The sequence below is a fragment of the Agelaius tricolor genome, unplaced genomic scaffold, assembly GCF_023055355.1.
Source record: "Agelaius tricolor isolate 1412-34295 unplaced genomic scaffold, bAgeTri1.0.p SCAF_4, whole genome shotgun sequence".
Lineage (NCBI taxonomy): Eukaryota > Metazoa > Chordata > Aves > Passeriformes > Icteridae > Agelaius > Agelaius tricolor.
The window spans coordinates 6,759,327-6,996,340 of record NW_027269264.1 but is presented as its reverse complement, the minus strand read 5'-3'; the positions used below and the strand labels follow the sequence as shown (position 1 = coordinate 6,996,340).

Genomic DNA, 237,014 nt, shown 5'->3' with positions numbered 1-237,014 from the left:
ATCATGCATGGCCTGGTGAAGAGGGCACTTGAGTTTCTCCCAGCCAGTGGCAGACTGTGCCACCACAAGAAAGTCACTTCAAATCTTCCTATTTTATGTATGGGTCAGATGAGCCCCACCTTCTCCCCTAAGGTGCTGCAGTTTTAAAACAACAGATGAGATTTAAGCATCATTATCATCTTTACTAATGATAGCCCTTCTGCAGATGTCATCTGCACACCTCATTGCTAGCTCAGTGGACCAGCACTAACCTTAATCTTTTCAGTCTACTATCTTTGCTGAATGTAAATCTTCCTCCTTCAAATTTTCATTTGCAACCAACATCTGCTGAACAGATTGTCCTGAAAACTCAAGTTCCTTCTCTGTCTCCTGAAACTTTGAAGCTATGACAATGTCATCGAGTCCAGACTGGCACCAGTTCTGTTTGGACCCAGAGCCTGCATGCATGGCAAAGGCCAGAAAAGGAGGCTAATGGGCAGGGACAGATTGCCACTGTGGTGCTGCTGGCCTGCAACCACATAGCAATCCAAGAGCATGGTGAGGATTGACCCTGGATCTCCACTGAAGGCTCTTCTGTCCTGGATGACAATTTTGCCATGCGATATCCCAGCAGCCTCAGGAGATCAGTCTGTCGTTATACAACCAAGTGGCAGAGAACAATCACAGCAGTCACCAATCCCAGCTCACCTATACCCCACAAACAAATCCAGGACTTTCCTGGCTGCCTCTTAGTCATGCCTTCCGTTCCTATCTCCTCCTAGCTGCTTCGTCAGTACAGTCCATTTATTTCACTTTGTTTTCAATAGTCTGGCTGTAGTACTTCCTTCTCAGTTGGGAGTGGCATGATTTTTTGCAGCTAACTCAGAAGTCACCAGGATTCATTGGATGTGAAGCCAACAGCCTCACTGGCTAGGAGGGAGGCACAGTGTGAAGAGTGATGAAGCTCTGCAATTGCCAGTGCAGGTAGGGCTGGCGGCCTCTGCAATACACAGTGGCAGCCCTACAGAGCTGAGCACTCCTTCATCTGCTGCTGCCTCGCCTTGCCTTGCCATCCCTTCCTTTTGCACTCCTTGGCCATGCTTTTCATTTTACAGATACAGGTTATGCTGGCAGCTGCTGGGGGGGTGTCTGCATTTTCCAGGCAGACACCAAAGGCACAGAGCAGAGGCACATCCAGATCAGCTTGCAATACCTGGGGAGAAGATGCTGTTGCCTTCTCTGACTGCACTGCAGCAGCCTAGGGTTGCCCTTTTCCCTGACATCTGCTCCACTGTTGTGGGGAAATCACAACTGATTTCTGCATCTGTCCTTGTGCAGCTCTGTCCAGGAAGCTACAGTTTCATAGGTGAGGTCGTGCACAGGACACAGGAGTCCAGCAATATGCAGAGACCCCCATCTACCTCATGTGTACATACCTCATGAGATACCGTAAACAGGTCCCAAACATTGTTCAGTGCCAAAGGAGTTATTAAGGAATTACTGCTCTCAGCTGCTTCTGGAGGGTGCAATATCAACTGATAGCATCCAAGCCACATACAGCACCAAAGCCAGGCTGCATGCCCATCCCTGGCTTAGCTGGGGAGGCAGAAAATTCTTCAAGGAAAAGGTAGGTTCACAACACGCTCTGCAAAAACCAAAGCCTCGGAGTTGGACCTTGTCCTGGCTCAGGACAGGGAGAGGTGGAGATATGCAGTAACACCAGGAAACAGACATGAGAGCCCAGGAAGGACCACAGTCCATCCCTGGCAAGTAGGATGGGGGCAGAAATGCCTGCAGTGGTTACTGGTCATGCTGAACAGAGGCCAGGGAGAATGTGGACACAACTCCAGACCCATCCCACCTAGCATGGGGCATTTGGGGAATTCCCAAAGGTAAGGGGAGGTTTCTCCATGCTGGAAAAGAAGGGGTGGCAAAATGGGAGGCTCTGTATATGACAAGAATGGAAACCTCAAGAAAGCTGCAGTTTAGAAAGCACTTAAGTACATGGTCATGTCGTACAACCATTAAGGGTACTTAATTGCACCTATGCAGTTAAAAACATGTTTAAGCATTCTTCTGGGCTGCAGCCTTAGTCAGTGCAAGATTATAATAAATAAGAAAAATTGTGTCAGCCCTGCAGACACTGGTGAGATGGCTGCTAAGTGCCTGGCACTGAACATCTGCCATCAGCTGAATGTAGAAAGTTGATAAAAGAGGTGGCTGCCTAGTCAGGTATTGCTAGGCCAGATGTCTGGTATGATTTTATTAAATAGCTTGGTTAACAATGTAGGGTAAGGGATAAACAGCTCATTAGTTAATCTTGTTTATTGCAGGGAAGTGCTATAAGTGCATGTGAGAATAAATTATGTGAAGGAAGGATAATCATAATAAAGGGAAATGATGTGAAATTAACATTAGAAATGACAAGTCAGTGCTTCCTGAGGAAAAAAAAATTAAAAAAGAATGTGCTCCTGGGGAGAGAGGGAAGTGTGAAGGCAGGCTGGTGACCTGGCTATTCCCACCCCCACTTGCTTTGGATTTCATGCTTGGGAACAAGCAACACTGGCAGAGTCCTAGGTAGATGAGAGGAGAGCAAAACCAAGATGAGCCTATGGCACTGGGGAGATGCAGCAACAGAGCTTGTAAGAATTTTATTTTGTCTTAGTTTTGGTACTGTGACTTCTCTCTGGCCAGCACCAGTAAGATAATGTTCCTGCCATTCCTGTGTGCGCTGGCAGCTGGTATCCACATGGGAGGAGGAGGAGTGTCACAAAATCTTGAGTCGCAACACTCTAAAATGGCAGGTAAATAAGAGAAGATAAACACAACCAGCCAGGGGCAGGGGGCAAGCAGACCCTGTTCATGCCACCAAGGATCACACTACACAGCATCTGTCTAGAGTGCGATTTTGCAACCTACATGTTCCAGAAGCATGAGGTTCTTCTGATTTCATCCCTGGTAGGATTACATAAACCAGATATGAGTGGCTGCCATGTATAAATACTGCTTTTGAGGACACTTCAGGGAGAAATCACTAATGGTAGGTAAAACAAAGGATTGAATGTAAGTGGAACTGATATCTCACTGCACCAAGAAGCATATGAGTTTTCTGGGTTATCTGTGGGGCTCTAAGGAAGCACTGGACTTGATGAGTTGAGTGTAAATCAAGGCATGATACAGCATGATAAGCACACTGTACAGTCAGAGAGCTAAATCCAGAAGGTTTCTTATGTTTCTGCTTTCAAGAAGCTACTGGGGGGTTTTGAGACTTTCAGGTTATTCATGAAAAGATGCAAAAGTAGTATAGAATGCAGTTTGGCTGGGCATAAATGACTTGGTACATAGACACCAGCGCTCTGAAAACCATCAAGTACTTAAGGACCAAGAATTAGAAAAGGGAGCCCTGTCTATCCATTTACATTTCCCAGAAGATCTGTAATTGAGCCTTAGGGCAACAGAGGTAAAAGCTATGCAGCAAAAGTGAACCAGAATCATAGAATTGTTAAGATTGGAAAATAGCTTTAGTAACATTGAGTCCAGCTGTTAACTTTGCACTACCAAGACCACCACTAAACCAAGTACCACATTTACATGTCTTTTAAATGGCTCCAAGGATGGTGACTTCTGGGCAGCCATTTTCAATGCTTAGCAACACTTTCAGTGAAAAAAAAATTACTACTATCCAATCTAAACCTCCCTGGTGCAACTTGTTTCCACTTGTCCTGTCACTTGTTATGTGGGATCAGAGAATGACCCTCACCTGGCTACAGTCTCCTTTCAGGTAGTTTCCTTTTCTCCAGACTAAACATACCAGCTCCCTTATGAGTCTCCTCATGAGACTTATGCTCCAGAACCCTCCCCAGCTCCATTGCCCTTTTCTGGACATGCTCCAGCACATCAACGTCTTTCTTACACTAGATGTGCAATGTCAGGTGTACAAGTCTGGGCACAGCATTCAAGGTGGGGCCTCACCAGTGTCCAGTACAAGGGGACAGTCATGTCCCACAGTCCTAGTCCAAAACTATTGCTAAAACAGGCTAGGACTCCATTGTCCTTCTTGGCCACCCAATCTTCCTGCTGGCTCATGTTTAGCCAGCTGTTGACCTGTACCCCATGGTCCTTTTCTGCTGGGTAGCTTTCCAGCCACTCCTCCCTTCATCATATGAGGTTCTTGTGACCCAAGTGCAGCATCTGGCACTTATCCTTGTTGAAACTCGTACAATTGGCCTCAGCCCACCATTCCACTGTCCAGATCCCTCTGCAATCCCTTCCAGCAGATCAACACTCCCACCCAGCTTGGTGTCGTTTGCAAACTGACTCCAGGTGCAGTCAATCCCTTCATCCAAATCATTCAATAAAGATTTTAAACAGAACTGACACCAACACTGAGTCCTGGGATACACCAGTAGGAACCATTTCCCTGGAAATTGTAGGGGCTTTATTCTAGTCCATATCCCTGCCTTTCAGCTCAACTACCCTGAGGACAGCCAATCTTAGTATTAAAGGCTGAAGCAAAGAACACCTGAAGTAGGCTTGCAAAAGAACTTGTCTTCACTGGTGCCAGGTTCCCTGTCAGACCCAAAAAGGCTCAGGACCCTGCCACATTCAACACATTGCTGGGTGCATTGTCTCTCTCAGTCTTTTCCTCATCACCAGTGATTTTTTTTAGTCAAAAGCAGCTGCAAATATCCCCAGCAATCATTACTGGGCAACAGCCCTTGTAGTTCAGTGAAATTCAAATCAAGTCAAGGATCAGGGTCTCTATGAGGAATCAGTGGGCTAATGCAGGAAGTAACAGCCAGGGTGACCACCTGTAAAAGGACAAGAAGACCACAGCTGGATCTTCCACATTGTCCACCACACCAAAAAATTCCATTGGGAAATAATGTGACATCACTCAATCCAGACAATCTCTGCTATCAGAAAACCTTCACTGCCAATATTCCCCAACAGATGAGTTATTTCTATACCTCCCTCATACACACACATGTGCACAGGGGAGCCACTTTCTGTTACTTGAGGGGAAGTATCTGGCCTCTTGTGCCAGCTCCACATCTCCCTAGGCATGGATGGAGAATGACCTGCAGATCAGCTGCCCATGGTTAAAATTACTTCCCCTAATTTAAAAATGTCAAAAGCTGGTTGGTGGGAGATTTAGTTGTGCCCTGTCTAGCCAAGCAGGGAGGCATTTTCAGGACTACAAAGCAGTGAGCCAGATGCACAGCAGCCAGTGCCCTGCAGCCTGGCACAGTCTTTCAGGGGCAGCACTGCTCCACACAGCAGCCACGTGGAGAAGCAATGCCCAGCGTGTTGTCTCAGCTGCCTTGGGTGCTGAGTGCTGCACAGTGCTCAGGTGCAATCAGCCCTGCAGCAGGGTGGTTTAAGGTCAAAAGTGAGTGCCACACCTCTTGCAGGAAGCAGGGTGCCTTCACCCAGCGGGGAGCAGGGCAAATGGGACCCTGAGCAGACAACCTCGGGTGGGGGGGAGGCGGGGGGAAGGTCTTGAGGGACCGTGAGGGAAAGTCAGTCTCCAGGGCAACAAAGCTGTTGTCCCTCTGGCAGAAAGGCAGACTGGCAGGAAGCTGCAATGGTCCCTATATCTTGAACTATGCAGCTGTCATGTTAAAATCCAGGCTTGGCCTCCAAGAGGAATGTTATATCCTGTAGGGCATCCTGCTATACTGTAACAGGGCTACAGAAACTCCTTGGTCCTCTGTACTCAAAGGCAAAGCTGGCTGCCAGGGCAGTACACCATGCTTTTACATAAGGGTACCAGAAGCTCAGGCCCCTCTGCCATCCCTGCCTAGATATGATGAGTTGATGGGATGGGTGCTGCTGCCACCCTCAGTTTCTACCTGCACCCACGCATTGCTGCAGCTGGGTTGGTTTGCCACTCTTCTCTGACAAGATGAGGTGTGGATGTCACTAGGGGTGATGCCAGGCTGGTGTTCTCAGTGTCACGGGGCAGATCCTCTGCAGAGACGGGTGTGAGCTTGGCCAGTTTTCAGACCACAGCCACATGTAATTAATTTCCATAACAAGACTTGCAGGTATTGATGTCATCTACGAAGATGGGGAAACTAAAATACAGGCAGCAGATAATCTGCCCAACCATGCACTGGAGATGGAGAGATAGAGTCTGGGCTGGAGCTGGGACTTCTCAGTTCCTTCCTTAGGCTGTACTGCTGCCAGCCCATGTCTCCAAAGCAAAGCTTGTAATCAGTGGCTGCTGGGGCTCTCAGAGATGTGGTGGGGTGTCTGAGGATGCAGGAAGAAAAGTGCCACATGTCACCACTGACAGGGTGCCTCAAAGGCAGACAGAGGAGTATTCAAGAAACCTTGGGAGAGACACATGTCCAATCACACCATAGATCATCAGGACCATAAAAGCAGCAAATAACTGGAAGCACTGAGAAACAAAAAAAGAACTGAGTGGGCAAAAAGCTGAGTCTTAGCATGCAATGGGTTTGGGCCTTCAGGCTTACCATTACCTTTCTGCAAGAGTGTGCAGAGCCTTGACTGCTGTAGCTCTCCAGGGCTCTGGGCTGCTTAGTCCTCACAAAATTTCTCTAGAAAATGGCAGGATTTCAGTTTCCCTCAGGCTCTAGCCACTGCATCAGCAGCACTGCCTACCAGATTAGTTACCAAGACTGATGCAACCAGAATTGAAGTACTGCAACTGCATATTCTCTGCTGAAAGTGCCTGTTAGAATAGAGGAACAAAAAAAGAGAGAAACTCAAAGAAAGTCAGACATGTTGTTTCATGGTGTTCAGTCTTGTCTGGAAGGATTCAGGTCAGACCTGGTGTATCCCTGCTTCTAGGAGGAGGCAGTGTGTAGCAGTCGCCATCGCCTCCAACACCCTTGCCCAGGACAGAAACAGTGGAAGGCCTGAGAACAGGCTTTTAGCCCTGGTGATACTTCCCATAGCTACACAAGCCAAAATCTGTCTATCTGGGGTCCCAGTAGCCTGTATTTTGACTGCAGACACAGCTTCTGCCTCAAACCATCCTGGCAACCTCCCAAGAGAGGATCCCCCCACTGGGATTTTTGTTGGGGCATTGGATCCTTCATCTGAGTAATGCACAGCTCCCACACCAGTGTAGAAAAGAGGTCTACACTGCACCATAATGAGAAGCTCCTTTACCTTCTCCCTGAAATGATGCTTGCACCCCAGTACCTGAAAATCTTTGCTACCAAGGATAAAACAGTCCTGGAAAGTCTTTTCTAAAGGAATTTTGCTCTGCTCTTGGTGAAAACCAACATTTAGCTGCTGTCTTTGTCCTAAAACAGGCTGTTTTCATTGGTCTTCCTCCAAAGCATCTTTAAGAGGAAGTACTGCCTTTACCATATGAGCAAAGCAAGTACATACTGCTCCAGTTTGGCCAAAAAAAAAGGTCAGATGAAGATGACTGTTTCCCTGCCAGCTTTCTGATGTTTCAGCCAGGATTTGATGCAGTCTGATTGATATGTCCAAATAAAATTCTCATATGAGCTGGCCACATTCCTGAACTCTAGCTTAAATCTCACAATAGGATAGTGAATCTCCTGCAAGTCTGAAACAGCTGCCTGTGCCCTGCCACTTTCTGCAGAAACCTTTTTGCGCCTACACCTTCCCAGTCTTTCCATGCCAGAGTTGAACTGGCAGGCATAGAGTGATTGCCCAAGACACAGTTTCACTTTCTCTGTGCTCTGTGTAACTACAGCTGTATCTTTCTCCCATCTCTGTAACATCTCATACAGCATTTTTGTCTTTTTTCCCCTACCTTTACCCAGTTTGTGTTTTTCTTTATCTTGGAGATGCAGCAACATATCCAGCCAGAGCCTTTTGCCTTCATACATATGGTATCAGCAGCTGTGTATCCCCACTAAGTGCTCCAGCAACCTCTGTTCAAAGCAGTGATGCAATCCAGTGAGCCAGGCCAGGGCTCCTGCCAGCCCTGCTGTGGGCTCATGGTGTTCTCCCAAACAAACCACTCATCCCCATCAATTGCCTTGCACACCTTGGACACGAGCTGCCTTTCCTGGGCAGGCACAGACAAGCCCACATCCAAGTATGAGTTGCACAAGGACTTGCACCAAGGGAAAAGCCTTTTCCAGCCCCAGTTATAGGCTGAATCCCAGCCTGAATCTCCATCCCTTCCATCTTCACAGTGAGTTGACTGCAATGCTGGTGTGTCTCCATGGCTGCCATGCCCATAGCCCACCAGCCCTGGTTTGGATATAGATCCTATTCTTAAAGGTGTCTGTAAACACACTTTTCCACTTTCTACTGCTTTTGTTTTGGTTTTTTTTATTTTTTTTTTTTCTGGAGCACCCAGAGTCTGGTTATTTAATGCCTCAAGCCCCTACAGAATACAGTGGGAAGTACTGTATATGGGGGTATCCCCGATCCCATGTTCCCCTCCAGTGCATTGGTCTCTGTGGAAAGGAAGGTGGCAGAAAACCCATGCCTTCCAAAATAATCTGTATTTGTTACATCCTTTATCACAGCTGTTCATGGTCCCCCAGGGTGTTTTGGTTCCTGTTTGTCCTAATTTTATTTGTACAAAACCAAGGTGCAAGGAAGGAGGAGGGAGAGGTAAGGAGACAGGGAGAAGAGAATAATATGTTCTTACCCTCCACAGTGCATGCTTCCAAGTCCAGGCATCTCCAAGGCCATCTCTCCAGGGACAGATGGCCTCAGGGCCACCTAGCACCCAATGACTCAACATCCAAAGGTGTTCTTGTGTTTACCCTTTTCATGAATGAGGACTCCCAACAGGCACCCTTATGTGGCACCCCCTGCCTCAGCCACCTCCCAGACATCTCTGATCAACATGCATGAGCAGTATGAGATAACATCTTTCATGTCTTGTGCTGATGATGTAGGCATTTATATTTCTCCTTTTCTATTCTGTGTCCAGAAGCAGCTTTCCAGCTATCACAAGGGAAAGAAGTTTGCCAGACATACTGCAGGGATGCAAACAAGTTGTTTGCGCCTGTCCTTTTTCAGAATAATTCCTTTTATTAACCAAACCACTTTTCCAGTTTGCCAAGATCATTATCATTATTCCAGTGCTTCAGGGCAGTGCATCCCCTGAGTTAATCATCATCTGTAGATGTCAGAAGCACACGCCACAGTCCAGCATTCAGGTCAACAATAAAAACAGTAATTGGGACCAGACTGAGAAAAGAAATAATCATAACAAATCAAGAACTTCTGGAGTTTGCTTGAAGTATCTCATCTGTGTGCCCAGAAGTCATTGTCACCAGATGCATTTGTCCAGCAAAATCTGTACCCACCTTCTAGGAATCTCATTTAAACCATGCTCTGGAAAGCCTCACAGGAGAAAGTATAAAAAGCCTCAGAAGTGCCAAGAGATGTGTCAGGTGTCCTGCTCCAGCATGTCAGCATCACCTCTTACCTCCCTTCAGGGGAAATCAGGTTTTTATAGTACAATCTGCTGTGCAGGTGTCATGATGAACATTTTGAGTCTTCTGTTACATTTCCTGCCTTCATCAAATTTTCAGTGGTAATTACAAATAGTTCTGGGATTGACTGAGCCAACTCTTGCATTGTTTGAAGATTAATTTTGTCAGGTCATGACAACCTGTCAGTGTCTCACAGCTGTGCGTTCTTCTTCTCCCCCACCCTTGGCTGAAATCTCATTGGCTGCTCTTACAGTTTAACAACTAGCACAAAATGAAGCCTGCACCTCAAAATTAAGACTGATGCAAATACAGAATTAACCATTTTAGCCCTTTCAGTGCCAAAAGTTGCTGCCTGGTCTTCCACTTTGAGTCTCACAGGCAGCTACCACTATAATCATTACTATAATCATTACATATAACTAGCAGTATATCTGCTTGTGCTGTCTCACTGAAACCTTGCATGGAATAAAAACTGGGGGAAAAAGGCAAAAACTAAACAGAAAGAGCTTCTACTCTATTCTTAAAAATTCACTGTGTCTACTGAAAATATACTTCTAATGATCAACAGCAAACTTGTTTTTTCTTGGCATGCCCATGAACCCTCAAGTAGCACAGAAAGAACAAATGTAAGTTTTGGATCTACCTGAGGCATTTGGATCTACCTGAGGTCCCCAATGGAACAGCCTCAAAGGAGAAGTGCTACCCACCTGATCATCTTCTCTGAACAAACACTTCAACTTGCAAACTCTGCTTGCATGAAGGTGCAGGTGGTAAATGCCAGATATGTTTCAGCTGTCACTACCTCCCCATTTCCATTCATCTGGCTGGCTCCTGCTTGATTCAAACAGTCCACTGCAAACAAGGTAACTTTGCAGGAAGTTCAGCTCTGTGGCTTTGCTTATGAGAATGAGGGTGCTGGACCCTATGCCTTACACTGGCAATACAGCAAGGACAGGGTGCTGTGAAACACAAATTTTGTGTCTGTTTGGTAAGAGACATAAATTAACAATGCATGAATGCCCTGCTAGTACATTTTCATCCAGACAAACTACAAGCATGAGCTTCATTCATTAGCCTTCCTGCACTGGCGCTCATAAAGCTGGCAACACAAACAGGGCAAGAGCATAATCACTACACTGCTGCACTTCTGGCAAGGAAGGCACTGTGTGCAATGTGTATTTAATGGAGCAGATCAGGATGTGAATGCCAGGCTCAATGGACATCTCTGGTATTTGCCAGACAGGCAGAAGCACTTCAAATGCATCATATCACCAAAGCATGCAAGTGGGATGGGCACTTTTTTTTGGTAGGTCATCACTACCATCAAATTCATCAGACTTCTCCTTAGCCAGTAGACAGAAAAGTTCATATGCCCCTCTCTCTTCTGACCAGTTGTATTGGGTTTGCATGGCAAGACTTTGGTAGCAAGGTGTGACTTCTGTGAGGAAATGCCAGAAGTTTCCCCTACATCTGATGGAGCCAATGCCAGCCAGTTCCATGACAGAGCTGCCTCAGGCCAAGCCTGAGCCCATTAGCAAGGGTGGTAGTGCTCTGGGATAATTGTAGAAGGGGGATAAACTGCTGCACAACAGCAGCTGAAGAGAGGAGTGAGAATTCTTGAGAAGGACAGTTCTGCAGAGACCAAGGTCAGTGTAGAAGAAGAGGAAGGAGATGCTCCAGAAACCAGAGCAGAGATTCCCCCTGCAGCCCATGGTGAAAACTATGGTGAGGCAGGATGTTCCCAGCAGCCCGAGGTCGACAGTGGAGCACATATTCACCTGCAGCCTGTGTAGGACCCCATGCCAGAGCAGATGGTTGCCAAAAGGAGGCTGTGACACTAGGAAGATTTTTTTCTTTCCTAACGAAGAGCAGAACTAGTATGGAAAGGTTGTGGGACCATAAATGCCCATCATGGAAAAGCCCTTCAGGGGATGCTTTTCCCCCAGCCTCCGCACCACCACAGGCACCAAGGTCTATCCTCAAAGTTCAGTCTGCAGGTGAGGGCTGGGATGCATTGTGGTGAACCTGGCACCTGCACATTTCAAGAGGCTTCACTGGCGCACTTTCTTTGTCAGTGCTTCTTTGAAAAGGGAGTGATATGTTAAAGCAACAGAAAAGCTTTGGACTTTAAAATAGCTCCATGTTTTGCCTGGAAAAACTCTTCCTGAAGCTGTTAACTGGTCTTCTGGAGCTGCTGTTAGTAACAAAGCAGTGGAGGTGATACATTTAAAAAATTAACTCTGTGCCTCATTTACAAAGTCTTTATCCAATGAAACTGCATTTTTTTGAGCCACTTATCTTTCAAAGGAAGTGGTTCAAAAACAGAAGGTAAATTCACATCCTGGACTGTCTGGGGCCCCACTTAAAGCCAGACGTTTGGACTGATTGTGACCCTTGGGCACTGCTGAAGTCTACCTAAAAACACTCCCTGCATTTGGAGAGATGCTGCACAATCAAGACCATCCACCTGAGAAATCAGCAGCCTTATTTCTTTTAAAACATTTAGAGCATTGTCTCCAGACTGTCCAGCCACTTGCTTCCTGTTGGAGCAGTGAGTGGCTTCTGAGAAGGCAGGACTCTCTCCCAACGCCCCCTCAGGGTGCACCCCACATTCTTCTGAGATGCCAGCCAGCAATCACTCCCTACCATCCAGATCAACTACACAGTGTTGTTTAACTCCAGCAACAAGGATTTAACCTACACAATGCAGGTGGATTGTGTAGGTGACCATTTTCCTGAAAAGTTCTCTCTAGGACTTACTTACAATTCTGTAAACAACTCTTCCAGAAAAAATGGTTTGCTCAGAAGCATGCACAGCAGAAACACATGTCCAAAACTCTATCAGCTGTAAAATAATAGAGATTCTCAGAGAGTCTCTTGGTTTTACTTATACAAGGCACTGTTTTGTTACCTCGTGACTGTACAAGTAGGATAAGAAGGTTTACAAGGAATATGTCATTGAAGGATAAAGACCTGTTGGTGCATTGGGCAGACATATTCAGACAACTACATGAAAACATCGGGATGGTGTAACCATGGGTGATGGCAGCCATCTCTTGCACCATTAGAATGAAGTGGGGTTTGTAAAAGAGAAGGGGAAGGGATTTGCCTTCCTTAATTTTTTTTGTGACAAATATAATACAAATAATACAAATACAGGTGAATATGGTTCAGAGAAGGGAGATGAGAAATGTTCTCACCTTGACTTTAACTTGGGGAGTTCTTACTGAGTAAAAGGGAATGATAATGAAAAGCATCCCAAACAGTGATTTTCACCTATTCTTTCAGTTGTGTGCCTTGTTTACCCAATGTTCAGTTTTGTACACTGCACAGGTTTTGTGGCTCTATCATGAAAAAGGTTTTTTTGATTGCCAGTTTTCATCATGGGTGGCACCTGCACCTCTCCTTCTCATTCAACAGGGCTATCCCTGCCCCCTGAAACATAAAATGCCACGAAGGATATTTAATTTCTACCAAAAGCAAAGGTGCTGGGTACTTCCAGTCAGACCCCACCAACAGGCCCAGCACTACAGGGAACTCCAGCACCACTCTGGCACTCATTCCTGGTGGACCACTGCTCCACCGACACAAGTGGATGGGATCATCTACAAGGACCTGTCCTGGCCCTGTTCTCCTTCCCTGATGCATAAGGCCATTAAGACTCAGCATCTGGCCCAAAGGCAATGAAAAGAATTGTCCTTTATTGGCATCATCGGCCTTTGGCAGGTATAAAAGCATTAAGCATAATTTAAAAAATGAGAAAGAAGTTGGCCTCAGCTGTCATCAGCTGCTGAGATGCCACTTCCAAGTAAGGGGGTACTAGCCTATCAAACCTCTTGCACAAAAGCTCCTACAGAAGACAGGGCTCCTCTCCATGCAGCAGAGCAGCTTTATGTTTCCTAAAAAGAAGCCACAGTCTGAGCTGCACATTTGGGTTGACTTATTTTGCCCCAACCCAGGCAGTGGGAGAACCAATGGTAGGAGAGTGGTGTGCAGCCACCTCCAGCAGCACAAGGATTAGAGCCTTCACTTTTGCAACCAAAGTCAGAGGGGCTCAGCTTATCCATCAGTCAGATGAATTCCTTCTCTGTTATTGTTAATTTCTTGTTTTCTTGCGGGTTTTTGCTTGTCATGGGTTTTGCCTCTCTGCTATAGGGTTTTCAGATCTCCAGAATGAAGTGAATTTCAGCTGGGTGGTCAACAGCAGGATTTCCTCCCGCAGACCCAGGCAGACCCACACCAGCTGGATTATCAGGGCTTGGAGTTATAAATTAGCTTTCACCTAAAACCTTTGGTGTTGCAGCTGTGTGGTAAGGGGAAAGCTGGACAGGTGCATGGCTGCTGCAGCAAACTCATCTCATGCTGTACTTAGAGTACTTAGACTGATTTTTCATCTGCCTCTGCACCTCAGTGGCAGGGACAGGTCCCTGGGTGTGATTCATACTGCAGGTGGCTAGGCAGTAGCAGGAATCCAGCCTTTTCCTGGGTGACAGCTGAAGCATCAATGGCTAAGCCAGCTAGTAATGAAAAATTTATTTCCACAGCTGCCTCTTCATTGCAACAGCAGCCCCAAGGTTCTACAGAAACACAAAGAAATACGTGTAATTGCAAAGGCACACCTGCCCCCTACTCCTGGCTCTAGCACCAGCGCAGTCCTGCTCTGACCTGCTGAGGCATCACTGCATGTGCCCTGTCTGCAACCACCCCTGGGCACCACTGGCAACAATAAGACCTCGAGGTAGCTGGATCTCTGGTCTGGCTCAGCATGGCCCTTTCTGTGCTCCTGTCTCAGGTAAAGGATTACTGCAGACTCCTATGGCTCCCTTTGAAACCTCCCCATTTTTCAGAACTCCTGGGGTTGAAGAAGCTACATACAGTTTTCTAATAAAAATAATATGTCTGTTCCCTGTTTGCATTTAGTATTCCTATTTAATATCTTTAGTGCATGACAGCATGAAAACACCTGTTTCCTGCTGAAGAACATATCAAAGGCCTAAGTAAAACCAAAAATATTAACTGATAATCTCTGTCTTCTGAAGTCAGAGTTAGCAACTTTCCATCCTTGAGCTCTTTTCCACTCACACCATGTGATTTTTCATTTAAGGAGCCTTTCTCATTGTTATGTTCTGCTTGCCAGAGATTATGATCACACATTCAAGAGCCTTAATCAAAGAGCAAGCCTGCCTAACTTGAGCTCTGCACTGGTTGCTAATGAAACCAGCTTTCCATTTGACTTCTACTGGATTCAGTTTGCAAATGCCATTTTCCTTCTGTTTCACAATAAAATTGGATTTCCGGGTGAGGAAACCATCTTGCTCTGATGCAGTGCTAGAGGAGATAAGTCCACAAAGCCATTTATGGCCTCTCTCCAGCCATCATTATGCTTAGTTTTACATTTCCCCTCATGTAAAGTTGATTACAAATATGCACCCATTCAAACATATGTGTATGCACACACATGCACGCACGTAGGCATGATCAGATGAGGAGGTGGGCAGATCCTCAGCTGAGGAGCTCCAGTTTTCCTAAGCCTTAAACTTGGCAGGAAGACCTGAAGACATCACAGGCCCGTGTCCCAGGCCTGTTGGGGGTTATCCAAAGAACCTGGTGGGGTTTATTGGGAGTACATCTTGCTGTGGTGCAAATGAAAACACATGACCCAGAAACACTGATATCAAAGCCCCAGAGGCTGTCAGGGGATGTCCTCTTGTTGTTCCAAGGACTCTAGGGAAAAATGTCCATCCAACAGACCCAGAGTTTTGTCCGCCAAACCCCAGCTGCAGCCAGCTCCCAGCAGATGGAGCAGGCTGCTCCCCAGTCTGAGCCCTGTCCCCTGAATCAGAGTGACTGAAGGATGCCCTGGTGGACATGTGTGCCAGCACGAAGAACACTTTACCCTAAAACCCTCAGAAAAGGGCTTCTTTAATACCTGAACTGACTTCTCAGACTGTCAGTCACAAAAGATTTCAGTGTTTTTAAAGCAACCAAAATGAGAGTAAGGGGAAGAAGATCAACCTTACTTCCCTTCAGGTCTGTGCTTTCCTGTGATTGATGCAGAATTCTCTGGTACGTCATCACATTTTATTTCACCTGACTTCCATGTCAGGTGGGGCAAAATGTAAAAAGAATCTGAATTATTTATTATTGACCTAACAGGGGAAGAAGAAAATAATGAACAAATTATTATCAAGGAGTTTTTAAAGGAAAATTAAATGTTTCACTGCAGATTAGAAATTCTTTCTGCTGATAAATGAATGCCAGCTGTGACCACTGACAAAAACCTTGTTCTCTCCACTGTCTCAGCTCTGGGTTTTTCCTACAGTGCTGGTACAGTGGTATTTGTGGCACACACCACCACGCCCTGGAAAACCCATGTGTGCAGACAGAAACGTGTGGACGTACACCTGTGCACAGGCACGTGCTGCTGAGCCAAGGAGGTTCCATGCTCCACAAAACCCTGTGCCAGGTCTTGTTGTCAAACTGGGACTCCATTTTTGATGTCAACACCCGGACAAAATGCCTTGCCTGCAGCAGGAGCTTTCCTGAGCATTACCATCAGGATGTGCAGAATGGATGTGCAGAACATCCCTAGGAAGTTCGCTAAAAAAGAAAAAAAAATGTTGAACTGGACCTGTTTTGCTGAGTCAGGATGAAGTAAAGGTGTTTGAGAGGAATAAACGCTCCCACTTCTGAGTCATCTGATAAAATCACATCCTTTGACTATCTCTTAGCTCTGCTGATATGAATGACTTATATGGAAAATACTCAGTAGTTTGCAGATTGCCAAATTCAAGAAAGCTCTTGGGAATACACAGACTACCTAGTGGATGGGTGTGTGCTGCACCCTGTTTTGTGGATTTACACAAGCTTTCCTTCTGATTTCATTCGTTGACAAAGGAGGAGTGCCACAGCACTGAGAATAAAGCTGAGCTAGTATAAAAATTGTGTATGAACAAAGCCAGATGCCTCAGATTTTGCAAAGTCCAGATAGCAGAAAAGATTTTCTACCAGGACACCTTTTTCAGATCTGAGGCATTGCCCCAGTGATCTGCTACTTCTTGGATGAACAAACTCGGCCTACAAATACAGCAAGTCCCTAAGAGCCCAGGTATAGGCTAGCAAAACTCTTGGGTTAGCGGAGTGGAGAGCAGGTAGAGGCTGGAGAGCCATCCTGCATGCTCTCAGCCAGTGCCCAAGAGGCTCTTTTGCCCCTCAAAGGTACAAGGGTGACATTGTCACCTCAATAGAAGTCATTAGCAAAGCATTGCCTGTGGCAACTGCATCTGCTCTGGCAGGGTTTGTGGATTTGTGTATTCGAGTATAGAAAGGGAGAGGGATGAGGGAGGATGTCTGTGTCACTAACTGCAGTTCTATTCACTTTGTCCCAGACTACTCTTTTGTTCATCTAGTGTGAATTTGACAGCCATTTTTAGCTGAAAAGCTACACTGGCTTTTAGCATCCTTTTTGTTCCACAGGGAGTGCTCATTACTCAGTGAACAAAAAGATTTCTGGGTCAGAATGACCTGCTGGCTTGTGCCTTAGGATCAGGCATCTTAACTGCAGTAGGGAGGCACCCAGCTGAGCACCTCCTTCGGGTCTGAGAGGGCAGAGACCCTTGACCCCTCATTCTCAGGCCATTAGCCAGACAGTGGTCTTGCTGCTTAGGATGAAAGTGAAGCAGAATCCCAGCTCTAGGGACTTAATAACCACCTATAATAAAGACAAGTAATGCTACAAAATAGTAGAACAACCATCAGTTAGACGAGAATGTCATTAATGGATATTTTTCCAGCCCTGCTTCAAAGCACAATGATGGACTTTCAACAGAGTGATTAGAACAATGCCTAGAGTGGAAATATCTCATATGAACCAAGTCCTTCTGGGTGCTTTGGCTGCAAATTTTCCTCACGCTTAAGGTTCAAAGGATGTGAATAGGGTTCAAAAATTTGGGGAAGGGGAATGATGCACATTTTCAAAAACAACCTCTGGCTCTTCTTAAGGGAGACAACTCAGGAAATACAGTGCTATGGCATGCTAGAGAGGTGACCTTACCTAAAATTGGCTGTCCAAAGGAAACAGACAAAACTGTTTCATCCTTATCTCTCTGTCCCTCAACATTGCTGTGCTGTGCTACATCCCCATGAAAAAGAAGGCTGCCCTTCAAGCATCCCCATAGCTAAGGGATGTTTGGGGCCTGCTCACCTTGCAGGAAGTGGAGGGCACTGATGGGACAACCCCATACCCCTGGGAGCACCTTGTGGTGCTAGTGTGCTGTGCTGCACTGTTTCCTGGTGCTGCCTCAGAATCAGGCAGAGACCTGCTAATGCACAGTAAGCACACAAAAGTTGGGATCAGGTGGAGGGAGCAACATTGTGCTGCAATGCTGATCCCAGCAGCAGGGGGACCCTGAAGTAGTGTCCTTGATTCTGGCAGAGGCAACCAGGGTTATTGCTCATGGTGACAGCTGAACAAGCCTCCCCAGTGCAGGTCAGCCCTCAGCACCCTGTAGGTCCCACTCACAGGCAGCCACTCTGATCCTGAAACAAACCCCAAACCCTGAGCACTCAGCTCAAGCCATGCTATCTCTGGGGCTACAAGATCAGATAAACAGAATTGCAGGGTGAAAAGCAGCATCTGAATTTAGGATCAAATTCTGAAGTTCCCCAATGCTTGGGAAGATTTGGTACAAGATACTTTGCCTGGCTTTCTTCCCTTCTTCACCAGTAATCCCTCCCCCACCCAAAAGCAGGTCAAGCATTTGTATGGATTCAGGTGTAATGTTCACAAAAGAAAAAAAAAAAAAAACAACCTTACTGGCAGTGCCATAGACCTGCAAGGATCCTCTGTCTTTAGCAAGCACAGTGGAAACCTAAAGAAGCTTCCTGACTCTTCCTCAGTAGCTTGCTTCAGCAATAAACTGCTGCAATCATATCTTTTCTGGGGAGGAAATAAGGTTCACCTCTTAGCTTCGGAGGAATCAAGAAAATGCATTTCAAAGGAGTGACTGTAAGTTTGTAACTGCTGTGGTTTGTAAATGCTGTGGTTTAATTGCAGAAGAGCAGCATGTCCAAATGTATCAACATTCAAGGACATTCTGAAGCTCTTCTCTGCCCATGAGTGTGCGTGCTGAAGACAGTGTACTCAGGTAAAATAGCACAGCCTCTGTGCTGCAGAGTTCTGAAAAGTGCTAAAGTGCTGGGCTTTTTACTTGTGATGGTGGCAAGTTCATTTATTCTACCTACTCCAAAAGGAATGAGCAACATAAGGTTTTCTAAATTTGATGTCAGTCTGATATTGCTTAAGGGCTGTAAAACAAAGACTGAGTCACCTCTATTTACAAAGACCCATTGTCGACATTACATCTTGAGCACAAAACCCAAACTACTAAGACCCCCTGCCCAGACTGCAAGAATTTAAAACACCACCAACTCATACAAGTAAGGCAGTCCTCTTGACTGCAAGAGGCTGCCTTTTCAAGGGTCAGACCAGTAAGTAAACCAATATTTGCATGTAATATTTGATAGCTTGGGTACAAAGGAGATGTAAGGCGTGAAAAAGATAGACACTTCCCCTTCCTAAAGTCTCTTGTGTGTACTCCAGCAACTAAGCTTTGCTATAAAATGAGAAAGGAATCAGACTGCTCCTGGATTTGATTCTTGCACAACCAAAGCCTCAGATACATTGGAATATGAGTCCAGCACAAAACACCCCAAAATATCCACTTATTCAGGATTGTTGGAAACATATACCAGGCATCTAATGCAGTTTCACATGATGGAAGTCACATCAGGTAAGGTCTACTCAGTAGACATCTTCCCCAGTAGAGATACCCATAAGAAAGGGAGTTCCAATGTATATTTCTACTAATTTTGCCAATCTTTGCCCACTTTACTTAGTACTAACAGAGTATACAGCAGCTAAACAGGTTATTTTAACATATCAAATATAAAAATACACCTTTTCCTTTGGTTTTCTGGTAAGGATTCTTAGTTTCTGGAAACAATCCTGTTCTACTCAAGCTACCAAATCCATGCCAGCTGATAAAGAGGGATAAGCCAATCCAAATCAAATAAAGACAAATAAAACATCATGTTTTATTGCTGAAAATAGGAGAGGGTTTCTAGCCATCTGCCAGGAAGATAAAGAAGGATTAGCTGGACATTTCTTATTTCAAAACCCTGACTTTTTATCACTGTTCAAATTTCCACCTTGATATACAATTTGGAGAGGTGGCTATTTCTTATCATGAGCAAATCTATTAATTGCAACAAATACTTAAGAAAAAAATGAGGAAGAAGAAATCAGGAAAAAGCGAATCTGCTCCTGAATGGGGAGAAGCAGACTTTGTAGGACAAAATGCGAAGGCATCTTGAACTGCAGGAAAGTGATGTGTTTTCTCAAAAATATTCTTCATAGCAACCCTCCATGGCCACTGTATTTAGTGGCCACTTATTATTATCTGTGTCAATAAATAACTGGAGCCTCAGCTTCTCCAGACCTGGACCTGGCTCTCTTGGGAGAAAACTGTATGCAACTCAAACACTGCTCTTTTGATTCTATTTCAGTCCTAAGGGGCCAGCACAGACAGGCCACGATGACAAAGGGCAGGTGCATTTTGAATGAAATGGGAACTAGAAACTCAAAGTTTACACTGTCATGAGTGAATGGTTTAGGTCATTTAACAAATCACCATCAGCAAAAGTGGGTTTAATATAAATTTGTAAAAGCACAACAAAGTTCAATGGCAGGGTCTACTTTAGCACTTACTACCTAGATGAAGCATGAAGGAAAATTGTGTTAGAATCAGTTTAGAATTAATTGTACAGAGGGTGGGGACAAAAAAGGGTAGGAGGGAGACTCTCCCATTGAATAACAAGGTTCAGTGAAGACTCCCTTTCATTTTAAACTCTTGATGAAGCCTAGATGTGGCTGTGCCAAAACTTAGAAGAGTTTACAGCTAAAGGATTTAATATCCCTTAGTCATTTACTAATTTAATACTTACAAAATTATTCAATAGGGTGTACTGTAACCATAGCAGTAAAAATGAGATGGCAACATTCAATCTACACCTGCTTTAGTCTGTACTCACATCTGCACATACACAGACAAACGGAAGTATGTACAAAGTTATATACGCCTGTTTAAAAAAACCCCTCAAGTTCAGTGAAATATGTCAAATGCCTTTGCATTTCTCAATCGTCAAAGAACTGACCTTCCAGGAGGATGGGGTATCAGCCCAGTCCCATGGGAACTTTTGGCAACAGTTCCCAGAGTCCCACATGTGAGAGCTGGTAAGCTCCAAGAGGCATCCCACTCAGAGAGTGTGGTGGGTTGACCCTAGCTGGACACCAGGTGCCTACCAAAGCCACTCCATTACTCCCCTCCTCAAATGAACCAGGGAGAAAGCTGCATCAGTCAAGAAAAAGACAGGAAGAGATTACTCATCAGTTACTACCACGAGCAAAACAAATTTGACTTAGGGAGATTAGTTGAATATATTACTAATAAAAATCAGAGTAGGAGAATCAGAAGGAAAAAAATCTTAAAAACAGCTTGCCCACACCCCTCCCTCCTTCCCAGACTTAACTTTATTCCTGAATCTCTATCTCCTACCCCACATTGGTGCAGGGAGACTGGGAATGGTCAGTTCATCACTTACTGTTTCTGCCACTGCTTCCTCCTCAGGGAGAGGAGCCCTTCCCCTGCTGCACAGTGGCATCCCTCCCATGGGAGAAGTCCTATTAGCTTCTCCAGTGTGAGACCTTCCCATGGGCTGCAGTTCCTCATGAACTGCTCCACCAGTGACTCCCTCACGGAGTCACAAGTCCTGCCAGCAAACCTGCTTCAGTATTGGCTCCTCCCTTCATGGGTCTGCAGGTCCCTGACAGGAACCTTCTTCAGAGTAGGTTTCCCACCATGGGCCTGTGGATGGTGTATTTTCAGCATCCACCTTCTCCAGCATGGGCTCCTCCATGGGCTGCAAGTGGATCACTGCTCCACAGCAGTGCTCCATGGGCTGCAGGAGAACATCCTGCCTCATCATGGTCTGCACCACAGGCTGCAGAGGAACCTCAGCTCTGGTGCCTGGAGCACCTCCTGCCCCTCCTCCTCCACTCGCCTTGGTGTGTTCCTCTTACATATTCTCACTCTACTCTTCTTTGGCTACAATTGTTCCTGTGCAATAACTTTTTTTTCCTTCTTAAATATGCTATCATATAGAGGTGCTGCCATGTCACTGAAGGGTTTGGCCTTGGCAGGTCCATCTTGGAACCAGCTGACATTGGCTGCACAGCCTGGTTTTTGGTAGCAGATGGGGCCACAGAAGTGGCTTCTGTGAGAAGCTGCTAGAAACTTCTACCATGTCTGACAGAGACGATCTCTGATGACTCTGAAGATGGACATGTTGCTGGCCCAATTAGAGATGTTAGTAACACTCCTCTGATTACATATTTAAGAAGAAAATCTAAACAGGGCATCCACAGTTTTTTTTCAGAGGTAGCAAAGCGCCACCTCCGGGGGCCATCCCCAGAGTGGTGCGAGGCAATGTGCTGCCACAGCCGCCACCATCTTGGCATGGCCCACAGCAGGCCTTGCCTGCCTGGCCACCCCAACCAACCATGCTGCAGGTGAACAGGGCAGGGGCAGCAGCTCCCCGTTCCCAGCACCCTGCATGAAGAGAGTTGTTCAATATCAGCAGCACCGTGGCAGCCACCACTGCCCACTTGATGGCGGTGGGGCCGCCTGGCCAGCAGGGCAAGCATGGTGAGTGACTCCCTGACATGGAACCTAGACAAGATCAACCTCAGCACCGTGGGATCCTGCAAGAATCTTTGAATTAGTGAAACTGGTTGGCAATGGTACCTACAAAGAGCAGTTTTTCTTCTAGTCAGAGAAGAGGAGGAAGAGAGGACATGTGAAAGAAAACAGCATGGCGACACCAAGGTCAGTGGGAAAGGAAGAGAGGGAGGATGTGCTTCAAGCGTTGGAGCTGAGATTCCTCTGCAAGCCATAGTGAGGACTGTGATAAAACAAACTGTCACCCTGTAATGCATGAAGTCCACGGGGCTGCAGAGATCCACTCGCAGGCTATGGGAAAAGTGCTCACGCTGGAGCAGGGGGATGCCAGAGAAAGCTGTGGTCTAGTGGGAGACCCAAACAGAGAGAGAGGCCCTACTTCCAGAGATAGAGAGAGTCTGGCTTCCAAACTAGAAAAGCCCATCCTTAAAAGACTGCACCCCATGGATGAGTTACCCATGCCACAACAGTTTTGGGAAGACTGTATGCCTGTGGGAGAGACCCCATGGCATAGCAGAAAAAAGACTCCTCTTCCTGAGCAAACAGAAAAAGATTTTGAGTAACTAACTGACCAAACCCCCATGCCCTGTCTTCCTGCACTGCCAGTGGGAAGGAGAGAGGGGCTCGGAGGACAAAAGGTGTTTTAAAGGCTTATTTTCACTTCTTGTTATCCTCCTCTGACTCTAAAGTAAATAATAAATTTACTTTATACCTTTAAATTTGAACCTGTTTTGCCCTTAGAGTGTTTTTTTCTCCCAATCCTTATCTCAATTCATGAGACCTTTGTTAATCTTTTTCCCTCCCCTCTGCCCCACTCTAGTGAGAGAGAGTGAATGAATGACTCTTTTGGATGCTTGGCATTTGGCCAGTGTCAAACCATGACAATGGGAGACAAAATCAACGTGAACCAGGTACAATAAAAGAGATACACACACACAAAAAAGGCAAGGTACATGCAGTTCAGAAGCCTTTTCTTCTGCTCTGAGCAAAAACACCCAAAAAGCCAGTGCCCAGTCAATGTAAATTAAGACAGAGGTCCTCTTGGAAACACCATCTATGTTTGGAGTCAAGAAACAATAGTGATTGGTGTCAACTGACATTGAGTAGGGGGTGTGGTCCAAAGACAAAGGCTGGAAATAACTCCCAGGTATAGCAGCTGTCAGTAACAGCCCAGCCCAGAGTGCCCTCACAGTCTTGTCCTCTCCATTCCACCTGCCTTAACAAACTTCCTTTGACTGTCCTCAGACAGACAACCACGGGCCTCACTCTTAAGAGAAGGAAGCCTAGGCTGGGCCCAGACCAAAACCCAGTAGCCAAACTCTAGTTTTCTCTTCGCTCCCCCTCCTGGCCACCAGCTGCCAAATGAAATGTGTTAGCAGTGACCAGTTCCAGCGCTTTGCTGAACTGCAGCCTAAAAACAGTGTCCTAAACCTCTTGGTGCGAGGTGGCTCCCAGAGAGGCACAAGGCTGTAGAAACCTGTTTACTGTCTCCCTATGACTTTATTTTCAGCAGATTAGGAGCAAAGTTTTCAAGTAACAGCACTTGGGAGTGGGTCCAGGCTTCTCACTGGAACATTTTCTTTTTGCACACAACCCTCCCCCCAAAATAAACCAGCTTGTTGCAATGGCAGCATGCTTTTCGTAAGAGCCTGTTGACAAAATCTGGGCTTTTATTCCAATACTGAAAGGAGAAATGAGTCAAAGGAGACCTTAATCTCGTTAAGAGCTCAGAGGACTCTGAAACATTAATTGGCCTGTCTGGACCAGCTCTGTGTCTGGACACTGTTATTGTAGCCTCTATCACAACTATTGAAATCTGAACTTGGGACCACACACACACACACACAAAATTTAATTTCTTTTCTTTACATTGTATATCCTATTTCCTGCTTGACGGCTCTTTTCTTTTAGTTCTTAACAAAAAACAACATACTTCTCCATTTTAATTGTTTTTTGTATTACTAAGTTTCTGTGCTTTGTAGCTGCTGGGAAGAAAAGCTACGGCTCTAATTGCTTTTGAAGGAAAATACATGAATATGATGCTAAAGAGTAAACTTAGGACTGAAAGTGCTTGTCTGGCATAGACATCATTGTGCAACACAACTTCAAGGGAAGGGTCCTGCAACACATCAAAGTTCAAGTTTATACCTAAAATTTGGGTAAAATCTGAAGAAAATCTCCAAATTTTAAAAAACTTCTGATTGAGACAAGAATTTCCCCCAGACCACAGTCAGAGGGAACTCTATCTGGAGGAGAGGATGCCTCATCTATCCCTGTACAGCAGTGCTTACCTGGTGGGAAAAGCCAGGCTTTATCAGAAAGCAGATGCCAAGAAGAAGCCCTCCAGCCCATGTGGACTGTCCAGGTGCCCCCCTGTAGAAACCCCCACTGCTTCAACACCACGTACAGACCCCAAACACAGGGTAGTCAGGGAAGAAATTGATGTCGGTCATTGCAGCAGGGCACCTGCACCCAGGTACAGGTGTCCAGCCCATTTGTCTCCAGTGGCAGGCAGCAGTAGTGCACTCATGCAGAAGCATCTTTCATGAGGACAGGGGTGCCCCAAGGCTGTTAATGAGTATCACACTTCTCAGAAATGTCTCATAAGTCATTCCGGAGTTGCCATGAGAGGAAATTGCATGGTAATAAAGCAGAATTATTTGGTTCCTGTTAATTAACCAGAAAGGTGGTAAACATTAACTATCTTTGAGTATCATGTGATGCATAGAGATGTTCAGATTCCTCTCTGAACATCAGCTCAACATTGATGTGGTTTTTTCTATTTGGAGGTTTCTGGAGGTGGGCTCTTTCCAAGATCTTGTAGGATATGATGGCACGCTGGGAGGGAGTTTAATGTCCAGCACAGGAAGGAAAAGCAGCAGCTATGCCTCCCTGCATCATTAATCACTGTCATAGCCTTTGTCCTACAGCAGTTCAGGAACTTGGTATGACAGCACTGGCTACAGCAGCATTCACCTTTCCAGCAGAGCATGAAAATGAAAGGGAGATCCACACATTCCCCTGCATCTTCACTAGGCATATGACCACAGTTTCACTGGGAGGGCCATGGTCCATGTGTGGCATGGCCAAGTAACTTGAAAACTTCTTCTGGTTGGAGAGCTGAGGTTCAGCCTGGCTGTAGAGAGGGTGGAAAGGGACCCATTGCTCCTCTGTAGCACACAGAAAAGCCAAGGCCAGGTCTCCTCGTGCCCTGTTGGTGACTAGAAAAAGGTTCCCTTGTAGTCCTCTGCTCCAATGGACAAAACTGGTGCTGACAGATGCCTGAAATGCATCACTGGCACTCATGTGACGTGTAGCCAGTCACATGAGGTACAAGCTTGGGTACCATCTGTCAGTGGTCACCCTGGTCATATGGAGAGACCCACAAACCACACATATATGTTGGCCAAACAGCTGTGAAATCCTTATGAAAGAGATGACACCTCCCACCAGCATGGATGTGACATTCACAGCATTCCTTCTGCCTGGATGTGACAGGCAGTGATGTCTGATGGATAAGTCTAAGACTAGAAGGCTCCTCTGTCCTGGAGCTCTGGCTGTGTGGTTCCTCAAGCTTGCTGTCATTGCATGAATCACAGCCACCTCCAAGCTTGTGGAAGGGGCAAGAGCACATGTCTCATGAGATAGCCAGCTAGTTTTGTTTCTTCCTGTCTGCTCTAGGGCATCTCATCCCTGTTTTTCAAATGCTTTATTAGAGATGTCTTCAAGGATCCTACGTTTTTTCTGGGATGTGGTGACCATCTTCCTACTCATCCCTGCATATTTGCATATCCAAAAATATAATTGCTTTGAAAAATGTCAGCTGGACAACTTCCTCCATGTAAACATGGGTTCTTCAGCACTATTTGTTTGGGCACAGAAATGTAATTGTATGTGCACTTTCAGAAACTGAAGCTTGGGCACATCTCTCTCCAGTGAACATCATGGTTCTGTTAAACAAGTATCTAGGAAATCACAGATTACATGTTATTTAAACTTTACTCCATACACACACACAACCATCCCCTGATCTGAGCCAGCAATAAGAGATGAAGTGCTGCTGGTTTTGGGTAAGAAAATGAGACACTGATGGTTTATGAATGCACTGCATTTGCAAGGCAAGCTTTTCATGGGGGCGGGGCGGGGCAGGGGTGGTGGGGGGGGGTAGTCTACAAGGGTGGCTTCTATGACAAGCTTCTGGAAGCTTCCCCCATGTCCAATGGAGCAACTGCCAGTCAAGGCTAAGCCCATCAGCAGTGGAGGAAGCTCCTCTGGAGTAATAGAAGGGGAAGAAGTTACTGTGTAGGAAAGGAGAGCAGGAAGAGGAGTGAGAATATGTGAGAGAAGCAACTTTGCAGACACTAAGGTCAGTGAAGAAGGATAATGAAGAGATGTTCCAGGGACCTGGGGTAAAGATCATGGTGAGGCTGTTCTCCTGTAGCCCACAAAAGTCCACAGCAAAGCAGAGATCCACCTGCAGCCCCTGAAGAAATCCAGGCCAGAGAAAGGGAAGAGTGTGAGGAGCCCCTCCCCTGCAGAGAAAAGAGCAGCAGAGACAATGTGTGATAAACTGACTGCTGTCTTCTCCAGCTCCCTGCATTCTGGGGGGATGAGGTAGAGAAATTGGCCAGGAAAAAGGGAGACAGAGGGTGGAAGGTGATTCTTTAGCATTTAGTTTTATTTTTTATTACCCTACTCTGATTTGATTGGTAATAAATCCAATTGATTTCTCCTCCAAGTCAAGTTTGTTTTGCCTATGATGGTAATCAGTGAGTGACCTCTTCCCGTACTTATTTCAACGCACAAGAATTCTCTCCTCTGTTCAGCTGGAAAGCAGAATGACAGCTTTGAGGAGCACATGGTGTCCAGCCAGGGCTGACCCACCACAAGAGGCAACCATACAGCTGCATTTTAAGAGACCAGCCAACCCCCCCAACCTAGGGACAGCCATGGGTGCAAGGACAGAAAACAATGCTGAGGCAGTGCTCCAGTGTTCTGAGGTACACCTTGTGAGAGGGATGTGATGCCGTCCCACAGCTAAGACGACATTAAGGCCTTGGCATGCACGTCCAAAGCCTAGTTTTCCTTTCTCTTTCCATCATTTTTCCTTCACACTGGTAACAGCTTTACTGCATTGCTGTATCTCCAGATACCACATCACCCATTTCAGGGTTGCAGGCAGAGCATGAAAATAAGAGCTGCATGGAGTCCTGAGAGAGGGAATATACTTGCTCTCCTGAAGCCAGTGAAGATGACCCAGCACCCCAAACCCATTTTAGTTTTTGGAGCAGAGGACCATAGAGGCACTAAGTGTAGGGACCCTGGTGCCAAATTTGTCTCTGCAGTGGTCCAGGGAATGTACAAAACAGGAAAAAAGGGGTATGTGAGCACCACACCTTCCCAACAGGGCCATGAACAACTCTCAGTGTACAAACCACACCACAGGTTTTTAAATCAGACCTGCCAAACGCATCACTGCTGAAGGTCAAAGTCTGTGGGCTTATGCATCTGGGTCCCTCAGTCTGCAGGTAGTGCAGGAATGTGGAGGTTTGTGTGGCAGTTTCAGAACTACACAGAAATGTAGTCATTGACTTCCAGAAGAAAAGATGCAGAGCATGGTGGGAAGAAAAAAACTAGGAGAGGTCAGGAATTAAGGAAAAAAACAAAACAGGGAAGAGGATGACACTGAAAGAGAAATAAAGCAGAACAGCTCTGGGCAGCAGACAGTCAAAACCAATGTTTGTCATTAGTGCTAGTTTGTAATTTGAATGCAATGCAAAGAAAAATGAAGAACTGAACCTTATTCCCACACCCCTTCTCACACACTGCTTCTTGCAGGCAGCCCAGCGTGGTCTGCCAGCTGCCAAAAGGCACTGGACTCCTACACATTCGACTGGGAGATCAGAGCCAGGCTTAATGCAAGGACACCTGAATGGTGGCAGTCAGAACAAACACTTCAGGACCACAGAACAAGATTTGAGAAGGTAGCCAAAGATAATTACAGCTTGCATCTTCTCTATATTACATAAGCACCTGTGTGTGATGTCAATACTTTTAACGCAAATGTGAGCGTTAGTTCACTGGTAACACAACAACTCAGTGTATTTCATTCACAAACTTGCATTTAAGATGAAGAAAACCAAGAGAACCTGGCAAATTGTGCTAGTGGATTGGCTGAGCCCTGTGGATTTCCTGGAAACTCTCTGATGAAAAGGGTCCTGCCCACACAACAATGAACAGACTCATCTCTGGTGAAATATATACATTAGTCATTTCCAGGAACTAACTGTATTTCAGATAAATTCTAAATGAAAAGCACTGAACCAAATCCCTTGTGAATGGGAATTATGTGTGAAAGTTTTTGTAATAGGGAGCCTGCAGGGGTGGCTTCTGTGAGAAGCTGCTAGAAGCTGCCCCCATGTCCAATGGAGCCAATGCCAGCTGGCTCCAAGATGGACCTACCACTGGCCAGATGTGAGCCTGTCAGCAAAGGTGCTAGCACATCTGGCATAAGAGATCTAAGAAAACACCAAGGTCAGTGAAGGAGAAGGGGGAGGAAGTGCTCCAGGAACCAGAGCAGAGATTCCTCTGAAGTCTTTGGTGAAGACTACAATGTGGCAGTCTCTGCCACTGCACCCCATGGGAGTTCATGGTAGAGCAGAACCTACAGGACCAGCAGTCTGTGGAGGACTTCATGCCTAGAGCAATGGGATGCCCAGGGGAGGCTGAGACCCCATGGGAAGCTCATTCTGGAACAGGCTTCTGGCAGAACCTGAGGAGCCATGGAAAGAGGAGCTTGTACTGGCACAGGTTTGTTGGCAGGACTTCTGACTCCCCCAGGGAACCCCAGCTAGAGCAGTCTGTGCATGATGAATGGCACCCCAAAAAAGGGACCAACACTGGAGCAGTTCAAGAAGAACCCACACTGAAGAAACTCATGGAGGATAGTCTCCCACGGGAAAGAAGGGAGGGGTGGGGAAAGATGTTTTAAGGTTTGTTCCTATTTCTCATTATCCTATTTGTGATTTTAACTAGCAATACATTAATTTCCCAAAGCTGAGGCTATTTTGCCTATTACAGTAACACTAGTCTGTCCTCAACTCAACCCACAAGACTTTTGGTATAATTTCTCTCCCCTCTGCAGTTCAGAAGGGGGAGTGATAGAGCGACTTTGGCAGCCAGCCAAGGTCAACCCAGCACACCTGGAAGTAAAATACACATCAACTACTTTGTCATCTATGTAGACACCACATACACATTTATTCTGCATGGCCTGCTTCCTCAAAGACATCTCCACATGCATATCTCTACATGTCCTGAAACACCAGTGTTTGCCCATTATAAGGCCAAATCAGCAGATACTGTTCCCCAGACAAAATATTATGAAAATGCACATGTCCCAAAAAAGCAAAAATATCTCACATCCTCTCCAGGAGTTTCCTGGTCCTCCATTCTGCAGATACCCAGCACAAGCACAGCAACCACAAAGTGCTAAATTTCAGCTTCATGCTTTTGCACAGCCTTGAAATTCTCTTTTCCTCTTTGTCCACTGCTATCCTCAAGGTCAAAAGGTCAAGAGCCTTTTAATACCCTCCTGTGCCCCAATGACTCTTGCTCCTGAGTAGCAGCAGGGGACATTTGGCACAGACAGATTCAGCATCATTCCCTAGAAAAATGTCTTGTAGAAAAAATTCCAGGTCTGCTTGCTCCAGCCTGCTCTGCTACCCAAGGAAGAACAGAGGCTGGGAGCATGGAGGAGATGACTGAGTTTGAGACACTCAAGGCAAATACACAACAGGTGTTAGTCTTGACATGAGACCAGAGAGTGCAGATGAGCATTCCTATGCTCACAGACCTCCTGTCAGGGTACCTTCTAATAAAAGTCTCAAAAGTAGCAGTTTCATCAGCTCTAGAGCATTTTAAAATTCTTTTTTCCAAAGAACTTACTAAAAATGAAGCAAAACTGAGTGTGAGGGAAGTAACATGGATGTTTTCTTGATTCGCAGAGACGCTTTGTTAACCAACATCCCCATACCTCCTGCAAGGGGAGATGAACTGTGGCAAGATCTTTATTCCCTTTTTTTTTCACATTTTACTCAACTTCTCATTTTTAATCAGACATGCTACACAAAGCATTCAAAGGACTCTGGGCAATTACATCTGCAGTACATCAGCCTGGGAGAGAGAAAGAAGCATGTTTCCCCTGTGACTTATGCTGGCACAACACCTAGCACACTTATCCAATTATTAAACATTTATTGCACCTTTAATACATCAGTTACAAAAGCAAAATTTTCCAGAAGGGCAGGCTGGAAGGAAAGGGAAAGTACAATTAAAGGCTGCTGCTCTGTTGCAGTGTCAGGGCCAGGTGTTACACTCTCAATTTCCATTGTAGGACACTGGCAAATAACCTGGCTTTCCTATGGTAAAATCTGATGTTGCTATGGCTGGACTTGTTGCCTCTAGCAGCTTCCTAATTTCTGCAACTGGATGCACCATTTCTTAATGTTGGACACGACTGACCATCTGTGCCATGGCTGTAGTATTGTTATCCTTATAGCTGTGCCTTTTACTGAATGACACATTAGAGTGGTCAGGAGACTTAAGAGTGGTTTTAGGAGACAGAAGTTTGTCTTAGATATGGTCATGGGAGCTTGGAGAGGTTAACTTCCAAGAAATTAGCACAAGCTGCTGGATCTAGTTTCCTGCTCTTTCTTTCCTTTTCCATTTCCTTTGTTCTTCCTCTTCTTTGTCCCTCTTATTTTTGTGTTTCCTCACTCTCCATTGCATGCCTATGAGGAAATGGAACACCAGTGACTATTGTGCGCCAGAGTCCAAAGCCTGCCAAGAGCAGGTTTTTTGTTGGTTAATGGTTTGCAACACCACATTCAGGAAGGACGTCCAGCTGCAGACCTCCAGCCTACCCTGGGTCTCACCACTCCATGGCGTTTTCTCCACCCACCAATACACTCTGGCACACAAAGAAGAAAATACAAAGCAAGCCCTGTAAAGGAGATTCATGGCTCCAAAGCCTTTAAACCACAGACAGGTAAACAGATTTGGAAAGCCATGTGGAGCTGGGGGGAGCATCACACCAGGACCATGTGTCACAGCTTTGCCTCCTTCATCCAGATGGACACCATGATTTACAACCTGCCTCACTGATCATCCTGTCAGGGATTACTGCTGCCCACCTCTCCTACCCTGCTTCCCACCTCTCCCAGCAGCTCAGAAAGAACTGAAACTGTAATTTGCTCAGCCTCCCAAACCCTACTGCAGGTCTGACCCTGAGCACACCTTGAGCTCACCTCCAGCTGTGGGTGAAGCGCTTCCCTACTGCTTTTGCCCATGTTGCTCTCACCTAAGAGGTAACAGAAATCAATACAAGCAAAGCCCAAAAAAATAAAGGATGCCTTCCATCACGGTAGCCTTTTTAAAGGTGATTAAAACAAGGCAAATTGAATTCCCACCTGGATGTTTGTGATGATTGTGGCATAGCAAGAGCTCTCCAAAAATACAGTCCTTTTTACTGGCCTACACCTAAGCGGTACTGATTAATTCTCTTGAGGGCACCTAAATTTAGACCTTCTGACTTCCTCTCCCACATGTTTTCCACACACCCAAGGAGCACAGCAAATATATACTTATAGTGCATGGGTGGCTCAGGCATTTGTCTGTGTCTCCAGACCTTCTGCAAGAGAAACTATCTAGGGACTGATTTTTGAGGCTTACATTGCCTTTCCACTCTGTCCCTCCTCAGGCCACATTTTCTGATTTCAGAAGCAAGCAAACACACCTTCCTGATTGTTTTCAGTGCTTCCTGGTTCTCGGCCAGCCCACATTTGCAAAGAGCCATCTATTGGCCACCATCCTATCCAGTGACTCCTGGGTATGACACATCATACAGCAGTCTGCTGAAGCATGAAATTCACATGATTTTCAACTTCTCCACAGTCAACTCACATATTTTTAACATCCACTCTCCAGCAGCCTGGGGGAGAGATGTTGCATTTGTGGCTGTGAGGAAGGTGGGTGGGAGTGAGGGCACATGAGAAGCTGAGGCCCCTATGGTTGAGTGACTGTGTACATGGGACAGCTACAGCATTGTTGAGCTAAACAATGAGACATTCCACAGTTTAAAAAACAAAATGCAAAAATAATAAGAAAATAGGGTGTGTTTTCTGGGGGTGTAGATTTTTTTTCCCCATTTAGAGGACACACATTCCTCTGTACCATTTTTATTATGTTCTGCCATGATAGTAATTACTATGGTCTAAGAATCAGGCACAGATCACATAAATTATATTACTGTCCAGTTATTTTAGGCATCCATACAACAATCCTACAGCAACATGTTGGACTTCAAACTGCTGTATGCCTAAGCCTGTCAAGTCAAGTGACTGAGCACAGCAGGAGACAAGTGGCCATATATGGCACCTGAGAAGGGACACACTTCTCCTTCTAGTTTAGATAGGGTTTACCCACCCACACTTGCCTTTAGAAAGCTGTTGGTTTATAAGAATTTATTATCTGTGTGGGTTGTTCCCTGCCTTTGCTTGCACTGGCTTCTGCACCAGCCACACAATGCTTGGCTGAGATGGGGCATTCAGGAGTCGGACTTTGAAGGTAGTCTGGGCTTCTCATTTTATCCTGCCAGGCAGCCGGTTGTAGAGCAAGGTGCCTTGGCTGATGAGGAATTCCTGCTTTCTCTTGAGCCATTGGCAGCAGTTGCACCTCCCCAAAGCAGCACAGGGCACATGTACCAGCTGTGTCTGTCAGCCACAGGCACACGGACACAAGGGCAGCAAGGAAGAAAATATGAATGCCAACAGAAAAGAAAATATGAATGCCACCAAGCCTTCACGATGCTGCTTCCTGGCTCCTCTAGTGATGCCACCAAAGAAAAAAAGCGGAAGCTTATGGCATCTAACAGGAGGGGGAAGAAGCAGGGAGAGCAGCATTCAAAGTGCTTCCAGCAGACAAAACCCATCAGGTCTAGAAAGAGCTAGACAGGAGTTGGCCTGCTGTGGTGCAACTAAAGTTGAGCAAAGGGGATGCAACCACAGGGCCAGAAAAGAGCTTACTAGTTCTGCTGCAGTAGTAGACCACTGCAGACACACTTTGACACACTTTGACACACTTTGACACACACTTAGTAGACCACTTTTTAGACACACTTAAAATTACTTACTCAGTTTCCACCACAAGTAAAGCAACATATGAGAGCACATCCTGTTGGGATGCGTTGGTACCTGTATCCAAGGAAAACTGTCTTTTGTTTTATTTTTCAGGAAGAAGTGTAATTTTTTTATCCAGGACCTGCACTAACTCTTCCCATCCTCTGCTCAGATGTATCCCAGAGCAAATCTTTCACAGGCCGGTAACCCAGCTGCTAAAACCTGCATTTGTAACACACCCGGCACCAATATCCCAACGCCTAACCTTTCCTGTGTTCCGTGCAGTGGGCGCTGGAGTCAGCAACGTCCAGAGTCCAACATTAAACCCTACCGGCGCAACAGAAGGAGAGCAGGGCTGTGGCAGACCTGTTTTGCACTGTGGGGTGGGCAGTGGTGCAGCACGTGGTGAAACAAAGGATGTCTCTAAAACACAGAGAAATAAAGATAGATGGGAACTTAAGGTTCCACCAAGGAGTCCCCTCGGATGGGAAGCCTAAGTTGTTCCCATGAGGAGTCTTTCTGGTCCTGGCTGAGTCCCTCCATGAGGGGAGCTAGGGGAGACGGTCAGTGTTTAACTCCGGACAAGCACCGCTCGCCTGGCTGAGCCTTCTGCGCTGCAGAAGGGCCCACATCCCACAGAGAAACGGCGCCACTCCGTGCTTTTGGTGGTGGGAAGGAAAACAACAAGGGGAAAAAAAGGAAAAAAAAATATTCCCGTGATTTATTCCCGCCTTCCAGCTTTGCAGCAGCCCCACTCTGCCCGCATTACGGGCAACACGAGCTCCCTTTCTCGTAAGGCGAGCAAAACGCCGCGTCAGGCAGGGCCGCTCCGCGGGGGGACGCGGGGGGGGAGAGGGAGGGCCGAGCACTTCCTGCTCATCGTTACACAGCACTTTTCCAACCTTCCTGGGCTTTCCTTTCTTCCGCTGCTGCTGCCCCGTCCCCATGGCAGCCGGCAGGGACGCACTCTCCCCGCCCGGCCGGGCCTGCGGCCGCGGCTGAGCTCATCTACCCTCACTCCCCTCAGCGGGGCCCCCGGCGACCCCGGGCCCCAGCGGCGCCGTGGGCGGGGGCGCGCGGGGAGCGGCAGGAGGCGGGTCGGGCCCCGCGCATGCGCGGCGCGCCGCAGCGCTGGCCATAAAAGGGCGGCCGGGGCGGCGCGGGAGACGCGCTGGGACCGCGGGAGGCGAGGGAGGAATCCGAGCCGAGTGCGGGAGCGAAGCCCTTGGTTCCTTGCCTTTACGCCACCGACCCTCCTTTCCCAGCCATCGCCGCTATGGTGAAGATCGTGGGCAACCTGGTGAGTCCCATGGGCGAGGCGGCCATGTCCTTTCGCCGTGCGAGGGGCGGACGGCGGGACGAGCATCCCTCCCCGGCGGGCGGGCGAACGGCGAGGGAGCGCTGCTGGGGGCAGCGAGGCAGGCGGGGATCAGTGCTCGGGCTGCCCCGGGCTCTCGGGAGGCCTTGGCCTGCGGGAGATGGCGGGTGAGAGCCCGTGTGCTGCCCGGGCAGGCGGAGCCTGCTTCGCCCATGCGGCGCGAACGGGGGAAGCCGCGCGGAGGGCTCGGCCAGAGCGGAGGGGGGGAACAAAAAACTGCGCGACCTGAGGCTCCGGGGAGTCGGCATGAGCAGGGGGGTGATGCAATTTCACGTTATGACGGGTTGTTGCTCATCGCACTTTAAAGCCTTAAAGAACGCACTTTTAAGCCTAAAAAAACGTTCCGTTTCTCAAGCGGACAGCAGGGTAATAGAGCGACAGGAGGAGAGGACGCAGTCTCAAGCTGCGTCAGGGGAGATGTAGGTTGGACATTTAGGAGGACTTTCTGAAAAGTCAAGGTGATTAGGCTTTAGAATGGGCTTCACAGGGAGATGGTTGAGTCACCATCCTCGCTGATGTTTAAAGAAGAACTGGACGTGGCACTGAGTGCTGTGGTGTGGTTGACAGTGTGGTGTTGGGTCGCAGCTTGGAGCAGCTCGATGATTTCGGAGGTCTTTTCCAACCTAACTGATTTTGTGATTCAATACCTTAATTTAGCAGTCCTGTTTGGCTTATGTACTGATAGTGTGTAGGGGACCAGATGGCTTTCTTAGATTTTGGCCTAAGTTCTGTTGCATTTCGGAGCAGGACATAATGGAAAAGTTCATCCATTCTTGACTTGAAAGGAGCTGCTAGACCCCATTCCCCATACTTAAGCAGCAGGAGTTGCTGTCATAAGAAGTATTTCCCTTGTTATGGTGCTGTCTGACATATTCACAACCCTAATGCAGCACATCACTGTTTGGATGGTTCTGTGAATGCAAACACATCTGTGGCTCTGAGATACAAAATAGTAATAAAGCCTAGACCGACACATGGAGAATACTCTGCTGGTGATGAAATAGCATGTGGTCTTGTGCACAGCAGCTGATGTGGTTGATAGACAACAATAGAGTTTTTCTTAGCTGTAACTTAGGAACCCAAGTCTCAAAAAATATTCTCCATGCAAACTTAGCAAGCTCTTCATTTCAGGAAAAATCCTGTTGGGCTAGTCTCACCTTTTTGAACTTGAAATTTGCTGCAAGTATCAGTTTGATCTCATTTTCAGGCATCTGCAAGTGATGCTGTGTGGGCATCCTGTAAGGCCCCAAAAAGTTGCTCAACAAGGTCTTTAACAGGGCTTAGAGTTGTTCTTGTACTCTTAGACACAGGAGAAATACCATCAAAGATATTCTCAAGAGGTTAAAACAACAAAAAAGGCTTTACTGGCGACTTTAGAAAATCAGGGAATTTTGGCAAAAGGTTTAATGCAACATTCGGTCAACATAAAACACTTCTCAAAGCATTAACTTGGCCTCTTCAACTTAGCAAACTCTAAATCTGTTTGATTTCAAGTTACTTAAAAATTCTGTGAGGAGAGAATTAGAAGACGAAAAGAGAGAAAAGACATTAAAAAGGGCCCATATAGCTACTAACTGCTGGGTCCCAGCAGTGTTCAGCTAATAGAAATTCCAAGAGGAGGAAGGGTCAAGACATATGCTAGCAGCAAGTTTGGCCTTAAATACCCCTTGCCTCCAGTGTGCCCACGACAGGCAGATGCCGTGTGTCTGGGATACGGGCTTAGGGATGGGGGGTGTGGGGCAGTGCACTGCCTCACCAGAGCCAGGCCTGACCTGCCCCTTCCCCCACGCATCTGCACCTCAAATTATTTCGAGACCTCTGTCTTTCCAGTGTCTCACGCATCCAAGTTTGTTTTCTAAGCTGTGCCCTTCTTCACTTTAAAAATGAAAGGCATGTCAGACCTCTCCCACTGGACCGCACAAGTGGTGGGATCTGATACATAAATATACAAACTAACACTTGTGACCACGGCTCAAAAACCGGTGAATGCAGGAAGCTCTTCGAGAGGAACGAAATGCCTTGCCATTCAGGTCCTTGAGAGAGAATGGTGTGTGAATTCCACAACCTGGAATTGTTGTTCTGCTTTGTATCTCTTCCCCCTTCTCTGTTTATGGTGGCACAGAAGGGGCAAACTTTTGGTGTAAGGGTCAAGGTTTTTGTTACACACAGGAACAGGTTAAACATGGCAAGTCAAATCTGGCTCTGCTCTAAGTTAGCTAGGCTTCTGCTATTGTCCTAGCTATGAGCCTTTTTTAATAGTCTGCTGTAGTTAAAGCGAACTTTGGTTACGCATTCATGGACAGTGTGAGCTCAACAGTCATGCTGACAACAGCATTTTAACATCAGTGACACCCAGAGTATTCAAGCACAGTGCAGCTGGGATTTCTGGATTAATTCTGGTTTTCAGTAAAACAGGTTTGTATTCTTCTTGTATACAAAGGGGAAAACCCATTCTTGCACTGTCTGCACTTCGGTGAGTGAGAGCTAGATAGAGGTGGCCCTTTTCCCTGCACACCTCTTCAGAAACAGACTAGCTTCTGAAGAATGTCTACTTTCAGGGCGCTTGACTGCTCCCTCTGTAGTACCTGCTATAGCAGCACAGAGGGAGCTGTATTGATCGTTTTTTAGCGGCCCTGAGATGAGTGACTAGTGTAACTTGTAAGAGGGTTTTACCATGGGACATACTGCCTTTTATAGTCAAAGCTAATGAGGTGTATAAACTTCAAAAGCCACTTATTGTGGCTGTCAAAGCTTTCCTCTTCATTCTAGCTGCCTCTCTTGTTATTTAAGTTAAAGAAAATGCTGAAAAATTGCAGCTTTTGCTATAAGTGATAATTTTAGAAGTGGCCTGTGCTAGGGAGTTCAGGCAGTTGAACCTTTGCTTTGTTTATGCTAGCTTCTGTATTTAAAAGCCTCGCTAAATTACATAGTAACCATTGGCAGTCAGCCGATGATTGGGCAGTTCAAGGGTGACTTGATATGTGTTGAAAATAATGTTTACAACCAAGCTTTAATCAAATAAGCCAGATAGTATGGACCTGTATTATCTGTTGCTGAGGGCAGCAGACTCCTCCTTTCAGCACCATCTGAAGGAGGCCAGCAGCCTCCTTTTTGGAGCCCTACCTGGTGCTGGGAACCTTTGGGCCACTAGAGACTTTCATTGTTAGAGCTTCTTACTTTGTGTTTGTTGAAGGTAGCATGCCCTTTTCTGCTGAACGACAATACAAGTAAAACGGGGTCTTGTGTGTGCTCAGAGAGGTTGTAGTTAAATATTTAAGGGAAAAACAAACAAACAAAAAATCAAACCAAAAACCCCCCCTCCCAGAAAAAACATCACCACAAAGAACAAACCAATATTGACCAGCATGCTAGCTGAGGTTTCCCCTAGTGAGCTGCTACCTGGAGAAAATGCTGTTTAACAAAGCATGAGAAATAGGCTTGTGATGGCAGGTTCCCCTTCTGGTAACAGAGATTTAGTTTTTCATAAAAAAGCTTGTCACTTTACAGTTAACATTAAAGACAACTAGTGAAGTCAGTTGGACTGGTCAAGCAGCTTGTTTTTTGTTTTGCGCCTGCTACTACTGTCTTCCTTCCTCCAGGGAAATTAAGCTCACTAGAAAAACCTTCAGAACTTCTCACTGTTTCAATATTTTTTAACTTGCAGGGGTAACACCTTTGGACCCAGCATCTTATTTCATTGTCCTGCAACAATTTTGGCTGATAGTAGAGATGATTTGCAGGGTAACACCTGATTTGTAGTCTGAATCAGGTCACCAGTGGTGAATGATATATGTGACCAGCTGTAATTATGATGCTGTCCCACTTTCCCTTTGTTCTGTGCAATAACAAACCTCAGGTGTGTGGCCATATGATGAACACATTCCAAAGCTGGCTTCCTTTTACAGAATACAGTAATTATGCAGCTGGACAGGAGACTTAGGGGTTAAAATAGGATCGTCTAACTGGCAGCTGCGGAAGTGGATTCAATAGAGTGGTGCTCTTACAGTGCAGAGGTCTGAGAAGCTATACCAAAAATCAATAGCAGGATTTCAAGGCCAAAAGTAGTGAAGCTTGATTGAGGAATTTATAAGTACTGGGAGGGAGCAGTGAGTGTGGATTGCTGTGTGCAGGAACACTAAAACATTGTAGGTGGGAATGGGCACAGGAATGCATACTATGTCAGTACAGGAGTAGGGGAACCTAGGGAGACAGGAAAACTTGACTGTTCCTGTCTCTTTCAGAATGAGAGTAGGTGGTTGGAGTGTTACTATTGGTCTTGTAGCAGAGTAGACTGTGACTGTACAAGATGCAAGGATAGAAAAACCACTATGTGCCTCTGAAGAGAGCTATGTGGGGAGGGAAGTCTGTTAACAGGGAGATGTAATGCTGAGTGTATTTGAAGTTACAGGAAGCTGTGAAGACTTTCACATAGGATTATGCATACATAAGAATGCTCATGCAGGATCTCTGCTTCCTTGTAAAATATATTCATGTCCAGTTTGACTTTGGCTCCTCAACTGCGTGGCATTCTTTAGCTTACTAGAGTCAAGTTGCAGCTTATTGTGGCTGATTGCAGAACCAGGTATGAATTAGTTAACCCCTGCACTTCAAAACGAACCCCTGTGTACGTCTGGCAGTAACCATACTACTTTCAGTTAGATGTTGCTGACAGGATTCCAGTGCTTTGCTCCATTAAGCTGGGAGAGACTAAAGCAGCTCTCTTTTTAAGTTTATACCAACAGCTCTCCTGAAGCTTGATTGCCAAGACAACAAAGTTGAAAATTATTGAAGTGTTATACTTCCTTTGACATAGACAGTATCAGAATGTAGGTGATCAGCACTTTCTGCTTCTGCTTGAGATATTTGTTTGCCTTTTGCTAGAATGCAAGTATTTATTGCTTTTAATGTCTTTCAGTTCTGTTAAAGCATTCACTTTTTGACCAGCAAAAATGAGTAATGGCATGTAAGATGTTTAGTTCCAAGAAATATTGTCCAGAGATGATTTGTGTGACTAAGTGCAACACAGACTGGAAGACTCAGAATAAGTATTGGGTGTTTACTTGTGTAGTCTATGTAGTAGTAGTAGCATTGCTACTTGTGTAGTATGTGTAGCATTGCTTTGGCTAATGATGTCAAATGTGGGTTCACTTGGCAAAATAACTATCCTATGAGGTTGCTTTCAAAAACATGCTTTAGAATAAAACACACAATATAATTTTAATGTTAGCCATTGATTGGAAAAGTCACCAGAGTGGATGACTGTACAAAGGTTTGTGTCTGTCCTTTCCAAATTCTGCAGATGAAAGTCTGTTCCAGATGAAGATGAAAGTCTTACTGCCAAGATGAAATGAGAAAATGGATTATAAAATCTAAGGATTGTATTTTGGGGATAACACAGAGCTATCAGAGTTGAGCATCACGAGTAGAGAATTTCTATCTTGTTTCCACAATTCCATGAGTTTGAGCATTGTGGTTGTTTTCTAATTGGTGAGACATAGGACACTGACTGCTGCTAGCACCAAGAAAAACAATTCATACTGAAGCACAAATGATGGTACAAATAACCCAGTTAAGTGTTTAAGACTTGCCATAATGATTAGTGTGTTAGGTCTGAGAGCAAGCCAGCACTGGGATTAGTCTTACATCATTTAGGAAAGGAGGGGGAAATCATCAATGTGTTGTGGTTTTTTTTTTTTTTTTTTGTAGGTTGAATTTCAGGCAGAACTGCAATCTGCTGGTGAGAAGCTTATAGTAGTTGATTTCTCTGCCACATGGTGTGGACCATGCAAAATGATCAAGCCCTTTTTCCACGTAAGTAGTTTTTCTGGGTTTATTTCTGCATTAAATTGTATATAAATGTTTGTGTTGCTTGAACATGGAGGAAAGTTTTTTTGCCTTATGCAATTTTAAGTCTACCAAGTGAAATAGACTGACCATTGATATAGCTGGGAACTAATATGAGGTTTAGCTTTTGTCCTGGTGCTTACATGCATTTTGGGTACATGGAGACCTGCCAGTTGCATTGCAACCTTCTGTACACGGTTAATGTAACTCCTCCAGCTATGTTTAGGTGGCCGTGTTTGAGAAGCTGTAGCATCTTTGGGTGATTAGCTGAAGGCTGCAAGAGAAGGCCTTCCACCTATGTCTTAGCATATTTTGGGTCTTTGTGGGGAGAATGTGTTTCCACAGACTCTTCCAGAAACATTCGACAGCAGAACAGAAAATTTTTGCTCTGGTAGTCAAATAGCTGCTTTAAGATGATAAAGGATGTTTCACTAGCAGTTTAAGCAGCACCAGGCTTTCCATTTATACAAATGCATCTTTTCAGGAAGCTTTCCTGGGACACTGTAACTGCATAATTCTTTTTATTTCTTTCTAGAGTTTGTGTGAGAAGTATGGTGATGTGATATTCATAGAAATCGATGTGGATGATGCCCAGGTAAGGTCTGGGGTGGTCCTGAAGGAGGACAGCTAAGGACTTCATGCAAGTGACAGCCAAGAATTCAAAATGTCTTCACACATTTTGAATCAAAATCTAAAACAAAACAAGAGTTTACTTCAACTTAAAATTGAAACATAGGGATTTAGCTGGAAAGAATTAGTTTTTTTGTAGGGAACACCTGAACAGAACTATCTGCTGGTTAGCAGCACTCTTGAAGTCCTATGGCATGTGTTGGATAACTTGGAAGCAATGACCCTTTACTTTGGGAAGGAGTGTTGGTCTAAGGTCTTAAGCTGCTTTGATGCAATCTTCCTTAAACCTAATGGTTCACAACTACTGATCTTTCTGGTCCCTCCACTGCTCTTGGCACTTTTTCCTCTTTCATTAAAAATGAAATTAGGTCTTTAATTAGGGAATTAAAAATGAATTAAGTGCAATATAATGTCTGCTGTATTGCAGTTTCAACATTGTCAAATAGGTACTTGAAAAATATCATGTGGAAGTCCAAGAGTTGCCACAGGGCTCTTGAGTCTTACAAGCAGACATGTTTTGATGCGGAAGTCTGGCTTTTTCCAAGCACAGAGTACAGGTTAAGGTCTTTGCTATTGCATGAATTAAGTGTTGAAGAAGGGATCTTTAAGGTTTACTTCAGGGAGATGTTAACACTGCACTGGTTGTGCTAGTGATGAACTAGCAGAAGTTCTTTTGCTTTGTCTTGAACAGCAATGGCTTTACTCCATCACCTAAACAGAAGTCAGCTGGAGTGGGTTCTAAATTTAACATACTTAAGAATGCCCAGTTGAAGATGGTTTTTTGTCTCTTCCAGGATGTTGCTTCACACTGTGATGTGAAGTGCATGCCAACGTTCCAGTTCTACAAGAATGGAGAGAAGGTAGGCTCTGCCTTTTTGGAACTGGGGCAGGAAAGATAAACACTTGAAAGAAGATTGGGAATGTTGGACTACTTAGTCTGCTTTCTCTTGATTATGTCTCTATGGTACCACTAGCATTAAGACACTCCTGAGAGCAAGCAAGTTCATCTTAGTACCACAGCAGATGTAACCAGCAGTTAACTGGTGATGCAAACTCTGTTGTTCACAGGCAGTGAACTGAGTTAGTTACAGGTCAGTCTTACAGACAGTTTCATGAGAGACCATGGGGTGAGATGTCTGTGTTAAGACTGTTTAACACCCTGTTTATCTGCCTAGCACCCTGCCTTTTACTTGGCCAGTGTTTGTTATCTTGTTGCAGCTTGTTTTGAAGAGAGAAATGACTATAGGTGCCTATGGAATCCTGCCCAATCAGAAGTCTCTAACCTGGTTGAGGTTATATACAACAAGCCGCTGTTTAGTTTATTTCACAGAGAGGCTGTATAACCTTTGACGTGAAGGTCCTGTCCCTCTTTAAGGACTGAGCTGACCTCTTTTGTCTGCTCTGCCAAGAGATGGATGAGATGGGATGCAGATTGTGCTCTGACAGCACAGCGTGCTGCCTGTGCAGGGTAGTTTGAGTAGCTCTCCGCATGAACTTGCTGAGCTGATTGTGTTGTCTTTAGGCTTCTAGTTTGCTAAGCAAGCTGAAGGTAGGCTTTTCTGAAGGAAAACAGTGCTTTGGGTGTAAGTTTTGTGACTGAAGGTGATGGAATTGCACCTTGGGTGGTTGAGTGTCACAGGTAGGGTGACTTTCAGTTCAGTATGGGGTCAGTATGAACCTTTGACAGTTCTGTTAGACTGAACTTCTGCAACTTCATGATGTCATTGGAAAAATTGTGATTACAGTGTGACAGTCAATGTGTGGCTTTTTGTATCAAGCAAGCAGTTTCATGGCCTGTAGTGTAGTCTGCTCTCTGCCTTCCATCCCTGTAGATGCAGGAGGACAGAACTGCAGTTATTAAAACAGCTGATGAATGTTGCCTCTATCTTTCTGCTCTATAAGTAGCAAGAAGATAATTTCTCACAGGAGAAGCCAGGCACAAGGGTAGGTCATTTGGAATAGTCCTTCCAGAACTTGATTGGTAGGGTCCTGAGCAACTCAAGGTGACTTAGAGCTACCTTTGATATGTGGGGACCTTCAGAATCCCTTCAAGCCTCTTTTTGAGTCTAACATAATACTGACCCAGGATTAATGGTAGTCTGGAAGTGAAGTTTGATAGTCTTCTGTCTCAACTTTTGCATGAGTTGAATTGAGTAGGAAATAAATGTATGAACATCTGCAAAATACTGTGTTTTGAGAGTGGGAAAAATTTTAGTTTTTAGCAGAGTTGAATAGGTGTGTATGTAACTGGATGCTCTGCAACTGATGTTAAGAAGCATTGAATGCAGTTCTAAAAATCAATCTCTCTTTACAGGTGCAGGAGTTCTCTGGGGCCAATAAAGAGAAGCTGGAAGAGACCATTAAAAGTCTACTCTAATCTCCAGCCATGAAGACATTGAAGTGTGACTGCTTTGGCTAAATTACAGCCTGCAACTTTTCTACTTAAAAAAAAATAAACAAGCTAGCTAGATTAAATGATACAAACTATCTTCTTGGTCCATGTATATGAATAAAATAAAGTATAAACTCTTCACTTATGGATATTGTTATTTGTTTAACAAAAAGCTTAAGAATTTCATAATGTCAGGTGAGTGTCAGGTTTTGCTGTGTTAAAAGAGTACTTCTCAAAGGCAACCTCATCTATTGTTGGCTTGGGATCCATGACAGTTGCTTTAGGAGGAGTCTGCTGCCACCCTACTCAGATGGCAGTTGCTATGCTATAATCTAGTTTACAAATACCAAAAGAGGAGTTGGAGAAAAGAGAGTAGTCACTGGGTGGCATACTTCTTTCTTTCATTACATCTTTTTAGTTAAAAGATTTTTAAAATGTTTCAAGCTGCATTTTAGAGTTCAGAGCTCAGACTTGTCCTTCCAGAGCATTATACCAATCCTACCATTGAAGTGCAAGGTAGGACTTCGACTTGCTGTCTTTTTGCCTTTTCAATTTACCTTGCCATTTGTATGTGTACTTTCTGGTTCTATTAGTAAAGAAGTCTGTTTAGTCTGAGTTGGGCTGCTTTGTTCCTAGGCATTAGTCTGGAACAAATGACTGAAGAAGTAAAACTTGTAATGTCTTATGGTCAAGAGAATTTTAGATTTATGTACTCTTGTAATTTTCATTTGATTGCACTGTTGCACTCTCAGAACACATTTGACACTGTGTTGGACAGTAAACTGGACTCTGTGGTCCTCCAATCTTGAATCAGGCTGTCTGGATGAATGCTGACTTGCCAGCCTTTTTGTACCTGCCATTCACTTACTCTTGGCACTGTAACCAAGGGAACAGTGTTTTTTCCACTGTATCAAAATTGCTTCCTTGCTGGCTTGGATGTCCTGTATAAAAACTCAGTGAAGAAGGGAGCAGGGCTGTAGCTATGAGTGAGTACAGCTTAGTGAGCTGTGCTGCTCACTGAATATCACTCATGGAAAACCTAGACTTCCTGCTGCATATGCAGACAATGTGGAATGAATAAGCCTCTTGTCTTAGTGGTAGGAAACTCACCCATGACTCAGCCTTACACTCACTTCACAAGCATGCATGAATTTCTTGATGGCTCTGGAGGACTGGGAGCCTTGAACAGCTTAATGTATATGTTCCTAATTTGAAACAAGATTTTTCTAGTCCAAGAAGTGGCCACACCCTTTACTTGAGAGTGAGCCATCAAGGCTCTTCTTGGATGTAAGTTCTGAGTTGTGATTATGCAATGAGAAGAACATGGAAAATATTTTCCATATCGTTCTGGCTATTTGACTAAGAGAAGTGCAGCTGCATGTTTGAACTGTTCAAAGGTAAATGGGAAACCACTACCCCAAGTGGTGGGTGCCATGAACAGACTAGTGAGGAGAGAATAAAATGAAGCTGTAGCAAGAATGCACTATGAACACATGCTATCTGCAAACAAGCATTGCTTTTGAAAGCAGTTTCTGCATGCCCTACTTAATCCCTTTGGGCAGTAACTGTGAACAAGAAAGGTTAAAAAAATTCCTGCTGAAAGTTCCAGATGAAGTTCAATAAGAGGCCCTGGCATCCCACTTCATCCTTAAATAATACTGAAGTGTGCTACCACGTACAGTATTTCTGCTGAGGCAAGACCAGACCAGGTTGTTGCAGGGGAAAAGTGTGGTCAGTGGTGCTTTGCTGCTTGTGTGTTGAATTTAACTTAACACTTCGTTTAGTTTTTTAGTAAAATTATACTCAGCAGTAGCCTTGGACAATCCAGGTGACAGTGACTGGAAATTCAAGTTGTGATTGGAAAGACCAGAATAGCTGGAATACCACTTGTGCTGAAGCAAGGGGTGCAAAGCAGTTCTTAAAACAGCAGCGAGTTCAGCTTCCTGTGCTGCAGTATCTTCCCCTCCCAAGAACTGGTATGTAGGCATACTGTGATGAAAATAACTTGCATAGCCTAATTTGAAAAGTGTTCTTTAAGGCTTGGCTCTTTGAGGAATATGCAGTGAGGATCTCCATGTTAGGTAAACTTTCTCTTTAAAGGAAACACATAGTCCTCAAATGCAAAGCTATACCAGAATGTGACTGTAGTTGGTCCTTGCCAAGGATGGAAAGCAAAGCCTATGCTTTGTTTTGGTTATATATAAGGAGCCTGGGAACTCCTCCTAGGAACCCTGGGAGGAGAGAAATCTAGTTCAGGATGGGAACTGGCTTGAATCTTTCAGCAGGCAAGGACAGGGTGGGTGTTTCAGTCTTTAACAAGCCTAGGTATAGCAAAGGTTTTGTTCTAAATGGAATGAGTATGACTATCCTTGCTAAAGCCTAGGGCATATGCCCTCCCACAAGTATTAAGTAATAGAGAGCTGGCTAGGTGCATTTTTTTGTTTGTTTTTCTGTGTGAAGGTGTGAGGCCAGTATTGCTGTGTGCCAGGCAGTAGCACAGCATTCACTCCTTCATTAAACTCTGTGGTCTTGCATGAACAGAATTAGCTGCTTTGATCCAATGATGTGCAAAGATGCCTGTAAGAGGGAAGTGGGTAGATAGCCAACTGACTTGAATGTTTGGTAGACTTAATGTACGTGGCAGAGAAAAAACAACATAGAAAGGTTTCTTTTGGGAATAAGGGTTTCGGGAAGAAGTTTTTCCCCTCAAGCAATGACTACAGTCTGTGTCATTTGGGTATGAAATAGGTGGGATGTGTCCCTTGCTGTCAAACAAGAAAAACAAGATGTTTTTGTATGCAGGCCTGTTACATAGCTTGCTTGTAATGGGCTGGCCAACAGGAAGAGAAGTACTTCCTTGAGTACAGCAATTAAAACACATAGCTGGAATAATTAAGCTTAATAAGAGAGGACTAACATGAAAGGAAGGGCCAAGAGGTCACAGTGAATGGACATGTGAACTGTGCTTGATCAAATTGCAGTGGCATAGTGACACTCCTTACCACCCTCCAGGGGTTCTGAAAGGACTGTTGTGCACTTGAGAAGTGTGTGTCATGCATGTGAGGTGCTCAACCACCCACATCTCCAATCTCTTGCAGCAGTCAACCTAACTGCAACTACAGCTAGCCATCTGCTTTCCCTTCTTATCTTGACCTGAATGAAGACTTTAATTCCCCTCTGGAATGATTCCAATAAGAGTACTGGTAATAATTTCAATGTTTAATTTCTTAACTGTTCATACATTAAAACTAGTTTGATCTACCAAGCTAAAAATTACATTTTTTTTTTTACCAATGCCAACTGGCATAGCAGCTCCTCTGTGTTGTCCTCTATTGACATGCAGCTTTCAGCCACCAAAGGAATTGGCTTGAGGAGCGTACTGTTGAAATCCTTGCTGGATTAACTCTGTTGTGTTAGTCCCTGGCCCTTGTTGAAGGGTGGGAGAGTCTGACCTGGTGAAGGAGCAAGATGCTTTTTCCCATATGCTCTTGTTCCTTTCTCACTGCAACTATAGTTTAGAGCTTTTATTTAAACTCATATCACAGAGGGCTTGGCTTTGGCCATTGGTTAAGTCCCCTTTGGAGCTGGCTGTCACTGGGTCTATCTGATGAGGTGGCAGCTTCTGGTCCTCACCAGAAGCCACCCCTGAAGCCTCCCCAGTAACAAAACCTTGGTAAGAATGAACTAGGTGAGTTTGAGAAACTTGGAAACACCTGAGGAGGTAGTGGAGATGGACATCCACCTGAAATGCAGTTTTTCCTCCTACGGTCCAGGTTGGTAGACAGACAAGGTGAGGGAGGCATGGGAGCTGCATGAAGTTCTATTTCTACCTGCAGCTGACAAACACAAGCTTGTGCCATGCAGATCACCACAAGGTGGCCACGACTGTCTGTGGGTTTTATACAGTGCGTATACACAGGCAGGCTCTGTGAATGCCTTGTGTTTGTACCTCTCTGACAGTGCTGGGGTGATGGTTGTACCTTCAGGCAATGGGCTAGAAGGGAATGGCATGAGGGAAGGTGCGCTCCTGCTATCTGGTGGCACTATCTGCCTGGCTTACAGGAATTGAAGTGCATTTGTCATGGATGTAACAGACTCTGGGGAGTGGTGAAGCTAAGCACTAGAAGGCATAGGAGGAAGAGTTTTAGACTAGACTTGGGTCATCTCCCCTCTACTTGAATAAGCCCATGACATTTGCTCAGGGAGACAATGAAGTCTGGTATTTCAGCTTTCTTTGTTTCTAGCTCCTCTGAGTGAGAGACTTAGGGGAGAGCAAGGACACACACCATGAATAGTACTGTGTCTGTTAATCCTGCTGATAAGGGTGCAGCTGTAGCACCACTCTGCAGGGTTGCTCCAAAGGAGGCTGAGCCCACACTGAGCTAGTGATGATGGGCTGAGGATAGGGACAGGAGGCATCTCCCTACACTGTAGGTAATGGCCAGCAGCAAGCTAACCTGTCTGGAGCAGATGGTGGAGGTGAACAATTAAAGTAAGGGGTCAGGGTCATAGGAGCAAGATAAAAGCAAAGGATCGGAGGTATGGCTTGCTTGCTCCTGTACAGGCAGAGGTGGTGGCAGATTTAAGGTTGGATTTGATCCAGCTGGGGAATAGATCTCACCTCATAGAAATGGATGCTGTGGCTGGGCCATGGTGTGTCATGACTCCTCCTGTGGGCACTGACCCTGGGAGGACCATGAGAGAAACTCATGAGGCAGCAATGGATTCCAGGGATAGCTCCCTGGTTTCAACAACCCACGGCCCTTTGCAACAATTCCCAGTGCTTCCAGAGGCCACCTTTGGTGTGGCAGGCCATGGTGAACTCCTCAAGGAGGTACCCATTATGTCCTGAGCTCAAACAAGTTATTGCCACCAGACCCAGCTTGATGTTGCTTAGGAACAGGACATAAAAGTTACGTATTAGCCTGGTACAACTCTAGAGACTGCTTCATTTTGCACAGGCAAGCATAAGGTGTTAAGCATTTAAACCATGACTCCAGAAATGACTCCAGAAATAACTATATGTATCAATGAAGAGCTACTTGGCCAACAAATTACGAAGCCTGCAGCTGTTTACATTTAAGATAAAATAAACTCTTCCTCTTGCTCTCAAATATTACATCCTCAATTAACTGGGATAATAGAGTCTCAAATTCCACTACAACCCTACTTGCAAACTGTAACTTATAGTGGCACAAACATGACCATGTGGACTGGAGAAAAGCAGCAGAAAAAGACCAGAGAGTATCAAATACCCCCAGCTGCAAAGTAATGGGAAAACGACCACTGCACCCTGGGAAGAGCTGACACCCTTTTCCACCTTTGCAGATACACACAGTGGAGAACTGCTGAACTGACCTAGCCCCAGGCAAGCCCTTGGAACACCTTCTGACAGCCAGTGGCACCACTGGAGCTCACCCCTTCCCAGCAAGCCTTTAAGATCAGCTGCAGAGTGATAATGTTAGAAGAGGGGGTGCCTGGCAGAGTGCTGTTCACAGGCCTGTGCAGCTGTCAGAGGACAGGCTGGACTGCCTGCAAGGTACTACCCGTGCTCTGCCCCTAAAAACACACTGAGCTATGTACTGGCAGAAAAGCCAATCCCAGCAACACACTGCTGTGTCTTTGTGCTAGGCTGGACCTTGGCACCTTGTTGACTTCATTACCATGGCTGTACTCATAGGATTAGCTTGCTTCACTAGCAGAGTGAAACAGAAAGACCTTCATCCTGACTTGTGCCACTGCTACAAGGGAAAAACCCAAAATTTTTAATATTTCCGTTTTGTTTTCAACATGTGGAAAAATCCAGGTATTATTCCACAAACCTAGAACTTTGAGGACAATAAGGCTTACAGTAAGAAACTACTGCAAGACCTCCAAATAGTGCCAGACAGTGAGGGATAATTGTCATTATTCATGTGGTGGCAGTGTTCCAGACGTGTAACAGAAAACTTGGATTTTCAGGAGGATACAGCTATATTCCCCAGAGAAGTTCAGAGGCTCAGAGGTGTGTGGTGTTGGTTTTACATAGAAAAAAATATATTTTTATGGTTAGACAGCCTTGCAAAATCAACTGCTATTTATGAAGCATAAAATCTGCACACAGCAAGGGGAATGTACAGATCAGTATTTTAGGAGGAAGCAGGCTGAGCCAGGATTGTTCTAACTGACAAATCTTTCTACAACTCTGACCAAGGGACAGGAACTCCATGTGGCTGTTCTTAGTCCATTTCCTAATCATCATTTTACTTGAAACAAGAGATCATTAATTCACTGGATTTAATTCAGTATTTTAGGAATTGCAAGCCCTCTGGCACAAGCTAGTGTTTGTCAGCTGCAGGTAGAAATAGAACTTCATGCAGCTCCCATGCCTCCCTCACCTTGTCTGTCTACCAACCTGGACCGTAGGAGGAAAAACTGCATTTCAGGTGGATGTCCATCTCCACTACCTCCTCAGGTGTTTCCAAGTTTCTCAAACTCACCTAGTCCATTCTTACCAAGGTTTTGCCCTTGGAGAGCAAGAGGAAGAGTTTATTTTATCTTAAATGTAAACAGCTGCAGGCTTCATAATTTGTTGGCTAAATAGCTCTTCATTTATACATATAGTTATTTCTAGAGTCGCGGTTTAACTGCTTAACAGCTTATGCTTGCCTGTGCAAAATTCCTCAACAAAGAGATACCACACAACAGCACACCTCTAGTTAGTGCATCTGAAGCCTACTGACAAGAAGTTCCCTTTTTTGGTTTACCACTTTATGTGATGTGCAATGGTATTAGTCCACAGATCTTCCTCAGTGGTCAGTGTAAAACCAAAGCACTGGAACTTACTCAAACTGTCAATTCATTCTCCTCAGAAAACACAATAAAGCTACCAGAACCTCTTACCCACTTGTGCCAAGGTCCATTATTTCCCCAGTGGCCAGCTGACCTGCATTTCAGGGTGTGTTTTGTTAAGTCCACTCAGCAAGTATTGTCAATCTACATCTTAAGTGATCTCTTTTTGTTGACATACACAGCATCTAATCCTGGCACTGCAAAGATAATAAGACTGCTTGGGATCTCTCTTCACGGATCAGTAATGAAACCTTCAAACTAATGAAGAAGTCCTCCACAGTGACTGAAAATGGATCACCATCATCTTCAATGCCTCTATGTATCCATAATAAGAGGTCCTTGTTCTTTTTCAGAACATCTAAGATATCTACAGTTGCTAATCTCTGTGTCTCCTTTGTTTCGCATACTGTGTGTGCTGAACACCAATTTAACACAGTAGGGCCATCATATCCATCTCACCTTCCAGGAGAGCCAAGGTAAACACTATGGCAAGGTCAGCTCCACGCTTGGACACCAATGACAAGTTTCTCAAGAAAATTAGTAATCTATCCATATCATCTGCATTGAGATCTGCTGGGATGAACAAGTCCTTGTAATATTTTAGCTCTTCTGTGTTAACCATAAAGAAGTGAAAGAGAGAGTATTCCACAAATAGAACTATAACATAAGCAAAGTATACATTAAGGTATTTATTTTTCCTTTCCATATTCTCAGAATAACTGAGATAGCTACACTGTTTAATGAAAAAAATTTTTAAAAAGCCAGCTAGAGGTGAAGCTGGAATCCCCAAGTGTTGTTAGCTTAGCTTGCTCTCCGCTCCTTGATATGGGTTAAAAAAAATCCCCCTTGCAAAGTTATGGGCCAAATCAATGGGTAAAAATTAAATGTGCCATCAGTTAGCAAAGCTTTTCAAATTGATTTTCCTTTCTACAAGCCTGCTCATAGGAAAGTCCAAGCTATTATCAAATCTGTTACAGGTCTGATTTTCAGCAATTTTAAGGCACTTTGTTTTGTGTAGCTCTGGGAAGCAAGTCTCAATTTCTTCACAAGCAAAGCAACTGGAATATACTTAGACTTATTAGTCAAATTATTAACAGAAGTTACCATCAACAAACATCTAGCAAAATGATTGAAACAAACTGATCACATGATTTGACAAGTGAATTAAAAGCATTTGACAGAATCACATTCTGCTGCGCCAGTCTCCCAGGAATATCTGATCTTCACACTTTTACAACAGCTTTTCCAAGATTTTCTCCTTTTAGCATTCTTATAAAAGCCATTGGCATGTTCTCAAATCCTTCAGTGACTTGTTCATGGCACTTCACCTTCCCCTGTCAAAAGTAAGAAAGAAAATTGCTGAATTTTCATCCACCAAAACAGAATAAACTGCAGCAATATTTTCTCCAGCATATATATTTAATTTGAAACAAGCTGGCAAGCACAAGATAACTGCAAAACCAGGTGGGCTCTTGTGAAGATCTCCTTTTGTTGTAAAACCTTTTACCTGGAGTCATAACAGGAAGTAAAAGTCACTGCTGTAAAAATGTACCAGGACACATTTATTGCTACTTGGTCCCCAAACAATTGACCGGTAGGGGATCTTTTACCCAAAATCAGGCCTGTCTCTACCCATACAGAAGTATGGAATTGCAAATCCAATGATCAAAATCTGACCCATCCCAAAACCTCATGTTTGTAAAAGCTAGAGCCTCTTAGCCTTTACTGGTCGCACTCACAAACTTCTCACAGCCATGAACTCGGTTACTAACTCAGCCCCCACCTAGAAAAATAAAATACAAGAAATTCCCTATTAAATCCCTTTAAAGCCCAGCTCCTAATACTATAAATTCATTCTTGCCAGTAACTTCAGCACAATACTACAATGGAAACCCTGGCCCATACTACAAATGACTGAATGAGAGATACAGGAATCTACTCTAACTATGAAAATCTTCATTATCAGATAAGTATTTTTGCATTATTCTGGAAGCATGCTTCTTCAAAGCCTACATGTATTTTGGATTATATCTGAGTCTACAAGCTGATATCACACATCCCAACAAAACAGAAGGGACCAGGCATATCTACTATTTGTGTCCCAAAGAGTCTCAAGGATCAAGGCAGGGAGAAGGAAAGTGGCATGCTGTGACCTCACCTAAACAGCTATGACAAGAGACCTCTTGCAGAGATGGACTCTGCAGTATGAGTACATCTTACAAACAGCTGCCCCTTCCTTCCTTACCTCCATGACCCACTTCAGCAGGGCCTGCAGACCCTCCTCCCGGCGGTTGTTCCATCGGGACACCAGAAACCCTTCCATTTGAAGCTCTTTGAAAATCATGGGAAGCTGCACATAAGGGCCTGCAAGAGAAAAGAACCAGCAAGCCACCTGCAATATCAGTTTCATTCAGAATAAGTCCCGATGCATAAAGTGAGCTTTTAGCCAGTAAAGACCACTTCCTTTCAGCCAGAAGCAACAGATATATTTTCCAAAGAGAATTTCCAGCACAAAAGACTGAAGATTCATGGACAGTCACCTAGGGAGAAAAAGGCCTGATCCCTAAAGCTGTGGAGCTAAACAATTCTGAAAACAGAATTTATTTCATTCAGAAATAAAGTGCCTCAGCTTCACCTGAGAGACTTGAGCTGAATCTCAAAAATACTGTTTTAACAGCTTGTTTGATAGCCTGACAGGCTCTCATGCTCTCTCTAACTCTCAGGATCTGAGTTATAAACTCTAGAAAAACAGTTTCCTCAGTCACAAAAATGTCTGATAGCCTCCTCATTACCAAAAGCCTGTTCCATTTTTTTAAAGTGATCTGACAGTCCAAAGCCAGTCAGCTACCAAAGAGAATACAGTCCTTCAATTTATTTTAGAAGGCAAATCTGGAAAATTTAATGCTATTGAAAATAAATATTCATTCAGCCACATTTCTCAGCAGTTTTATTAGTAGCTGAAACCTTACTGGAAAAAAAACCAACCCAGAAAGCTTAAGCTGCATCAGCTAAAAACCGGAAGGAAAACCATTATCTCATCTTAAAGTACATACTGCTGCATAAATGGCATCGTGACACCACACTTGCTGATCTATATCTGCATAGGGCCATGTGGAGTCCTGTTTTAAGTATCTTAGCCACTCCTTCATTCCTAATCAGCTGATGTTCACCAGTGTGCGCAAAGGTGGATGAGCGCATGTACACACAAGGAGCATGGTCCCAGTGTCCCACATGTCCCACAGCAGTAGTTAGTTACCCAAAGGTATACACATACATACACTTAAATGGCACAGGGAAGTAAACAGTAGACTGTTGTTATGTATTTCTGCCATCACCAAAGACAAAATCATTTTAGATACAATAAAGACCCTCACCTTTCTGAGGCACAGAGTCATTGTACTGAGAGATGGCACCACAGACTGCAATCCTTCCATATTTCTTCATGTGGTTGATAGCAACACTGGCAAATTCTCCACCCACCTACAAGAATCAGAGCATGTGCAGCATTAGAGACAATCCAGTGTTTAGCATTGGCTGCCAAAATCTGCCAACATTGCATTGTTGCACCAACAGGTTCAATCGGGAAGCAATTTCCACTACCCCAAAGACTTGGTGGCTGCAGAAACCCTTGGATTTACACAGACCTATGAGGACTCAATTTCACTCTTCTAAAAATTAGTTATGAATGTATGGAATTAGTTTTAATTCCAAATCTGCTTCATGAAGCTTGGTTTGGAAGCATCAGGCAGGACTAGCACATAGATCCCTCCTCCTAAGGGTACTAAGAAGCACCAACTCTGCTTTTCCCACACACCAGTATGCAATTTTACATCTTTATATCATGTTGATGCAAACTTTTTACTTTATGGTTCTCATCTCCAAAATAGGGATGTGCTGTGAAAAGAAACTTTTAATAGTGAAAAGCTGTGAGAAAATATACTGCTGTGAGGAGCTCTGCACAAAGTTAGAAGTGAGAATGAAGGGAATGGACAAGACCATAAAACCTATTTAAGACCTTAGCTCCTGCCACAGAGACAAGCACTTTGCCCTGACACCAAACATTCCTTTGAATTGCCAGAGAAAGGCTGAACACCACGGGCCCTCATCCCTGGATTGGCAGAAGCATTTCTAAAAAACATGCTAAAGAGGTGATGATGGTTTCTTTCAAACCGGGCAGCTAGCCAGGGGGTTTAAGCCCAGTATATCAGCTAATACCCGCGTGGCCAGATATTATATTTTTTTATTAGGTATGATACATATGTTAACTGTAGTAGGAAATCAAAAGAGACAGGGTTAGTTCTTTATCTTGAAAGTGAACTGACACAACTTAACTGCATCCATACTGTTAAATTTTCTTAGCCTTCAAAACAAGATGTTCACATTCAAACACCTATCAAGAACAGTACATTGTCCCCATTAATTCCAGCTATATTTGGAAGAGGTCAGAAACTTTCTGAGGGCTGCTCCAGTAGATTTGCAAGTGTGTCTTGCTACTGTTTTGTTTCAGGTACCAAGGCAGCCCCCATGACCACATAATGTGGAGGCATCCACACTCACTCCCCTTTCAGCAACAGCAGAGAACTGCCTGTGGTCAAAGGTGGGGCCAGGAATGGACTGGATCAGTTTCATGTTACTGTGACTGTCACTTCCCAAAATGTGCCACACTTTTCAGAGTGAAGTAAAACCTCTCTCTCCATTTACAAACACTGTCAACAATCCAGCTCTGCCTTTTCGGTTTTGTTCTTTCTGTTACTGCTCAAGTCAGCTGCAGAAATACGTGTGGGAAGGGAACAGAAAAGCAGTAAGCTCCTACAGATACCATTGCTTGATTAAATGGATCTCCACATTGAAATCCTGGTGTAGACTTCAATTAGATGATTTCAATATTGAGTTCCTGCTACAGTTTAAAGAAAATCACAGATGCTTAAGGAAAGGCCTTCTCTCTGAACTTACATTGTCAAAGAAACAGTCATAGCCATCAGGAGAGGCTTTATGCAGTGCTTCATCCAGAGATTTAACACTCTTGTAATTAAAGGCTTCATCAAAGCCTATTTTTTTCAGATAGGCAACCTTGTCATCTGAGCCAGCGCAGCCAACCACTTTGCAACCCTGCAAGGAAAGGAGAAAAACATTTATAAACATCCCCTGACAACAGAGGCTGACACTCAGAGTGTGCTAGTTGAAGGGCTCACCCTTTAAGTAAGGCTGTTATCAGTATATGAGCTCCTGAAACATCCAGCTAGATTTGCTATGTACTCAGGAGCTTTTCCATCTCAAGACCCTAGTGTAGGCATGCCTTCAGGAATGCTTGCCCCATGATCATTCATGGCCCTGTTGCCCTGTTTAACACTTATATCTTCTCAGCAGCAAGTATGAGCAGTTCAAGCCACTCACCCCAATTTTAGCGAGCTGCCCCACCACAGAGCCCACAGCACCAGCTGCAGCATTAACCAGGACTGTCTCTCCTGGCTTCATCTTGCAGACCTCCAGCAGACCAAAATATGCCGTGAGGCTGCAAAGAAAATGAAAGAATGTTCAGTGAGGAATAAAAGATGACAGACACACAGACATGACTTGATCACACGGATCAAAAATATTGTCACTACCAGTACAAGATTAAGTTTTCCTACATTGTGAAATACAAAACTTAATCCAGCCTTCTTAATTTGGCTTTTTCACAGCCATCCCAGAAAAAAACCCACCGATACACTGCTGGGAAAGAGATTGTTGAGGCAGAAATCTCTCTAAGGTGAAAACAGCTTTCGTTGTGCTCATTAGTCAGAAGGAAAAGCACAGATAACTCTGTGACAACTCAGTTACATACTGGAAGAGATAGGAAATCCAACATAGACAGAGGTCAGTTGCCAATTGGTATCTACTAGATTAAATTACACTCCTCAAAAATCAAAGCAGGCAGAAAAAGGTAAAAAGCTTGTTAATGGGCTCACTGCTCCAGAGGACTACTGTGCTATGGCTACTGGGTGAAACACAGAATCATTAAGGTTGGAAAAGACCTCCAAGATCACTGAGTCCAACCTTTGACCAATTACCACCTTGTCAACTAAACCTTAGCTCTAAGCGCCACATCCAGTTGTTTCTTGAGCACCTTCAGGGACAGTGAATCCACCACTTCCCTGGACAGTCTGTTCCAATGCTTGACAATCTCTTCTGTGAAGAAATTCTTCCTGATGTCCTACCTGAACATCCCCTAATGCAGCTTAAGGCCATTTCCTGTTGTCCTGTCACTTGTTACCTGCAAGAAGAGACTCACCCCCATTTGGCTACAACCTCATTCAGGTAGTTGTAGAGAAGAGTAAGGTCTCCTTGAGCCTGTTTTTATCCATGCTCAACAAGTCAAGCTCCTTTAGCTGCTTCTCATCAGCTCTGACACCCTTCTCTGGATATGCTCCAGCAAATCAAAGTCTTTCTTGTAGTGAGGGGCCCAAAACTGGAAACTGTACTCCAGGTCTTACCAGTGCATTAGTAATCTGTAGGAACTACTAAAGTAACTCATCGACTGGCCCAGAATCCCACAGAAGTCTTCTAATTTCTAAATTCAAGCTCAGAGCTTCCCACATCATCTCAACTGAAAGAGCTAAGTGAATTCCTCTATAAGACATCTAGAAAAAACATGCATCTTGAGTGATCTTAAAATGAAATCTGAGAAGTTGTCCACCACACACAATTTTACAATAATTTTGAAAGCCTTCCAGATCATTAGGAAGTCAATGCCAAAGTCCTGATCTCCCATAAAAATTACAGAAAATGAAGTAAGGAATGCAAGCAGATGACTGACAGATTCCAGTAGTATATACAGATTCCAAAGCACAGCACTTTTGTCTGCTGCAGTGCAATTTAAAGAACATCTATTTTGCTGCATGACACAGCATCTGTCTTTTGCATTTTGGGGTTGATTCTGGAAATACAGTGAGAGCAACAGAGCCCACTCAGTAAAAGCAGACTAGTCCAGGTGCCAGTGAAATTTGAAACTTTCCACTGAGTTTAACACAGACTGAACTAGATTCTTTCCAGCTTTTCCTGGATCCTCTTTCCGATCTATTACAGCTCCTCAAGGAGAGGGACAATAATCTCCAAGGTAAACCTCCTCTGATGTTGAGGATGGGATAAACTTCATGCCCTATACAGGCCCAGAGCATCCAGAAGCATGCCTTTTTTAGCAGCATGAATAGGCAGTATGCTGGTAGAACAAGACAAAGGTCAATACAAAAAGGAAGAAACCTCCTGCACACCAAAATCCAGGGGATAGTTGCCTTTTCATCTCCAAACTTACCCTGGCATGCCAATTGTTCCAAGAGCTAGAGATTTGGGGAGTGATTCCGGCCAGCTGGAAGGAAGAAGTTGTAGGTCTTTCCCATCAGAGATAAAATGAGTTCTCCAGCCACTGCCAGCCACAACAAAGGCCCCCACTGTGAAAGCAGGATTTTTGCTTTCTACTACCCTGTTTAAAAAGTAAAATAAAATAAAAAAAAACAAACCACAAAAAACCAAAACCACATCCTGTTAGAAACAAATCAATACTGGCTCTTCCATTCTTCCTGTGATTCAGAAAATAAATATTTCACATAATGATTTTTAATCCATACCTGCTGTTGGTGTAGGTGTCAAGTGTTTTTCCCGAAATGCCTACAGGCTCTTATCATGAGGGAAATACTGGCAAGAGATTTTAGATTTAGCCCTGCCCACAATATACCAAATTTTCACACACAAGTGCCAACTGTTTCTTGCACCAGTTTGGTTTGAGATCAGCCCAGGCTTCTGTGAGTTAGAATGCAGGAAAGAGGATGCTGGGATAAAGCATGGAACAGCAAGGAGTTGCTGATAGGCTGTCTGTTCTCAGACAACCTGCACCTCATTTAAAAATTGAAGATCCTGAAGATGGAACCTCTTGGGGTAATGAAACCAGATAAAAAGCAATATCTAAAATCAGGGAGATATCTATATTAGCATCTCTGTGTCAAATGAAAATTCCACTTTCTTTGCTCAACAAGAAAACTGTGTTGGAAAGGGGTAGATAAGCAGCTTAGAATTATTAGAAGCGGTTGACCTTCTGTTCATCAGCCTTGGTTGTTAATTTATCCCAGCCCTCAATGTTACTGCAGAGAAATGCAAGAGTCAAAGGCCACAGATGTTCCTTGGCAGCAACTTACAGGCAGCACAGCAGGAACAAACCGACAGAGGGAAACATCTGCAGCTACATTACCACAAGCTTGGGAAAAGGATGGATTTAAGGTTAAATAACCCTTTGGCTCGAGCTGTGATGCAGAGATATTTTCAGCTGGAGTAGATAGCATGCATGGTTGCAGACATGCAGCTACTAGCACATCAGGTTTTAAAATGTGAAGGTCAAAATGCGCCATGTACAATGATTGGTCCTTTATGCTTGTAAAAATTGCCTTTGAAGACATTATCACCAGAAACAACATACAGATTTTACCACAGGTATATATGCTCTCCAGAAAGGCAAAAGAGATTCTTAGAGGAAAAACACATTCCAACCACTCAGTGGTAAGAACATCAGTAGCAGAAGTATGTAGACCCAAGTCAAGGAGGGGTAACATAGGCTGCAGATGTCTGGAGTGTCAGCACACTCCTTTTCTGATCTGCCATGCACACTGATAACAGGAACTGAAGGTCTTACCTGGCAACCTGCGTGCCTATCATTATGTCACCCTCCTTCATGTCCCTTCGACTGTAAGGTCTGCAACACAGGCAAACACAGGTTACTGGGTGAAACTTTAGTAACGTTCCAGACACACTAGGAAGTAGTAGCAGCTGTTTGACCCAGAAAGAGAGTATCTGTTGTTAACAGGTATCAATTAGCTTGCCATTGTAACAGCATGACCGGATGCTTTTCAGAGCCAGCTACTTGGGCATCCTGGGCAGGAATGCTGGCGGGATGATAGCAATAGTCTTCACAGCATGGTCCATCTGTACAAGAAGCCTGAGACCCAGAGAACTATATCTGAATTTAGTGTCCACAATGCCTCTTCAAACTACCCAGTCTCCCTGTGCTTCAACTACCCCCTATTGGGTATATCAGCAATGTCCAACTTAAAATGCGTGCGCTTAAGTACAAGTTTGCTAAATTAAATTAAGCAGGAACTGCTACGAGGCTGCAGTCTCATTTGAGTACATTGCATTCCAGTTGAAGACATGACAAGGAACAACAGCTGATTCTAAGAAAAGTCTACGGCAGCAGAAATGTTACCCCAACATCTAGTTAAATCTGGCACAGCTCCATATCGTGAGTCTTGTAATTCACATACATTGTTGAAAAAGTACACAAAGACATTGGGACACTGATAACAGCAGTGGGTGCTGCCCACTGCTGTTTTGAGGTTTAAATTGCAATTCCAATGAGGCGCTTTAGCCAGAAATTCAGAAAAGACAAAAAGGTATACCTCATGTAAGGATCAACACTGAGGAACACTGATTCAAGCAGCAACTCTGCAACGAAAGACAAAGCAAATTCCTGAATATTATCAGTGCAGTAGAGAATAGTTTCCCCCAGCCAATCTTCCAACTAAATTGATATGAACTCTAGACTGCTCAAAATCCCCCTTATCCCTTCTTTGTTTAGGAAAAACCTACCAGAAACAACTACGACATTCTTTAGTTTTGGGTTATTGGTATGCTGCTGAAAAAGAAAATTTCCCCAGTGTAGCTTTAGCTAACTATCTTATTTTCAATCTTGCAATTTTGCATGTATCTCCTCTCTCTACAGAAGAGTGAAGCAGCCAGAATTCCTAAACAAAATTCTCATTTAATTTCAATATATATAAAATGTCATCCCATGATTCAGCCAGAAGAGGGTGACACAGGTCAAACACAAACTAATTGTCTGCCTTAAAGAGAAAGCATTAGTTTCTCTTTTCTAAATAGCCTAATCCACTTTACTGTCTCTAACAACACTAGTTCTTGGGAAAGACGTTGTTAAACATGTTTTAAACTTCTCATTTACACAGCACTTTTAGCGGTTCATCTCCACCTGCTAATATTTTTCATTGCCTGTGCTGCAGGGGTCTAGCTGGAAATGTACTCAGATGTTAAGTACCTTCCCATTACTCGAGAGTGAGCAGAAAAGCCATGTAACATAACATCGCCTTTGAAAGTGTCACTGTAGTGTGAACTTATGCCTCTTTTTGCTTTAGGGATTAAAATATGAAGGAATAAAGTACTCCATGTTCTTAAATACCCACACACATGAAATTTTTAAGTGTATCTGTAAATGTAAGAAGAAATCCATTTTCAAATATTTCAGTTGTAAACATAATTGGTACTTTAATATCCTTCTGGACAATTCCTTCTACACACCTTTTAAAGTGTGGCAAATTTTGTAACTGACAAATGGTGGGATGAGTCTCAAAAAAATACAGTACAAATGTCCATATGAAACCAAAAATCAAAGTTCGTTCTTTTACCAGCTCTTGCTATTGATATGATGGTAAGTTATCATATTCCTTAATCTCCTCCAAACAGAGAAACACAGGAATAAAACCTGTCTTTTTTTTTCTATTTATATTCAACATGTATTCTTGTTGGAACAGATGAAATAAGATAAGGCATAACAACCAAAACCAAGATTTTGAATGCAGGCAGAAATCTTTCCATCTTTCTTCTTGAAATAAAAGACCAACCTTCACTGACTCCAGCCCTGAGGTCTTTCAGCTGCAGGCTCATTCCCAGTGTAGTCACTCTGCTCTCCCCTAACACTATCCTCAATATTTTCTCCATCAGCATGAAAAACTCCACTGACAACCAGCTCCTATAGGGTATCATGTTCTCCATCTTTTTCCAAAGGATTTTGAAAATTAAAGTAGATAAAAACATTTTACGAGTAAAACATGTTAGGAACTTAATACAGTTACTTCATTGGTCCTGAGTCACAGTCCACATCTCTCTCTCTGCATTAAACAAACTGTCTTCTTGTGTTTGTTGGTTTTGAGGCCACATCACTTCTTCATGGTGATTTTCTCCATTTGCAAAAGCATTCCAACAATGCTGCCTTTGTCATCAGGCAGCAAGTGTGATCAGGCAGCAGAAACTGTGAAAGGTAGGCCCCAATTGCTGTGTGATGGACTTAGAATTCAATCATTGTTCCTAAGGGACTTATCAGAAGGCAAGGTGTCTTTGAAACCACCAACCCCATCAGTATACTTCTTCATCAATTGTCCTTCTCCCTTAAGGTGCATGGCTTGTGACAAGCCAGCAATTTTTGAAATTCCAAAGAGAAACATGCAGTTTTATAGCTCCATAGCCACACATCAGCTATCATATAACCTCCATAAAAATTAGTAATAACAAGTAGCACTCTGCTCACCTCCATCCTTTATATTTGGTAGCTCTATCTTTTTCAGGTCGAAGTCACTGGTTTTGGGAAAACCATCAAAATGCTTCTTCAGAGCCCAGGCCTTGGCAATCACCATCCTGTGTACAAACAAAGACAAAGCACACCTGTCAAAGCGATGCCCAACAGTGCTGGGCTGCTCATGGGGCTGGTTTAGATTTCATCAGGCAAAACACCTATCTCAATAATGTGCTATCACACAAGAAAGCCTCTGCTTGTCTCTGTGGTAATATCATCAGATTAAGAAAATATCAGAAAAGTCTCCTTATTGCATTAGCAACCCAGATCTTCCTCTGACCTGTCAGACCTCTCTGTAAGAGAGACTTCTGGAAGCAAGTCATCGTGTGGGAAGTCATTCCAGCAAAATGTACAACTCCCACTCTAAAGATACTAGAGAAGGAAACTCTACTAGTTCTAGGATGAAAAAAATCCCTTAGGAAAACAAAACTAAAAACTCATGTCTATTGCCCCTGGTTACCCATTATCCTAAACTTTTACAAGCTTGAACCAAAGTGCAAATGAGAAAAACAAAGGTAAGTAAGAACTCTTTCTGTGACATTCATCATATTGAAAGAAAATGCTTCTCCAACTGCAAAGCTTAGAGCTTGGAATTGGAAGCACATTGCTACCAATATTTTCCATGCAAGACAGAAACAAACAAATTACTTGCATTAATTCTAACCTCACATGTCCTCTTCCCTTCTTACACCCATGTGAATCAACAAGAACAAAGAAAGAGAAGCTTATACTTAGAGCAGGCAGGTGAAAACTGGGTCTTCTGCTGACAAGTCAATAACCTTCTGCATCCGCTAAGTCAAAGGCTGGACTCCTTCAGTCACACAGACTTATAAAGGGTGTAAATGCCTACTGTCCGTAGGTACCGCCCTCAGTACACTTCCCTAGAAGCAAACATACCATAAGGCACACCCACTGTGATTCACCTTCTTCCCAATAAGATTTGAGATCAACCCTTCAAATCCCCCCCCCCCAGTTCAGTGCCCAGTCAGCTGCAGAGGCACGTTTTCAAGAACACAAAGCTAAACGCATAAAACCCGCGGTTCTAGAACTCACAAAATACTGCAGTCAGGAGACAAGACTATCCATTACCACAGGAGTTTCTTCAAATTACATTTTTCCCATCCAACCCTGAAACTCTAAAGAGTTCTACCTCTGTGCAGAAATACCTAATTAAAAATGAATGTCCATTTCATTGCTCAATTCATACTTTAACACAGCAAATCCGTTTTCCACTCATGGTGTGTGCCCTGACATGTTCCCTGTTCTCAGCACAAGGAGAGTTTGCATGGCTAAGCCTCTATCTATGAGCCACCTTAAGAAACAATAGCAAATTTTGGCATTTTGCCCCAACTATGTTGCAATGAGGTAGGTAGCAAGGGAGAAAACTCTGTGCAGGGGATTGTCTTCAGCTTTTGTTCTTTTTGTCAAAACTCACAAGTACAATATTGTAATATGCATTATGAGATAGTTTGTGCTTATATGAGATATATATGAAATAAAGTTGTAAATAAAATTGTGCATGTAAAAAAATTCCAAAAAGCCTAAGACCACGGACAGTCAATGGCAGATTGCCACACAGAAATTGCAAAACTCCAGATGGCAGCAAAGAAAGAAAACCTAATTAGCAATTGAAAGAACATTGCCATTGCCTGTGCAGAGATAAGCCTTTCCCAAGACTATCCCAGAACACCCAAGAGCTATGAACACTTGATAAGTATCTTCAATCAAGACTGCCAGAGTCCAAGAACATACATCTGAATACCGAGTTCCCCATCAACATTCATTGCTGCCCAGAAACGGCATTGTCCAGCCCTGCACAGAGAAAGGAGACTTCATGCATATGCAGAATAACGAAAAGAACAGAAGAACCTCTGCCTCAGGCGGAAAAAACTGTTTAAAGCCAGCCCTGACAGAAACAGCATTTGTGAGCAGAGGGAGTCCGATGCCATGGAAGTCAGACCGAAGTTCACTGGGCTTGACACTGTCCTTTTGATTGTGGCTATTGAAGACTGTATTTTCAGTCATGAAAATAAAATATATCATTATTATTATAAATTTAGCTTTATCAATTTTTACCTATAACAATATGAATGGTGCAAAGTCTAAAGAAACCAATATATAGCGACGTGTTCAACTACAAAACCCATGAAGAAAGAAGTGCTAATTAATACCAAGGATCTGAGAAAAAAAAAGCAAAACGTGTTTAAAGATGCACATGCAAGTACCAGGGAGAACAGGGCAAGCCCTCCACTATTTAGATAAAAGAGTCTGTCACGAAATCCAGAAACTAACCAGCAGTCGACAACTTTCCTTGATGAAACAGAGATAATCCCTGTTCCACAATGACAAAGTAACAAAACACCAGTGAATGTTTCCTGCACCAGAAGTGTGTGCTGGGGAAATCACCTTTCACAAAATCAAGTATCATCAAAATTGAAGCATCCCACAGTAGATAAGTGGGCCAGCATTTGTATCTGCTGCTTTATGTATTTGCTTTGGTATCAACAGTGTTTGGCTGTAACAAAAGATACCATGATGCTGCAGCAACAACAAAACAAAGCGAGAAAACGTTTACAGGAGCAAAAGGTGAGTTCAGAAAAACACAAAACTGATCCCACCCACTAGCTTACACTCACAGGCACTGAGAGGGATTTGTCCCACCTGTGTTCCCTGTATTCAGATAGTTACCCAGGTGCTCCAATCAGAAATGACCAGGGACAAAGGAATGGCTAGGCTGGCAGCCATTCACTGATGTGCCATTTGTACCCCTGGGGAGCCAACAGTGGTTTAGAAATGCTTTGTCTTCCATCCTGTCACATGTTTGTGAATCATCAATACTGAATCCTTGCTTTTTGTCTCTTTTGTCTGTATGCCTCCAAGGCACCAGCCCTGTTTTTTTACTTTTCTACTATCCTATCTTAGTAGCTTGAGACTGTGACGGTGGTCACAGGGGTTTTCAGGTGAGGGAAGAGACAAGAATCTTGACCCCATGTTGGGCTTGATTTATTATTTTATGATATATATTACATTAAAACTATACTAAAAAGAATAGAAGGAAAAGTTCCATCTCAGAAGGCTAGCTAAGCTAAGAATAGAAAGGAAAGAATGATAACAAAGGCAGCTGGCTCAGACAGAGAGAGGGAGCCAGCTCTGCTGTGACTGGTCACTAATTCCAAACATCCACACGAGACCAATCACGGATCCACCTGTTGCATTCCACAGCAACAGATAACCATTGTTTACATTTTGTTTCTGAGGCCTCTCAGCTTCTCAGAAGGAAAAATCCTAAGAATTTTTAATGAAAAAATGTCTGCAACATGAGTCTTCACGTCTGAGTACAGGACAATCTGCAAACCTATGTGCCATCAGTACTGACGATTTCTGACTCTCTTCTGTTGTTTCTTCAGGTGCTTCCACTCTTAGATCTCCTATTCACGCAAATCCTCACCTTCCTATCAAACATCTCTACTTTTTGGAATACCTGGGTTTTTTTCTGCAGAGCAATGATTCTGCTTAGGAAATATATTGAAACACTAATTTCACTAAACCCTATTTTTTTTTATATTCAGGCCTAATTTTGGAAACAGGACAAATTTTCTGCCTACTATTTCTCTTTTTATTCTACTGAAATCACATCATTATAGCCACTTCAAGGCTAGGAGACTTTCCAGTAGGTCATAAAAAAAACCAAAAACAAACCAAACAGAAAACAATACAGACACATGCTTGATTAATGGATCCACAAACTAATTTCAGGTTAACAAACCAAGATAGATATAAAATCATAAGAAGTGGTAAGGACTACATTGCTCAAGCAAGCATATAAAATAACGCCAAAGGATAAACACCAGTGATACAACACTTGTGGGTTCCAGCTAAATTTTACTAGACTAAGTATGTCATAGCCACAATAACAGTTCCAAGAACAGTAACTGGCTCTTGTGAACTGTAATACTACCTTGTTTTTGTTAGGAAAATTAATCCACAAAAACCAGAGGTTTATGTCTGGAATATGTGATGTAAAGTAATTCATGCTTGTGTGGAAAATGTATAAAGCAAAAATTGTAAAATAAATTATACATGCAACAAAATTCCAATGAGCTTCAGACCGTGGACTGCCCAGAGACAGATTACCACAAAGAAGCTGCGAAACTCCTGGTGGCAGCAGGAAAGAATGCCTCCTCTGCAAGCAAAAGGACATGGCTGGTGTGGAGATGGGCTTCTCCTGGAACCACCCGGGAACACCCAAGGACGATCAGTACTTGATAAGTACCATCAATCAAGATAACCAAAGTCATCAAGAACATACATCTGAATACCCATATGCAGGGTGACAAAAGAAATTGGGGCACCTCTGCCTCAGGCAGGAAAAACTGTATAAAACAGCCCCAAGGGAGACAGCATTCGTGAACAGAAGGATATCCGAGGTGATAGAGGTCAGATCCAGGTTCACCCAGCGCTGATCCCGGGCTCGACGCTGTTTCTTTGGCTGTGGCTATCAAGGACCGCATTTTTGGTCGTGAAGATAAAATCTTTCGCTATCATTATTAATTTGGCTTTCTCGTTGTTTATAACATGTCCAAAAAGGGGGCAGAGGAGTCCTTTCTAGCTTTATTTGAATAAAGGGAGAGGCCACGGGGCATTCCCCTGGGATCTCTCTCAAATTTTTGGAGGACACAGCCTTCTTTTTTTCCTAATTTCCGAGCTGCATTTTCCTTCTCTCTTTTCCCGTTGGCTGAGGTACTTGAGAGGTACAGACTCCCCGATACACCTGATCCCAAAGATTTCCTGAAGATTTCCCTCTAATGTATAATTCTCCCTTTTAATTTTTAATTCTTACAGAATTTAGGCATTTTTCTTCCCCATTGTTTCTTTCATCTCTTAATGTCTAATTTCGTTTATCAGCTAATCTAAAGTTTATTTGTAAAAGCAAATATCTTTTTCCATTCATCAATTAGTGGAATCCTTCCCATTGTTTCTTTTATCTTCCAGAGCTAGTTTTATCTACCAGAATACCCACAGCTTGTTTGTAAAGACAAATCCGCTATTCCTCTAATTTTCAATGTCTGTAGGTTTGAATAACACATTTCTTTTGACAGTTAATTATATCTTAGTTAACCAGGAGTTTTGTGATTTTTTAAAAATTTTGTAATGAATTACATTTAATTAGTTAAAAAAAAAGTTTGACTGTGATTTTAGCTGGTTTTGATTTAGATCTGTGTTGGCTGAGTGTCAATAGAAAACCCTGAGAAATTACCTCACTGTAACTGCAGGAAGGAACTCCATGGACCCATACCACTTAGAGAACCTAATCAATAGTTGAAGAACAGAATTCAATATAGACTTATTGAATGGCTATCAAATAACTAGAGATTAATTAGAAGTCATAGAACAAGAAAGATAAGGAGTCAAAGGTCTATATATCCCGGAAAACTTGATTAACACATTGCAGGTGCAGTAAGGGAGCCACTTCAGAGTTGAGTATACCCCAGAAAACTTAATCAATAGGAATTGTCTAACCAGGACAGTAGATTTAATAAAGGACTGTTTAGCTGGATAAAACCTGGGTTATCCATTAAACAGAGATTAAATGCTCTGAAAGTACTTAAAAGAAACAAAACACATATACCATGATGCAATAAATGCAGATGCAGATTTTTTGGAGTATCTATAAAAAATCTTGGATGTTATAGTGTATATGAATGCCTGAAAATTGTTGTTTCTTTGAATATGTCTCTGCAAATAAATTGTTCCAAACATGTTCCAACATGTTCCAAATTTTGACTCAAAACTGTTATTAGGAATGTTCCTCTAACAGCTTTTTGTTGGTAGATTTAAAACTCTTTGTTTCACGTCTGTGTGTTTTCTGTATAAAGTGTTTCACCGACCATTATAATCATTACAGAGACTGCTATGATAACTTGAGAACAAACTTTCTCAAGTTAGAAAGAACTGAGCCCACAGAGTGATAAGAAGACACCTTTAAAAATAAGGTGATGCATTTCTGCTTTTTTTTCTTACAAAAGAACCATCAAAGCTTTTGCTGAAATTGAAGTCCTAGACAGCATTTATTCTGATGTCCTTTAAACCCTCCTTGCCCTGTGGTCTAGCCCACCAAGTTATCAAATAATAAAGACTATCAAGGAAAGAAGTCATGGATTGGGAAGTCTTGCCTTTTTGCACTAACAATATACGTAATAAAGCAAGGACCCCACCTGTGTTCAGACACTGCAGTTGCTGCCAACTGCAGCAGAGAGAAAAGTGAAAGGAAAGCACCTTCACACAGGTAATCATAGCTCAGTCCACAAAATCAGCATGAGTAAAGAGGTTCACAATTCAGGGGAAAATGGAAGAGAAGAAGGAAGAGGTGAAAACTGGAAGACCATAATACATACTAGCAACTAGAAAAGAAGAGGCAGACAAGTCTGAGAAAATTGAAATAGTTTCAATAGACTGAAGAGCTAATGGTGATACCCAAAATCAGGGAATCACCACATTAAAGCAGAAAAGCAGTAAAAACCTTCAAGAAAGCATGAATCAAATCAGAAAAGTTTACCTTTCTTAAGTAACCTCAGCTGTTATTCCTGATTGGTGTATAGTTTCCCAGCCTGGACTTGCCCAAATCTAACCTTGAGGACAAAATCCTTTTAGAAACCTGTCAGTTACATGCGTTCAATTCAAATTTTGGATTAGCTTAACAGCTCATCTTCCTGACAGTCACGATTTGCAGATGTGATTGTGGTACTTCTCCTTTTATCTCCATTCTGAAGCAGTTGCACATTGGAAGGGTGTGATTTTTCTGAGGCTTAGTAAAGTGTATCTCAGACATAATTAGTTTGTAGATTGGTTCTGAGGAGAAATTTACCCATCACCACAACAGCAAAGTTTTTCTGGTAATCATCATCTTATCTATTTTCTTCCCCCAGATCTAATTTATTAATCTTCTGCAGCATTTCAAAACAAAGTGCCAGTCAGTTACCAGCATAAGGGACAAAAACCTTAAAAACAAAAAAACAAACAAAAAACAGAAAAGAACCAAGCAAACAAAAAAACCCCACCACCCAAACAAACAAACAAACCACAAAAAAACCCCAAACAAACAAAAGAAACCAACCCACAAAAAGCCCCCCAAACTAACATAGAAGGATTTCTTGGCAGTAGATACTGCCAAGGGAGTAACAATCCAGAGGCTACCTCAGGACTTCCCATTGACATACAAGGGTTACAAATTACCTGGGAGTGAATATGGCCTCAAATCCTATGTTCTTACAAGCTTTAGCAAAAGCTACCCGTTGTTCCCCTCTGGCTTAGTTCTCACAATTTTTCAATTGTATTTTTTTTCTCCTGTGGTAAGAACAAAGTCAAGGCAAACCACTCCCATGCTACTTTTTGCAGAGACCATACTGCAAATATCCACACAAGCATGACACTGCATTATGAAACAATAAAGCTGCAAATACACTTATGCAATACTATCAAATCTTGGAAGAAGGTCAAAGATTGAAGGCAACTGGTTTTCAGTCTGCTAAATGACTGTACCACCCTGCACTTTGTTCCTGCACAGAGGTTCAAAGGAGCAAGTTTACACGAGGAAGTGAAAAGGGAAGTCAACACCATCACAGAAATAGGTCAGCTGCATTCAGCCCTCAGAAATTGCACAAAAAGTAAGACCTTATCACTCTCTACAAATATCTGAAAGGAGGCTGTAGCCAGGTGGGGGTCAGTCTCCAAGTAATAAGTGAAAGGATGAGAGGAAATGAGCTCAAGCTGAGCCAAGGGAGATTTAATATAGGTGCTATGAAAATATTCTTCACAGAAAGTGCTGTAAAGCATTGGGACATGCTGTCCAGGGAACTGGTGGGATCACCATACCTGGAAGTGCTCAAAAAACATGTATATATGGCACTTGAGAACATGTCTATTACATGGACAAACTACATTCATTTACTGGTGAACATGGTGGTGCTAGGTTGGACTTGATGATCTTAAAGGTCTTTTTCCAACTTTAGCAGTTCTGTGGTTCTATAGGGCACAGCAGCTGATGTGGGCTGACAAAAAAAAGCTGAAACTACTTAAAGGGCCAGCTTTGGTTTCCCAGTCACTGCATCGCGCCCTAAACTTCTTTTAGGCACTTTTTTAACTTCTGCCTTACTTAAATGTTCATACAGGACAAACACATGCTGTAACATCAGTAAATACAAAATTTCATCAGAAATTTTGCATTTGCTGATGCAGAAATATCTTATAGCCCAATTTTACTTCTTAGATTTGCTGTAGAAATATCCTGTAGCCCAGTTTCACTTCTTAGATTTGCAGCAACAGGCCTGTCACTGCCCCACAGAGAGAAATGTTTAATCTGCTTGATTTTACAGCTGCCAAATAAAACTTGGAGTATGTAAAAGCATAGATTTCTACAAATGTTAAACACCCCCTTGCAGTGTACACGTCTTGCAGCATAGTGACTAAGTGAACTTGGAAGGGAAGTGACAAACTTCAAGCTGGTGCTTTCAAGCACCAGAGATCTCTCTGAAGCCCCCTCCTGGACTTCTGTACTATAACAAGGGTAGTTTCATCGTGGAACAAGTTCCTGCTTGCAACATGCACAACCAACTTCTACCACAAGAGGGAAACTCGCTGCTCAAGCCTGCTTAGCATATACGTACATCTGACCTGTATCTCTTACCCATTATCTTGTAGTATTAAGGAGACTGATAAATGAAAAATTAAAGGGACATGAGAAAAAAAGAAGAGGGATGTCAATGAGAGTCCAAGGAAAGAAATTTTAAGAGTGGGCGCACAGATCAGATTGCACACAGACATGTGAAGCTGTATTACTTTGAAAGATAAAGATTTCACAATGTCTTTAGGCAACCTGTTCCAATATCTGGCCTTGACATGGTTTGGCAGGAGGAAATCTCAGGACTCTCCATGTGCCATTGGAAAACACTGTTTAGCAACAACAGTTATCATCTCTTATTGTGCATTCCCCTCAGATGAGGTGGGTTCCATCCTCTTAACACTCTCCTGATAAGCAGCTAAAGATGGCAGCAGAAACAATAGCTTTTGTTTCTGGATACTGAAGAAAGCCATTTCTCTCTTGGTTTTCCTTCATCATCTTGGTGACTCTACACTGGATCTATTCATGTGTATCAGGGACTTTTTTCTACTAAGAAACTGAGAACACTGGATGCAGCTGGATCCAAGTTCAGGGTAGTAGGGAAAGATTCTGCTCTTCCAGGTCATGACTGTCTAGGTCTTTCATAAGGATATCAAAAATTATGGCTAGTAATAGGCTGCCAACTGGACGATTCTCCAATTTAGAGACAAGTTTAGCTCACCAATTTGTCTCTGAGGTAGAGCTAGATGAACACTCACATTTACAGACCATAGGAAATATTTCAGTCAGAGCTCACACCCATGACCAGCGTTGATTTGCAAGAGGCAAATCTGTTAGGTGTCACGTGTCACTGTAGGATGGCTCCTTTGTCATGACACTGGGACCCCAGGATGGCATTTTTCACAGATGCAATCCTACCACCAGGCCTTCATTTATAGTGGGAAACACTTTGCTACTCCAGTCTCCATGATGCTGTCCATCCATGCTAAGGGTATGGAAAGAGAGGTGGTTTGCCATTGAAGACTGAGGCAAAAAAGTTGTTGAGTACCTCAGCCTTCTCATCCGTTGCTACCTGTTTGCCAGCCTTGCATTTCCCACAGTGGAATGTGTGTGTATGCTTTCTTTGACCTCTCCTAGCAAAGCAGCGTACCGGTAGACACCCTTCTTGTTATTCTTCACATTTCTTGTCAAGTTCAGCTCCAGATGTCCCCTGGCCTTCCTCAGCCCATCCCTACACAATCAAGACTCCCATTACTCTTCCCAGATGCCTGTCCCCTGCTTCCACTGCCTCTGCATGTCCTTCTTGCCTTTTTGTTTGACTCATCCATGCTGATTTCTTGCCTTCCTTACCCAATTTCTTGTGACTGGGGATCACTAGCTCTTATGCTCTATGGAAGGTGTCCTTAAGAATATGTCACCTCTTGTCCAAAAGGACAGTTTCATAGAGGATTCTAATGACTAGCTCCTTGAACAGCTGAAATTTTGCTTCCTGGAAGTTCAATAAATTTATTGTAACAGTAACAAAACCACTCCTAGATAGCCACCTGCTAAAAATATATTTTCCTTCCTCAAACCATATATTCCTTATATTCATATATTCATATTCATTCCTCAAACCATATTTCCTTATATTCATTCCAAAGTGCTAACTGCATGTTAAATAGCTACAACTGGATTTTATATTTCTTAAAATGAAGCACTCAAATTTAAGCCTTGTGAAAAATGCATGTATTTTATGATTGGCTTTTCTCAAATATTAAAATGAATATTATATGTGTTGTGTTAGAAAGTAATGCTGTATTAATTCTCTTAAGTAGTGTGTTCAACATAGTTTTAGGTTATAAAAAAATGTTAAAATAGAAACTATGCTATGTAGGATACTTTTTTTAAAGAAAGGACTCACAGGGAGATAGCAGCCACAGGCACCTAAATCTTTCAGAGAAAAAGAATTTATTGCCCTCTCATCAGAAGAAACAAACTTCTTCCCACCTCGAAGGCACTGTTAGGATTAGGAGAAAGAAGCTGACAATGACCAGACAGAATCCTTTGTTTGAATGTAATTTATGCATCATGTATGAAGTGTATGAATATGGAACAGGCTATTGCTTTTAAGGGTTAATCCTTTGTTAATGGGTGTCCTTTTTTGGGCTCAGAAAAAGGTACCCAGACGTCCGCAACTCTTTGATTTATTGTCTCATATTGCACTAATTCAGATTGTCCAAATTATTATTAGTCTAATTGTATTACTATTTTTATAACCATTTTATTACGATTAAACTTTTAAAATTTTAAAAACAAGTGATTGGCATTTTTCACAAGCCTTATGGCATCAAAGCTATTACAGATCTACTTAAGAACTTATTTCTTAATACTTAAGTAATTATTTTTCTTTCCCATGTCTTATGTAAATAGGGAGCAAACCTGGCTGTCTTTATAGGATGAAGCTGCTCTCATCAGAATTGGTTCTGCTTTATTTCCATTTCCTTATTTCAGGCTGCGGTTAATCTGGATGGAAAAGGAGCAGCTGGAGCAGGTACAGTACTAGCTCTCCAGCTGCCAGCTCCATCAACCACCCATTAAGAATGACTTTGGCCATTTGAAGAACAACCAGGTGCCACCTTCAGTGTAGTTCAAGCAGCCACCTATAACAGGAACCTTCTTGCAGACAAGAAACACTCAAGCACCTTTGCCACAGGAGGGAGATTCAAAAATCATTTGGGAACACTTTCAGTTTGCCAAATAAAGAGCGGGTTGCATATTTACACAGTATCAATCTGATTCTTGTCCAAATTCAAAAGAATTTTTCCCAGTACAGGTTGCAGATGTAAGCAAGTGAACTGCAGATAAGGGACCATCAAGTACTTCTGGCTACAGTACTTCCAGCAGCAGTGCTGTCACACTAATGCCTTAAACAGCTGCATCCAATATAAATCCTGAAGCAAGCAAATACACTATATTTTTTCCCTAATGTAATGTTGACCTGCAGTCTGAATTATTTCAAATTACTGAAATAACATCAAACTCAGCAGTCCAGGACATCAAGTTTTACAGCACATCTCAGCAGTAACACTGTCCAGCTGACAGCTTGAGCCCGCCTGCAAAGTCCTGGTCTATTTACACAGCTCGACAAAAACAGGCTCAGGAATGAGTAAATGCATCCACCCGACTCTGCTTTCCTGCTTTGACCAGTGCAGCAATAGGCAGCTACTGTTCTTCCAGGGACACGTACTCACACATTTTGAGCAAGTTCCCCTAATTCTGCTTGAATGGAAGCATGTATGTATAAATTACAGCAACAGATCTGAACAGGCATAAATGGCGCTTGGGTTTGGTTTTTTGGGGTTTTTTTTGAGGGGGAGGGAGTGGCAAAATAGGAATGCGTGTAGGAAGTATAGAGCAGCACTTCCTCCATTTTGATGTAATTTCAGGGAGGTACAAAGATACTTCCCGCCGCAGCCTGGAGCTACCGCTCAAGCTCCTCAGCCCCGCTAGAGAGCTCCCCTGGAATGCCCGAGTGCCTGCCCGTGCCCGCCCATCTCCCTCGGGGACCACAGGCCCCGGCCGCTCTCCCTCCCTGGGCCGGCTCCCGCCCCCCTCAGAGCCGCAGGAGCTCTTTCCCCGCCGTGCCTGCCGTAGCCTCCGGCCGCGCTCCGCCTGCGCCCGCTCCTCTCCCAGGAGGCGCCGGGCGCGGCCCTGCACCGCCCCTCTCCCGCCGGGGAGGGCAGGCCGGGCTGACGGCGCGGGGCGGCCGCCATCAGGCACCGCCCCTAACGGTTGCGGCTCTCGGCGCCAAAATTTGATCCTGGCGGGCATCGGGGAGCGGCTCCGGGCGCGGGCGAGCGAGTGAGGCACTGGCATCGGGGAGCGGTTCCGGGAGCGGGCGAGTGAGGCATTGGCATCGGGGAGCGGCTCTGGACAGGGGTGAGCGAGTGAGGCGCCGGGACCAGGGAGGGCAGGAGTGCTGCCCGCGGCCGATTTGGCATCAGAGCGGGCAGGGAGGGCTCGCTGGGGCAGGGCCACTGGCGGGGAAAGCGCGATGAAGGTGGCAGGGTTGTGAAAGGGGCTCTGAGGGGTCCTTGTTCGCGGTGCCTCAGAGCCGAGGCTGCCGCTTCCCTGGGATTTACCCCTCGCGGGCGGTGTGGCTGAGCAGGTACAGCAATTCTGCAAAAGGAAAGGGGAGGCTTTGCCGTGTTCTGGAACCTCCGGGGCTTTCCTTCTCCTTTGCTTGCGGCCAGCTTTGCGGCAAACCGTGGTTTTGCCGCGAGTCTGCGCCCAAGCGTCGCGATAAACTTTGTGTGAAGTCAAGGCCTTTAGAAACGCTGAAGTACCGTTGGAATACTGCCTGGATCTGCGGTCTGCTTGGATTTTTTCATTTATAAATGCATGATATTTTTGTTGTCAAAGTCATACGTTCTTTCCATTTTCTCAGATCTAGTTGTTTGTTTAGCGGTATGATTCATTTGGTTATTCTTTTTTCTTTACTCTGAAGTATATAGGATTAAAATCCGGATACCTTTCTCAGTGCTTCTCAGAAGAATACTTTGCCTGGTCCCTTAGGAACATTGAGAAGATGTACATTAAGTCAATTGTTCTCGAAGGTTTTAAATCCTATGCTCAGAGAACGGAAATTAATGACTTTGACCCGTTATTCAATGCCATTACTGGCTTGAATGGTAGTGGCAAATCCAATATCTTGGACTCCATCTGTTTCGTGCTAGGAATCAACAATCTGTCACAGGTAAAGAGATGGGACATTTAAGAAAAGTCTTTCTTCTATTAGCAACTTCTCATGTTGCTCTAGTGAGTAATCTCCCATGGAAGACCTGAAGTGGTGCTTCTTTGAAAGAAATAGTTTCGTTATTTCAATTTTTCATTGCATGAATCTAGGTATCTGTCATTGTTGCTCAATCTTACATTAAGGTCGAGTTACAACTTTATCCACGTACCAAAGTTACACAAACTATGTGGCTTGAAACAATAGACTAAGACTAACCACTTAAGAGCTAACAACTTCAAGCCAAAAGTTCCTTTTTGCATCTAAAGGCACTAATTTGCTCATTTGTAATAAATGTTTTCAGTTCTGGATTGGGTCTTAAAATCTGGCTACCTGGTTCATAAAAAAACATTTAAAAGTGGTTTTCATGCAATGCCTGCTATTTAAGAGATAATATATCTGCTTTATTTTCATTAAAAAGCGTGTGCTTTGACATCAATTTTAATCTCTGTCTGAAGGTGATTTTTCAATTTGCTTTCCTTTCCATCCCTACCTTCCCCTGGTTGTAGACAAAGCCAGCAGGCCTCCAAGGAACACGTTCTGAATAATTTCCCTGTGAACTGCATTAAGAAAAATAAATGCTTGTTAAATAAATTTACTGTCAGCTGGCTTTTTTTAAGATGTAGTCAGTGTTTGTCAGGAGCCTCATGCAGAAACAGTTTATCTGCATGAAAACTAGACTGGCACACACTGGTTGTGGTTTTACAATGATAGCACCTTGCAGCTCCCATGTATCAGTTCACATGAACTCATAAATATACAGCTAGATCTTTGGTTTTTTTGGTTAATTTCTCCAAAACCTGCAGTAGTACAATTAAAATGTAAATTTCTTTCCAAAAACTGTTTATCTGTTCCCTGGATTTAGGTGCGAGCTGCCAGTTTGCAAGATCTAGTTTATAAGAGTGGGCAAGCTGGAATTACAAAGGCAACCGTGTCTATTAACTTTGATAATTCAAACAAAAGTCAAAGTCCACTGGGATTTGAAGCTAATGATGAGATCACTGTGACTAGGCAGGTGAGTCTTTAACATCTGTATTTTTTTCATAACCTATTTACATTTTTACCATGCTCAGGAGTGGTCAAGGAAAAATAGGGTGATTTTTAAAGTCCCTGAGTTTCTGCAGTAGAGACGAGCCTTCTGTGCTGCTTGTAGTGTAGTTAGTTACACAAACTGTAAGAGTAGATCCAGTGTACTAGCTAGAAGTGTTCATAAAGCAAGTTAAATTTTTCTATCTTGTGGCTTTTTCTGCTTTCATATCTTTCCTCTTAAAATCTGGACTCTGTGTTAAATTTGGTCTCCCAGAACAAAGGAACCTTTATTGTTCCGATGAAGATGTTGGGGTTTTGGTTTTTGATTGTTTGTTTTTTTTTTTTTAAAGTAGAGCTTTTGGAAAGCTTCTTGACAATATTGTCCTCGATGACTAATATTTCTTATAATTTAGTTAAATATTTTAAACATCAAACAAGTTCTGTTTTGATGTTTGTTATCTTATATAGCGCAAGAGTTCTATTATCATTATAGTGCAAGGATTCCATATCACCAGAGTTTCATACCTCCTCAATGTTTCTCATAGGCAGCTCCTCTAAATACTGACTGTTCCTAGTCCTTGCAGCAGTCATCTGGCTCCAGATGCCACCAATCCACTCTTTTATACTACTTGTTCTTATTGGCTACAGGTATGGCCTCTTAAGATCAGGCCTGCTCCTAATCTTTAGTAATTGCTCCAGCTGCAACTTGTTGGGGGATAAGATTTACCCATACTGTATCCCCCTATACATACTGTATCCCCCTACAGATGTTCTGCACAGTTTGCCCATACATATGTATGCAAAGATATAACAGGTGTGATTTCCTGAGATTTTTTATTCTTTATTACAGTTTATATTCTCACAACACTAAGGAGGTTTTTTGTCCTTGTTCTCTAGGTTGTTGTTGGAGGTAGAAGTAAGTATCTTATCAATGGTGTGAATGCTGCCAACAGTCGTGTGCAGGATCTCTTCTGTTCTGTTGGACTCAATGTCAATAATCCTCACTTCCTCATTATGCAGGTATTGTGTGCATCTTTATAAAATCCAGAAAGAGCAGAACTTGCAGTAAATTTAAGACAGGGGAGATAATGGGAAAACACTTAATTTCCTAGTTAGAGTGGCATCTTATGAAGAAAAAATGAAGTCTGTTAAGTTGTTAATATTTCTAGTACAGTATAGTTTGACCCTAAAACACATCTTTTAGCACAAGACCTCATGTGGCCTTCATGTTGGCAAAACTTTTCCAAAATATGCTTCCATTTTATTTTCTATTTTTTTTCCTCCTTAACGCGTAGGTATTGCTTTCATAAATATTATAAAATGGCAGATTTTATTTGCTGTTATTTGTGCTCCATGTTAGACAGTATCTTGAAAGAAGTTGAGATATGTACCTTCTTAAGTCACAGTTATCAAAAGAAGACTGACAATGGGGCTAGGCAAATTCCTGAAATATTTGCAAGGAATAATAAAACAGAGCAGGATTTATTGTTTCAAATATAACTATGCCAAGTGGATGGCAGAGGTGGGAACAGTTTTGTACATACTTCCTTTCCACCTGTTATGTATGAGCTACATCACCCATACAGCTGGTTTATGATTAGGAGCTTATTCAACATCAGCAACCCAGTAAGACTATAGGAAAAATATTTGCATTACTCCTTTAAGATGTAATCAGGACTGTGGAGGATTAACCTAAGATATAATGTAAGGGCCATTTCAAGTATATTACCTGAAAGAATGACTTATTTGAACTTTAAGGAGCAAAAGAATTGAGTAAACTAGATTATGGTTGTAGCAAAAAAATTTTTTAAAGTGCTTGAACTTATAATACAATGTATAAAAGTGAGTGGGAGTTTGGGGTTTTGGTTTTTCTTTTTACTACTTCATGGTACACAACCACTGATCTTGTTTTATCTTTCTGTCACCAGGGACAAATTACCAAAGTTCTAAATATGAAGCCACCAGAGGTAGGAGAGTTGTGGGAGTGTTTTTGTCTGAAATTTTACTGAACTGATTTGAATGATAGGAATCCATATGTTGGGAGGGGGACAACAAAAATAAAGGTTGGAGGGAGATGAGATGTTCAGCTTAATTGAACCAATCTAACGTAAAAAGAAACATCAAAGTTTTTTGCATTGCTTTATTTTAGATTTTAGCTATGATTGAGGAAGCAGCTGGAACTAGGATGTATGAGTCCAAGAAAATAGCTGTACAGAAAACCATAGAGAAGAAGGAATCCAAACTGAAAAACATTCAAACGGTAATACATGTTGTAAAGTAGACTTTCATTCATGTTTGTTAAAGATAACTGAAAAAGTAGTTCAATGTTGACTTTGTACGATGTTCTAGAATATTTCATTTCTGTACCTGGAACTAGATATCCATGCCTAGACATGTTTAAATTTTAGAGTTCAGTAAAATCAGAATATAAATCCTCTGTTGTATGTTTCAGGTCTTAAATGAGGAGATCAGTCCAACTTTACAGAAACTGAAAGAGGTATGGAAAAATTAGAAGGGTGGTAAGGTAGGTCTTTCAAGTACTGAAAAAATACTTTCACAACTACCGTGAACCAGTAAGTTTTGGCTAAAACAATGGCATGTTTTCAAGTGCTGCCAAGTCTTGTAAGGGAAAGAATTTTGTCATATTTCCAAATACAGAGAATGTGACATTTTAGACTTCCAGGAAATCCTAGAGAGAGATGTAGGGAGAAGGAAGAAAACAAGAGAACTAGATAAAAATAGATTTAAAAGTGTCTTAGTTCTTAAAAAACCTAAGTCAAGCGGTATTTTTGGTGTGCAATCAATTAGATGAATGTTGTTTTAGCTGAGAATAACATGAAGAATCCATCTTCTTACTTACAAATACTGATGTTTAGAGATGCCTAAAAGATTTCTGTAGTGGTCTTATGTAACTCTGGTTTTCTATCAAAATTTACAGCTTTTTTTTTTTTTCTCTCTCTTTTTTTTTTTTTTTTTTTTTTTTTTGTCCGTTCAGGAACGAGCATCGTATCTTGAATACCAAAAATTAGTACGAGAAATAGAGCATTTAAGCCGTTTTTGTGTAGCTTATCAGTTTGTTCTGGCTGAAGAAACAAAGGTATCCTCCAGTGATATGTTAAAGGAAATGCAGTCTAATGTAGAGAAGCTTCAGGAATCAAGGGCTGAAATTGAACAGAAGGTAAAACAACTTAATGAAGACATAGCGGAGATGGAAAAGGAAAAGGATAAGGTAAATGAAAACAGTTGTGCTCCTCTGAATACTTTAGAAGCTGGGAGAAATACAAAAAATTTTAAGATACTGGAATTATTTTTATAGATAATATACTATTGAATTTTTATCTTCTGGTGTGTTGCTTAGGTTATGCAGTTATGCTTAGGTTATTTGGTTTTATCTAGAAGACATCCATTTAAAAGGGTGGGGTTTTTTTGTCTGAAATGCAAATGAAAAATAACTGAAGTGTAAAAAACTGTTTGACTTCATGTTTTTACTCTATGCATTCAACAGTAAATTTTGCCAGAGGCTTTTTTCTCCCTTTTTGTTGATGTCTCAAAAGAAAAGTAAGCAAGGTTTTGTTTGACAGTAATCAGTATTGATTTCAATTTTGGGGGCAAATTTAATGAGATGCAGGATGGCCCATAGAGTCTTTGAATGTCTAAATCCACCTTCTGTACAGGGACAGTGTCCCATCTTATGGAGTGATGTGGATCTTCAACAGTACCTTCTAGTTAGGTTGGATTTCAGAGGTGAGAGATGGTCTGACCTGTTTGTCTTGGAGACTTCTGCCTGCTTGGTCAGGTTTCCTTCTACATAAAGCTCTGAACAGAAGATGAAGTACTACAAATACTGCATTGGTTTTACAGGCTAAATTAAATTTCCTTTATTACTGGTTGTAGGAAGCTGGTTGTAAACTCCATGAACTAGAAGCTGCTCTTTCAGCACATCAAAGAGTTAATACAAAAGTACGAAGTGCTCTTGATCTCCAGAAGCAAAACTTAAAAGTTGAAGAGGTTAAGTACAATGAATTGGTAACACGTATGCAGAAGGTGAGATATTTATATATATTCTAAATTCAGATTGTGGAAACAGCTGTTTTTTCTTTCCTGTTATGGTGTGAAGAATCCTGTGATTGGCAAGAATTGCATTAAGTAGAGACTAATGTTAAGGGCTTTGTTTAATTTATTCAGCATAGGTAGTAGGTTCCCTGTAGAAAAAGACATGATGCAACTACAAATAAAGTGCAACTCCTCAAGGTTCCAAATTTTCTCTTAAGCTCAGCTACAGAAGCTAAGCTCTGTAGCTTCAAATGATTATGCTCTCTGGACATATGTTACTCTTAAAATTAAATGAGGAATTTCTGCCTTGCATATTTTTGACAATTAATGGTTTTTTGTGCAGGAGGATAATTTTTTAGATATTGGGAAGAGCAAGACAATTCTCCTAGTTCTTGGGGAGTTGTTACCACTTTCTGTATTTCATCTCTCTGTAAATACTCGGAATACTCATGGGACGAGTAACACATTGGGAAACATGCAAAGACATATCACAAGACCACAAAATCTGAAAAAGGGTCATAGAAATGTAGTTGATTAAACTACTTGTTCCTCCTCACCTAAACAACATGAATTTCAAGGTAATAGACTCAGGTTCTCTCTCTCTTTTTTTTTCTTTGTTTTGCTGAAGGATTCTAAAGCATTAGTATCAAAGGAGAAAGAAGTAAAGAATCTAGAGAAAGAACTAAATGTTTTACTGGAAGAAAGTGAAAAAGATGCACATGCTTTAGCTGCAGCACAACAGCATTTTAATGCTGTATCTGCTGGCCTGTCCAGCAATAAGGATGGTGAAGAAGCTACGCTTTCAGGACAGATGATGATCTGCAAAAATGAAATTAGCCAAGCATTAACAGAGGCTAAACAGGTAAGAAAAAATACCTCTCCCTGTCTCAGACCTGCCTTCATGCTTTTGAAAATTGCCTGAAAACCAATTGACATATGCTTGAAAGATCAATGAAAAGAGGTGCAGAATATCTATGCAAGATATTTTACATTTTGGCATATGCATTAAACTAACTTTTTGATAAAATATAAACGAAATATCCTTGCATGAGAAAATGCTGTAGCATTGCTGTGAGGAAGTATTAGAAACTGGCATTTGAGATATAAAGTAGGATTCACTGTACTCAAGTGATCAATAGTATTGAATAGGAAAAAATTAGGACTGTTGTCCATGATACACAGTCAAAGAGATTTCGACAGTTAAACTTAATAGAATCAAAATAAAGATGCCTGTGATTGTGAAATGGAGGGCTTAGAAGAAACTATTTTCTCCTTAGTTAAATTGTATGCTCATCACATGACTGAAAGAACCAATGCTTGTTTTGTCTTAAGATAGAAGACCTTTGCTGGGGTAGTTCTGATTGTGGAGTTTAAATTTCCAAAGTTCACTTTCCTTGTCTCACAGAGAAATTCTGCTCTGTAGAGTAACAAGGACAGCTATATCCCATCTTAAATTACTTTGTTTCTTCTCAGAGTTATTAACGTTCTAATATGTTACCACAGTTAAATACAAGATCTGTGGTTCTGTGTCCAAATAACCTGTGCCATTATTTTCAAAAGCTAGAGCTGGCTTTGGCATATCTGCAAACAGTGCAAAACTTCATAAATTACAAGGACAGTTTGATAGTGCAAATGTTATAAATTTGTGCCTGCAAGATTGTCTTTGAAGATCTGGTTCCACATTTGCTTATTCCTTATAGGCTCAAATGAAATTGAGTTATGCACAAAAAGAATTAAAGGCAAAAGAAGCTGAAGTTAAAAAGATGGATGAAGGCTACAAGAAAGACCGAAATGCATTGGAAGCTGTCGAAAAAATGAAAATAACCCTAGAGAAGCAAATAAAGGAGCTGAACTATTCAGGTCTGGACAGACTTCTAATGCATAATTTTGGGTCAATCTGCAAAGGAGTATAAAATTGTCATGAGTTGATCCTGACTCGATGCCAGGTGTTTGCCAAAGGTGTTCTATCACACCCCTTCTCAAGTAGACAGAGGAGACAATATACTGCAAAATCTCATTGGTTGAGATAAAGACAGGGAGAGGTCGCTTGACAATTACTGTCATGGGCAAAATAGACTTGACTTGGGGAAATCAATTTAACTTCATTTCCCAGGCTCTATTTAATTTCTGATTTTCTGTACCTCCTCACCATGAGTGATGCAGTCAGTTCCTCACATGTTGTCTCTGCCACTCCTTCCTACTCAGGGTCAGGACTCACTCCCTTCCCCTGCTCCACCATGGGGTTTCTCACAAGGGAGGCAGTCCTCCTTGAACGTCTCCAATGTGAATCCTTCTCATGGCCTGCAGTTCTTTACAAGCTACTCCAGTGGGGGTGCCCTGTGGGGGTCACACATCCTGCCAGCAAACCTGCTCCAGCATGGGCTCATCCGTCCATGGGTCTGCAGGTTCTGACAGGACCCTGCTCCAGTGTTGGTTTCCACAGGCTACAGGTGGACATCTGCTACACTGTGGGCCTCCACGGCCCATGTTGCTACCTCAGCATGGTTTGCACCACAGGCTGCAGGAGGATCTCACTTCCAGTGCTTGGAGCACCTCCTCCCTGTCCTTCACTGGCCTTGGTGCCTGCAGGACTGTTCCTCTCACATATTGTCACTCCTCTTTCCAGCCATTGCAGATAGGTTTGGCCTTTTTTTCCCCTTCTATAATATGTTTCCCAGGTGCTTCACTACCATCAGTGATGGTCTTGGTCTTGGCCAATGGCAGCTCTGTCTTGGAGCTGGCTGGAGGATGCAGAAACAAATGAAAACAAAATAATTTATGCTCTGCTTCCCATCAGGAATTAGGAGGCAGTGTTCAGCCGCTTTCTGTGAAGTAGGACCTCAGTCTGCTGTTTTGGAAGAAAAAGGCCTTAATAATGGATGCTTCCTTCTGTCATCTTTTCTGTTAGCTTTTACTGATGAGAATACCTTCATAATAGTATGGAATATCTGTTGGACCCTATATCCTGTCTATGTCCCCTCCCAACCTGTTGCCCTCTCACAACCTACTGGCTTTTGGAAGAGGGACTGGAAGGACAGCCTTGGTGCTGTGCCAATATTCTTAGCAGTAGCCAAAACTGTGTTGCATCTATGCTTTCTCAGTAGAAACACAAAGAGCAGCACTATGGGGGCTGCTGTTGGGCATCTCACCCAGCCCCAGTGCAGGAGGGGAATGAAAAATCAAGTACACTGCTTTCATGCATAAATTCCTCTGATATAATATGATATAAGTTCTGCAAACTCTTAAACTTTCACTGAGAGCAGCTTAAAATAATTTGATTATATCAACTTTGGGCTGACCATTTTGAAGTTTGATGGCACAATTGAATGCCAGCTACAATTTAGATGGTGAAAGAGACCAACACCCCTATTGCTTCCTAGTTTTCTGTACCTAAAACGCTTCTTAGAGTTTGTTTCTTATGCCAGGTAACATTTGTTTCAGACACTACTGTTAGCTGATATTCCAGATCAACCTTTAGAGAAGAACATTACTCTTTAAACTTTTTCTTTGCATGTTTGGTGTCATGATGGTATTAATTTATTTAGTCTGAGAATTTACAAAGAATTTTAAAAGTCCTCTCTACATATATGTAGATAAGCAGTGTAGGATACTAATTTTTAAGCTAATAGAGTTTTCTTCTCTTGATATATGTCTACTGCTTGCGTTCAACTCTGAAGAAGAAAAAGGAGAAGCCCTCCTAGCAAAAAAGAAGGCATTGATTTCTGATATCAGCCAGCTAAGAGAACTGAGTGAAAATTTAATGGCAAAATTTCCTCATCTACAGTTTACATACAAGTAAGATCTCAGTGTGATCCCGAAAGACACTTGAAAGGATTTTTGGGGGCGTTTTACCACATCCTTCTACCAATGTCTTAGCTCTTGCTGTCCTTTTCTTGCTGCCACTGAATAATGACTGTCTTACCCATGCTGAAAAGTGAAGGGGAAAGTGAGGAAATGTTATAATCTTATCTAAGTCACTAGAATTTAAAACTTTTGTCTGATGGTGTTTCAGTAGCAAAGGTCTAAACTGGGAAATATGAAATCATTGTTTTCTGCCTGTGGACACAAGTAAACTTGCTCTTGGGAGGTCAACTCCAGTCAAATATCTGTATCCCCAGGTTTAATTTTTTGTGTAATGGGCTGAACATACTCCTATAGCTGTGGTAATAACAGAGCCCATTGGAAAAATCCACTGAAAAAATATGGAAATAAATCAGGAATTCCATTCTTTTAATGGCTATGTAACTGACTCTTTATTGTCTAATCTCTTTGTGTGGAGTATTTAATTAAACCATTTTTTCATGGGGTTCTTTTTCTGATAGAATTTAGAATTGCTTATGGGAAAACCCATTATCATGGGGTTTAAATATAAAATTTTTAAGGATGTGTGAGAGAAAAACAAACATGATTCATAGTCATAATTTATATTTATTTTAAGACATCCAGAAAAAAATTGGAATCCAAACCATGTGAAAGGCCCTGTTGTGTCTCTTTTCACTGTGAAAGATCTATCCAATGCCAAAGCCCTGGAAGCGGTGGCTGGAGGGAAACTCTATAACATTATTGTGGACACAGAAGTAAGTTTATTTCATTAGTACACAACTCTAAATTTTGAGATGTGGTCATACGATTTGGGGTTAGCAAGCATGTGCCTGAATGCATGAGGTGTTAAAACCACCTACATGTTTTAATTGGCTCAAGAAAGTCATGCACAGTTGGTGGCAACAATGTGTTTTCTTCCAATGCCCTATTGTCTTACTTTAGAAAATTACTTGTGTACTCAGGTATGCTTTGTAACTATTTTTCATTTGAGGTTACTGGCAAAAAGCTTTTAGAGAAGGGTGAACTAAAGCATCGATACACCATCATTCCCTTAAACAAAATTTCAGCCAGGTGTGTTCAAGAAGACATAGTCAAGTTGGCCCAAAGCTTGGTATGTAAATAAATACACTCTTTACACTATATTGCTTCTGTCCCATTTTAATTTTATTTCTATACTAAAAACTTGAGATTCTTAATGGTTATTATAATAAGAATTTTGGATATATTGATTTTGTTTTCCTTTGTATTGTTTCAATTTTGTGAGGTTTAAATGGGTATTAATTATTCCACTTGTAACTGAAATAGTTTTAAAATGTGATGATACTTTTGGACGCGTTATTATCAACAAAAAACAAATCAAATTTGAGACGTATTAAAACTTAAGGCATACTAATTGTATTTTGTTTGATTTCTAGGCTGGGCATGGTAACTCGCATTTAGCACTTTCTCTAATTGGATATGAATCTGAACTGCAGAAAGCAATGGAATATGTCTTTGGAACAACACTGGTCTGTAATAACATGGATAATGCTAAGAAAGTGACTTTTGACAAAAGAATAATGACGAGAAGTGTTACTCTTGATGGAGATGTGTTTGATCCTCAAGGAACTCTGCATGGAGGCAATTGCTGGTTCTATTCATATAATACTAATAATATTGTGTGTCTGTTGATATGTTTACTGCTCTTGCATATTTTTTCTAAAAATTAACAGTAACCTTTATGCTTAGCTACATACTGGGAATAATATATTTGAGCTAAAGTTGTCTTGAGCTGAAATAATATTAATTAGTTTAAGAAAAAATTAATGACAAACTTCATATAAAGTCATTTAGATTTTCAATACTTAAATCTTATTAGACTGTATAATCCTCTTGAAAGCAAAAGTGCTTTTTTGAAGCAATTCATCATTGGTTTGCAATAATTTCATAAATTATGGAAAGTTAGCTGTTTGCATAAGTCACATGTGTAGTATTCGAAGTCTGCAGAACCATATTCTGTAACAGAGGAAGTAGTCTTTCTCTTCTGAGAACTCTAGCTTTAGCCTAGTTGCTTTCTCTGTTTCTCAGCTAAAATAAATCATTAACCTGCCTCATTATTAATGTTTAGAATTTGCAATTACCAGTGGTGAATCCACTGGTTTAATTCCAATCAGCCTGGCTTTTTAATTTTTTCATTGAACAGGTGCATCCTCACAAGCTGCACCAATATTGTCTAAACTTCAAGAAGTGAAAGATGTTGAACTAGAACTCAAGAAAAAGGAATCTGAACTTGAAGCTGTAGAGAATGAGTTGGCAAGCTTGAAGAAGGTTGCTGAAAGGTAAGGTTTGCACTATACAATGTGTATAATTTCTCTTAATGTGACCGAGTAAATTTAATGTAACAAGTTGTTTTGGGAGGCCATAGGCCTTTTGAGAATGTAATATGCAGAAAGTAATTCCCTTCCTCCCTCTCCTCCCAATATAATTAGTAAGTTCAGTAATCAAAAAGCAAATTCAGATTTTAAATAACACATACAAAACCCCTTTGTTTTGGATAACACGGGGAAAAAAAGGGTACACATTGGTATTTGAAATTGGTTGAATTTTCATGAAGTCCGTTGAAGAATGGATCTGTTCCAGACATATTTGAACACCTGTACAGAATTCCAATTTGTAGTCAGTCTTACTGTTCTCACAAGCAAATAAAAAGATGTTAAAAAGGATTATCTGAGTGATACTGCTGTAAGCATTTAAATTAAATGATATTAAGTCTATTTGATTTTCAGCTACTCAGTTACTGAATACTATATTAAAAGATGGAACAGAAAAATGTATTTATTCAGTTCTGCAAAAATTCCATAAGGAGGTAGTGTTGCATAACATACTACCTACCAGCTGGATTTATTTTTTCAAATTGTTTTGAGCTGCAGTAGACTTCCAGAAATATTGCTAAGAGGAGGAAGGAACTTTTGCTTCTAGATATCCTTTCTACAGTTCTTCACCCTAACATCTGTCATGCTGCCAGTTGAGAAAAAGGTGATGTCTGAATTGTTGCCAAAATTCCATGAGTTGCATTTGTTTTAATAGGTTAGATCAGGGCCAAACAGCAGGAGCTGCATATATAATAACTTACATGCCTATAAACCTCAAAATTATTATTAAAGCAATTATATTGGATTTTCATTCATTTAAGCTTATTTGCCCTACTGTCATCACTGTATCTCACATGACAAATGGAATACAGATATTCATCTACTTACTTCAGCTTTGAAAGTGAGATGCTGGTTAACCTTCCATATAGCAGTGTGTGTCACTACTGTCTCCAAAGGTATCAGCAGCTGAAGCAGCAATGGGAGATGAAGTCTGAGGAAGCAGAGCTGCTGCACAAGAAGCTTTGTCAAAGTGCTTACCACAAACAAGAGGAAGAGCTGATTGCCCTGAAGAAAACCATTGGTGACAAATGTGTTCTTACTCTTTTACCTGAAAACTAATTACTGAGAATGAGAATGGATATCAGGCTGTTTGAGTAACACATTCTTTATTTAAGAAGTACTTTTCACTTTAAAAATACTAGCTTTATATTTTTGAACATGTAACAAACACAGAATCACAGTATACTTGCATAGAGGTGATTCACTTAAAGGTGGCCATTCTCTTATAGTAAAGGTTATACTTTTATTGAATGTTTTTTATATACTTTGTAATACAGGAAAATACATCTTTGCAGGGAAATTCAAAAATGGATTTAATCCCATATTTGAGTAATCTTTGCTTTTTTCAAGCCATCTGTACTTAAGGATAGTAATATAGTTTGCATAACAAGAAAGCATAGGAAAGAAATAGTGTTTTGTATAGCTAAGGAGAGATAAATTTGCACAAAATGCAGCAGCAAGTAAAGCATTTAAAAAATGGACAGAAGTGATACATATCTAGATGTTGTATTCTAGGGATGAGATGGTATCTTGTTAGGTAGTGTACTTTTTGATCCTGCAATTTGACATTCTTCCCTCTGTCAAAAAAAAATTGTCATCTTTTCATAATGGCTGTTTGGTCCCCTACTAATAACTGATAGCAACAGCACACCATCTTAGAGTAATCATTGAAATATCTGATTATTCAGACTTCAGCAACTAGTGATTGTTCAACCACTTTTTTTCTGTTGGGGGCAAAGAGAGATTTATTTCAGTTGGCATTTAGGATGTAAATTTGAAGACGACAACAGTGCTCAATCTCAGTACTCTACTTTTTGATTCAGCATCTTGTGAAGAGACATTAAACAAAACTGAAGAGAGCAAAAAGAAGGCAGAAAAAAAATACAAGGAATTAGAGAATAAACTTAAAAATGCAGAAGCAGAGTGTCTAAAAGAGCGAAAAAATGCAGAGCAGAATCTAGATAATGCCAAGAAAAAGGCAGACACTTCAAGCAAAAAAATAAAAGACATGCAGCAGGTAAAACTTTTATTTCTGTTGGCAGTTCTCTCATGTTAAAAGTGCAAAAATCAGAAAGTTTGATTCTCCCGAGGTTTTAATACTCTCAGTTTTGGGACTTAATATACTGTGTAGTCACTGACTGAGCTTTTTTATAATTTTCTTTCTTTATTTTGTGGGATTACACCCTTTGCTCAAGAATGGGTGCTGTTAGTCTTCTACAGCATTTACTACATCAAACTGAATCTTAACTCTTTCCATCCAGCTGAATCTTAATTCTTTGCATTTAAGTATTACTAATAAATTAGAAAACATCTCTCTTAGGAAGTCAAAGCTTTAGTTCTGGAACTTGAAGAGCTGAAACAAGAGCAGGCCTCCTATAAACAACAGATAACAGCTGCAGAGGAAGCAATCAAATCCTACCAGAATCAAGTTGATGCTCTGGTGGCTGAAGTGGCTAAAACAGAGGTAAAACTGAAATACTGTGTTTCATTATCCATTTTGATGTTACTCTGTGTGATCCTCTGAACCTCACATTATAATGTATATTTTTTTCTGCAGATTTGCTTACTATACTCAATCAGCCTAGGCAGCTATTTTTTTGCTTCACTTTGGCATGTGAAATTTTTTCTCCTTGCTGTGTCAGTTCTAATAAGGCTTTAATGCCAGCTTTAAAAGAGGCCAGTAAATGTCTGCTGATTTGCTTTTTCAGGAATCTGTAGAGGGAGCACAGAAGGAGCTTGCCAAGCAAAAAGGAGTAATTGCATTACATGATAATGCAATTAAAGACAAATCTGCAGAGATGGTAAAATACAGAGAACAAAATAATGAATTACAGCTTAAGATTAAAGAATTAGAACACAGCATCACCAAATGTCAACAAGAAGCTGCTGATGCTGCTGCCAAGGTATTGCAAAATTGTGCTTTTCTTCACATCTTGTGACCAAGAATGGTTATTCCCTTGCCACATGCAAAGGAAATAGCCTTTTTCCTTTAAGTACTATTTACAGCTCTCAATGTAAAATTTTTATCTGAGGAAGAGGGAGTGGAAATGGTACATTGTAAAAGACCTGATCTGTATGGAGTAACAGAGGATAGATCACAGTGAGAAAGTGATCAGCAAGAACATTCTGACTGTCTGGACAAATTAGATAACTAATTAAAGAAGGTAGTTCCATGATGCAGTGACATTGGTAGAGTTCTGATGTACATAAAAGTGCTTCAGGTAAGTAAGATGTACATGAAAGCAATAACCTTAAATCTTTAAATCCCTTGTTTGTCCACAATGAAGGAAATCACACAAAGTATTGTAAAGAAATGTACCTGTGCTGCACTAGGGTAGAAGAATTAATGTGGTAATTTCAGAATGTAGGTGGGGTGGGGTTTTTTTTTGCTTTTGTTTGTTTAAATTTTTATTTCTCATTTGAGAAGGGTGAGGAAAAAGCTTCAACATAACTTTTTGTTTAAAGGTGGCCAAAATGCTGAAAGAATACAAGTGGATAGCTTCAGACAAGCCACTCTTTGGCCAGCCAAACACAGCCTATGATTTCAAAAGTTGCAACCCTAAAGAAGCAATTCAGAAGCTGCAGAAATTGCAGGAGCATAAAGAGAAGTTGGGAAGGAATGTGAACACAAGAGCTATGAACATGCTTTCTGATGCAGAGGAAAGGGTAAACGTTCTATGCTTTAATCTGTAGAAATTGGGCAGGCTGGTCATATGGTGTATATACAAGATATACAGATATATATAATGTAGCTTTATGTTTTCATGCGCTCTATTTCTCAATATACCAAAAATAAAACTAAACCTTTTCCTGTTTTTTTCATACTAATCTTACATCTTTGAACTCTTCATTGGCACACCAGGTTTTTAGGTTACTCATAATCTTGACCTGGATGATAAAAAATACTCTTTTATTCCTTCCTACCCCAGATCATCCTAAGTTGAAGCATCAGCAAGCTTTGTGGCATCCATTATATTATTTGAGAACTATATACTGAATTAAAAATTGCAGACCAAAAATATGTTCATCTTCAAGCATGATAGCTTGACAGTGTAGCAAGATTGTCTTGAATGAATCCGTATCTTCAGGCTATTCCAGGATTGTCTGGAAACTGCCCACTGATTTTATCCTTCAACTTTTCTAATACTTTTCCTCCTGTCAGCCTCAAGAACTAACCTTTCTTCTATGGAAAAGCAAATGAAACATGATTAACTTGGAAGTGCAACTTTCAGAGCAATGTCCTTCCCCCCTGCTGATTGTTGAAAATTCTGATGCTTTAATTTGCAGAGAATCCCAAAGCTTACATCCCTCATGCAGCTAAATGAATGCACTGGATTTTAATCTTGTGGTTAATGACTATTTCAGAGCTACACAATGATACTGTAAAGCTGTAAGATTAGCACAAAGTGCATTTGAGCACAAGGGTCATTGAAATCAGTCTTTTCTTCTCCTTGCACCAGTACAATGACTTAATGAAGAAAAAAAGAATTGTAGAGAATGACAAGATAAAAATTCTTGCAGTTATTGAAGAGCTTGACCGGAAGAAAAAACAAGCTTTAGATATTGCTTGGAAAAAGGTATGACATTTGAAATTTATCTTCATGTTTTAGTAGAGGATCAGATTTATCTTAGATTACTATTTTGTATATTTACTAGGGAAAAAAAAGGTCTGTTTTCCGAACTAATATATCTGACCTATATTTAAAAATAACCACTTTATTTCTCCTGTTTATTCCCACTTTTGAGAATAAGACATGAATTCTCTGAGACTTGCAAAGGTCCAGTTAGAGCTGCAAAACTACTTTCTCGTTCCCTTTTAGTGTCCACAAACATTTCATGAAGGTTAGAGCATATTGAAATATAGCTGGGATTTTTGGTGTGTTGTTTTCTTTTCTTAAGCCAATATTTTACCAGAGTAAAAATTTTCTGTTGTTATATTGCTCTCTACAGTGCAGGGCTTTGGACGTGGGGTACTGCTCCTGTTACTGTCAGGATACATAATATTGGGGTGGTGCAATGTCTGATTTGTGTTTCTGTTACCTAGGCACTCTGCCTTTTTACCAGGTCTCTCATATAATGAATTATAAGAAAAGTATAAAATTATGCCTTTCTAGATGGAAATCTTTTGACACTTTCTTTTCTGCTGTACCAACAGAACTTGTGTTTTTTTGGCCTTTGAGAAAATTGGTTTTAACCAAGATTAAATTGCACATAGATGAAGTATCTGTTTAATTATTAATTATCCTGCCTGTACTTAGGATATCACTGACAAAATGGTACCTTTTCATTGTAAAAATGGTGTTTGGCAGAAATTAGTGAGTTGTAATGCAGAAGCATCACACATGGTGGAATAAGTGTGTTTTCAGATAATTCCTAAACCTAGGAAATTTTAATCTGCATTTACAAAGTTGCATTCCATCCCATACCTGGACATTGCTTAAGTAAACCTGGGAAGAAAAAGAGTGGGGAGGATGCCACCATGTATCTCCTACATGGTGCTTGTACTTTTAGTAGTCCATTAATTGGGAGAAATTGCAATTTGCCAGTTAATAAATCTGAGTTAGGGCATAACCATTTCCCTGGCTGATAGCATAAAGAAGCTTTCCAATACATCTTTCATTGGATCCTTATAAAATGCTTAGTATGAGGTGTCACATATCCTTTGGTGTTGCGTCTCTCTTCAGTACAGAGAAAGTAAAAGCTAATGTTTTCTCACTGTCCTCTATGTGACATGGGAAGTCACTGTGTTGAACTGGGAAAGAGGTCTCGGGTATCCTGCTGCTCACCACTAAGTTTTTCACTCTTTGTGCTCTGATCCAAAGCATGCTTATACATCTTTTGTGGTCTGACTTCTAGGTGAATGAAGACTTTGGTTCCATTTTCTCAACACTCCTACCTGGAGCCAGAGCTATGCTATCAGCCTCTAGAACTGGCAGTCGCTTTGTTGGTATGGAGTTCAGAGTTGCCTTAGGAAACACCTGGAAGGAAAACTTAACAGAACTTAGTGGAGGACAAAGGTTGGTGAATTAATTTGTTTTCCATCGTCATTGTGTATGTAATTGATATGTCTAAGTAATTAAAGTTCTGAAAAGCAAAAACTTAATCTTTTCCTTGTCAAGTCAGGGACTCTGCCTTCAAATGGACTCAATATTGGGAGCACTATTAATACATTCTGACTTAGAACAATGCTTTACTTAGTATAAGATAACAAACAAGATTTTACTCCTGTCACACAGAAGTGGCAAAAAACCCAATTGAATGGTGAGAAAACCATATTAAACTCTAGGTAGTACTGACGTAATGTTGAATTAAATGCTCCTCTCCTTGCGTTGTAACCATAAAAATCTATATAGGCAAGTGTTTCCCTGGTATAAAGGTAGTATCATGGCAACAGTTTTCTTCTCCAGTGTCTAAGGCTACTGTGTAGGGCATGGGCTTCTTTGCAAGTTCTAAGGAAAAAAGATCTTTACAAACTGAAAAGCAAAAACAGAATTTGGGAAGAAGTGAGACAGGGATACAGAACTTTCTAAGGACAGAATACTTGAAGAACCAGATGTGAAAAACATAATTGCAAAACTCAGAACTGGAAATCAAACAACAGCATAATTTTAAATATTGTCACCCAACTAATGTGATCTTCCAATAAGAAGAAGTAATATTTGCTGTTTCTAAGAGAAGACTTCACGTTTTGAAATGAGGAAACTATCATTCCATCTCTTTAGAACCGTAGCAGTAATGTGCTTTTGAGGGACTGTTTCAGAATCATAGAATCATTTAGGCTGAACAAACTGTCTTAAGATCATCAAGTTAAACCATTAACTTAACTGCCAGGTCCACCATTTAAACCATCTCGTTAAACCCCACATCTACATGTCTTCTAAATCTCTCCATGAGTGCTGACTTCTGTTGGGTAACCCATTCAAATGCTTGATAACCATTTCAGTGAAGAAATTTTTCCTGATATCATTTCCTCTTGGCCTGTCTCGTTATCTGGGAGAAGAGGCCAACCCCCACCTGGTCACACCCTGCTTTCTGTAGATAGCAATAAGGTCCCTCCTGGGCCCCCTTCTCTCCAGGCTGAACAACACCAGTACCTGCTCCTCATCAGACTTGTGATCCAGACCCTTTGACACATTCATTGCCTTTCAGTAAGTGTTTTCAGCCAGAGTCCTTCAAACAAGACTAAATCCTAATTTTCTTGTCTCCATACTAGATCATTGGTGGCTTTATCCTTGATATTAGCCATGCTCCTCTTCAGGCCTGCCCCAGTTTACATCTTGGATGAAGTGGATGCAGCCCTTGATCTCTCCCATACCCAGAATATTGGGCAGATGCTTCAAACTCATTTCAGACACTCCCAGGTATGATCTTGAAATTATTGTGGTAATAGAACGGTCTGGGTTGGAAGGGGCTTTAAAGATCACCTAGGTAATCCTCTGCTATGAGCAGGGACACCTTCCACTGTAAGATTCCGTGCCTGGCAGGGCTGTTTGGGTCCAATCCGGCTAGCTGTGGACCCCAGCCCACAGGATCCTACGTGGACAAAAGGCAAAAGACAAGAAGAGCTCTTCTCCAGGTGGGGACAAATGTCCTCAGTTTATTGACTGGATAGGGGCACCAGATCAGGGACCCCCGCCCCCGCTGGAAAAGAGGCCATCCCCTTCTCGAGGAGGGACGTTTAGCAGAGGGGAAGGGGGGCGGAGGAAGAGGAGTACAGCTAATGGCATACAAGTGAGGAGGGCATGGGGAGAGACTGACCAGGGGAGAGAACACCACCAGGGGGTATTGGGGAGGGGTGTGTGAGGGAAAAACCATGTGATAAGAGAGGTGAATTCCATGAGAAGGGAAGAACAAGCCTTCTATTTTATGTTATGTGATATAACATGAACTATTCAGTGCAATATAAAGACTACTTAGTGCAAATCTCCAAGCGCCCTGTGCAAAACAACAACTAAAACTATTCAGTGCAATACAACACTCCACCAGGCCAGATTGCTCAGAGTTCCATCCATTGTTTCCAAAGGCAGTCTGGCACTGAGGACTCTGAGCTGTTTACCTCTTTTATTCTACAGATGTGTGTTATATTTCTGAGTTGTTTCAGCTGAAAGCTAGACTGACATGGCAAGTGGTGAAACTTGAATGTTGTTGCTGCACTGGTTAAAATGGAGCAATAGGGAGGAGTGTCTGTGAAACGCTCAATTTCAAGCATGACAACATCCTGAATTCTTTTTTCCTAGAGATTTTTAACTTGAGGTTAAAGATATTTCATGTTGACACTCTTAAAATAAGTGAGGCACTACTTATTATGTCCTTATGGAAAGGATCTCTGTATCACTGTGACCTGTACCCCATCAAATAGACTACCCATCTCTATTTGATGCAAGGACTTGACCATTCCAAATTATGAGACTGAGGAGGGGAACCAGTATTGCAAAATTATTTGAGTAGTATCTTTTGACTAGGTAAAATCCTACATTCTTTCATAATTAGTGGCACAGTTATTTCCATGTTTACTTCCACCACGAACAGGCATCCTGCATTGTGGACTGTATCCCAGGCCAGGTGCTGGGATATGGACAGAAGTGTCATTAGCTGCAGAAAAAGTGGGTTTACATTGACCTGTGTAGCACATTCTGTTGTTCCTTGGTTAGTTTTAGAATATTTTTAAAAGATTATTACTGAGGTATTAGCCAAATGAAAGAAAAGAGTCCTCTCTTTGGAAATCTTTTCTAGTGTTGTTGGGATAGCAACATTAATTTTAAGTGTTTCTGGTTTGTTTTAGTTTATTGTGGTGTCCTTGAAGGACGGAATGTTCAACAATGCAAATGTCCTCTACAAGACCAGGTTTGTGGATGGTGTATCCACTATTGCAAGATACAGTCAGACTCAAAACAAAAAAACGAATCTGCCTGCAAAAGACATGCAAAAAATAAAACATTGACTGTGAATGGTGAGCTGGGAAGAATTGGTCTTCTACATGCAGTAGAAATCAACTGTTACCTATTGCTTCCTAATGTTTATTTTTATAATGTTATGTTTTTGTATGTGTTAGTTCATATCTGCATTTTATTAAGAACTGAAATAAATAGCAAATAGCCTGTAACAACCTGTTTTGTTAAGTTTTGATATATCAAAAATATCATTTTTATGGTGTGCTGTAATTCCTTTCATTCTTCTGTAATATTTACACATAAATGTATATAAGTAGTAGCTTTGTAAACTTAAAGCCTTCAGATGAGGACGAGCTGATTCAGCTACCAGAGTTCTATTCAGAAGACCTATTGCAAAATGTAGTAACAGTCTTCCTCACCTGATGCTGCTGAGTCAGGGATGGACGGAATGACTCCGTGGTTCAGAAGGCAAAAAAGAGATCCTTTATTAAGAGATATTTATTAGAGGTTTTATAACCAGGATTGCTCAAGTCTCAAAGTAAAACCCTTTCACACTATTGCTGAACTATGAGTAGCACACTCTGAAGGTACATATCTGTAAACAACATGAACAGAAAGAGAGATCATAATTGTTTTCATTCTTCCTCTCTAAGTTTCCCAGGCCTGCAGCCTGGGAGAATTCTCTTTGACTGAACTGAGAATCTCCACAATTCCCTCTTTTCATTTAAAAAGGGAGCTGGTGTTTGTAGTCCTCTGCAGGACCCCCTGCAGGAAGGAGAACAAACACAGCTCAAGACGTTTGTCAACTGTCAATGAAACCTCTAATTAGACATTGGAACAGAACAGTCGAAGAGATCTCTAACTTGTATTATAAATTCCAAGAAATCAGTTACCAGCTCTAGTATAGTAACAAACCATTGTCAGTCTGCCAGAGGACTGGCAATCTGACTTGTCAAAATCCATTTCCCAGTGTGAGCAGATGCCCACATGGCAGAAAAGAAGGTATTAATAAACACGCGCACATACCCAAATCAGCCAAATTTGGCAAAATGAGACATCTGTTTCCCACAGCTGCAAACCTTTAGGCCTCTGGGATTATCCCAGCCAGTAAGGTGCAGCAGGTCAAGCCTTGGTTGGCTTTCATAGAAATTGGTTTTTGCAGGATGTGTGCACTTCAATAGAAGAATCATGCAACGCTTTTGGCCTGTGCAGTCATGTCCTGAATAGAGTGATAAAACTGAACTCGGGTCCAAATTGCATCCTCAAAGTTTTCAAAACAATTGAGTACAATTGACCAAATTCAGAAACACTTGAGAAAAATGCTGGAAAGCCATGGCAACAGCCCTTACTAAACCAAGCTGAGCCTAAGTTGTGACGTTCCAGTCTGATCCGAGCCGTCTATGAATAAATGCCCACGTGTTGGGTTTTTTTGTTGGTTTTTTTTTTTTGGGGGGGGGTGGTTTTGGTTTTTTTCCCCAGAAAGGCCAGGGGGTTTTCCCAGCAGCAACAGCGGGTTTTATGACCGCGGGGCGGGGCGGGGACCCCGGTCCCGGTGGGCAGACCAAGGACCCCAAACCCGGCCCGCGGGGCGAGGTCTTTGTTTCCACAGCCCGCCGCCACCATGCGGCGAGTGTCCCCGCCGCAGGAGTGGCCGAATGCCTCCTCCTCCCCACACTCTCTCCTTCCCATCTGCCACCTGGTCCATGCAGATGGGAAGGAGAGGTTTTTCCGGGAACATTTCACCCTGAAGTTGGCGTTCTTGGCACCACCCACGTCTGCCCAGGACAAGCGGGTCATCCGCGCTGCTTCCTGCGCCTCCTTTCCCCCCGATACAAGTGATTGTTGCCCAGTTCCCTGATTCCCGGCCCACCCCCATCCCCCGGGACAGGAGACCCGCGGCAGCATTCCTGCACACCGTTTCTCCCACCCCGCAGACGGGAGCGGGGGGGCCGAGGTGCCCCGAGCCCTGGGGGCAGCCCCACAGGGCGACGGCATCTCCTCTCCAACAGGGAGTTGATCCCAGAAAAGCACTGGGTTTCAGAGTTCGCAGTGTTTCGGCACCGGCAGAGAGGAGCTGCGCGGCGCCTCCGCTGCAGAGCAGGCCGCTGTCTCCCTGTCCCCGCCTCAGGAGAGCACGGCTCGGGACCGCCCGAGGAAGGGGAAAGGGACACTGGGCTGAAGGAGGCTAGGCTGGTTGCAGGCTCCGATGCAGGCGGCGGAGCGGAGCACGGAGCTGCTGCAGGGGCAGCCGGGCAGTGGAGAGAGCAGCGTTCCCTGGCGGATCGCAAAGGCTCTTCCAGCGCCGCATGGCGCGCCGCCAGTCCCCGCAAAGCGGGCTGTGGGGCGACCCCCCCGCGGACTCCACAACTGCAGAGGCGGCGGCGGCGGCGGCGGGCGCTGGCGCGGGGGGCGATCGGTGCGCCGGCCGCGGGTGCGCGGAAAAGCGCCGCGGCTCCTCCCGCTCCAGGGGCATGTGGCGCCGCTAGCAGGGCGGTGGCTCCAGCCGCTCCTGCGCATACTCGGGCGGAACAGGAGAAAGCTGCTTGAGCCGGGGATGGAGCCGTCCCGCCCCGTGCGGGGCCGGAACCAGCGGCGCCGGGCGTGGCGGCGGTCGCGGTGCGCGGCTCGGATCAGCTCTTCCCGAGACGTTGCGCTGAAGGGCTTTAGAAATGCTTCTCCAGGCAGGCAGTAAAAACCTTACGACCGCATCGCCGGTGGTGGCTGCAGTTAGCAAATAATCACCTAGGGATTCCCAAGTCTCCGAACTGAATGCAGCGCTCACATCTGCTGCGAACCCGCCATCTCTGGCCCAGGCCAGCAGACCGCAGAGCTCTCCATCAGAGACAGCGAGTCTCATGGGCAGGAAAAAAGCTGTCCACGCGATCAGAACTACTTGTTCGTCGCTAGAAAGTTGGTTCCCCTTTTTTAAGGAAAACCCGTCCCTCGGCAGGCGTCCACTTCAGGAGACACTCTGCTGTGTTGGGAAAACCACTCATCCCCACTCAGTTCCCAGCCTCTCGGGGCCGATGCCCACGGTCTGAACGGGGCCAGTCCTCTCAGGAAGACACGGGGCACAGTCAGCGTTACCTCACTCAGGAGGGCAAATGGCAGCCGAGTCATGAGGGGGTCTCCAAATCCCTCTGTGCTCAGCCTTGGCTGTGATCTCGGCCAGACACTCCAGGATCCCGTCCTTCAGCCGAGGCTGTGATCACGTCGGGGTCACCAGATGATGCTGCTGAGTCGGGAATGGACAGAATGACTCCGTGGTTCAGAAGGCGAAAAAGAGAGATCCTTTATTAAGAGGTAGCGTCCTTTTATAGGCAGGATGACTCAGTGAAATCCAATTGGTCTCAAAGTAAAAACCTTTCACACTATTGCTGAACGATGAATAGCACACTCTGAAGGTACATAGCCATAAACAACATCAACAGAAAGAGAGATCATAATTGTTTTTATTCTTCCTCTCTTTCCCAGGCCTGAAGCCTGGGAGAATTCTCTTTGACTGAACTGAGAATTTCCATGCTCGACTGCTGTCAAATTCCACAGAAAAGCGTAATTGGTATGTAATTGGTTTTTAAGGAGCAAAGCAATCCTCAACAAGCTCTTTTTACAATTTTTAACCTGTTATTACTAAATATAAACTATGCTATATAACACAGCCTGGTTGTGTATGTGCTTTCCTTCCTCAAAGTTTTTCACTGAACAGTGCCTTCACAGAATTGAACTGTTTCCCAGTTTTTAATTTACTTGAATGTATCCTGCTACTTTCACTGGCCAGAAATGACATGTCTGTAGGGCTTAAGTCCAAACCAGCTTTATCACAGCACTGCAGAGTAGGTCTCTGCTCACCACAGCCCAGGACCTATGCACGCTCTGTGTATGGTGGGTGCGTGGTCTGACAGCATTTCCCTTGCCAGATCATGCTTCAGCCTCTTGGTGGCCAGCATAGGCAAGGTCTGTGTTTGCATGCTGTCCTCTGCTTACCTCATTCGTGTCCCTGCCTTCTTTTTCTTCCTTTCTGAATACTGTTTAAAAAAGTACATATAACTGAGTTTGCACTGGGGGGAAGGGGAGGGGGGGAAATGTGTGCATGCCTGGAGTAATTTGGAAATACTGAAGTTCTTGAATATTATTTTAGTAAGTTTTCAATTTCACGGCCTCATCTACCATGTATATGTAATACATACAAGACTGTATATATAATAAATGCAAAGAATGTGTCTGTAATACAGATACATACCCTAACCCTGCCTGGTTTCAGGAGACCAAGCTATGGGTTCAAAAACACACACTTCCTTCTAGGGCTGCAGAGCCACCATGTGTTTCCATGAGGGGAGGGCAGAGGGCCAGCACGGAGCACAACAGTAGCACACACTGAATCTGGAGCACAGGAACACTATAAAATACCCACTGCAGGAGAAAAAAACACTACCAGTTACTCCAGGGAACAGGTCATGCAGCTTTTATTTAGTTTTTAGCTTTTTGGTAAGCAGGAGGGTTTTCTTTCAGTCAGACCATTCACATATTTGGACAGTACAGATTGCAGTAAATTTGATGGAGATCTTGCAACATTAGAAAACTTTTCTCAATATACATCCATTTAAGCAACAGCTTGTAAGTCAGAGCAGGAGTGCTAGAGTCAAGTCTGCACACTGCACTCCAGGTATACAAAGCATTGCAGCAGCACAAGAAATGCCCGTGCTGGGCAAAGTACAGTGTGTTTTACATAGTGCAATCACTTTTAGAGGAGAAACTCTAGGAAGGCCACATCTATTTATTAATTTTTTTAATTCTATCAAGTTTACAAATGCGAGGGGGGTAGAAGTCAAACCTCTGACTTAATTAACTTTTGTACAGGTAGGTTTTGTGTATAGGCACATGCTTTAGAGAGGAGCTCTGAATCCGCTCTGTAATCACAAGAAAGACATATTGCTTTGTGATTCAGAAAGTGTCATACCATCTCTAACCTTCCTAACACTCTTGGCCAGAGTTGTTAATCCAGCTGTTTTATAGAGTTCCTAGAATACGCTCTTCCCTCTAGTGTAAATCCCCAATAGAGAAATTCAGGTTGCTATTGACAATGATTACAGTTATTCTATGTACAGTCATTTGACCATACTAGGCATTGCCTCTGAATACTCCAGTCCACAGTGAAAGCTCAAATTACCAGAGACATGGAGGCTCTTGCTTTTCTGTTACTGTCACTCACCAATATGAAAAAACCCAAGTCAGACAATGAACTGCTACAGCAAAGCATCACTGGTAATACTCACCTAATACAAAAAAAAAAAAAAAAAAAAAGAGCACTCATGACACTACATGTCACAGTAAGCAAGTTTTTAAAGATACTGCAAAATGATTTGCCCAGTAAAATTTTAAAATGTACACTGTGCTCAATAGTTCAAACTACACGTAAACAAAGAGCAGCTCCCTGCAACAAGGTGTAAATCAAAACATTGTAGCACCAGCTCCCAGCACCAAGGAGTTGCCCACTGACCAGTTCTAATGTACAATGCAATAGTGCTTGCTGAGGTTTCTGCTACACAAGAGCAACTGTGGGACAGCTCTGCCCATTTCTTCCTGACATTCTCTTACCAGGTGTGCACAAATTGCATTCTTCCCTATGGAGAGCAAGTCAGACAACAAGATTGTTACAGTACCAGAAAACACTGACTGGGGAATGGCACCTGAGGGGAAAGTAGGTACTGCATACCTGAACCTGAATAAATCGGCATGGAGGAAACATGATTTCATCTGAGCAATCCTCTCCTTAAGAGAGCAGATCTAAAAGGAGCTGCAGACTGCAAAAAAAGAAAACAAGCCTCCTGGTGCTGAAAACCATGAACATGATATTGCCCACACTAATGATTTTATTTCACCATCAGCAAAGCATTTATCCCCAAAAAGTTGTACATATACTGGTCAGATTATGGAGCGGTGCTATCTTCACACTATTAAAGTTCGTTGTTATAGTGGTCAGATTTGTCTTTTGTCAGAGGAGGAGGAAAAAAAAGGAGACAGGCAGCAGGGCCACATCACCATATAGCAATTTTACTCCCATGTTAATGCAGATATAATCTTCATAAGTGCAAATTGCTAGAAACCAGCATGACTTGGGCTCTGATAAATGACAGATGATTCCATTTCTTACAAATATTGACAAGTCTAAATTGTTACAGGTTTCCAAAGCAAGAACAGGTTTACGAACAGGAAGGGAATAAAACATTACCACTACTATTAAAAAAATGTGTAATTTCAAACTTCAAACGCTCTTCAAAAACATATCTAAAAAAGATTGTTTTCCTTTTTTTTTTAATTTCCTGGAGCTAAGGAGTGTCCATGCAAAACAATTTTGAGAAGAGCAGTGTTCCACCTGGGTAGCAACTAGGCTCAGCTTTGTCCCACACAGCTCAGTAAAGTGCTCTCTTGTGCATCCTTTTGGGGAAAAAGTTCTCATTTAAAGTTTGGGAGGCCAAGGTTGCCAGCTGGGGAAGGCATAGTCTTGGTCAATCCATGCTGAGGTCAGAGAAGGAGGAAGGAGTGAAGTTAACAGTACTCTGCCTTTCATCATGCACAGACAACAGGCTGCAAGGGAGGAGCAAGCAGAAGCAGAGGTGGGTGTCAGATGAAACCCTGCCCCTGGGAAACCACAGGAGTCGAACACAGGCCTCATCAAGGGAAGCATTTTGTTTTCTACAGATAACAAACACCAGCACTACTGGGGTAGACACCAGTTAACAGATCTCTACATAGAAAAAATGTGAAAATGAAATATGGTTTTACTTTCTGTGCTGGTGGATTTTCAACAGTTTTTCTGAAGGACAAAGGGGGCCTGAGTAACATTCTTCTGCCTATTTAAAAAAAAAAAAATCTCGCCCTTGTGTTTTTTATGCTGCACACTTACAAACATTATAGGGCAGATGAGAGGTATTTGCTGATAAAACAACTAATGATCAGCTTAAGAATAAAAATAATATTAATGGGGAAAAGAATTTAAGGCATGTTTTATTTTGGCCAGTACTGATGCATCCTACAGAGTAATCTTCATTTCCCCACTTGAGTTTTCAGACCACTGCACTTTTTCGTTTTTGTTTTACATGGCACTTTGAAATTTATGTTTTACAAACTTAGTCAAGATTTTCAAGTGTTCTCTTCAACACAAATGCCCTCTCTTGTAGCTCAGGTCTGCTATCTGATGCCATCGTAGACAATGAACGAATGAGGTGCTCTCTGCTTTCCTGTGTCAGGCTTTCCCACTGTTGAGCTTCTGTGCAGATAAAGACAGACAGACATTGGACATGAACACCAGAAAACAAAACAGAAAATTCCAAAAGGACATTGCTTTCCCCAGACAGGCTAAAAGAGTGACTGCTTCAACCTTTCACTCACAGTTCATACTGCACTTCCAGAACTCAGAGTCACCTGGCTGCTCAGGTGCATGTGCTGCCTCCTGACAGGGAGTTGCACCTCTCTAGACCAGGTGTCATTGTCTAAGCCTGCAACATGGGACCACAAGGGCCTGAAGAGCCACATGTTTCCCATGTTGCAAATGGCTCATGAAAGAGGCATGTAAGGTTTTTGCCAGAATAAAGGAAATGCATACCAGAAACCCAAAGGAAAAATTTGCTACATAACAACTGCATATGAACCTGAGACCTAAGAAGACCCCACTCCATGAATACAATTCTGCAAGTCTTGAATACTAAATAATAATGAGAAACCAAACTTGACACTGAAAATGTAAAAATCACTCTTCTGTACTAAGAGGAGCTGTCCCCTCTATGGTGTTTGAACATAACACAGACAGATCTGACAAGACAGTTCTGTGAGCTCCATGTGGGATTCTCCTTGATGAACATTCTCCTCACCAACAGAGATAATATCCAATGGTACTTTAGAACTTGATATTAACTTGATATTAATTTCAAGGCCTTTCCTACTTCCAAGTCCCAGCTTCCCCAGAATCACCCAGTACTGCAAGCAGAAGGTAAAGTCATCTCTCCAGAGTTCCAGGCCATACAGCCAGGTGCCATCTTTACCAAGCAGTGACTCTTCCAGGTGGCATGGAAAGTCTCACCTTGTAGTCTGGTGAGCAGCAGCTGTATCACAGACAAAGCTTCTGTTCTTATGGATGTGTAGCTTTTGTTTTCTAAAAGATTTAAAGAAAACAGACAAGAAAACCCAAAACCACATTGAGAACCAAATGCATTAACCTTACAAAAAGCAGTCACCTCTGTGATCTCCAGACCACTTTTGCTAACACAGTTCACTGAGCTCTCGTTTGTGCTGTCAGTCTGCAGTTCCCACTTGAACACTAGGCACATTTGAATGGCAGAAAGTCAGCAACTGGAGGCTGAGAAGTCAACTAAACGTTGTACATTGCCTCTGCCAGTACCACAGAGAAATTTGTGGTAAATTTCCTCACATATTTCAGTGGGGAACAAAATGCTGCCATAGCTGCAGGGCAATGGCAGACAAACTTCTGTGTTCTAGTGAGTTGTACTGGTTGGAGACCATACAAACGTTAACAAGCAGGATTAAGTAAGGGTACATAACCCCCATGCCAGCCATCAAGCACAAGCTTGTCACAAAAAGTTACTTGGTCTCAGAGCTAAAATCTTACTAAGGTGAGGACCCTAGTCCTCATTCCATGAGGACTGATACCTAAAAGAAACTCTCCAAAGGGGTCTCTGAATTGGTAGCTAGCACTAAATTAAGTGCTGTCTTTTAGGCACATCTGAAACAAGACTACATGCAGGTACAAGATATGGGGCACTGTTAGAATCACAGGACAAGTGGGAACAATACCAAAGTAACAAAGAAGCCCAAGACTGTCAGCATGACACAAGCAGCACTTATATATGGATGCCCAGTTCCAGTAGAGCACAAACTGCCTCTGAGCCTTGGAGCTTCATGCACTGGCTATCTGAGAAAATTTGGGGTATCTTTTGAATACTATAATCTTGGATACATAATGCATATGTATCCAAGAAGTCTGAATGGTGGAGGAGAAAAGCTTGTGTTTCATTAAATCAGGATTGCTTCCTTGTGTTCTAAGAGGTTGCACAGTCTGCTGTCTGCCTCTCCCTGCCCTTGCAGAGCTCTCTTGCACCAGAGAAACACACTTCTCTCTGAACTGCACCCTGCATGCTGCTGTCTTGAACACTGCAACTTCACAGTAATCACTACAGTGCAAGGAATGGCTAAATGTTACCTCTGACAACCTCTGCTTATTCTGCATTTCCTCTACCACACAAACCCCCAGAGGACAATGGTATTACAAACAATTCATCATCCATCACAAATCAGGAGAAGTCCATTTACCTAAAGAATGGGTGATAGAGGAACAGGTTTCCAACAGTATTTCTGTCAAAGCCACAGGGTCAGAGTGCTCCTCATCAAACAGCATTAGCCTGTCAAATGCAAAAACAGTCAGGCATCCTGCATCACTGGGACAGAAGTTTGCTCAACTTCTCCATTCATTCAGTGTCATCAAATTCATAGAATAGTTTCAAGCAAGAAAGAGAAGACAAATCACTGAAGTGGACTGCAGAAAGAAGAATTACCCTTGAAAGTAGGCATTCATGGCTTGTAGCACTCCAAGCTGCACTTTCCACGTGCTGAGTTTCAGACGGTCGCACATTAACTTGCAAAACTCTTGGCGATAGCAACCTACAGGAGAACAAGGACATACATTACCACATGGAAAAGCAGGACTGTTTCCAAAGTGCTCCTCAACAAGTGACATCAAGCATTTAATCACTGCATATGACCAAGTCAACATCCTGTAACAAGTGACCCTGAAAATCTTCACCACATCAACTCATTCATTACAAATGCTGGCAGATGAAACAGCTGCATTACATACTCTGGCATGCTAATAAAAGCAACCTTTTCCCAACCCTCTCCACGTATTCCCAATTCTTGTACTAGCTTTGTTGCAAAAGTAAATGTGAGCAGCAGAATTAGGCTTCTTTTCATTAGACAAGCCACCTCACTCATCCTGCTTATCCATAAACTCACAACATTTTCATGAAGTGAATTTAAGACAACAGTAAAGATTTTTCCCAAGGATGGGTTATTTTGCATGAAAGCAGTTGGGGCAGCTATCTCAATGAAGACCCTCACAATCTGCCTGCAGTGAGATCCTGCATCTTCTCCTGCACTCTTCTCATTCTCACCTGATTTCCAGGTCCTGCCCTTCTGCTTTTCATTTTAAGAAAAAATAGTTTGTTCTGCATGTCATCAGCTGACTTACGCTGTGTCTCCAGGCTCCTTGGCCAGGCTTTGCCCAGGGTCTCGAAGGCACAGATCAGGGACTCCATCTGAACCTCTTTCTCCCTCATGTCCTCATCCTCTTCATCATGCTTTGGAAAAGCTGCTCCCATGCTCTCCAGAGAGTTCTGCAGAGGCCACAGGGGAAGGTGTGACTGACAGAAGGATGAGGGCGGGCTAGGCACACCCTGCAGTGCAGCTCCGTTCCCTGCAGCCGCACACACCAGCTCTCACACCCAGCTCTGGCGCTGCCGGGGCACAGCTGTGAAGGCACAGCGGGCTCTGTGGCCTGGCACCCAGCACAGTGCCTGTCTACACCAGTCCCACCCCCAGAGCTGCAAGGCTCTGCTGATACTAAACACAAGCACTCTACACAGCTTCCCAGTAGCCTTTTGCTGCCTGTAGAGCAGTCAGGAATTAACTTTTCAAGTGGTAACAGGATAGTGGGGCAGGACTCTGTCTAAAGAACAGTTGGGCTTATTCAGAATTTGGGCAGCACAGGTAGAACCACCCCAGGGCTCACCACTGTCTGGTATTCAGCCCCACCTAAGATCTGTCTGTGTGAGGAATCTCTCATATCATCAGCTCTTTGGGCAGAAGTCTGGCATGCAGCCAGCATCACTGGTACTATCACCACTTGGGTGTTCTACTTTGAAAGAGAGAAAACTCAAGAAGTTGAACTGTCACCTTCTTTATCATGGGGAAGATGATATCAGCAAGTTCCTGGAACCGGTCTTCCTTTGTTGCCTGCAGCACCCCAGCTGCACAGCGCAGTGCCACCATCTTATACTTCAGGTTTTCTTTACGACATTCTTTCAGGAGAGCCTGGACAACATCTGTGATGGTGGGCTGACCTGGCACTGACTTCTGCAGCTCTGCACTGAAATGCAAGGCACATGGACACTATCATGTTAATCTCTTCCCAAAATACACTGTTCCCAGAGAGGAATTAATTCCTGTGTCCAGGCACTCAGTCGCCTACCAGTAATTGTAAGAGGGGTGATCTTTCTCACTGTTTGTCTGCTCTCCCTGTTTTATTCTCTTCTTTTCTCATATGCTTCCAAGGCACTTGCACCCTCACTACTCTTTTACCTCTTCCTCCTTTTCCCATTTAAGGTCTCAATCTTCCCCCTTAGTCTCTGCTTTCCTCTTAGCAATCATGGCCTCTCAACATCCTCCACTTCCTCTCTAAATTAACCATTTACTTCTGTAGGTCTTGCTAAAGCATCACTTGCTCCTCACAAAAGACGAGCTCCTCACTTGCTCTCTCCTGAGAAGACATCAGGATGGTGATGACAAACCTTCTATAATATCTCCTTAGTACCCTATCTGCAGTAACACTGTACAACAACCTCCCTTTTGAGATCTCAGATCCTGAGGGTACCACCTCCTTCAAGCCACTTACCTGCACGCAGTAACAACACTGGCAATGGCCTTTAACAGCTCCTCCTGCAATGACAGAAGAGACATCACTGAGAAGTGCCACAGAGCCAAAATGCACAGTCCTGCTGCATGGGGCAAACCTTTGGGCTCTTCTGCAAGGGGCAGTGGGGACACATGCCTGTGACACCAGTTCAGAGAAACAATGTCTCTCTATCTCTTGCCACTCCTCCTAGAGAGGACTTAGCCTTCAATCTGCACAGAACTGGCAGCAAAAAGGGGCTGTGCACATGCTAGCTAGTATCCCTCCAGGCTAGAAATGGTGCAGTGGAATTAGTCTAAGTGGGAACCCAACTCCAAAGCATTCTGAATTTCACCTCCCTATCTTCCCAGTCATTTCTGTATCTGCTAAATGCAGGACAAAAGGCAGACTCCCTGCATCAGCATTCTTATTGTGCTGCTCTGCAGCAGAGAACATTGCATTTCCTGATGTAAGGGCTGCACGCTGCTGGGCAGCCAACCATGAGGTGACAATTCCCTCTTTACCTTCCCAGTCCAGGTTCTCCCTGGCAGGCCTTGCAGCAGTGCAGAGAGGACCATTCCCAGATGTGGTGGTACAAGGGAGGTGGTCTGTTTGGCAATTGATGCCATGGCAGCTGCTCCCTGAGCTTTCATCTTCCAGGACTGGGACTGCAGAGCCTTCTGGGTGATGGATATTAACTCCTGCAAATACAGTCTGATCCCACCCTGAGTACCTGCATGTCAAATGGAGGAAAACTATAATTTTGCTACTAAACAAACATACCTTTGATCTTACTAAAAAAAAAAAAAAATCCCAAAAACAACACAACAAAAACCACCACAAGTGAACAAGACCAGTGCTACCCTGGAAAAAAACAAAAACCAGCCAGTTATAGATCTCTTGTCTCTTGGGGTTTTTCGCTATGAGATACATCAGAAAGGTCTACTTCAGGCAAAAGCGTGTAGAATTCCTCCCAGCCTGGTTGAAGGTGGGTTCTTTTCTAGGGGTTCCAAATACAGTCTTTATTGAGTATTTAGACACAGAGCTTATGTCAGTCCTTCCATATAGCAGACACTAGACATTGTGTTAGCCTGTTTCTAAGGAATATAATGTCTTTTTTTTTTTTCTTCCAAAAACAGGTCACTAGAGAACCTTTTCCAGCTCCTTTCTCAGACTCCTGAAAAATCATCTGGTGACTGCGGAACCAAATCTTAAATCTGAAAGAGTCAGCAAGACAATACTATAATGCATCCAGATCTTCATCTATAGAAAGAACTGCACTTCTATAGCATAAATTCATTCATTGAATCTAAAACCAGAGGTATTGTCACAGAGATCTCCTAAAGAGAGAAAGGGTAAAGCCCCTGAAATTTGAAGTGTGCAGCAGCCCTATATATAGAGGGCATATAAGGCTGGCATAAAAATTTCCGAAGATGTCTAGTTATCTGCACCATCAGGGCCATATTACAGTGACATTCAGTGTATCACAATTTAAAAATACTTCTACTGTGTCTGTCCACCCTTGTGATCAATGCCCCTGTAATTATTTTAAATAGCCAGAGAAGGCAGACTTCATACAAGAAATCTAGAGCAAGGAAGAAAATAGAAACAAGCTTCCCAAATCTCTTACCATGAAAACTCTGTATTTTCAAAATGGAATTCCAGAAAGCATGCTATTTCTTGTCCTATGTTTTCCAGAAAGCTTTACTATTCTCATTACAACGTACCAGGTACATTTTCCTGCCAAACTTCAGTCCACAGAGTAGAATTCTCTTTCTCTCCTTTCTCTTCTTCAGGAACTTCATGCATCCCAAGAAAAGCCAATGGCAGCACCTGCTTGGCATGGTTCTTCAGTACATCTGGGCTGTAGCGTCCCATAGCATGCACAGTTAAAGCACAGCCTGCTCTGTAAACTGGCTCTGAAAGAGCAAAACAAGCACCTTATGACTGGGAAGCAGGATTATCCTTTTAACTGCTTGGTTTGCCTCTTGGAAAGCAGAGTAATGCACAGTATCATGTAACAGTGTATAGGAATTATTCAGCCAGTGAAACCAAGCATCAGGACATAGAAATGTTTCTTTACTAGCTTTTGATGTCACCAGGAACTTTTTCTGCACTGTATTCTGTAAGTGAATGCCTCAAAAGCAACACACCTTCCTTCTCCATGTACCAGCTGGTGAGTTTGTGCAGCAGCTTCTCAGTGCTACTGTCTCGGGAAGTCTGTAAGAAGGAAGAGACTCAAATTATTCAAACGCTTCAAAGAAGACCACCTATAAAGAAGCAAAATAAAATTTACAAGCCCAACTTACCCTGACTAGATGCCCCATAGCAAAGGCAAAAGACTTCTGTACCACACTGTTGCGATCAGTCAGGCCACTAAGTAAAGCACTCATAAGTTTGCCTGTTGGAAGAGACTTTACTTTATCAGAAACATTATGTTTTGTTACTCTGGCAAGAATTGCAATAACCTGCATTTCATTAGATTGCCTGAATTTATGCATTTTCCCTCACTGCATGTATGTGGGGTTATTAAGTCTCTAAGTCCTTTTGTTTAAACTAGTGCTAGTGTTTTGCACACCTTGACTGATAATGTTTCTATATGCAAGCACTCCATGCTTTCAGCTTCATTTCTGTTTTGCAACAGAAAGGTGAGGTTCTTTCTACTATCACAAGAGACCCAATGAAGCAAAGTTGCTGTTCATGGTCCACCCATAGCTCAAGTTGAAAGAACAATGCATAGTGATGGTGCTGCACTAACATAGGCATTGTTAGACTGCTCCAAGAAAAACCAGAAATATTTTTGCCTATTCCTACTCAGTGCTAGTGAATTCCTCAACTCCTTCCTCTACCTCTTCCAGCTTGGTGGGGTACTGAACCTACTTCAAGCATGCCAATCTCAAACAAAAAAGGTAACTTCAAACAGCTCTCTCATAAAAATAAACATGTAACAATCACTCTTGTGATAAACTCAAGGGAAGAAATACCACAGCAACAAAAAGTCCCTTTAAATCCTGACACTAAGAGACAAACCTTACCTGAATAAGGTGTTAAGTCTTGAGGGCACTGTGTGGTTAATGACACAATTACACTGGCACAGCCCCCCTGGAAGATTGCAAGGGAAAACAGAGGTAAGATAAAACAATATTTGCCACTGGTTATTATTGTTAATACTTGCTGTGGTGCTACCTGCACTTGTAAGACATGATCTACATCCACTGACCTCTGTTCTTATAATCCAAGATCACTAAAAGTAGAAGCAGTAAAAGTTTGCAAAACATGAATGACAAGAATTGAAATAGGAAGTGAAAAAGGAACCACAGTCAGGATAGATGATCCTAGAAGATTTGCAGCAATTGCAGCAATTTTGCACTCAGAGCACAGTAGCCATGTAGCCTAGAGGAGGCTAGGGCAGCACACATTCAGTAGAGTGATGTAGTGGAGTGGGGCTCAGATGTCAAATGACTCCAGTATCTATCAACCCAAGCTGTTGCTTTAAAAGACATGGTCAAAGGAACTATATTTACATTGACACTGCTCTATACTCCTTTCTTCATTTCCAAAAGAACTATTAAAACCACAGACATACCTTTGTGCCAAGGCCAACTCCACTTTTGATCAGTTCACACAACCGAGGGACCAACTCACCGAGGACAGACACGTCCAAATACTGCAAGCTCTAGAGAAAGGCAAGAGACAGGGAGAGAGAGAAAAAAAAGTTAAAAAAGAGAAAGGTAATGATGGTAACTTAAGTTGGTGTATTTCTAGCAGAGGCTGCCTCAGCACTGCTGGCTGGTCCTGATCTGAATCACAAGAGCTTGCTGCATGATGAGAAAAAGCCCACATGAAGTGGATTCCACCATATACAGATTCTCCTGTCTCACTTCTCTGTTGAGCTGACCTTGCTAAAACTACCATTTGCTTAACTGATGTTCTCTGGCATTCCAACTCTTCAGGAAGCCTGAAACTAACACACATGTGAGAACGAGATGCAAAGGCATCTTAACACAAAACCCAACATTTTCCCAGCTCCCTGAAACCAGGAAGCAACAATATATCCAAACTAGGGCCAAATATATCCAAAACTGGGCCTCATGTTACCAGCACTCTATGTAACACATTGTTTCCAGAGGGGATATCCATTCTCTAGCAAATTCAAGGATCAAAGACATACTAAATGAATGTAACTTCATGAGCTTCCAAAGTCAGATCAACTGTTACTTCCCCCTCCATCACTGGTATGGTGAAGGAAATATCCATATAAACTCCCAGCCAGCCCCAGAAGAGGGCTTTGCTCATAAGAGGAGGTTGCTCATAAGCCAGGACATCTTCACAATACTCCAAGAAAGCCATTACTATCTCTCCCCTACCCTACAGAAGCCCAATCAATGATCAGGGCACACAGCTGCTCCCCCGGGGCTGGCAGGGTAGGGCATGGCCTGGAGGAGGGACAGCAGCAGCTGCTGCAGCCTGCAGGGTTGCAGCAAGTACACTTTTACATGGGGCCTTTCATTCCCAACTGCTTTACACTCTATTTATAGAGAGCACTTCACCTGACCCCAAAACTCAACTCCACATGTTGTTATGTACAGGAGGGCTTGCTGTTGCTGTTTTTCCAGAAGTCAAGGAAACAATAAATTGTTCTGATGGCTACAACTCCCCTAAAACTTGCTCAACCCTCACATTCTCTACCTGCCCATATGCCCCAGGCATGCAATGCCTGAGTAGAAAAAAGGTGCCTTTTTTTGGGAAGGTTCCTACAGAGAACAAGGAGTTTTGTCAGGACAGATCCTACAGCACAGCATCTAGCTAGCCATCAGCAACTCCTCCTCCAGCAGCAGGAAACACTGGTGCTAAACACCACTTGCTGACAGGGCTTCCAGTGATTTCAGCATTTTCTCTAACCACCTCCACCATGAAAGTATGGGCAAGGCCCAGATAGGAATATCTAAGGCACCACAAGGCAATGGTTGAACAGCATTTATGCCTTACCAACAGTGACTATCATCAACTGAAGGCCCCGGTGAGAAGTTGGTTTTGGACTTGTGGGCTAGAGATGAAAAGACATGCAAGCTAACATAACCCAGAATCAGCTGAGGCCCCATCCAAAGAAAAGCACTTGAAGGATGCCCTTTTCATCAAAGCAGGCAGGTCTTTAGATGAAGAAGCAATCCATCTAAGTCCAAGTGGAGCTAAGTTATTCACAACTGATCTGAGGGGAAAGCACTGGTGCCATGATGAGAAGTCTGTACATGAAAAAGAAAGTGGACACACAGCCACATGGAGATGTGATAAGAGATATTCTGTAAAGCTTCCATTTTAATTCCTCTTGTTCTAAAACATACCTCACACTGGAACCCTTCTGAAATCAATACTTACCATGTTAATGGTTTCCATCATGGGAGATGACTTGACAGCACTAAGTCTGGCACTATCCATTGCAGTCTAAAAACAAACAAAGAAACAAACAGAAAAAAAACCCAAACAAATCCAAGTGTAAACACAACATGAAAACAGTAGAAAGGACAACAACATCAGCTGTAACTCACTACCTTACACTAAAACCTATCTCAGCTGCCTCGAGAAAGAAATTATGCCTACAGACTACGACTGTTTCCCCTTCAGAGACAGACAGATGTTCTAGAGGGAGAGAGAGAGAGAGAGGAAGAGAAAATAAAGGTGGGAGAAAAGAGATAAAATCTCACACTGAACTGTTCACATTGTTTACTCCTTTTTCATTTGCAAAGGGATAATCTAATTGAATCACAATGAAATTAGCTAAATTTGTTTCTAATCAATGGGTTTCAATCACTTTCTCAAAAAGACTGTGATTGCTTAATATGGTTCTTTGACAACAATTAAAGAACAGAGTGCTGACAACATCCACCTCCAGCTCACAGTGCTACAGCACACCTTCCAATTGAAGTTATATGAAATCCTGAAGGTAATCTCTTGGGAAAAACAGTGGTGACATTTAAAAACAGATTACTAAAATTGCTTTTTATTTTGAAAACATACAGTGGTCTAAGGAATAAAAATAATCCCAATCCTTCAAAAAAACTTCACATTTGTCCAGTCATATTCCATGACCAAACTTTTTAATAACTTATTAGCTATTTCTCTTTGCTTTTGGAACACCTCTCTACCAAATCTGCTATTTTTCTGTTCAATGAATGAAGATTAAATCTTTGTCATCTTTGTTCTGTTGATATTTCCTCTGTTATAGCTGCACTTACTTTCTCTTGATCTGTTGCAGAAAAACTCAAATAATTGAGGACTTGAGGCTCCAGCACACTCAAGGATTCCAACAGGGCTGGGATAAGTTTTGGTGCATGAGGTTTCAGCATAGACCCAGCACTTTTACTGATCTTCACAAGAGTGTTAATGCTGGAAAAGGATTAAAGGGTAGGTCAACACAGATACACACAAAATGATCTGAAAAGCCTCTCTCATCTATTGTAATCCAGATATACTAACATAAATCTTCCTTCAAACAAAAATGTGCAATTTTTGCTTAAACAAAATTATTCCCTAGCCCTGAGCTTCCAAGGGATGTTATGTATATTTTGGGCAGAATTGTTTACTTTGGCCCTGGAATCACAAAGGGAATGGGCAAAGAGGTACTACTGCAGAGAGATAAGGAAGAAAAAACACACCCCCTGTGTGTTTTAAACAAGTACTAGGCAAAGTCACCCTGAGACATTCATTGTCTCTGCCCAAGAAAAGATAAGTTACAATAATCTATTCAAACCTTACTAGTCAGTTTCAGACTGATCACATCTCTAATGCTGTATTTTGAAAAAGGGGTTTTATATATTCAAAATGAATGAAAAAAGTTCAGGAAATATCCTTTCATTAGAAGCCTTCTGGCTTTCCTAATAATTATTTTTGTGAAGACCAGCTATCTATTCTTCAACTCTGAATTTTCTAGTTTTTCTGACCCTCAGTCAAAGGAAAGAATAAACAAGTTTATAAATTGACAAGCATATAAAGCCCCTACCCATCAAGGAACATTGAACTGTTACAAGACATAAAGTGTATTTGAACAGTGTGATCAAATGCAGCCACATGTGGGCTGTGAACTGTCAATATTCATAAGAACTTGTGAAATCAGACATGGCTGTTTGAAGAACCATGGGACTTTTTGTTTGCAACCAGAACAAATATGCCAGTCCCAAAGGACAGCCTAAGCATGGCACACTGCTTCTGGATCAGCCTGCCATTTGTACAGGGAGAAAAGAACTTCCTGCTGGGAACTGCATCTGGGCATTTGCAGAGAGGCCAAATACTCCCAAAAGACAGGCAGTGTTCTCAGGGCTACTGTTTAAACTCTGTGAAAAAAGAACTCAGCAGGAAAGCTCTTTTGGGGAGCAACTTGTCACTTCAAACACAAAGAACATTCTGCATCTCAGGTGAATAAACTTAGTGTCTTTGGTCAAGACCCGACCCCCAGGAACTTTCATAGGGCAAAACTAACCTGAGAGATCGAACTTCAGCAACTGTGCTTACTATTCCTTTGTCTAGGAGGCAAGGGAGCAACACAGCTATTGTCTTCTGACCTGCTGCTCCTTTAGAGGGGTCACACATTTTCACACAGACCTGGGGACAGGTGAGAATCAGTGCTGTAAACATGTACAAACCTCCCCCACAGATTATATTAAAGTACCATATCTTCAGACAGAAGAAGCCAACAGCAACTAAACTGCTCATGGCCAAGCCCAAGCTCTGTTACATCTTCTCTCCACAAGGTAGTTAAGTCAACTAAGTCAAGTCAACTACAATCTACTTCCAGAAAAGGCAAATTCAGAGCCCAGCAGGCCTTGACCTGAATCTGGATGAACAGATTAATCAAACAGCCTCTCAGTTGAAGAACAGCCTATCTCAGCCACAGGGACTCAACCACTCCACACAGCAGAGCAGCAAGTCACAGAGGAGAACAGATTCTGCAATCACAACCTCTCACAACATTTGGAACCAGATCCTCACTTGCAGCATTAAAATGTCATGCACTATGAAGACTGTGATTTCAAACATAGCACTTTAGATACCCTGCCACCCATATGACTTTTTCAGAGGATCACCAAACAAAATATCAAGTGTGTACTACACCCAAAAAACCTTGTCAGTAACAGCGTCACAGAGAAGTCCATACACAGTTACTCCACTTCATACCAGTGACATACCAGCAGGCTTGGTCAACTACATCAGTCAGTCTTGGTAAACTGTTGAAGTTACAGTAAGCTTACTTAAATCCCACCCCCAAGTAATGAAAAAACAACATTGGAGGAAAAACCCACAGTTAAGTATATCCTTCCTTTGCTTGTATAGATCTTAACATCGCATTACCCTTAAGCAGCAGGACTTCACTAGTATCAATAAAAGTACAGGGGAGTGGTGATGCTTATTATGATTGCTCTCTAGGGCAGTCTTTCACAGTTCAGTCTTTCACAACTGGATCTTATATTAGAAATCCTCTGAATAAATACAGTCTAAGTCACCCCTGACATCAAAACCATACATGCCTTGTCTACATGTACATATGACAAAATTGTAGAGTTTTACCTTGCTTAAAGTTTTTAGGGCTAATTCTGCTGCCTTTCGCACAGTCTCCTAAAAAAAGAAGTTACCAATTACTTCTGTTATTTTTATTCTTCTAGAATTAGAAGAATTCAAATTCTCATTATTAGAATAATTAATATTAATAAGCATTAACACTAGAACAGACAAGGCTATCTTCTTGGCCAATACTTAATAGAAAGTAGCAATATCTTTAGAAGAAAGTATTAGAACATTGTTAAAAGATGGCTTTGGTCCATCTGAGTATCTGGTACAATCAAAACATTGGCAGAGCTGAAACCCAGAAGGACCCAAAATCCAAGTTCAGCACACCATATATCACCATGTATCAGTTCAGCACACTAGAAGTCCAAAATAAATATTTTTATATTCAAAAAGTTAACCAACTAATCAGGAATTCTTTTATATCAAGAAAAAATCTCAAATCATCTAGAAGTAGCCCAGCTGGAACGAAACCCAACACTTCAAACATAAAGAGAATTTTCAATGTGGCAAGGAAATTTTACTTTCAAGGAGCATGAATTTCTAGTATGCTTAATACTCAAAACTCCCACTGGCTTCAAGCTCACTTGTCAGAGAAATTTGTCTTTAAACCTCAGAGCTTGATCACTGCACTGTTTGTTGACGATTTCTATTCAGTTCTCAGTTCCATTACCTTAATGTCATCTTGCACTCTGAAAAGGACTTCCCAAATCTCTGGAAGCTTGTCTATGACATCATCCAAAGGTCTTCCTCTTAGTAAGTCATTTAGTGCCAGACAACTGCAAACAGGGAATTTTATTTCTTTCACACAGTGTTCTTACTTGATATAGGTGTATATATTCAGATATCCTTATAAATATGAATAAATAATTTAGAAAAATGAAAACTGTTTCACACTCCTTACTTTCCCCATACACTAAATCTACTCTGTCACAAGAATGTCTTCTTTGGCAGAGAAAAAAAAATGCTCAGTCATTCAGGAAAAACCTGAAACACGTGACAGGAAGTAAAAAAAGCTGCCATGGTGAAAACTGCTACTGCAAACAATCCAGTGACAATGTTGTTTTAGTCTTCTCTTCTTTAGGCATACAATAAGAAGAAATCAAAATGATATGAAGTATGGAACTGAAATTAAAATGGAGGTTTTCAATACAGCATAGCTACAAAACCATTAAAAACAAAAAGTAGTATGGCATACTGCTGCCAAGTACATAACTGTCAGATTGACAAGGTTTCTAAGAGAAAACATTATTCCAGATGTAAGGATGGGCAAGAACTAGTAACCAGAAAACTCAGTTCTTCAGACGATGTTGTTTAGTGTAAAGCAACATGCAATAAAAAATTTCAGGCAAATAGCTTCAAGATTGTATCATACTTCCTAGGGCAGGCTTGGAAGTATGAGTAAAAGGCTGGGCTGTATCCTGATGAAAGGATATGTCCTCTTTTCCTCCTCAACCTCTTCAGGTTAACAAGTTTACAGTGAACAAGAGAAAAGAACTGAGTTCAAAGACAAATCTAATACTTCTCCTGGCAATACCTGGATTCTCTGATCCTCCAAAGACTGCTGGTTAAGTTACTGATCAAATCCTCAAGAATTTCCTTCATGTACTTATCAACCTATAATTAATAAAAGGAAAAATCATGAGACAAGTACAGCTATGCATCCTTATCCAGTACTCTGTAAAAAAAGAGTCCTCTTGCACAAGACAACCTGCTTTCAGACACATCAGATGAACTAATGCTTGCCAGTGCTGTGCAAACTTTCTCCGACTGTGCTTTAGACACACCTTTCTCTGCACTGCTTGAGTGCTTAACATTGTGAAAGATTCAACAAGAAAAGTCCCCTATGGCCTTTATCAGCTGAACTGTTAAAATTGCAACACGACACATGTATTTACTCAAGAAGCAGTTGTGCTTTAATGAGTGATTAGAGTGAAAGACTATACATTAAGATCAGCTTTCCTAGAGGAAAAAAATGCAAACCCAATTCCAAGCCTTGCAGAACCAGAGCAAGGGTATCTTATGAAAATCACTTATTCCTGAAATACACCTGGGAAGAGTGCTCCTCAAACAGATGGAATAGCCTCCAACCATGAGCTTCCTCCCACTTAAAAACTGAGGAACTATATTTAGATGCTCTTACTTTAGGAAGGCATCTTAGGCCATAAGGATTCCTGAAAAACTTATCATAAGCAGTATCAAAGCAATATCAAAGTGGAAAGACCCCATTTTAAGTAAATAATAAATTTTAATGCTGGCTGCACAAACAAGGTCAGCAAAATCCTTTCACATATGAGAGAGAGTGCAAAACCTTTGTGCAAGCTCCAAGCTCATCCATGGATTTAAATACCTCCTTTCCAGCACAGTACCTCACCCCTTTCTGCACTGCCCCTCCTTTCACAAAATGCATCTGTCTGTCCCATGAGGATCTCCAAGACACTGCTGGCTGGCAACAAAGCCCCTTGCCACACTGTGCTGGTCACTCACCAAGGACTTGTCAGTGACCAAGGCATTCCAAATGCTGGTCATTGCCTGCCGAATGCCCAGGTTGGGGTCAAACTGGTAACGGTAGAGCCGGGGAAGAAGTTGGGGCAAAAATGGAGCCAGCTGCTCTCCAGCCTTGGCAGCTATCACATTGAAACCAAAAGCTGCTCCCTGAAATAACAACGAAATAGTATCTGTTGAAACATTTTTCACTCATCCAGTTATTGCTCATGGGCACATCACAGTCAGAAGCAAAACTGACTGACATAGTTCAGATTTAGACCAGATCAAAAGGTCTAGAATGGTACTAGAATTAGCCCATCCTCACTGTTACAGTAACATAGTAATCTCACACTCAGCAGACAACATACTACTTCAAAACTTTCTTCCAACCTTAAATTCAAGATACTAATTGATCTCATTTGCAGAAATAGTAGTGGTGAATTAAAACTCAGATTTATACAGATTTAAATATGTTCTTCAAAACGAGATTCTTTGTTGGCTAAACTGGTGAGGGTGGGCCACTGCTTCCTTACAAATCGGCTGATTTAGAAAAGTTAGAGTAACTCAGAAACTGAAAAATTAAAACCAAAATAACTTCACCTTATTTTTAAAACCTGAAATTTCTGGGGACTATAATTTTGCATCTGTCCATATTTACTTTAAACTTCAGTATTTTTCTATGACCTTTTCTTTCTCCAACACTGTCCGTTCCACTGTCACTTCTAATACAGTGGAACTGATGCTTGCCTATGAGGTCCCACGAGATTTGGCAGGATAGCCCAAGAAGAAATTACTCAATGAAGACAGTGCAGTGACTGCCTCTAATGACTGCCTGTTTTCTGACTTGCAGTGTCAAAAGCTGCCACTCAAACCCCACACTAGGGACTTCAAAGGACAGGATGTATTGCTTGGGTTAATCTAGAAAACAGCAATAAAGACACATCTTCAGTTAGGACCACTGCCATGAAAAGCAAGAAGCTGCAGAAAGTGTAAGGAAAAGCAAGGCCTCCAAGGCCCTGAACAGCATGCTCTATTTAGCTCTTGAGGGGGATTTAGAGCACAGATTTCCAGATGTCCCCTTCAAATTAAAAGATTTTGTAAATTCTTCATATGCCAAAGCTCAACCCACACCTTCTGAATAGATTTTTTTGACTCATCTGGGCTGGAGAAATTCCACAAGGGTCAGGAACCTAACTACGCTCCCATGCTTTTGAAGTCATGGTGCTGAGGGAGGTCTTGAGACATGATGAATTGTCAAACTCTGGATGAGAATTAAAGCTAGGACTTGTTTTTTGCTCTAAGTGGTGTTGTCAGGGACTCAAAACAAGTTCTTCCATGCTTCTGTGAAGCCAGTGAATAGTACACCTAAATCTTCAAGCTTATGATGCTCCTTTTTTCACCTGGAAGTGGATCCAACAGTATTTTGGCTTTGTTAAAGCTCCCAGCTGTTTTAAAATATCAAAACTTGAGTTAAAAAGGAATATTTTTGACAACAGTGCTTTTTAGCAACTGACTGATTACTTTTTACTCTGCCTCCTTAAATAACAAAGATCACTTTCCCTGGCATCCAAAATTTCATCCAGTTTTCAAAACATTATCACTGTTCAAACACATTAAGGATTGTCCTTCTAAGCACACTCAAAAAAAATAACAGGATGTCAGATAATTCAGAGGGGAATGTAGGATTTTATGAATACTCTCATACCAAAGTTTTAGGAATTTCAAGCAATCCCAAATTTTTTTCTCAGCCTGCTAAATTTGGCTTGGACTATACGAAAGCATCAACACATGCAGTTATTCATAAAACATATAACCAGGAATAGAGAAATGGATTGTTGTTTCCAGAGCTCAGAGTGGGAATGGAAGTTGTATGAAAGCAGAGCATTACCTTCCGAGAATTCCACATGGCATGATGGTTGGCCAGATTCATGAATTTGTACACCAGGTCTGGCTGATTGAGGTCACTAGCCAGTGAACAAAGCTCCTTATAGGTAGAAAGACCTTGACTTTGAAAAGTAGAAGGGAAATCAGTGTTACTATTTTTATTTAGACAAATGCTACAACACTAAAGCTATATTCAATTCACATTGTAAAGAAGGCAGAGAAAGGTGAGTAGCACAGCTGTATTACACAGAAATAGTTACAGTAACTTAGAGAACAAGAAGGAACAAAATGTCAGGAAGCAGATTTTTTAGAGAATTCTGTTTCAGCACTGACTGTGCCTCTGTCAGACACTATCAGTAAACTTACCCATCTGGGGTTTTACTCAGACCTCCCTGAAATACCACGGTTTCTCCAGTCATCTCATGTTTGGCTCTGATAGAAAAGAAGTCCAGTATCAGCATTACCAAACTCTACAGTTGAATACACTGCAAACTACAGAACAGGTAATTTTGCTTTATTAACTCAGCAACTTCACATTTTTTTCAGTTCCAATCCCACAAAAAGCATACAGGTGGGCAAAGCTACACACACTGCAAGGAATGTCATTAACCTTTATCACGTGTAATATTAAGGAGACATTACAGCAAGTGAGAGTTTTGCTGTGCAAAGGTAGAAAGTCAAAACACTGAATGATGACTTTTTAGTTCTGTCCAGACATGAGCTATATAATGGATAGCAAATCTGTACTTAAAAATGAAATAATATAATTTCCATCCATCTTATTTCTTCCTGCCTACAACCAATGAGTCCCTACACTCAAAGCCTATGTTTCTATGATTCAGTGGCCAAACCTACATCAGGTTAGACAGGAGAAGTCTATTAAAGAGCATTTCCAATACTGACCAACATGATCTCTAGCCATAAGTCTTGTAAGACCAGCATTTTTCATACTAAAGCTGACAAGAGACCATTAACAGCACTTCTTAGCAAAAGGAGCATTTCAGTACAAGCAAGTCACCACTTCCACAACATCACAATGTGCCGAGTTGCTGCAAGTGGTCATTGCTCTCTGCAATTACACAATGCAGCAAGTAGCAAATCTAAGTAAATCCCAACCCATTTGAACCGCTTGAATCAGGACTGACATATTATTTTGAAGCTTTGCTGAGTGGAACAAAACCAAAACAACTTCAGTCACCAAATACCCTAAGCCAATTTAAGAAATGTTTGACTCGCTGTGAATGGATATTGGCTTGCCATTAACTCCAAAACATCTCTTTCCACATAAAAAAGAGGCACATTTTTATTCCCACTAGACACATAACTCAGAGTACTCTCTCACTGTGTTCTGAATTCACTGTACCTTTTCCCAGTCATAAGGGTATCAACGAGCGTAGTGACTAGCTCTTGCTGATCCTGTTCACTTCCTAGTTCATATATCAGCCCAAGACCTTTTGAAGCAACATCTTGACTAAGCTCTGCAAGAGATTTTACCAAGCAAAATTCAAGATAAGCAGTACAAAATTCCAAAAGTAAGGTTCAATCAAAATCACGACATAGCAAACACAGCTGTGTTGCACACAAACTTTGCATTCTGAAGCTGCAAATTGTTCTGAAGGCATAAACCCCTTCAAATTAGGTGACATCTTCATATAACTATTGTTACTGCGAGTTTTGAAACAGCAGAAAGAGTTCCAAGAGGCATAGGTATTCTCACATGCTAGTGGCACCGGAAATCAACTGTGGTAATACTCTCTTCAGCTTCAGTGAGCTTTGCATAGGCTGCTGGATGCCACTCTTTCCCCTAGCTGCCATGGGTAGAGCTGTAAGCCAGAATGTGCTAGCTTGAAGAGGTCTCAGTGTTTCTATTCATGCAGAACTCTGTGATATGCATCCTGCTGCCCAAAACAGAGCTGAAGTAACACCACTTCTCTTACTACAGTCTGAAGGGGCAAATGCAGTGTGCTTTTTAGCCAAACGCACAAAAAAGTTGTGCTTCTGATCTCTGCACATGATGCCTAGAAGAGAAATCATTCCTATCAACATAAGATATGGGAAGTTTCTAGTCATCTTTTAATGCTGACAGAGTGTAGCTGACTATATGCCTGTAGATAGATTCCCTCCAGTCTGCTGAATGCCAAGGAAAAGACACAATTTTTAAGATACAACAGTACTTACCATCACTATCTGACAGAATTGAAACAAATGCACTTTGAATATCCTTGAGATGAGACTGTAAGATGAGAAAAGAGGACATTATTTTGAATCCTTCCTTTCGTCTCCAGGCATGTTTCTAACAGAGGCTACTGTAACAAAGGAGTTGCCCATTTGAGCTACACTTATGACAGGAATTGTCCTTGTTTAATACAAGGCAGCAAACATCATAAATCTGGATTGCAGCCAGATGGGGCTTTCTCCATCCCCAAATTGGTGAGCTTTGCCACCCCCCAACAAGGTGCACTGTTTAGATGAGTACAATATGGGGCAATGTTTTATATATAAAAATTTACATTTGCAAAGCAGCTTGCCCCAAAGCTCTTCATCAATACCTGTAGAGTACAAAATGGTTACTTGATCCCATCACAGTCCATAGTAACTCTATGCAGATAGAGGACATTTTGGTTGGGAATGTTTTATGTAGTCCTTGTATAGGATTTTTCACATTTTCTCATTATGGACAAGCACTTTAAATATAAAGATCATAAAGTGCACCAAAAATACACAGCACACGAAGCACATTGTAACTGCTCTTGCGTAACAAAGATAAATACAGTGAAACACTTAAGTTCTGCTCTCCTTCTGCTTCCCTCCTAGACCTCTCAAATATTATTCAAATATAAATCCTAAACACTATACAGATACCAAACTCTTCTTCCCAAGAGAGGATGTAGTGGTACTTCATCTTACAACAGCTATTTACATTGAGATTACTCTGACTTGGATGCAAGTCAGATGTTTACAAAGGTGACAAGCACCCTTGTTCATCTGCCAGATCATTTGTTCCTCTAGAAACAAAAGATAGGCCACGTCTCAAAAACCCCTCAGTAAGGACCGTACCAGGACGTGGAGAAAAGAGACAATAGAAGTGAAGGGGAAGGAAGGGACAGAAACAAGATGAGAAGCAAAAACAGGGACGAGGAGCCAGTGTTAGGAAAAGGCATAGTTCTTACCTTAATTGCTTTGTGGGTGCTCAGCTTTTTCACCAATGACAGAAGCCAGATGCAAGCTGCCTGTCTAACATGTGGGTTGGGACTGATGATGTACTTGTTCAAAATAAGGTCTAGGACCCAGGGCACCACGTCATTCACTTTCAAATCTATATGAAAAAAAATAAAGGTGGAGGAGAGGAACTCTGAGAACTGTCCCCACCCATTTAAATGGAAATAATGAAAAACCTAATGAACTCAAGAGTACTCATGTGACACCTTAATCTCTGCTTATTTAGGAACTCACTGGAATCACTGGGAAAGTAATAATAGTAGAATAAATAACAGACATGCAGAATTCTCCTAACGCTTCATGAACATGTTTTAGAGCCTGTGGCCAAGAAGACGTACCATTCACATTGCCTAAGACTCAGGGCAAAACTTATTTTTTTGTTAAGACCCACAATTTCTGGAGCAATGGCAAGGTTTAATTTTTACCACATGCTCAGCTTTCTGTACACTGCACATCTAAGACCACTCTCACAAAATTAAAACGTTGTGTTTGCAGGTCTGAGACTGATATTTACAATTGCCTGATTTGAAGCTAGCCTATTGTGACACTTGTATTTCAATGGGTACAGAACCTTAGTTCTTTAACAGAATTTCTGCATTTACTGCACGTAAATTTCACTTAATTGTATTACTTGAAGTTATTGGAAAACACTTGCAATTTGATTTTATAACCCTGTTTTCCTGTTCAGGGTTTAAAATGGTATTTTTAAAGATTTGTGTATTAAAACCCCAAAACTAACTCAACAAGGCAAACAAAAAAAGAAAAAAACAAACAAACACAGAGTCAAGTGGCAATGAAGTACATAAGCAGCTATTTAAACAGCCCTTTAAGGAAGTCCTCTGCCCTCTGAGCAGATGGACATGACGAGGTAAAACAATCTGTATATAACCACAAACACAAAACCTCTCTTGCATATTCTGTTATAAACCAAACACCACAGAAATGAAGCTTGGGGCTAAGTGTTAGCCCAGACATTTCCCAGCCCAGCCCCTGCATTAGGAAGACCTACCTGGCGGAGGGATATATTCCTCCTCTGTGACTGTCCATGCATCCCGCGCAGCCACTGAGCTGGTTCCAACAGCAGCACTGGTAATAGCTTCACCAACAGTGAACTGCAGCTCTATCTGTTTGGCCTGAAAAACACATCAGAGCATCACTGCCAGTCCTAACGAAGCATACACCAAAACTTCTGGCACTTAATCCACAAAACCACAGCCTCTCAGTCCTAGTCCCAATGTTCAGCACCAATTTACAGCAAGATCACTCTTCTGGTGAGCTTCTGAGACTATGTGGCACCTCAGACCCACTAAAGTTGATGAAAAATGAGGCAATGCCAAACTGTCTGACATGAATGATAAAAGCTAAATTTCCACGTTTTTTTAAAGCATATCTTTGACAAAGTATTTACTAGTCTCTGCAGAAGCTCAACTTGGTGAAAAGAAAGAATTCAATAGAATGAAAATAAAACAAAGTTAAAATTATGCTGATAGTGATTAGTGAAAATTACTATGGCTTAACTATAATAGGGAGTATTGAAGGAATCTCCTGTAATTCCATCCAGAAGCTGATGTCTTAAAAGATGCAGAAACCTTTTTTTCACATTAAAATAATTCAGATGGTACTTGTTCTGCTTCACTGTCCTCCTTACACTATCCTCTGAGCCTTCAGGAACAAGATATGTCACTTTCTTGTCGGTACTTATGATGAATTTTATGTTATAAGAACTGGTTTCCATAACTGCTGAGTACCTCCTAGATAGTTTTCCTTATGCTCTAGAAGTACAAAATGCTCAGGGCTCCTGGAGAATTAAGCCCTTAGCTTCCTGCAACCTAAGACAAATAGGTTTTTTTCAAGTACACCTTTTATAAAGGAAGTTGTAATGTCCCCATGCAGTTACAGGGGAAGACATAGTACCAGAAACATCTTTTGTTGTTTGGGTACACAGTATTCTCAGTATTTTTAGTCATCTAAGTATAGTGATAGGACAAGTGGTTAAAGGTTTCAAACTGAGAGAAGGCTTAGATGAACTATTAGGAAGAAAATATTTACTGTGAAGGTGGTGAGGCACTGGAAGAGGTCTCTAATAGATGCCCCAACCCTGGCAGTGCTCAACATCAGGTTGGATTGGGCTTTGAGCAACTTGGTCTAGTGTGAAGTGTCCCTGCCCTGTCAACAGTAGAGGGGTTGGAACTAGATCACCTTTAAGGTCCCTTCCAGCTCAAACTATTCTATAATTCTATGGTTCTTGCATGTTTGATCAGACCAGAATTGGAGCACTCAACAAAGCAGGCCTGTCTGATACTCAACAGCCACTTCTACAATGCAGAATCCTATGTCAGTATCCGCAAGGAAGAAGGGTACTAAAAAAGCTTTTTTTATTTAATTTTTTTATCTAGCATATTGCAATATGTATAGAAGCTCTGAAATACTGTAAAAGAATGCAGTGTACTTCAATAATGAATTTAGATGGACAAGATATATATATATTTCTATAAACTTCCAATTCAAGTGAGTTGTATTAGCTAATGTAGCTCAGAGGTATTCCTATTACCTACTTTCAGGGTACTTTTGAAGGCCAAAGTACAGGCCTAAGGCTTCAATAATATAAGCTCTGGAGATTTTAAACATACAGTGTACAAAAAAAAAATCTATAAGCCTCTTGGAGGGGAATGAGTATTTCCTCAGACTGAGGCAGAGACCTAGACTAGCAAGTTTTTAAACTGTGGCATAAAGCCATGTACCAGCCCCAAGTCTATCTCTGCTCTCTATTTCAAGGCAGTTTTAAAAAACCCAGAGGCACTTTTACAAAAAGTCAACTCCCTTTGTAAATCTAGAGTACATAAAGAGCACGCAAAGAGAAATATTCACTGTAGTATAAAGGCTAATACACTGATAGTGTCTCACCTCCACAGAATCCATTAAACCCTGCAGCAGTAGCTTCTGGTGGGGAAAATCTTCGTCTCCCACTGGGAAGTAACCTAATGTTTGTATTGCTCGTTCCTTCATCTTAAATATAAACAAAAAATAACACCATCATATAACCTTCCTGTAAGTCCATAAGATGCACTTTAAACCCACTACTTCTCACCCTTGCTGAAGTTTCACTCAAGGTATCAGATGTACATGCAAGCAGCTTATTAGATCAATCATTGCACCTCTTTTCAAAAGTAGACATTTTCAGAACAAATGTCCTGTTACCTTTGAGGATTATTTGCAGGTAGAAGAAGATATTCCCATTTTTCTTTAATTAAAATGAAGACTATTCATATTTTTACCTCTTAAGCCCCTAGTTATGACTATAGAAAGCACAAGTGATCAGTACTAAGCAATATTACAAAGACCTAGACCCTAGCCAACTCACTAAAGCCAACAAAAAGCCTAATTCCTTTAAAAAACAAGGCTGAGTTTAGCATGTAATACATATACCTAGCGAGCATTCAAGAAATGAACAGGAATCACACGAACACTACAAAAATCTTGCCTTATTTGTTTCCTTGCTGGAAGGGATTCGGGCCAGTAAGTTTTCAACAAGTTGCAGCTTTGTAAATCCTGTTCCTTCATTGGGGATTGGCAAGGGGCCATTCCTGCCAATCTCTCCAAGAGCCATACAAGCACCCACCACAAGGAAGGGAGAGGTACTGTCCAAAAAAGAACCTACAGGGAAAAGCAAACCAGGATGACTCAGATTTTGTATTATTATTTAGCAGTGGACAGACACTTGCCATTTTACCCATGCAAGAAGCAAAGCATTAATCTCCTCTACAGTTGGTAGGAAGGATTATGTTAGAAAAAAATGGGAGTGAAAGGAGACATTGAGAGGAATCTAGGCAATAATATCACTCCTGATTGTACTCTGTTGGTTTGCAAGTTACAAAGTCCACCTAGGTTTTGCTGAAATGTCCATACATCTAATCAGATTATATTCTTACAAGCCGTAAATTCTATCACAAAAATTGAATTCAACATTACTCTGTCTATGGGCTGAGCATCTCAGAAAAATACTCAGCCTGGGGTGGACTAAAAAAACAACTGTTACAATGCAGCAAAGTCTTAGGCAGGAAGTTACCTATTGTCTCTGTTGTCGACTTTATAAGTTGTTCTTGTTCCGGCATGACTGAAGTGTTTGGCTGTTCTATGTCATGTAGCTCCATTGTTCTGATTTTCCCTTTGGCCAAGTACCTTCCTACTGTAAATCCCAAAGCCAACAAGGATCCATGTTGGACCTCCGGGCTCTACAGACAATACCAACAGTGCAAAAAATCTCATTTTCAAAGTAAGTAACACTTTGCACAAAGCACTGATTTAAAAACACATATGGACAAGCCAGAAAGTGCCCTGAAAAATGCAGAGCTCTAACACATAATAGAACAATAGAGAGTTTGATATTGTTAGTGCTCTCTGATGGATGGAGTTCTTTAAGATTCATTAACAAAACTTGAAAAATATCTAGGAGGCAAATTAGACAGATTAGAAATTTATCACCAGCACTCACATTCCTAAAGACACCCTTTGGTAGCTAGACTTAAAAAAAAAAACCCAAACTACATTGTCTCTGCTTAAAAACCAGACTGTATTCAGACTAGGGGACAAAATGTACTCTGGTAAAAAGCAGTCCAGGGTAATCACTGTACATCTGCTCTACATGGCTAAGAATGAGTTCGGACATGGCCTATGCTGAAGGCAGTGCTTCTATAGCTTGGGAGGCCACAAATCGTGAAATCTAATCAACACAAGTAAATGTCAAGAATACCAGTTTCTCCAATGCTGATTTGGTGCTGGAACTGTTTAATGACCATGTTTATTCCTGTAACTGAATTCTAGCAAAAGGATTTTGTGGAGAAACAAGGGTGTGAGACTCAACTGCTACCTAACTGGAAAAAAAACAAACCAAAGGGAGGGGTGCAGGAGCTTAAGCTTGGATTAGCTCATACCTCTTGTTTCTTAACACTACAAATGTTGCACTGGTGCAATTGTGGTGCCACAACAGGATCCTCAACCTAGCCTGGCCACCAGGAACTGTTCCTTGATCTGGTCTCACTGCAGCAAGCCAGCAGAAGATGGATCCTTCCTCTATCTCCACTTTAGTTATCCATTCCCACTGCAGTCCTTACTGAGACACTAGGATCACCACCACTCCTAGGTGTACAAATTCAAGTGGTTTTGTAGAGTAGCAGCAAGTCAGAGCTCTACCTGACTCAGACTCACAAAGGCATGGGAACACCCTGCTTTTTTTTTTCTTTCATGGTTCACATGGGTGAGTGGGGCTGAAAGCAGTGGGGGGTTGGGACCCATCTACACTGACTTCATGACTGCAGGAGCTGTGCCCTACACAAAACTGAGCAATGACATGGCTTAGGCTCACACACAGAGCTTTCACAGATTCAAAATAAATTATGTTTGCTAACTACAACATAAAGCAATCAGCACTTCTCGTCAGCCTGTTACTTGCAATGTAAAATGGTGGCCCTTTAAGTCCATTAGAGAGACTGACACAAAACGATTTTGGGGAAACACAACCTGGAAATACTACTGCTTTCCGTCCCATGCAGGATTCAAGACAAACCAGCACAGAAACCAGACCAATTTGTTTTCAGGATTCCTTTTCCATGCTTGCAGTGGCAAAATGGAGAAATAAGGATAAAGGGAGGCAAAAGGAGCTGCTGGAGAAGGGAAGACAGGTAAACCCAGCATATACAGACACAGCTGTGGAGGCCTGCTGAGCAGTCCATGCAGGGCAAGAGAGAAGAAGGCATAGCCCTAACACAGCACAAGATCCTGAGGTGGTGAGGACCCAGTAGGTGACTATGGCTCAGGAGGGAAGAGCTGAACATTTAACAAATTAAAAATTTTCTTGACTCTGTGAGTGCTCAGGAAAAAGGAACAGGTAAACAGTTTGAAGTAGGTAGTGTGATCCATTACCACTCAATGGGATGTGGCTATTTAGCTGGCTAAAACTGGTTAAATACATGATGGTGCTTTGCTTGGGATGTGCCTCCATGAAATCCTCCTACTGACCTTAACAGCTTCAGGTATTAATTTATTGAAAGATCTGTTGCACTCGCCTACAACAAAAATCCTTTCTCACCATCCAACTGGAAGCCAGTTAGTTAATTTTACACCCAGATTAAGGTTAATACATCCTGGACACATGGTGAGATTCAAATATCCTACCAGTTACATGACATGAGGAAAAACAAGAAGCAGACAAAGGAAGGTAGTTACATGGCTGTCTTTTGTCATCTTGATCAGCTGCTCCAAGGATGCCCTAAGCTCATCTCCAGACATGGTAGACAGCACTACAGAATAAAACAGGGCTGCAAGCTCACGCATTTCCTCTTTGTTAGTGTTCATCAAGTTCTGTGGGAGTTTAAAAAAAAAAAAGCAAGCCATAAAATATAGAAGCAGCTTCTTACCCAGTCTGTTCATAAAGACCTTCAATATACAAAGACAATTGTCATGGAGATACATAAACAGTTCTTAATTCAAAAAGCACACTTTAAACCAAGAGCATTATCACTTAATAAGAAACATAGTCCTCAATTCAACAAAGCATTCATTACACACTGAGCGCTTTGGTGAAAGAAGACCACTAGTCATAACAGGGCCACCCACCAGTTCTGTGTCAAAACCATGCACATCGAATTCTTGGCTGAGTTTTGTCTTTAGCTAAGAGCTTCCAGGTTTTGCATTCATACTGTGCTAAAAAAACCCATACCCTAAATCACTACTCTTTCCCTGAGCTGCTGGAGGCTACCATGCCCTTCTTATTAATCAAAGGGAATTTCAAAGCCTCAAGAGGGTTAACCATTCAAATGCAACAAAAAAAAAGTGTCAGGAAATCACAGTTCTAAAAGCAAAATTACCCAATTTGAGATCTTGTATTGTCCAAATAAGTTATTAAAATTTAAATTTTGGAAGCTTTGGGTAATTTGTTAAGACATAACCTTACCTCTACCAGCAATTTGATGTATAATGCAACACACTCCCATGAAAAATTCATACCCAAATCTTTGAGTGCCTTGGGCTACCACAAAGAAACCAAAATGAGCCCACGCAAACAAACAAGAAATAATCCTTCGGGGTCATGAAATGTATTGTTAACTTCAACATAGCATCAGATCATATATCTGACTTCTAACAAACCCCTCAAACTGTTTGTTTCATTTGACAAGGGAAAACCACATGAAATACAATTTACAACACTATTTCTGAAACTCAGTACTATCAATAACTACCTCTAGAAGCTTAATTCTGCAAATGGACACTAGGCCAAGGACAAAGAAAAGTTTCCTACAAATGATGAGGAATACTGAAAAGGGCAATGTTTTTAAGTGTTCTCCTGGGCAATTCATACCTGCACGTAAATGAGAAGTAATAACCTGCATACAGCGCAATGCAGCACAGATATCATGAGGAGAAACTATTAGAACACATTCTAATGTTTTTTAATATTTGACTAAGTATTTGTTTCTGCCAGACTGCCCCAGTAAAAGCAATGGCAACCTGTAAGATCTTCAGAATTCCTAGGTGTTTGAGGCAAATAATGAAAAAGCAGAGAGCTGCCTGAGGAAAGAATCCAGGGAACACAGATTTCCCTTTGGCTTATTCCCAAGCAGACTCCAATGTAAGGGGTTTCTTTTGTCTGGGGTTAATAAATAGAAAAAAAACATCTCCAGAGGAAGGTCCCTGAAACAACTAGGGATGTAACTAATCTCATAATCCAAGAAGTCATTCACATCTTCCCACTGAAAACATTCACTCTGTCAAAAATGTGCAGAATGTTGTCTTCAGTTTTCTTCTGCAGAGAAAAAAATGGATGACTATACCTAGGATAGCTGACAGCCTACCTAGAACATGTAAGTGAATGAACAAAAACAGTAATGTAGAAGAACCAAAAAATAATTTTCCCCATCCTGGCACATCAACATTTCATGAGGTTCTGACTATGAGTAGAAATACCAGATTTCAAATCAAATGCATGTTTGGAAATAATACTCTGTTTCATCATGGGAAATGTGCCAGATTTTACTAATGCCAAATTCCATCCATCCCCCAGAAAAACACCAAAAAAGGGGTTTTCACAATACCTTAATCCAATCCATTTTGTCTACAAATCTGGCAGCTAGTTTTTCTGGATACACTGAAACAACTTCTAGAAGACAATACATGACTGGCAAACCTAAACAATGATTAAAGAAGGAGGTTATTAAATAGCTCTAGTATTTACAACAATGTAACATTCAGTGCTAAAAAGAGGTAAAGATGTATCAGGCATTTCAGGCATTTATTTGTAAATCACTAGTAATAACAAACAATACAGAATAATAAGGTATATTTCTCAGACATATTAGGATTCTAATAAAAGCAAACAGTCTAGTAGCAAATATTTCAAAATGCATTCAAATTTTAGACTACACTTGTGGTAGATAGGCTATTATCAGAGTGAGGAAGACCCAACATTCTCTGGTGAAGAAGCTGTTATATACAATGGCTTCACAATTTTACACAATTTATTTTATTATGTCAACTGATGCTACAATTTTACAGTTATGATTTCTCCCACCTACAAAACAGCACAGAAGAAAACAAGTTTAAATGAAATAGTATATAGTCTGTGTTTCAACTCTATGATTGCTGAAGCCAAGTTCAAAAAACAAGACAACTCATTTCTAGTAGAAGACGCTTATTTCTTCAGGATACTGCTGCACACAGTTTCTTACCTCCAACACCAGCTAAGAGCTGCTGAAGAAGGCCAATATATATATGTACAGGGTTGGTTTCTGCACTTTTTGAAGAAGAGGAGGAGGAGGAAGAGAAAGGTAAGTGGTTGCCAGACATGAGGTTTCTTATGTAACGTCCAATGGCTGGAGCATGATCTTGCATATCTGCCAAGCTCTGTGAGGTTGGCACCACACCGGCACTGTGAGCAAGACACATCCGCAGATAGAGAACTATCTAAGTAGAGAAGATAAAAAACATAGGATCCTGAATGCATAAGCACTTGAAAAACCATGCAGGAAACAAAAGAGCAGAGAATATACTGTACTCAGTGTAGCCAAAATGGATTTTTTTTTTCTTTTATCAAATATAGGCAGAAAAGTTAGCATAGAGACATGAACAAATATAAAGTGTAACAAACCTTAGGATCACTTGCCTTACAACCCTACATCACTTCCTAAAGATTAAATCATATGCAGACTTTTGGTTTATCACCAGCTGATGTAATTCCTTGCAGGAGTTCTGTACTCTATACCAATTTGGCATGTGTACAAATGCAACCCGACACATTGCTAATAGAAATCTCACTTCCCATCTCAGTTTGTTTCTACAGATCACTGGATCCTGGGATTCTGTTAGGAAAAATGTCCCAAGGAACATAATGGGACCTCTACACTCAGAGATACTTCTGTCTGTATCTAATGCTACTCCATTAGAGATGCTGCAGAAAGCAACCCTCTTGTGAACATTCTTCCCAAACCCCCCATGACAATCTTGTTCAGACTGCCATTTAAGGACAATGGATGGACAGTTAATCCCAACATGTGTTTCAAAGAATTTTAGAATGTAGGGTGACTTATGGTACCTGTTAGCTTCTTACACTGTCCTCTAGATTAATAGTGGTACACATATCTGAGGAAGTAAAACCAGACAATTACCTCTCCAAATGTGGCAGGATTAAAAGGTAACGCTGCAGTTCCAGTCATATATTTAGCTGGAGTTTTCATTCGGTGAGTGGCCTAAACAACAGAATACATTAAGAGTGGACCATTCAGCCCCATAATAACAGAGATGTTGGAAAGCTCAGTGAAATTTTGCTGATATGAGTGTGTTAATCCTCCACTTAACAACTAAAAATGTGTAACAGCTCTGTAATAAAAAGGGCACAGTGTACTTGATAATACCAGTTCCATCTACTTTACACTAATTCAGAAAGTGAAAACTCTGAATGCATAAGAGAGAATATCAGGGGAGGCTGAAGGAGTACAACATTTTTTCTTCCTTTCATGAAACAAAGAAGCACTTAAGAATTTAAAAGCAAAGTACCTCACAAACTTCCAAACTCTGAGCCTCCCCTCTGACAGGCAGCCAGAAAGCTTTAAAATGGCAGCTCTGTCAGGAGAGGCTGCAGAGCAGCCATGCTTCCCCAGTACTGGGAGGTGGGTGCCCTGTGCTGTGCCAGCCAAGTCTGGGGAGCCTCTCAGACTGAGAGAGACTCAGAGGATCTCTCTACTCGCTATGTGGAAGGCTGCAGCAGCAAGTGAGCAACTCCTATCCATGTAAATGTTAGCTTTCACAAGCAGAAATATGCCAGCAGAAAAACATCCAAACAGGAGGTTTTAAGTGACACCCACTGCAAATGTTGCAGAAAAGCAGTATGTATGTATTAAACAGGCAACATGCACATCAATGTGCATGTCAGTCAGGCAGCCTTGTACCTGAGTAAACACACAAAGCAATCACAGAAGAGAATGACCCTTAACACTCCATGATCTTTTGCAATGCTAATTTTAATGACATAAAGAATTATTAAAGAAAACCTGATTTAGTGAACAGACAGTGACTCCCTTGAGGAATGGTTTCCCACCCATACCCAGCAGATGGGATCCTACTCTTTCATGTGTATTTTTTTTTTAAAAGGAGAGAAGGATCATACTAAATCATTCATTTTTCATCTCAGCCAATTGTGTCAAGTAATGCATACAAACTTCTCAAGCATCTCCAAACATCACAGATTATTGATAGTATGTGAAAAATCACACTTTGAGATAACTAAACAAATAATTATATTTCTAGAATTTTTTATACATCTTCAGGACACAAAGATCTGAAAAGTGCTCAAAAACATTTTAATTCCCCCATGATTGAGGGACTCTTGCTTTTGTCACTAGTGATTGAACTACACTGATCCATAATTATTTAGCGACATTATGAATGTTAATGAAAACTTTAAAACTAACTACAGGACAACAGAATTTAAGAGTGTTATCTAAAACTGAATCTTGATTTCCTAATTTTTTTATATCTACTTAAGTAATCAGCATTCTGGACAAAAAAGCAAGTTTTCTGACAGAGCTTCAAATACTTCAGAGTATTAGTAGAGTACAACACCACGAGAGCACATATTTCACAAGAAATTTCTCAGGTGTAAGCACTCTGCTATCACAGATCTCATGCAAAATCACATGTGCTTCAAAATTACATACTTCTGACATTTTTTAAAAGGTAAGCTATCATAAGAAAAAATATTGTCAGTGACTCTCCACATCTCCTTTACTGCTTATAAGCCTAGTACAGCTACTATACACAGAGGTGTGTAACATAGAAAATATTTTAGCCAAATAAAAAGTAGTCTTCTTACACCTTCAGGAACTGTGTTTGTAAAACATGCTGGATTATAACCCTTGAGAACTGGATTCCTCATTCCACATAACAACTGCACAAATTGCAAGAAAGCAAAACATTCCCTTTATTAAAAGATCTGTCTCGCTACTTAACACTTGGATCTCTTGCAATCACTGCCAGCAGAAAGTGATGACGAGTGGTAATCTTGGCAATGAAATACTATGCATGGTCCTTACTTTGATTTCACTAATTTTATTCCTTGGGGCAGCTGTAGGAAGCAGACACAGGGAAGGCAAGACCACACCTATCCCATGCCTGAGTATCACATATCTATTTGTCATTTATACTGTGTCAGAAGCACTGTACCTTGTCTTGAATGTAATGGACCATTTCAGGGAAGGAAGGCATCTGCTTCCCAGAACTCTCCTTTTCATTTCTTCCAGAAAATGTTCTCAGTACTCGCTGGGCTTCTCCATGTACCTCCTCCCGCCTTTCAGAAAAAAAGATGAGAAACAGACATTATTTGCACAGAACAAAAAGTCTTTAATGAGCAATACGATATGTTAGGAAGCTGGGGGAGAGAGAACAGTTTTTAAATGAGATGTGGAGTTTTTTGTTTGGTTTTTTTTGTTGTTGTTGTTGTTGTTTGTTTGGTTTTGGTTTTTTGTTTTGTTTTGGTTTTTTTTTTGAAAGAAAGAGAAAAAAATCTTCCACTATAACTTTTAGTATTTGTTTATTTTAGAGACAGGAAAGAAAAAGGGATAGTACTGAGTGCTCTCTGCAAAACTGTCTGGATGAGCTCACTTCTATCCCTCCTACATCCTTCTAGGTTTCACCACCAGTTTCTGGTTCCCACATCCTGGTTTTCCTATCTGCTACTTCTCCCTATCACTTCCTATAGTCAAGCTTCAGCTGCCACCTACTAGGTTTATCATTATCTACTTAACAATAGATAACTACTCCTGAAACAGTGCTGACACTGCAATGACAGAGCTGGTTGTTGCAGCTAATCTGCTTAGCTTTCCTTAGTTACACAATAGCTGCTTTCATCAAAATTTTAGTAATTAAAGTAAGTTGGGGAAAAAACCCCACCACTTACCCTGCAGTAACAGAAAACTGCAGATGAAATGATTACTGTAATTTAAGGAGTCACCTACTCTCCAGCAGAGTGGCAACTCTCAAAACCGCATGCTCAACTCTCTGCAAATACAAGCTAAAAATAGACTGACAGAATTTGACAGGAAAAAATAACTTCTAGACACTGTAAAAGTGATTTCAGTTAATGCATTTTTACTTTTGCAATTGCAACTGATCATTAGAATGAAATGCTTTAGTGACTGCAGTTCATCTGAAACAAGAAAAACAATCTCAAGACTGTCACTGAGTAACAGTTCTCCATGAGACTGTTGAGAAGTTTGATTTCCAAATTACCATACTTAATTTTCTTCACGTTATTTATGTGCAAACTTATGAACACACAGATACATGTATTCATACTTAATGCAAATATATGTATATTATACTGAATGTATATACGTGTGTGTGCATATGCACATATATGCATGTAGACACATATATATATACATATACACAAACATACATAAGTATATATGTGAGAAAATAATCTATAAAGGAAAACAACTTACGGGTCTCCTGCAGCTAACAGGAGTAAGTATCTGGAAGGGATATGATCTGGAGGGAACACTGTGCTAGCAAATTTTACGGCCACTTGACGTACTTGAACTTCAGGCTTAAAGGGAAAAATACAAACATATGGTTGAGTCTTAAATGACAGCAGTAATGACTTTCACTCACCACTTGTACGTCATCAGTCATTTTTTTTGACCTCTGGTACCAACATGATTCAAAGTTTAGTGATTTTGAGACACTACTCATGCTTACAGTTCATTTAGCACAAGACAGGGCAAAGAAAAGCAAACTTCTCATATATACACAGGTGGGGAATTAAATATTTAATTAAACACATACACGCTTCAGGGAATCATACTAATTCTTGAAAAACTGAACTGCTCCATCCAGGCAGTTTTGAAATGAAACTGACATATATCATCTTGCCACAGAAAACAGAGCTATGCTTAGGAAAGGTGGGAAAGAAATACCAGTTTATGGTGGTGATTGTGTCTGTAAGGTACACATTGTCTCAAAAAGGTACTGCCTGGAAATTTAGAGCCCTTGAGCAAAGGAGCTGTCAGGATGAAAATTATCTCTTATACTAGAAATACATACAACCTTCGCAGTCAGACTGGGTACTCATGCAAACACAGAGTATACAACACTCACTCCTTCTGAAAATCCAGACCTCTGGTGTATTCTGAACACAAACAAGGTACTCAAAATATGAGTAAGTCAAGTCTCATTTAGTGTCCCAAGGCTAAGCTCCTGGAGAGGTCCACAGATGCCTTATGTCACATATCACACAGCCTGCTGAAACCCCACTTAGCAGTGAATGATCCTTTCTACCAAACTCTCCATGTCCCACAGTGTTTCAGAAGACTGTCCCTGAAGCATTTACTTCTTGAAGTTTTCTAAGGAGGAGACTATGAGAAACATACAATGCAATTGTAATGGATTTGGTTTTTTGCTAAACAGAACACAAATAGAGAACTGCAGTATTACCTTCCTTGCCCTCACCGAGCCATGTTAAAAATATTTTATCTGAGCATATACACCCTGCCTTCTCCCAGACAGGCCAATTCATTCAGTAAGAAAAGGAAGATCTGATCCAGAATTATCTAACGGGAAGTGTCAGGAAACAGGAAGACAGTTAATCACTTTTTTTTTAAGGTATGTGATTTTGACTCCACTGAAAATACCTTTATTAAATAAGAAGCTACAAGAGCTTCCATCAGGGTACGCTGGGCTCCTTCCAAGTTACTATATGCTCCAACCATCATAGACAATGCCTCTTGAATGGCAAGCCTAGTATCAGCATCTTCCTGCAGTAAAAAAACAAAGAGTTTTCACTTTACAGTGTATAGTGTCAAGAATCTAGCAAAATCAGAAGAAAACAATAATGATTTCCCCAAAGCCCCATCAGCACCCACCTTGCATAGGGCTTCAAAAAACTGCTGTACCAGTGCTATATCCTTGGTAAAAAGCTGAGGCATTCGGCTGAAACAAGATATTTTAATCCATGAAGCTTTTGTTTCATTAAATTGAAATGCTTCACACTTCATTGGTCTTCCCCTCATTCCAAATTTTAAGTGTCAAATAATTAGAGCCAGCACAGACAATTTGCTCTATCTTAGCCATATCCACCATAAAGCAGCACATTCTCCCTCCCTTAACACAGTTTGAAAAGTGAGACATTTTATGGACAACCACTTGGATCACCAGCACATGACTGAACACACCACTTGTCTAGCTTCGTGCACTCTAGTCTTTGCTGTACATTCCTTAAATTTGTATTTCTGGCACTTCAGAATGCGGAATCATTTCTTAAATTCTGTGCATAATTCATGAGCTGCCATTAATCACTGCTAGAGAAGCTATCAGCTGAAAACATATTTCTTTTTACATCTCTGAAGTTGTCACAAGAAGAACACTTTTCTCTGCACTGTGCACTCAACTGCAAAATTGGTAGGTGGAATAAAACTTGCTGCTGATAAATTAACTGGTTACTCTGGAGAAGTTGTTCAATGTCCCATTGCTTAAATGATGTTTCAGTTACCTGGAGAGCTTTCCAACTGCTGAATATGCCATTGATAGCAGTTTTGAATCCTTGAATAACAAAACAATAAACAGAATTTAGCAAAACCAGAAACACACACTGGTATATCTTTTATAAATAAACATTTACTTTAAATCCTGTCTTAAAATTGCTCAAGCAGGCTTTCATGGAAAAAGAATCCTAAAATATAAAGTATTTCTATCCAAGAATAAAAACATATAGAAACAAAGGGAGCACACTTTTGTCTAAGAAACAGAGAAACTGCAAATTGTGGCAAAATGCAAATCTCTCTTCTGGTCTCAGCTAACCACATTTTAGTTCAAGAGATACAAGTAAGGAGATTCAGTGAGGATATGAAACAGTAGCAAAGGGGCAGAAACCACTGGCTCTGAACAGCAGCTGTAAACAAAGGAAGCTGTTTGCAAAATGCATCCTGTGGATGACTAATACAGCACATTTATACACAGGGGCTTACTTCCTCTTTTTTCATTCCCTTCTCTATGGCAGGGTGTCCCATGCATTCAAATGCCAACTCAGGCCAGAAGGTCACATTCAAAGGTCAAACAAAGCAGCAAGAAGCTCAAAGCTGCAGAAAAGGTGATCTGCAACATCTGCCCTTTCTACGGTACATGTAGGAGTATCAAGGAGAATTTGACTTTTGAAATGGCCCTGGAAACACCTCATCAGGCCAGACTGGTATTTGCAGTTCTCTTTGGTAAAACCCTTCTCACAGTAATACTATCCCTGGATAAATAGGATGGAATGTATAACAAGCAGGCCTACACAGATGCTTAACACAATGGGATTAACATCCAGAGTTGAGGTCCTTGTGTGCTCCAGAGTAAGGACAGCTAGATACTACTTTGATTTCTCTCTTTATATTACTAACACTATTACTTTCTATAGATTTTGCAATTGGTGCCCAAGCACATATTTTGCAGTGTTACATAAATAAAACAGTTTTACTATATAGCATTTTAAAATATCTGCTTCTCTTCCAACAAAAATTCTTAAAAGGTATTCTCCAGCAACCTCTCAAGCAAACACAAAAAAAGATACATCAGTTCCCATCATAAATAAATTTAACTTTTGCTTGTATTCACATGAAAAATTATAGTAAAAAATTTTTCATCTTACCTCTTTGTATTCATTGATCAGCTTTGTAAGTCCATTTAAAAGCATTGGGCCTAAGGGCTTTATTTTACTCTCTGGACAACTGCAATTAGAGAAACCAACAAAATATTATCTTTTGCATCCCTGAAAAGGTTCTTCTCTAGTATCACTTCTCTCGACTAGGTTAAGATCAGATATTACAACTTACTGTGTGCAAGCACAGACACACTGAGCTTTCCAGATTAAGTAAAAAAAAAACCCTACTTGCCCTGCGTTTTAGTACTCATTGGTTCAGTTATATCTTTATGGAACAAAGTGGCTTCTAGGCAAATGCTAAGAAACACTATGCTCTCTGAACTACTTACATGATACAAATATGATGTACAAACTGCAAAGACAGACTTCTCAGTTTTGCATTTGTGTTTGCACCGAAGAGTCCATCATACACCACCTGACGAAAAGGAAGGAGCAGATTACAGTGTCTGGCTTCACTTTCAAAGATTTTCATTCCCCCTCTTCTTTAAACACTGTAATCAGTAACAATGCTTCCTAACTCTATGTATTGGAGGAACTGTATCATCAAACTTATTAGGAAGTGTAGCTTTGGAAAATAAGCATCACCTGAATGTTAGCTGGGAACATTTCTGCAGCTTGCCGGGATCGTAGAAGATGAGGAACTATCTTTAATTTAACACGGGTGCTGACTGACTCTCGTTTCATTTCTGGTTTCAGCACAGATCCCTGTCAGAAACAGAGATTAAACAGTGCATCTCTGGACAACAGTAAATTACTTTCTGCTGCAAATCAGAACACACTGGCACAGAGAAAAAAATTATTCAAGTAGCATAAATATTCAGTGAAAGCAGATATCAAAGGAAGTGATAGATTAAAGAAATACAAATATGTTTTTTACTTTTAAAGTAAGACAACTAATATTACTTCTTCAGCAATTAAGAAGATAGACAACTCTGGAGGAAAATCTTACCTCCTTGGTTTTCAGTGGTATATCCCCAAGATACACTTTATACATTTTGTTGATGATAGCAGGATTGTTCCAGTCAATTAAACTGAAGGAAAAAACCATATTGAACAAAAAAAGTTATGATTCTGACCTTTGACTACTTCTTAAAATACAGCATTTTGCATCATATTCATATCAGTCCCAAAATTTACATAGAACTTCACAGTTTGACTTCTTACCTCTTTTCCCACAGCCACATAATATATACTCATAAAGAATGCAAACTAATTACACTTTAACAATTTCTGACAACATGATAGCAAGAAATTTGTTAGAAACTTACATGCTTCCTACTCTGCTACTGAAACAAGACATACAGACCATGGTAATCTACCAATTGAATATCAATCAGTAATCTGTGAAACAGCATACATTGCTTATAAAAGACATTTAACATTACATATTGTCCACACAGTTATTTTTCTCTCTGGACATCTTTCTCATTAGAAGGAAAGATAAGACAAGAAGGAGAGACCAGCTTTCTTAATCATGCTTCATCATTTAATAGAATCATCTTCCCTGTCACGACTGAGCCACCTGAACAGACTTCAGCTGCAGAAAGTTTCACATGAAAAATCTGACTCCATGTTAAATACTTCTACAGAAGCCACCTACATATTTCAAAGATGGCCCTATCTTGCTCCAGCCTCCTACATGAGCCAGCAAATCTCCCATTGTCAATGTCTCAGCAAACAGTATCAACAGCCATTACTCTGGCCTCTTGATGAGTTAAAGACAGAAGCATTATATTTTAGATGATGAGGAGGGGCGAACTGCAGGTGAGCAGAAGCTTCACTAATAACTGACAACAGTGTTTGCCAAACTTTCTGGACTACGATCCATTTCACAATTAGTCTCTTTACTCTCCTAATAAATTAAATGAAAGTATACTTTTCTGGGAATCATTTACTAAAGCCTTATTGACAACTGATAATCCACAGGGGGCAATGTGGAAATCACCACTATTTTTTATGATTTGGTAAGAAAATGGCTCAGAAGTGATACCAAAAATGATCAAACCCACACAGCTAAAGCTGTCAGCTCTGGAGACAAGTGACATTTCCAGCTGCAAAACTGCAAACCACATCATTCCCAGCCCAGTGGGAAGACATGGCAGCTTCACAGATATACAGGCCTTCCTCACCTCCAGCACAGTCTCTCTGGAGCACTACATTCATTGCAATAGCTGTTTCAGGAATACTAACACCATATTTTCCAATCATCCAGACCTTACCTTTGCTTACTCTTTAGTTCAAGGTCTGCTGCAGTGGCAACACTGTGTCTTGTATCACTGGAGGCTACAACCAGGTGTATAACAGCTTCAAGTTCGGGCACTTGCTCAGCCTCAATGAACTTCACTATCCCCAGCTTACACTGTTCAACACCAGGGAAAAGCAGGGTTACTGACAAGAAAGCGGATTTACAATAACTGTAGCACCTCAGCTGTCTCAAATCACAGCTTCTGCTTGCTTAAGGAGAAGTTCACGGGCTCTCCCTCTCTTAGCTTGCCTCCGGTCAAAGTCATCTGCAGCAAGTACTAGCATCACCATTATGGGATACTCTGTTACCACTGCTGAAAAGGGATCCTTCGGAAGACACTGTTGCAACTTTTCCGAGTAAAACACAAGAGGAGGCTGCAGTCATGGCTGCTTCCCAATCACCTTCCTCCCTGGCTAAATTCCTTAAGGCATCATGCAAAATTCCTTAGTAAATTCCCTCAGGACAACTAAAGACCTGGTCAGAATCAGTTACATATTTTCCCTCCAGCTTTCCATTCCTCCATCTGCAACTGTCCCATTAACATACCCACAATTCAGCACGGACCAGCCCCACAGTTCTAAATACCTGTTCTAGCAGCTCTGGTGTCCATGGACTATCTCCAATAACCCTTTTGGCTGCATAAAAGCTCATCCCGGGAGGTGGCTGAGGGATTCCAGGACCTCCCACACTACTTGATGAAGACCCCTGGGCCGAGGGCACGTTTTGTCGACTTTGAGATTCATTCAATACAAACCTAAGCAGGCACGGAAAGATTTTTATTAGAGCCTTTTCCAATCCACATTACCAGCTGAATTAGATTCTGGAATTGAGAAAGACACATAACTTGTCCAACTTGATTATTTTTCTCTAATTAATCCCATGACTCTAACATAAGATAGAACTTGAGGCTCTGCTGCCAATTATCCCCACATATTCTGCAAGAGCCATAACAATGTCATTGTCAATGAAAACAAACTTCAGTTAGAAAAGGGAAGGGTCCACTGGCATTTCCAGAAAGAGTCCTTAGCTTGCAAACCAGAAAAAATTATTTATTTTGTATTAGAAGTAAATACTCATGCTGTACTACATGAAACTCATGTTAAAAGCTTCAATAATATTTGTATGATTTCTATAAAAAATGCAAACCTAACAAGGGAAACAATGAAGCATATGCAACACAAGTGGCAGGAAATATCCTGATGTAAAATAATAAATAAATGAGATACTGTCTTGGAAAATGGCAGTTTTAATACTGGGGAGAGAAGGAAAGCAAAAATAAAAAGAAGTTTACGAAAGAAAATTCATAAGACCGGCTAGCCCAGTTGCCCTGTGCTCACCTTCATGCTTTTATAAAAGCCACGCCACTGCTCCATGTATCCTTGGAAGACAGCCAAATGGCCTCAAAATTGCACTGCAGAGACCAGCAAGAATTCTTTTGCCCCAGCTAGCCTCCCATTTTGCATTCAGCCCACAGGCAACAAAAAGGTGAACAATCTCAACAATAGGAATTAATTCCAAGTCTCATTAGTTAAAACTTTAAACACATTCTGAGCTTTAAACCCTACAGTTAAGCTTTCTGGTTGCTTTACTGCAGCAAACTAGTAAGGCTAGATCACAACTGGACAATGATGGACCAAGTTCTAACAAGCATAAATTAGCTTTGAACCACTGCAAACAGCTTGACCCTAGGGAGCAAGACTTCAAGAGACAGACAACTAGAGCCACAAGCTAACTGAAGACACTCTCTAGCACCTTCTAGAAAGAAAATTAAAACCTTCACCTTCTACTTTGAGTGTCTCTGAGTGTTTTCTCAGAGGTCTCTTTCAAACTAAATTATTCTGTGATTTAAAAACTCATGCTTGGCCAGAGTATTAAAGTGTGGAAGGGAATGAAGTCTCACTGGAAAGCCAAGGATTCATCTGCTGAAGCTACAGCCATGGATGAAGCTAAGGGCAATTAACCTGAGCCAACTGAAGAGTGTGAATCATGAGCAGAAGAACAGGCATTTGAAACTCTGTGCTGCAAGATTCTGTATATTCAAATGAAAGGGAAGTGGCCCCCTAATTATCTGATGAAAAGCATGGCCCCCAACAAATGGACATGGAGAAAGACCATGTGCTTGCTATTTTAAATTCATTCCTTCAGGTTAATCCACTCAGGTGAGCAAGAAATATGAGCTCAAATAGATCATACTGGCACCAATCCTACGAGACTTTTATTGCTAGGAAAAAAATAGAAACATGTTCATCCATCAAAACTATTTCTATTTTTTTTTTCCAAAGCAAAAGCTCCCCTAGCAATACAAAGACACAAAAAATCCCCAAAAAACAGTTAGTGGGAAAAACATTTTGAGAAAGTATTGATTTTAGACACTAGAAGGTTCCTAACAAGCAGTGATCAGTAAATTCAAGTTGTTCTGTACATTCTTCTTGCTTTCAAAAACAGTGTTCACACTAAGACAACATCACTGCAGTTTGAACATTTTTCACCAGAAGACAGACAGGAGACCAATCATGTTCAAAGGTTCAACTCTGGAAAGCACAAATTTTTAGAGATTATTCTTGCTTACGATCTCAGAACAATAAGCCTTAAAACTGAGCTGCAGAAAGATGGGCACACATTTTTGTCAGGCTTCTCTTTGAAATGGTTGGCTATCTGGTTCTTACAATTATCAACTTCTTTTGTACTTTTCTACTGATTTCCTTTGAGCCAGGAAGTAACAGCACACTTTAAATGTGTTTTCAAGGGTGTAGTTTGTACTGTTTCACACATAAAGAACACATCAATGCTAGAGAAGACTGGTATCAACTCACCCATAAGGCATAAGAAGAACATCCAACATAAAGTCCAAAAGCAGCTGTACAGTCTTTGGTTTTTCAGCAAGATTAAACGGAGAAGCTGCTGCTTTCAGTGGTTCAGCAGGGTATTTCATGTGAAAAAGGGTTGGTATTAGAAGATGCATTAGGCTGAAAAACAATTATATTTACTGCAACCATTTAAAAAAACCACACCTGTTTACTTATAACATACAAGAGAGAAACCTTTTACAACAAACCCGTTCCTTAATAGCAAAAAAAAGAAAATCTTAACAGAAGTTGAACATATTCACAATCCAGTGGCTTCTATTTACCACCTAATGTACTTAAAAATGGAAAGCAGAAGATAAATTAGGATTTGTCCTTAAAATGGAATATATGTGTCTGCATGCATGCAGACACCTGGAGAGATAAAGTCACTGTCTTTGTCCAGATTTTTGAGTTTCACAATTACGCCACAAAATACAGTATAGGGCTATCTCATCCTTAAGACCCACTGGCAAATGTCTAGCAGTACAGCCGGATTTTCCAAAGCTCTCTTCACTCATGTACTTGCCTTTTCAACACAGAAGAAACACGCTTCAAGTATTTTCACATTAATCTCATGAATGGAACATTAATTTCATGAATGGAACAAGATTTTACTCAAGACCTTTCAATAATATAATTTAAAAATATTTTTACACCATTACTGTATGTAGATTGAATGAAGGCATGATTTTAATGACATTTTGCAATATCAACACAGTTGAAACTCATCTCAGTGTAGGTAAGAACTAGGACCACCCATAGAGATTCTTAGTATACAGCACGTCCCAATACTCTTTTTTTCACATATTACAACTTAGTTAGAACTCCTACTTACTTGAAACACTACCTCTCAATTTAGAATGGCCAATCTGAGACATCTAGCACTGCTCCTGCAGCTGGTCAGAGGGCATCTACTGAAGGTCTGGCCTTAAGCTGGAAACCAGAACTTGATGAAGATGCATGGGGGATATGGACAGGCATTTCACTTCCATCATAACACAGATCTCTTATCATATAGGGAGTCTGCTGCTGCAGATTCTGTATATTATTACAGCTTTAGACTGTAACAATGTCTTGTACCACTCAAATAACTGATTTACTGATCCAAATTGTACGTGGCAAGAACATCCTAAGTCATGAAGACAGCACTAAGGAAAAGAAATCTTTTAACAACTTATATAAATTAGTTCAATATCAACAAAATTCACTCCAAGACTAAGAAGTCATACCTGTCTTGTTGTGGCTGAGGTTTCCCTTCCATTGCAGTGAGAAGGGTTGGAGCCAATTCACATTGTTTTTCCACAGGCAGACGGGGGTATCCCATCTTAACATAAATTATGGTAAAATTCTAAAGGGGTAGAAAAAGCACATAGTATTGCAGCAATGGAAAAGAAGTATGTGTTCCTTGAACTCTTGTTGTATGTTCTGTTACATAATTGGGTATTGGAAACGACATATGTTTTGCAAGACCAATTTCTTAAGTCTAAGACTTATCAGATTGACAACCATTATAGTGGACACTCAGCAAGGACTAGTCAGAGCAGGTCTTGCTGGGCCTCTGCTTTAAAAGATGGAAAAAAAACAATGAAAAAAGCTCTCTCTGGTTTGTCTTTTTCACTGTAAATTTCACCAAAAGCAGCTGCAACTAAGCAACAGCTTAAAATAAAGGAAATGTAATGATCTCTCTTACCTATTTCTGAAATAAAGTAGAATATAAATATTGAATAAATAAAAAGTCAGCAGCATAGACAAAATTTCTCTTAAAAACATTTTCTAAATCACCTCATTTAAAAGCAGCAAATGCAGTTAAAGAGTCCAGTGACAGGACAGCACAGCAGAGCAGTACTGAATACTGGACTATGCTGTTCATCTAAATCCAGCCAAGAACTGCAGAGGCAAGAGTTGTATTCCATGACCTGGCTGAAAGCAGTGCCAAAGAGGAGTGTTGTAGTACACTACATTACTTTGTAGATGACACTTGAGTTAAAATGCTATGAAGCCTTATGATGCAAAGGAATATGCATTGCTGAGATACATGAACGAAAACATCTTTTGACAAGTACAGCCAAATACAGAGTTTGTCAGGTAAGTCTCTAACAAGGTGGTTTGTTTTGCTCTACAAGACATATGCACACCAGGAGTCTTGGTCATTTCTAAAAAGTGAATTCCAGATATGCTACTTGCTGAGGACAACCTAAGACTACTTTTATGTATGTCACTGAGTTTAAAGTCTAAATATTTCTCCATACATTTCTAAGATGTCATATTTTTAATTTATGCTACACACAGGACTTAACAGTAAAACGTTACAAAGCACAAAGTTTCCCTATGATTTAATCACTTTTGTTTCACGATGATGATTTGCAACAGACCTATCAAAACTTAAATGTAAACTGTCTCATAGTTTTGGAAAAAACATTATAAAACTATTTTCTCTTTTTTAAATTGGATTGAATGAAATAATCTGTGAAAGTTTCACAATCTATAAAATAACATTTTTTTTCCATCTTTCTTAGCTAAAGTCCTGACCCTAAAAGCACATAAAAATACAGGTCTTCATGAGTTCAAAGAGATAAAGATGTTTTAAGTAAAACTCTGATCCTGCAGATATCAGGATAAGGATTGGTAGCTGCTTGCAAAATGCAGCTTTTACCAATGAAAAGACCCTTTACAATACAAGCAATGACAATTCATGCAACCATGAAATATCAAGAGTAACTGTCCAATTTGAACAGCAAAATGCTTTATGAAACCAAGTTTCACCCACACCAGACTATAAAACTGAATATTAAAAAAGCTCTTAAAACATCAACCTCATAACAATTACATACTTGCTAGGAAAACTGACAGAGCTAAATACAGGAGCTTTAAAGAATATTCTGCTTGCTAAAGTAAAGCAGCAAACAGTCTTGGAAGAACACTTACAGTGACAAATGACACTGCAGAAGGATCTTGATACTGAACTAGCAGTGTCTCTACCGGAAGCTGAATTTTTGGTCGACTTTTGATGCGCTTATTCAGATGAACCAGCAGCTCCATGACCTGACAGGAAAGAAAAAAAATAAACAAACTTGAAAGAGCCACCATTAATGTTGCTAATTTGGGGTCCAATCATCAACCATAATCCATTAGGCAGGCTTAGTATAAGCAAACCAGGCCTGATCTAACTGATTATTTAATTCGTAAGAAATCAGCAGCCATCATTTATATTATCTTGAAACCATGCCACTGTTAAGACAAACGCAAAGTCCCAAACCACACCACAATCAATAACATTCATCGACAAAAATAAAAGAAAGGATTACTGAAGATAACCAGTTCTCTCCACAGTTTGGTTACTATCTGTCCAAACTGTCTCTAGCTTGGAAATCTGCACTCCTGCTCTATACTGAGCTGCAGAATAACTCCAATTCACAAAGCAGGCAAAAAAAAAATATCCCCACCCATAATACAGTTACCAAATAAGTGTACGAGAACTGTTTGGACTAGAACGTTACAGAACTGAAACCCTTCAAACAAGAGGAGAAGCCAACAGGGGTGCTGTGAATGTCAGGCAGAAGCAATGTACACTCACTCCTGCCTGGGCAGGGAGAGCTCCAGCAGCAATGCCAATAGGAACAGGCAGATGCTCGAGGGGAATGACCCCAGACTCTGACAGACTGCAAAGCAAAACTGGGGCCAGAGTGTGTAGAAACAAGAGAGGTGCACTGTGGTATTCCCTCACAATGAAGACTATCAAGCAGTGAAGTTCAGACCCAGATGGTTTGAACAGTCTTTATTCTCAGAAATTTTCCAAGACCCATCTTGATAAAACCTTCACCTTCATCCTGAACTGAACTTGTAATGGACTGTTTTAAATAGGAGATTGGTCTGGAGACCTTCTAAAGTCCTGAATTATCCCATGATTCTACAATCCCATTAGGTAGTTTCTTAGCATCACCAAAGTGCCAATTGTAAATCTCCTGAAGGAGGTATCGTAACTGAATGAAGAAAATTGAAAAACTACAATTTCTACTCTGGAACCATTATCCATTCTGAGAAATCACACTGAACATCTGCATGTTGCTTGCAAACTTCATTAGGTTCTCAAAAGAGGTGGTGCAAAAAAATGTAAGTGACATTAGATGAAGTCAATTCAGTTCCAGCAAAACCAGTCAGAGCCAGTTCTAGATTCATGTTGACTTCAAACAATTCAAGCCAAAAAGACAAGATGTCCTGTGTTTTCAAGGGATCATTGCCTTGGTCATAATATGCTGTCACTGAAGCCCATAATGGAAACGGCAGAACCATAAGGATGCTGAGCTGCATATGAGCAGCCTCTTAGACACCATCTTTACATCCACTCCATGACTAGGTCTTAAACAAAATAATGTCCAGCTATAATCCAGAGAAACTGCAGAGCTGACTGCAAACATGTGATCAAAACTTTGTTTATCAGAGAGAAACTAACAAACTAAGTAACACTGACAGCTTCCAAATTTTGCTGCTGTAAATTTATTGCAACAGTTACAAATTCATACTATTTTAGAGAGGAAAAAAAACCCTGTCTACACAGATCTCTCTGAGAAAGGGTAGAACTCAAGAAACTACTTGGAACTATACTTAGAATTCAAGAAAAATGTTCAAATGATCAAGTGCTATCATTGCTTGTATTATAATCATCTGGAAAGAATGAAAATCAAGAGTTTAAACACCTAAAAGGAAGAAGAAATGCATTCTATTTCATTATTCACTCTAATGTAAAAACTATTAACAGCTACCACTACAATACAGCCTTAAATAGGCTTGTGATTTCAAGAGGCCTCTTAAAATTTAATTTTCAAAAGACTAGTCCTCCCCCTTTCCTGAATCTTCCAACACTCCCAAATAACTGACAATAGATTTCAGGTTAGAGAGAAAAGATCATACAAAAATACCCTAGGAAATTTCTCCAGCTGGTTAAATGCCTTTCTTCACACTTTCAAGTACACATGGTAAGCAGGTATTCAGAACACCCCATCTGAGTTGGAGTATCTGTCTTTCAGCACAGTGGAATGGCATGACATCCATGGATCCATGACAAAGTCTCTGGTGTTGAGATGAACCCGAGGTGTTAGAAAGTCTCTTTTTCCCAGCCCCAAGACCGAAGAAGAAGACAGGGTTCCTTGGCTCTCATTCTCAAGGTTGTTTACTTTCTCTTATATAACACACTCTTTCTCTGACCCGCTGAGGTCTGTCTGGCAGGTCAGATTCAGGCACACTGACTGCCCTCATGGCAGTATTATCTTTTTATGCTAAAAACTACGTGTACTTTATTTACAATAATTTTCCAATACCTATCACCTATGTTAGGCAGTCTGTCTCTACTCTAAACCAAGCAGAAGATGGAGGCTAAGAAGAAACAGGAGGAAGGACAGGACATGCCTAAATCCCTCCATCTTGCCTCCAGAACCCCCATTATAAAACCCCAAAATTGTACATTTTCACCCAGTGAAAAATTCACTATCATTCTATTCAAACTCTTGTGGCTTGTAATTCTTCACAAAAATTGGTAATTGTTTCCATGGGTTAAAATCAAAGGCACAGGTGTCTTTGACTCCGTGCCAAGGTCTCTGAGCTCCCTGCCAGGGTCTCCAGTCCTCCAAGGCAGTCAGAGGAACATCCTGGATTTCGACAGATCCACTTTCATGTAATCACTCTTAGAGACATGTTTTGTGCAGAACTTTGAGAAAAATCTATGCTTCAGTAACTTGCAGGTTCTGAAATCTACTTATAAATGCAGTGACAGTATGATCATTTCCCTATTTCTACAAGACAGAGGGACTTATGAAAAACTTCTTTTCCACCACTAACCCCCTACACTTCATCTGCACTCTACTCTAAAACATTCCACTCCACTCCTATTACCAGACCTAAAACCTAATGTAGGAAACTGAATTCCCCTGAAACTGAATGCTGATAGTTACATATTAAATTCCACCTCTAAAACTGCTAGGTCCTTCTTCCTTATGCCTGGTTACAGGCAAAAATCCAATAGTTTTGGTACATATTAAGTAAGGTATCTGAATAAATTTTGTGATAAAGCCGTCTTATGTACCACAGAACTGATTTTTTCAAGTAGGTATGACAGTTCATCTTCAAAATTACTTGGTTCTTGCTCTTATTCCAGTTATCAGTCAAGTGAATGACATCAATGAGTATGGCTTCATGGTATTTTGTGCACAGAAGGCAGCTCGCTTCACATGTGCCCTAAGTCAGGTGGAAGCACAACAGCCCTGGAAGCCAAGGCAACCGTCCCTATGGCAGCAAGCCTTGATCCCAAGCTAACTCGGAGCTAGTTGGCCTCAAGTGGAAACAAATACAGCCTCCACACATCTGCAAAACCCATGCTGACACAAGCACTAACTGTTTTGTTTAAGCTCTAACAGGTGTAATGAACCAATTCTCTATTACGGTAATGATAAAATTTCCTCAAAGAGTAATTTTCTCAACAGAGAACATCCAAGCATAGCAAATCATGATACATCGTAGGCATTTCCTTCTCCCTGATCAGGACAATATATCTTTATGGTAAATTGAACCCTTACCTTTTTGCGAACTCCTTCCTGTGTGCTGGACAGCTTGAGGAGAACAGGGGGTAGGAATTTGGAAATAATGTTCTGTAACTGCTCATCTGTTTCTGCATGGCCAAGACGTAAGAACACGCGCTCCAGCTGATCTGCAATTAATTAAAGAAAGAAAACAGAAAAAGAGAAACTGGTTGAAACTCAACATTTCTGTAGCACGAAAACTTTTTCTGAACATCCCCTAATGGACTTAAAAGAAATGCTGTACAATGTCATTAGAGTACTTATATCTCAAAAGCACTCATCACAGATTTTTAACACAAGAAAACAATTCATGGTAGAATCCAGCCCGATGGCTTCTAGTACTAGCCTTCACAAGCACAGAGAGACCTCTCCTAGCAAAGACAAAAACAATTAAGGCTGCCTTTGCATGTACAGTCCACACACCAGAAAACACAAGAAACAATTTAGTGAAAAATCAGTTTTTTTGAAGCTTGAGACAACTGTTCCAGGGTAAATTTGATATGCATAAGTTAGGGTTACATCTTGACACAGGCTAACCTGTCCAGCACCTGTCCACTGGGGCACTTAGGTCTCCCAGAAAATCTGAACAAATGTTGGCTGAGCCAGTTACTTGCTTGTTATAAGTAGCTGATTTGTTTTCAAAAACACAGCACTATCATCAATAGGAGTAAGAGCACAAGCATGAAAGGTAGGATACACTGCTGTGATCCTACTATCACTCTACAAAGCAGCTGGGGTGTTTCAACTTGCCTTCCTCTGGCCTGCTGATCTACTCCCCAAATCCAGAAAGGAATGAACAAAAAATCATTTCACAAAAACAGATGACAGCAAAATCTTCCATCAATAGCTCAAGCACAAAGGCTGAGGATCATTTGTTTTTATAAAAACAAGGCTGAAAGTCCTTATTTTAATTGCCAGCATGCAGCTGCTCCAACAGCTACACTAGAAGCAAAGTAAAGCTTCCCCAACAACAGTAGCATTCCCAACAGCTGGACCGAGCAGAGTTCTTGTGCACAGGACCAAGAGCATGTTTTTCATCCTGCAGCAATGAAGCCCGGACCCACAGGGAGCAAGGAGACCCAATGCTTTTAAAAGGCTAAAGGTCTTAAGACATCTTACCAATAGGAAATATTTCCCCAAAGACTAATGTAAAGTGACCTATGGTAAGCTGAGATTAGAGGGAGACCAAGGAGAGGCCTCCTTCAGCAGAGGAGAATCATCAAGCTGACTGTAAAGGACTACAGTGGGGAAAAGAAAAAAAAGCACTGGTACAGGGCAGCAGTAAAGACTGAGGTGAATGGATATTGTTAGAACCAAAGTGAAAAAAAAGGGATGTTGAAATGCAAATACAGCTCTAACCAGCAAACCTATGATGATTTGGCTTCAGAAGCTTTTACTGTCCTATTTTTAAAACCTGTGCTATTCCTGCATTCATAGCATCATTCCTCCCCTGCTAGATGCAGATTAAACACAAACATACCACTTCCAAAATTTCATTTTCTGCTGAGCAAATATAACAAGCAACTGAACAGACAGAGGACAATGAAATTTTACTGTCAAGGAAACTACTGCCAAAACTCTGCAGAATCTATACAATAAACTGAAGATATGAGTCAATCTCATTTCAGACAGATTTCACAGACCACTCAGGTTGTCAGCTAGTCAATGGCTCTATAACACTTATCTCATGTTTCAATTTTTAAAAAAATCATGATATTTGATTTCTTTTCACCTTCCTTCTTGTGTCATCCTTCCCTCACCCCTCCTGTCCCTCCCTTCACAATGCACCCCCTATTCAAGAACCTCCTTGGTGTCTCACTACCACACAGGCAGTAAGGGACTACAGAAGTCACATCAAGCAGTTAAAATTACTCTAACAATTAATAAAAACTATAAAATCTTTCTCCTTGGACCTAGAACTCCAGGAGAACACTGTAGATCCATCATTCTCAAGCAAGTCAACTGAGGAACTTTCTCAACATGTTCTTCAATATTGCAACAGATCAAAAAGAAGTGTTAGGAAACACAACTGAAGTTAGTTCTAAAGCCATTTGTTGGTAGTCACTGGACTACACACGGACCTTCTCAAAGGGAGAGAAACTGACCGAGTGCACTTTGCATGTGCTCTCAGGAAATGCAGCAATGCACTGAATTGCAAGCACCTGCCCCACTTCCAGTTTCTTCCATTATTCTCATTTCAAGCAACAACCAGAATTGTGGAAATAATAATATCAAGAGCAAAAATAATAGAAATCAGGAGGGAAAAAAGCTGTCTGTGAGATAAGTTTATTACTTTGCTCATACCTCTGCTGCAAAGTCAGTTAAGCCCTAATACTGTCATCAGATATTCTTCTTTAACCATAATCATACCAAGACTCTTCAGCCAATTCAAGGATACTGGTCACCTGGATGTAGTTAAGAAACTGGCCAGGAGTTTGTCAGAGTACTCTCTCAAGCTGCTGATGCAGGCTGTATCCATAACAGTGGGACAGGAAAACAAAGAGCTATAAAACCTCCCAAGTATTGTACATCAAACATTTCCTCCATGGTTTTTATTCTACTAACAATTAAGACCATTTCTCAAGCTGACAGCATTCATTACAAGAAAGCATAAACACTCATGATTTAAAGCACCACACTCAATGGCCCAGAAAAGTAATTGTAGATGAAGTATCTGCATCTCAAATGCTGTGTCCTGTCTTCATGTGTGCTGCAGACCTCCTGGCTGGCATGAGGAAAGTGCCTTTCCCTGAATGTCTCTTCACAGCCAGCAAACAGACCTCTATGGACCAGACATTAACAATACAGCTTGCTCGCAACTGGTCTCAAGTCCCCATGTCATGCATTTCCAAAGTTTTAAGTATAGAGCTAAAATCTTCTCCATCTGATTTTACAGCCCCTACTACCAACTGAAAAACTGCACTATTGCAATTTTAGGAGCTTATCTGATAGTAGAAAATAAGTAAAGCAAGATGTCTAACTTGCTTTACTACATACTAAGGGGGATTGGGGGGGGGGGGGGCAGAAAGGACAAAAACTGTTTGCAAAAAGCCTTAGCAGCTGGAAACCAATCTTAGAAAAATCATATGTGTGCCACAGCTATGACAGTTAGCATTTTACCATGGATTAAAAAACACAATACAACAAAGAATAAGGTGCTTGAGTAAAAAAATTGGTAAGTAGATTTAAGTAGATTTACTTTTAAAATACATACAACTAAGACATACAACTAAGTCCATGCAGAATTTGAAACAGTTATTCACATATTTTGGCACAATCACTTCTTTTCATGCTGCTGTGTAGTACTTTCACAAAAAACGCCAATTTTGTGGCACTTTTTTGAAGGAAAAAAGGTGTTTACAAGAAGACAAAGATAAATATGGAGAACCGGACAAAAGGCATTGCATATGAAGAAAACATTTCCTTTCCTTGTATGTAAAAGAAACAAGGAGCAGAAAAACAAGATATATCTTTGTATCTCTATTTCCATCACCAGTGTTCAATTTGTGTAAACTGACATGGTGTATTTGGAATCTGCAATTCCCAAGTTACCATGGCAATGTAGCTACCTATCTGTGAGGAAATGCATGTTTCACTTCTGGTTCTTTCCAATCTCCATTTATGACTATAAGGAGGAACACTGGTTTCAGCACTTAACAACCTTGCAAAGACAAAAAAGAAAGGAATCACTTTCAAAACACAGATAATGCATAAAAACTCTACAAAAAACTACATTGACAATGAGACACTAATTTCCAAATCCTGCAATACCATCCATAAAAGAATCAGCGTTACTTTAAGTTTTGTTACTTCAGAACTGACCTTGTGGTCACCCAATGTAACAGTAAAACCCCACAGCCTGCTCTCAGGAAAAACATGCCCTTTCCTTCCATTTGGTAAATACTGACATGGAGCTCATCAAAGGTAAGTGAGAGAAAGACAAGGAGGGAAAAAGGATAAAAATATGGACAAATGGTAAAATAGCTACCTCAACAGAGCCAAGAATTCAAAGAGTTTACCCTCATTATTTTAATTACCAAAAAGAAAATGAAAAAAAAACCCTCTGGCTATGCCACTGTATATCTGTATTTTTATCACAGAAATCTCTCAGTTCAGCCAAGCACAGTACCATTTCAAATCAGTTCCCTCTGGCATTTATAGATATTACATCCAGCACACCAGTTATTCCACACAGAACCCTCAGCATGCACATTTGTGTAGCAGAGTAAAGTAAAACACACCCTTCCTTTTATGAAAACTGACTCAAGAAACTGCTGGGGCTAGGACATGTCAAACTAGCTGTACTTCATAGTTTGACTGTTAACCACAAAACATCTGAGGAACTAAAAAGAGTGTCTGTCTGCAAAACAGAGCAGATCTGTGCACGAAGTCAGAATTTATCTTCACTTTCCTGAGAAAGAACTATTAGTTTGACAGAGTGGTGGAACTGCGACAAAATAAATAATTTCTACAATTGTTTCAGTAAATCAGACAAAAAACCCCTGAGACCCTCCTCTATTACCTGAACACTGCAGAAGCATTACATGCACAAGCATACCCCCACATTTTCTCCAGAGGACCCTACATCAAATAAAGTGTTCTGGGAGGAAAAGCATTTCAATTTCAGCTCCTGATGGCAGGGGTAGTTTTAGGGGCAGATTCTTACTAAAGCAAAAGCTCTAACACACCCTTTTGTCTCTCTAGAACTAAGCAATTCTTCATTATTCCACATGCAGAAGAATAAAGTTCCCATCTGCTGCTCAACTACTAAAATAGGAGTCAAATTCTTGTTCAAATGTTATTAGACGCTGGGAGAAAATATAACTAGTATGATTATAGCAGCAAAGAGTGAGTCAGGATTTGCTGGTGCTATTCTTGTCTCTACCAGTAACCCCTTGTGTGCCTACAACCAAAAAACTTAAGGGAGCACTTGTATGAACAGGCAGGTTGTTTTACAAGATTTGACTGGAAAAGGCTAGGAGGGCCTGTTGGAGGAGGGATATATTATGGTTTTTTCCCATTCTATTCTTTCACTTCTTTAAACGTAAAAGCTGGAATAGTACACCAGAACCCATGTTGCAATTTGCAATATTCCAGTAACAAGTTCTCCATTTGAATGGATGACTAGTATTACTCAAGATTATCTTGCCTTTCTTGCATCTGAACTCTTGTAGCTTTAGGGATAATTTACTGATTTTGCATTAATTTTTAAACTGCCATATCTTATGCTGCCTTTAAACAACCTGTCCTCTAAAATGAGAAGCATCCTTTACACAGCATTTACACAGAGTTTCCATGTTTGACAGGGGCTATAGATGAAAACTTCCTACAGCCATGTGAATATAAAGCAAGAAAACTTGGTTTTCCAATCTAAAACTAATAGTAATTATTTTTGTTATTTCAGGACTAGTTGTCCTAGTCCTGAAAAAGAAATTATTTCTTTCCAAATATGCTGAAATTTAACTATTTGAATGTATCAAAAGACAGCAAGCCCATATGGAGGCTTAGCTTCCCTCTCTTTCTCTACATGAAGTTACTCTTTTTTCCATTAGCTTTAATTAATTTTTTATTTAAGATTACAGTACTTTCTATTCAGCGACAGAGACGTACTGCAAAAAACCCAAACTAAGCAAAAAGAAATTTCCAAGAATAGATTCCTCCTCCCACCCAAAGAAAAGATTTCTAAGCCAACCAATAAAACTCTCTCATTTTTGAAGGATGTCATGGTCAAACAACCTGAATGACATAATGTAATTATTAATGTGAATCTCAGTCTAGGGATATTTGTCTTTTTAGCCCAGCTTAAGAGAAAGGGCTGTGTAGCCACAGGCACACGGCTGAGGACTAATTTTTTGCAGGATCAGATCTGGAGCCTGGAAAGTTAGATTACACACAGATAAAAACCAAGGAGTCACAAGGAAGAGATCTCATACTGACTGGTTTCACCAAGGGGAATCATGATAGCATTGTAAATCTAACAACACAATTTCTTCAATAACAGCAGCAGTAAGAGCTTTCAGTGTCCTTATATCAATTTATCCCAGGTGTCAATGGAAAAAATATCTTGGCATTTGGGTCCTCCAGTTCTAGGATCAGTACAGGATCAAGATTCTTCTCTACTCCACCACGGGACCTTGGCTACATAAGGGATATTGCCAGCATTATCATATCACTCAGCCTAGTTCCAGTAACATCTAACAAAGAGGAGAATTAGGACGTTGTCTACACAGAAGCTCACAATTAAAAAAAAAAAAAAAGCAAACCAAAACCAAACAACCAACAGCAACAACGAAAAAAATAAATAACAAATGAAGAAAGAGCACACAGAAATTCTTTAGTACTGAAAGCCAATAGTGCTCAAATATGCTCAAAGTATTTCTTCTGCCCTTTCTCTCTGACGACTGCCAAGTACTATTTCAGGGCAACCAAAGGCCCTCTCATTTGGCTGAGTCATATGCTATCTAGCTATTAACTCTTCACAGATAAGAACCATCTTTATGTCAGGCCAGGAAAAGCAAGGGAAGAGAAACCACTTTTTTTGAAGTTCCATAAGCTCCTCCACAGAGCAGCTGATCGGGTGCTTTCCCAGAGTCCCTGAGAAAGGGTTTTGGAGATGACAAGAAGGCAGGGCCGAGCTCCGCTGTCTCGAATGCTCGGCGGCAGCGGCACCTCCGGTCATGTGCCGAGCGCCGCAGGGGCGGCCGCGATGCGCTCTCGCACCCACCGCCCGGCACAGCACTCGGGGCGAAGCCGCCCCTGGACGGGCCAGCCGGCGTTGTGCTCACGCCGCTGCTGTGGTTCAAAGACGGCAGTCGCACAGCGCAGGGCGAGAGCACCGACGGGCAGAGGCGCTGCCGCCAGTGCCCGTACAGGAGCGGTGGGCGGAGGCCGCTCCCCCGGAGCCGGTGGTCCCGGCGACCCCAAGCTCCGTCCCGGCCAGGAGCCGCCGCCGCCTCCCCGCAAGGTCACGCAGCCGGCGTGTCCGCGGAGAAGCCGGGGATGCGGGAGGTGCCGCTGCTCCCGGTTTCCGCTTCCCGAGATGGCCTCCCACGGCCGGTCCGGCCCCGCGGCCGTCACCGCCCGGCCGGGCCGGAGGCCGAGCCCCACTGCAGAGGAGACCCGCTGCGGGGAAACTCCGGGTGGGTCGCCCGCCCGCCCGCCCGACAGCCCCCGCTGTGAGTCCCTGCGCCGCGAGCACTTACTGAGCTCGTCCTGGGCGGCCGCGGCCATGTTGCCGGCTGGGGAGGGAGGGGAGGCGGCGAGAGACGCTCCGCACCTCCCACCCCTCTCCGGCACCGGCACCGGGCCGGCGGCGGCGTCTCTTCTTCTCCTCCTCCTCCCCCTCCTCCCTCTCCACCTCTTCCACCCCCTCCTCCTTCTGCTCCCGGCAGCTCTCCTCGACAGTAGCAAGCTCCCTCTCGTCTGTCACCGCCAGTTTATATTTAGAGAGAGCTGCCGTGGCCACCGCCCGCCCCCGTCGCGTACGCGGCCAGGCCCCGCCGCCGCCGCCCCGCCCGGCGGGCCCCGAGGAGGAGGTTTACGGGGGCAGCACTGACCGGAGTCCGCGCTGACCTCCATGGCGGCCGCGCCGGCTCCGCGCTCGGCACGGCGGCGCAGGGATGGGACGGGACGGGAGCGGCCTAGGGCGCCCCCGCGCGGCCGTGGGTGCGCTAGAAGCAGGGCGGAGAGCCCCGCCCACAGCTTGGAAATGCCACGCCCACCGAGCGGCAGGGCCACGCCCCCCCATAGCCGGCGCTGCCGAGCCGCTATTCCAAAGCCTTTTCCTGAAGGGATAAAGCTGCTCCCTAGACCTCCTCCCCTGCCGTTCTGGGGTTACTCAGAGAGACCACCACACCGCGTCTTTCTCCCAAACTCTGCCATGCCATGTGTGATCTCTGTAAGGAGCACCTTGGCAACATGCCCCAGCCGAGGCGTCGCTGGGGTACCTCTGGGAGCAGACGCGTGGCGCCCGCTCCCACCTCCCTCACTGCTTCCTGCAGGCGCACGGGGAGAAATGGTGGTGCCCCCCCGAAAGCTCCAGGGCCAGTCCCAAGGCAGACGTGACTTCAAGCGACAGGTGTCAGAGGACTAGCTTGTTTCTCGAGTCAGGAAAAAAGGCTTCTGTGCACCATTTTTTGCTTCATCTGTGCAATGTTTCTGGCTGAGCTGGAGTTCATTTCCCCCACAGCAGCCCTCACCTTGCTGCACTTTGCACTGGTAATTGGAAAGGTGCTGATAACACACCGCTGTTTTGGCTATTGCTGAGCAGCACTGGCACAGCATTAGCGCTGTCTCTTCAACATTGCACTGCCTCCATCAAGGGGGCTGGGGGTGGGCAAGATCCTGGGAGGGGACACAACCAGGCCAGCTGACCCAAACTTCCCAAAGCTATATCCCATGGCATTTGATGTCAGGTCAGATATAAAAGCTGAGGGAGAAAGGAAGAACAGGGGGGAATTCATTTTTACAGTGTTTGCATTCCAAAGCAATCTCCGCAATGCTGAAGTCCCACTCCCCAGGAAATGGCCAGACGTGGCTTGTGGATGGGAAGTAAAGAATAAAATTATTTTCCTCCTCTTTGCTTGTGTGTGCATAAATTATCGCTTTTGCTTTAGTAAACTGCTTGATCTCAAACAATGTGCCGTTTTCCATCTTATTCTCTCTCTCCCATCCAGCTGAGAAGGGGAAGTGATAGAGCAGCTTGATGGGCACTAGCCACCTAGCCCAGGGTCAACCCACCACAATTTTTTAAGGTCATGGTGTGAAGAGTTGATTCACAGCCTCCGGTGCTGAGAGGCTGGGCTCTAATGAGTAATGAGATGCAAAGAGGTGGGCCTTTTTTTTTTTTTGAAACCCATCCACAACTGATGGAAATTATAAGCATTTATTTTTGCAGAAAGGAGACAGGCAGAGGAGGAAACCAGCCACATGGGAAGCACACTCATTTCTAGCTTTAAGAACAGCACATGCTCTCTGATGAGCTGACTATTTTTGTAGTGAATATTTGCAGCATCATGCCCATATCTGCTTTCCTAAGAAAGGTCCAACACTGAGGTGATGTTCCTGCTGGTTACACCACAGCAGAGATACAATCCTCCTCTCCAGGAGAAGTCTTTGGGTACAGGACATCACAGGTGGCAGACCAGCTGTCAAAGCCACCATTTCAGGGAGCTGTGCATACAGAATCACTCAGAATCACAGAATGGGTCAGGCTGGAAGGATATCTGGTACAACCTCCCTGCTCAAGCAGGGCTACCCTAGAAGGCATGGCACAGGATTGCATCCAGGCAGTTCTTGAATCTCTCAGGTGAGGGAGACTCCACAACCTCTTTGGGCAATCTGTTCCAGTGTGCAGTCACCTGCCCAGTAAAGAAATTCTTCTTCATGTCCATGTAGAACCTTGTCACCCTCCCTTAGGACACTTCTAGACACTTCTAGATAGATGAGGTCACCTATCAATTGTGTCTTTGGGCAGCAGCAGCAGGAGGACCGTTCTCCACGATTCCTTGCCATGGAGGCAGTGCACCAGGCAGTTCCCAATGTGGAGCCAGTTAAATTTTGTTGGACCCTACATGACAGGCGGTCAGAGCCTGAGCTCTTCTGCCAGGAGCAAGCCTAAACCAGGCACAGGCTCAGGAAGTACTTCAAAAGTTTCTTCCCTGGAAGAATCACAGAATCATTAGGGTTGCAAGGGAACTTTGGAGATCACCCACTCCAACCCCCCTGCCAAGGCAAGGGTCACCTAAAGCACGTGGCACAGGAACGTGTTCAGGTGGGTTTTGAATACCTCCAGACAGGGAGACTCTGTGACTTCCCTGAGCAGCCTGTCCCAGTGCTCTGCCACTATCAGTGTAACGTTCTTCCTCATGTTGAGGTGAAACTTCTTGTATTTATGGCCTTTGCTCCTCATACTATCTCTGAGAACCACTGAAAAGTCTGGCACCATCTTCTTGGCATTGCCTTTGAGACATTTGTATGCATTAATGAAATCCCCTCTCAGTCGTCTCTTCTCCAGACTGAACAGGCCCAGCTCCTGCAGTCTCTCCTCATGAGGGAGATGCTTCAGACCTCAAATCAGCTTTGTGGCCTCCTCTGGACCCCTTCCAGTATCTCCGTGTTTTTCTTGAGCTGTGGAGCTCAGAAGTTGAACACGGCAGATGAGATACGGCCTCACCAGGGCTGAGTACAGGGGGCAGGATCACCTCATCGACCCGCTGGCAGTGCTCTTCCGAATGCATCCCAGGATTCCGCTGGTGTGGGTGCAGCGCAAGGGCACACCGCCGGCTGGAAGAACGGGCCGGCACAGCCTGTGAGAAATCGGGGACAAAGGAGCGGTCCCAGCGCTCGGCGCCCCGAGCAGGCCCCGCTCCCTCGCTCCCCGCGCCGCCGCCGAGCGCGGGCTCTGTCCCGACCCGCCCCCTGTCGCGCCCCCGCCCTCCCGCGCCGGCCCTGCCGCCGGCCGCGCGCACGGCGCCGAGTGCGGCCCGGCCCGGTCCCAGCGGCGGCGGCGGAGCAATGGCGGAGGCGGCGGCGGCGGCGCGGTGGTGTCCGGGCGGGCGGTGGGCGCTGTGCCTATGCCTGTGCGCGGCGCTGGTGCCGCGGCCGGCTCGGGGCCTCACCGACCGCCTCTACTGCGGCCGCCGGGTCTGCTACGAGGTGCTAGGCGTCAGCCGGCAGGCCAGCAAGGCGGAGATCGCCCGCGCCTACCGGCAGCTCGCCCGGCAGTACCACCCCGACCGCTACCGCGCGGAGCCCGCGGGCGGCGAGGGCAGCGGGGCGCAGGCGGCGCACGAGAAGTTCCTGCTCATCGCCGCCGCCTACGAGACCCTCAAGGTGAGAGAGCGGGACCGCCGCCGCGGCCGGAGCCGCTCCGGTAAGCAGTCAGGGAGGGGAGGAGAAACACCCCGAAAAATCCTCCTTCCGTAGCCAGCCCGAGAGTGCGGGAAGGAGGATGGAGTGCTCTTGAAGAACCTTCTGTGTCTAGAATGAGTTATTTTCAAATTTATTTATTTAATTTATTTATAACAAACCGACTAGGCTTTGTCTTGGAGGTATACCTTTGCAAGTAGCAGTGACTCGAGTAGCATATGGGATCTGTAAGGGAAGGCTTCTCAGGGCAAAGCATGTGTGACTTGGCAAAGATGGAACCCAGGAATGGAAGAAGGAGACGTGTAAGTGTTTTAAGGCTACAAGGGAATAGAAAAGGGAACTTTTTTTTTTTGGGAGTGAAGGGAGGGACAGAGTTTGAAAGGAATTCAGTTGAGCCTGGCAAAATTATATTTCCCATTCTGCAATTACGTGGAGGAAAATGATTAAAAACTCAGAAGACATGAGAACAATGAGATTTTGAATTGGCCTTCCATTGGACAGTTTCCATAGCCCTGAAAACTAATTCCTTTAAGTTTTGTAAAACAATTTCCTAATAGGTTCTTCATCTGAAAATCTTTTCCTGAGCAATACTTATTAACTCCAGTCCAGCTGGACTTCCCATTCTGAAGTTAAACAACTTACACTGTGGATTTTAGTTGCTTGTCTGTTTTCTAGTTTTAAATGGCTTTGCACAGTGCCTGCTTATTCATTTTATGATTAAACATATCATATGTGCATGGGCAGATAAGTGAGAGAACAAATTAATAGAGAATATGAGAAAACAACGAATTTCCTCTATGTTTCATACTCCCTTGGGCTGCTCCCAGTTTTACAGAAGCATGGTCCTTAATGAGGTGTAAAACACATGTACAATAGAGCAAGTGAAAACGGGAATTTAAACCTGAATGAGTTTTTCATGTCATCCTGCAGGATGAAGAAACACGTAAAGATTATGACTACATGCTGGATCATCCTGAAGAGTATTACAGGCATTACTACCACTACTACCGCAGGAGATTGGCACCTAAAGTAGATGTTACAATAGTGATCCTAGTTACAGTGTGTGCCATCTCCGTGTTTCAGGTAAAATTTCACCTTTACATCCTACTGCTCTCTGAGTTTCTGAACAAGAAGAGAATTAGTGGCAGTTCTCATAATGTGCCATTTAATAACAAGTGTCAGTGAGGAGCTGTTCCTCTGTGCTGTGGTTCAGGTCTGTGTGGTGTCCATAAAAATCCTGAAGTCAGGAGGTACTTAGCAGATTTTTGACTGCCCTTGGTGCCTTGAACAAAGGTAGAAATTAATTTTGTTGAGACAAGGTGCATCTTTTCTGAAGAATTTACTCAGTTCTTCCTGGCAGGCTCAGAGTAGCTCATGCAGGACGAGTGCCCCAAATAATATGTGTCAGTTTGTCAAGATGCATAAGTAAATTAAAAAAAAAACAGACTAGCAAACTGAATTCAAGACTCAATTCAGATGATAGAACTGTATATCAGGAGTTTACTAAACTTGAGTGAATCTCACATTGTGGTGTGTTTTAAACACCACATTGATGAAGTCAGGAGAGAAGCAAATTCAGTTCAGCAGAGTTTACTCTGAAGGTGGTAGATCCAAGGCCAAGAAAACCCCCTGTGTTTTAGGTGAAAAAGCTTGTGTTGTTGCTGACAAGAGAACAAAAGTGCATAACTTCTCTTTAGAATCTTTAAAATCACTGGTTCAAAACATCATTAAAAATACCCAAGTTTAAGAGATGAAGCTACAACTTATGCTGTGGTGCAGGTTGCCCAATGTTTAGTAGGATATTAGAAGTTAGAATAAAAAGTATGTTGATCAGAATTTGAGAACTTGGAATAATAAATTCTAATGGCATATTCAGCCAGATACCTAATTTATCTTCAGATTTAGTAGCAGCAATGTTTCATTTCACATCTTATTTCTTGTCTGCAAATGCAGACACTTCACTTTCCTGGAGTCCCAACTGCAAAATGCTTCCAAATTCTGTGTAAGCATCTATGTAAACTGGTTTGCCCATCTTGCTTTCTGTTGTTTCTGCTCCTTTGCCTTTGCTAAGGTTGTAATAATGGGTTTATGTCTGCGCTTGGTCTTGGTAAACAGTGTGACATGCGTCATGGTTAAAAAAGTTGCATCAGTGAGACATGCTTGGATGTCCCAAGAATGAAAGTGAGCTGCTAACTTTTTCCCTCTTTGCCTATCTAGTTTCTTCCATGTTTTCTGTGCCTCATCTCAGGTCATTTACAAGACACTAGAGGGGAATAACATCAGCTCTCAGCTAGTCTTTGTGCTTCTTCTGTCTTCAGAAGGAAGCATTCTCAGGGTTGTGCTGTACAGGGCTGGAAGTTGGACTTGGTGATCCTTGTGGGTCTCTTCCAGTTCAGGATGCTCTATGATTCTGTGTTCATCCAAGCAGTAAATTTCTGGTTTGTTGTCTGGGGGCTTTTTTCCCTCACTCCCTTGAAATCCAGAGGGCAGCTGGAGATCAGAGAGGTGTGTTGAGTCTTGTAAAGTGGACACTGCCAGACTAATTCAGTGAACTGTTTTCAACAGTTAAATTAAACAGTTTAAATTGTTACTGGGTAACAATTTTATACTTAAATATTCATATACTAGCTCCTATATTTATAAATCTAAGAAGAGGGGCTTCTGAGAATGGCTGGCACAGCCTGGTATTAACTTGCAGGAGATTGACATCTACTCAGGAACAAAACTGTTCAGAGCAGTGTGTGCTTGGCCTTCCTTGTCATCATAAATTGCTGTGAGATACACTTGTATTCATCCATTTTCCAGGTGCTTCACTCAGTCTGGAGGGATAGCTTCTGTGACATCACGGAAGTACTGTTAGCTTCACTTTTTACCCTTACTGTAATGTAACTGTGGTTAAAAGTGTGTGACAGCACTGCTTATTTCTTTTCCTCGCAAACCCCCAGATAGGAATGTGTCTATTAAAACATGGTTTTTACATTTGCTGTTCTTAAATTACAGTTCTTCAGCTGGTGGAGTAGTTACAATGAAGCTATCAACTACTTAGCATCTGTGCCAAAATACCGTATACAAGCTACTGAGATTGCCAGGCAACAAGGTTTACTCAACAAGACTAAAGAAAAAGGCAAGAACAGGCGGTCTAAAGAAGAAATTCGGGAAGAGGAGGAAGAAATTATCAAAGACATTATTAAAAACAAAATAGATATAAAGGGTGGTTATCAGAAGCCCAAAATATATGATATCCTCCTATTTCAGATCCTTCTCGCTCCTTTTTACTGGTGCAAATACATAGTTTGGTACTGTTGGTGGATTTATTGTTTCACTATTAAAGGGCAAGAGTATGGTGTGGAAGAGAAGTTGTATATCATACGAAGGTACATGAAAATGTCTCAGTCTCAGTTTGACAGCCTGGAAGATCATCAAAAAGAGACCTTTCTTGAACGGCAGCTTTGGATACGAGAAAACTATGAGGTGGGTAGCAATACTGAAATTGGCCAGGAAATAAACTTTCTAACACAACTTGAAGTATTAGAAAGCAGGCATTCTTTATTACAGCACTGGACACACCCTAAGCATATATCCTCTAATCAAATGTGTGTCGTGAAACTTTACAGTAGGGTATTTATTCCATCATGATCATACATACTCTATTACAATATACTTCCTAGCTTATACATAAACATCACTTTTCCTAGAGCTAATTTGCGTGCATCTGAGTCCTGCTGGAAGTCCTTTTATGGTTCTAGAGGCTTGTCTGAAGGGGTCTGTGATGCTTGTATTGACTGAGTGCTTCAATGTTACAGGTGTCCTGTCCTTGAACTTTTTTTTCCAGCGTGTGCTGTTGCTTCTTATTACATGCAAAAATGCCACTGTTTTCCTTATTATCTTATTAGTTCCTTATTACTTCCTTATTAGTTCATCCACTGGTTCCAGCTACTTTTACATACCTTTACCTTTTTTTGGTAATTAGTCTTTAAGGTCTGTCCAGCAGCTTCAGGGAAACTGAAGATCTTTCTTCTCTATGTTATTTATCAGTAGCCCTGATGGAAAAACTAATGTTGGTTATCCAGCAGTCCCAGAGCAGTAATAACAGTGTGCTATTATGGTAGGTTGAAGACTGCTGTCTGTTCTCCAAACAGTAATAATTTTTAATAAGAATTACCCAGATTGTCTGAAACTCCTATTTGTAAGTCTTCTAAGCTGTTAATTTCTAACTCCGACTGTTTTGATTGGTTGGTTGTTGTTGTTTTGGTTTGGTTTTCCCATCTGTCCTTTGATAGTGCTTTGGCCAGTGGTGAGTCATAGACTGTTCTTGCAGTGCTGTATACCTGTTCAAGTAGGGATGCCATAAAAACCACCATTAGGCACAACTTCTGCTCTTGCCGTGGATAGTCATTAAATTAATAGTCAATAGTAGATAGTTATTATACAATTTTTAAAAATTCTGTGAGAGCAGAGAAAGAACATGAGCCACAGCATGGGATCTGCAGTCCAGAATTATTTGGGATGCTGGGGCATTGACAAAACACTCCTGTTATTCCACAGAGGTGCATCTGTGAGCCATTTGGATGAGTGGTTTCTAAAGAAAAACATGAGAATGTGAACTTAGTCTGCTTCAGGGGAAAAAGAGTTGGTGCTGCAGTTCCGTGTATGCTGAGAAAAGAGATGGGATGATGGCAGGACACCAAAGAGTGTTTTCTAGCGAACCCATCCTAACTGAGCAATATACATACCTGGCAGCTAATCCTTTCCTTACATTAACAACTATTTATCGTTTTCCTCTTCAAGTTTGTAGATAACTTACCCCTGCCTGCTTTTGAGGAAAGAGTCTGGAAGTCCAAAGACTGAGTAATGCTGGTAGTTAAAGCAGATATTAATATGGAAAAAGATTGGATGGATGTCCTGTAGTAGAGAAAAACTGCCCTGGTTTCTCATCCGTGCAGTTTTTAACTAAGGATGTTTTGGTCACTGAATGTGAAAGAGCTGTATTTGCCACAGGTGAAGTCTTTGTAGCTCACACTTCTCTCCTGTGGTGGCCAGCAGTTCATTTTCCCTGACAAATACATGACAACTGCACCTCTATAGTAATAGTTATCCAACATACTTTGCGCTTTGTAACTTTCTGAAAAGGAAATGGTGTCTTTGTAGGTAATTGCTTTAGTAAGTTTTACCTGGTCAGTTGTATGCATTGAAGTTTTCAGTCTCTGCTGTGCCATCTGGTCATGAGTTCATCAATACTTGTAGAAGGTGGTAGAAGAGGATTTTTGAAGCCACCTGGACCTCCTGCTCATTCCAGTATTACTGGAAATGGAGAATGATCACGCTTTATTCTGTTCTTGTGCTACCTGTGCTTTTGTGTACCACTGCCATATCCTTACTTGAAATGTAGTAATGTATTTTCTAGGCTGAAAAATATTGCTGTCATGTTTCTCCCCAAAAGCTTGTCTGTTCCTTCATCACTGGAGATGTCTACCTACATATTGTTCGGTTTTCTGGTGTTTTAGGATGGGAAAGACCAGGAACTCAATACACAGGCCTCCACAATATTTTTACTGTTTCCTAATGGTTCTTAAAACCTTTATGATCACTGAGCATTGAGCTTGTGTATTCATGTAGCCATCTATAATATATTTTTAAAATCTTGTTTGTATAGTGGAACCCTAAATTTAATAGGCCTTTGAGTCAGACTAAGTCATGTGACACTGAGATGATAAAATCATGGATGGTTTTGAGATTTATGCTGGCTGCATCTACATAAACTGCCTTCCAGAATAAAAATGCAGATACTGTTGCATTTTTGTGCCTTTTATTTTTTTTCAGATTATTGACTTTGCTGATAACTGTTGATTCCATTGCAGTGAGGGAATATTTCTTGACAGAATAGAATTGTTTATCTTTTTGTACTGTAAATACTGGATGCAGAGATATTTGAGATACTCTCAACTTTGTTGAGAACCTTACTTGGGAAGAAAAAGTTCCACAGTGGTATTCTGTTAGATGATTACTTTGAAAAGGGAGAACAGCTAAAGATGAGGAGCTGAACAGCTGCATTGAACAGTGTGTGCTGAAGGGGACTCGCGAGGTTAGCTTTTCAGAACATGAGCAGTTGCTCAGTGTGTATTTTGTTGAATTCATTGAGCATCTACTTCTCTAGCAAAGAAATGTTTTGGAGCTTTCAGCTCAGGTTGTTCTGCTCTCAGCAAAAACACAAAGCATCTTGGGCAGTAAGTAGTAGGCTCTTGGGCTGCAGGTGCTCCAACACTTCATGTTGGTCAGGATCTGCTTCTGCACTGCAATCCAGTCTTTTGTAAGAAAAATAGGCTGGCAAACAATTGAAGAATAAACACTTCGACCCCAATGAGGCTCAGTTAAGCTGTTTCTTCATCCTTATTAAAAGCTTCTCTCTGTCTTACCAGGTGTATAAACGAGAACAAGAGGAGGAGTTAAAGAAGAAGATGGCCATGGATCCTCGATGGAAAAGATACCGGCGGTGGATGAAGAATGAAGGACCTGGAAGACTGACTTTCATTGATGATTGAAGGTTGCTGAACAAAACGTGTGCTATTGCTGAAAGTGATTTGCAAAACTTTTCATTACATCATTCAGAGTTTTGTCTGCTGTGGCTTAACAGTGATCTAAAACTCAGGAACTATTACATCAGGCAGAAGCATAATACAGGTTTACCATTTTTATAAATCAGACCTATTAAAACAGGCTCAGCCTAATATATATATGCCATTTACTTGGGGATATCAGTGTGGAATTCATTATTCCAAACAATGTATTTTTGCTAGATACTTCATATTCATCAATGAACCCATAACTCTAGTCTTTCTGAAAATGTTTTTAGTTCAAACATTGACAAGTCCCAGTTTTCCTCTTTAAGCTGAAGGGTTTCTGCAAGTGGAAACTGAAAATGCTTATAAAAGAAGTAAGGGCCATTTTCTGTTTTCCTCTCTTTCCCCCTACTTTTCAATCTAATTTCTAAGATGCCAAATTGGTTGTTTTTCATGTAAACAATATGGGGATTATACAAGACTACTGCTATTCCTGCTTCACTTGGAAATGGATTTTATTCTTTGTGGGAATAAATGATGCATGATTGATCATCATTGTGATGCAAACAAGCCTTAATTCTTTGTTCTACAGAGTAATTAATGAAACAGTATGCTTGGATATTTTGTGGTTTTTCATCTTGTACCTTGGATTATACCTGCTTGTTCAGAACAAGTATACCAGTGAATATTAGTTTATTAAATGTGACATTTCTTTCACCTAAGTATTGGTTTAAGGGAAAAATGACCCTTTTGTTAAAAAGGGCAGTTTTGATGCCTTATGTAAATAAAAGTTTATATATGCAGACTTAATTAGTTTAAAATTCTAAATCTTAAGTATTCATTACATTTATCTCTTCTGATCAGACCTCTGAGTACTTAGAATAAATAATGCATAAAAGCAGTCTGTGGTTTGCTCTGTAACAACCCAGGTCAGAGAGTTTCTGTGATTTGCTGGTGAAAGGGATTCTGCTACCTTATTCCTCTTCAGTAATTTTACTGGGGAAGGAAAGATGGGAGCATAGTCTCTCTCCTGTCCTCACACTTGTAAAAATGAGTTCCTTAGAAGGAAACTGCTGAAAATAGTGCCTTGTTAGCTGCCTTCTGTGGAGATTGGTTCCGGGAGCACAGGTTTTGAACTTTCTGCTCCTGACCTTTTGCACATTTTTGAAATGTAGTTTCAGGTTTCTGTTTAAAATAACATATTCAAAAACATGTGTTGTAGTTTTATGCCCAGCTGGAGATGAAACACCTCATAGCCACTTGTTCAACTTCCCTCTCTTAGCCCCCTGCCCTTGTAGAATGGGGACAAGAGTCAAAGTAAAACTTGTATGTTGAGATAAGAACAGTTTAATAATTGAAAATACAGTAAAATACAATAATAATGGGAAATAATAAACAAATGATGCATGATGCAATTGCTCACCAGCCACTGAGATGCCAGAAAGCCCTTCCTGTACCCAGATCCACAGGCCTTCTGGGTAACCCTCCAGTTTAAATACCAGGCTTGTTGTTCTCTGGTGTGGAATATCCATTTGGTCAGTTTAGGTCATTTGTCCCAGCTATGCTCCCTCCCAGTTTGGTTTTGCTTTTTTTTTTTTTTTGTATCTTCTCCCTGGCAGAGCATGAGACAAGGAGAGAAAAAGTCCTTGACTTTGGATAAACACAACTTAGCAAAAACCCAAATATCGCTGTGTTATCAACACCATTCTCATTCTGAATCCAAAACACAGCACTGTAGCAGCTACTGAGAAGAAATTACCCTAGCTGTAATCAGGACCATGCCCATTGCTTATTCCATATCATCTGTGTTATCTCAAATTTCACACTCCCCAATATCCCATCACCTTTCCTATTTATCTGTTTTGCTAGATACACAAACATTATTCTCTTAGTCAATGAAACACTCTGTTAAGTGTTCATAAAACATACACACATTTAAAAAAAAAAGTTAGTTGAATTCATTTAATCCATGATTTTGACCTTCATCCTTGGTAAGAGTCTTTCAAGCAGAAAAGATGAACTGAGGTGTTGGTTTGTTGCATGCTGCACATTTGAGCCAGTTCTGACCCCAGTACTCCTGCACTTGGTGGTTTTATCTAAGTTCATTTTTGTGAGTGCGAAGATCAGAAGGAAGTCAGGCTCAGATCCCCAGAACAGTTGTGATTAGGATTGATGCCATGAGGTGCTCTGTGAGGTGATACACATGCAGCTATTATTACCACTTCTGTGTGTAGAGGTGGTAATAATAGCTGCATGTGTAATAGAGTGTTGCATAGTGACAAACATCATACAATTTAACTCATTGGCTATGTTCACCTAAAATCAAATTGCCTTGAGGCATACACAGGTCTTCCCCATCCTCCAACATTACCCACCAAGTGTACCTGTATCCTTGAGCAAAAGCAATCCCACAGATGGGTTTGCCTTTGCCTGGGGCAGGAATAACCCAGACTGTTTTCCCCAGCATGTTTTTAGTATGCGCTACAGGAAATTTATCCCCTTCTATACCACAAAAAACTTCGGGCAGGGCCACCCTGGCTGGCAGGTCCTCTGGTATCTAACCAGGTGACCTTTGCTAAATGTGAATCCCAACATTTGAATGTCCCACCACTCATTGTTGTCGGTGTAGTCTTTAACAATCCATTACATAATTCATTCTTTCCAGAGGCTGTTGCATGCTAGGGAATGATACATCCACTCAATGCCATGTTCTTTGGCCCAAATGTCTATGAGGACGTTTAGGAAGGAAGTTCCACTGTCTGATTTAGATCTTTCTGGGTGCCATTTTGCCACAGGACTTGCTTTTTCAGGCACAGGATGGTGTTCCAGGCAGTGGCATGAGGCACAGGGCACTTACTCCAGACATCCAGCAGCTGCTTCCACCACTGTAAGCACATGGCACTCGCCACCACAGACTTAGGGGGCTGTGATATGGTCAATCTGCCAGGCCCCCCATATTTATACTTCAGGCATCATCCTCCATACCAAAGAGGCTTTACCCACCTGGCCTGCTTTTTGGCAGCTCATGCTTCACATTCATGGATAACCTGTGTCCTTGGTCAAGTCCACCTCTCAATCCCAAACCCATCTCTATGTTGCATCTCTTCCTTGGTGTCCCAAGGTGTCATAGGCCTACCAAGCTAGAAATAATTTACCCTTGAATTGCCAGTCCAGGTCCACCTGAGGCTCCTGAGTCCTGGAAGCCTGATCCACCTGCTGGTTATTCTGATGTTCTTCAGTGGCCCAGCGCTTGGCTTCATGGTACACCTTCACAACCAGGCTCTCCTTCCAGGCAGCAATATCTTGCCACCATGCAGCAGCTCAGATGGGTTTACCCCTACACTGCCAATTATTCTGCTTCCATTACTGCAACCGCCCCCACAGAGCGTTTGTCACCGCTTGTGAATCAGTATAAAGAATTGGCCATTTCTCTCATTCAGCCATGTCTAAGGCCAGCTAGACAGCTTTCAACTGTGCAAACTGACTCGATTCACCTTCTCCTTCAGCAGTTTCTGCAACTCATTGTGGGGGACTCCATACAGCCACTTTCCATCCCTGGCGCTTTCCCGCAAGGACAGCAAGGACCAAAATAAAATAGGCATATTGCTCCTTCCTTTCTGATAATGTATTACATAGTGGAGCCTCTCCAGCACATATCACTTTTCTTCTGGTGACATTCCCATATATTTGCCTTCTGGTCAGTCCATGATCCTTTCTAAGATTCCTGGATGATTAGGTTTCCTATCCAAGCTCATTGTGCAACCAGTGCAACCCACTTACTCCACATAGCATTGGTTGCATGGTGTGTAGAGGAGATCCCGCCTTTGAATATCCAGCCCACTGTACAACCAGCGTACCAGGAGGAGCTGTGCTTCAGTACCAATCACCTCCAAAGTGGCTTGCACACCATAAGCTGCCTTGTATTTCCTTTTTAGTTGGAGTATAATAGGCCTCAGATCCTCTGCATGCCCAATTCCAAAAACCTAGGGTTCAACCTTGAGCCTCACTTGGTGCTTTCTGTCACATTTTTTACATCTTGCCCTATTCAGACTGGCCCAAGAGATACACCATGAATTATCTCCTGTTTGATTTATTCAAAGGCTTGTTGCTGCCCAAGGCCCCATTCAAAATCATTCTTCTTCTGTGTCACCTGCTAGAGGGAGATTACAATCAGACTAATTTGAAATGTTCATTCTCCAAAATCCCACAGTGCCTAAGAGCTGGTGTTTATTTCTAGGTAGTTGGTGGGCACATCACTGTTATCCTATTAATAATGTCCATTAGGATCTGGTGATGTCCATCTTGCCATTTTATTCCTAAAAATTGCATGTCCTATGCAGGTCCCTTTACCTTACCCTGTTTCATGGAAAATATGGACTTTAGAAGGATTTGGATTTTCTTTCCTTTCTCAAAAATTTCTCCTACACTATTCCTCCAAACAAAGATATCATCAATATATTCCAGGTGTGCTGCTTTATCCTGCTCCAGGGCAGTCTGGATCAGTCCATGGCAGATAGGGCAGTGTTTCCATCCCTGGCACAGTCAGTTCCAGGTCTACTGGACATCCCTCCAAGTGAAAACAAACTGAGGCCTGCTCTCTGCTGCCAGAGGGATTGAGAAATCACGTCAGCAATGTCAGTGGTGGCACCACTTGGCTGCCTTTGACTGGTGTTCGTATTGAAGCTCCAAATGTTGGGTGTGGCAGCACTCAGAGGTGGCATTCACTCAGGCCATGATAATCTACTCTTAGTCTCCCTCCCCATTAGACTTTCACAGCTGCCATACGGGGCTGTTGAGGGGTAAGCAGGTCCTGCTGATCACTCCTTGGCTCTCCAGCCAGCAAACCACCTCATGGCTAGGAACTGCAGAGTCTCCATTGGAGCCTTATTACCTCCCATGCACCATTGTGGTGGTGGCTGGCACCTGCTGTTCTTCAGCAACCCCACAACAGGAGACTCCTCTGAGAGACCAGGCAAGGTAGACTACTGTTTAATTTCCTCTGTCTCTGGAGAAGTTATACCAAAAGCCCACCAATACCCTCTTGGATCTCTGAAACATCATCTCCTGGCACAGTCTCTGCCAAGGATGCATGGACCCTCCAGTCCAGGCACACTGGGGTGCTTTTGCCTCTAATCCCCAGTTGGACAAATCACAGCCTCCAACAGAGTTAGCTGTCACTCCAGAGATACAACTGGATTCTGTCCCTGTATAGCTTGATGGCATTAGGGTACAATGTGCACCAGTATCTAGCAAAGCCTCTAATCCTGTGGGGCTGCTGTGCCAGGCCATTGAATCCACACAGTCCAGTAAACCCAGTCATCCCTCTCTACCTGGCTAAGAGGCAGGGCCCCTCTAATACTGATCTGAAAGTTCCCCACTAACATCTTGTTGAAATGGACTAAAACTTCTCTCCACAGGGCCAGTAATATGACCAGACCTTCATTCTGCCTGGAAAACTGTCTGCTGGAGACTAGAGCAGCAACCTCTCTGGAAAAAAAATGCACTGTGCTTGTTTTCCCCTTCAATTCCTGCACCTGTGCATCTAGGAGCAAGGTGGATTGTTCATCCCACTTCCTCTTATCCTCTCTATTGTCCTGCTGATAAAAACCACAGAGTACCCTGAGGTGTGTACCTTTTATATCCTCTTTCTTGAGCAAGAGGACACCTGCTGTCAGTCGTAGAAATAGGGGCCCCTATGGGTGAGGAGCAGGACATATTCCCTCTGAAATCCTGAAAATCCTGAGTCAGTTTATCTGATAGCCTTTATCTACCAGTTAATCTATCTGATAGCCTTTATCTACCAGTTTATCTGATAGCCTTTCCACAGCTACAGTGATGGGGGAAGGAATACTGTCTTTGTAATCCTGGATGTGGAAAATCACCCACTGTTTGTTGTACATCATCTTTCCAAACTGTTGTTGACAAGGGGTTGGCATGTGCTGTTGGTGCACTCTGTAGAAATTCCCACCATGAACTGTGGACATAAGACATCATCTGGACCTGGGTGAGCTTCACATCATCCATGTCAAAATATATCACTTCTCATATGGCTAATTCCCTCAGGTATTTAATACCTTTCTCTATTGGAGCCCATTTGCTTAAGTTTCATGGAATATCTTCTTTATAGGGATACCTTGCACTCACACTTGATAAGAGTCATGTCCACAGACAAAGGACTTGTGTCAATGCCCGGTTTCTCAGCAAATGGTCCCAGCTCCCTGCTTTCCTTTCTCTCTTAAAGCCACACTGTTTGCTCTGTTGTCCCAGCACTGGAGCAGCCAGTGATTATACAGGCACCTGGACAATGACTGAATATTCTCATATCTCCCGCAGCTCACTCAGGGAAAGGGATCAAGTTGTGGCTGTCTCTTCTGCCTCCTCTTCCAGTTCCTGTGACAGCCTTGATGATGGCTCTGTACTTCACCCTTGTGACAGTGCTGCTTCTTTGTCCTCTTTATTCTTCCTGTCCTCCTTGACTGTTTTTGCTAAAGGTTTTTTAAAGGCTGACTTTCATGTACAATTCTTCCACTTTGGTACAGGGGTAACTGACATTGGTACTGGTAGATTCTGTTTCAATGGTTTCAGTGGCAGTTCCTGTTGCTGGGGTTGGAGAGCTGCAGTGTCTCACAGTGGCTGGACCAGCTGCATGGTCTGTTTTCATCTCACTGACAGAGACCTTCTTTTCCCCCTGAGACTACTGAGCAGTGTTGACCATGGCTCAATAAGCCTGGGCCAGGCCACAACATGTTGCACTGATTTGGGTTCTCTTTGGGCTGCGAGGGTGACAGCACACTTTTAAAAATAGTTTACTAGTTTCTGGATTCTGTACTTGCTCAGGTATAAGGTGCAAACATCTTGAAGTTGCCCACTGCCCTATGTACTTTCTCAAAAAACCCCACACACCCTGTCACTCCAAACTATTCAGCTGTTCAGGAAACAGCTAGGGCAGAGTTAATTTCTTCTCAGTAGCTGTTACACTGCTGTGTTTTGGATTGAGAATGAGAATGGTGTTGATAACACAGTGATGTTTTGCTTTTTGCTAAATTGTGTTTATCCAAAGCCAAGGACTTTTTTCCCCCTCCATATTTCATGCTCTGCCAAAAAAAAAAAAAAACAAGCTGGGAGGGAGCATAGCTGGGACAAGTGGCCTGAAATGGCCAAATGGATATTCCACATCAGAGAACATAATGCCTGGTATATAAAGTGGGGAGAATTACCTGAAATGGCAGCTGCTCTGGGCTTGGGGAGGAGGAGTCTTATATCAGTCAGCAGGTGGTGAGCAATTGCATTGTAGATCACTTGTTTGTTTTCTTCTTCTTCTTCTATTTTTAATTTTTATTTTTTTAACTTTTATTTTTGTATTTTATTGTATTTTCAATTATTAAACTGTTCTTATCACAACCTATGAATTTTACTCTGATCGTTCTCCCCATTGCACTGGATTGGAGGTAGAGAGACAGGGTGGAGTTGGGCAAGTGGTTGCTTTGTGCTTAATTTCCATCTGGCCTTAAAGCACAATAGTCTTTTTGGCACCTGATCATGGACCCAAAAGGCTGATATAAGGGCAGGTGTGAAAGTATGTTAAAAGAAAATTGTTATAAACATTCATTGTAGTACTTTAACAGTTGCTAGCTACAATGTGGACTTACTCTAATATTTGTGACATTTTGTCTGTATTGTACTAGTGATACTTTACTTGCAGTACTTGTTCTCTGTGGTGTATTTTGTAGGGTGGGACTATGATATGACGGTGCTGCTGGCCAGGGCACCAATCAGGTATATGTACTCAGCATTGCAGGAACATCTGTGCTTTGGGCGTTCTTTACTGTGAACAATTCATAATCTTTGTATTTTTTTCCTCAGAGGAACAACCTATGGGAGAAACACCTTCCTATTTTTTGTCCCTCTCCTTTTTTCCTTCCTTGCCCTCCAGGCTGATTACAGTAGTCAAGAATTTTTAAGATTTTGAATATCCTTTGACTACCTTTGAAACCCAATTGGTCTTCTTATTGGGAGTCAGCATGTTGTTGCAAATGGTTCAAGTCTTCTTTAAGGTCAAATAAATAACTGAGAACCATACCCAGAGGTCTACCCAAAAGCTGGACAGTTTGGAGAGGTGGGAAGGAGAGCTGAATTAAAATTTGTATGTTGAAATAAGAACAATTTGATAATTAAAAATAAAGTAAAATAATATAACAATGATAACAAAAAGGGAAAAAAGCAAGTGATGCACAATGCAATTGTTCACCACTTGCTGGCTGATGCCAGACTCCCCTTCTCAAACCCAGATTGGTGACTCCCCCCAGTTTAGGTACTGGGCATGACATTCTATGGTGTGGAATATCCCTTTGGTCAGTTATGGTCGCCTGTCCCTGCTATGCCCCCTCCTAGTTTGGGAGAGCACGAGGAAAGGAGGGAATAAAAAATTCTTGACTTTGGATAAACAGAACTTAGCAAAAACCAAAACATCAGTATGTTATCAACACCATTCTCATCCAAACCACAAGACTGTAACAGCTACTGAGAAGAAATTAACTCTATCACAGCGGAAACCAGAACAGCATGATAAAATATTATGCTGAATCTCTGTACACAGTAGTAAAATTGAAGAGGAACTTCTGGACTGTTCCTTAATCTCTGTTAAATGTAGAGAAGCAATGAACTTAATTCATTTTGCATCTAATTATCAATTAAAGTCTAAAAATTGTTAAAGAAGGTATACAGAAAAAGCTGTGCTTGCTTTTATGAAGCAATCTTAGGGACACTGCAAAGATGCGTATGGAGTGAGAGACCACAGCTTTGGTGTACTGCTGCTTCATCCTCCAAAACACAGTCTCCTGCAAGAATGGAAGAGGGAAGAATAAGTTGCTGTGGTAGAAACAGAGAATGAAGGTAAGCACAAATATAGTGGTGCTGATTATTAGAAAAGACAGTTACATCTGGAAATGTACAAGGCAATTGTATTCAGGAAGATCTAAACCTGTGTGTGCAGTTTCACAGGCTAACAGCTCTGCTGCTCTTGTCCTTCTGTCACATTTTGCTCTGTCCTTTTCCAAGCAAAATATTTGGGTTATGCAAATATGAAGCCGAAACATGGATCTGTTTTCCCTTGACGTCTACCTTCCTTGCAATCAAGATTAATTTCATGACCTGATAGTACAGTGGAAATCAATGCAATGGAGGTACAGTCCTGGCAGAGGACAGAGCTGTATCTTTCAGTGGCAATGGTGTTTTGTTTCAGTAGCACTTCTGGCCTGATATCAAGTGCCTGGAGAAGTCAGATATATCATACAACCTGCTTGAAATGAACCATTTTACTGAGTTCACTTTGGAGTTTTGTCTTCTCTAGACATGTCACCCCTTTGAAAATAATCAGATGCAGACATAAATTCATAGAATGCAGCAAAAATTTGCTGGGCAGAAACACTGCAGTCACCTTCCTGTGACAAAGGATGGAAAATCTCAGGTGTCTTTAGAAAGCTGGCAGCAGTGCAGGTCCACCTCATTAGCAGAGGCTACTACACATTTCTAGATTATTATGGCAGTTCTAAATTATGTCACTTTTCTGGGCATAAATTTTCAGAGACTGCTGAGAGTTGCAATAGTAGGCCTAGCATAGCCAGTGTATGTTAAATAGACTTGAGAGAGAAATGTCTACATGAATAAGTATTGCTGGTACTGGGTAGTGGTGAGATCATTGTGGGGAAAAGGGTTGCAAAGTATTAGGATCTTGGAGAAGATTCAGTGTGTCTTTTCCATGACCATGCTGAGGCCCTGACTGAGGCACAAGCATGCGTATACCTGGTTGTCCCTACAGAATTATAGAATCATTAAAGCTGGAAAAGACCATTAAGACGATCGTTCTGCTGGACCTGAGATGAACTTTGCTTGAAACTTCGTAGAGGACACCTCCCCAAATGAGCAAGAGCGACCACGAGAGACCCCAGAAGAAGCCCATGTAGCTATGATGACAAGTCATAAGGCTGTGCAAACTAAATGACTATGCATGAGGTAGGTGGTAACTAGGTATTGGATAGGCAGGATTATGTAAAATTTTGTGTATAAATTCTCTTGGTTTTTACTCCTTGGTGTACTTGATTTGTAGGAAAACTTCCACCTTGCACCCTCTGTACTATAAGCAATATCACCTTTCTGGACCTAAATGTTTGTCTGTGTTCCTAAAATGTCAGAGTCCCAAAAATTTGGGAATACCAGCACCTCAATGTTTTTTCTTGTTGTGAGGGACCCAGAACTGGGCACATGACATGAGGCATGGCCTCACCATTGCCAAGTACAGAGGGACAATCACTGCCCTGGTCCTGCTGGCCACACTACTGCTGGTATGGACCAGGATGTTATTGTCCTTCCTGGCCACCTGGGCACATGCTGGGCCATGTTCAGCTGCTCTTGATCAGCACTCCCACATCCTTTTCTGACAGGCAGCTTTTCAGCCACTCTGTTCCAGCCTGCAGCACTGCCTGGGGTGTTGTGACCCAAAGGCATCACTCAGCACTTGGTCTTGTGGAACCTCACACAATTAGCCTCAGTCCATCAATCCAGGCTGTCCTGATCCCTCTGAAGAGCCTTCCTGCCCTATAGGTCAACACTCCCATCCAACTTGGTGTCATCTGTGAACTTGCTGGGTGTGGACTTTATCCTCTCATCCATCGAGACAGGTGATGAAGACATAAAACAGGGCTGGCCCAAATACTGACCCCTGGAGAGCACCACTAGTGACCAGCTCCCTGCTGCATTTAACTCCATTCACCACAACTTTCTGGTCCCAGCCATCCAGCCAGTTCTTAGCCAGCAAAGAGTTCACTCATAAACACCATGACCTGACAGTTTCCCCAGGAGAATGCTGTGGGAGATGGTGTCAAAGGCCTTGCTGAAGTCTAGGTAGACAACATCCACAGCCTTTCCCTCATTCTCTAGTGGTGACACCTTGCTACAGAAGGACATTCAGTTGGTCTGGCAGGACCTGTCTTCCAGAAACCCATTCTGGCTGGGCCTGACCTCCTCATTGTCCTATCTTATGTTCAGAACAACCATTTTAGGCTATAAGCTTAATTCCAACAACTTTCAAACAAGCCAGCAAAATAACAGCTGTCAAATCCCTGCCAAAAGTGAGAGGACTTATTTATGTGAGAGGTCACTGCTGAAATGTGGTGAACAGCTCTGGGTGGGGAGATGCAGCAACACTGGCAGCAGCTGCCAGGCAGTTGGAACCTCACAGCTGTCTGTGGGCAGAAGACATGTTTAGAACTCCATCTCTGTCAGTGTTCAAGACTAAGTTTGGTAGGGCTCTGAGTAACCTGATGTAGTGGGTGGCATCCTTCCCCAAAGTAGCGGGGTTAGAACTAGACCATATTAAAAGTCCCTTCCGATCGAAACTATTCTATGACTCTGTGAATCCCCTTTCTCCTCTGCTTCTCCCTGGTTTTCCCCCACTTCTTTTCTGCCTTTCCCCTCTATTTTTTCCTTTTTCTCTCCTTTTCCCCGTTTTTCCTCTTTTTTGTCTTTTCTTTTTTCCTCTTGTTCTACCTCCCTGTTTTTCCTCCCACTTCCCCCTCTATTTTTTCTTCTCCCCTCCTTCCCCCCGTCCCACTTTATTTTTTGTTTCCTTTTCTTCCCTTTTATTTTTTTCGGCCGTGCTGTAACCAGCAGGTTTCCGGCCCCCATAGCAGCTCCAGCCCGCACTGATCGCCGCTGCAAGGCGCTGCAGGCGGCAGCGAGCAGCGGGGTCCCGCCGAGAGCCGGGGCGGTCCGCGGGGGCTGCGGGCGGAGCGGCCCCGGCCCCGGCCCCGGCCCCTCCCCGGGGCGGAGGGAGCTGAGCCGAGTCGAGCCGAGCCCGCCGGAATCGTGCTGTCTGCCCGCTGCATCCCCTCCGTCTTCCCCGCGGCTCCGGTATGTCGTCGGGCGGCAGCCTGAGCACCATGCAGCGGCTGGTGGAGCAGCTGAAGCTGGAGGCGGCCGTGGAGCGGATCAAGGTGAGCCGGGGCCCGGCTGAGGCGCGGGGTGCCGCGACCCCCGCGGCGGGCCGGGAGAGCGGAGCCGCTCCTGCCTTTCCCTCCGCACTGCTGGGCGCCGCCCGCCCGGGCAGGGGAGGGGGCGAGGGGTGCGAGGTGTGCACGGCGGGCTGCGAGCCCCGGCCGCACGGGAGTGATGGAGCCAGTGCCGTTCCCTGGTGGAAGGAGCCGTGATAAATAATACAGCAGCTCCTCGTTAGTTCTGCACCAGCAAACAGATAACCGAGAGTTGTTCCTCGCAGCCCGACTCCCCCCTGCTTCGGAGCGCTGGCAGGATCTGCAGGGGGAGGCGGTGCGGGGTGGTACCCGCTGGCACACTGGGGGAAGGCAGGCGATTTGCTACGCATGCATGAATCTTGTCCTGCTTGCACATTTCCAGACAAAGGCAGCACGATGAGGCGGTCCTGTCGTCTGCCAGCTCCTCAGGTTTGGGGACCTGACCGAGGCAGCTCTTGGTTTCCAGCAGATGTGGGGGGTTCATCACCACGCACAAAATCCAGCATAGTCTGTGGAGTGATGGAGGTCAAATTAATTTATATCCTGCACTTTTCTCATCTCTCTGCTTGCATTCGCCATTTTTCTCTGGCCAGTCACAAAAGACTAGCTTCCTCAGTCTGACGGCAGTGCCAACACATTGAGCTGCACGAACTTAGCTAATTGATTTTAAAATAATTCATAATACTTGTTCCTACTACTCCTGACCTGGGCTGGTGAAAATTTGAAGTGCTTGTTGCGAGGTGAAACCACTCTGGCTTTTGGATATCATTCTAATCAATTTGGTTTTGTTACTACATTTTAGTAGCAAAACAGAATCAGCAGATGCTTGATTCACTAAAAATTGCTGTGCTTATCACCACAGTAAGGTGTGGGAATATGTGAGAAACAATATGTTTCAGAGTAGAAATGTAGACTCTTGTAGAAAGAGGAGTATTGCCAAACACTGAAACGGTTTCCCACCAGTTATTGTTGGTGCCTGGATCTCTGTTCCTGCTCATTTTGAGTCATAAACTCAAAATACTCATATACTCCTCCCCACTATTTTTTTGTGGGTGCGAAGTGGCTATAAAATACATAGTTTGTAGTTTGCAGGTGTTACTTTGTGGCAATAACATATTCTGGAGCTGGACTTTTCAAGGCTGCCTATTTTTTTATGAGTTTGCTCTTGTAATCCGGGTAGGCTTGTCCTTGATGGACCTTAGACTCATCTTTCTTGCAGCACTGTGCACAGACCTCTTTCTAGGTCTGCTGTGTTCTAGGAGCCTGTTCATGGCTTTGAAATGACACATGATAAAAATGTGTCATATAAATTGTATCATCTGGGTTTCTATACATACTGTACAAAAATAATGTGAAATATATTCAGCTGATAAAAACCACTTGGTTCAGTTTTTGCAAGCACTGAAATGGGAGAAAACATTGTTTCAGCTACTTTGAATAGACAATGTGTTTCCAGACGGAAGCTGGTTATGAAAGGATTTTTAAAAATACATTCCATACTGCCAAGTTCCAATGGTAATTTTGTTTACCCTGCTGGCTAAAAAAGCAGACAGGAACAATATTTTCAGAAAGAGGAAACTGAGTAGGAAGAAGTACCCATACACATCTTGCAAGTGGAGGCTGCTGAAGGGAGTGTGTTTGTCATGTGATGAAATACTGCAGAAATTTTCTGTGTGAGCAGGAGAAAAGAAGAATGTTATGGGGCATAGGTAGGACTAAGAGTAGGTTTGTATCTTTTGAGGATATACCAGGATATACGTAGCTCTGTCTGTGTTGAAGGGTTTGGCAGCAAAGTGCACGGAGATGCTGTAGGCACTGCTAACTCTCAAAGGAAAAAGCTCCACATGGCCTTGGCCTGGCCAGTGTTGGCTTTTGGGATCTCTGCCTGATGGCCCCGTGGTGCACAGTCGGGCACCACAAGGGGCAGGTGCTGTGGTTGAGGCAAGGGTGCTAATGCTGCAGGGGGTCCAAGGGGCTGAGCAGGGCAGGAGACCTCTGCAGCCTCCAGAAAGGGCTTCTCCTCAGGTAAGGAAGGAATGACAAAGCCTGCTGACTTAGCAGGAATCCTTGCTGCAGACACTTCTCCCTGTACTCTGCTCAAGAGAACCTGGGAGGCTGAGGGGAAAAAAACTTCTGATAACAACTCCCCGAAGTGCCATCAGCTCCTGGCTAAATTCAGGCAGTTACTAGGATGTGTGTCCTGGAGGAGAGCCTGGGGAAGAATTGGAAGACGGTGAACAGGAGAGCAGCAAAATAGCAAACAAAAGTGTGTGCCAGACCAGATTTCCCATGTGTTTCCAGATGCTGTTAGATGGGATGGCCAAGAACCAAAATTCCACTGGTGCTCTGGGGTGGTTCCTTTAGACAGGAGGCTGGGAAATGTGGATGGTTCTTCTGGTTATTGTTTTGGCAACACTGCAGAGTGGTGTAGGAAGAAAAGTCAGTATATCAGGAGTCCTGTAACAAAGGCAGAGGGTGAGGTCAGAGGGGAACTTACAGTTCCATCAATATATTTAGTATTTCCTTTTATAAAATCTGTATCAGACAGCATGGGTTTTGTACAGTTCCCTGCAGCTGTTCCTAATGCATGTCTGGGAAACTGGAAATTCCTCTACATTTTCCTTCAAAAATGTAGGCACATGACTTACTTGCCATCCACGAGGAGAGCAGGGGAGTTCAGTGCTGAGGACATTTTGCCTTTGGGATCTTGGGCTTGTTCTGCAGCTCTGGACTCTCCTTCTAGGGGGCCAGAGTGTGGATTTGAAGTTCTGACTTCACTGCTGGGGGAAGACGACAATTTGGACTTCAAAAGCTTTTCATCCTCATCTTTTTGCTTTCACTCCTTGTTATACTCTGTGTTGTTTAGAACTTTGGAATGAAAATACTTTTAATAAATTATCAGAGGATATAAGAGTTCAAATATAAACCTCCAAACACCACAGAAGATTGTAAAATTGTCAGGGCTCTGAGTATTTTAATGGGAAGAAATTGCATCACACTGGCACCTCAGTCCTTTACACTCTTCTGGCTTATCACTGGTGTAGTATTTCATGTGTGCTTCATGAGAGCTTTGTAAATTGTGCTTCTGTGCTGATTTACTTGATGTTCTAGAATCTGAGAGGTGACTTGGCTGCACTCCAGCTCTGTTTGACAATAGCTCTTCAAGAGGAAATGCTTAATAGATGCTTGTGAATGAATTAGTTTCCTCTCTGGATTTTTTTCCTTTCCAGGTCTCTCAGGCAGCTGCAGAACTCCAGCAGTACTGTATGCAAAATGCCTGCAAAGATGCCTTGCTTGTTGGGGTTCCTGCAGGGAGCAATCCCTTTCGTGAACCCCGATCCTGTGCTCTGCTCTGAAATCAGGTAATAAAGTCACAGATGCCATGACAACCACTCTAATTTGAAACTCAAACCCTTGGAGAGACAAAGACACATGGTGATACTTGTTTAGGTGTTGAGGTCTTGCTTGGGTGTTCATCATTTCTCTGCTGCCTCTGCAAGTGGTTTTCTGGGTTTTTTAGGTGGTGCAGTGGAAGCGTGTCTCTTTTCTACAGATCTTTCTAGAGGTGTTTTCTTTATGAGTTGTTTTTTTGTTGGGATAGTTGTGTTTCTGTGTTTGTGCAGCGATAAGGTAATTAGCAGCATCCAAAGTAATTAAAATTGTCTAAGACACACAGCTGTGTTTGACATAGGCAGACAGTAGACAGTCACATACCCAGCTTGGAGAAGTAAGACAAAGCTGTGGCAATTTTATATGTTCTGATGACTAGCTTACAGCCTAAGTAAGAATTATGTTAAAATACATTTTGGTCTTTAATGTCATATTGCAGTTCATTTCACTGTGTCTGTACTTAGGCTTTTCCTGTTCTTACTGTTGGTACAGCACCAAAACCAGTGGAAGCAGAGAGGAGCTGAGACAATCTGTAGTCACGTCCTTTGCAACCTTTTTCAGCACAGATCTAAAGGATGAGCTACTCCCTGAACTCTGCATTGCCTGTACCCCTGTAACACCTGCAGAGTAGGTGGGTGGGTGGCTGTCCAACATTTGCAAACCTTTGGGATCCAGTTTCATGATTCGCAGTCTGGCCTCTCCCATTTGTCACAAAGGTTATCAGTGATTGCAGCAGGAGAAATAAAGGCCATGCATGCTAGTAGTCTTGGGCAGAACCACACCATAACTTGAAAAATCTACTTCTTTTGCTTGACACACAAATGTGGAAGTAGGATATTCAGAAGGGGTTCTCCTCCTTTAAAGAAAGAATAAAAATAGTTCCTGCTAAAGAGCTGAAAAATCTACAGAGAGAGGAAGAAACACTGAAGTCTGTTCATTTGATGAGAGTGCTATTAAAGAAAAAATGGATGTTTTCTCAAAGGGCAGAATTTAAGCTAAAACATAAAGTACTTATAAAATCTTACCCTTGCTGCTGCCAACTGTTCCTGACCTTGCACTTGAGTTTTTGCCTCATCAATAGCAAGGCCTTGATTGTTGCTACATAGGTTTAACAAAACAGGACTGAACCTAAAGAAATGAAACAATTGAACATGAGATGCTCTTCTGGAAAAATTTAGAGAGGGTGAAGCAAAAGCAGATTTTCTTATTTTGTGTGCTACCCAAATTAATTCTTCAAATAAGATAAAATTCTTAATACCATTGCATATGTTCTTTTGTTATTTAAGCAGCCTTTCTACCTTTTGGTTTTCTGGGGGTCTGTGTGTGTATGTGTCTACATGTTCTGAGTTGATCACATCATACAGATACATTACAAAATATTTTCTCAGAAGAACTTGATGATTAATGTATAATACTTTTAGAAGTGCATTGCTCAGCCCAAGATGTCATTTGGTACTTTTTGCTGGTAGATCAAATATTTAGTTTATTATTCTTCTGTTACCTTAGGATCATAAGAAATCCAGAGCAAAGTAAAAAAGCCAGTTAAAAACTTTATGATATTGTGAAGATATCAACATTCAGCAAAGGGAAATCATTATTTGGTTTTTCTCAGTGCAAAGGAGCTTTTCTAATCCAATTTTTAAGAGCAATTACATCTATCAGCATAAGAAAATAGCATTTAATAAGCCTTTTTTTTTTCTTCTTGTAGGGAAGGTCATGGAAAATTGCCTTCAAGCATGACATGAATAACAACTGCCTTCACAAGAAAAGTCTCTGTCTTTTATGTGGCTAAAACAACATCCTAGATATCTGTTTCTGTGTTCTTGTGAATCTGTATTCCACTATATTTTAGTAATGTTCTTGAAGTTTTTTAACTTCATAATCATCACCACTTTTACTACACTATGCTAACTATACAAATATTACTTGAGAAGTTTACATTTTAGAAATGAAAAACATGTGAATTTTTAATCAAATTACTTACTCTCATCTTGATAAACCATAACACCAGAATACTAGCAAAAACTACCCATGGGGATTTTTTTTTTCCAAAATAAATCAACCTCAAAGTGAATAATTAAAGTATAAAGCTAAATGCTGTTAGAGCTGAAGTAATGTCCTCAGGGGACATTTTGTTTCCATTAGCAAGACCTGGAACCAACTTTAGCTTTTTTTCAAGTGCATCTCAATGCATAATGACACATTTTAGTAACTGCTGAACACAATATGTAACAGAGGCCTGATTCCTAAATCATGTTTCTTGCAATACTTCTCATCTGTAAGCCTTCTTCTACTTTGTAACAGTACTGCTGCAGTGGAATTTTCTTGACGTATTTAAAATTACCAAACAGACACTAAGAATCTGTGAACACCCAAAGATAACTGCATGCATTGTTGTCACGGTTTGCAATCCACAGAATTTACTAAAATGTACTTGGTTATTTGCCTTCACTTTTTTGATAGAGCACTTTTACAAGAACAACTTTTTAAATAGGTTTTTAATTTTGTGTACTTCCTATTGTTTGTATTAATCTTTTAGAAGTTTGGAAATAAAATTCCTATCCCTCTTGGCTTTGAACTCATTGTGTAATTGTAACAAAGAGCAGCTACTGTAAGAAAAAGATATGTGGATTTTGCAGTGGGAGTGAAGGTCTCAAGCTCTTTGCTCTTTTGGGAAGAGATGGTTGCTGTTGGATTTTTAGAAACTGTATCTTATTAGTAGAAAAATCCTGTTCATATCTGTTGACCATAGTTGTAAATACTAACAATGTTATAAGGCTCACACGTTTTGAAGCTGTAAGGAAGAACTCTGCAATCCGAGTACTTAATGCTCATGAATGTTAACTGAAATGGGGTAACAGTGTCCTCCAGGCAGTTTGTCAAATATTTTCATGTTGCTGTCCTGCAGCAAGACATCAACATGAGAGCTGTAATACTGCCAGCATATATTGTGCCTTTAAAAACAGAGAACATCCTTCAGAGCTTCTCTTCACTCTGACTTCCTTTCACTGCAGGCTATTTAAGTATGGCAGTTTTTCTGTTAGTACTGGACACAGTTACAGAAGTCTAGAGAAAACCAAAATACTGTTGCACAGAGGCCATCAGAGGCTTGGTTTGAGACCAAAATATCAAAGATACTGGTGAGTCAAAAGCCTTTGGACAGCCAGTATTTGGCTGCTGCCTACTTCCTCCTAGACAAGCCCTTCATATTTCTTTTCCCTCTTGCAATAAACCCTCCCCTCATCTCCACACCTCCACACCTGTTTCTCTCCCCAGAACCTCTGCTGCATATGCTTTCAGGCTTGGCAATGTCACTTGGCGCTTGGGTTTTGAAGTGGCTGCCAAGCTGGCACAAGGAGTGGCCAAATCACAGTGTGCAGCAGAGAGGCACCACTGCTAGACAGCCAGTCAACCATGGCTGTCTCTTGGCTGCCCTGCCCAACTCCATCTGGTCTCTTGCAGCTGGAGCAACTGCAGGCAGGCAGCTGTGTGCAGCATCTCAGCTTCCTTCACCAAAGACTATGCAAGAAAGCTATCTGCTGTGCAGATACCATCTGATGGCAGCAGGTCCTACTGGACACCCAGGGTTAAGAAGATTGAGTGAATGTCCACATTTGTATGCTCAGTGCCTCACGGGAGCCAGAAAAGCCCCACTTTTCTCACTGTCATCTCTCCCAGCTGATCAGCTCTTCTCCATCTACAGCTGCCTCCTGCCTGGTCACTAAAATGTTTATGAACTTGTTCCAAGAATGGAGTGTCCCTACCTGCTTATGTAAGACTGGAGATTGGATTTTTGTACTATGCCTTTCTGTCTAAGAATTAGTTGCTTCCTAATTCATAGTAATAGGTAATTTGGCAGGGTAGGGGTGGGGTAGAGGGGAGGAGGGAGTGGAGAAGTGCATCACTGTAGTTCAGCAGTAATTTTATTCCACATTAAACAGACAAAAGGAGGGGGAAGAATGTAATAATTTACAAAATTGTCAATGTGTCCATATTTTTGAGAGACTGAGATTTGTCATAAACAAAACCAGTAAAAACCAATAGTCATTGCAAGCCCTTTCCCTTATTTTCCAGTACATTACCAGTAATTTAACTGTACGCTAACATTTTTTCTACCTAATGAAAACTTAACACAGACAGCATTTGAATTTTTTTATTTAATGTACACAATATATCTTTGTTTTCAAAGTTATTTACAGATGATCTATGCTATGCTTTCACAGCTGTTCCTGTGGAAGTTCTGGTGTCAGCCTTTGCCTTTGGAAGAGGAGAACATAAATACACAGCTTGGCACTGGCAGATATAATTTTCTCAAACTGTGGTCATCTGTGACTGAGGCTTTGTAGACCTATACTTTAAAAAAACAGATTCCTGGTTTTTTGGGAGGTACTTCTTAACAACATAAACCATGATGCAAAAGAAGGAAAATTATTAGGTCAGGTGACCACAAAAATGGACCATGGATAGTAAGCAAATTGCAACTTATATTTCAGTCTTTCTCTTATTCTAGGAAACAGTGGCTTTTTTCAATTTTACTAGAAATCTTTCTATGTTACCACCTGTGAAAGGTATTTTCTCAAATCCTGCAAACTATCAGTGTACAAATAATTCAGGAATATTACTGTGAAGTAAAATTGCAGTTAGTGCAGACATAGCTTATAAGAATTCAGTCAAAAAGCAGCACTCTGTTTTCTCTGAGAGACCAAATCTTTCTTCCCTAAGTGCTGGTTTCATTTACTCAAATAGTGAATATGTGCTTAATGAAGGCTTTATGTCAAGTAAGTATTTAAGTGCAAACATAAACCTTAAACTTGGTGGGTTTTCTTTTATTACCTCACCCCCTCACCCCCCCCATTTCTGTTACTGCATCAAACTTAAGAAGATTGGTGAGTTTGAAACCTGAATCATCTCAGCTGAACACCACTGAACAGAGAAAGACATTCTGGAGCTGGCTGGCATGCTGGTGCAAACCGTTTATGCATTCCTGTGGCAGAATGGAGTTACTGTCTACCATTGCTCTCACACATATTTCCAGTTTTGTTGCCAAATCTTTCAATGGAAAGTGAAGCTTTGGATACTATTCTATCATGTTCTTTAGATTACAACTGAGATAGATTTTTTTTTTAATTCAATCTTTCACTCCTTGTAGTTATACCCTAAATCTGGATCTGCCTCCCAAATCCTTTCATCGCCCCACCTGCCAATGCCCTGCAGAAGGCTGAAAAACATGGATGCCAACAAATGGCCTCCAGGTTATGCAAAAGGTGAGGGTCACAGCTTAGTCCTCTGAATTAAATCTATGAGAATGCTAAATTTCAACACAGTCTTATTAGCATGTTGTCGATAAAACGAAGAGCTTTTTCCTAGACTGATTATGATTAAAAGGAGCTCAGGAACTTATTGTTCCTGAAGGACCTGTCAGAAGAACAGAAGTGGAACAGAGCCCGAGGGACAGCTGCAAAAAGTCACAGCTGTAATTGCAAGAAGTCTCTAAGACTCTGAGAAGCCTTGAGATGCCTTGAGATTCTGGCAGATCTAGCCCATCTTTACATTGGAAAAGCAGTAGACTCAGGCAGCAAACACAGGTGCCTTAAAAACCCAGAGTGAGCCTTGGGTTTCTGTTTCTGTTTCTTTTTCCTTTTTTTTTTTTTTTTAATATAAAGAGTGATAAAGTAGCTGTATATCACCCATGACAACAGAGAAGCCATAATTATCCAGCTTCAAGAAACTAGTTTGTTTAGCAACATTTTAAAAACATACAGAAGAATCCTGAGCTAGTAAGTATTTCCAAATCCTAATTACTTTCTAAAAACTAATAACTATAATTCATTTATTTCCCTTTAAAGAACGGAAAAAGAAAAATGTATGTAATATGCAAATCTTCATTCTGTTCAAAAGAATTTAAGACGTGTTTGTCCATCTCTTCTTCCAGGGACTCTTTCATATGTCAATCTCCTTTTTTTGAACTCCTGCACTTCTGGAAATCCTGAATCTGTAAAGTGGAAAAAAGAAAAACCATGATAGTACAGCATGTATGCAGACTTAACTGTGTGCTTCTCAGTAGCAGGAGCAGACTTTGGCCTTAACTCGTGTGCTCCCTAAGAAAAGTATCAGCTGTCATAAAACAAAATTTGTACATATTACTATTTGCTACTTCTTACTTCTACTGGCCTGTTTTATGCATATCATCCTGCAATAGGAATATGGGACCTCATACAAAAATAAATAAATCAACCTATACTTAACCACAATTCAAAAATATTTGTTTATTTCTATTTCATTAATACTACACTTAGAATTATTCTATAATTATTGAAATTTAGTTCTTTTTAACCAGACAGTCATGTTTCTAAGTTGTTTTAAAAAGCTACTTACATTCGTAAAACTCAAGTGCTTTTACAATAATGTATTTGAGAAATTGCTTATTCAAAACAAGTTACTCTAAGGAAATGATATTTAGCCTTTACAAAAAGTATAATCAGAAAATGCCAAAACTGACCTAAGGATTTGATCTGTTCCAGTGGAAATACTGGCTTGGCATGGTGTCATGAATTATCTGTGGTTTAATGAGAGTTTTATCTGACACCAGAAGAAATCCTTGGGGTTTGTTCCCAGTGTGTCTGTCTAACTTGACTCTTTATATATTTCTTAAATTTTTGCTCTCGGAGGCTTTTATTGTATTAAGGTGAAGTTATGTTTTTTTTTTTTTTGATAGATTGATTGGGCTTTTTTTGGTTTGATTGGTTTTAAAATTTTTTTTTGGTGGGGGCGGTGGGTTTGCATTAGCATGCAAGACTATTTAGTATACTTATTTTTCCCCTGGTTAGTGAATTATAAAATGAACAAGCCTGTTCTTCCAAAATCTAAACGAAAAATCACTTTTCCTTGTTTTGTTTTGATTCACATTCAAGCATACTTTTGTCCTATTAGGCAAGAATAATAGAGAAAGCTTATCAGTTGGAGATGACAGTATTTTCAGAACACTGTAAAATGTGGTACCAGGAGAATCTGCCCTGATTTCTCCTGAAATATATTGTAGAATTTTATGCTATCAGTGCCAGTTACAGGTTACTGGAACATTTGTTTTCTACTCAGCAATACTGCAGGTCTGAATTTTAATTCCAGAGAAGCAAAAGGTCTGTTTCTGTATGAACATTTAAATTTACACAGGCTGAAAATTAAAAGAAGTTTACTATATCCAATTAACTTTTTCTCTCTTTACTTCCATAATTACCCTAAGCAGTCAGTGAAAGAGTGATTTAAATTAGTTACTTAGGTTTTCATGAATAAGTCTGATCTGATTAGTGAAAGCATTTTAATACTGTGCTGACCTTGTACCACCAAGAGATTTAATGACAGCTATGAACAGACAAATCATAAATTAAGTCATCTGTACTAGGTGTTAGGCACTTTTTAAAACAAACTTAATCTTGGATTTTTTTTTTTTTAATGTGGCATCTTACTGGCAGGGAAATAGAAGAATTAAAAGAAATACTACAATAAATGATCCAGCAATATGTTGTCTGACAAGGACTGTCTTAGTTGCAAGACTCCATGGATACATATTATGATTTATTAAAAAATATTTTAAGATTACTATATTTGATGGAGTAAACCATGGATAAGAAAAGTACAAAAAAAGAGAAGCCTAATATTTTGTATAAGGACTGAACATACTTTCAGGGTAAACAAAGTTTTGAAGTACACATCTTACCATCTTTTTGAAAATATAAGCTTTGGAATGATTTCAAGTAGAGAATTTAACCCTGGAGATACTAGCTAAAAATATTCCAAGAATAAGGAAGTTTATGAAACAAACTTAAGAGATTTTCAGAGTGCCATTTTTACTCCATTAATGCCAACAGCAAAATATAGCCATTAGTAAAATCTGAATTTCACTCTCAGGATTTGCTGAATCTCCTTTTGGTCCTATGGAGAAAATACAATCTTTTATCTAAATCTATGTTTACAAAATAATATTTCCCGTAACTTTAAAATTAATTCTGGCATGTTCATTATCTATATTTTAGGCACTGTCAGAAAGAGAAAAGAAGCTGAATCTTATACTATTGAAGAGCTACGCTTTTCAATATTTACCAGGGAAAAATAATGGCAGTAACACAATTCTAGTTCATTTGGTTTGGCTTTTTTTTTTTTTTTAATACCCCAAGACATCTTTATGCTCAAAACAAAACATGTAAGGAACCTTTTATCACAGAAGAGATATATATGCAAGTAAATATTAGCAAAGGGAACATGCAATTGTTGGGCTGATTTTGATTTAGGAACTATTTAAATAAAAGATAAAATACAGTCTTACAACTTTACAGTTGAGTAACAAAAACAATTTCAGCAAAATCTTCAGCTTACTTTGGACCTACCTGTTTTATTTTTTTCTTTTGCCCATAAGAATGGAGGCCTTTTTTTTCTCTTTCCTTTAGATGTTTCACCTATTTGGCTAAAATTCAGATTTTGAAGCTCATCCGTATCATCAAAGAAATCAGAGAGAAAACCATCATGGGCAAATGAATTACGTGGGCCTGTGGATGAAGAATCATTCCACAGGGACTGGTCAATCTTAATTTCTGGGCTTTTAAATGTTGTGTCTCTAAATTCATCTAGAAAACTCTTAGAGCTCTCCTGAGGTGCACAGTCACTGAAAGCTGCAAAGAAATCCTCTTTTTCAGAGTCTTTGGAAGAATGATCAGAGCTATTATGCATTCTGAAAGGCTGTCTTTGAACATGGAGAGAATTTTTAACTTCTAGATGAGCAAAATCTTCATTGTCCTTTGATACAGCAAAGAAATCCAGCTTTCTCCTTGTAATTACATCTGACGAGCATGCTTTCTTTTGCATACAACTTGGAAGATCAGACTTTAAAAAACCCTTACGATGATTCAGTGGCGGAATTAGGGCTTCAGCATTCATATGAGATGTTCCTGGTAGAGAAAAATTTGAACCATTTTGTATGGAGAATGAAAGATTAGCTTATCTTCTACATTTTAGAGAAAACCAAGATGTCATTGAGAATTGTGATTGCAGTCTCTCTCATCAGAATAACTGACCTTACCATGACTAGAAGATAAAGATTCTAATACATTCAAATTTTTCACTTGGTTTCAAAGGAGACACATTTTACTAGTAATTCAAGATATTACCTGTGCTGTTTTGTGCCTTATCAAGCAGCTCTAAAATCTGACAATTTTGTTTATTATCAAGATACAATGTGTTGACTTTATTCTGGTTTTCTGGGTGTGATGCACCTTTCATTGTTTTTTCTAGAGCAGCAGTATTTAGGCTGTATGAAGATATCATGTCACTGAAATGCTGAAATGATGAAGAAAGTATTTGTTAGGAATGTTGATGGTACATCACTACTTGGTCAACATTTCCAAGTATGAAAAGTTAAATCAGTTGTTAAGATTCTGAGATGTATAAATTTTTGTTTACTGGAACCAAAAAAAGGACTTACCAAAGCAGGAGAGGCATGTACAGTACACAATGGACCTGTCTTACATCTATAAACAGATTAAGTAATAGTCTCTGTCTCAAAACACAGGAGAAGCAATATCTTAATAATACAATTTATTCTCCTTCATTACTCCAAGACTGTAGGAAGCAGTCTGCAATGGATTGGCACCTATCATGCATCACAGAGGAATTTAACTGAGCTTTTTCTTTCAATAAAGATGGCTTTACACATTTACAGTTAAAACAATAGTATGCAAAATTTCACATCCAGTGCTCAAATACCTGTTCACTTGCTCCTTCACCTTAATGGAATGCTTCACCTTAAATGAATGGTGTCCTCAGCCATTTTCTTGAATGATAAAATATGTGTATTTTTCATTGAATTAGATTACTATATTCAGTATACAATTTTCCCAGACTTGACCCAAAAGTAGGAACAGTACGAGCACACAATTCTTCATCTCTACGGCTGTGTCAAACACTTAGTGCTATGAGGGAGGGAGGCAGGCAGGAAGGAAGGAAGGAGGGAGGGAAGCCCTGGAAATACTTAATTGGAAAACATCTTTTACATTAGAAATACACAATATTCAACATTGTGAAGCTCGAGGAGGAAGCTGATCTAATGAGTATTTTTCCAGTTAAGGAAATGCTCTCATTATCTTCCCACAAACAAAATGGTGACTTGACAAAATCTGCTGAGAATCAGCAGACTCAACATTTGGGGCATGAATGATATGCTAAAACCTGTAATTAATTTTTAAATGACACCGGCAAATGCACATTTAGAGTAAGATTTAAAAAAACCAACAAAACAACCACATATTACAGCAGAGCAAAAAAATGATATCGTACATAAAATAATTTTCACCAACCTTTAAAACTTTTTTTGGAGCCTGTGGCAGTAGTTCCTGGAGTTGATCAAAGCTTGCAAGAAATAACCTGTTCAGTGTCGATCCCTTCTTTAACATAAACTGAGCAACCAAAGGATTGATACATGGAAAAGTAAGCAGGCATTTCTCTGGCTGGAAATGGAAGTTATTTTGTTAGACTGAGATTTGACAAATTTTTTATCCTTTTTTTTCCTGTTCTACAAAGTCACATCTTATTGAATAAGTCCTAGAGTATATCATAGAAAGACAGCTTTCAAACAGTGCACTTTTATAGTCCAATAAAAACCAATGTTTTTTTAGTATCATTTCTGAAAAAGAATAAGTTCTGCATAACCATTTGACAAAAAGCAAATCTAAAGATGTTTATTTTCTAAACCTTAAAACAAGTGAATAACTTAAACTTCATTTTAAAATGCATGGCCAGATTTACTAATGCTCCATTTTAAAGTGAATTACCTAGATCAACATAAATGGACAAAACTGGTTCTGTTTTACAAAAGTTGTATTTGCTAATGGCAATGAAACAGGTGGCAAAAGCAGGAGTTGTCAAGGGGAGGATAAATGTCACAAACAGGGCAGCAGTTTGAGAGTAGCTTGTTTTCAGTGTCAGCTTCCTGTTCCTGACTTTCATAAAACATTGCCAAGATTAAATATCTTTAACAGACACAATACAATGACTCCTCTACATTCTTTACCAGTATCCTTAATCTCTAAATTGGAAAACTTACAATCAAATACACCCCCCTCTTGAAAGGCCATGCCAATACTTGCTTTCTAATGCCTCTGAATTTTGCAAAGCGAAAAACAATCTCAGCTTTACAACAGTTCAAAGCTGTCACATAAAATGAAGAAATCCATACATTTAATTTGAGAAACTTACTAGACAAGTTAAAGGATATAATAGATTTGATCGGGATTGATGGGTCTGTTCCAGCATTTACTGGAATATGAGTTAAACAAGTAACTGCAGGAGTTAAACAAGCTTTTCCCATCTGTTACTGAAGCAAGTCAGCAAGCAACACCATTGACTTAAGTAATGGATCAGCACTGCTGAACTTGGCTTCCTGCCCAAATGAGCCACTGTATGTTTTTCTTTTACAATTTGGGTAGTTTTTTAAACCTACTGCCTAGAACTATAGAACTGTACAATTTGGCAAGTAGACGTAGTGGATAAACCTCCCTACTGGTTAATTGTGAAGGCACGGGGAAAGTCCAAGTTGCATCTAATTGTACGGACAAAGATTATGGAAATATTACATATATATATATATGTATGTATGTATCTACATGTCTTTGCATGTGTACTAGAAATATGCTTGTATATATATCTGCATATATATATATATATACACAAACATATAATAATGCTTATTTTAATAATATATTTTAAGAGAACTACAAAAAAAACCCCTAAATCTTTATCAATCTTAGAAACGGGAAGAAAACTGTCAATTCATAGGAAGGTGAGCAAACCTCAGATGGCAAGACAGAAAGCCAGGATTTGTCCAGCCACTCATAAGGACTGATATTAGATGCTATCAAAACGTTGTCAGCAATCTGACGAATTACCAGTGCTGTCTCTTTAATCCCTGGCGTAAGAACTACCTAAAAGTGATACATAATACTCTTGGTTAAAATTTACTCTAAGGAGTGTATTAATTTGCTCCAGACATTGACATGTAAACTAAAGGTCACCCTGAACACAAGAGTCAGTACCACTGAGTGATTAAACCTGATCAAACCTGATCCATGCTTATCATGCAGAAAAACTCCAACCTTCGACCTGGCTGCAAATCACACTCCTTATTTATGAAGATCCTATGTAGGTGAAATTAACTTATTTATCCTAAAGGTCTTTCATATGTGATCAAGTTTCTGGGCATAACATGAGCTCCTAATAAAACAGGCAATTGTGAGATGCCTACTACAGTTTAAGATGATGTGTAACACTTTGAACCTATAATTTCCATAATTTCATGTACTCACTACACTGGTGAGTACATGAAATGAAAAAGCTTTGTCCTCTCTTCATCCTCGTAACTTTCATTTAATCAGGTAAATTTTATACAAACTTTAATATGCAAATAATAATGACTTCATAAAGATCTGCACTCAATATTGGCTGCAAATAAATGAAAAAAGTGCCTAAAAAGTATCAATTCATTCAAAAATATGTTACCCACAATTTGGTAAGCTGAATGAAACTTCTGCCCCATTTTTTAAATGCTGATTATTCTGGATACTAAAACAGATTTTCTAGATTTCCTGATTTTTAAAGAAAGAAGTTAACCTATCTTATCACATTAAAAAAGCACAATAGCTGACAGCAAATTATTTATTTTTTTCTTCTGTCACATCAGCAACAAAATATTGATCTGAAACTTCAAATTAAGACATAAGCAAGATTAATATATATCCTAATAATTTATTAAAGGTATGATTCCATTTTTTGACTCCTAGTTATGAAAAGATTTCAAACTGCTATTTGATTCTGATTCAACTTGTATTGCAGCCAACACAGTCTTTTCACTGACTTTAACAGCACTGAATTAAGACGTTCTCCTATTTAAGCAATTTTGAGCTATTTTATGTTTTTGATGTAGAAGGCGCACTTGATTGAGCGTTTTAGAAATAGCATATCATGAAGATTAATACAGAAAAAAGTTACCTTCACTTCAAAGTCTTCTGTCTTCTGTGTAAGTTCAATTAGAGTGGCATAAATTAAGACAAGGTTAAGCAGAGTATTTCCCTTGAGACTGTACCTGTAAAACAGTTTCACTGGATCACTAATATTTAATATGCACGTGTAATAATCTCAAACAATTTTTTCCATGTCTTCATAAATATCTGTTTCATTTTCTGGAATTCAGAATACTGGTACAGTTGGAGCATTAATATCTGTGGAAAGAAAACTAGAATACATTCTAGGGACTGACTGCTGAAGGACTGTAAGGAAAGAAAACAGTAGTCTACAGAAACGCAAGTCGGGTCTGAAGCAAAAGGTCTGGATCAAGGTCAGTCACTGGAGACACCGGAGGAAAACCAGAGTGGAAATTACCACTTGCTTATAGAAAAAAAATCTCAAAAGAGGTAATAAATTAATGTTTATTTGAACTATGTCAACAGAAGTTGTGCTTCCACAGCAAAAGGAGAACTACTGATGCACTGGAAGAACACTTGAAGAATATTTCAAGTTGCAAATAATATACAATGCAAATAATATACAATGGTATTAACACAGTAATTCATAACCATGCATTCGTATGGGTTAATTTACTTCAAACAGATGTTAGAATAGTTCCAGTATTTCATATCTTTGGAGTTGTGAAACTTCTGGACCTGTTGATTTCAAATATACCTCGTGTTAATATTGGCTGCCTCAAACTCTGTTATTTATAACGACCATTTCTTTAACATTGGTGTAAGATTGAAAATAGTCTCACAAATACAAAACTTTTCTGAGTTTTGGTGGTCTCCAGTGATCACTATTAAAACCACTGAGTTTTTCAATAGGAGCATGACAACATTTTAACTAAGTGAAAAATCCAAAGCACACTAGAAATATGAGCTTACAATATTTGTATTGTTCTAAGAGAAATGTATTCCTACAGAGAAGTTCAAAGATAAATGAGTATCAACTTGTTTTAATAAGCAGTTTTCTTAAGTGACAAGTTTGTTTTAAAAATACCAGGATAACAAAAGAATTTAGTAACTTACTCTAAACTCAGTCTTTCTTTGGAATAAAAAATAATCCAACAGCACGTATATTGGAGTGATAATGCCATCAGCCTTGATATTACAGTGTCACAAGAGTCCTCATAATTTAGTTCTTCGACAGTCTGCCATTGAATTTAAATAAAGAGTAAAAAATAAATAAATACATTACCATGGCTGCCCCAAGCTTTTAATGAGTATCAATATAATATGCAGAAACTAGATCAAACATAAATACAGCTAAATAATGTAAGCATTAAGGACACATATGAGAGTTGGGAGAACTAGTTTGTATTCCCAACTTTTATTTTCTTTGAACTTCAAAAGGCTGATTCAAAGTTTTATGCCTTTTCTTCCTTCCTTCCTCTAAAAAGAAACAGTGTTAATACCTTTTTAGGCTGTTCTCAATATTTTTTGTGAACTTTAATAATGCAAGATATTGTTATAAACTTCTGAAGTACTTACTTGGCCTATACAAGTCATATCATACCTACACTAACTATATAAAGTACATCACTAATTGCAGCAGCTAGTAAGAATGTCTATGCTGTACTTGCAATACTAATTGATTATTATGTATCTATCTTTCAGAAACAGTTATTCTACCTGTAATCTGTCTTGTTGCATACCAGAATATAAGTAGTATGCTATTGCTTAAACTATTATTTTTTATTAAAACTAGGACAAATTATTCTATAGATCAATTCAGATAACCATCTGAAATGGAAGGAATTAATATGCACACTAGTAAGAGAATAGAACCACAAATATATTTAATTGGTTGCTACAAAATTTCTTTATATAACCCTCTTTTCAAGTATGCATTCTTTAACTACATTTTGTAAAATCAAATCACAGGTCAAATGTTACTTCAGTGAAGAAACTGAGAACATTTTAAAGTAGTCAAACTGGCACAGACTTTTAGGGTTAATGATTTGTGATGTGAAACAATGCATGAATTAAATACGATTATGGGGAAGAAAAATGTGTCAGAAGTCTGAAGATATGGCCTAGAAGTGACTGAACACATAACAGAATTTGGACACAGTAGTTTCATTTTGTACCTGCAGAAAGATAGCAGTGCATTCATCTACTGTCAGCACAACATATTGATCTGCACTTCCAAAGAGCCTTAAGGAGTAACTGCTGCTTCTTTCAACAAAGGTAATGCTGTACCTGAAAAAGTAAAATTATTTCATTAAAACTCAGACAAGTTATAAATAAATACTATAATAAAATAAATAAATAAATAAATAAATAAATAATAAAATAAATACAAAATAATATTATTTTCTTAAAGGAAATGGATAACAGACACCCTTTAATACAGTTTTTTAATTATAGTCTTGATCTTTCTCAAATGCTCAGTTCACTTTAAAATATGTTCACATTTGAATACAACATATCAATGTAGCAGTAATTAAATTATATTGCTAACTGCATTGAGTACGACCTTGACATCCAGGCTTTGAGTTTACAAAAAATATGGTGGTAATATAGAAACTAAGATAGATACTAAGAAACTTTTTCTGACTTTACATACTGCATTTCTTTTCCTCCTTTCATGATTGTGCAGCATAAAGCAAAGCAAACTGGCTGATTGCCATTGGTATGATCCTAAAATTTCTGAGTGACTTAAAACTGCCAGCAGTAAAAGTTCCTGTTGTGTTTTACTAGGAAACACAAGAAACCTAAACCTGAATCTGCCAGTATGTCCTCTAGAAACTTGTATGGACAGTGTATTCAGATATTTTAAAAAAGTCAACTCTTCCCTTTTCTGAAATTGTTCAGCTCTTTGCCCACCTATTTAACTCCCTCACCAGTGCTAAAAGAAGCCAGTGAAAAAGTAATAAAACATTGTTCGCTATGGCCAGGCCAAACAGAGAACTTGAACAAGTCAGAGTAAAAGCATATCAGATTACGTGTTCAAATTTTAAATGTCAAAGACATATATTTTTTCTCCCTACTGAATTGTAATTAGAAACAGACCAAAAATGCTCCACAGGTGACTCAAGGATATACCCAGGATTAAAACTGGCATGTCTGACCCACAATATGGTGAAATCAACTATCTGTATCTCTGTCACTATGTTTGAGAGATATTGCTGCTCTGCTCCCTATTTCTTTGTTTCAGTGTTTCTTTGTTTCTTTCATTCTTTCTTTTTTTCTTTCCCCTCATGAGATACAAGGTAGCTTTACCAAGTACTTATTACTGTGAGAGCAAAATTCAAGAAAATTATGTCAAAGAAATAATAAAGAAGCACAATGGTTTACAACCCTTGCAGTATTCATACAGGTTATAGAGTATTAAAAATTAAGCAAATAGTGGATCTGAATTTTATGAATAAATTAGCTTTTGTTTTAAACTTAGCCTCTCCTAAATACTGTGATGCACCAGAAAATAAGATGTTTTACTATTGCTCAGTTTGAGTATTTAGTATAGCTTAAGTGGATAAAAACAACAACAACAAAAAGCAATTTTTATGAAGAATTAAATACAAAGTCTTCCAAGGACCAAGAAGCACTAAAGAAAAGAAAAGTTTGTGAACATCATGATTTTCAGAGAAAAGTAGACAATTAAAAAAGTTGTTCTGATTTAAAAATACCAGCTACAATTTAAAAATTTGTCCAATTCCATTCTGGTTGGCATGTGTGTGAATCTCTAGTACTAAGTTATCAACTTCAACAGAAAAAACTATATTCTTGTCTCTTAAAGAGCTAATAGTGTAATTGCAGAAATGTATGTGATAGCGAAGTAGATGACTAATACATGATAGAGTAGGATAACATATGTGTGCTGAAAATCTGAAGATAAATAGCCCACAGAAACCCTTCTTTTCACTCACTTGGATTCAAAAAGCTGAAGAATATCTGGCATATTAAGAAGACCTTCAGTTGTCAGAAATACATATGGAATCTGTACTTGCAGAAGAAAGGAACCACCATGATTCCCTGAAACATTTTGTATAAGTAAGATAATAGTTTAATAAGCAAAAAACTATAGATACATCAAATGGACATTCAAAAATGCATCTTTTATTAATCTCCAATAAAATGCTTCCACTCTATCCTTTTTTCCCCCCAAAGTGAAACTCCCTTGAATCTTTTTGAAATTATGCTTAAATTCAGATTTTTTTAGATCTGTAGCATTCCCTTAGAGTGAGGAAGGGTGGATACAGCTTGCAGAAGCTGTAAACAACTTACGAACTTGGCACAAGTCTCTTATAAACCCACATGTACTCCTACATCCTGGCCAAAACTAGGCTTACACTCTAATAAAAACACCTTCTTGCTGCATAGATAACCTAGCTCTGTTTGTTGAACTTTAGCCCTCATAATGTTTTACTCATTCTCTTCCACAGGCGTAAGAATGTAGCATTTTATGGAACAGAAAATATTTTCTTTTCATATGTCAGTCTAACTGTTTATTACAATTCTGGAGAACACTTACCCATTTGTATTGTTTCAGGGAAGGTGGTTTTAAAAGTCATGTAAGTAACATTCAGATTTTTGCACAGATTTTTCCAGCCAGAATTTTCAGAATAATCATATTCCATTACTAGTGAGAAGTGTGTCCAAGGAAAGTCAGCTCCAATTTGCTGATTATGTACAACAATGCAGGAATATCTACTAAGACTTAAAAAACCCCAACAAAATATGAATAAAAATAAATGCAGGTAGAAATACCCTCAACAAAATAAACAGGAACAAAATAAACTCAGTTTCACTTTGACAAATTGAAACTGCTTAAAGTCTATTTACAAAAATATATTTACCATTCCTGGCTAAGGTTCCAACTCCTTTAAAAGTTAATTTAAAAATCAAAAGCTGTACTCTTCCTCCTACAATTATCTGCCTAAAATATAATGTATTTCAGAATGTCATGATTTGTAATTTCTTCTGTTATGCCCTTTCACCATCTTTTTCTATAACAAGCAAAAATCATGTTTCTCTACATATTTCTCTTTTTCTAAACAGGCAAAACAACATATAAAGAATATGCAATTGTTTGTTCCTAAAGTTCCTCTAGGCCTCACTAAGCATTTTTCTAGAGTGGAAAAAATTCTCAACTCTAAAAATGAAGCTATAGGTGAAAACTACAGCTATCAAACTAATGCTACCATGAAAACTTTACTCCAGACTGGAAAGACCCACAAAAAGGAACTAAAGTAACTGAAGTTTCAATGACCTTAGTCTAGACTAAAGAATTTGTTCTCATGAATAAAGAATTTAACTTACTTGCTTATGATCTCTTTACAACTTAAAGGGCTTCCTTTTTTCTCAGAATTCAAATCCACAGCTTTCAAACCTGTTTAAAAAAATAAAATTAAACAGTTGATGAAATAAATAAGCCTCTGTGACTATGAATCAACACACAACAGTAAGTAGCAAATGTGGAAAACCACAGGTTATTAAAATTTTAAGTATTACATAGTCTATCTTGCTGAAGTCCTCTATAATTTCTGCATTGTATTGTTGGATGTAATGATTTAGAAACTTCCTTCTCAGAAACCAAGGAAAAAGTAATGCAAACAAATTTAATGTCTCAGAAACTCACAACCCTATTACCTTAAAATGAAAAATTAAAGGGTAATACAAAAGGAAGCACATTTGCCCCTTTATAAATTAAATTTCTTTACAATTTTTGTACATTTGAAATTTTAACTTCAAAGTCTTCGATACGGAAGATGTATCGAAGAAGGAATGTTGGTTCTACACAAGTGCCTTTTTTCAAAAGCGTAGTTGGATTGACCTGTGTTTGCAAACAAGTCTTAAGATCTTAAAACAAATAAAGCTCTTTTCATTAAATATTATTACTAGTAAAAGTGCTGTGAACATGCCTCCTCCCTTTCAAAACATTCTAAAAGACAGACTTTCTTCTTTTAAGAGCACAGGAAATGTATTTTTATTTTTAAAGGCAAAAGAACAGCACAATACACAACATTTGATAAGGTTCAAGCAAATAGGATTTATGAAAATGGATTTTAAAAAAGCAATATAAAAGGAGCCAGTGACTTGTCCTAAACATAACTATAGGCTCAAATTCTAATTTTCCTGAAACGTGTTTTTTTTTACCAGCTGAATTTGCAGTGTTGAACAAGCTTGTACTTGTGAAATCACTCAAAGTAAAATGTTGAAATGATGAAAATCTTAGTACTTAGTACTAGAGATTAATTTAGTACTAGAGATTAACTTAGTACTAGAGATTCACACACATGCCAAAATGTTGCTTGTATCAGTAGGGAGGTGGGATATTGGAAACAATATATTTTTTGTCTTGAGCTTTATAGATTGATACAGCTTATGCTGACATATTTAACAAATTAGCAAACAAGATCAGCAACATATAGCTAAAGGAAAATTTGATCTGTACCTGAATACTCATTCAAGGCTTTATGCCGGGGAGCTTAGTTAAGACTTCTAAAATCTAACTGCTCTGAATATGCTTGCAAGGAAGAAAGCTTGTGACTAATGATCAGCTAAAAACAATGAGACAATCTGATCAAGATAACAGATAAAAATATAATTAGGCAATGGGCTGTCCACAGCCCCTTCATGTTCTGTTAAAAAAAAATCTTTGACTTGGCAGATAAATTATTACTCTCTTGAAATAGAAGACATTAGACCAGAACTCTTAAATGGGAGAAAACAAAATTAAAAGATAAAAGGCTGATGGAAGAGTTATGAAATATTAAACACTGTGAAAAATATGTAGAAAGGGTCCTGATGAGAAGGAAGAAACACCTGCACCAATCATCTACAGAGGAATGCAGCAATCTACAGAATAACAGCCATTTTTTATTTCAAAAATACACATAAAATAATAATTCACCTTCTATCCTAGATAATGGGTGAATGAAGGCATCTTTTTCTCTTTCAGAGTCCATCCTTGTAATGATTAGTATCTGTATGAAGACAATTAAAAGAAACTCAAGTAAGATTAAATTTTTTTTCTTTCAGCCTGCATAGACCTTTCTTTCTCCTCTGCACAGAAAACACAAGATTGAATAAACAGATGGCAAACCCGGAAACTTTGGAGTTTTCCACAATGACAATCAAAGAATATTTCAAGTTGGAAGGGACCCATAAGGATAGAGTCCAAAACCCTGCTTCTCACAGGACTACTTAAAACTAAACCATATCCAAGAGCTCCTTGAACTTAGATAGGCTTAGTGCTTTATGGACTTGCCTAGCTCTGTGATGAACAGTTCATCTAGCATACTGTAAGAGACATTTGCTGAAGTTAAAAACTACACTCACTGGCTTCCCTTGGACAACTAGATGGGTCACCTTGTCGTAAGTGGGAAAAGAAAGGAAATTTAGTTGGTTAAGTGGCATTTTTCTCTTGTGACCCTGTGCTGGCCATGGCCAATGAGTGCATTGTTTCTCAAGCATTTTTCAGTAACTCCCAGAATAAACTTTTCTATAATTTTAACAGGCACTGAAGTGGGACAGACAAGTAGTCTGTAATTACCAGAGACTTCCTTCCTTCCCTTCTTGAAAATTGAAACAACATTTAACATCTTTCAGTCAGCTGGGATCTCTCCAGACTCCCAAGACAGCTGAAAAATAATGGAAAGAGTTCCCATAATGACATTTTTGAGCTCCTTCAGTACCCTGGGATGAACCTCACTGGGCTCTATACGTCTGTGCACATCCAAATGGAGCAGCAAGTCTCAAACAAGTTCAGGAGTGGCTGGGAGTTCAACATTATCCTTAGTCACAGTCTTCTAACACTGGGCTCTGGGGATTGAAGACAGAGGCAAAAGAAACACTGAATGTCTCTGCTTTGTCTACGTCCCAATTTTGAGGTGACCAACTGTGTTGAGAGTTGATGATGTTGTCTCTGTTCTTATTTTGCTCTCGACTTATTTAAAAAGCCCTTTTTGTCATTCTTCACAGTGTTGGCCAGCTTGAACTTCAACTGAACTTTGGCCATATAAATTTTCTCCCTACAGGAGCGGACAGTCCCCTTTAAAGTCACCTGCTCATAAGTGACATCCCAAGTCCATACACATTCCTTTTCCACCTAAATTCTAGAAGATCCCTGCTCAGGCAGGCCAGGCTTCTGCCTTGCTTGCTTGGCTTTTGACTTGACTTGCTCCTGAACTCAAAAAGAATGCTAGTTAAAGACACTATCTAAAAATAATATACCCCATTATGACTATTGTACTAGACAGATCTGTCACATTAGAAAAATCATCCTCATGGAGACAGAACTTAATCTGAAGATATCTAGAATTCAGCCTGCAAGGTACTTATGTAATTGGATGTACTGCTGAACTGGTTAGAAAGATCTTCCAATACGTAGATGGAGTCACAAAAGTGTTTCTGCCAGAGATCTGAGACGCATTGAATATTGCTTAACACAAAAATGTTAAAAAGAATTAGAATCTACCAAACTGACACAGTCTTAAAAAGAATCCCCATCAGAGAAGGTGTTTACCTTGTCCATCATTTTAACTGATACAAACTAAACACATGCTACACTAAGTATATAAAGAAGAATATGTACCTAAATACATCACCATACTTTCTGACAGGATGGTCTCTGAACTTTTTTGCCATTGTACAAATAGTTTTCATGTTGTACACAAGATACAGATTTTAAAGAAGGCACATAACATTGTTTGATTCTTAAGATTTACAGTCATAAGATAATGGTACGTGTAAATATTAAAAGCATGATAGATCTTGTCAGAAAAGGACTTCTGGTCTGACAGGCAGAGGCAGATTTCAATTTCCATAAGCAGGTGCACAGAAGAGGCACTCAACAATCCACTGGCATCTTTATAAGCAGTTTTGGACAACTGTATTTAAAAATTTAGACCTGCTTTTCCACACACAATTCAACAGCAGACTCATTACATGTTCATGTGAGCCACACAAAATTTTTAGTAATTTTCTATCTAATCATGAGTACAAAAGATAATGAAACAAAGAACAAATTTTTTTTTTTCTAAACCAGCAGTAACTTCTTCCTTACAAAGGAAATGTCCCATTACAATCCTGCATCAATAACAACTTTGGCTAATAAAAGGATAATGAAACTATCCTATTTCACACCATACTAACGAATATTGATGTGATATGATAGAACAGTAAATAGTTCATGGAATACAACTTTTACTTCCTATTGAACTGGAATGCTCCTTCTACCTAGTCTGGCTCATTACAACCTGTCTCTGAATGCTAGGAAACAGGAAACAATTAGTAATTGTGAATAAAATCATATATGGCATTATATTGCATGCATATCTCTGCATGACTAAGTCAAGCAAACAAGTCAAAACTCAGGAGTTATAGCTAAAAAATTTAAAAAATCATGGTTAGTGGAGTTCAGAAGAAAAGCTAAATTGCCACTTAGCTGACTTCAAAACGACATCAAATTCTCATACACCTCCTACTACAACATAATCCTAGTATCACAAAGCAAAATGTGCTGCTCTTAAGATGACAAAAAGGATGCAAAATCATCTTAGTGTGTCTGTTGAAGGACAGACAAGACAATCAGCACCATTTTATTTTTGTTGCTTCGTTTTAATTTAAATTAAAAAAGGGTGTATTATAAGTTATTATATTGTTCTTCTCAGCAAAATTTAATCAAAAGATATTCAGAGCTCCCAGTGCAACTCTTAAACACAAGAAGAATAAATCTTCAGGAAGTGAAGTATGGAAATAAGCTAAAATGAACTTAAAGATCTTTTTTGGCTGTGTTTAGGATCATAAATTCTATGACAAACATTTAGAACACTTTAAACATTATGCATTTCATCCTGTTTCTTAATGTGATTAGTTTTCTGTAAAGAAATAATAAATATTCTGCAAAGGAAGGTGGTACTTGGTACTGTGTCATATCACCCAAAATATTCACACACCCAGAAGAGAGAATCTTTGGGTAATTTGAATATCCTCCAAATCTCTCTCTTCCATGCCAAAGCTATCACTCACAGATATTTGCTTCTTGTATCATTCAAATGCCAGGAGGTTGGCCAGATAGACTGGTTAAGCAGAGGTTATTTGTGGATAACACCATCCACGCTCTCCTTGGCGTATGTGTGCTCCAATCACGACTTGCACTACGATTCTGTCTATGCCAGATGAATGAGGCTTTCAACAAAACGCTATATTATAATTTTTAGTAACTGATGTAACTGATACAATAAACTTACCAGGAAAACAAAACCACCTGCAACAAGATAAAGCCCTGGCAATGCTAAAACTCTTTTGCATGTTATTTCATACATGCAACAAAAGGAGATTTGATCAAACAAAACCTTGTACTGCTGTGACAGTTCTAAAAATTTATTTAGCCTTATTTAATAGATACCATGAGGTAATTATTAGACTTTTTTTATAAATGAACGTTTGTTCAAACACCATCTTGCAATTACTCATGTAATCTAGAATGATTTTGTTTGTTAAGAGAAATTGATTACTTTGTTAACCTTAACACTGCATTTCTCTCCACAACTTTTCATCCAATTCAACATTTCACACTGAAGTGCTGTTATTTTGGGATAAGTTTCATGCTTTTTCTGGCTGCTGTACTGTACAATCTTCAGCTGCCTCCAGATATTATTCAAACAGGATTCTAAAATGTTTTTGTAGATATCCTTTGCCTTGGACAAATAACCTGTTAATAAAGCAACAAAAGAAGTAAATGGAGTGACAAAAGATAATTGTCAAGCATTGTGTTCAATCTGCACATAAATTTAAAATCTATGTGAAGGTATCTTGCACAAAAACAGATGAAATGTTAATGGCTCCCCGATGTGGAAGGAGAATATGACCACTGGTACATAAATGGTGTTTATAAAACTGCTGTACTTTATGTAGTATCTGCTATGTAACTCCAGATAGAATTATGTAAGATTGCATCCTAAAGCTGCAGATGCTAGCAGCAACACTCTTATACTTAACTAATCTGTATTGTTTACACTGAGCAACAACAGTATTTCTATCACTGTTGTCTAAAGCTTGTTTGTCCTGTGTGTTTCCCACTCTCCATATTATCACAACTACTCTCAACTCTGAATGGTGCCTTCTATGTATAAATGGTGAACAATGCTGGGCTTATCTGAAAATGTATAAAGAAAAAATACATCCAATATAACTACATGATGAATCACACAGCACAACAACATAATAGTGAAGACTACAAGGCCTACTTAGTATCTTGCTCAATTTTCTAATTTTTTTTCAGATCTTTTTTACTTGTACAATTTCCTATGTGAGCTGTTCCTCAGGTTTGGAAACACAGGTGCTTTTGTAACTCTGAAATATCATCTAGGAGTGCTTCTGCTACATAAAGAGAAGAGGAAGAACTGCTCATTTTTCTTCTCCCATCCTTCTATATTGTTTATAGTAATGACGGAAAAGAATTGTACTTAGGCTTCTACTTATATATTCATTCTGTATTCTTCTTCCTACTCTTTTATTGCTAGAAATATTTAAGGAAATACAAAGTATTTTCCCCTGCAGTTCAGTTTATGGCAGATGTTTTACATTTTACATCAATATTAAGGAAACACCTTCCATCAAGGGATAGTTCAGACTGAAGGTAGATGCTCTGAAGCAACTTTATCTCCTATAAAGACAGAAGGAGTCTGACTTTCCTAGGGCATTCATAAACACTCACTTCAACATCTTGTAGACTTATCCTGATAGAGGTATTTGAAAATTCAAAGCACACCTATAGGAATTTGACAAGCTCAGCATTATCATTTCAGACATTAAACTGGGTTACAATGGATTGCCATATTCCAAATTTGAATAAGACCAGAAAAGCTCAAAAAAAATCTTCTACATAAGTTCAGTATTGGAAGTTCAAACCTCTTTCCTCCTGACACATTAGATAATATTTATGATTTTGCTTATTATGCTCTCAGATTTAAGTAGCTCACGTCCACGGAGCCTAACAATATTTTATGTGGAATGTGTTCCACATTCACAAAAGATAGATGGTAAATAGAAAAGGACTTGGCTTTTGCATGTTCCTCAGTTTCTACACAGAGATTCCAATGAAAATTTGTCATACTGAGATACAAGACATATTATATATGTGAAAGCTGTTAACAAATGGAATAACAAACAGCATTCTATTAGTCATGAACTGAGCACATACCCTGATGGTGAAGAGTCAGAGCTAAAAACATGAGGGATTGTCCGCAGAATGCACACAAAGCTTTGGGTTTCTGGGTGTCATTATTCAGGACTGAAAACATACCTAGAGCAGTATCCAAGCCACATGTTAGTAGCAGATCTCGAACTGTCACCAGCAGGTGTACCAGAGCAGCATGTCTGAACAGCATGATCTCCTTCTCATCTACTTTACCTTTACAAATAGAAGACAGAGGTATGGTCTACAAAAGATGTCAGAACTCACATTTTATATGTATATATATGTAGTCAGCTTAAAAGATCCTGGTATCTAAGCATTTTCATTAAACACACTTGAACATAGATAACCTTCAAAGCTTAACCTTCAGATCTGGTGGTTTTGCCAAACAGCTTAAGATATAGCATAACATCTCCCAGATGATGTGACCCAGGGCAAGTGGCACACAGGCCAATGTTTTTGAAAGGTGTGTACAGATATATGGTGCTTGCTGGAGGAGGAGGTAAAGGTCCCCTGGGCATATCATTAAAACTACATTGCTTTACTGATTTTAGTGTGGCAATTCTCTGCACTTAATTAACATCTCATTATTAGAATCTTCACCCTCAAGAAGGTAAATCTGAATGACATTTGCTCCTTCTTAGCCCCAAAAACATCAAACAAATTTATGGGCTTTCTATTCTATATTGTGTATCCATTTTGAATATATATTAGTGGACTTGATTGAAGAGGAAGGAATTTCTAGTCTGAAGACAGAAGGTATTTTTGAAAATTGCACACAGTTAATTGTGCAGTTCATCATCATAAACCAGAAATTTTTGAAAACACAACTACAGAGTAAGCGTGCTTAATAACAAAACACATACTTCAAATTGCTTAAAAAGGTTGAGGAAGATAATTAATGAATAAATTAGTACAGCTGAAGGTGCATTCTAGGAGTAAAATAGTAGCTACTTCTTTGTACTGGGATTAACATAACTTTTAATTCAAAAATACAAGCAACACATTTGGGAAGGAAAAATCAACTTAAGGACACAGCATACAGAAGGACTTAGCTGGGAACTGCATGAAAGATCTTGCAACTGCTCTGCATCAAAAGATAGAAAGTCAATGTCCAGCTCTGTTAGTGAAGGACTATATCCAACTGTTTACACCAATCACCATAACAACTCAGTGAGGAATACAGGTCATTTAGAAACAAGGGAACACAGTAAGAAACCATTTTATGATGAAAGACTGGAGCACTTGGTGATATTTGATGCATAAAAGACCAGCAGGGGAATAGTAATCTGCTAACAGATCACTACCATTACTGTAAGTGATTGTTTTCTATGTTCACCCAGGGATTAAGGGACAAATACATCAGCATAGTCTGGAGCAAAGTGGAATAAGACTGGATATTGTGAAACTATTTAAAACCAGGAAGGAAATAAAAGAAGTACATTACTAGGGAGATTTTTGTATCTCGTACAGAGACAGAGAAATATTCATTAGGAATGAATTGGATATTTTCTCTCTTGCTTCTGTGGACCTTCCAGCAAGAAAGTTCTTACTTTCTTCTGCTGCTTTAGTTGAGGAAAAATGCAATTTCTATAGCATGTAAACTGCATTTGAGAGGATGTAAGTTTTCTTAAATTAATCTTGAATTGAAATGCAGACATATTCTTTTCCTTGATTCAGAGAAGCAGTAGTATTTCTCTGTACACTTTTCTCACAAATGTTTTCCTTTCTGTGATTCACTGATACAGATATAGATACCATGTTTATCCCTCATGTTTGTGAAGATGGTGTTTGCTTTTTTGTAAACTCCTTCACATTAAAAGAACACTGCTGCTGATAATTTTAATATGATAATTCTATAAATCACAGTCTGTCATTCTGTAGGGCCAGCTACAGTTTCTTTTTGCTTTCCTTCTCATTTGTGGTTTCATGGTTGTTAATGTTTTCTTTGAGAAAAATACATTCAACACAGAAAGTAATGAAATTGAGACATCAAGAGTTTATTGCATAATTTGTGACATAGTATAGAAACCTGGCATGTAGTAGACAGCCTACTATGTTATCCTTACAACTAGTTCTCAACTATGAGCTGTACAAGTCAAAAAATAGCACAAAATACCAAGTAACTTCCTAATGTTCCTCAAATTCAGTCTCTATTTTGTTATGAAGTTTTCCTGACTCTCTTTACAGTCAAAAATCTTTGTAAGGGGTCACTAACTTTGATGACTTTCCTTCTAATTTTTCTGTTTTTATAGGGCTTTCACATGCCTCATATGAAAGAAATGAAGTCAGAAGGAAACCGAAGTATTACGGATTTTTTTTCCTCCTAATTTCTAACACGGACATAGTGTTTGGCATTATGCAGGTGTAAAAAAAAAGAACATTGTTTGCTATTGTTTATATATATATTTTTGCCATATATTTCTGAAGCACATGTAAAATCTTTTAAACTGAAATCCAATTAGAATGATTCTGTATTGCAATATTCAGGTTAATAAATGTAATGTTGAACAATGAGACATTTTTGAAATAAAAGAGGAAATCAGTTGTAACTCTATAAGAGAAACTGTTAAAAGATTTACCATTCATTTATAAAACATCTTGAACCTTGTCTCACCAATTAAATCTGAATTAGTTTCAAAGAAGAACAGATGTTTTAAAGACATACCTTGTTTAAAATTATCACATATCACTTTCTCTTGTTGTTTCAAGAAAAACCTTGTATGATCAAATTTAACACTGTCAAAGCTCCAAGTAACAGAAGCAAGTACACCCAGGTGTGTCAAATCTTTTAGTACAGGAATAGCTGCTTCTTCCAAGAGGCAGTATGCCTGGCATTGGCTTTCTGGATAACACAACGAACAAAACATAATAATCAAGTTTGGCTTCACATGCCACTACTGGACATGAATATTAAAAAGACCTAGCAAAACATTAACAACTTTATCTTGTTCATGCAAGCTGCAACATTAATGGAAAAAAGTTAACTTGCCACAGGCTCTCCTGAGTGTAGCAATCAGCTCATCCTCACAGCAGGTAACCACACTGCATTTGATAACAAGATCAAACTCCATGAGGAGAAGCTAGAATTTTTTACTCCTGTGACCTACACTAAGATTGTTCTACTATTCAGTTGTTCTACAGCAGCCCATTTCTACATCACAGTCATTTTCAAAATGCTGATTTTTGTTTTGACTGCAGAAATGCTTTAATTTCTCTCTCCTGTTGCATTAAAGGAATTTAGCTTCAAAATTTATTAGAAAAATAATTTAAAAATAAGCTTAAAGCTATGATTCCCATCTCAGATGCGAACAGATGAAAAGACTACTCTAGTCTTTCACTGGTTCTGTGAAAGAAAATCCTATTAAGCACATGGCTCAAATGAATGCATTTCTCAGAAAACCAAACTAATCTCTGCTAGGCCTACAACTTCCTAGGGCTGGATATTTTTAATTTGAGGTTATATATATAGCTTGGATAAATATTTTCTAGGTTCTCCTCTACCATTTCTACTGCATGAGAAAGGTGTTGTCAGTTATGTTCTTTGATACAATGCCTCATACAACAGCCAGAGTTCAAGGGGTAAGGCCCAGTCATATCTGAGATAAATCCATTGCTGATTTCTACGTGTTAAAGACCTTTCCTATCAAAACGACTACTTATCTCTTCCATCCCCATTTCCCATTTACTCAGACAAAAATGTGCAAAATAATAAATGGAAAGTACTAAATGGCATTAAGAGATTTCATGTCTGCTAATTTTGATCAGACATAACTCTAAGTCCCAGTTAGTTACTTTTCTTACCATGCAATTGGCTTTAGTCTTAAGATGGAGCTCCATAGCCTGCTCTCATCTCTGTGCCAAATAAATATCTGTCTACTTGTAATACTTCCAGCCACAAAGAGAAGAGACTAAGTCTAATAATTTCTGTATTTTTCTGAGCACTACTATTTTATATAAAATTCTATTGCAAAACTATATAGAATCATAGAATAAGTAAGATCATTGAGCTCAACTGCTAACCCATGTTCACCACTAACCCGTGTCCCCAAGCACCACATACTCAGGTTTTTTTGACACTGCCAGGGATGGTGAGTCTACCACTACCTTGGGAAGCCAGTTCCAATGCCTGACTACCTTTCCAATAAAGAAGTTTTTCCCAATTTCCAATCTAAATCTCATCTGGTGCAGCTTGATGCCATTTCCTCTGGTCCTGTCACTTATTACCTGGGAGAAGGTAAAGCAGTTCCAAAAACAGTGTATACCTGATGGCTGAATATTGATAGTGATACTGTCTTTATTCTCTTGGGTATTTTCCTCTGTTTTTACAGTCTCACAAAAAGAATCATCCTCTTTGAGAATACTCATATGCTGATCTTCAGGCTGTACCACTAAATAAGAAACCACAAGTGAATATTTAGCTAATCACAAAACCAGCTCAATAAATAAGAAAACTGCTCTATAAATTACTCTACATGCAAAAAAAACCCTTTCAAATGAAGTTGTTTTTGTGGAATATACATTTTCTCTTTATGAATTCTTTATTGTTTTCCTAGGCTTATACAGTACAAAAATCCACAAGATGCAAAAGCAGATTAGGCCCTCTCAGCCCTCACAGCCCAAGAAGTTAAGCATTATCAGATTGCTCTTCCTAAGAGTAGAAATACAGACCTGGGAAAGTTAAGGAGCTGGTACTACTGGTCTATAATATAGTTCCATAAGAAACCTCATATGCCTTTATATGGAGAAAAAACATGCATGACAGAAAAATGCTGCTGACCATAAGGAGCTCAAAGTACGAAAAATACATCAGTGAATGTGAGTAGAAAAGTTTAGATACTTTAAGCCATGTGGAAAGAACACAGAAGTTGCAAATGAAAAAAAAAAAGAGAAAAAGAATTGCATATTGAAAATAATTTTTCTCCTCTCATCTAGCTATCTTTTGCAACTTGTTAATATTTCTAAGTAGCCTTCCCTTCTTCTTGATACATACAGATGCATGAGCTTCAACTTCTGGCCACAAAGCTTCTTCTCTTTATTTCTGATTATTTTTCTGTGAGAGGGGTTCTTATTGAATATTCTTATAAATATTATTGACTTTTCTACTTAAGAATGCCACTTCCCTCAGCAAACAAACTAATAATACAGAGACAGAAGGCAAAGAAAAACTGAATTTTTATTCTAGTTAACTTAGATAACTTGCCTTACTTTGAAAAGATATCTGGGGTTCAAAACTGGATCACTGAGTTGTTTCTACTATTTTCTTCCTGCGTATTTTCTAAACATTACACACAATGATATCTTTAAAAAAATAAGTCAAACAACAAAGAGGCCTTCCAGGCACCTCTAGCCTTTCTACTTTTCAGTTAGAGTTAGAATGACCCTTGATAAAAACTTTTCTTTATTGCAAAAGGATTCTATGTTTTATATCATTTCTACATCGATGTGGCTCATCACAGACCCCTCTATTTTAATGGCTTCTCCAGATGTCAGGCGTAACTGATCCGCACACTGTGGTCTACCTGTGCACATATCCTAATCTGCATTGAATCTTCTTAAACCCTCCCAAGCCTACTCGAGAATGCGACAGCTTGTCTTTCAATACGCTTGGATTCCTCGTTAGGCGATGCAGTGCTGGCCAGGGTCCACTAGACGGCAGCATAAAACTTCAGGTACCTCAGTCTCTTACTTCTAAAATTTGGATTATTGCTTTCTGACGCCATGAAAAGTTTTATGCATCTTCGACACAGTCAGAAACACATGAATTTTACAAAAAAATAATTACTCCCAAAAGATTACATAAGCTTTCAATTAAACAAACATCCCAACTCTACAGGAATTATTGCTGAGGCTTTTATGTAACAACTGTTTTGTTTTGTTTTGTTTTGTTTTGTTTTGTTTTGTTTTGTTTTGTTTTGTTTTGTTTTGTTTTTAATGCTAGGACATTTAACTAAAACACAGATAAAAGTTATTGTAAAAATTCTCTCTTGAAAATCCAAAAAGTTTATCAAAAATTTTTTTTACATATAATTACATTCTGAAAAGTGAATTTGGATGTATGCCACTGTTACCTGCCACTTTATGTCACAGATAATTCTTTTTCAAAACAAATAAGAAAGTTCTTCTACTTTTTTTACCTCTCTGCTATTTTGCACTCCTTCAATGCTGAGCACATAACCTGATATTCTTTTCCAAGTACTGCCATCAACAAGAACAGGCCTACCAACAATTTTCTGTTTTCCCTAATATCTGTTCTGGTGCATTGTTTGATGAATTGATGGGGCTTGCACCAACGTCAATAGCTCAAATGAACAATTCCTGTTCATTTCCTAGGCTACAGAAGTGAGTACTGATATTTGCCATCTGACAACTACAATGAATTTGAGGATTACTACTTCTTCAAAGTGGCCAGGAGATCCAATTTAGAACATATGGATGGAAGAGATCTCCTGAATTAAGTACCATTTACAGTTACTTTGTCAGAATAGGAATAAACTCAAATATTTATTTTATGAAATATCACTTCCAACAAAAAAAAAAAGCACCCCCGCCCCCAGCTCATCCCAAGTAAACCAACCAATCAAAATCCTCTAATATATCTAAGGGAAAACAACAAAAGGTAAGATATGTAGCTAAAAATTCAGTTTAAGACCATAAAAATGTTGCCAATTTACTTCAAATAATTGACTAGGATGAACTAGCATCTGTTGTAACTGGTGAAATGGAGAAGAATTTAATCTGGATAAAATGGCAGATTAAACTGGTTCACATACCTTTTTCAGGTCTATCTACATAATATTTTTCCTCTCTTTGGGTGACTGTATATTTAGATCTCATCATAATAAAGTTGTTCAGATCAGAATCATCGTTGGCCCATTTAGAAGCAAGTGCAAGTGATGCAGGCTTTCCACTACAGGATGATTTGTCTAGTTTAGAAGACACATCTTTACAGCTGTCTGATTCAGATGGTTTGGGGGTTTTCTTTTCTTGGTTTAAGAAGAAAATTGCCTCTTCTGTCTTAATCTTGCTTATGCTTCCTCCAATAAGCTCTGCCACAGATGTATTTGTACTGTGAATTTTGGCAGGTAACAGAGCACTCACAGCAAAGTTCTGCCTTTGAATCTGCAGTGACAAGTCAGGATTAACTACTTTCTCTGATGAATGTCTTTCAGCAGAAAGCAGCTCTTGGTTTGTCACACAATTCTTCTCCTCGAGCCATCCTAAAAAATACAATTTAATTTATGTGCTGCGACACAGATTTTTTTTCTTTTCTTTCTCCTCATTGGAATTAAGGACTTTGGGTGATTTACAGAGAAGGTATTTTTACAAACTTCTTCTTTGCGCCTTCTCAGATCACTAGGATCCCTTTTCAGAAAACTTGCACTGACTAGTTCTAAGTAAAAATGCACAGTATTAAGATACAGAAGGCGAGGCTATTGTTTGAAGTTTTCACCATCTACATGGAATTTATTGATGTTAGATTTCTAGAAAGTGAGATGAAATACATTTCATTAGGAAGAAAAATTGTCAAATTTTGTTTCCTAGAGGGAAAAAAGAAGAACGCAAACAGTTCCATCTGAAGATATGCTTCACTAGAACTACAACTTTTTTGCACTCTGGCTTCACATCCATCTGAAACACAGCAGCTAAACAATTAAAGAATGTAAAAAGCAGTTAATTGGAAATGTTCCTGCATGAGCAGTATCTATGTGTTTCACAATATATCATGTTACTGAAAATCCTTGGAGTTCTACAACCACAACTGGTGCCTTGCAGTCTAGCCATAGCTATACAACAAAATCTGAATAAGTTTTTGCTTTTTGTGTTGAAGTTTGATTACAAGAATGCAAAAATGTCCACGAAAAATTCTGAAGTGATGAGCTGTTCAAATTTGAAATAGTCTGCATAAAAAAAACCCTCTACAGTCTCACAAAACAAGGAGTTTTCACTGTAACATACTCCCCCCACTGACCTTGTGCAGGTAGGACTATGTGAGTATCTGCTTTATTAAAATATTCCAAAGCAAAACTACTACTTCTTAAGAAATTATCCTGAATGAAACTATTTTATTAAAAAATGACTGGTGGAGGCTATTCTTCATCTGCACAGTAACAGTAAAAAATGACTTTGTGTAGTTCAACACTTTCTTCCTCCAATTTCTTTTAAGTTAGTGAATTAATTGCAGTAGTGCCCTTCCTTCATTTTAATGTAAAACATTTTGTTCTTAAGAAAAAATTAATTTCCTTTGTTCTTGGAGATCTGTAACTCCCTGCGTGATTCTCTGTTTAAGTACCAATCTTTGCCTTTTTATTACTTTTTTTAAAAAAGAAGATACTTACTTTCTAATTGATATGTTGTAAATTGTGTGAATGTTTCTACTTCTGTTGGAAGCAGACTGTTTGCATTACTTCCATCCATATTGAATTGTTCCAAAATTTCTACAGCTGCTGGATTTAAAACCCTATGAAGCCACCAGCCCTCCTCTAGTGAGCCAAGCATTGGTGCTTCAACCTCAAGTAGCAGTTTTTTCTGCAGCTCTCTCAGTGAATGATGCTGATGTGCAAGGTTAACAGCTGGATGCTCTACAAAAGAACCAAAAATTAACATATAATATCAATAAACTAGAAAGATGAAAACAGAATGTCCTTTCCAAAATGAAAGCTCCCAAGTACTCCTGGCCTATTACATGTATCTGTTATTCATACTTCCATTTGTAACTCTGTGTCCAACAATAGATTTAAGAGCAAAGTGGTTAACTTTATCAGAGGAAGTGTGCTTTTCTGAGTTCTGTGAGTAAAAGGGGTGAGGGTTTCAATTTTTTTTTCCAAATCTAATAATGTGCATCTGCATAACTAAAGTTACAAATTATCTTGTTAATTATCTGCGGGTTATTGTCATGGTTACAAAGAATTATCATATCCTTAGCTGAAAAAAAATTAACTGAAACAGTAATGAGCATACCATATGTTATTTTCAATTATAAATCAAAGTACAAATGAATTGGACAACAAAACAAGTCAATATACAGAACTTAATCCTGAGACTTGTAAAATGAAGGCAAATAAAGTGAAATGAAAGAATAGTAGTAATATATACTCTGGCACTTTCATGAATAGCCTGCAGCTTGTTTTGGTTTTGTGTATTCCGCTTCTCTTCTACTCTTGGGAAGTTACAATATTATTTTCCATTAACAGTACTACTGTATTGGTTGCTACATATTTTGAAACATTATTTATAGGAAAATAGCACACAGGAATGAATTAAACAGATTACCAAATTTCAACTTATTTCATATAATAGTAGTGAACACTGTCATAAAAAAATAAAACTCTTGTTTAATTCACATTTTCTCCATAGAAGGATACATGGCATATCAACCTCTGTGTTGCCATACTCTAACTTCTTCACATAATAAAAACTTCACAGGGTTACAGTAACTGAATAAACTTCAATGGCTCAAATATGTGCTCTGTAATATAACATTGTATTTTCTGCTATATTTCTGCATGTACATGTAACTTGTAAACATCAGTTAGAAATTGATCATCAATTAGAAATCCTTACCAACAAGCAAAAGAGAGCTCATATTATCCCGATACTTCTCTGATTGCCATACCAAAGATTCTAAGAATTCCCTAGAGGGCTCTGCAATCAAAATACTATGAAGAACATAAAAAAAATGTGCAGGTATGAAATTTAGGAGCATTAAATTTAGCATTGAATTTTTATTTATATAGATACACTTTTAAAGATATACTTTGTCTTTAAATTTTCAGTTCATTCATTCATTCACTCATTCCTGAATTTTTTTTTCCTATCCATACGGAGGACAATAGGAAAGAGTAAGAGAAGGAGCCATCAAGGTTGGGTAATGAAGTAAAGCAGCACTGAGTGAAAACTCTGTCTAGACGGTGGCTCCCATCCCAAAGGGATATTGAAATTCTTCCTGCATATGTTAGAAAGATAGCAAGGCAAGAAACGCTAGTCTCAAATAAGATGAGAAAGAAAAGAGGGAGCAATCCTAATCCTATATTGGCATGAAAAGGCCTGAAATTTATTGTTGGAGGGTATCCCTGAAACAGACAATACTTTCTTACTGTATCTCTTCTGGACATTTTGCAAGTGATCCTTGTGCAACATATGTGCTTGCCATAAGCATAAATACATGCATATACATGCCCATACATATACTTGCTAAATACTTTAAATATTTACTGTTGCCTACTGCAAAAACAAGACTGGATTTTCAGGCTATAAAATCCTCCCAGAGAAAGAGGACTACAGAAGCAACTTCCTTTCCTTTTTCAGACACCTCTAGAAAACCACACATATGGACTGTGCATTCCATCACTCTTTCACACAAAATACAATATATTTGCAGCTCAAAGAATGTAAGTACCAATTCATAAATACAGCGAAGCTATTTTTTCATTAATTTTGAGGATTCATGACAGAATTTGTCACTACCAAGGTTTCATTACCTGTTACCAGAGAGAGAACTAGGTTCTTCTTGAAGTCCTCTGCACAGAAAATTAACCCATGATCTTTGTTGTCTGCATGGAGGAGTTAAAGGCACTTCCATTTCATCTTTCAAATATGGAATATATTCAGCTGGAAATTGCATAAAGCCCCAGCCAAAACAAAAATAAAAATCAAAATCACAAAGCTACTTGTGAATGAAATATACATGCTTATGAATCTTACACAAGTGAAGTTCTGGATTAAAAGAGATAATATTTTCATGGGACAATTCAATAAGCTATATGCCACACACATATAATTTCCAGACAGTTTGGGGAAACAATTGTAGATCACATTCCTTGATGTAGTTCTGGGTACATACGCTTCACAGATAAGATTATTTTTATAATTAAATCATCAGGTATCACAGCTGAGATTTTGATATTTATCCATAAATGAAGTTAATTAAGTGGGAGAGAGACTATAGGCAATATTGTGGTTGCTGTAAGAAAAGCCTCAGGAACTTCAAAAGCAGTCAGGATTTTAATGAAAAAAAATATTCTTTCAAGCAGAATTAGTTCTCATTTAAATTTCTAGGGAGATCACTAAAATGAATTACAACACCAGTTTTTGGTTTTAGTTGTTTTTTTTTTAAAGCAGTATACAATAAACCTGGCATGTTAAAAGTCCTCTACAAGTAATTTTGAACATTCTTTTTTTTCTTCCTCCCAATTATATTAAATGTGGACATATTAATGATTACTGGGTTTTATTCAAGTCTTATTACAAATTTGCGACTTCATTGATTTTGGTGGTTCACATGATTGACCTGGTATTAGTCTCTCCAGCATTCTACCAACCCAAAAGTAGAAACCACAAAAACCATAGTTGTTCCATGTTCTGTGATAACTAAGGCATATGAATGTGAATAAATCAGTGCCTCCACAAGGAAAAACACTTATAATGTTCATTCCACCAGGCAGCAAGTAGATGCAATCATCATACCCACATTGCCTGGACAATTGGCACAAAGAAGCCTATGAATCAGTCACCTGTCCAGCTGTTCACAGCTTCTCCTTGAAGGACCTAACAAGCTGATTGTTAGGCAGGAAGAGTAAGGGACAGTGATAGAAAGCCAGAGGACACAAACATATCAGAAAAATGGGGAAAAATATAAGAAATTAAAGTGGGTACAAAATAAAACAACACACTTCCAGTCAGTATAACTTCTTTTCCACTTAGAACAAAAAAGGTTCAATAAACACATACTGTGAACTTCAGCTCACAAACCAGTTTTTGTGAGGAGCAACAATTTTAGGACTTTACTTTGAACAGGACAGAAGCTGGTCTCAGGACAGCAAAAATACCTGCTGTATCTAAAAAGAACTCTTCTTTCTCTTTGAGCAATACTATTCATATTTGTTCTTGTCTAGTTATTTATGCCTTTGAGACTGGAATTCTTTATCAGCTACATTAGTTAAACTCTGCCTACACTCCGAGTAACATTCCCTTCTCAGAACATTGCTGACTCAGAGAACTATCTTGTCTCTCAATGCCTTTTTTAAACAAACTCAGTGACTAGAGAAAGAATGCTCAGTCTTATAACTGCTTCTTCACTGAATTCAAGCAAACATATTTCACTTCTGGTAACGCATAAAGAGCAAAATTAATTAGAAGGAGAAGACTGCTTGATAGCAGAAGTTTCTGTATTGGGTGTCAGGTTTCAGTTGAGATACCTGAGAGTCTTCTAGCTACCTATGCTTGCACACATTTGTAGGTCTCTAGCCTACAGACCTGAGTCCGTCCTAAAAAAAAAAAAAAAAGGAAAAAAAAAAAAGAAAAAAAAAAAAAAAAGAGAGAGAGAGAGAGAGGGATGGAAGCTGATTGTGGCCTAACAATAGAATTCTGGTAAACCAGAATTAGGTAAATTAGGTAAACAGAATTAGGTAAACCAGACCTAAGAGAGCAACTAGTAATAAAGACTAACGCAGCCACTTTTTTTAAAAGACAATTCAAGATGGCCTGACCACTCATCTACTGCAGAAGAATGGACAATACCCAAGAGAAGATCACAGTCAATTTTTTTGTACTACATACAGGGCAAGAGTCAGATCTACCGCACTTAAGCCCCTCCTGCTTGTAAGCTTTAGAAGTAAAGACCAGTCAGAGAGCTGACTACACACAGATTACAGTTTATCATGCTAGACAATAATCCCCAGATCTAAAACAGGCTTAACTTTATCTTGATGGTACTTGGTGTGTTTGCATTGAGCTTTTATATCAGACACTTTGAACGATATGATTGTTCCAACCAAAACTCCACTACAATATAGTATCTAAAGCATGGTACTATTAGTACTATTAGCCTGCAGGGGACAACTATCAGCTAAATTTAAAACTTGTTAAAACTAGGATGATAAGAAAGGTCTTGGTCTGGAGAAAACTCAACATTTCTTGAGTATTTCAATAACTCCTGTATGGAAAACTATCAAGTAAACAAGCACTGATGGATAATACTGCTACTGTCCACTCAACAATGGATAGATCTTTTCATAGATAGGATATACATGAGGATGAGATGTACATGTATCATCATGCTCAGATCACATTTATTTGTAAATGTTGCTCTTTGTGCAGGCTCTTCTACATTAAACAAAAGGTGAAAAATGTCACCAGCACAGCCATTTTCCTGCCTTGCTTAGTCAGCCAGAATTTAGCTGTGAATATAGTAGCGCTGGCAAAGACTGTACATTATTTTGAAAGGTTACACCTGGAACCCAAAAAAATAAGGTTGGATGACTAGGTTGAGCAGTAAGACACCAAAGCTACTCAGCACTGGTCAATGGTGTAAACACCATGACTTGGGTTTTCAACATAATAAAGGTGGACACATATTGTGCATTCCCTGATTCTAGTGCAGGAGAAGAAAAGATTCAATGCACATTAGCACATACTTAACAGGTGAAGTTAATTTCTGTAGAAAACAATTCTGGCTTTATTTCCCAATCACACATAATTACTGAACCATTTGCAAAACAGGATATCTGCACAGCAGTTTTCAGTCTCTAGAATTTATAAACACAGCACTGCTACCTGAATTGTTCTCCACCACCCTCTTTTGAAAGCATTTATATCAGACTTTAACAAACTTTAAACTGTGCTCTTTGACTCCACAATTTTAATCAATCTGCCTTAACTTTCATCTACCTGCTCTCAGTAGATGAGTTGCTAGATATAAAAAGATCTAAAAATCTAATAAAGTGCAAAAGTTATAGACATTGCTTACAGCCAAAAGCAACATGAAGGAATTGTAAAGTTGCTTGTGTTTAGACTGTAAAGCTCTACAAAGGAGCATTTCACATCTACCTCCTTATGGTGTGGGTACAAAAGAATAGATTACACAAAGGGAATCTTCTTACCTATGTGGTACATGTTCTCCCAAAAATAGAATATTAGAGAAACTACTTGAAAAATTTATCTTAAATATCCCCCCTTGATTAATACAGATCTTCCTACCTGACTTCCCGAATTCCAACATACTTGTGCTAATACTGGAGCAAACCTCTTGTGGAATGGCCCCGTACTTGGATATTTCTACTTTGCATGTAATTTCTCCTTTGAGATCTGAAAACAGATTTTAAAAGGTGCCATATATGAACCATTTATTAATTTTTCCAGTCAGACCTTTCAGTCTTTTTATAGAACCTCCATGATATATTGTTATGAAAAATTAATCATGCTTGGTAGCTCCAGATGCTTTAACTGACTAGAGCAGTGCTCAGTCTTGTCCCTTAAGTGACAAAAAAATCCCCCCCCCAATATTGTACAGTCACTATCTGAATTATCCCAAGATCTTATGACTACAATGATTTCCAGAACAACTAAGTAGCCTAAATATAATTTACTAGGAGTATGTGTCCGTAGATCCCTTTTGCTACCAAAAAAGGACTAAAACAAAACCACCCACAATAGGTTGACTTTTATGTACGGAATCCTCAAATCTCTGCAATCTCAGCTTCAAACATGACACATACTAAATATATCAGGGAGTGCACATGAAACTGTTTCAGTCAAATATCCACTTTTAAAAGTGGATAAAAGTATTGTTTCTGTCTTCAGTTAGAGACTGGTTTACTTCAAACTGTTGTCCTATGAGACACAGAATTCAGCACACATCCTCCATCTTCAGATGCATTAAGCCTCCTTCTTTGAGCTGCTTCCTGTCCACCAAAAATGTGGAAAATGATTTATTTTGACTTTAAAAAAGCCCAACCCTCAGGCAATGCCTTTTTCTTTTAACTAAACAAAATACTGTCATACAAATCAATCCATTAGCCAACAACTGTCATCAAAGTTATATTTATCAGTAGTCTAAAAGCATTCAGTAATTTTTCAAAAATTCCTTTCAAGAAACTATTACTGTCATTGAGAATAACCCTGTTATGGAAATATTTAACCATTTTCCCCCAGAAGTCTGCTTTTGTGTTTGCAATTACAATGCAACAAAAGCATTTTTTATAGTATGACTGTTCTGCATATAATCTTCTTAGAGATGACTCTGAAAGTAAACTTAAAAACATATTAGAGAGCACAGCACCAAATTATTATAGCTATATTGATTACATATCACAAATCACAGCTCATATTACTTTTGTGTTCAAGATTACAACACAGCCCTGGACTGAGTCAAATGGCAAGTTGTTTACTACCCCTAAAGGAGACCTTTCTAATATCAGAAATTTGGGTGTAACAAAGGTCCTAGTTCATCAGCATAACTTCTCATCTGATAAACTGTGAAGTAATTTTTAAGTGAACTCAATATAAAAGAGTTTGATTATGTCAAATGTGTTCAAATGAAAGGAAAATCAGGTCAAGCACTTAAGAAAACCAGCCCTCACCTTCTCTGATCACGTTTTTGCAAAGGTCGTCATCATCTACAGTGACTGGAGCTAAATTTAACACCTCCTTTAGTTCCAAATATGTTGGAATCTTAACACAATCAGATCTGCCATTGTTAGGTTTGCTGAATTCTAAATCAACAGGCAACAGGAAATACTGAAAAAATATTAATCACAACAGAATGGCCAGTAAATTTCCTTTCATGTGACAGTACAGTCAAAGCTTCTTAATATCTTCAAATAACTTTTATCCTAAACCAATTTAAGAGCTCTTAGGAGAGAAATCATTTGACATTTACACAGCACACATGAAGCTTTGCTCAATACAGGGTAAAATACAATGTTACACAACTTCAGATTGAGTCAGTGGAGCATAAAAATTGGGCCTTAATTTACAGTTCCCAACCAAGTACAATCCTCCTTTATTTTACTGAAAGTCTGTTTTTTAGAATTTTGAAAAATGGAGCAAAAAATAAATTTGACTTCTTTAAAAAAAAAGCCAATCTGGACCCCCAAATCCCAGAACATGTCTTGCAGCCTTCTCTTTCCCAAGATCATGTCTTGGCTTCCTGTTCTAATTAATTTTTATTCTTAGTGTAACAAGTATCTACATAAAACTGCAAACACATCAGGTACCAGGACAAACAGCTTGTCAGAGCAGAGATTCCTAAAAACAGCATCCAAGAATTAAAAAACCACAAATAGTATCAGTGTTTCTTAATATTGGAAACATGAAAGCTCGAAACATTTGGCAAATATGAAAAGAACTCAGTAAGATGACTTGCAGGTGAACAAACACACATGCATAACAGAGAATAACCACTAATGTAATACATAGTATGAATCAACAGAATGATACCTCTTCATCTTTTATAGATACAGTACAGAAGCTCTCTTTAATCCCTGGCAAATCATTTTGACTCTCTTCCATCTTCATTCCATGTTGGAAAGTCAAACATTCTCTTTAAAAGATCATAAAATCAAGTAAGTGACTTCTCTGTATTACCTAATGTCTAAAATTGAAACTCTTGGCAATAGTTTTGATAGCCATATACATGGCAAACATATTTCTAAATCCATGCCTTTTCTAAGAAGGCAATTCCAGTGCTGATCTGTGTAATCAACCAAAGAAAATTTTTAAGAAATATCTCATTATATGCAGAGTAGAATTGCTTAATTTTGGGGTTTGCCTTAGACAGTTACATCAAAAAACCTTCATATTATAATTCTTCAGCCTCCCAGCACAAAAGTCCCACATGTAAAAGCCCTTTCTGCAAAAGCTGCAGGTCTGATTTCTTCCAATGTACAATTTTTTTTACTAGACAGAAAATCTCTGTAATCTATTTGCCTTATTTATCTTTTGCCACCTTTTGTTCCTATTTTCAGGAAAGATTCAGCATGAAAGAAGGCAGAGTGTGCTCATTACTAGTTAAAGTGAAAACTAAAAGTATGTTCCTGATTTAACTGAAAAACTTTAAAACACTTGGAAGTAAAACTCAGGAATGAAGCTAATACTTGCATTTGTAAAGCACGGACACATGCAGCACATGGATGAAGATTTGTCAGGCAGAAAGAAAATGTTTCATTAGGCGTTTGTGCCAATTACAGGCACTAAATCTGAAGTGACTTGTTAGGAGAGTAACTTCTTCATCAGTCCCTGACACCACTATCTTCCAAAGGAATATTTTAGACCGCAGAGTACAAACTGTTCCGTGTCCAGCCTTGGGATGCTCATTAATTTGAACTCAAGCTGAAGTCTGTCTAATTGAGTCCCTTTCAGCAAATGCATCTCCCTGTGTGCTGCACTAGGAGATCTGGACTCCCACTTTGGACAGGTCCATGGTTTTGCCAGTCAACCACAGGTCAGGAGGTCAGAGCTATTTCTGTAAAGCTTCACATTAGTATTTTTTTTTTCTCCCATTACTGGTATTTCTGAAAGTCATTATAGAATTTGGATCATGGTTTCTTCATGATCCAATACCCACCTCTTTCACTGGGTATTTACAGTATTCACACAGTCTTACATCCAAGATTCACTGCAAGACTGGGGCTCATCTTTGAAAAAACAGGCAAACAACCCCATTCCTTCTTGTTCTACTGTATGGGTACAGTTGGTTCAGTTAGAACCAGTTTTACCTTGCCTGTCAGTCATGCAACCCTTCCAAGTGCAAAGGAACCAATACAAATAGTCCAGACATGAAGTAAATCAGCACAAATATTTAGTCAGGCTTTATAAATGCATATACACAATGAGTGTATTAACAAAATACTAAGCCCATTTTTGATACAGCATACCTGTTTAAATGTGCTGGTTTGTTCAAATTCATGACATAGGTATCACTCTATTAAATTCAATCAACCTAGCAATACAAAACTGAGCAAAACCATAAGAATAAATAATATTTCAACTTGAAGAAATACAATTCAACAGGGTAAAAGCATGGATTTACTGGCAGCATATCTGAGAGGAGAGAAAAAAGGAACATTGAAGCATGTGTAAATCCTAGCCCTACTAAATTTAGTGATACTTTCATGATAGGGAATCAGTCAGTTTGAGAAAGGACTAAGTCCCTTAAAGATGGCACATTTTTTCAGTATTCCAAAACTAATATCCTGATTGCATTTCACACCTACAGAATGTAAGAATGACAATTTCATTAATCCAGTTTTCTTAATGCATGTAAATTTCACCCTCCTCATTTTATCCTAAGATGAAAAGCTGAAGTCTTTACCTGTTGCAAACATAAACTAGTTACAAAGGTAAAATACAACAAACATAAAAATGTTAATGGCATTAAACACAGATGACGTTTTATGTTTAATACTATAGAGAAATTTGTAGGTACCTGAAAATATTCTCTGCTGTTAAAAACTGTCCTTCAGAATCCAAAAGGGGATCTTTCACTAAAAAAAACTGTAGTCTGCTCAGAAGTATTGATAAATTTGGCAATTTTTTACGAAAACTTTCAAGATTGTCAATAAAAACAAACTCCTCTTCCAAACATAAATCTGACAAAATAGAAGAAAAAACATTATAAAACAAGATAAAAATACTAAGAATTATCAGAATAAAGAGAATTGTTGAGCAACTGTTGAAATACAATAAATGTCAGCAAAACAATAAGCTTTTTACTTTAATATTAAATCTTAAAGCATTTAAAGTGCAACGAAGTCTAGACTTCTATGGCCCACATGATAACCTCTAGTTTTCTTTAGCTTTTTCTTTTGTCTTATATAACACCTGTTAAAAACAAAAGGTACTTTTTTTTCCTTGTTTGCACTTTCAAGTATGATAAAGGAACTTCTGAAGTAGGTTCTGGCCAAGAAACTTAGCTCATTGCAATTTTAAATGTAGAAATGATGCACTCGCTCCTCTAAATCTAATTACAGTTCCCTAACTACAAAGAAAAAAAAATTACAAAAAAGGTTGCAAATTACTGGGATTTCAAGAAAGATGACATTGTATCAACACAGGCTGGGAAATGAACAAATCAAGAGCAGCCCTGTGAGCAGGACTGGGGGGTGCTGCTGGGTGAGAGGCTGGACATGACCCAGCCATGGGCACTCACAGCCCAGAAACCCAAACGTGTCCTGGGCTGCAACCAAAGCAGCATGGGCAGCAGGGGAGGGAGTGTCCCTCTGCTCTGCTCTGGTGAGAGCCTGTGGGAATCCATAAAATTAGAGGGTTTTGGGAAAGCTGCAAAAGACAGGCCCCAGATACAGCAGAATTGTGAGTAGAGCTAAAGCAACAGTCATGAAATAGGTCAGCAGAAAAATTATTTAAACTGTAGAAAAGGCAAAGGCAAATAGAACAATAAGTTTGTGTATTAATGTTTGTCTGAATAGCTCTCTAAGCTGCAGAAAGTTTATCTAGTAAGATATTAGGAAGGTTAAAGCTTAATAATGGAGCTCTGTGCGTTGTGTTTTAAGGCTCTTACAAGTAGGTATTGTATTCGAAATAAGCAAGCATTGTTTTAACCAAAGGTACGTGTGCTTATGGTGGTTGGATAGAACTACTGTCAATATGCTTTTGCTTTGTGTGATTGGTCAAGAAGCTTATAAAGTATGTTGTAACATTAAGTTTTCTGGCCTGCTGCCTAGATTGTGAGCTGTTAGCATCTTCCCATTGTCATAATCATGTAATGAGACTGATGCTGAAAAATAAAACAGCTCGAGGCACTTTTCACAGCAGCCCCATCTCATTCGCGTCTGTAAATAGACCCCCTTGCCAGCGTCAAGAGCCCACCTGGAACCCTGCATCCAGCTCTGGCATCCTCAGTAGAAAAAGAAACATGGCCCTCTTGGAGCAGGTCCAGAGGAGGAATCACAAAAACAATCAGAGGAAAGGAACACCTCTCCTGTGAGAAAAGTCTGAGAGAATTGACATATGTTCAGCCTGGAGAGAAGATGTCTCCACGAAAACCCTACTGTGGCTTCTCAGTACTTAAAGAGGGCTTATAAGAAAGGTGGGGATAGACCTTTTAGGTCTTAAGTTTTAAACTTAAGAGGAATAATTTAAATTAGATATAAAGAAGCAGTTTCTTACAACAAGGGAGGTGGTTGACAGCCCATCCCCAGAAGTGAGGTGGTTCCATCCCCAGAGGTGAGGTGCTCATGATGAGGTTGGATGAGGATCTGACCAACCTGAGCTAATTACAGGGGAGTTGGATCCCCGTAAAAGGTCCTTTCCAACCCAAGCCATCACATTATTCTATTTCTTTTGAGTTTAAATTACTGCTCTCCTGAGACAGAAATGATGCAGTAACCACATTTGACACAATCCCTTACATTTCCAGTACGAAATACGTATGTATCTACACACACATTTTACACATATATAATACATATAGAAGGGCAAAGGAAGTTTTTTGTTCTTCTTCCGTATTTTTTACCAATATGGCAGTCTCCTTATTCCCACATCTCCCTTTCACTTCTTGGATGATTCCCTGTCTGTAATGATTCCCTCTGTTCTCTCCTAGTGCCTGGAAATGATGGACACTGATTATGTTCCCACCAAACTGTTTTTTGATGCTAACTCAAACAGATCTCCATAAAGAAATCTATCTTGAACTTCTTTTGGCTTGCATGTCTCTTGAGCTTTTAAAACAAGCCCTGCTTCTCCAGGGAATAAATCTGTCTTTAGTGGTTATACCTTATGCAACTGCAAAGTTTTTGAACACTCAAATGATTTCATCAATATTTCTGGAACATGTGCAAAAAATTACAAAAGTTAACAAGATTACTCAACCAAAACTCAGAAAACAGCGAATTGAACATTTTACCTTGCTGTGGTTCTTCAGTGGCATAATAAATCTTCAAATACTTGTCTTGGGTGGAGTCTTCCTTATAACCATTCTTCATAAGTAAAAAAGATTCTTCTGTGTCAGTCTGAGAGCAAGGATTTGAACTTGGAATAACTTCAATTAAATCATTACTAGTCTGAAACTCTACACAGGAGATAGGTTTCCTAAAAAACACAAAGAATATACCTGATGCTAAAGTTGTAGCAAAATCAATGTTGTAACTTCCCTGACTCCTCAGTGAATCAACAGCACTCAGATGCTCTAAGAAATTGATAATCACCATATTTACTGAAGAAGAATCGAATTTAGAGTTCTCTTTATTCACTGGATCCATGGTCAAACTACATGTTCTATTTTTCCGCAAGAAAAGTCCTTTAAGTTTACACCCGGCATAAAATTGCACAAAAATAAAAAAAAATCAAACCTATTGATGTCATAAGGTTTGTGATAAAAAATTGCTGCTGAAATGTACACTTCTGTTTCAAAAGCCATGAAGAGATGGCAAGTAACAGCAATAGGAAAAAGACAGGGTAAATGAAGAAACAAAACCACTTCTATTTGCTGTAACTTTTCACACTAACCTCAGTACTACTGTTATTTATTAAGAAAATCTCCCTACTGTTTGCCAAATAAGTAGGAAAATCATCTGACTACAGAAAGGAAAAAAAACCCCATGATTTTCCTGAGCTAAGCATGCATCTGGACAAAACAGTTACAATAGTTTATTAAAATATGTGTTAATGCTCTGCTACCTATATACATTGACTGCAACAATATAGTAACTCTGACAAGTGCTGTCATTTCTGAAGCACCCAAATCAGCTCATCTACAATTATTGTACATACTATTCTCATTTCAGACAACTGATTTCTCAATTTTGCATCCTATTGATTTATTAATATTTTTAATAATACTTAGCATTACATCATCTTGCTATTTGCTAGTCATCTAAAGGTAATGCTCATAAAAACAATCAGTGTAGAAGTACATGTCTGAAATTCAGTACAGGACTTCATGTGTAAACAGCAATAGTGGGGAATCTCTGCTACCCATCTTAAAAAAATCAACTATTTTACAACATTTTGACAGTAATTCAGAAATTATTTTAAAGCTATAAGTAGTATATATAGTGGTACTGATAATAACTAATATCCAAAGTTTCACATGGCATAAGCCTCTGAAAATCCATGAACCTTAAAACATTGCCCAAGTTAGAACTTCACTGAAATCACTGGGTTTCACTACAGTTTTATAGATAGAACAAACCTAACTGAGTTGCTTATTTTGAGACTACACAGACCACTTCTTCCGAAGTCAAAGTCCTAGTAAGGCTTTTCTAGAAAATGGCAAATATTTTAATGCAGACCATTCTAAGTACGGAAAAATATTTTTAAGTCACATAGCTATGCTTGTACAGTTACATAAGATAATTGCCTTAGAGAGGAGAGGGGAAACAGCTTATTCTCATGTTCATGCAGTTTTCAGAGACTTTCTCCAATGTTATAAATAGATTACACAACCATTAAAAATTATATAAAGAACCAGTGAACTCCATAAAAACACAATGCTACTTTTAGTGAAAAAACCCATCTTTAAGTTATCTGAAAGAGTGTACAGCTCCAGCACACTTGCTACTATCAGGAAACATCTTCATATTCTGTTTTCATCATTAATACATAAATCACAAAATACCTGAGTGATATAAAAGAAATCATAAATGTTTTTAACTTAAAGTTACTGACTTCTCCAGGAAATCCTCCACAGGTAAACTTTTCTTCCATTGATCCAATACTGAAATAGCCATCATGTTCTGTGTTGAACCAACTAAGATGAAAAGGAAAAAAAAAGTCATGCAGAAAATATTAAAATTAATTTTTATATATTGATTAAATCATTGCAGAGGTTAATCAAACTTTACACATGATGCATAGAAGAAACAACACCTTTAGTTCCCATTAGCAAAGGTAATACAAATGCACAAGAAAGATACAAACATTTTTATGCATGTTCTTCCCTTTGTCATTTGAAGACCTCATTTTTTGCCACATCTCATAAGCTCAGCATCATCTTCCAAACCTCTCCTAACTAAACAGATTCGGTATTTTACTTATCTCTGATCGTTGCTTTTCTTCCATAAACACTTCTCTGGAAAGAAATCTATCCAGAGAACTCTACAAACTAATAAAATATCATCTCATTTATGATGCCTCATATAAAATAATATACTCAAATAAATATCCATTACCCATTTGCTTCAATTTGGACAATGAAGATGTTCTTGAACCTTCAAGAGCTATAAGAAAGGGCATAGTGCTATGTCTGGAATTTTTTTTAAATCAAATTTATCTTATTATGGATAAACATGGACAAGCTTTTTCTTTAATCTACAGTAAATCTAAACTAAACTTAAGGATTATATTACATACTTCTAGTCCATGGCTTCCTATACTTATCATCAGCAAAGAGTCCATTGAGATGATACTTTTCATCTTGATGTAAACAGGGAGGAAAGCAAAGTGATAATTTCCAGATGGAAAACTTCTGCCTTGCCAAGCTCTGAATAAAAAAAAGGCATGTGATAAAATCATGAGAGAGAGCTCCATTCTTTTTGTGCACTGCCTCATTCTTTTTGTGCACTGCCTCTTCAAACATTCCCACTGCTTTCAAGGGTTTTCTTCTTCTTAAGAGAAGATACTAACATCTACATGATTTGCTATTTAACTTTTAATCTACACATCTGAGTACGCAAAATTGAACATACGCTTAGTTAAACTTTAACTAAGCTTTGAATGTGCAATTACAAGTGCCTATCTTAACACTTGGAATGGTCTCCTGAATGGACACATGGATAAGCTGACCAGAAACAATTTAGTATCATTCCTGCTACTGCTGTTTCAAGTGCTTTTAATATTCTAAGGCCTCTTGTCTTTCATGTGTCATTATGAGCTAATGAAAGCCCTTTTAAAGCCTTTCCTTTTCTCTGAAACCAGCGACAGTAATCAATTGAATTCTGGAATGAAATACTTTATGTGGCAAGTTTAGTAACTTTTCACTGAATCCAAGTTCAATAAACTACCTTACAGTTCTTTTGTCACAGAAACCCATGCCTAGAGCATGCAATAGAGCACAGAACCAAAGAATAACCAGTGAGTTCAGGAAGCAAAGAAAAATGATACTTACACATTTGTGTTTAATGAGTTTATAGAAAGAAGAAGAAAGAAGTTGTTCTTTAAAAGTCTGTGGAGTTAAAGGCATATTGGAAAAGAGAACTAGCTATAGTCACGTGGAACAACATAGTGAATGAAACCAGAAACTTTTCTCTAGCTGTAAACCCATTGCCTCACTTCAGCTGTGTTGCTTCGGCTCCCAGAACTGCCCGTCCATTACAACATATGCTGTCAAGCCAAATATAGCCTGTACTGCTAGAAATCTCAGGTGACAGACTAGAAATATTTGAAGTATTTCACTGATTTGGACTTCAACCAGACTAACCATGCTATTGGTGTACTTTTCAAACCTTCCTGTAAGAAAAGAGAAAACTTAGGGGCAAAAAAATCCCAAAACCACAAACCAAAATAAACCAACACTGACAAACAAACAAACACATGGGAAGCAATGAAAACAAATACTGCCACTGCATCAATACAAATCCTTTTTCCATTTCCATTTAATCCTTTGTGGGATAGTTACAATTCTGTAAATGCTAGTTAATTTTAATTAAAAATCCAAAAACTCCTGCCATCATAGCATCTTTTCCTTAAAAGGCTCTTGTGAAAAAACAGATCTGATCCAATGGAGTCCCTCTTGCCTAAGTCAAAGCATGGCATTTTCTCACTGATCTCTTTCACAAATTCTGAATAAAGAAGAGAGAATCAGACAACTATGGGCAGCTGGACCTGTGTCTTCTACATGTTACTGGCCATGTATCAGTTTAGGTAATCTGTATCGAAGTTACTGCTGAAACAACTGCATTTATCATAAAATAAAGGGCAACAGTAAATTTCCTAATAGAGATAACAGGAACAGGAAATGCTACGGATAAGCCTTCCCTTCATTAAAAGAAGCTGTCGGAACTGGCACATAAAAGTTGTCAAAGGACTCATAAGATAAAGAAGAATGCTACTGCTACTGCAGAAGCTGCTGAACAAGTAAGTATATGCAATAATAAAACAGAGATCAGAAAGAAATTTGGAACACCACTGTGTAGTTTTACTGAGGCTAACTTTAGCTTAATAGCTAAAATTGTTTTCTGTCACTGATATTTGTGAAGTGGAAGAAATACATCCTAGAGCTATTATCACAGGTAATAGCTTTAAACCAGGAAAATGGTGCATTTTACAAAATACTTTAAATGAAACAGTTCAAAGTGTAAAGTTTAAGCTAGATTAGTTCAGACTTTATAAAGTCTGATAAAACACAACTTTTCTTGACATTCTCAAATATATAATAGTATTTTTCAAGGCCATTATTAATAGCTGTAGCATTCAATCAGTACATGTTTACCCCTGTTTATCAAGAAAATATAAAGGTCTCTGCACATTTTTCTTCCAACTGAAAGATATTATCCCAGTTCCATTCAGTTTGCATGTATTGTTGGCTTATAACACTAGAAAAACTTGCACTACCAAGATGACTTTGCAATCACACCTACAACACTCAGGAGCATGAAGTATGTAACTCTTGTGTCTAGGATGACTGAAGACTATCTTTCTTCAAAGATACTTATAAAGAGAAGCTGGAAAAACTATACCTGGAATTGATATAAGTGCATAACAAGTATATTAGGAGCAGGATTCTGCATCCACTTGAGTGAGCTAAGTGCAGGAAGCAGTTTGATATAAGGTCATTGAATTCCAGTGTTTCTTAAAACCTGGAAGCTTTAGTCAAGTGCAATTGATAGAGGAAAAATCGACGTAGCTTTTTCTACAGGGCAGCAACAAGGCACGAGAGTGGAACCAGATACTGCAGTTCGAGCACAGCATCTCCCTTGCACAGTCAGATCTGTGTACCTTTAAATGTGTGATCACATCCATTGGCCCCTTGTAGTAGAACCACAGAGCAAGATTTACACTGCTCCAGAGCAGCCATTCAGCAGGTCCCTCAGCATTTCTCTTGTAAAAGTTTTCAGTTATCCTGATGTCAGCACCATCCTCCTCAAAACTCAGGCAAGAAAAGCCATGTAATTCTCTTTTGCATAAAGCCCATGACATATTTTGCTAACACACCTATTTTTGATTCGTAGATAACAAGGAAACAACTGGTGATCAAGCTGAATGGAACTACATTGAGAAGATACCCACACAAACACTGCATGACAGACTGCATACTGCAGGAATTACAACAGAAAAAGAAGTTCTGGTTGCTACAATCTAAGAAAACAGCAGGGACAAACACAGGCACTATACGGAACAGCTGCTGTACCCTAAAGAAAGGGATGTGGGCAATGTTTCATAATACGGATCACAGCTCAACCGCAAGTACTACAGCCGGACCACTTCGCAGGCTGCAATTCTCCAGTTACCTGCTAGGAGCGCTTCTGACTGTCCTTTTACTCTCCCTGAACTCCTGAAGGCCTCATGCCTTGCTAGATTGTTCTGCCCACACACTACAAATACCCCCCTCTGGCAAAGCACGACTCCGCTCCTCTGCAAGAGAAGTCTTTATTTGGTCTGTGGCCTTTCTTTGAAAATATATAAGTGAAAACCAGTTATGACAGGGTACTTTGGGGATAAGAGGTTGTAAAATAGTCATTGTTTGTGTGAGAAAAAAAAAAAAATCTCCTTTCTATGAATTTAATCTAAAACATTGCAAAAACTTTTCCCTACAATCATTAAGGAATACAACATTGTGTATCACTATTCTAATACACACCAAAGTAGCTAAAAAGTTGGATTATTTCTCCAGAAAGTCATTAATTTAATTTCACAGTGTATTCTCCAAAGAAAGCTCTAAGTGGGAAACTTGTATGTGCAAGTAAATCAGTATAAGTAAATGCAACAGACACTAAAAATAACTGATGTTTTACAGTCTGTGCAAAATTGTACCTAATTTTTTTTTATTAAAAAAGCCTGTAATCACTTCACTCTTATCCTACAAAGTGCAGCACAAAAACCTCTCTTAACGAGAATTTGAAAAAAAGTAGTTCTTGTTATCTTTTTTAATGTGCACTCAATCTTTTAGCATAATCTTTTCTCACTTTCACTAAATTTGCTATATTTTGTTCAGACAATTAAGAGAAACAATAAAACCATACCTCATATAAATAGTCTGTTGAGTGATACTTCAAAGCTGCAAACATCTTGTTTTGTGACGTTCTCAGCATTTCAGTTGTCTAGAAGACATACAGAATATGGATCACTTAAAAACTTTTTATATCACCTCAAAATGTTGAAAGAGGAGGTTGAATTTCAGGTTCAACATGAATAGCTTCATCATTTCTAGCACATGCACAATGGACTGAATTTGCTGTAGCAGAAGGCTACACAAAGCATTCAATATTCTTCCTCTGGAAGGATGTAACAGACCAACTACAGACTATGAACATTTGATTTCTTTCTGAAAGAACTGGGTTTTTAAAATTTTTTTAGCTACGCTTCTTGGTGTTTATTTCTCAGAAAACCTCTAGCACCATTAACAGAATGTAGGCAATACAAATTATCTCCCTTAAGTAATAACTCTTAAATTAACTGATTCAGTGATTTTTTTAAATGGATTATAAATTCATTTTTAAAGGCACTAATTCAACTGTCTAGACTATTAACTTCTCACTGCTCCATGTATTTGTGAGGGGGCTTTCCCCCTGCTTCCAGTTATACAAGAAAAAAGGAGATACTGTATAAGCTAGCTGAGAGCATGAGGCCCTGATGGAACACCAGGTCTCTAAGTGAGTTGATGCTTCTGAGGGGAATCAGGAGAAAGGCAAAAACTATACAAGGCTCGAGACACAGTGTGAATGCAAAATAGGATATATTGTAGCTGGGATCCACACAAGGTAATACAGTACTTTTTCTTAATTGAAAATAGGTGGAAGACTCAAAGTGAGATAATTACATCAAAAAGTGCATGATGTAATTTAATTTTAATAAAATGAACTGTAGGGCCATAAAGAAAACTGGTGACAGAAGGCAATTTTCCTTTATGTGCCAGTAAGTATCATGACATGAGGCTAAAAAACTGCCTACCTAACAAATTTGAAAATACTAATTACAGATATGAATGCAATA

The 237,014-nt window shown here is 40.6% G+C and overlaps 7 protein-coding genes across 11 annotated transcripts; 4 read left to right on the top strand and 3 right to left on the bottom strand.

Moving 5' to 3' along the window:
* The first annotated feature begins 34,500 nt into the window (after window positions 1-34,500).
* On the top strand, window positions 34,501-43,751 carry LOC139588806 (thioredoxin). Its single transcript, XM_071424472.1, has 5 exons — window positions 34,501-34,666; window positions 40,451-40,555; window positions 41,124-41,183; window positions 42,013-42,078; window positions 43,533-43,751. Exons 1-5 carry the CDS (start codon window positions 34,643-34,645, stop codon window positions 43,593-43,595), a joined length of 318 nt encoding a protein of 105 aa, XP_071280573.1. The 5' UTR covers window positions 34,501-34,642; the 3' UTR covers window positions 43,596-43,751.
* A 7,364-nt stretch (window positions 43,752-51,115) lies between these two features.
* Window positions 51,116-74,202, bottom strand: PTGR1 (prostaglandin reductase 1). 2 transcript variants are annotated; one of them, XM_071424470.1, is made up of 11 exons: window positions 74,072-74,202; window positions 62,492-62,708; window positions 61,783-61,889; window positions 59,864-59,909; window positions 59,101-59,160; window positions 57,733-57,900; window positions 55,836-55,953; window positions 55,395-55,550; window positions 53,816-53,921; window positions 52,687-52,805; window positions 51,116-51,775 (listed from the first exon to the last, which is right to left on the bottom strand). In XM_071424470.1, the coding sequence occupies exons 3-11, from the start codon at window positions 61,886-61,888 to the stop codon at window positions 51,665-51,667; spliced, it is 990 nt and encodes a 329-aa protein (XP_071280571.1). In that variant the 5' UTR covers window position 61,889; window positions 62,492-62,708; window positions 74,072-74,202; the 3' UTR covers window positions 51,116-51,664. The 2 variants fall into 2 exon arrangements, with proteins under 2 accessions (XP_071280571.1, XP_071280570.1); XM_071424469.1 differs by having other exon boundaries at window positions 62,559-62,708.
* SMC2 (structural maintenance of chromosomes 2) lies at window positions 74,112-95,658 on the top strand. Its single transcript, XM_071424467.1, has 25 exons — window positions 74,112-74,365; window positions 74,934-75,182; window positions 76,084-76,233; window positions 77,145-77,267; window positions 78,176-78,214; window positions 78,397-78,507; window positions 78,700-78,744; window positions 79,243-79,476; window positions 80,142-80,291; window positions 80,929-81,162; window positions 82,001-82,160; window positions 83,978-84,095; window positions 84,739-84,877; window positions 85,114-85,233; window positions 85,538-85,742; window positions 86,305-86,440; window positions 87,430-87,554; window positions 88,357-88,550; window positions 88,854-88,997; window positions 89,242-89,436; window positions 89,999-90,199; window positions 90,994-91,110; window positions 92,390-92,550; window positions 93,747-93,894; window positions 95,316-95,658. Exons 2-25 carry the CDS (start codon window positions 75,015-75,017, stop codon window positions 95,472-95,474), a joined length of 3,576 nt encoding a protein of 1,191 aa, XP_071280568.1. The 5' UTR covers window positions 74,112-74,365; window positions 74,934-75,014; the 3' UTR covers window positions 95,475-95,658.
* Window positions 95,659-99,870: 4,212 nt separating this feature from the next.
* Window positions 99,871-158,776, bottom strand: ECPAS (Ecm29 proteasome adaptor and scaffold). 4 transcript variants are annotated; one of them, XM_071424461.1, is made up of 49 exons: window positions 158,647-158,776; window positions 151,088-151,218; window positions 147,447-147,563; window positions 145,751-145,869; window positions 144,489-144,641; window positions 142,261-142,429; window positions 141,650-141,789; window positions 140,380-140,461; window positions 140,016-140,135; window positions 139,760-139,845; window positions 139,419-139,497; window positions 138,282-138,331; window positions 137,656-137,722; window positions 137,425-137,547; window positions 136,237-136,340; window positions 134,957-135,080; window positions 132,904-132,984; window positions 131,968-132,202; window positions 131,335-131,426; window positions 129,470-129,604; window positions 127,314-127,479; window positions 126,729-126,901; window positions 126,152-126,253; window positions 124,257-124,380; window positions 123,199-123,344; window positions 122,207-122,261; window positions 121,392-121,506; window positions 120,395-120,460; window positions 120,033-120,150; window positions 118,145-118,312; window positions 117,195-117,274; window positions 116,331-116,436; window positions 115,661-115,708; window positions 114,576-114,697; window positions 113,335-113,485; window positions 112,478-112,543; window positions 110,688-110,777; window positions 110,137-110,203; window positions 109,411-109,502; window positions 109,255-109,321; window positions 108,829-109,020; window positions 107,626-107,834; window positions 107,105-107,148; window positions 106,387-106,579; window positions 105,683-105,827; window positions 104,991-105,096; window positions 104,749-104,837; window positions 103,502-103,573; window positions 99,871-102,691 (listed from the first exon to the last, which is right to left on the bottom strand). In XM_071424461.1, the coding sequence occupies exons 1-49, from the start codon at window positions 158,666-158,668 to the stop codon at window positions 102,552-102,554; spliced, it is 5,541 nt and encodes a 1,846-aa protein (XP_071280562.1). In that variant the 5' UTR covers window positions 158,669-158,776; the 3' UTR covers window positions 99,871-102,551. The 4 variants fall into 4 exon arrangements, with proteins under 4 accessions (XP_071280562.1, XP_071280561.1, XP_071280563.1 ...); XM_071424460.1 differs by lacking the exon at window positions 158,647-158,776 and adding an exon at window positions 158,293-158,414; XM_071424462.1 differs by lacking the exons at window positions 129,470-129,604; window positions 158,647-158,776 and adding an exon at window positions 158,293-158,414.
* Window positions 158,777-159,684: 908 nt separating this feature from the next.
* On the top strand, window positions 159,685-169,417 carry DNAJC25 (DnaJ heat shock protein family (Hsp40) member C25). The gene is made up of 4 exons (XM_071424465.1): window positions 159,685-161,923; window positions 162,890-163,042; window positions 164,960-165,430; window positions 168,376-169,417. Exons 1-4 carry the CDS (start codon window positions 161,606-161,608, stop codon window positions 168,496-168,498), a joined length of 1,065 nt encoding a protein of 354 aa, XP_071280566.1. The 5' UTR covers window positions 159,685-161,605; the 3' UTR covers window positions 168,499-169,417.
* Window positions 169,418-180,314: 10,897 nt separating this feature from the next.
* GNG10 (G protein subunit gamma 10) lies at window positions 180,315-186,510 on the top strand. Its single transcript, XM_071424466.1, has 3 exons — window positions 180,315-180,506; window positions 183,773-183,904; window positions 185,641-186,510. The coding sequence occupies exons 1-2, from the start codon at window positions 180,426-180,428 to the stop codon at window positions 183,896-183,898; spliced, it is 207 nt and encodes a 68-aa protein (XP_071280567.1). The 5' UTR covers window positions 180,315-180,425; the 3' UTR covers window positions 183,899-183,904; window positions 185,641-186,510.
* A 1,630-nt stretch (window positions 186,511-188,140) lies between these two features.
* Window positions 188,141-236,113, bottom strand: SHOC1 (shortage in chiasmata 1). The gene is made up of 29 exons (XM_071424464.1): window positions 236,045-236,113; window positions 232,218-232,347; window positions 231,534-231,615; window positions 229,771-229,955; window positions 227,335-227,497; window positions 225,348-225,450; window positions 224,489-224,645; window positions 223,107-223,214; window positions 219,611-219,740; window positions 218,694-218,788; window positions 217,469-217,711; window positions 215,903-216,349; window positions 213,395-213,520; window positions 211,798-211,974; window positions 209,238-209,345; window positions 207,457-207,644; window positions 203,841-203,913; window positions 203,084-203,086; window positions 202,247-202,316; window positions 201,459-201,643; window positions 200,854-200,959; window positions 199,072-199,183; window positions 198,011-198,132; window positions 196,962-197,055; window positions 195,767-195,898; window positions 194,276-194,425; window positions 193,091-193,259; window positions 192,314-192,871; window positions 188,141-189,924 (listed from the first exon to the last, which is right to left on the bottom strand). Exons 1-29 carry the CDS (start codon window positions 236,111-236,113, stop codon window positions 189,824-189,826), a joined length of 4,386 nt encoding a protein of 1,461 aa, XP_071280565.1. The 3' UTR covers window positions 188,141-189,823.
* Window positions 236,114-237,014: the final 901 nt, after the last annotated feature.

Excerpts from the sequence above, each read along its gene's own strand:
- GNG10 (XM_071424466.1), top strand. The coding sequence starts at position 180,426 with ATGTCGTCGGGCGGCAGCCTGAGCACCATGCAGCGGCTGGTGGAGCAG. Across the intron at positions 180,507-183,772 it reads CGGCCGTGGAGCGGATCAAG|GTCTCTCAGGCAGCTGCAGA; the intron begins GTGAGCCGGGGC and ends TTTCCTTTCCAG.
- DNAJC25 (XM_071424465.1), top strand. The coding sequence starts at position 161,606 with ATGGCGGAGGCGGCGGCGGCGGCGCGGTGGTGTCCGGGCGGGCGGTGG. Across the intron at positions 161,924-162,889 it reads CCGCCTACGAGACCCTCAAG|GATGAAGAAACACGTAAAGA; the intron begins GTGAGAGAGCGG and ends GTCATCCTGCAG. Across the intron at positions 165,431-168,375 it reads GGATACGAGAAAACTATGAG|GTGTATAAACGAGAACAAGA; the intron begins GTGGGTAGCAAT and ends CTGTCTTACCAG.
- LOC139588806 (XM_071424472.1), top strand. The coding sequence starts at position 34,643 with ATGGTGAAGATCGTGGGCAACCTG. Across the intron at positions 41,184-42,012 it reads TCGATGTGGATGATGCCCAG|GATGTTGCTTCACACTGTGA; the intron begins GTAAGGTCTGGG and ends TGTCTCTTCCAG. Across the intron at positions 42,079-43,532 it reads TCTACAAGAATGGAGAGAAG|GTGCAGGAGTTCTCTGGGGC; the intron begins GTAGGCTCTGCC and ends CTCTCTTTACAG.
- PTGR1 (XM_071424470.1), bottom strand. The coding sequence starts at position 61,888 with ATGGTGATTGCCAAGGCCTGGGCTCTGAAGAAGCATTTTGATGGTTTT. Across the intron at positions 59,161-59,863 it reads AGTGTTGATCCTTACATGAG|ACCTTACAGTCGAAGGGACA; the intron begins GTATACCTTTTT and ends CCTGTGTTGCAG. Across the intron at positions 55,954-57,732 it reads GGAACAATTGGCATGCCAGG|CCTCACGGCATATTTTGGTC; the intron begins GTAAGTTTGGAG and ends TTTTCTTTGCAG.
- SHOC1 (XM_071424464.1), bottom strand. The coding sequence starts at position 236,113 with ATGCTGAGAACGTCACAAAACAAGATGTTTGCAGCTTTGAAGTATCAC. Across the intron at positions 203,914-207,456 it reads GAGAGAAATGCAGTGTTAAG|ATACTAATCATTACAAGGAT; the intron begins GTTAACAAAGTA and ends GTCTTCATACAG. Across the intron at positions 200,960-201,458 it reads CCCTGAAACAATACAAATGG|GGAATCATGGTGGTTCCTTT; the intron begins GTAAGTGTTCTC and ends AAAATGTTTCAG.
- ECPAS (XM_071424460.1), bottom strand. The coding sequence starts at position 158,320 with ATGGCCGCGGCCGCCCAGGACGAGCTCA. Across the intron at positions 110,204-110,687 it reads GAGTTGGCCTTGGCACAAAG|GGGGGCTGTGCCAGTGTAAT; the intron begins GTATGTCTGTGG and ends GCAATCTTCCAG. Across the intron at positions 106,580-107,104 it reads AGTGTTGTTACTGCGTGCAG|TGCAGAGCTGCAGAAGTCAG; the intron begins GTAAGTGGCTTG and ends CTTGCATTTCAG.
- SMC2 (XM_071424467.1), top strand. The coding sequence starts at position 75,015 with ATGTACATTAAGTCAATTGTTCTCGAAGGTTTTAAATCCTATGCTCAG. Across the intron at positions 81,163-82,000 it reads CATTAACAGAGGCTAAACAG|GCTCAAATGAAATTGAGTTA; the intron begins GTAAGAAAAAAT and ends TATTCCTTATAG. Across the intron at positions 85,743-86,304 it reads TCAAGGAACTCTGCATGGAG|GTGCATCCTCACAAGCTGCA; the intron begins GCAATTGCTGGT and ends TTCATTGAACAG.